Here is a 228,563-nt window from a genome sequence, read left to right as displayed (position 1 = left end):
AAAGTGAAATTCCTTTTGTACTTACCCTGGCCTGAATGATGCATCTTCCTGTGGGACATTTGACTTCCTATTTTACACATATATATTATATTATGGATTTCTTCAACAATATAATGTGGCCCTGCAATGAGGTGGTGACTTGTCCAGGGTGTGCCTTGCCTTCCGCCCAAATGCAGCTGAGTTAGGCTCCAGCGACCCCAAAAGGAACAAGCGGTAGAAAATGAATGGATGGATGGGGATATAATGTGTTACGCAATATGTAAACAAGGATTGAAATTATATAAGGGCTGATTTTAAGACGTGGAGACCAGCAATAAATGCTATTTTCCAGCGTTAATGCGAGCTTCAATTATTCTATTTAACCACTGTGTGTTGTTCGGGTCCGTGGGACCCCTTTTCATTTTTTATTAAAAGAAAAATTATACAATTGATTAATTTTTCCAACTGAGACTCACTGATTTTGGCTCATTTTCTGTGAAGAACATATATCAGAATACTTTATTTAATTTTATGACCATTCACCATACTCCCCCCCTACACATTTCTATGACATATAAGATGTCCGGCCGGGTCCACTGGACCTGGGGCTAATAGAAGTACACACACAAAGCAGGCCTAGACAGAAGGAGGACAGAGTGTAGGTACACAGAACATCAGAGGGTCAAATATAATTTGAAATGTGGACTCGTCAGACCACAGAACACTTTTCCACTTTGCATCAGTCCATCTTAGATGAGCTTGGGCCCAGCGAAGCCGGCGGTGTTTCTGGGTGTTGTTGATAAATGGGTTTTGCTTTGCATAGTAGAGTTTAAACTTGCACTTACAGATGTAGCGACCAACTGTAGTTACTGACAGTGGTTTTACGAAGTGTTCCTGAGCCTGTGTGGTGATATCCTTTACACACTGATGTCGGTTTTTGATGCAGTACCGCATGAGGGATCAAAGGTCCGTAATATCATTGCTTACGTTCAGTGATTTCTCCAGATTCTCTGAACCTTTTGATGATTTTATGGACCATAGATGGTAAAACCCCAAATTCCTTGCAATAGCTCGTTGAAAAATGTTGTTCTAAAACTGTTTGAATATTTGCTTACAAAGTGGTGACCCTCGCTCCATCCTTGTTTGTGAATTACTTAGCATTTCATGGAAGCTACTTTTATACTCAATCATGGCACCCACCTGTGTTTGATGAGCATTCCTCAACTTTATCAGTATTTATTGCCACATTTCCCAACTTCTTTGTCACATGTTGCTGGCATCAAATTCTAAAGTTAATGATTTTTTACAACAAAAAAAATGCTTATCAGTTTGAACATCAAATATGTTGTCTTTGTAGCATATTCAACTGAATATGGGTTAAAAATGATTTGCAAATCATTGTATTCCGTTTATATTTACATCTAACACAATTTCCCAACTCATATGGAAACGGGGTTAGTAAGATGGTTCATGCAAGGGCACAACCACCTCCTACATAGACGACGGCTGCCCGCCTTGTATCCAGCGGTTCTTCCAATGACGCCACCAACCTCTCCTCAAGCGGGTCCTCCGTCGGTCGTCAGACTACACAACCTGCTAGACCTCCAACCCAGCAGCCTACTTAAACTCCAGTCCAGCATCCTGCTGGCCTACCACAGAAGAGCCCGCCTGAACCTCGCTCTCCTCGTCTGCTGTGGAGGCCAACCTTACGGCGCCCCGCATAACAGCCGCAGCGCCGCTGAGGATTCTTACAGCTTCTCCTGCAATGCGCCGTCATGCATTGGCCTGAATCCCCCTCACCAGCTGTGTCACGCTCGCTGTCAGCACCAAACTCTTCTTAGCCGGCTTCGGGGTCACGTTGCCGGTGTCGTGCGAAATTCTGTATCCCTTAAATATTTTGTGACCCCTGCCACTGAGCTCTGTGCCTTGTTCAGACAGCGGCAGCACTTCCATGTTTTTAGCGATGTGAAGTGAAGTGAATTATATTTATATAGCGCTTTTCTCTAGTGACTCAAAGTGCTTTACATAGTGAAACCCAATATCTAAGTTACATTTAAACCAGTGTGGGTGGCACTGGGAGCAGGCGGGTAAAGTGTCTTGCCCAAGGACACAACGGCAGTGACTAGGATGGCGGAAGCGGGAGTCGAACCTGCAACCCTCAAGTTGCTGGCACGGCCACTCTACCAACTGAGCTAAATATTATGTATCCCTTATTAACTTTTTTCGTAATTAATAACGAGTCCAAATTCACAAGTTTTGTTGTTGATGATGCTAAGTTTCTACAGAATAAAACACATGATGTTAGTACATGAGGAGAGCCCCGGGTGGTAGAGATAGGGTGAGGAGCTCTGCCATCCGAGAGGAACTCAAAGTAAAGCCGCTGCTCCTCCACATGGAGAGGAGCCAGATGAGGTGGTTCGTGCATCTGGTCAGGATGCCACCCGAACGCCTTACTAGGGAGGTGTTTAAGGCACATCCAACCAGTAGGAGGCCACAGGGAAGACCCAGGACACGTTGGGAAGACTATGTGTCCCGGCTGGACTGGGAACGCCTCGGGATCCCCCGGGAAGAGCTGGACGAAGTGGCTGGGGAGAGGAAAGTCTAAGCTTCTCTGCTTAGGCTGCTGCCCCCGGAACCCGACCTCGGATAAGCAAAAGAAGATGGATGTTAGTACATCAATTGAGGAAAAAAGGGGGGGGGATATATTTTATGGCAAAGAAACATGCTGAAATATGTATTCCCTACTAACTTTTTTTGTCATTAATAAAGTGAATACAAATGTACAGGTTTTGTACAATGCCAAGTCTGTAAATATAATCCACATGATGTTAGTACATTGCTTGAAGGACGTACACATTTTCTGGCATAAATTACGTTTTGTTTTGTTACATGGAATTGAGTCTACTTTGTAGTGTTTGTTCCCATTATATTGGTGTTATTTTAACAATCCATCAATAGATGAAATAACTAATAAACCAAATAACAGGATGTTCATCCATCCATTCTCTACCGCCCGTTCTTTTTTTGGGGTCGCAGGGGGTCGCTGGAGCCTGTCTCAGCTACAATCGGGCAGAAGGCGGGGTGCACCCTAGACAAGTCGCCACCTCATCACAGGGCCAACACAGATAGGATGTGTTGCACGGGGCGTGGTTAAGCGTCAAATATTATATATATATATATATATATTAGATATATATATATATATATATATATACTTTCAGTGAATTCTAGCTATATATATATATATATATATATATATATATATATATATATATATATGTATTTTATTATATATATATAAATAAATAAAATAAATACTTGAATTTCAGTGTTCATTTATTTACACATTTACACACACATAACACTCATCTACTCATTGTTGAGTTAAGGGTTGAAATGTCCATCTTTGTTCTATTCTGTCACTATTTTTCTAACCACAGCTAGACTCTCTGGCAGAGAAGAAGTCTAGCAAAACTCCTAGCAATTATGCAAAACACCTCCCACTCACTACACTCGGACCTTGCGGAGAGAATGAGCACGTTCAGTGGAAGGCTCAGACTCCCAAAATGTAACGCGGAACGACACAGGAGGTCCTTCATACAGACAGCCATCAGACTATATAATGCATATGTTCCTTGATTGCACTTAAATGTAGAATATATATTATTTATATATTACATATTATATATATATATATATATTTATATATATATATATATATAATTTATTATTATCATTGTTTATTGTGAGCCAACTGTGGTGCTGAATTAAATAAGGTACATTCTATTCTATTATGTACAGTAGATGGCAGTATTGTTCCGTTTAAACGTGTCACAAGTTCACAACATTGGAGCTTACGGCAGACTTGAACTGCGTAACGGTAGACGAAAATATGACTGCTGTTGTTGTGTGTTATTACCGGGCTGAGAGGACTTTAATGAAACTGCCTAACAATAAACACACATAAGAAACCAAAAACTCGCCCTTGATCATTCTACAGTTATAACGTCATTGGGCCGACACGCTCTTTATACTGTGGGAAAGTGGGCATGAAAACAGATTGTCGATATGTCACTCAGGTCCGCTTGGAGCTGGAGGGGGCGTGGCCTCCAGCCTCGCCTGAATTTCGGGAGATTTTGGGAGATAATTTGTCCCGGGAGGTTTTCGGGAGAGGCGCTGAGTTTCGGGAGTCTCTCGGAAAATCCGTGAGGGTTGGCAAATATTACATATGTTGTCATCCAAGCAACGTTATCATGGACGCCCCTGCTTATTTCAGCAAGACAATACCAAGCCATGTGTTACAACAGCGTGGCTTCGTAGTAAAAGAGTGCGGGTACTTTCCTGGCCCGCCTGCAGTCCAGACCTGTCTCCCATCGAAAATGTGTGGCGCATTATGAAGCGTAAAACATGACAGCGGAGACCCCGTACTGTTGAACGACTGAAGCTCTACATAAAACAAGAATGGGAAAGAATTCCACTTTCAAAGCTTCAACAATTAGTTTCCTCAGTTCCCAAACTTTTATTGAGTGTTGTTAAAAGAAAAGTTGATGTAACACAGTGGTGAACATGCCCTTTCCCAACTACTTTGGCACGTGTTGCAGCCATGAAACTCTGAGTTAATTACTATTTGCAAAAAAAAATTAAGTTTATGAGTTTGAACACCAAATAACTTGTCTTTGTAGCATATTCAACTGAATATGGGTTGAAAATGATTTGCAAATGATTGTATTACATCCAACACAATTTCCCAACTCATATGGAAACGGGGTTTGTATATATTCATATATTCATATATATATATATATATATATATATATATATATACACATATATATGTATGTATATGCATAAATCTGTACATATGTATATACGTATATACATATTTATATGTATATATATATATATATATATATATGTATATATATATATATATATATATATATATATATATATATATATATATATATATATATATATATATATATATTAGGGGTGTGGCAAAAATCCATTTGAATTTGAATCGCGATTGTCACGTTGAGCGATTCGGAATCGATTCTCATTTTTAAAAAAATCTATTTTTTTATTTTTTTTGTATCAATCCAATAAAATATCCATCCATCTTCTTCCGCTTATGCGAGGTCGGGTCGCGGGAGCAGCAGCCTAAGCAGGGACGCCCAGACTTCCCTCTCCCCAGACACTTCGTCTAGCTCATGGGTATCAAATTCTGGCCCGCGGGCCAAATTTGGCCCGCCATGTAATTTCATTTGGCCCTTGAAGCAATATCAAATTAACATTAGAGCTGGCCCGCCGCTGTAACACCGCATCCACCACTAATACTCATACTCGTTAACCCTCCCGAATCAATATTGAATTGAATCGTGCAACTCCCAAAGATTCACAGCCCTAAAATATATATATATACACATATACAGTACATATATATGCATACATGTATATATATGTATATATATATATATACATGTATGTATATATATTGATATATGTATTTATATATATATATATATATATATATATATATATATATATATATATATATATATATAAATATACATATATACATGTATATATATTTGTATATATATATATAAATGTAAAAATACCGTGGTAGAGCGTGGCGCAGTGGAAGAGTGGCCGTGCGCAACCCGAGGGTCCCTGGTTCAAATCCCACCTAGTACCAACCCCGTCAAGTCCGTTGTGTCCTGAGCAAGACACTTCACCCTTGCTCCTGATGGTTGCTGGTTGGCGCCTTGCATGGCAGCTCCCTCCATCAGTGTGTGAATGTGTGTGTGAATGGGTAAATGTGGAAGTAGTGTCAAAGCGCTTTGAGTACCTTGAATGTAGAAAAGCGCTATAAAAAAAAAAAATATGTAGGTGTGGGAAAAATCACAAGACTACTTCATCTCTACAGAACTGTTTCATAAGGGGTTCCCTCAATCCCAAAATCTCCTGATGATTGAGGGAACTCCTCATTAAAAAGTTCTGTAGAGATGAAGTAGTCTTGTGATTTTTCCCACACCTACATAAATAAATATATATATATATATATATATATATATATATATATATATATATATATATATATGTGTGTATATATATATATGTATATATGTAAATGCAAAAGAAAAAGAAAAAATAAAAAATAAAATAAAATTATATATATATATATATATATATATATATATATATATATATATATATATATATATATATATATATATATCCATCCATCCATCCATCATCTTCCGCTTATCCGAGGTCGGGTCGCGGGGGCAGCAGCCTAAGCAGGGAAGCCCAGACTTCCCTATCTCCAGCCACTTCGTCTAGCTCTTCCCGGGGGATCCCGAGGCGTTCCCAGGCCAGCCGGGAGACATAGTCTTTCCAACGTGTCCTGTGTCTTCCCCGTGGCCTCCTACCAGCTGGACGTGCCCTAAACACATCCCTAGGGAGGCGTTCGGGTGGCATCCTGACCAGATGCCCGAACCACCTCATCTGGCTCCTCTCGATGTGGAGGAGCAGCGGCTTTACGTTGAGCTCCTCCCGGATGGCAGAGCTTCTCACCCTATCTCTAAGGGAGAGCCCCGCCACCCGGCGGAGGAAACTCATTTCGGCCGCTTGTACCCGTGATCTTATCCTTTCAGTCATGACCCAAAGCTCATGACCATAGGTGAGGATGGGAACGTAGATCGACCGGTAAATTGAGAGCTTTGCCTTCCGGCTCAGCTCCTTCTTCACCACAACGGATCGATACAACGTCCTCATTACTGAAGACGCCGCACCGATCCGCCTGTCGATCTCACGATCCACTCTTCCCCCACTCGTGAACAAGACTCCTAGGTACTTGAACTCCTCCACTTGGGGCATATATATATATATATATATATATATATATATATATATATGTATGTATATATATATATATATATATATATATATATGTATATATATGATATGTATATATGTATATATATATCGTATATATAAATTTTTCTAACCCAGGGGTAGGGAACCTATGGCTCTAGAGCCAGATGTGGCTCTTTTGATGACTGCATCTGGCTCTCTGATAAATCTGAGCTGACTTTGCTTAACACGATAAGTAATGAATAATTCCACTTGTAATCACAGTGTTGAAAATAATGTTCAAAATATAAAACATTTTCATGCATTTTTAATCCATCCATCCATTTTCTAACGCACTTGTTCAAGAAGTTGCGTTAATGGTAAGAAGTTATTTATTTATTATTGGTTAGTGTGGAGCTTGCCCTCCTGGTGGTTCTTCAGACCCCCAAGCACCGACCTGAGAGCCTGTTTCAGGGTTACAATATTGTTTTATTTTTCAATAAGTCTCTCAGTTGCTTTCCAGCAATAGTATTTCCAGCCCCAACGCAGTCTCTCCTACAGTCTGCTGCTTATAACAGAGTGACAGGTGATTTGATAACAAGGTCCAGGTGGGCCATCTATGCACCTGTCGCTACAGGCCCGAAGGCCACGCCCCCTCCACAGTTAGCTTCAGAATAACAATGTTATTACATAGAATAAGAGACCTATTATACTCTAGAAATGTTGGTCTTATTTAAAAATGCACGTGTTTAGTTGTGTTCAGTGTTAAAAAAAATATTATATGGCTCTTACGGAAATACATTTGAAAATATTTGGCTTTTTGGCTCTCTCAGCCAAAAAGGTTCCCGACCCCTGTTCTAACCCAATGCCGACCCCCAGTCAAAAAGTTTGGGGACCCCTGGTCTAAACACTATAATCCTGCTGGAGGATTTTGTCGCCCCCGTGTGGTCTTTTATGGCAGTGGTTAGAATTTAAGGAGGCAATGTTTTTCTCCGTAAGATAAAAAAGCCATCGGAGCAGAGTTGCCGTAACAAGGCTTGTCATGCCACGATTAAAATGGTGACACGGCAAACAGACACTTCAGAAGAATTAAGCGTCCATCCGTGAGGAAGGGATGAGTCTCAAGCCTCGGAGTTTGCTGTTTGTGTTGTCGGGGTCGTCGGGTCGGAGTTTGAGGTCTGCCGTGCTGCCCGTGGATTAACGCAAGGCTCCATTCCGCTGTCATCTGTCGGTTAAAGTATGGACCTGAGGACTGTGCCTTTGCTTCGAGTGTGAGCTGGCGTGGTCATGGAAAAATGCGTTTTTTTTGAAGCAAGTCAACACTGAAGGACTCCGGATCAGAAGCGCGGACACTTGTTGAAAATACAACTTGGAAGCTGAGCTAACTGTTAGCACGCTCGCGGCTAACCCAGCAACCTACTTTTCATGACTATTTTAAGACAAACAAGCTGGAGACGACTCAGTCGGATGTATGTTGGCCGAGCTTTTGTCGAATGACAGCGTCGACGAGTCCGTGTTTTCATTTGCGTGGAGTGCGTGGAAAGGTTACAGGTGGATGTGAAAGCTCAGTCATTTAGCTAGCGCAGCTACTTGCTAGCCCGCTCACGTCCGTGTTCTGTTTCACAGCTCTGACAACATCTTCTTCTTCTAAAGTCACAACAATAGCAACTTTTTTTTTAAGTTGCGGGCAAATGCTTGATTAACTCAGTTGTGACAAGTTCTTTTCATCCCGCCCCCCCTCAAATACACATCCATATATACCAATGGGATATACGTCAACTTTTTGATGGAGTACCACCCACAGAAAGATCTTGGAAGATAAATAATATCTTTTTTTTTTTTTTTAATTTTCAAAGTAGTTGAAGGGCGCAGCATGTCCGGCTCCCCAGGCGCAGGGGGCTCGAACCCACGGAAGTTCAGCGAGAAGATAGCGCTGCACAACCAGAAGCAGGCAGAAGAGACGCTGGCCTTCGAACAGCTGATGACGGACCTGACTGTCTCAAGGGTAAGCAAGCTGTCATTGTCCATCCATACATCCATTTTCTACCGCTTATTCCCTATTGGGGTCGCGGGGGGCGCTGGAGCCTATCTCAGCTACAATCGGGCAGAAGGCGGAGTACACCCTGGACAAGTCGCCACCTTATCGCTGGGCCAACACAAATAGACATACACTAGGGTCGATTTAGTGTTGCCAATCAACCTATCCCCAGGTGCATGTCTTTGGAAGTGGGAGGAAGCCGGAGTACCCAGAGGGAACCCACGCATTCACGGGGAGAACATGCCAAATCCACACAGAACGATCCTGAACCTGGGATTGAACCCAGGACTGCAGGACCTTTGTATTGTGAGGCAGACGCACTAACCCCTCTTCCACTGTGAATCCCGCTGTAATTATTATTATTATTATTATTATTATTATTATTACAAACTCATATGGAAACGGGGTGTGTAATAATAATAATATTAATGTCATTATTATTATTATTGTTATTACACACCCCGTTTCCATATGAGTTGGGAAATTGTGTTAGATGAAAATATAAACGGAATACAATGATTCACCAATCCTTTTCAACCAATATTCAGTTGTATGCACTACAAAGACAAGATATTTGATGTTCAAACTCATGAACTTTATTTTTTTTTGCAAATAATAATTAACTTAGAATTTCATGGCTGCAACACGTGCCAATGTAGTTGGGAAAGGACATGTTCACCACTGTGTTACATCACCTTTTCATTTAACAACACTCAATAAACGTTTGGGAACTCCATCCATCCATTTTCTACCGCTTATTCCCTTTCGGGGTTGCGGGGGGCGCTGGCGCCTGAGGAAACTAATTGTTGAAGCTTTGAAAGTGGAATTCTTTCCCATTCTTGTTTTATGTAGAGCTTCAGTCGTTCAACAGTCCGGAGTCTCCGCTGTCGTATTTTACGCTTCATAATGCACCACACATTTTCAATGGGAGGCAGGTCTGGACTGCAGACGGACCAGAAAAGTACCCGCACTCTTTATTAACGAAGTCATGCTGTTGTAACACGTGCTGAATGTGGCTTGGCATTGTCTTGCTGAAATAAGCAGGGGCGTCCATGAAAAAGACGGCGCTTAGATGGCAGCATATGTTGTTCCAAAACCTGTATGTACCTTTCAGCATTAATGGTGCCTTCACAGATGTGTAAGTTACCCATACCTTGGGCACTAATGCACCCCCATACCATCACAGATGCTGGCTTTTGAACTTTGCGTTGATAACAGTCCGGGTGGTTTGCTTCCCCTTCCAAAAACAATTTGAAATGTGGACTCGTCAGACCACAGAACACTTTTCCACTTTGCATCACTCCATCTTACAAACCCCGTTTCCATTAAAGTTGGGAAATTTTGTTAGATGTAAATATAAACGGAATACAATGATTTGCAAATCCTTTTCAACCCATATTCAATTGAATGCACTACAAAGACAATATATTTGGTGTTCAAACTCATAAACTTTATTTTTTTTTGCAAATAATACGTAACTTAGAATTTCATGGCTGCAACACGTGCCAAAGTAGTTGGGAAAGGGCATGTTCACCACTGTGTTACATCACCTTTTCTATTTAACAACACTCAATAAACGTTTGGGAACTGAGGAAACTAATTGTTGAAGCTTTGAAAGTGGAAGTCTTTCCCATTCTTTTTTTATGTAGAGCTTCAGTCGTTCAACAGTCCGGGGTCTCCGCTGTCGTATTTTACGCTTCATAATGCGCCACACATTTTCGATGTGAGACAGGTCTGGACTGCAGGCGGGCCAGGAAAGTACCCGCACTCTTTTTTTTTTTTACACAGTCATGCTGTTGTAACACGTTGTGAATGTGGCTTGGAATTGTTTTGCTGAAATAAGCAGGGGCGTCCATGAAAAACACGGCGCTTAGATGGCAGCATATGTTGTTCCAAAACCTGTATGTACCTTTCAGCATTAATGTTGCCTTCACAGATGTGTAAGTTACTCATGCCTTGGGCACTGATGCACCCCCATACCATCACAGATGCTGGCTTTTGAACTTTAGGTCGATAACAGTCTGGATGGTTCGCTTCCCCTTTGGTCCAGATGACACGATGTCGTATATTTCCAAAAACAATCTGAAATGTGGACTCGTCAGACTACAGAACACTTTTCCACTTTGCATTAGTCCATCTTAGATGATCTCGGGCCCAGAGAAGCCTGCGGCGTTTCTGGATGTTGTTGATAAATGGCTTTCACTTTGCATAGTAGAGCTTTAACTTGCACTTATAGATGTAGCGATGAACTGTATTTAACGAAAGTGGTTTTCTGAAGTGTTCCTGAGCACTGTGGTGATATCTTTTAGAGATTGATATCGGTTTTTGATACAGTGCCGTCTGAGGGATCGAAGGTCACGGTCATTCAATGTTGGTTTCCGGCCATGCCGCTTACGTGGAGTGATTTCTCCAGATTCTCTGAACCTTTTGATGATATTATGGACCGTAGATGTTGAAATCCCTAAATTTCTTGCAATTGCACTTTGAGAAACATTGTTCTTAAACTGTTTGACTATTTTCTATCGCAGTTGTGGACAAAGGGGTGTACCTCGCCCCATCCTTTTTTGTGAAAGACTGAGCATTTTTTTGGGAAGCAGTTTTTATACCCAATCATGGCACCTACCTTTTCCCAATTAGCCTCCACACCTGTGGGATGTTCCAAATAAGTTTTTGATGAGCAACTTTATCAGTATGTATTGCCACCTCTCCAAACTTCTTTGTCTCCTGTTGCTGGCATGAAATTCTAAAGTTAATGATTTCTTACAAACATTTTTTTTATCAATTTTAACATCAAATATTCTTGTCTTTGTAGCATATTCAACTGAATATGGGTTGACCATGATTTGCAAATTCCGTTTATATTTACATCCAACACAATTTCCCAACTCATATGGAAACGGGGTTTAATTTTTTATTATTATTATTATTATTATTATTATTATGTGTTGTCTTGCTCTCACACGGCACTTAAGTTCTAGGAATCAAGCTAACCAAGTCATTTCAGCACCAAAAAACAGTCTTCAGGACAAAGTCGACTCTTTGAAATCCTTGGAAATTATGGAGAGGGATCTTTATTAACATGGACATTAGCTTCTAGGAACTCAAAAAGGAGTTCTGGGAACAGATGTATACTGAGGCATTGACTTCTATTTGGTTATGTCTCTAATGCAGGTGCGTTCCAAGTTTTTTGCATTGGTACTGCAGTTTTCGTTTGTACTTCGGTCAGACGAAAACTTAATTTAAACTGGATAAAATGAGGGCAGCACGGTGAAAGAGGGGTTAGTGCGTCTGCCTCACAATGCGAAGGTCCTGAGTAATCTTGGATTCAATCCCTGGCTCGGTATCTTTCTGTGTGGAGTTTTTATGTACTCCCCGTGACTCTGTGGGTTCCCTCCGGGTACTCCGGCTTCCTCCCACTTCCAAATACATGCACCTGGGGATATGTTGATTGGCAACACTAAATGGTCCCCAGTGTGTGAATGTGAGTGTGAATGTTGTCTGTCTATCTGTGTTGGCCCTGCGATGAGGCGGCGACTTGTCCATGGTGTACTCCGCCCTCCGCCGATTGTAGCTGAAATAGGCACCAGCGCCCCCCGCAACCCCAAAAGGAATAAGCGGTAGAAAAATGGATGGATGGATGGGGTCTCTACATGACCATCAACAGGGATGAGGTGACATTAAGGCTGGGCGATATGGCCTTTTTTTGATATCTCAATATTTTTAGGCCATGTCACAATACACGATATATATCTTGATATTTTGCCTTAGCTTTGAATGAACACTTGATGCATATAATCACACCAGTATAATGATTCTATATGTCTGCATTAAAATATTCTTGTTCATACTGCATTAATAGGTGCTCATTTTTTTAACTTTCATTCACAGTCACAACTAAGTCAATTGACCAAAACTGTATTTATTAATTTAACAGTTATTAAGCAGTGGCACAAACATTCATCTAATTTCAAAGCAGAAAGGGCAAAATTGTCACAGACATTGTGAAACAAGCTATGAGTGCACTTTTGTAAATGATGTCACTAAGATGACATATCAAAACATATCAAAAAGTGTACTTTTTGTACAGAACGCCACTACAATAGTTTAAAACAAATAATGTGCACTTTTGTACATGATGTCACACAAGATATTTCAATAACTGTCAAATAAAAACGAGCTGCATAATAGGTTCCTGCGGACGGTATCTCCTTCTGTTGTTGACTCTTTTTTTTTTTTTTTTCATATGGTATTAAACTGGAATTAGTTTCTTGGGCATTTTGTTGGTGTGGCACCGGCCGGAGATGTTGACATGCGGAGTTTCAAGCACTCTTCATTCTCTCGCGGGTGACTTTTCAAATGATGTTACATTAGCAGTGCAGCTACTTTTTGTAGCAACACTTTTGCCGCATAAATGTTGAACATATTCCCGCTTGAAGCCCAACCACTGCCAGACGATGCAGCCAGTGCTGTTTTTCTTGGGAATTAATTCTTCCTCCATTTGTTACCAGATTCGCACCTTCTCTCTCTCGTATTACCACCAGCACCTCACCGTTAGCATCACAGCTAACGTTACCATGTCGCTACCTCTCTGCTCCGCAGGAGCGTGTTACGTTGCACACGTGAGGTATGTAAGAAGGTGTGCTTGGTTTACGTCTCCGTGAGAAGGAGAGACAAGAAAGAGTGGGAAACGCATGCAGTGTAATGCCCGCAGCTAAAAGCAACTGCGCGAGAACGTATACTCGAATATCACGATATAGTCATTTTCTATATCGCACAGAAACAAACCTGCGATATATTGAGTTTATCGATATATCGGTGACGCCAGGGTGGAGAACAAATACTGTATGGCCGGGTCGGGGTACTTTTAATCGACGGTTACAATGTTGGTAAATGTACTTTTATTAAACATTTATTTAATGTATAAAAATGTGAGCAGAAAATGTTTCCTCTTGTTCATTCAACCTAAAGTGTTGGTTGCACTTAATTCAATTTAGATAGATAGATAGATAGATAGATAGATAGATAGAATAATGGATAGATGGATAATACTTTATTTATTCCTTCAGGAGAGATCCTTTAGGAAAATCAAAATGTGAATGCATTGGCCATTTTTTGTTGTTTGCTTGTGGGGCGGTATAGCTCGGTTGGTAGAGCGACCGTGCCAGCCACTTGAGGGTTGCAGGTTCAATCCCCCCCTTCCGCCGTCCTAATCACTGCCGTTGTGTCCTTGGGCAAGACACTTTACCCACCTGCTCCCAGTGCCTCCCATACTGGTTTAAATGTAACTTAGTTATTGGGTTTCACTATGTAAAGCGCTTTGATTCACTAGAGAAAAAGCGCTATATAAATATAATTTACTTCACTTGTATCCATAATTTATTTATATTTAATTTCATTAGAAGAAACAACTATAATATAGGATACTTCACCTGCTGTTTCCAGTATCCAATATCCTGTAGGGCTGGGCGATATGGCAAAAAAAAAAATTATCCTGATTCAATTTTTTCATATCATTCGATCCCGTTTTAATATCACAAATTAAAACCGGGGGATAGGTTGATTGGCAACACTAAATTGGCCCTAGTGTGTGAATGTTAGTCTGAATGTTGTCTGTCTATCTGTGTTGGCCCCGCGATAAGGTGGCGACTTGTCCAGGGTGTACGCCGCCTTCCGCCCGATTGTAGCTGAGATAGGCTCCAGCGGCCCCAGTTCGGGAATAAGCAGTAGAAAATGGATGGAATATTAAAGTAGATGGTCCCGTGCAGGATACTACCGAATACCACATCCCTCCTGTTTACTACTGCAGTATCTTGTAACAAACAATTCCACCATGTTTGAATGAGGTAATGATGTAATATATACTAACAGCTGACAACAGTCATTTTGTCCATATCTATATTTATGTTTACTAGAGGTGCAACAGTACAGGTAACCCCACACTACAGTCCGTACCTGAATTTAGAGCCATAGTTTTGCTTATTTTTCAGTACGTTTTGTTGGGGTAAAGAAAAAAACTTTTTTTGCTCTGTTATTTTGTTTGTTTGCTGGTCATCCCAAACATTCTGCAGCAAACAAAGTATCATTGATATACTGATTACTATAATAATTTTATTTCAGGTTAACATTCACGAAATATCACCGCAAATGGTAATATTATTATTTGTACTTGTATACATCAGTGCTTCTTATCAGTGCTTTGGCAAACAACAAGTGGTGACTCACATTATGGAGTTTTTAAAACTTGAATTTTATATTGAATGAAAATACATTATAGTGCAGTTTGAATTCTAGATATTGTAAAATAATGTGTACCAAAAAATAGAATACATTTAATGATTATGACATCAACAAAATGTTTTTTTAATCCACAAACTAACAAACCGTACACAAGGTGTCTGTCTGCAGTGTTTTGTTTTAATTAAAATACTATTGTTTTTGTTACTCCAACAGCAGTGACACATTTTTTTTTTTAGTACGTTTCTTTCTTTTCATAGTTTATTTTGAACATGAGCACATTTACAACACAATACATCACACAGTTTCATATCACCTTACACCGCATCATGTCCGAAAAGGAGTTGGAAGAAGCAAAGTTTATTTAATCCTACCCCTTTCCCACGTCAGAGCGCCCACAAATATATACAATCATCTACTGACTTTCCTTACAGCAAAAGAGCAAAATGACATCCGTGAATGAGTAATACAACAGATCTGTCACATGTAATTAATTAATTCAGTCATTACCAACATACTGAGATGAAGAATATCTTATTTTCAATAAGGTTGAAAGTGTTTCTCGTAATTCTTCTTCTTTGTACTTTGTAAGCACTATTAATTTGAACATCCTCTTAAACTGGATCATATCAGTACAATGTTTAATTTCTTTACCTAATCCATTCCATAATTTAATTCCACTTACTGATATGCTGAAGGTTTTAAGTGCATGCAATTGTTTTAAATTAGATTCTCCTCTAAGGTTATATTTCTCCGCTTTAGTTAAGAAGAATTGTTGTACATTCTTTGGTAGCAGGTTATAATTTGCTTTGTTGTATCAGAGGAGTGGAATATTTGCAAACAGTAAAAAATATTTATATATAAAAAAGCCTTTTCTGATTAAATGAGTGGGTGTGTTGATTCTCCCAGTTGGGACCAATACAGTTACATAGATGTTCTGAGTGCCTGCAAGTATGCATTCGGGGCAGGATTACTGGTGAGCTGCAGCAGATAGTGAAAGTAAAGTTGTTGCTCCTTTTAATGTTGTGTTTCAACTTATATGCCAGTGTTAGTCATATTTCTGCACTGCACTTCCAGCTGTGTGAGGGGACAAGGCACAATGTTGTTGCAACATTCATTACGTCATGAGGTGACTGACTTTCACAACGGTGGTACGGGAGGCCGCATGCAGGCACAAGGACACAATTTTACACAAACACACGCACACTTACACTAACACGCGTTCACTGGCACACAAGATCACGGTCAATTAAGGTGGATTGTTCCGTGCAAGATAATACCAGGCGTTGTTGTTTCCTACTGATTACTACTGCGGTAACTTCTAACAAACATTCCCGCCGCCATGTTTGATTGAGGAAATATGCTAACAGCGGAAGACTGTGATGAAAATCAAATTAATCGCGATCAAGGATCACGACCATATAAACGCCCACACCGAGTATCCGGTATTTATTTCACTGTCACACTACTTGATTTTCATATTTTATTTTTTGCTAAAAGTTACTGAATCGCTTTCAACTCACTGAATCATTTCGATCGTATTGGTCTAAAATAAATATTGTCCCTGAATCGTATTGGTAACCACAAATTCTGAATCGAATCCAATTGTTGTTAAAACGAATAGTTAAAGCTTGTACAGCTATTGAAATACTGAGCCAGTGCACTGCTGCTGCATTGCCTGAGTTGGTAAAAGTCCATTATAGATTATAAATCGTGCCTCTCACTTTTATAACAGAAGGTTGAACAGAAAATTTGGTCAACTTTGACATCCAACTTAAGCCTGGATACGACACACACAAAAAGACGCTAGTTTGCGGCAACTTTTTTATATTTTTTTATTTTTACTTGCAAGAGCATTGTGATTAATTGTACATCCAAGCGGCAAGATATGAACATCCCATTAGTAAGCAACCTAGTGAGAGCAGACATTGTACAATAAGTGATAATTTTATTTTGTTTGTAGTTTGTATGGCTTGTTTAGCACTTAGCAATTCTGTGGCATGATACTTAATGTTTAACGAAAGCTGAATTTGTTCAACACACAGCTTCTAAAACTTTAACCTCATCCTCTTTATATTCAGGCTCAGAAATATAAGGTTCTGGGTCAAAGTAGTCTTTGTTGTCTCACATGATGAAGGGAAACGCCAACGTTGTGATGCGTCCGTTGAATCAATACACACCATATGCTTAAAATGACCAGTTAAAATGACCAGAATATATAAATATGACATGTTATTATAAATGTGGCTGTTACTAGATTACATACTATGTATACTTAGAGCATGAATATTAAACAATGATGGAGGGTTCGGATGTTTTTAGAGCGCTTATAGGCAAAGAAAGCAACTCCCATTGGCTCCATTGTTAGCTGACTTTTGCTGGTGTTTATTACACTTGTTAGAACATAAATAGAAAAATATACAAACCCCGTTTCCATATGAGTTAGGAAATTGTGTTGGATGTAAATATAAACGGAATACAATGATTTGCAAATCCTTTTCAACCCATATTCAGTTGAATGCACTACAAAGACAAGATATTTGATGTTCAAACTCATGAACTTAATTCTTTTTGCAAAGAATAATTAACTTAGAATTTCATTGCTGGAACACGTGCCAAAGTAGTTGGGAAAGGGCATGTTCACCACTGTGTTACATCACTTTTTCTTTTAACAACACTCAATAAATGTTTGGGAACTGAGCAAACTAATTTTTGAAGCTTTGAAAGTGGAATTCTTTCCCATTCTTGTTTTATGTAGAGCTTCAGTCGTTCAACAGTCCGGGGTCTCCGCTGTCGTATTTTACGCTTCAAAATGCGCCAAACATTTTCGATGGGAGACAGGTCTGGACTGTAGGCGGGCCAGGAAAGTACCCGCACTCTTTTTTTTACGAAGCCAAATTGTTGTAACACGTGCTGAATGTGGCTTGGCATTGTATTGCTGAAATAAGAAGGGTCGTCCATGAAAAAGACGGCGCCTAGATGGCAGCATATGTTGTTCCAAAACCTGTATGTACCTTTCAGCATTAATGGTGCCTTTACAGATGTGTAAGTTACCCATGCCTTGGGCACTAATGCACCCCCATACCATCACAGATGCTGGCTTTTGAACTTTGCGTCGATAACGGTCTGGATGGTTCGCTTCCCCTTTGGTCCGGATGACACAATGTCGAATACTTCCAAAAACAATTTGAAATGTGGACTCGTCATACCACAGAAAACTTTTCCACTTTGCATCAGTTCATCTTAGATGATCTCGGGCCCAGAGAAGCCTGCTGCGTTTCTGGATGTTGTTGATAAATGGCTTTCGCTTTGCATAGTAGAGCTTTAACTTGCACTTACAGATGTAGCGATGAACTGTATTTAGCGAAAGTGGTTTTCTGAAGTGTCCCTGAGCCCATGTGGTGATATCCTTTAGAGATTGATGTCGGTTTTTTATACAGTGCCGTCTGAGGGATCGAAGGTCACGGTCATTCAATGTTGGTTTCCGGCCATGCCGCTTACGTGGAGTGATTTCTCCAGATTCTCTGAACCTTTTGATGATATTATGGACCGTAGATGTTGAAATCCCTAAATTTCTTGCAATTGCACTTTGAGAAACGTTGTTCTTGAACTGTTTGACTATTTGCTCACGCAGTTGTGGACAAAGAGGTGTACCTCGCCCCATCCCTTTTTGTGAAAGACTGAGCATTTTTTGGGAAGCTGTTTTTATACCCAAACATAGCACCCACCTATTCCCAATTAGCCTGCACACCTGTGGGATGTTCCAAATAAGTGTTTGATGAGCATTCCTCAACTTTATCAGTGTTTATTGCCACCGTTCTCAACTTCTTCGTCACGTGTTGTTGGCATCAAATTCTAAATTTAATGATTATTTGCAAAAAAAAAGTTTATCAGTTTGAACATCAAATATGTTGTCTTTGCAGCATATTCAACTGAATATGGATTGAAAATAATTGTCAAATCATTGTTTTCCGTTTATATTTATATCTAACACAATACCGGTTTTCCCCAGAATGTAGGCCAACAGCATCCAACAGGCTCTTTAAAATCAATCAATCAATGTTTACTTATATAGCCCTAAATCACTAGTGTCTCAAAGGGCTGCACAAACCACTACGACATCCTCGGTAGGCCCACATAAGGGCAAGGAAAACTCACACCCAGTGGGACATCGGTGACAATAATGACCCAGTGGGACGTCGGTGACAATGATGACTATGAGAACCTTGGAGAGGAGGAAAGCAATGGATGTCGAGCGGGTCTAACATGATACTGTGAAAGTTCAATCTATAATGGATCCAACACAGTCGCGAGAGTCCAGTCCAAAGCGGATCCAACACAGCAGCGAGAGTCCCGTTCACAGCGGAGCCAGCAGGAAACCATCCCAAGCGGGGGCGGATCAGCAGCGCAGAGATGTCCCCAGCCGATACACAGGCAAGCAGTACATGGCCACCGGATCGGACCGGACCCCTTCCACAGGGGAGAGTGGGACATAGAAGAAAAAGAAAAGAAAGGGCAGATCAACTGGTCTAAAAAGGGAGTCTATTTAAAGGCTAGAGTATACAAATTAGTTTTAAGGTGAGACTTGAATGCTTCTACTGAGGTGGCATCTCAAACTGTTACCGGGAGGGCATTCCAGAGTACTGGAGCCCGAAATGAAAAAGCTCTATAGCCCGCAGACTTTTTTTGGGCTTTGGGAATCACTAATAAGCCGGAGTCCTTTGAATGCAGATTTCTTGCCGGGACATATGGTACAATAAAATAATTCCTCTGTACACTATTTACCTGTTGCAATGACAATAAAGACCTACCTCCCTACCTACCCACCTACCTACCTACCTACTTACCTACCAAATGGAAACGGGGTTTGTATTATTTTCTTTTCTTACATAAGGATTGTGAATGAGAGACAAAAGTAAAAGGAAAAATGCTGTTACCCTTAACATCACTTTTACTTTTTTTGCAGACTTTGTACATTGTTACAAGTTATTTCTTGAGTGTTTCTCACCTACTTTTTTAAAGTACTGGGGATGCGACTTACCTTGGCCCTGTTGATTATTTTGAAGTCGTACTTAATTTTTTAAAAAGCTGAGAGGCTGAGTGCTGAGATACGTAGTTTGTGCACACGAATCTGCAAACTGTCTCATTTGTCACACGCAATGTTTGACTGTATATTAAAATCAGCACTGACTATATTTGACATATTCGTCAAAAAAAAATCATGCGAAAATTAATACATATGAAAACCCAGCAAGCACTCTTAACAAAAACCTAAAAAAAAGTTAATTAAGGTTGAATTCAAAGTCAAGCCAACATGCAAACAATTTTTTCATGGTCTAACATTTTACTTAACGAGCTGCATTATTTTACTCCAGGACTCACGCTTAGCATGACGGCTGACACATCCATCTCTTCTCTCCTCCTGTCGTCCTTTGAACCTGGTTGGCCGGGCCAGCGGTGCTAACTCGCCCAGACCTCGCTTGCTTATCATTCATGCTTGCATTATTTAATAGATTTTTCTTTTGACTTGCTTTCATTATATGCATTAACATATTCTGGAGGAAGCGTGCATACCACATTTAGTCTTGATGGATATTAGTCCGCCCGATTGTAGCTGAGATAGGCGCCAGCGCCCCCCGCAACACCAAAAAAGGGAATAAGCGGTAGAAAATGGATGGATGGATGGATATTAGTGCATGTGCCTCACAATACCAAGGTCCTGAGTTGTCCTTGGTTCAATCCCTGGCTCGGGATCTTTCTGTGTGGAGTTTGCATGTTCTCCCCGTGAATGCGTGGGTTCCCTCCGGGTACTCCGGCTTCCTCCCAATAGGTTGATTGGAAACACTAATTTGGCCCTAGTGTGTGAATGTGAGTTTGAATGTTGTCTGTCTATCTGTGTTGGCCCTGCGATGAGGGGGCGACTTGTCCAGGATGTACCCCGCCTTCCGCCCGAATGCAGCTGAGATAGGCTCCAGCGAACCCCCGCGACCCCGAACGGGACAGGCGGTAGAAAATGGTTGAATATTATTTTTTATTAATTTCCACAAATAAAAAAAAAAAATCCCTGTGAATTCTCCTTCCATGAATAATGACATGAATGCCAGTGGTAAAATACCAGTCAACGTTTCTTTAAAGCAGGACAAGACCGCTAAGAGTTTCATAATAATGATGATTATGATGATTAATATTTGTAAACAGTGATGCCTATTAGCACATGGGTGTCCAAACTTTTTCCACCAAGGGCCACATGCTGAAAAATTATAATATTGTTATTTATTCGACAATTAATATTATTTTCATAAAAAATCTAATCATTATTCTTGTTAGAAAATTATTAATACTTATTATAATGATTTAAATGAATTATTGATTTAGGAATATTGTTTTGGTGTGATGTCATAGGTCAACCAGAAAAGCAATACAATTTTCCATGCTAAAAGGAAATACTACGCGTGCAGGAATTTTTCACTAATATACACTAATTGCCTGTGTCCGAGCTTGCTCTAGTGTAGTCAAGAGTGACTCAACCAGTGAGCTATGTTTCTAGATAGAGTGATGGCGCCTTCCCGTTTAAGCTGAAGGCCATCCCTCATCAGCAAGTCCGGTTTTCCCCAGAATGAAGGCCAATTATCAATTAACGTTAGTCCCTGTTCTCTACAAAACCTACCCAGCCACTTGTTAAGCGAGACTAAGATGCTATACCTCTCATCGTTGCCTCTCGCAGGCAGGGGGCCTGAGACAAGTACTCGATGCTTAGACATCTTTCTAGAGAGATTACAAGTCCGAACTATGTTTCTCTTTGTAATCTTTGACTGTCTCATCCTAATGTCATTGGAGCCAAAGTGTACAACTACTTAATGTTTGCTTAGCTAGTGGTGCGATTAGCCTGTCGTACGTTGTTTATTAGGCCTGTTGCGAGTTAGCTCCCTAAGATTAGCTTCAATGTCATGTGCTGTGGCCCCAGGAATACACTTAATTATGGCCAAACAGCTAAATTTTTCTTTCATCTGACCACATAACTTTCCTCCAGAAGGTCTTATCTTTGTCCATTGATTGATTGATTGATTGAAACTTTTATTAGTAGATTGCACAGTACAGTACGTATTCCGTACAGTTGACCACTAAATGGTAACACCCGAATAAGTTTTTCAACTTGTTTAAGTCGGGGTCCACGTAAATCAATTCATGGTACAAATATATACTATCAGCATAACACAGTCATCACACAAGTTAATCATCAGGGTATATACATTGTTTACATTATTTACAATCTGGGAGGTGGGATGAGGAGGGTTTGGTTGATATCAGCACGTCAGTCATCAACAATTGCATCATCAGAGAAATGGACCTTAAAACAGTGTAGGTCTGACTTCATAGGATATGTACAGCGAGCAGAAAACATAGTGAATTCAAATAGCATAAGAACAAGTATATACATTAGAAATACTTTTGATTATTTACATTTGGTTATTTACAATCCGGGGAGATGGAATGTGAAGGGGGGAGGGTGTTAGTAAAGGGTTGAAGTTGCCTGGAGGTATTATTTTAGTGCGGTTTTAAAGGAAGATAGAGACGCACTTACTTTTACACCTGTTGGGAGTGCATTCCATATTGATGTGGCATAGAAAGAGAATGAGTTAAGACCTTTGTTAGATCGGAATCTGGGTTTAACGTGGTTTGTGGAGCTCCCCCTGGTGTTGTGGTTATGGCGGTCATTTACGTTAAGGAAGTAGTTTGACCTGTACAGGGAGGTGTAGCGGATTTTATAGACTAGGCTCAGTGCAAGTTGTTTGACTCTGTCCTCCACCCTGAGCCAGCCCACTTTGGAGAAGTGGGTAGGAGTGAGGTGTGATCTGGGGTGGAGGTCTAGAAGTAACCTGATTAGCTTGTTCAGGGATGTTTGGAGTCTAGATTTGAGGGGTTTAGAGGTGCTGGGGTACCAGGAGGTGCAAGCGTAATGAAAAAGGGTTGAACGAGAGTTCCCGCTAGAATCTTCGGTTGGTAGAGGGTTCCTGGTTTCGATACCCAGTGTTCGCCATCCTAGTCACATCCGCTGTGTCCTTTAGCAAGACACTTTACCCTTGCTCCTGATGTGTCGTGGTTAGGGCCTTGCATGGAAGCTCCCGCAATCAGTGTGTGAATGTGTGTTTGAATGTGGAAATAGTGTTAAAGTGCTTTGAGTACTTCGAAGGTAGAAAAGCGCTACACAAGTAAAATCGATTTACCATTTACTTCCAATACTATACCGATATTGCAGCCTTGACAATTTGCCGAAATCAGCATGACACATGTAGGCATGGTGGAGATACTTATAAAACAATATGACCTTCTCCTGTATACTGTACCGTTACGGAAGAGTTAGTGCTGCAAGGAGTTCTGGGTTTTTGTTCGGTTGTGTTTATGTTGTGTTACGGTGCGGATGTTCTCCCGAAATGTGTTTGTCATTCTTGTTTGGTGTGGGTTCACAGTGTGTCGCATATTTGTAACAGTGTTAAAGTTGTTTATACGGCTACCCTCAGTGTGACCTGTATGGCTATTGACCAAGTATGAATTGCATTCACTTGTAAGTGTGAAAAGCCGTAGATATTATGTGATTGGGCCGGCACGCAAAGGCAGTGCCTTTAAGGTTTATTGGTGCTCTGTATTTCTCCCTATGTCCGTGTAAACAGCGGCGTTCTAAAAAGTCATACATTTAACTTTTTTAAACCGATAGACAACTTGGAGACCAATAATTTCCGATATTGCATTATAAAGCATTTATCGGACAAAAATATCGGCAGCCTGATTTTATCGGACATCTGTAGTTATGGTGAGTTAATTTTTCATGCAAATTTTTTTGCTGTTTTTTTCTGCCACACAGGGAAAGCCGGTCCGTGAATATAACGCTCACATTAAACCGGTGGCATGTGATTTTTCCCTCTATAGTCGGAAATCCGTCTTTTTTTTTCATCTCTGTAAAAACAATGAAAATACATTTTCAGTTTTTCTTAGTTTTTTCCGACCTACAATGTGTGTTAAAATCTTGATTCGTCTCTTTGCCATACTTGCCAACAACTACGGTTTTCCCGTAATGAGTACGGTCTTCGGTAATCCATTCTGGTTTACGGCTGCAGTGGTGAAAACGATAGTTTTCCATTAAAACTTTTTAACTTCCTACATTTCCCAGTAGCTTGGCAGTAGCTTGGCTCCTTAATAAACAGGTGTCAATTTTTGTAGCTTAGCTATTTTTAGACCCATGTAGCGGTTAGCTAAGAATAAGAGAGAGGGAGAAAAGAAATAATTTTACGGGGCAGGGGACAACATGTACGGTAAACATCAATGATGATTGGTTAGAATTAGTCACGATTGGTTAAGATTAGGGCAAAACATTACGGACAGACCAATCAGAGGCAAGATAGGGCGGGTCATGGAACCAGGAAGGGATTTCTCAACAGATACGCACATCCCAAATGACGACGAGAGAGTTGGAGAAGAGAAGACGGAATATTCAAGCGGGAAATTAGATATTGAAAAAACTAGTGGAAGATGGCAGAGCGATTCTCGTCCTTAGATTTTTCTTTTAGCGATGTAAACGACATCCAGGAAATTCACAATGCGACCCATCAGCGTTCTTATTCCGTAGCCCTGTAGACGGTTTGTCTAAGCTGAAAACAAATTGTTGTTCTACTTGTTTGATGACAATAAAGACCATACCATACCGGTACTTGGCCACATTTGGACAAATGTACTGTATGTGTCTGGATAAAACAACGCCCACAACATTCATTTGAGTTGTTTACCATGTAAGCCCAAATCAAAACTGCTCTAGACATGGAAGCGTGGAATTAGGGCTGGGCAATATTGCCTTTTTAATACCGCAATATTTTTAGGCCATATTGCGATACATGATATATTTCTCTGTATTTTGCCTTAGCCTTGAATGAACACTGGATACATATAATCACAGCAGTATGGTGATTCTATGTGTCTACATTCAACATTCTTGTTCATACTGCACTAATATAGGCTACTTTTAAACTTTCATGCAGAGAAGGAAAACACAACTAAGTCAATTTACCAAAACTGTGTTTATTAAAGGTATTAGCAGGTGACTTTTCAAATGATGCTACATATTAGCAGTAATGCTACTTTTGGTAGCAACGCTTGTGTCCCACACTTGACAAATTAAAGTTGTCTATTCGACATATTCCCGCTTGAAGCCGAACAACCGCCAGACGATGGGCCTGTTTTTCTTGGGAATTAATTCTTCCTTTATTTGTTACGAGATTCGCACCTTCTTTCTCTCGCAACAACCCGCTAGCATCACAGCTAACGTTAGCCACGCCGCTACCTCTCTGCTGGGCGAGGGCGTGTACGTATGTGACATGTGACTTAACAGTATGTGACGTATGTAAGAATGTGCGCCTGCTTGTCTGTGAGAAGGAGACACAGGAAAGAGCGAGGAGAGCCTGTAGTCTAATGCCCGCAGCTAAAAACATCTGCGTCTACTCGAATATTATGATATAGTCATTTTCTATATCGTACAGAGACAAACCCGCGATTTATATTGTATATCGATATATCGCCCAGCCCAAACGCATGTTAGTGGCAGACATGTGATGGCTTTTGCTATAGTACAGCCTGTCTAAATGCTACATTTCATTTTCATTGGTGTTTTACAAAAAGACATTAGCTAAAATGTTGTTCATTATTTCTACTGTTTATGTTTTGGCATTGAATAGTTGAATCATTTGAAACATAAACATGAGTGCAAGATATGCGTTATTTCATGCAAAAAAATCACAAATTGTTACTCAGGTAAAAGAAGTTAGTTAATAGAATAAACATTGTTTTTACTTTTTATGATTTTTGCATTTGGAGCAGTTAGAACTGGAGAGGGAGTCGAATATACGTACATTGGCTATACAATCCAAGGCAGAATCCACTAAAGCAGAAACAAAAAGGAAAATGCAAGCTGCTCAGAAATTTGCCAGCAAGGGTCAATCAAGTCAGAGCCTTCAAAGCAAAAATGCCAAAGTAATGTGCGAATGAAGCAAAGTATTGTGTAAATAATGTGAATAATTAGATGAACCATCTGTGGCTGTGAAGTGAACACAAGGTTGTATATACTGTAAAGAGTTTGCTGAGTCATGTGGTTCTTGTGGCTGTGAGCACAAGTTGTAATTACTGCAGTGACTAAATAACATAGTGACTGAAACAGACAGTGATTCATTTGGATGAATTGGGTATGTATTTATGTCAACTCTTTTGATCATTCTTCAATTCTTTAAACGCTAAAACATCTTTAAATGGTGCTTTTTTTGGTGCTGATTTTTCAATGTTAAATTGCTGAAAAACCAGGAGCTTCTACCTGCTGTTTAAAAAACAGGTTGAGGACCCCTGATGTACAAGGATGTTTAAAGGCCTACTGAAATGAGATTTTCTTATTCAAACGGGGATAGCAGGTCCATTCCATGTGTCATACTTGATCATTTTGCGATATTGCCATATTTTTGCTGAAAGGATTTGGTAGAGAACATCCACGATAAAGTTTGCACCTTTCGGTGCTAAGAGAAAAGCCCTGCCTCTACCGGAAGTCGCAGACGATGACGTCACATGTAGATGGCTCCTCACATATTCACATTGCTTTTAATGGGAACCTCCAACAAAAACAGCTATTCGGACCGAGAAAACGACAATTTCCCCATTAATTTGAGCGAGGATGAAAGATTCATGTTTGAGGATATTGATAGCGACGGACTAGAAAAAAAAAAAAAACGTGATTACATTGGGACGGATTCCGATGTTTTTAGACACATTTATTAGGTTAATTCTGGGAAATCCCTTATATTCTATTGTGTCGCTAGTGTTTTAGTGAGTTTACCAGTACCTGATAATCGGAGGTGTGTGTCCACGGGTGTGTTGACGCAACTAGTGTCTCAGAGAAGTCGACGGCAGCTGTATGGGCGGCACAAGCTCAGCTGATATCCGGTAAGATGCGACTTTTTACCACAATTTTCTCACCGAAACCTGCTGGTTGACATTCGGTTGGGATCCATGTTCGCTGTGATCCATAGTACAGTTTCACCTTCGTAAATTTTAAACGAAGAATCACCGTGTGTTTGTGTGGCTAAAGGCTAAAGGCCAAAGCTTCCCAACTCCATCATTCTACTTTGACTTCTCCAATATTAATTGAACAAATTGCAAAGGATTCAGCAACACAGATCTCCAAAATATTGTGTAATTATGCGGTTAAACCAACGACTATTAGCTGTGTGTGTGCGCAGCGCTAATATTTTCTAACTGTCCGAGACGTCACGCGCACACGTCATCATTCCGCGACGTTTTCAACAAGAAACTCACGGGAAATTTAAAATTGCCATTTACTAAACTAAAAAGGCCGTATTGGCTTGTGTTGCAATGTTAATATTTCATCATTGATATATAAACTATCAGACTGCGTGGTGGGTAGTAGTGGGTTTCAGTAGGCCTTTAAAGTTACAATAGGTCTTTTAAAAACTACCCTTATTCCTCTGAACCGAATTGCGTGTGCGGTTGATCAATTTCCAAATAAAGATCATCTGCAGAAGTTGCATTTTGGCAAATGGACTACCTTTTAGTCTGCAAGACATTTTTATTTCAGAATTTTAGGGCCGGGTCTCTGATGTATTGGTGTGTTTCCTGGGATCTGGTCACATGGGAGTGCCTTGTTGCTAGGTGTGACAGGTGAATGGCTTTTTTTGCATAGCGACAGTTCACTCAGCCAAGAAGAAGTTCCCAGGATAAAATGTTTGTAGTTTACCATGACCAGGATGAATTTACATCAGGGGTCTCCAACCTTCTGAGAGCTACTCCGTACACTGGCAAACTACTCGAAAAGGGGTGGCGAGCTACTGGTAGCCATCGACAGCTTTAGCGAACCAGACGTATAGTAAAAAACATATACTCTGTAGTCTTTTCCTTTTACAGCACCAACTTTTTGCTGTATGAAAAAAAAAATATAATAACATGCTCATTCCCCGCCGTCCGCCCGGTTGTAGCTGAGGTTGGCGCCAGCGCCCCCCGAACCCCAAAGGGAATAAGCGGTAGAAAATGGATGGATCGATGCTCATTGTGCTCTTTCTATCAGCTCTGAGGTGGTCTTTGAAAAAGGATGTGGCTTTGAGGCCAAGGCAATTTGAAGTTATCATTCAGATATGAACGGTCTGTGACCTCCTTGCGGACGGAAAGAGGGAGAGGTTGGCATTGAACATATTTCAAAGCAAACAGCTGGAATTTGAATTGGCTGCTTTAAGGTTTACGCCTGGCGCTGTTGAACTGAATAGTGTAGTGTATACAATCAGAAGGGTTGTAGTTAAGTCGAACTGGGGCTGAAGTCTTTGACCTACTGTACCATGATTGGCGTCTTTGTAAAGCAAAAATATGTAAAGACTGCTTGTTTGCTTGATTTGGAAAACTGCAAAATTGAATTATGTTGATATATGCTTCTTAATAGTATGCTAGGGTTCAAACTGACAGCGTGACTTTAAGGGACTTTTGAGGAGAAAATATTGTTGTTACAAAATTTTGTTTGGTGTTGTTTTCTTGTTTTGTGATTATTTCAAGCTGATTATCAGATCCTAACCGTGTATTTTTGTTTTTAATGCATAGCTGCGGCACTTTAAATGAATGTGGTCAGCGTGTCATACTTACAACGGTCAGCTAGATTAAAAAAATATATATCGATAGCCGTATCCATCATATGTGCAGAAAACGGTCCCCCATAACGTCCCAAAAAATACCGGTACTCTGTATATGTCCCTAATGATAACCATGATAATTTTGGTCATGATAATTGTGATATAAAATTTTCATATCATTACATCCCTAATAGGCACAAAGGTGGAATATACACCCTAAAATCTATACAGTTAATATATGTATTGCAGCCTTGTATATATTTTTCAAATGTTACATAAACATTAATAAAAGCCAAACATTAAAAAATTCTAAGAAAGAAAGACTTCTGTGAATACCTAAAATTGAGGACCAAGGTTTTGCTCGCATGGATGCGGGTCACTGTTAGGGATGATGTTCGAAAACCTGTTCTCCTGATGCCTCGATAAGAAAAGAACTGATTCCATGGATTAAAATCCCTTTTTGAAAACCAGTTCCCATTAACGAAACCACCATACCGTATTTCTGCGACCATATGGCGCACCGTGTTAAAAGGCGCTGTGTCAGTTACGTGTGCTATTTCTGTAATTAACGCATAAATAAGGCGCAGTGTGTTTTTGGGCGCAGGCATGGTTAAACAATACGCTAGCTTAAAACATACGTTAGCTTAAAACATACGCCAGCATGCATGGATGCTGACTTCGGTTGTACTTTATTGAAGTATTTATCAATATACTCACATTATTTATGATCAATCCTTATCCACAAATCCATTAAAGTACTTATCTTCTGTGGCCGAAATGAACAGCTGGGCAAGTTCTCCATCAAACACGCCAGATTCCCTCTCCTCATTTAGAAAGTCATTCTCGTTGTTGTGGGGCTCCTTGGAAAAGATGCCGGCTTTTGCAAAAGCTCGAACAACAGTGCAAGCAGACACTTTAGCTCAAGCATCCACGATCCATTCACAAATTGTGGCATAACTCGCCCGACTCTGTCTCCCAGTTTTGGTGAAGCTGTGTTCGTCTGTCATCCATCGCTCTCATGACGCTCACAACTTCACTTTGAACGTTCTGTTCACACCCATGTGAGTTCCTTCGTCATGCCTTAATGATGACTCCAGGTGGAAACTTTTCTTTCGGCAGCGTCTTCCCCTTGAAAATCACCATAGGTGGCAGTTTCTGTCTATTAGCATAGCAAGCTAGCACAACAGTAAAAGCCCGACTTCTCTTGCCCCGTTGTGCGTATCGATTCGCTACCGTGCTGGTCCCCTTCTTCTCCACAGTGTGCTTCACCGGGATTTCAAAAGTGAGCGGCACCTCATCCATGTTGGTGATTTGTTTGTCAGCAATTCTTTTTATTTACAACGCACATAGCAGCACTATATGCTCACTGGGGTTGTGCCTTTAGCATCCTCTCTCACCTGAAACCTTCACCCTTTAACATCCGCATGTTGTCCTCAATTACGTCCGCCTTTCCTCCATATAAAAAGCGTGCCGGCCCAGTCACATAACATCTATGGCTTTTGGAACTCAGTTCACACACAAATACCTATCTGGATTCGATAAGAGATTCGACAAGGAATCGGTTCGATAAGAGGATTCCATAATTGCATTAACATTGATCATTTCTTAACGAACCTCATCCCTAGTCACTGTGGCCTCCCTCTGGGGCCGGGCCTGGAGGTGGGGCTCGATGGCAAGCACCTGGTGGCTGGACACAGCCAAAGAGGAATCATTGGTCCCCCCTCCACTGGGCTCAACACATATATGAGGGGGAATATATGTCAGGTGCTCTATGAGCTCGGCAGCAGTTAAAGGCTGGGTCCTTGGCGGCCCGATCTTCGGCTACAGAAGCTAGCTCTTGGGACGTGAACATCACCTCGCTGAGAAGGAAGTAGCCTGAGCTGGTGCACGAGGTAGAGAAGTTCTGGCTGAATCTAGTCGGTCTCACTTCAACGCACAGCGAGGGCTCTGAAACCAGTCCTATGATTGGGGATTGGTCTCTCTTCCACTCCGGCGATACTGAGAAAGAGCTTGGTCCGCATTGCCAGCAGTAAGTTAGACTTCTTTCCACTGAGGGTTGTACTCCTGTCAGGGCTTCCCTTTGTCACCGATTACGTTTACAACTTTTATGGACAGAATGTCTGGGTGCATGCAGTCAGGGCGTTGAGGGGATCCGATTTGCTGGCTGCAGGATTTGGTCTCTGCTTTTTGTGGGTGATGTGGTCCTGTTGGCTTCATCTGACCAAGATCTTCAGCTCTCACTGGATCGGTTCACAGCTAAATGTGAAGCGACTGAGATGGAAATCAGAACTTCAAAGTTCGAGTTCATGGTTCTCGCCCGGAAATGGGTGGAGTGCCATCCCCGGGTTGGGGAGGAGATCCTGCCCCAAGTGGAAGAGTTCAACAGGCAAAGCAGTGCAGCGTCTGCAGAAATGCGGACCATGTATTGGCCCATCGTGGTGAAGAAGGAGCTACGCCGAAAGGCAAAGCTCTTAACTTACCGGTCGATCTACGTTCCCATCCTCACGTATGGTCATGAGCTTTGGGTTATGACCAACAGGACAAGATCACGGGCACAATCGGTCAAAATGGGTTTCCTCAGTCTGATGGCGGGGCTCTCCCTTAGAGATAGGGTGAGAAGCTTTGTCATTCGGGAGGAGCTCAGAGTACAGCCACTGCTCTTCCACATTGAGAGGAGCCAGATGAGGTAGCTCGGTCAGAATGCCCCCTGAACGCCTCCCTGCGGGGGTGTTTTAGGGCGCGTCCGACGGGTAGGAGACCATGGGGATGACCCATGACACGGTGGAGAGACTATGTCTCCAAGCTGGCTTGGAAGCACCCCGGGATCCCCCGGGAAGAGCTCAACGAAGTAGATGGGGAGAGGGAAGTCTGGACGTGTCAGGTTTGGCTGCTGTGCCTGTGACCAGACTTTGGATAGGCGGAAGTTGATGGATGGTAAAGAAAGAAACATAATTTCTGTTGTAAGATTATTTAATATATAGTTGTATGATTATTTAATATAATATTGCTGATACATTTAAATACAAATACATTTGGTAACACTTTAGTATGGGGTACATACTCACCATTAATGAGTTGCTTATTAAAGTAACAAAGATTTAATTTAGAGTTACTTGGACACTACGGAAACATATAAGGGTTAGGGTTAGGATGACTAATAAGGAATAATTCTGAGGTTAATGAGGTAAGACTCTTAGTTATTGGCTTACTAGTTGTATAATATGGCCATGCAGAATAAGTCATTAATAAGAACTTAATAATGACTAATTAAGAGCCAATATGTTACTAATTTGCATGTTAATAAGCAACTAACTAATGGTGAATATGTGTTCTCCATACTAAAGTGTTACCGAAAATTAAATTTAATATAGTGTGTGTATATATATGTATATATATATATGTATATATATACCGTATTTCCTTCCTTGAATTGCTGCCACAGGATATATACATATGTATGCATATGTATATATCCTGTGTATATATATATATATATATATATATATATATATATAGTACAGTATACCACACACTATACCATAACCTAAGTTATTATGATGTTCCGGACCTGTGCTTGAAAACTATTTGCACCTAATTTTATTGTATACACTATATGACATGCTCTGTGCATTCTAATTACGGGCAGTATAACACCTGGGTGATCATGTACCTCACTCCACCTATACAGCAATCTCTAGACTTGGGAATTATGAAAACATGCTACATGAACTTGTGGCAATTGTGGTGCATGGTGAAATCTTGTGCTCACCTTTTCTAAAGCTGAAAGACATCACCGTAGTGTGGTGTCCCACCTCAAGAGCATTGGTGCTTTGCTAGAGGCTCTGCTTGTGCTGTTCAAAACTCTTGCCATATTAAAAGCTAGAAAACCCCTTTTTTTTCTTTGCTGCCGTGTCACAATGACAGTGTAAATGTTCGGCACAGAATGACTCTACTTACAGTTCTATCCGATTACAAGACACCAAACAAAATGCTAATACTTGCAATTATTTGCACAGTCAATACCAATTATGTATTTAACTATGACTATATCGTATCATTTAATATCTAACTATATTTACCAAATTGGAATTGTAATTACTACAAATGAGACACATATTATTGCCTATCAGTAATGGGCAATATAGATAATGTTCAATAAACAATATACATTTGGCCTATGGCAGAGTTTTTAATTATTTGAAAACAAAGCATGCCGGTGATGTAATTTAGCTGTGACCTGCAAAATTGACAGTGAAAAGCTGCAACACATTGTGGAAGTAATAATTCAACATGACTGAAAGCCAACAGGAGGGGTTGGTGAAAAATACCAGTGCAACATCCATCATTTGGACTTGGTTTGGATTTAACTCATCAGCCCATCAAAAAAAAAGACAAGTATACTCTGAAGAGTGCGTGGGCAAACAATAAGGCAATAAGACCAATTTGTTTTACCACATCAAAACTAAAAAATTAATATTATATCATTTGGACTAAAACTTCATGTACTGCCTTTCTGCACTGTTCCACACTTTTAACTATCTGTAGCATGACACTTTTAAAGCTATCAAGTGCAGTATCTGTACACTTCACTTGAAGAATTGTTTTTAATTACAAGTAGCCTTGGGTGCTATAATACATTCAAGGACGAAAACGAACTGCTCCAAGTATCTTTTAGAATGGTTTCCAATAAAATGTAAGAAACATTGAGGCTTTTTCTTTGAAGTCTCTGCAGTTACTGTATATATATATATATATATATATATATATATATATATATATATATATATATATATATATATATATATATATATATGTATATATATATATACTGTATATTGAAGCAGCTTTGTAGTTTTATCAACTTCTGCCTATAATCAACAACTGACTGTCAAGCTATATAGCTTGTCCTGGCAGGTCTGGAATGGTCTGAGAGAAGAATTCTTAGCAGCTGTTTGGTCAGGATTCAGATGGATTGTTTCTGTTGGGCATCTGAGATGTGATTATTTTCTGTAACATCAGCTGATACCTAAGTGGGTATGTTTGGTAAAGAACTTTGTGCTTTGTCTCATAGTGGAATTTCATATTGTCAGAGTTGTGAGTTCCACGGCCTCTGAGCATATTAGGCAAACTGGCTGTGTGCTTCCAGAGGGAACAAATAACAGAAATGAGTGTCTACTCTGGGTTGGATGGTTTATTTTCACTGTTCACTTCCCTTTTTTTTTTTTTGAGATTGCTATGTGTATTTATTTTTCTGTTTCTTGCTCACTCATCTTGTCAAAACGTAAAGTATATAATTCTTTGGTTATAGGTCCCAGTCCATTTAGAACGGCGTCTGTCTTTGGACTAGAACTACGGTCCGCCATTTAATGACCTAGGATCTAGCAAGTTTTGTTATCAGGCAGTTTGAGAATATGACCAAGAATATTAGCTGTCGTTCCCTTGGATGAGTGGTACAGTGTCAGTCATAGGGTATTGGCGTCTACTTGGCAAATAAGCTTTTTGACGCACTAAGAGAGAGATTTAAATTTTAAAAAGTTAAGTGGTAGACCTCAAATCAAGTCACCTGTTCTTAGCTGAAAGACCGACGCGCTAGACCATGCAGACACAAGATGATCGTTGACCCATATCAAGGCCCTTAATGATGCTAACTGCAGCCTGAAAACAAAAAGACGGCATCTGCCTGACTTATTACAGTTGTTTGTTCTACATATTCCCACTTGAAGCCAAACCACCGCCAGATGATGGACCCCCTGCTGTTTTCTTAGGAAATAATTCTTCCTTCATTCGCACCTTCTTTCTCTCGTATTACCAATTACGGTTCTGCTAGCATCACAGCTAACGTTAGCCATGCTGCTACCTCTCTGTTCAGCGAGGGCGTATACGTATGTGACGTATGACGTGACGTGTGTAAGAAGGTGCACTTGCTGTCTGTGAAAAGGAGAGATGGGAACGAGCGAGAAGAGCCTGTAGTGTAATGCCCACAGCTAAAAGTAACTGCGTGAGAACGTGTACTCGAATATCACGATATAGTCATTTTCCATATTGCACAGAGACAAACCTGCGATATATTGAGTATATCGATATATCGCCCAGCCCTACCGTGTAATAAAAATGACTAAAATATGTAAATATTGAATGTTATTGTGAATGTTACTACATAACAAATATAATAACAAAATGTTTGTAAAAAATTTGATGGAGGACTTTTGGAGGTTTTTTTAAACGCTTTAAAGGTGGAATGTAGCCAATCTCATTAGCTTCATTGTTAGCTGATTTTTGCTCGCATTTTTTTTACAAGTTAAAATGCATGGAAAAAAAACATATGATGAATACTTTTCTTATTGATTGTGAATGATAGGCAAACATTCCCCCAAATTACGGTTCCCGTTTAAGATTTTGGTGGCTGGAGATAGGGAAGTCTGGGCTTCCCTGCTTAGGCTGCTGCCCCCGAGACCCGACCTCGGATAAGCGGAAGATGATGGATGGATGGATGGATTTTAATCAGCTGATGTAAAGTCTTAGTTTAAAATGCAGTTTTCAATAAAATGCAGACTTTGTTTTTTTTTTATTTTGCTCTTGTTTGGATGCATTACTTACAATCTGATTATAACCTCCGACTACCACGATTGCATATCCCATTTGACTTCCTTCTCTGTGAATTTATTGATAATGTTAAATAATGTCTGTATTTTTATGATTTGAATATTGGCCCTTTGATAGGTTGGAAGGAAGCCTATGATTTTATTATTTTTGGATGGCAGCTGAAATATACATGTTTTATCTTCTCACAAAAGAACAAGCAATTTTGTGCCATTTGATCAATCAATCAATCAATCAATGTTTACTTATATAGCCCTAAATCACTAGTGTCTCAAAGGGCTGCACAAACCACCACGACATCCTCGGTAGGCCCACATAAGGGCAAGGAAAACTCACACCCAGTGGGACATCGGTGACAATAATGATCCAGTGGGACGTCTGTGACAATAATGATTATGAGAACCTTAGAGAGGAGGAAAGCAATGGATGTCGAGCGGGTCTAACATGATACTGTGAAAGTTCAATCCACAATGGATCCAACATAGTCGCGAGAGTCCAGTCCAAAGCGGGTCCAACTCAGCAGCGAGAGTCCCGTTCACAGCGGAGCCAGCAGGAAACCATCCCAAGCGGATTATAAACAACAATCCTAAATGACTCAATTACTTTAAAGGCCTACTGAAACCCACTACTACCGACCACGCAGTCTCATAGTTTATATATCAATGATGAAATATTAACATTGCAACACATGCCAATACGGCCTTTTTAGTTTACTAAATTGCAATTTTAAATTTCCCGTGAGTTTCTTGTTGAAAATGTTGCGGAATGATGACGCGTACGCGTGACGTCACGTGTTGGAGGAGACATATTACCGCAGCACCAAACATGGCTAAAAGTCGTCTCTGTTCATGGCATAATTACACAGTATTTTGGACATCTGTGTTGCTGAATCTTTTGCAATTTGTTCATTTAATAATAGACTATAAAGAACAATGCTGTTGGTGGAAAACGGTGGATTGCAGCTGTCTTTAGCACAGAGACACAGCCGGTGTTTGTTTGTTGTGAAGCAGAGCGGTCAAGCGAACATGTTTTCTCTACGTCAATCAACATGTCTTTGGATGGGAAAATTGTGATATTGAGTCTTACCGGAGAAATCAGTGGATTATGGGACTTCCTCCTGCAGTAGCTGTCCAAAAAGGCAGCTGTAAGCTTGGCTCCTCGGCTTCTCTCTGAGACACTGCGTGTTCACCGCTGCTATCCGACCTCGAGGTATGTCTTTACAATCTCACTAAAACACTATTAAAACAATAAGCAGATAAGGGATCTTCCAGAATTATCCTAGTAAATGAGTCTAATTACATCTGAAACGCTCACACTGCCGTCGCCCGTAACCGTCGCTTTATTTTTCTTTTTTTTTTTTCTTCTAGTCCTTCACTATCAATATCCTAATTCACAAATCTTAAATCCTCGCTCAAATTAATGGGGAAATTGTCGTTTTCTCGGTCCAAATTTCTGTTACTGCTGGTGGCTCCCATTATAAACAATGTGAATATGTGTGGAACCCTGCAACGCGCTTATACTTCCGGTAAAGGCAGGGCTTTTCTATTAGCGACCAAAAGTTGCAAACTTTATAATCGATGTTCTCTACTAAATCCTTTCAGCAAAAATATGGCAATATCGCGAAATGATCAAGTATGACACATAGAATGGACCTGCTATTCCCGTTTAAATAAGAAGATCTCATTTCAGTAGGCCTTTAGGAAACAATTAACCAACAATCAACCAAATTCTTGTAAAAAAAAACACCGTGTCATCACCATTCTGGTCAAGGTGAGTGGTTAATTTATTTTCTTTCTTTTGTGAACTGACAGGTGCAGTTTCAGAAGGTCCAGCAGCTTCGTTTGTCTCAGCCACGACCACAGTACTATGGAGGGTCTTTGCCCAATGTCAATCAGATAAGCAACACCAACACTGAATTTCAGGTGGGTTGTTTTCAGACAAATAGCAGTATATTGTTTGTAGAACTGCAGCAAAGTGTGCCTCTAAACACTAACATACTATATTGCAACTACCCTAACTGTCCACACCGTTGTGGACAGTTAGCCAGTTTTCCAACATTGTAAAAGCTAAAAAAAAAAGCTTATTGCGTAATGATATGAATACATTTTTGTTTCTTCCATCAATCCATTTTCTACCGCTTGTTCCTGCTTTTCCATATCTTATTTTCATAGGATAATTTACAATGTGAGATTCGTTTTAAATGTGGCCAATGTATACATTAACAAGGCAAATGGCTTGATTTTCAATTTCTGTAAAACACATTCCAAATTTGCGTTTGGCACAAGTTGAGGCCAAATCATCATTAATGTAACAATTCCACCTCTGCATCTGGCACAGCATGTCATGAGGAGATGAGATGTGCCCTTTTGAAGTGAGCAACCTCTTAGTTATGCTTTGAGTGTGCTTGCTTAATGCAGTTTATATTCTATCAGAAGATAATCCATCACAAATTTGAGCTGTCAGAAAGTCTGATAAAAGAGCAATGATCTGCGATGAGGTGGCGACTTGTCCAGGGTGTACCCCGCCTACTGCCCAAATGCAGCTCCAGCACCCCCCCGTCACCCTAAAAGTGACAAGTGGTAAAAAATGGACAGATGGATGGATTTACATTTCAGAGTAGTCAGTGCTATAAATATTAAAGTACAAAGTATGGAAATTAATTGAATATTTTCAGGAAAGTTATTCAAAGCAAATGATTCTGCATTGCAGATGAAGTCAGTCTTACATTTTTTTACAGTATTTTTTTTTTTTTTTGCACATTGGAACAACAGATACAGAATTTCGAATGAAGGCCTTTTTTCATTTTACATTGCTATAATTTGTGCTATTAAATTTTGATGCAGCACTTGGATGGTTTACTGTTAATCGGGGTTCTGTTTTCTTGTCGGAATTGACCTTAAGATTGTCAAGTCAAGTTTTACTATGATTGATATTCACTTTTCAACTTGTTATGTAACTAATGCAACAGAACAATGCAATTGATATTTAAAAAAGTTTCCCAAGTTCACATGTAACGTAATTTCCAGGTTAAGGCCGCACCCACCAAGTTGAAGAAAAATATATATGTTTACATTTATCACCTGCACTGGACTTAAGCTGCAGATACATACCCGTATGAAAGATTTTGGAAATGTTTATTTACATATATAGTATTTTCTGTTTATTTACCGTATTTTACGGACTACAAAGTGCACCGGTATATAAGCCACACCCACAACATTTTAGGGGAAACATTATTTTTCCATATATATCTGCACGTGATTATAAGCTGCATATATAAATGTTGTGAAATAAGATATTTGTATAGAAACATTGTGTACATTTTTATTTACATACCTTAATTATTTCCAGACGTTGCCTGTAACAAAGCAGTAGAACGGCTGATCAAACACAACAGAAGTCATCGTCATGGACCCACTAGCTTGCGGAACTAGTTCTCCAAATTAGCTAAACAAACTCAATAACTCCACGATGATGTCATGTTGAATTTACTGAGGAATTTGTGAAGCAGAAACAATACAAGAAGAATGCCATTGTAAATTAATGATACTAACACACACTTGAATATGTGTTACTATATTGGCTAATGCTAACAAAGCTAGCTTGAGTACATTATGATAGCACGCACAAATATGCATGAAAACACTCCCATCGATATCACACAAATGCGACAGTTTTGTACAGGGGTGGACTGCCATCTACGGGTTGGGGACCCTACAAGGATTAGTTAAGTACCTCAGGGTCTTGTTTACGAGTGAGAAGAGTAGATCGTGAGATCGACAGTGGATTTGTGCCGCACCTGCAGTGGTGCAGACCCTTCATCTGTCAGTCGTGGTAGGGATGGAGCTGAGCTGAAAGACAAGGCTCTCAATTTACTGGTTAACCTTTGTTGCTATCCTCACCTATGGTCATGAGCTTTAGGTTATGACCGAAAGGACAAAATCACGCGTACAAGCGGTCAAAGTGAGTTTCCTCCTACGGGTGGCGACAGACAGGTAGTAAGAAGTTCTGTCATGTGGAAGGAGCTCAGAGTAAATCCGCTGCTTCTCCACATCGAGAGGAGCCAGATGAGGTGGTTAGGGCATCTGGACAGAATGCTCACCGAACGCCTCCCTAGGGAGGTGTTAGGTCGCATCCGACCCGTAGGAGGCCACAGTGATGACCTAAGACATGGTGGAAAGACAGTCCGGCAAGGTGTGTAGAGTGTCCATGCCAACAACCTTCAGGGTTCCTGGTTCAATCGCCAGTTTCTGCCATCGGAGTGACGTCCGTTGTGTCCTTGCGCAAGACACTTCACCCTTGCTCCTGATGGGTGTATGAATATGTGTATGAATAGGTGCATGTGGAAATAGTGTCAAAGCACTTTGAGTACCTTAAAGGTAGAAAGGCGCAATACATGTATAATCCATTTAGGTTTGGATGGTAATTACATTATGCTGTTCTGGTTCCCCAAAAATCACTACAATTTTAACATGCAACTTGCTTTTTAAGAAGAATCACATACTTCTGAACATGCAACATGCTTTTTAAGAAGAATCACATACTTCTGGGTAATAACTTTTGTATCAAAAACCAGTGGTCCCCAACCACCGGGCCGTGGCCTGATTGGTACCGGGCCGCAGAATAATTTTTTATTAATTTTTATTTTTAAAAAAATTAAAAAATAAATGTTATTTTTATTTATTTTTTTTCAATTAAATCAACATTAAAAAACACAATATACACTTACAATTAATGCACCGACCACAAAAATCTCCCTTTTTCATGACAAAAACGTCCCTTTTTCATGAAAAATTATTAAGCGTTGACCAGTCCGCGGATACTAAAAGGTTGGGGACCACTGTCATAAACAATAAAATAGATTACACTTATAAAAACTACAGTTGTTTTGAGAGGCAATGTAATGATAATGATAATGATTATTTACCTCAGACAACAGCTTTCGACAGTATCTCCTTCCTGCAGCTTCTCTATGCGTAGATATTAGATAATATTTTAACACTCTTGGCTGGCATTATCTACTCACATTTTGCAGATTGTAAAGTGCAATGCTCGCGCTGCTTCACCAAGTCGTCTACATGCTCACGTCAGTCATGGTTTTCAAATATTTATTTCTTTAGTTCAGCGGACAACACCCACCTCTTTTCAGCAGAGTCCTTCAAACTCACTTTTTCCATTCCCATGGTTAAAAAGTAATGTCTTCTTTGCAATCCATCTGCTGCAGGTTAATGTTTTTGAGTTAGAAAATGACTGTTTTTGGTCGGCTCATTGGGTTGCAACTATTTTGATGGTCGTTATAGTCATTGACTGTCTTGACAATTAGTTGGCAACTCGGATTATGAAGCGTACACCTATTCAGTGGCTCTAATTTAGTCTTCGACTTTTTAAAAATGAGCTTGACTACTTCCTTCATACATTGTAATTACAATGTTAAAATATACGAGAAATACATGTTCATTGCTTTTCAAAGGGTATACTTGTATACCCTTTGTATTCAATTATTATTTGGTTTTAAGATAATGTTGACAATAATATCATTTATCAGCAATAAATTAGGTCAATATATCGTCAAGCAAAATTTGTTATCGGCCCAGGCCTAACGTAATTTCTGCATGTTGGTCAGTGTGCGTTCTCATGAGAAATCAAACTTTTTATAATGTGAACGACTACATAAAAAATAACATTTGACAAAAAAATCTGAACTGGACATACTAACCTGCAGTGTATACGTAGCCTTTAGGAAATACATCCTGCAGAATGACAATGACACTAATTTGTCTAAATTTTATGATGCACAATTACCTAGACCACAGATGTCAAACGTACGGCCCCCGCCAGAGGAGTTTGCTAAGTATAAAGATTAGCTGTTTTTTGATGAAAGAAACTGTTGTTTTAAATGTGTCAACTGGATGTTGCGATAGCAATTCTGTTAGGCAAGCAAATGGTTTATACTGAGGCCAAGCAAGAGGTACTCAGTAAAGCGTGGCTGCGGTTCTTTTACCTTGATTCAAATGAAATGTAAAACCTGCCGTTTTAAGTCCTCTGCTTCGAACGTGAAGTTATTTTGTACCCATTAGCCCCTAAATGTTTCTGTTGAAAAAGAGAAAATTAAACACAGAGTGTAACTCGGACCTCATGAATAGTTTCTACCGCTGTTTGTAGGGTTTGTTGAACGAGCACAGGATTAATAAGTGGATATGACAAATTAGGTAATTAAGACCAATAAGAGGTTTTATCTCTTTATTATTCAATCTTTTCAATTCCAGACAGGCTGTGACTTAGTTATATGGATTTGTAGATACACTTGAGACAAAGTCTACGTTTATTGTGTTCTTAATTGTGTTTTTTAAATTAAATACATTTTTTTCCTCAGAATTTTCAACTAACTTGAAGTCACGTCGAATTCTCTTGAAGTCAATACAATTATTTGTGATTTTTACATTTTTAGAATGTTTGTTCTATTTTTTTTGCCAAAGCAAAACAAAGAGAAAATATGAAATTGTCTTTATTTTTACATTATCATGCCATGATTTTACAAGTCCGGCCCACTTGGCAATACATTTTCCTCCATGTGGCCCTTGAGCTGAAATGAGTTAGACACCCATGACCTAGACTAGGGCTGGGTATACTACAGCCCGCTGGCCTCATCAGGCCAGTTGGTCCTTTAAATGCGGCCCGCTAAATATTAAAACAAAATGCAGCTGAGATAGGCTCCAGCAACCCCTGCGACCCAAAAAGGGACAAGCGTTAGAAAATGGATGGATGGATGGAATTGAGCAAAGATCTTTTTTGAGATTTGCCACAACAAAACTGATAGTAGACTTCTATGCATTTTCAAAAATGGGTGATCAACAACACCTGGTCCACTGAAACAGAACCTAAGTGTTAGCCCTTTATTACCATTTGTATGTTTCTTTGGTGATATGATATTGTTGAAAATAGATGTATTATGATTAAAATAGCCCATGTTTGAGAAGCCTACTCTTAGTGCCAACAGATATGATATGCCTTGAAATGCATCATGTGCTTCCCCGGCCCGTCTGTCAGATTTCACAAGCCAATGTGGCACCTGAGCCAGAAAGTTTACCCACTTCTGAACTAGACAGTGTACGAAAAATGTCATCAAACACCAAAAATTAAGAAAACGGGGGCTTACAAAAACCAGCGTGCCAGTGTATTCAAAATGTCATTAATAAGGGCAATGCAGTATTATATTTTGATATTTTTTTGCAGGCTGGCTTTCCATCGGGACTGGATTCCGTTCGAGGTACTCGCCACCATGGGCTGGTTGAGAGAGTGCACAGGGAACGCAACCGCATCAACGCTCCCCATCGCAGACCCATTGACAAGCATGGGCGGCAGATATCCTACCATACTAAAGCTTTAACAGTCTGATATTTTAATGTTTTGTCTTCATCACATGCTGTTGTGCTATGTGGAAATTGGGTTTACTAAGCAAATTTTTCAAATGGAGGTATTTGCTGCAGTCCTAAGAGAGTCTACATAAATGTAGCCAGGTGTAGCCTCTAAACTAGTCATCATGTTAATTGAAGCAATGCAGAGATGGTCAGCAAGATTTATGCTTGAATGACATTGTGAATGCTTAATCTGCAGTCAAGTTACATGTGAATGAGAGAGTTCTGTTCAAGGGTGGGGAGATTGTTCTCTTGAAGAAGCTGCAGACTTGGCTTGTTTCATTGTTGGGATGATTAGAAGGACCTGTTTGTACCATCACGTAAATAATGTGAAATCTTAATCTTAAATCAGTTTCATGAAAATGTTGCTGTTTTTGAAGTTTGAATTGCATCTAATATATCAACAGTTGATGTAATGACATACAAAGGCTCAAGTATTATTACACAACTCAAAAAATGTGTTTGTAGAGGAAAAATGTGCCTACATTTTTCAATTCACCTTGTTTGGTGTGTGGGAAATGTTAATTTTTGTAGAGTTTTTCTATTTCCGATCGTCTGTGAGGTTGTGAATATGTATGGTGATTAGATAAGCACGAGCAAGGAAAGCTAAAGGGAGGGTGTGTACTGTGAAATGTTTAAGAGAGATTTGGTTCTTGAGTGTGCGACCTCAGCTCTGAGAAGAAAAATGCCAGAAGAAAGTAGAGGGTTTAATTCCACTTAGATTCCTTTTTAATATTTTTTTCAAACTACAACTTTTATAAAATTTATAAGATATGATATGCTTTTTGGAGCAAAATGGCTCTGTTGATAGTGAAGGTTGTCGTTCAGCTAATACCTGGCATCCATTTCTCTGCGAACTGGTCTCCAACAGGCAAGTGAAAATCTCTAGAGATTGCTTTATGGATTCACACCCAATATGTTATATTTGCATGTAACATACATTGCACACTGAACCAACAGTACGCCCCCATTTGAAAGAGGGTGAGTGTTTATTTACTGCCTCATGAGCAATGATTTAATGGCCTGTCCAATGTTTCATGTGGTAGGTGTAAAATACCTTCCCTCATAACAGCTTTTAATTCCTGACTTACAGACCACGTTTCCATATGAGTTAGGAAATTGTGTTAGATGTAAATATAAACGGAATACAATGTTTTACAAATCCTTTTCAACCCGTATTCAATTGAATGCACTACAAAGACAAGATAATTGATGTTCAAACTCATAAACTTGATTTTTTTTTTTGCAAATAATAATAACTTAGATTTTCATGGTTGCAACACGTGCCAAAGTAGTTGGGAAAGGGCATGTTCACCACTGTGTTACATCACCTTTTCTTTTAACAACACTCAATACACGTTTGGGAACTGAGGAAACAATATTTTGAAGCTTTGAAAGTGGAATACTTTCCAATTTTTGTTTTATGTAGAGCTTCAGTCGTTCAACAGTCCGGGGTTTCCTTTGTCGTATTTTACGCTTCATAATGCGCCACACATTTTCGATAGGAAACAGGTCTGGACTGCAGGCGGGCCAGGAAAGTACCCACACTCTTTTTTTACGAAGCCACGCTGTTGTAACACGTGCTGAATGTGGCTTGGCATTGTCTTGCTGAAATAAGCAGGAGCGTCCATGAAAAAGGTGGCGCTTAGATGGCAGCATATGTCGTTCTAAAACCTGTATGTACCTTTCAGCATTAATGGTGCCTTTACAGATGTGTAAGTTACCCATGCTTTGGGCACTAATGCACCCTCATACCGTCACAGATGATGGCTTTTGAACTTTGCGTCGATAACAGTCTGGATGGTTTGCTTCCCCTTTGGTCCGGATGACACAATGTCGAATATTTCCCCCCAAAATTTGAAATTTGGACTCGTTAGACCACAGAACACTTATCCACTTTGCATCAGGCCCGAGATCTCTTTGAAGATCTCGGGCCCAGAGAAGCCGGCGGCATTTCTGGATGTTGTTGATAAATGGCTTTCGCTTTGCATAGTAGAGCTTTAACTTACGCTTACAGATGTAGCAACGAACTGTATTTAGTGACAGTGTTTTTCTGAAGTGTTCCTGGGGCCCATGTGGTTATATCGTTTAGAGATTGATGTCGGTGTTTGATACAGTGCCGTCTGAGGTCACGGTCATTCAATGTTGGTTTCCGGCCATGCCGCTTACGTGGAGTGATTTCTCCATATTCTTTGAACCTTTTGATGATATTATGGACCATAGATGTTGAAATCCCTAAATTTCTTGCAATTGCGCTTTGAGAAACGTTGTTCTTAAACTGTTTGACTATTTGCTCACGCATTTGTGGACAAAGGAGTGTACCTCACCCCATCCTTTCTTGTGAAAGACTGAGTTTTGGGAAGCTGTTTTTATACCCAATCATGGCACCCACCTGTTCCCAGTTAGCCTGCACACCTGTGGGATGTTCCAAATAAGTGTTTGATTAGCATTCCTCAACTTTATCAGTATTTATTGCCACCTTTCCCAACTTCTTTGTCATGTGTTGCTGGCATCAAACTCTAAAGTTAATGATTATTTGTAAAAAAAATGTTTGTAAGTTTGAACATCAAATATGTTTTCTTTGTAGCATATTCAACTGAATGTGTGTTAAAAATGATTTGCAAATCATTGTATTCCGTTTATATTTACATCGAACACAATATCCCAACTCATATGGAAACAGGGTTTGTATATGCAATGTTTAATAGTAGGTTCCTTCATATTTAGAGACAATGTTAAAAGTATAATAAATGTGATGTTTGCACTATGAAAGTATTGTCTTTCCGCTTTGATCAAAGTCGTTCCGGCTTCCAAAAACCTTACAAGTGAACAAAAAGGCAACTCAAAAGTGATCATTTTTACTCCTTTGCCTGTAGTTATGTTTAGAATGAGAGCTTGAATGTAAACAGGGGAAGCTGAACAATAATACTGCGTACTTCTTTGTGCTTAACCAGATCGGATCTCGCTTTGTTTCTTAACAAGAAGTGATTTTCACTAACCAGATTTCAGGAAGTTATTAAACTTACTGAATATCTTTACAACAATGTTGCATTTTTTGTTGAAGCCTTAACTACATGTTACATTGAAATAAAGTGCAACTTTTGCATCAATTTGATGGTTGTGATGACTAGGTCTCTTAACAGTACATCTTCACATAGCCAGATGCTTAACTCTAGGGCAGGGGTCGGCAACCCGCGGCTCCGGAGCCGCATGCGGCTCTTTGATCACTCTGATGTGGCTCAGCTGCATAATTGCCGACCCCCCGATTATTCCGGGAGGTTTTTGGATTTTAGTGCCTCTCCCAGGAATCACCCGGGGCTAACATTCTCCAATTTTCACACGGATTTCAATATCGAGGGAGTGCCGCGATGGCATTTCCTTCAACGTCCTCTTAAACATGTTATCGCGCACGCTTTTACACCTTGTTATTTGTGTGTCGGCCAGTCATATGTAGTATACAGCTTCAGGTAACACACGAATGTGACTGCAAGGCATACTTGCTTAACAGCCATACAGGTTACACTGAGGGTTGTGATATAAACAACTTTAACACTCTTACTAATATGCGCCACACTGTGAATCCACACCAAAAAAGAATGACATCCCCTCTGTAACACAACATAAACACAACAATACAAATACCCAGAATCCCATGCATCCCTAACTATTCCGGGGTACATTATAAACCCCCGCTAGCACCAAACCCTGCCCCCCCCAGCCCCGGCCACCTCAACCGACGCACGGATGAGAGGTGGGAGGGGGGTTAGGTGCTAGCGGGGTGTATAATGTAGCCTGGAAGAGTTAGGGATGCATGGGATACTGGGTATTTGTTCTGTTGTGTTACAGAGCGAATGTTCTCCCGAAATGTGTTTGTCATTCTTGTTTGGTGTGGGTTCACATTGTGGCGCATATTAGTAAGAGTGTTAAAGTGTTTTAAACGAACACTCTGTGTGACCTGTATGGCTGTTGAACAAGTATGCTTTGCAGTCGATTGCGAGTGTTTACAGATGCCACTTTCAACATGTGACGTGGGCTAGTAAGCTGTTGTACATGACGTAGAGGGTGCTAAAGACTGTGCCTTTGTAGCACTCATTATTATTGTTATCTGGGCGAAAACTAGTAGACAATCGGGAGTATGGTTGCTCAGAAATACGGGAGTTTCTTGGATAATTTGGGAGGGTTGGAAAGTATGATACTGTCAAGGCGACAAGTGTTGTAAATTAGCTTTGGCTACAAACACTATGATGCATACATTGGATAACTGTTTCAGATGTCTATGTTTTTTGTATCTGTCCCTATTTAAAATAAACCTTAATAATAATAAAAGCGGCATTCATCTAAAACCCGCGGGCCGCACTAGCATTACATTTTCAAATCAAGGTGCGGGCCGCGTGTCTTAGACCCCTGGTTTATACATAGCACAAAGCAATAAAAAACTCCGTATGCAGTGTTATTTCATTTTAAATTTCAAAAGAGTTTTGTGGCGCTCATTGTTTTCTTTATTTTGTGAAACGGGTCGAAGGCGCCAGTGCCCCCCGCCACCCCGAAAGGGAATAAGCGGTTGAAAATGGATGGATGGATGGGTCGAAATGGCTCTTTGAGTGGTAAAGGTTGCCGACCCCTGCTCTAGGGGAAGTTTGTGGGGGTCTGTCACTTGAGTTTTGAGAAATGTACATATTTATTAGTCTTTCTGCGTCAATCCTCTAAAATTTTGTTTTTGTAATGTTTTAATTTTGATGCCCTACTTCCAATCTGGATGTATAGTAAGTACACTGTAGAGATGTACCCGCTTGCCAACCGCCCGCTGAATTACATCAGAGGTTGGCCACCTTTACCACTCACACAGCTATTTAAACCTGTTTCACAGAGTAATCAAGTCAATTGGAGCCGCTAACGTTCTCGCGACCATTCAAAAGCGTTCATCTTGATGAAAAGAATATGGTTATGTTGTGAAACCATTGCCTTTGACACCTTCAACAACATGTACAAACTGATTGTTGGTCCAGCAACATGTTGCGTGCAGCTTCCGCAATCACACGTAGTATCACTGGGTGATACAGAGTACACTGATGGTTGTGATATAAACAACTTTAACACTTACTAATATGCGCCACACTGTGAAGCCACACAATACAAGATTGACAAACACATTTCGGGAGAACATCCTCACAGTAACACAACATAAATGTATTACAACTAATACCCATAATCATTTGTATTCATGACACGTCCTGAATATATTTTACACCCCTGCGCCCCCAACCCCGCCCACCTTACCGACGCACCGGGGTGGGGGGGGGGGGGGGGGGGGGGGGGGGGGGGGTGTTTGTAGTGTATAAAGTAGTCAGGAAGTGTCATGAATACAAAGGATTATGGGTATTTGTTGTGTTGCGTTTTTTGTGTTACTGTGAGGATGTTCTCCCGAAATGTGTTTGTCGTTCTTAATTGGTGTGGCTTCAAAGCGTGGCGCATATTACTAAGAGTGTTACAATTGTTTATATCACAACCTTTAGTGTACTCTGTGTCACCCAGTATGCCTTGTAGTCGTGTGCCTATTGATGCCGAAGCCACACACAACATGGTGCTGGACTGATAAGCAGATTGTGCATGATGTAGAAGGCGACAAAGCCAATGACTTCATAGTACCCACTAATATTTAATATCTGGGTGACTGCCGACAGTCATCCAAGATAAAAATAGCGTCTCCTATTGACTTCTTCGCTTTATGACACAGGTTTTAAATGGCTCTTTCAATGGCAAAGGATACCGATCCCAGAACCATGTATATCAAATATTTCCGGATGGTTCAACCGCCACCCGCCCGAATCTAATTAAAATCTATTTATTCGTCATGTCAACCGTCCGACCCGCGGTTTACCCGCGGACTCCGTGGATGAGACCGCAAACCACGCATCTCTAGTACACTGAGGCAACATGCAGATACTTGTACATTTCTTCTAGTTCTAGGATGTTGTGTGAAAGTGTGTCTCTTTTTGAAGTGGGTCTTCAACTGAAAAATGTGGAAGAACCTTTGTATTTGTGTATTACGTCCTTTTATTTTTATGGTTTGAAGACAGGATAGCAGACAGGCCTCGCAACTTGTCAAAGTACATAACAGACGGGAGTTGACCCTATAAGAAGACGTACAGTGCATCCGGAGAGTATTACCAGTGCCTCACTTGCTCCACATTTTATCTTACAGCCTTATTCCAAAATGGAAAAAAATGCATTATTGTCATCAAAATTTTACACACCATATTTTCCACACGAAATTTTAACCCCATTTATTTTTTTTTATTTTTTTTTAGAGCTTTTTGAAATGTTTAGAAAATCAAACATACTAAAAAAACTTGTGTACATAAGTATTCACAGCTTTTGCTTAAAACTTTGTTGATGCACCTCTGACCAAATTTACAGCCTCAAGTATTTGATAACGATACCACAAGTTTGGCACACTTTTCTTTGGGTAGTTTCGCCCAGTTCTCTGTGCACCACCTTTCAAGCTCCTTTAGGTTGGATGGGAAGCGTTGGATTCAAGTCTGGGCTCTGACTCAAGGACAGTTACAGAATGGTTCTGAAGTTATTTTTTGTTTTCTGGGCTCTGTGCTCAGGTTCATTGTCCTGGTTAGAGTGTCCGCCCTGAAATCGGTAGGTCGTGAGTTCAAACCTCGGCAAAGTCCTACCAAAGACTATAAAAATGGGACCCATTACGTCCCTGCTTGGCACTCAGCATCAAGGGTTGGAATTGGGCGTTAAATCACCAAAAATTATTTCCGGGCGCGGCCACCGCTGTTGCCTACTGCTCCCCTCACCTCCCAGGGTCAAATGCAGAGGATAATCTCACCACACCTAGTGCATGTGTGACATCCTTCACTGTTTTAATGCTGTTGGCCTGGTGATGAGCGGTCCCTGGTTTCCTTCAAACATGATGCCTGGCATTCCCGCCAAATAGTTCAATCTCTGTGTCATCAGGACGAGAGAATGTTTCTCATTGTTGTCCTTCTGTAAGGTTCTCCTATCTCCACAGAGGAATGTTGTAGCTCTGACAGAGTGACCATCGGGTTCATGATCTCCTCCCTGACTCGGACCCTTCTCTCCTGATCGTCAAGTTTTGACTTCCGGCCAGCCCTAGGAGTAGTCCTGGTTGTTCCAAACGTCCTCCATTTACAAACCCTGTTTCCATATGAGTTGAGAATTGTGTTAGATGTAACAATAAACGGAATACAATGATTTGCAAATCCTTTTCAACCCATATTCAGTTGAATGCACTACAAAGACAACATATTTGATGTTCAAACTCATAAACTTCATTTTATTTTTTGCAAATAATAGTTAAATTAGAATTTTATGGCTGCAACACGTGCCAAAGTAGTTGGGAAAGGGCATGTTCACCACTGTGTTACATCACTTTTTCTTAACAACACTCAATAAACGTTTGGGAAATGAGGAAACTAGTTGTTGAAGCTTTGGAAAGTGGAATTCTTTCCCATTCTTGTTTTATGTAGAGCTTCAGTCGTTCAACAGTCCGGGGTCTCTGCTGTCGTATCATAATGTGCCACACATTTTGGATGGGAGACAGGTCTGGACAGCAGGCGGGCCAAGAAAGTATTCGTACTCTTTTTATTATTATTATTATTATTATTTTTTTTTTTTTTTTAACGAAGCCATGCTGTTGTAACACGTGCTGAATGTGGCTTGGCATTGTCTTGCTGAAATAAGCAGGGGCGTCCATGAAAAAGACGGCGCTTAGATGGCAGCATATGTTGTTCCAAAACATGTATGTACCTTTCAGCATTAATGGTGCCTTCACAGATGTGTAAGTTACCCATGCCTTGGGCACTAATGCACCCCCATACCATCACAGATGCTGGCTTTTGAACTTTGCGTCGATAACAGTCTGGATGGTTCGGCCCCCCCCCCCCCCCCCTTCGAATATTTCCAGAATCAATTTGAAATGTGGACTCGTCAGACCACAGAACACTTTTCCACTTTGCATCAGTCCATCTTAGGTAAGCTTGGGCCCAGCCAAGCCGGCGGCGTTTCAGGGTATTGTGGTAAATGGGTTTGGCTCTGCATAATAGAGTTTTAACTTGCACTTACAGATGTAGCAACCAACTGTAGTTACTGACAGTGGTTTTATGAAGTGTTCCTCAGCCCATGTGGTGATATCCTTTACACACTGATGTGGGTTTTTGATGCAGTACCACCTGAGGGTTCGAAGGTCATGGTCATTCAATGTCGGGTTTACGTGGAGTGATTTCTCCAGAATCTCTGAACCTTTTGATGATATTATGGACCGTAGATGTTGAAATCTCTAAATTTCTTGCAATTGCACTTTGATAAACGTTGTTCTTAAATTGTTTGACTATTTGCTCACACAGTTGTGGACAAAGGGGTGTACCTTGCCCCATCCTTTCTTGTGAAAGACTGAGCATTTTTGGGAAGCTTTTTTTATACCCAATAATGGCACTCACCTGTTCCCAATCAGCCTGCACACCTGTGGGATGTTTGATGAACATTCCTCAACTTTATCAGTATTTATTGCCACCTTTCCCAACTTATTTGTCACGTGTTGCTGGCATCAAATTCTAAAGTAATGATTATTTGCAAAAAAAAGTTTTAACATCAAATATGTTGTCTTTGTAGCATATTCAACTGAATATGGGGTTGAAAATTGTTTCCAAATAATTGTATTCCGTTTATATTTACATCTAACACAATTTCCCAACTCATATGGAAACAAGGTTTGTACAAATGATGGAGGCCACTGTGTTCATTGGGACTGTAAAGGCTGCAGAAACTGTATTTTTGTATACTCTTCTCCAAATGTGTGCCTTGAAGCAATCCATTTGGGAGGTCCACAGACAATTCCGTCCATTTATTACTTGGTTTGTGCTCTGCCATACACTGTCAAGTGTGGGACCTTATATATAGACAGGTGTGTGCCTTCCCAAAATATGTCCAACCAAGTGAATTTCCCATCGGTGGACTCCAAATAGGCTGTAGCAACTCAAGAATGATCAGTTCAAACAGGATGCTCCATAACTCAGTTTTGAGCTTCATGGCAAGTGATGCGAATACTCTTGTTAATATAATGTAGATTAATGTATTTATTTTTCTTAAATTCGCAAACATGTCTAAACATTTTTTTTAAAAGTTCATTTGTCATTAGTGGGTATTGTGTGTAGAATTTTGAGGACAACTGAATTTATTCCATTTTGGAATAAGGCTGTAATAAAACTAAATATGGAAAAATTCAAGGGCTGCAAATATTTTCCAGATGCAATGTAAGTCCAACAACAAGATTGACTAAATTATTGTCCTTGTTTTTTTCCAAGTGGAGGAACTGCAAAGATTGTTCTCTGTTTATTTTTTGGGTCATTTATCGAAAAATATTTTGTTTTTTGTGTCCACTGTAAGTATTAGATACAGAAGCTCACAAAAGTGAGTAGAGACCTCGTATTTTAGCAATCACATATTGTCTCCTCAAAGGATCATGCTAATGAAAGTATATGAGGATATAACAGAGTAGTCAGTGTAAAGCTTGCAAAGCAGACTAGATTTACTGTCACCTGAAAATAATTGTCTTGAGTACCTGGTAAACAAAGTGAACAGTAAATGAGTCCAGATTGTGGCCAAAATGTCCATATTTTGTGTGAGTACCATTGTTATTTAGCACTGCCTAATAATTTTGGTTACAAATGACATCACACAGCTGGTTAAATGTTAGACAACTTGTGCTCCTTCACCTTTTACTTCAGGATGCCCCACCAGTGCTCAATCGGGTTCACGTCTGGAAACGACATACCTCATTCCATCACTTTTAGTTTCCTCAGCCACGCAGTTGTTGTGTTGGGGGTGGGTTTACAAGGGATAGAATCATGATCCGCTTTCGAATGGACATTACGGTACACGTTGGAATTTGTACGGTCCCGTAAACGAACCACAGTTTTCCAGTAGCGACAGTGCTCATGCAGCACCTCACCATAATTCTGCCGCTACTATGTTTTACTGTAGGCAAGACACTTACAATTCACTTACAATTCAAAGTTCTCACTGATGGAAGGAGGTTTTGGCTCAAAATCTCACGATACATGGCCCCATTCATTCTTTCCTTAACAAGGATCAATCGTCCTGTCCCCTTAGCAGAAAAACAGCCCCAAAGCATGTTTCCATCCCCATGCTTCACAGTAGGTATGGTGTTCTTGGGATGCAACTCATCATGCTTTGGGGCTGTTTTTCTACTAAGGGGACAGGACGATTGATTCGTGTTAAGGAAAGAATGAATGGGGCCATGTATCATGAGATTTGGAGCCAAAACCTCCTTCCATCAGTGAGAGCTTTGAATGGTTGACCAAATACTTATTTTCCACCATAATTTACAAATAAATTCTTTAAAATTCCTACAATGTGAATTCCTGGATTTTTTTTCACATTCTGTCTCTCACAGTTGAAATGTACCTATGATGAAAATTACAGACCTCTGTCATCATTTTAAGTGGGAGAACTTGAACAATCGGTGGCTGACTAAATACTTTTTTGCCCCACTGTATATACTGTTACGCTAATTGATCTTGCACTGGTACTGTACTTGACTACTGTACTTCTACTTGTACTGATACTTCTACCATAACTTCTGTGACTATTGTACAACTTAACTGTTTTGTATTTAATGTACATCAGAGCTATTCAATTGTTGTATTTTTTTGTATTTAGTGTATTAGATTCCGCAACTAGAGTTTGGAATCCACTGTACGCAATATCTGAAGAGCATGCAAAAAAGCATTTCACTGCAGTGTGTTCTGCATGTGACAAATAAAGCTTGAACCTTGAACCTTGAAATCACAGTAACTAGTAAGAGTGCAACAGTTTTTTTATGTTGTCAATCAAAATCCTAAATATAATGTGTTTCGAACATACTCATTTGTCTGTCTGTTCTGGAGTCGAGGTTTATTTATTTATATAGTAAAATTTTAAAACAGTCACTACTTATAACATAATGTTCTGCAGTCCTACTCATTTTAATGTACATAAACATTTATTGCATTTGTATTTGTAAGATTATAGAATGTTTTGGTCTACAGCTATGTTACGATGATGTGTTTGTGTATTCTGCCAAAATTTGTCCTTGACCAAACCCACATAGAGAGCTCTCCGTATGGAACGGTATACCTCTCCCCTCCTCCGGACAACAGCTGGAGAAGGTGAGTGTTGCATTTGTGGGGTTTTGAGGGGGGTTCTATCACACAAAGGCGTTGGTCAGCCTTTTGATATTAAAGGTCATACCCAGCAGCACTTCTCTTGCTGTTTTGGGATTTTTCTGTTGTTATGAAACAAATACTCTTTGGGATGTTCAGATGAGCAGAAAAAAAACATCTTTAAGAAAATCAGTGCTAGACTTGCTGGTATACTGTTGTAGTATTGTAGAACAGTCTGTATTGGTACTGCAACTTTGCCTTGGTGTTTGCAAGGGAGTGAATTAAGACTCAGTTCTAAAAAAGCTGAGCCAAGTTCCTCCCCACTGACTTTCTTTCTTTTTTGAGTTTTGTATGCTTGCTTGGCTGGGCGCCAGTTACCAACACAGACATTCACCAGGCTCAGTGTTGAGCGCAATGAAATAGCTTGTCCTGGAGAAATGAATAAGGCCCACACCCTCTTGTTTTTTTTTGATGCTGCAAAACAGGTTGGCTCACAAACGTCCTCCACAACAATCCGACTTCAAGGTTCTCCGATTAGGTGTGTTTCTACTTGAACCATGTGACTCGGAACACATGATCTCTTAGTTGTAGACAAAGGTTTATTCTGTTAGGTTTTTTGATTAGCGATTCTTCACTCAATTTGCTAAGAGCCAGAGAACAACACTGGAGCGTTTGTTTGCGCCAAAAGCGTATTTTTAAGGATGTACTTTATGCGGGTGAAGAATTTCAGTTTTTGGAATAAATTATCTCTTTGCGGCGGGAGCTTTGTCAAGCATATTATCATTTACACAGGCAACAATAGTCCTTTGCTCTGCGAAGAAGCATTGAATGTGCATGCCATTATTTTTGTTATTGACAAGTGACATACCATATTTCCTTGAATTGCCGCCGGGGTGCTAATTAATTTAAAACCTCTTCTCCCGCCTGCGCTTACCAAAGGCATGCAGTAAAAGTAAGCATGCGCTAATTATTTTAAAACCTCTTCTCACTCCTGCGCTTACCAAAGGCATGCAGTAAAAATTTGAGTGTGATGTAAGGATACCATCATGAAAAGCACATTTAATAAAAAAACAACAACTTTATTTTCAGCACTGAAGGCTTGGAATAACCTACAATCGAATATTCAACTTAAAACCTTTGTTACATTAAATGAGTTTAAAGCTTCTGTGAAAGGATTGCAGTCTACCTTGTCCGTATGCACATGTGTCATATGAGCAAGTTTTAATGTTGTAAATGTGATGTTTTATGTGTTGTTTACTGTTTTTAATGTAACCTTGCTGCTGCCCTCTTTACCGGGTCTCCCTTGGAAAAGGGATCTTTGATCTCAATGGAATTTTACCTGGTTAAATAAAGGCTAAATAAAAAATAAATGAAATCCATGCCAGCTCCTTCTGATCAAAAGCATCGATAACTTGTTTATAGAAGTATTTCTTATCTTTCTTCAGTTTTAAAAATCTCTCCGTCTCGATGGAGATCCTCCTTAATTACCTTCTGCCATGATGGAAAATCCAATTTGGAAAACTGCTATCAGACCGCTGCTATCAGTTAGCTCGGGTGCGGGCGACGACAGAATTATCCTCGGAAAACTCCCCCTCCCGTTCTGCTCCGTGGGTGATCTCTTTATCCCACCGCCGCCAACATGAAGTGTTAGTTATTGTATAAATAATACACTGGGTATTTAGGACTGGAACATGCTTTATTTCAGCCCGGTTGTTTACATAGCCAGCATAGGACTGTAACATCCTAAAAGGTCTGTCCGTTCCGGCACAATACCGGTCACTCATTTCACTTCTTCTGCAGCCGAATAGTTGCAAGAAGGATCACTAGTGCCCTCTACCACCAGGAGGCGGGAGTCATTTAATGACTCATATTTAACGGCGTGGCGAAGTTGGGAGAGTGGCCGTGCCAGCAATCTGAGATTTACTAGTTCAATCCCCACCTTCTACCATCCTAGTCACGTCCGTTGTGTCCTTGAGCAAGACACTTCACCCTTGCTCCTGATGGGTCCTGGTTAGCGCCGTGCATGGCAGCTCCGGTCGTCAGTGTGTGAATGTGTGTGTGAATGGGTGAATGTGGAAATAATGTCAAAGCGCTTTGAGTACCTTGAAGGTAGAAAAGCACTATACAAGTATACCCCTTTTACCATTTAACAGACGCAGCTACGGTAATTTGACGGTTTCAAGCCGTCGTCTTGCGGGTTCCCAGGACCACCAAGAAAGGACATGGCTTGAGCAGTTTGACTTTGTTTATTTTTCCATAAAACCTCAGTCTAGGTCGCTCTTCCACTGCTTCTCACTGCTCGCTCGCCGCCATCTTGGGGAGGGCTACAGCTAGCGTTCCCTGCCTGTCTGTGGGACCGTCAGCTCCACAGGTATATTAATAAAACGTAGCTGATTACTTTTGTTTTTAGTACTCAATAGCTTGGACCTTAAATCCTACTGAACAGCTATTAATCTTCTTCCCTTTATGTGAAATCAAATTATTAAAATCAGCCTCATCCATTTTGAAAATTATGACAGGGGAAGTGTCACTTGTGACGTCACGAGTGTGACCCGGCGGTAATAATGGGTTGTACTTGTATAGCGCTTTTCTACCTTTCAAGGTACTCAAAGCGCTTTGACACTACTTCCACATTTACCCTTTCACACACACATTCACAGACTGATGGAGGGAGCTGCCATGCAAGGCGCCAACCAGCACCCATCAGGAGCAAGGGTGAAGTGTCTTGCTCAGGACACAACGGACGTGACGAGGATGGTACTAGGTGGGATTTGAACCAGGGATCCTTGGGCTGCACACGGCCACTCTCCCACTAAGCATGTGCTAATTATTTTGCGAAGCGAGTTTGACCCGGCAGTAATTCAAGGCAGGCGCATACTATATGCCCGGCGGCAATTCAAGGAAATACGGTATTTTATTGTTTACCCTTAACACATAGTTGCCAACTCCTGGAAATGGCATTCGTCAGCTGACACCCAGACTCAATTAAAATCTGCTCGATTGTGTTGTTTTTGTGGGGTTTTATAATACTTCGTCAACCTAATTCTAAAAATAATAAATAGTGTGTGAATTTGTAATTACTGTAAGATTGCTATCAAAGCAGAATTGAAGACAGAGAGTCAACAGTCTTTTTTTTCCCTGGGCTATGTATTTCACCGTAGCTTGCACCATGCAAAGAGTAGAGCTGGCTAGTGTAAGCATCATTCGCTAGCAACCTAGCAAGTACCTAAGCTTTGACAAGCACACAGACACCGTGAAAGCTAAGAGCTAGACAATGCAGATCCAGTCCTTTTCCAGGTACACCACGAAAAACTATTCAACTACTGCAAACCCCGTTTCCATATGAGTTGGGAAATTGTGTTGGATGTAAATATAAACAGAATACAATGATCTGCAAATAATTTTCAACCCATATTATGTTGAATATGCTACAACAACAACGTATTTGATGTTAAAATAGTCATTAACTTTAGAATTTTATGCCAGCAACACGTGACAAAGAAGTTGGGAAAGGTGGCAATAAATACTGATAAAGTTGAGGAATGCTCATTAAACACTTATTTGGAACATCCCACAGTTGTGCAGGCTAATTGGGAACAGGTGGGTGCCATGATTGGGTATAAAACAGCTTCTGTGAAATGCTCAGTCTTTCATAAACAAGGATTGGAAAATGGTCACCACTTTGTGAACAAATGCGTGAGCAAATTGTCAAACAGATTTAGAACAACATTTCTCAACAGGCTATTGCAAGAAATTTAGGAATTTCACCATCTACGGTCCGTAACACCATCAAAAGGTTCAGAGAATCTGGAGAAATCACTGCACGTAAGCAATTATATAACGGACCTTCGTTCCCTCAGGCAGTACTGCATCAAAAAGCGACATCAGTGTGTAAAGGATATCACAACATGGGCTCAGGAACACTTCAGAAAACCACTGTCAGTAACTACAGTTTGTCGCTACATCTGTAAGTGCAAGTTAAAACTACTATGCAAAGCCAAAGCCATTTATCAGCGACACCCAGAAACGCCGCCGGCTTCGCTGGGCCCAAGCTCATCTAAGATGGACTGATGCAAAGTGGAAAAGTGTTCTGTGGTCTGACGAGTCCACATTTCAAATTCTTTTTGGGAAACGGTGAACGTCGTATCCTCCGGAACAATGAGGAAAAGAACCATCCAGACTTTTCTAAGTGCAAAGTTGAAAAGCCAGCATCTGTGATGGTATGAGGGTGCATTAGTGGCCAAGGCATGGGTAACTTACACATCTGTGAAGGCACCATTAATGCTGAAAGGTACATACAGGTTTTGGAGCAACACATGTTGTCATCCAAGCAACGTTATCATGGACCCCCTTGCTTATTTCAGCAGGACAATGCCAAGCCACATGTTACAACAGCGTGGCTTCATAGTAAAAGAGTGTGGGTACTAGAATAGCTTGCCTGTAGTTCAGACCTGTCTTCCATTGAAAATGTGTGCCACATTATGAAGCCTAAAATACCACAACGGAGACCCAGGACTGTTGAACAACTTAAGCTGTACATAAAACAATAATGGGAAAAAATGTATCCTGAAAAGCTTCAAAAATGTGTCTGCTTAGTTCCCAAAGGTTTCTTGAGTGTTGTTAAAAGAAAAGGTGTTGAAACACAGTGGTGAACATGCCCTTTTCCAACTGCTTTGGCACATGTTGCAAACATGAAATTCTAAGTTAATTATTATTTGCAAAAAAATAATAAAGTTTATGAGTTTGAACATCAAATACGTTGTCGTTGTAGTGCATTCAATTGAATATGGGTTGAAAAGGATTTGCTAATCATTGTATTCCATTTATATTTACATCCAACACAATTTCCAAACTCATATGGAAAAGGAGTTTGTATAAGGTGCATGGCACAATTTTGTCACTGCCACGATCAGGAAGAAAGCGCAAGCTATTACCTGCTTTTGTGAGAAAATTGGTCAGGATGATCAAGAGAACCACCAAAAAGCAGGCAAGCAATGAATTGGAAGCTGCTGGAACACTGCTGTCTGTGTCCACAATCAAGCATGTTTTGCATCACCATGGACTGAGAGGCTACCATGCAAAAGGAAGCCCTTGCTCCAGAAGTGACACATTAAGGCCTGTCTTAAGTTTGCTGCTGATCACATGGAAAAAGATAAAACCTTCCGGAGGAAAGTTCTGTTGTCAGATGAAACATAAATTGAGCTGTTTGGCCACAATACCCAGCAATATGTTTGGAGGAGAAAAAGTGAGGTCTTTAATACCACACCAATCCTAACGTCAAGCATGGTGTGGGTAGTATTATGCTGTGGGCCTGTTTTGCTGCCAATGGAACTGGTGCTTTACAGAGAGTAAATGGGATAATGAAAAATTCTTCAGGACAACCTAAAATCATCAGCACAAAGGTTGGGTCTTGGGCCCAGTTGGGGGTTCCAACATGACAATGACCCAAAACACACATTAAAAGTGGTAAAGGAATGGATAAATCAGGCTACAATTAAGGTTTCAATATGGCCTTACCAAAGTCCTGACTTAAATGTGTGGACAATGCTGAAGAAACAAGTCCATGTCAGAAAAACAACACATTTAGCTGAATTTTGTCAAGAAGAGTAGTCAAACATTCCACCAGAAGCTCGTGGATGGCTACCAAAACTGCCTTATTGCAGTGAAACTTGCCAAGGTACATGTAACCAAATATTAACATTGCTGTACAGTGGGGGAAAAAAGTATTTAGTCAGCCACCGATTGTGCAAGTTCTCCCACTTAAAATGATGACAGAGGTATGTAATTTTCATCATAGGTACACTTCAACTGTGAGAGACAGAATGTGAAAAAAAAATCCAGGAATTCACATTGTAGGAATGTTAAAGAATTTATTTGTAAATTATGGTGGAAAATAAGTATTTTGTCAATAACAAAAATTCAACTCAATACTTTGTAATATAACATTTGATGGCAATAACAGAGGTCAAACAATTACTATAGGTCTTTACCAAGTTTGCACACACAGTAGCTGGTATTTTGGCCCATTCCTCTATACAGATCTTCTCGAGAGCAGTGAAGTTTTGGGGCTGTCGCCGAGCAACACGGACTTTCAACTCCCTCCACAGATTTTCTATGGGGTTGAGGTCTGGAGACTGGCTAGGCCACTACAGGACTTTAAAATGTTTCTTACGGAGCCACTCCCAGCCATGTTTCATCTTCAAAGCTCTCACTGATGGAAGGAGGTTTAGGCTCAAAATCTCACGATACATGGCCCCGTTGATTCTTTCCTTAACACGGATCAGTTGTCCTGTACTCTTAGCAGAAAAACAGCCCCAAAGCATGATGTTTCCACTCCCATGCTTCACAGTAGATATGGTGTTCTTGGGATGCAACTCAGTATTCTTTTTCCTCCAAACACGACAAGTTGAGTTTATACCAAAAAGTTCTATTTTGGTTTCATCTGACCACATTACATTCTCCCATGTGCTCTCTGGCAAACTTCAGACGGGCCTGGACATGCACTGGCTTAAGCAGGGAGACACGTCTGTCACTGCAGGATTTGATTCCCTGTCGGCATAGTGTGTTACTTATGGTAACCTTTGTTACTTTGGTCCCAGATCCCTGCAGGTCATTCACCAGGTCCCCCCGTGTGGTCCTGGGATTTTTGCTCACCTTTCTCATGATCATTTTGGCCCCACGGGATGAGATCTTGCATGGAGCCCCAGCTCAAGGAGATTATCAGTGGTCTTGTATGTCTTCCATTCTCTGATAATTGCTCCCACAGTTGAGTTTTTCACACCAAGCTGCTTGCCTATTGTAGATTCACTCTTCCCAGTCTGGTGCAGGTCTACAATTATTTTTCCTGGTGTCCTTCGCCATAGTGGAGTTTGGAGTCTGACTGTTTGAGGCTGTGGACAGGTGTCTTTTATACAGATAACAAGTTCAAACAGGTTCCATTAATACAGGTAACGAGTGGAGGACAGAAGAGCTTCTTAAAGAAGAAGTTACAGGTCTGTGACACCCAGAGATCTTCCTTGTTTGAAGTGACCAAATACTTATTTTCCACCATAATTTACAAATAAATTCTTTAAAATTCCTACAATGTGAGTTCCTGGATTTTTTTTTTCACATTCTGTCTCTCACAGTTGAAGTGTACCTATGATGAAAATTACAAACCTCTGTCATAATTTTAAGTGGGAGGACTTGCACAATCGGTGGATGACTAAATACTTTTTTGCCCCACTGTATATATACTTTTGACCCAGCAGATTTGGTCACATTTTCAGTAGAGCGATAAAAAATTCACTAAAGAGCCAAACTTCATGACTGTTTTTTGTGACGGATAAGTTTGTGCTCCAAACACTCTATTTAAAAAAAAAAAAAAGATTTGCACAAATCATTCTTATGTTCTTTACAAGTGAATGTAAACTTTTGACCACGACTGTCTATAGCTGTAAAAAAAAAATTGTATAGTCTTTTGAAAATCAATCCAATATAGTAGCCCTCCCTCTCTTCATTTGAATGTATTATACTGTGATTATACCATGACTAATACAGTTGTATACCATTTGATTGGGACTAGCCTTTTCAAATCAATGCAGATCAAACGTGGCTTCCTGCACCGACCTGCGGCAGATTGTTGTCACAGTATGTAATACTGCTCCCTCCCCCTCAATTGTGGATTTGTATGTTCCACGCCTACGAAGCACAGCATATCAGCACTATATTCAAATTATTTTGAAAAGCTCTAATGTAAGGGCAGCTTGACACAGTTTTTGGACAGTGATCCTAATCTAACAGTTGCTCAACACATGAGCATTACATCACCCATGTTTTCAGAGAAACTCCCTCAGGAAGAAGTGCAAGCAACAAAACACTGCACACCTAATCAGATATTTGATACGACTAAAAAATATTTGTAGACCTGCCACAAACAAATTTATTGAGCAAAAAGCTTATGCAATGAGTGTATCTTACTCTTTCACTTTTAAAGATTAACATATATTGCTTATTGTGATGATCTGTGTGCATGTTGTTGTTCCTCCCCTTGTTATAACCCTTAGCATAATAATAAAAAAATGACTGTTACAAAATCATGCTGATTGTCAAAGATGTTAGATAATATAACACATGATAGTTCTACCTCAATTGAAACTTTTGTCATTCTGGAAATGCATTGTGTTGCTCAAGGCAATATCATTTATGTGGTGCTGAAATACACATGATTTCAGCCTTTCAAAACTCTGTATTTGTCAAATCCTAGTTATGGCCCTGTTCTTTGGGGCTGCTTTTGTATGTGTACCCTCGCTCCCTCCATGCGCGTACGTGTGGACGAAGTGGGGTGGATGACCGCCGTAAACACCAATCTTTTTATCAAGGCTGGTAATTTATTTTTATGACAAAAACTTAGTAATTGTGAAAAATATAGACAACTGTGACAAAAACATGTGCTGTTAAACCACTAATGCAGAGTATCTGTGGGGTCTCAAAAAGTCTAAAAAAGACTTAAATCAAATAATTTGAATTTAGGAACTTAAAATGTGGAAAATTCTCCTAAAATCTCATAAAAGGTCCTAAATACGATTTTGAAAAGTCCTAAAAAATCTATTGACGTTACTTTTATTTGGAAACATTTATCAACTTCAGTCTCGCTTTGAAATGTTTCGATTTTTGAGGACACGATAATGTCATTACACAGCGGAACTAACTGTGCTGCCCGGTCAAAATTTGTGGAACACCACCAGCTATTGCTGTACGCGCGCAGGTGTGTGTTGACAGCTTAGTTAGCATAGTAGGGGAGAAAACTTAACGAAAGCCCACAGCAAAGCCAAATTACTTGCATTAAATGGGTAAGTAATAGTTGAACGATTTGTGTCTCCTGAACAATCAATTTAATGCATTGTTGAACCTGGTGGATGAAAACGTATTAAGTGTTATTTACCTAGCTGTTCAGCCATAGAGGAGGGAAGCGTTTGTAAACATGGCGGTGAAATATTGTTGGGCTACAATGGCCTTTTTTTAATATCTCGATATTTATAGGCCATATCGCGATACCCAATATATTTCTCGATATTTTGCCTTAGCCTTGAATGAACACTTGATACATATAACCACAGCAGTATGATTATTCTACAGTGAGGCAAAAAAAGAATTTAGTCAGCCACCGATTGTGCCAGTTCTCCCACTTAAAATGATGACAGAGGTCTGTAATTTTCATCATAGGTACACTTCAACTGTAAGAGACAGAATGTGAAAACAAAAATCCAGGAATTCACATTGTAGGAATTTTAAAGAATTTATTTCTAAATTATGGTGGAAAACAAGTATTTGGTCAGTAACAAATAATCAACTCAATACTTTGTAATATAACCTTTGTTGGCCATAACAGAGGTCAAACGATTACTAGAGGTCTTTACCAGGTTTGCACTTACAGTAGCTGGTATTTTGGCCCATTCCTCTATGCAGATCTTCTCGAGAACAGTGATGTTCTGGGGCTGTCGCCGAGCAACACGGACTTTCAATTCCCTCCACAGATTTTCTATGGGGTCGAGGTCTGGAGACTGGCTATGCCACTCCCGGACTTTCAAATGCTTCTTACGGAGCCACTCCTTCATTGCTCGGGCGGTGTGTTTGGGATCATTGGCATGCTGGAAGACCCAGCCACGTTTCATCTTCAAAGCTCTCACTGATGGAAGGAGGTTTTGGCTCAAAATCTCATGATACATGGCCCCATTCATTCTTTCCTTAACACAGATCAGTCGTCCTGTCCCCTTAGCAGAAAAAACAACCCCAAAGCATGATGTTTCCACCCCCATGCTTCACAGTAGGGATGGTGTTCTTGGGATGCAACTCATTATTCTTCTTCCTCCAAACACAACAAGTTGAATTTATACCAAAAAGTTCTATTTTGGTTTCATCTGACCACATGACATTTTCTCAGTCCTCTGCTGTATCATCCATGTGCTCTCTGGCAAACTTCAGACGGGCCTGGACATGCACTGGCTTAAGCAGCGGGACACGTCTGGCACTGCAGGATTTGATTCCATGTGGGTGTAGTGCAGATACAGTAGTGCTGTAGATGTTTTTATCGGTTTGCTTAATTCTGACAGTCGAAAAAATGAGATGCTAACTATCCCTTTCACAGACAATATTATATTGTGATTTTCTCTATATTGCTGATGTTGATGTTACGTGAAAACTCTTGATAAGAAGCACATTGCACCTTTTGTAAGAAAATAATTCCATGGCAAATCTGAAAATTGTCTGTTACGATGTTTGTTCATATATTTTTCAAATAGTTTACACTAGAGAAGTGCTTAGTGTATTTAGTTAGTTTAACTATTTTGTTTTACAATGTGAAAGAGCAGTGAATGTATTCATATACTTAAAAAATAATTCTGGACCTCTGATTTTACTTGGTCGATGTATTTTTTTGTCCATATGGATGTGAAATGGTCTTCAATTATTTTCAAGATTGCCTTAAAAAAGTTTTACAAAGTCTTAAATTTGACATGTTAAAACCCGCAGAGACCTTATAATGGTAACATAAATTCACCAATTGTGTTTTTGTTCTATGTTTTGCTTAGAAAACATAAATGTAAACAAGTTGGACACAGCTCCTTTAAGTAATGCAATCCCTCTTCCCGTTGTACGTGACACAGATCGCAGATGAGGTTTGAGACAGAAATTACATTTTGTCATGTAAATAAGATAAATAACATGTGGATATTCAGCTGGTTTAATGAAATGGCAAAGTACTGACATGTTCTGTCATAATGGTATCCATGAACGACTTCTGTTGTGATCGCGGATTTATAGAAAATAAAATGAAGGGTCACATGGAGGGTTGTTAAGGCAGTATGTTGGCCTCTAATATGATGATAATGGTAGGACAAATACTGTTGATGAGGTAGCGATGCTTTTTAGCTACAAAAACTGACAACACTGCCAAGCTTCTGTGTTGACGTTAAGCAGGTGTAATAATTCGTATTAGTTGTATAAAACTTATCAGTGTTGAGTTGTTTATGTTGAAAACATGTGTCTCCTTCAGGGTCAAAACCATAGTCCAAATCCCATGAACCCTCCACTCAACTTTCTTTTTTACAAGTCTTTGGCCTTCTGTTCCTGTACCAGCAGTGTTTCTTGGGTGGAATCTGACCAAACTCCCTGGAGATGGCACTGTGAAATGTCCTTCAAAGGAGATATTTTAAAATGTCTGCTTCCCTCTGGGAGTTCAGTAATGGCCATTCTTTTGGGTTTTTACTCAAGTGATTGGTGAGCTTATTGTGACCTCTTTGAGATTGTGTGCAAGTACAATACCATACTTACTACCAAAATATATTACAGTCTCGCTGTGCAGGCAAGTATATTTTTAAATATGTTGATTTAAAAATGTCATCCAACAACAGCAGTCAGAGTTAAAACCACTGAATGACTTCTAACTGCATTAATACAATGAGTAGTAGTGATACCTCAGGATACAAGTGCCGCAGCTTATCAGTTTTTTTAGAGTATGTGCTATCTCCTAGATAAGTGTTAAGTTTAGGTTACGAGGAAAAATTTGGGTTACGAGCCTCCCACCGCTACTTGGTGTAGCGGCTGTCACAATGAACCCCTTTAAGATCCGACCAAGCCATCTTTTTTTACTTGCTAGCAATACCTTATAGCTAGAGATCAACATACAAACCCCGTTTCCATATGAGTTGGGAAATTGTGTTAGATGTAAATATAAATGGAATACAATGATTTGCCAATCCTTTTCAACCCATTTTCAATTGAATGCACTACAAAGACAAGATATTTGATGTTCAAACTCATAAACGTTATTTTTTGTTGTTGCAAATAATAAGTAACTTAGAATTTCATGGCTGCAACACGTGCCAAAGTAGTTGGGAAAGGGCATGTTCACCACTGTGTTACATCATATTTTCTTTTAACAACACTCAATAAACGTTTGGAAACTGAGGAAACTAATTGTTGAAGCTTTGAAAGTGGAATTCTTTCCCGTTCTTGTTTAATGTAGAGCTTAAGTCGTATTTTACGCTTCATAATGCGCCACACATTTTCGATGGGAGACATGTCTGGACTGCAGGCGGGCCAGGAAAGTACCCGCACTCTTTTACTATGAAGCCACGCTGTTGTAACACATGGCTTGGCATTGTCTTGCTGAAATAAACAGGGGCGTCCATGATAACGTTGCTTGGATGACAACATATGTTGCTCCAAAACCTGTATGGACCATTCAGCATTAATGGTGCCGTCACAGATGTGTAAGTTACCCATGCCTTGGGCAGTAATACATCCCCATACCATCACAGATGCTGGCTTTTGAACTTTGCCCCTGTAGCAATCCGGATGGTTATTTTTCTCTTTGTTCCAGAGGACACCACGTCCACAGTTTCCAAATATGATTTGAAATGTGGACTCATCAGACCACAGAACACCTTTCCACTTTGCATCAGTCCATCTTAGATGATCTTGGGCCCAGCGAAGTAGCGGCATTCCTCTGTGTTGTTGATAAATGGCTTTCGCTTTTGCATAGTAGTGTTTTAACTTGCACTTATAGATGTAGCGACCAACTGTAGTTACTGACAGTGGTTTTATGAAGTGTTCCTGAGCCCATGTGGTGATATCCTTTACACACTGATGTCAGTGTTTGATGCAGTACCACCTGAGGGATCAAAGGTCCGTAATATCATCGCTTACATAGTGTGGAGTTTGCATGTTCTCCCCGTGAATGCGTGGGTTCCCTCCGGGTACTCCGGCTTCCTCCCACTTCCAAAGACATGCACCTGGGGATAGGTTGATTGGCAACACTAAATTGGCCCTAGTGTGTGAGTGTTGTCTGTCTATCTGTGTTGGCCCTGCGATGAGGTGGCGACTTGTCCAGGGTGTACCCCGCCTTCCGCCCGATTGTAGCTGAGATAGGCGCCAGCGCCCCCCGCGACCCCGAAAGGGAATAAGCGGTAGAAAATGGATGGATGGATGGACATACAGTGATTTCTTCAGATTCTCTGAACCTTTTGATGATTTTACGGACCGTGGATGGTAAAAGCCCTAAATTCCTTGCAATAGCTCGTTGAGAAATGTTGTTCTAAAACTGTTTGACAATTTGCTTACATTTTGGTGACCCTCGCCCCATCCTTGTTTGTGAATTACTTAGCATTTCATGGAAGCTGCTTTTTGTACCCAATCATGGCACCCACCTCTTCCCAATTAGCCTGCACACCTGTGGGATGTTCCAAATAAGTGTTTGATGAGCATTCCTCAACTTTATCAGCATTGATTGCCACCTTTCTCAACTTCTTTGTCACGTGTTGCTGGCATCAAATTCTAAAGTTAATGATTATTTGCAAAAAAAAAAATGTTTATCAGTTTGAACATCAAATATCTTGTCTTTGTAGCATATTTAACTGAATATGGATTGAAAATAATTTGCCAATCATTGTAATCCGTTTATATTTACATCTAACACAATTTCCCAACCTATATGGAAACTGGGTTTGTGTTATATTGTTTATATTTTCTTATCTTAATGGTTTATTTTTAAAAGGCAATTTTTATGTTAGAATAGTGATGTTTTGGTGGACCAAGCAAAAATTAAACTGATTTCAATGGATAATGTTATTTTGAAAGACATATTTCACGAGCGGTAGGAAATGGATGGATGGATGCTTTTAGCATTATAAGTTGTGTCGCTGGACCAATTTAAGTTGTCTCCCGAGGTACCATTGTTATTTCACTATGGGCCATTGACTGACAGATATCAATCTATTCAGCAACCCAGACTTTACAAAGCATGTCTCTTGTTACCCTTGCGGGTGGTGGGATCCATGTGTGGAAGTGGTGGCTACTGGTCTTTCAAGTAGTGCATATTTAGGTTGCGTCCTTGCTCCTACCCTTTTCGGCATCTTCTTTGCCCTGCTCATCAAACATGCTTTTGGGACTGCAACAGAAGGGGTATGTCTACGTACAAGATCTGACGGCCGACTTTTTAACCTAGCCCGTCTTAAAGCAAGAACCAAAGTCCGTGAGGCAATCATCCAGGACATACTCTTTGCTGATGATATTGCCGTCATTTCGCACACTGAAAAAGAACTCCAGTGCCTTATGGACAGATTCTCCCAGGTCTGCAAAGACTTTGGACTTACCATCAGCCTAAACAAGACCAATGTGCTGACTCTGGAAGTGGAAACTCCACCAGCCATCACAAGCACATTGCACCTTTTGTAATAAAATACTTCCATGGCAAATGGAAGTACTAACTTGAAATCCTACACCAATTCACTTACCTGGGATCTACCATCAGTGAAAATCTGTCCCTTGATGGTGAGATCAACAAACGTATGTGCAAAGCTGCCACAACCCTAGGGCGCCTCGCAACCCGTGTCTGGGAGAACCGGAAGTTGACAACTCCTACCAAGATGGCAGTGTACAATGCCTGCATTGTCAGCACTCTTCTCTACGGCAGCGAAACATGGACAACATACTCCAAACAGGAGCGTATATTAAACACCTTCCACATGCGCTGCCTTCACCGCATCCTCGGCATCCATTGGAGTGACAAGGTGACGAATGCCCAGGTCCTCCAACGCGCTGGTCTTCCTACCATGTTCACGCTGCTCAGACAACGCAGGCTGCGTTGGCTCAGCCACGTGTGCCGTATGGAGGATGGATGTATCCCAAAGGACATCCTGTATGGTGAACTTGCCTCTGGCAAGAGATCTGTTGGCCGGCCGACACTGTGCTTCAAAGATGTCTGCAAACGGGACATGAAAACCCTGGACATAAACACTGAACATTGGGAAGATGTAGCGGCTGACCGCAGCAAATGGCGTAGTGTCCTTTACAAACAGCTGAAGACTGGTGAAGAAAAGATCCATGTCACAGCTTATGAAATAAGAACCAAGCGGAAGACAAGCACTCTTGCAGTTGCGCCTTCCAGCTACATCTGCAGTAAATCCGGCCGTGTTTGCCTCTCCCACATCGGACTCATCAGCCACAGCAGGCGTTGTCGCTGAGTTTAAACTTGACCTTTGGACTGGCGCAGTATCCATAGTCGTTACGACTGATGGAGGCCTGAGATTATTATATTACTTCAGAAATCTACTGTAGTTTGTGGTTCATTCTATTATATTGTTCATACCGTATTTCCTTGAATTTCCGCAGGGCATGTAGTATGCGCCTGTTTTGACATACTGCCGAGTCAAACTCGCTTCCCAAAATAATTAGCGCATGCTTATTATTACCGCCTGGTCAAATTCGTGACGTCACGAGTGACACTTCCCTGTCATCATTTTCAAAATGGAGGAGGCTGATTTCAATACCGGTAATTTGAAATCGCATTAAGGGAAGAACATTAAGAGCTATTCAGTAGGATTTAAGGTCCAAGCTTACATCACGCTCAAATTTTTACTGCATACCTTTGGTAAGTGTCAGAGTGAGAAGAGGTTTAAAAATAATTAGCGCATGCTTACTTTTACCGCATGCCTTTGGTAAGCACAGGAGTGAGAAGAGGTTTTAAAGGGGAACATTATCACCAAACCTATGCAAGCGTCAATATATACCTTGATGTTGCAGAAAAAAGACCATGTATTTTTTTTAACCGATTTCCGAACTCTAAATGGGTGAATTTTGGCAAATTAAACGCCTTTCTGTTTATCGGTCTTTTAGCGATGACGTCAGAACGTGACGTCACCGAGGTTACACACCCGCCATAATCATTTTCACATTACAAACACCGGGTCTCAGCTCTGTTATTTTCTGTTTTTTCGACTATTTTTTGGAACCTTGGAGACATCATGCCTCGTCGGTGTGTTGTCAGAGGGTGTAACAACACTAACAGGGAGGGATTCAAGTTGCACCACTGGCAAAAAATCTGCCGCCAGACCCCCATTGATTTTACCAGGCTGTCTTCACATTTGACCGGCGATGCTAAGACAGACATGGCACAGAGATGTATGGATGACCTGCAGATGCATTTGCAACGATTAAGTCAACGAAATCACAAAGGTGACTTTTGTTGATGTTGTTGACTTATGTGCTAATCAGACATATTTGGTCACGGCATGACTGCCAGCTAATCGATGCTAACATGCTATGCTAATCGATGCTAACATGCTATTTACGCTAGCTGTATGTACATTTGAAACTGGATACCCACATTTAATGCGAAACAAACACTTACCAATCGACGGATTTAAGTTGCTCCAGTGTCACAAGATACGAAAGTCCTGATCGTTTGGTCTGCACATTTTACCGGCGATGCTAATAAGGCAGCCATGCTATGGGCCACTTCATTAGGTACACCCACGCTATGGCCGAATAGCATCAATAGCTATTCGCTCAATAGCTTCAATTTCTCCTTCAATTTCGTTTTCGCTATCTGCCTCCATACTCCGACCATCTGTTTCAATACATGCGTAATCTGTTGAATCGCTTAAGCCGCTGAAATCCGAGTCTGAATCCGAGCTAATGTCGCTATATCTTGCTGTGGTAACCGCCATGTTGTTTGTATTGGCAGCACTGTATGACGTTACAGGGAAATGGACAGTCAAATCGCAAATAGCGAAAATCAAGAACTTTAAAGCTTTTTTAGGGATATTTCGGGAGGTGTAAAATTTTGAAAAAAACTTCGAAAAATAAAACAAGCCACTGGGAACTGATTTTTATTTTTTTTAACCCTTTTGAAATTGTGATAATGTTCCCCTTTAAATTAATTAGCGCCCCGGCGGCAATTCAAGGAAATTCAGTATTTCTTATCCTAATGGCTTTTTTAAAAGGCTATTTACATGTTAGAATAGTGATGTTTTTTTTGGACCAAGCAAAGATTAAACCAATTTCAATTGATTTCAATGGTTAATGCTATTTTGTAAGACATATTTTAAAAGCGGTAGAAATGGATGGTTGGATGATTTTAGCAGTATAAGTTGTGTCGCTGGAACAATTTAACTTGTCTCCCGAGGTACCACTGGTTTTTCACTATGGGCCATTGACTGACATATTTTAAACTATTTAGCAACCCAGACTTTATAAAGCATGTTTCTTGTTAGCCCTTCTGGGTGGTGGGATCCATGTGTGGAAGTGGTGGCTACTGGTCTTTAAAGTAGTTCATATTTAGCTACTCTCTAAACATGAGTATATTCTCCAATACCAAATTAAAGATATGAACTTGCTAGATCTTACAAAGAAAATGTCACTTAGAGCAGTGGTTCTCAACCTTTTTTCAGTGATATACCCCGTGAACATTTTTTTAATTCAAATACCCCCTAATCCGAGCAAAGCATTTTTGGTTGAAAAAAAGAGATAAAGAAGTTCAAACCCCGTTTCCATATGAGTTGGGAAATTGTGTTAGATGTAAATATAAACGGAATACAATGATTTGCAAATCATTTTCAACCCATATTCAGTTGAATATGCTACAAAGACAAAATATTTGATGTTAAAACTTTAGAATTTGATGCCAGCAATACGTGACAAAGAAGTTGGGAAAGGTGGCAATAAATACTAATAAAGTTGAGGAATGCTCATCAAACACTTATATGGTACATCCCACAGGTGTGCAGGCTAATTGGGAACAGGTGGGTGCCATGATTGGGTATAAAAGCAGCTTCCATGAAATGCTAAGTAATTCACAAACAAGGATGGGGTAAGGGTCACCACTTTGTAAGCAAATTGTCGAACAGTTTTAGAACAACATTTCTCAACGAGTTATTGCAAGGAATTTAGGGATTTTGCCATCTACGGTCCGTAAATCCATCAAAAAGTCTAGAGAATCTGGAGAAATTGCTGCACATAAGCAATGATATTACAGACTTTTGAACCCTCAGGCGGTACTGCATCAAAAACCCGACATCTGTGTGTAAAGGATATCACCACATGGGCTCAGGAACACTTCATAAAACCACTGTCAGTAACTAAAATTGGTTGCTACATCTGTAAGTGCAAGTTAAAAATCTACTATGCAAAGCCAAACTCATTTATCAACAATACCCTGAAACCCTGGGCCCGAGCTCATCTAAGATGGACTGATGCAAAGTGGAAAAGTGTCCTGTGGTCTGACGAGTCCACATGTCAAATTATATTTGGAAACAGAGGACGTGGTGTCCTCCAGAACAAAGACGAAAATAACCATTCGGATTGTTATAGGCACAAAGTTCAGAAGCCAGCATCTGTCATGGTGTGGGGGTGTATCAGTGCCTAGGGTAACTTACACATCTGTGAAGGCACCATTATTGCTGAAAAGTCCATACAGGTTTTGAAGCAACATATGCTGCCATCCAAGCAACGTTATCATGGACACCCCTGCTTATTTCAGCAAGACAATGCCAAGCCACGTGTTACAACAGCGTGGCTTCGTCGTAAAAGAGTGCGGGTACTTTCCTGGCCCGCTTGCAGTCCAGACCTGTCTCACATCGAAAATGTGTGGCGCATTATGAAGCGTAAAATACGACAGCGGAGACCCCGGACTGTTGAACGACTGAAGCTCTACATAAAACAAGAATGGGAAAGAATTCCACTTTCAAAGCTTCAACAATTACTTTCCTTATTCCCAAACGTTTATTGAGTGTTGTTAAGAGAAAAGGTGATGTAACACAGTGGTGAACATGTCCTTTCCAATCTACTTTGGCATGTGTTGCAGCCATGAAATTCGAAGTTAATTAATATTTGCAAAAAAAAATAAAGTTTATGAGTTTGAATATCAAATATCTTGTTTTTGTAGTGCATTCAATTGAATATGTGTTGAAAAGAATTTTCAAATCATTGTATTCGTTTATATTTTCATCTAACACAATATCCCAACTCATATGGAAACAGGGTTTGTAAAACACAGCACTGTCATCAGTTTCTGATGTATTAAATTGTATTGCTCATTTGTAGTGGTATTTCTTAAACTATTTGAAAAAAAAAGATATAAAAATAACTAAAAACTCGTTGAAAAATAAACAAGTGATTCAATTATAAATGACTTCTACACATAGAAGTAATCATCAACTTAAAGTGCCCTCTTTGAGGATATTAATAGAGATCAATCTGGATTCGTGAACTTTATTCTAAACATTTCTTCACAAAAAAAAGAAATCTTTAACATCAATATTTATGGAACATGTCCACAAAAAATCTAGCTGTCAACACTGAATATTGCATTGTTGCATTTCTTTTCACAGTTTATGAACTTACATTCATATTTTGTTGAAGTATTATTCAATAAATATATTCATAAAGGATTTTTGAATTGTTGCTATTTTTATAATATTTTTTAAAAATCGCACGTACCCCTTGGCATACCTTCAAGTAACCCAGGGGTACACGTACCCCCATTTGAGAACCATTGACTTAAAAGATTGTGAAATACTCCATATCAACTGAAAACAACTGAATAAAGCTTGAAAAATGCTATTAAAGATCCCTGATTTGCTCATTTTGCTTTCAATAAGAAAGAGACTTAGCCTCACATAGATCACCCAATCATCATGCGGAGGCTTATCATGCGGAACCTCAGTGTCCAGCCCAGCCAAGGCCAAGCCATTTTTCCATAAGCTACCAGAGACACTGAATGTCCGATGGGTGGGACAAAGTATTTATCTACTGTAATTACTGTCTAGTTTGGCTGTAGTGGAACAGCCCACTTTATGCCCCCCCATTGAAGTTAATCGACGCTCTGCTTCAACACTGTTTCATGCACTGTGAGGCTACGAGAATTAATGAGAACAAAGTCTCAACAAAAGTTGAACGTATACTTATTCATTAAAATGTAAACACACAAGTAAATATTTGACTACTTAAGTATTGTTTTACATTTTAGGGGAAGCTGAGCTTCCCTTGCAGTCTTAGAGCAATCTCCAGTGATGGTCCTGTGTGACTTGTTGAGGCTTGGCCCAACTACCATGTGCTCGACTGCGAGAAGCTTTTCCAGCCTGATGCCCTGCAATGTCCCATTTCTGGTTGAAATACATGCTAGGTTTAATCTGAAAACTTTTTAAAAGGTTTAAGCGCAGACTAGGACATTGCATAGATATCCAATTTGTTTTCAACAAATGACATGTAGTATGAGTGTTGTCATAAGGTGGTAACGTTGAGTTATTTGTATTTCGACAGTGAGTTTTGTAGGTAGGCAGTGGAAATGCTGTCCTCTAATAAAGTATGATACCGATGTGAATGCATTCGACAATTACGGCCACTGTGTAAATAGTTATTATATTATTTTTTTAATTTATGTATGGAAACGGCTTTACGGTGGCAGTAGAGTTAGTGCGTCTGCCTCACAATACGAAGGTCCTGCGTTAGTCAGGGTTCAATCCCGGGCTCGCGATCTTTCTGTATGGAGTTTGCATGTCCTACCCTCCGGGTACACCGGCTTCCTCCCACTTCCAAAGATTGGCAACACTAAATTGGCCCTAGTGTATGAATGTGAGTGTGAATGTTGTCTGTCTATCTGTGTTGGCCCTGCGATTAGGTGGCGACTTGTCCAGGGTGTACTCCGCCTTCCGCCCGATTGTAGCTGAGATAGGCACCAGCGCCCCCCGCAACCCCAAAGGGAATAAGCGGTAGGAAATGGATGGGATGGATGGATGGAAAGAAACACTGGAGACTGTTTTTGAAGTTAGGAATATTTCATATAAGTGTCTGACTAATTAGTGTTATTCGTGGTCTATGGAGGTCAGAATTATTGCTGGTTGGTCTGAAATCAACTTCACCCAATTTCAATACTCAAAATCAAATACAATATCATTTATAACTATTTTATTTTCTGCGATTTTGATGTTGATATTCAACATAAATTTTAGTACGACTAATTTGTGTTATTCATGGTCTATGGAGGCCAGAATTATTGCTGGTTGGTCTGAAATCAACTTCACCCAATTTCAATACTCAATTGTAAATACAATATAATTTATAACTATTTTATTTTCTGGGATATTGATGTTGATATTCAACATATATTTTAGGGGGCAGTGTGGCTCATTTGATAGAGCAGTAATGCCAGCAACTTTAGGGTACCAGGTTCACTTCCAGCTTCCACCATCTGTCACCGTGTCTTTGGGCAAGACACTTGCTCCCAGTGCCACCCACACTGGTATAAATATAGCTTAAAAGATGTATAGATAATGGGTTACACTATGTCGGGGGTTGGCAACACGCGGCTCTTTAGCGCCGCCCTAGTGGAGCTTTTTCAAAAATGTATGAAAAATGTAAAAAGATGTGGGGAAAAAAATAAAAATACAAATATTTTTTGTTTTAATATAGTTTCTGTAGGAGGACAAACATGACACAAACCTCCCTAAATGTTATAAAGCACTCTGTTTTTATTAAATATGCTTCACTGATTTGAGTATTTGGCGGGAGCCCTTTTGTCCTACTAATTTTGGCGGTCCTTGAACTCACCCCAGTTTGTTTACATGTACAACTTTCTCCGACTTTCTAAGACGTGTTTTATGCCATTTCTTTTTCTGTCTCATTTTGTCCATCTAACTTTTAACGTAGTGCATTCCTGCACAACGGTGAGTTTTGTTGACGTTATTGACTTGTGTGGAGTGCTAATCAGACATATTTGGTCACTGCATGACTGCAAGCTAATCGATGCTAACATGCTATTTAGTGTAGCTATATGTACATATTGTATCATTATGCCTCATATGTAGCTCTTTTTGAGCTCATTTCGTTTCCTTTAAGTCCTATTAATTCAATTTATATCTCATGACACACTATCTGTATGTAATATATGGCTTTTATTTTTTTGCTGCTCCAGACATGTTTGTTTTTGTATTTTTGGTCAAATATTGCTCTGTCAACATTTTAGGTTGCGGACACCAGCACTATGTAAAGTGCTTTGAGTCTCTAAAGAACAAGTGCTGTATGAATACAAATCCCCTCACTTCACTGTTGATATTCTGTCACTATGTGGTAAAAGAAACCTACCATAAAAGGTTTGGACTTATAGTCATTGTAAGTGGGTAAACACACAAAATCAATAGGGGATCAAAAAAAAATCCCTGTTTTGTCACTGTTTAGTTATCTACTGTTTTTAAAGACTTCCAACATTGTTTAAGGCCTTTTTGCCTCAGAGAGCATACACAATATAATTTAAAAACTTATTTTTTAACTCCTTATTACATTTTTTTCTTTTGAAGGGATCAGCCTCCATGGAGTGAGGAAAAACGACCAGGGTTTAGATTGATATCACAACTCAACAGGTGACCCTTGACCCCTCTCCTCTCTTTACCCTCGTCTGTTAACTTCTTTATCCCTTGCTCATGTAGTTTACGTCACATATCCAACTTTCTATTTGCTCTATTATGATTTCTTATTTGTAACATCACAATAATTATTTTTCCTCTTTAGCACTGAAAGGTAGCCAAGTTTCAACTAATATTTATTCTGGTGATTTATTCAATATTTTTATTCCCAAATGTTTCCCCGCTCATCCATGCAGGTTGGTATCTGAGACATTAATCAATCGTTTCTTTCTGACTAACCCAGCTTCAGGAGTTGAGCTCCTCCACTACCAAGCAACCAGACTGATGATTCACATTTCGCTACTCTCATTCTGTTCACATCCTTTTATGTGCTGTTTGTTGTCCATACAATTATTACCCTGGGTGATTTGTGAAAGTTGTACAGCAGTACATTGTTTTTTTGTTTGAAATCCATTCCAAAAGGTCATCTTTATTTCGCATAAGAAATATTGTAAATCTGTTCCAGAGAGCCAAAATATAATAATATAAACCACATTTTATTGAAAATAATTTAGTTTACATGAAGAAAACCATGTGAAATACAAACAAATAATGAATTAAATGGATAAAATAATAATTAACATCACTTTTACCTTTAGTTGATGACTCTAATTTGTGATGACAGAGAGGAGGGGAAGGGAGAGACATTTTCAACAAAAAACATTGCCACTATACTCACCTTTGTGAAATATTGTTTTCGCAATTGACATTACAAAATAATTATTAGTAAATTATTGTGAAAACTCAATTAAGTTATGTGTATTTCAGTTTTTACCTGAAGATCTTATCTTTTTGGAACAATTTTCAGGATTACGGTGGAAAGACCGTGTTTTTTATAGTTGGATTTTTCACAGAATTGTTTCTTGTGTTGCACTATTTTTGTACTAGCTAGATTATGAAAAGGTGCTGCAGAGCCCTGTTGTTTTGTCCATATTTTTCTAATTGGATCTCCTAGGATTCAGTTAATGTTGCATGACAATGTAGAATAATGCGGCGAAAGCATAATGACTCAGTGAATTTATGGCCCTGGGATGACATCTGCCTCTGTCCAAGGTGCTACAACATATTAAACATTTGTCCTCTTCCTCCTACACAGAACCAACTCAGACTCTGCTCTTCATACAAGTGCTATGAACCCACAGGACCCCTTCAGCGTGAACAGGCAGATGGGCCGAGGTCCCCCTCAGCGCAATGGTGAGTGCAGCAGTGCAGTTTAGTTTTACACAGACACACACTTGGAGCACTACAGTAAATGCTTTCTTCATGTCCTTTTCTGTTGTGTTTTAATGTAAATGCATTTTTATCTGTAAATCCTTACTCTGGATATTGTAACAGCTACTGCATGGGACATTGTTGATGCCATCCATACTATGCTTATCTCAATTCAGTTGATCCTACTTTATAGTACATATTGTGACTGCTGTAGATTGTAAAACAGACCTGTCTCCCATGCTTTCATGTATGGGTACAGTAATACAAACAGCTGGCCGTACTTATTACAAACCCTTTTTCTAAATGAGTTGGGAAATTGTGTTAGATGTAATAATAAACTGAATACAATGATTTGCAAATAGTTTTCAAACCATATTCTGTTGAATATGCTACAAAGACAACATATTTGATGTTCAAACTGATAAACATTTATTTTTTTGCAAATATTCATTAACTTTAGAATTTGATTCCAGCAACATGTAACAAAAAAGTTAGGAAAGGTGGCAATAAATACTGATAAAGTTGAGGAATGCTCATCAAACACTTATTTGGAACATCCCACAGGTGTGCAGGGTAATTGGGAACAGGTGGGTGCCATGATTGGGTATAAAAACAGCTTCCCAAAAAATGCTCAGTCTTTCACAAGAAAGGATGGGGCGAGGTACACTCCTTTGCCCACAACTGCGTGAGCAAATAGTCAAACAGTTTAAAAACAACGTTTCTCAAAGTGCAATTGCAAGAAATTTTGGGATTTCAACAGCTACGGTCCATAATATCATCAAAAGGTTCAGAGAATCTGGAGAAATCACTCCACGTAAGCGGCATGGCCTCTAACCAACGTTGGATGACCGTGACCTTCGATCCCTCAGACGGCACTGTATCAAAAACCGACATCAATCTCTAAAGGATATCACCACATGGGCTCAGGAACACTTCAGAAAACCACTTTCACTAAAAAGAGTTTGTTGCTACATCTGTAAGTGCAAGTTAAAGCTCTACTATGCAAAGAAAAATCCATTTATCAACAACATCTAGAAATGCTGCCGGCTTCTCTGGGCCCGGGATCATCTAAGATGGACTGATGCAAAGTAGAAAAGTGTTCTGTGGTCTGACGAGTCCACATTTCAAATTGTTTTTGGAAATATTTGACATTGTGTCATCCGGACCAAAGTGAAAGCGAACCATCCAGACTGTTAACGAGGCAAAGTTCAAAAGCCAGCATCTGTGATGGTATGGGAGTGCATTAGTGCCCAAGGCATGGGTAACTTACACATCTGTGAAGGTACCTTTAATTCTGAAAGGTAAATACAGGTTTTGGAACAACATATGCTGCCATCTAAGCGCCGTCTTTTTCATGGACGCCCCTGCTTATTTCAGCAAGACAATGCCAAGCCACATTCAGTGTGGCTTTGTAAAAAAAAGAGTGCGGGTACTTTCCTGGCCCGCCTGCATTCCAGACCTGTCTCCCATCAAAAAATGTGTGGCACATTATGAAGCGTAAAATACGACAGCGGAGACTGAAACTCTACATAAAATAGGGATGTCCCGATCCAGGTTTTTGCACTTCCGATCCGATACCGATATTGTTTTTTGCACTTCCGATCCGATACTGGCCTATCCGAGCATATATTAAAGTTTAAAGTTATTTAGCCTACTTGGTTGTCAGATTCATGCTGAAAAGGATTTTAGTACTCTTGATAACAACTAGCCAGCTGAATTAGGTGAGTTTGAATAATACACAATAGTTGGTATTCAAGGATGAACACAAAATATCCAAAATTATACAAGACAAACAGAAATGGCATCATTAAACAGTAAAAAAGTGAACAGTATAAAGTGCAAATAATGCTGTAAACATTATTAAAAAAAGCAAAACACACAAACAACCTGAGTGGGATAAAATGTATATAACTCAGCATCAATACTTGCTCTTGAACAAGTGTAAACTTAAAAAAATAAAAATGTGTATATATATCTACACTCTCCCTTCAATTGTTTGCCCCAGTCAGGGGGGGGGCAAACAATTGAAGTCCAAGCAGAATGGGGAGATTCTTTCTAACAAAGACGAGCACTTCAAGATGCTCAGGTGTCAGCCTGCTCCTGTCTTCATCTATGATGAGTGCTAAAAAGCCTCTTACTCGCAAGAGTCATTAAAATGTCTTACAACTTTACCACCACGCTTGACTTTATTGTGGCATGTTTTGCACTCCACCTCTTCATGTTTTTCGTTTTGTAGGGTAAAATAATCCCACACAGCTGACATTTTTACCGTAACTTTTAATTCACACGGCCGTCTGAACGGTTAGAACACAGACCTTTGGATGTTTTGAAGGTGTGCTGGAAAATGCGTAACAGAGTTTAGGGAGCAGCAGAATAGTGGAATGTATTATTTAAATCGGTGCGTTGGAAAAAACGGACCGGAGGTTTTTTTTAAATTGGATCTGGATCGGCATTTTCCCATGCCTTGACAATACGCATTTTTTGGCAAATATCGGCGGCTGATCCGATCCAAATATCGGATCGGGACAACCCTATTATAAAACAAGAATGGAAAAGAATTCCATTTTCAAAGCTTCAACAATTAGTATCCTCAGTTCCCAAACATTTATTGAGTGTTGTTAAAAGAAAAGCTGATGTAACACAGTGGTGAACATGCCCTTTCCCAACTACTTTGGCACGTGTTGCAGCCATGAAATTTTAAGTTCATTGTTATTTGCAAAAAAAATAAAGTTTATGAGTTTGAACATCAAATATCTTGTCTTTGTAGTGCATTCAATTGAATATGGGTTGAAACGGATTTCCAAATCATTGTATTCCGTTTATATTTACATCCAACACAATTTCCCAACTCATATGGAAACAGGGTTTGTACTTGTTAACACTCCTATGCTTTGTTGTTGCTGCTTTTTTTAAGTTGATTGCTTATGTTGTTTATGAGTCAGATTAAGAAACTGTTTACACTCAAAGTATTTACGAAGTATAAAGAAAAAATCTTGATTTACATTTTGAACTATATTGAAACATCTCATTATGTGAAGCACAACTTAACTATTTATTCATGATAACTTAGTATTTATTCATAATAATTGTGTATTTATTTGTTTAACTTATGTTGCAAATCGAGCACAGGAAGTGAACAAACGCATACAGTACACAATTTCTATGAAAAGTAAAATGATTAGTAACTATTTTTGTTTATTTTTATATATGTTTTTCTCTTGTGCAGGCTGGCATGGAGCTTGTATAAATGAGACACAGGTGGATGGGTCTGGAGATGGTGAGTCATGTTTCCTGAGAATATTGTGTTAGTGTGTCACCACAAGGTGTAAAATAAAGCATGAAACCATCTCTACAGTGTTTTCCTTTCCAACGCTACCAAACGACGAGAGTCTCCCCGGTGTCAGTAGGCCCCTCCCCAAGCAACTGTGGGAAGCCAAAAAGGTGAGATCGATGTCTGCTCTTGCTAAGTTTGTGCTCGCTGACCTCTGTATGAATGCAAGTGGCTTTGAGAAACCAAGCACAATCAAATAAATTGATTGTTGTCATCTAAAATGACTGATGCAACCTTTACATCACTTGCCTCACCTGATCGCACGTCACCGGGCCACCATATATACTTTATACAATCGCTGTTTCTGCATAATAAATGTTTTGTTATGTAATTTTGATGCACCACTGTTGTATCATCAGCAGTATTGTAATGACATTGTCCTCCCACTATTGTTGAACTTTTTTGTTGTTTTTTTAACACTCGCTTGACTAAATTTTCAACACTTGGTTAGGCTTGAAGCAATCAACTCAGAGGAGATAGTAAATGAGCAATTGTAAAAACAAGAGCACACAATAAATGTGCTGCCCTTTCAATATTCCGCTGGCTAAAAAAATGCACCAAGTCATAGTAACTTAGAAATCCATCAATTGTCTATTGCTTAGCAGAGTCATGAAAAAGCTGTAGCCTATCCTAGGCGATTTAGGGTAAAAGGCAGTCTACACCCGGCACTGGTCACCAGCCAATCAAAGACTGCACATAATTATTCACACTCACAGTCCATCCATCCATCCATTTTTTCCTGTTCATCCCTTTATGAGTCGCAGGGGACTCGAGCCTAACACAGCTGCACTTGAACAGAGGGCAGGGTAAGTCGCCACCTCATCGCAGGGCCAATACAGATACACAGACAACCAATCACCCTCAAACCCCCACTCTAGGGCAGGCCTGGGCAATTATTTTGACTCGGAGGGCTCATTTAGAGGAAAAAATGTGTCTGGAGGCCGGTATATCTATTTTTATGAACACTAATACAAAACCTCACAATAATGTCAGATTGAATGCTAAAACGTTATGACAGACCGCTTTAAAAAACGTAATGGAAATTTACATTTTTCTATGAAGGATAAAACACTGAAAATTGACAAAATAATCACACACCCTTTCGATCGACATATTTTACAATCAAGTGAAACACAACAAAAATGTAACAAACAGGGAAATATGAACTGGAAAGGTACAAAATAAACACACCTAAAATCTGATATATCTGATACATCACTAAACTTTAGAACTTTGTTGTGCGTCTGTGGGAACGCTTCCCGCACACACTGCTTGGTGCCTCGTCTGAGCTGCTATGACGTGGATTACCATAGTAACTAACTAGATGACTACACTAATTAATTAAATGACCATAGTAACTAATTATCTGACCATAGTAACTAGTAATTCATGCAGATTCCAAGCATGTAAAGACTTAGTGTAGTTGAAGACTTAGGGTATGGATTACCATTAATTGATTAACGTGGACCTCAACTTAAACAAGTTGAAAAACTTATTCGGGTGTTACCATTTAGTGGTCAATTGTACGGAATGTGTACTGTACTGTGCAATCTACTAATAAAAGTATCAATCAATCAATCAAAAAGGGTCATTAGAATACCTGAATGCACATCATGACAGCTACACTTTACATCTTAAACATCTAAATAAAAAGATTTGGGAATGTCCGGCGGGCCACATTGAAAAGCTTAACGGGCTGCATGTGGCCCCCGGGCCTTAATTTGCCCAGGTTTGATCTAGGGTCTCCGTACCCAAATTGTCGTGAGGCCACGCTGACTTTAAGAAATTAGCTGTGATTTACACCACCATTGACCCGAGGTAGAAACCTGAAATTCAAGATGTTATTCTTCTAATACAAAGTAAGTACAAGTAGTTGAAAGTTTCAATAATGACTTCGTGAATATTTTACCAAAATTGGAGGAAAGGATTCCAGACCCAGTTTCAACTGAGGACTTCTATACACTATAGATAGAAATCACAACTTTAATGTTCCTCACAAAATTGACACAGGAGGAAATAATTAAAATCGTGGAAAAAAATGCAAATCCAAGACTTCAATCGACTGTAATGGAATTTATATGGAAACGATAAAACAGTTTATTGAAGAGATCTCAGAACTACTAATGTAAATCAGTAACTTATAATTTTAAACAGGAAAATTCCCAATCAAAAAGAAAATAGCGAAAGTTGCACCAATTTATACGACTGGAGACAAACACCAATTCACAAATATAAACTGTTTTTTTTACTTCCACAATTTTCTAAAATCATTGCAAAATCCCAAGTATTTACATAATAAATACAATTTGTTTTGGTTACTTTCACCACAGATAATACATAATGCACTTCATGGTGCGTATGGTCGTTGTGTGAGCCAGGCAGCTGGTTGGTTAAATACAAACATTGAAAAAAATTGGAGAGTTTCATAAACAAATCTAAAATACTCGCTGAGAACCTTACTTCACAAATTATTATTCGTTTATTTTTTTATGTTATTGCTTATGGAGTATATTGTGAATAAATTGAGAACAGGAAGTGAACATAAGTGTTAGCAACTGCTATGTAAAGAAAAAGGGGTAAGATTAAATAAGCCCTGCATCTTCCTACTCCTTTTCGAACATGTTGAAAAGAGAAACTGGAAATTCCGATCATGTTGTATCCATGCATGTTCGAAATAAACTCAAACTCAACTGAACTCAAAAATGTTTCTTTTTCAGGCCCAATCTCTTGCATCAAGGCCTAAATCCTGTGAAGTGCCTGGTATCAAGTAAGTGTTATGTAATATGTCCGAATAATTGTCTTTTGACAAAACACAATCCATGTAGTCAGCTAAAGTAAGAAGAGATTCTTGGAAGTAAAGACTTGTACCGAAGTCTAAGCAGGATTTCTATGAAATGCATTGATTCTTCAACAGAAAGATATTTCTGTCAGTGACACGCAGTGCATTTTGTACTTGGGCCTTTAGTGGGGACTTACCTGACCTAGCCCATCTTGTAATACCACCACTATCACGTCGCTATTCTACAAACCATAAATGATATACAAGAACACATCATAAATAGTTGTGGCATCATAAAGTGATAGGCATTTCAGGTATTGGGAATGACTATCATTATCATGAAGAAAATGACTTGGATAAACATGTTTTTTTTAAATACCTTATCGCCAATACACGTGTTACATTTCTGCAAGTAACTTCGAGCATGGTGTAATTAACCATAGAGGTCAGCTATAAAAGGTTCTTGAAAATTTGGTGCTCGGCCTAATGTAACAATATATTTTTTTAAAAACTTGTCGATAATGTACCGGCCAATGAAATGCATCATACTTATGGAGCCAAAACACTGCTAGCAAGATTTGGTATCGAGAAAAAAAATGACATTGTAGAAAAAGTTGTATTGGCACTGAAACAAGTTTTGGCAACAAATGATAAATGGTACATGGGTTATACTTGTATAGCGCTTTTATACCTTTAAGGTACTCAAAGCTCTTTGAGACTGTTTCCACATTTACCCATTCATACACACATTCACACACTGATGGAAGACTAACCACGACCTGTCAGGAACAAGGTTGAAGTGTCTTGCTCAAGGACACAAAGGACGTGACTTGGTTGGTTGAAGCTGGGGATCGAACAAGTAACCCTCAGGTTGCTGGCGCAGTTGCAAGAGTCGCCGTGCCACGCCAAATAAATACATTGAAAATATTATATTTTTGCTGGATATTTTTTTAATAATGACATGCTTTTGATGTCAATATTCATAGTTGTGTACAATTTTATTGTTTTTTTGTTTCAAAAGTTTTTATGTCCAACTTTTTTTTTACGGTTTTGTTTCTTTATTTTCGGTTTCACCTCTTTTTTTTTTACGGTTTCAAAGTAATGGCAGTGTTTTGGCATAGCTTATAACATATTTACCCGGAACAAGTTTTACTTGAAATACCATAGAAGAAGACAAGAGGACCGAGGGGCTCTAAATCAAATTTTTAAAAAATCTTCAAAATATGAAATTATGAAGTAAAAGTTATTTTTACAATTATCTTAAGTAGGCTTTCGTGTGCTGCTTTTAGTAAATGTATGTCCTGCTCGGACATAAAGCTTGGATTTTTAGACCTAATATAACATTTATTAGGTTTTGACTTCTTACCTAATTCATAAACCCCTTTGGTCAACTTTGTTACTTTCAAAATGGGTTTTATATATAAAGTAGATTTACATATACTATTTACTGTAGTTGGACATACAGAATGTCCCCTCAAAAACACACTGGAGAAAATCCAGATGTTTCAGAAAGGCAGAAGTCTTCTTGGTATGTTTTGTTGAAATAAATACAGCAACATCAAAAGTCACTACTCAGATATTATTTTTAAAGATGTTTTAATGTAATTGTTAGTAGAAATGTATTTTCTAAAAGCCCAGCCTTTTTTTCTAATTCATTGAAAAAAGTCTCTTACCTTTGCAATATAGGTTGTACTTTCAAATGCACATTCAAATATTACGTGGAATAGAATGTCATTTAAGATAGCTGAATGCATTCCCCTATTTTGTAATATTTTGCAATTAAGGCAGGAAATTAATCACTACAGTGATAGTTTCAGCACATTATTTATCAATTTATATAAGTCAAAATAATAATTGATAATACAATACAATAAGACTTGAGTCAACCTACTTAGGTCCAAAAATAGAAAAAAAAATATGTAAGGCTTTATTTCCACATGCTGAAAAAAAGCTTGCGCATGAACTTGTCTCCACAGGCTGGATATTAAGCTTTCTCTCTCTCTCCCGGGTAAAAAGAGGAAGAACTGCCGGAAGTTGCTCAACAATACGATAGTGGAAGTTGTGTATTTTAACACACATTTAAGTTACTCATTTCACACCAAGCTTTACACGTCCGGTGTTAGATGTTTTGAATGAATAAATACAGCTCTACCTACATGTTAAAGTTGCGCTTTTCTCTTTGCGTAGAACTGTAACAATCTATAACTGTATTGTTCCATGCATAATTTAAAAATGCCTATTTCAATATCTGTACCGCTTATGCTACATCTTGAAAGTATGGCTAGGTTGACACATAGATAGCATACACATTAAACTTGATTTAGAGCTCCTGTCTTCCTCTACGGTGTTTTACTTGCAAGCCCAAATCTAATTCAACTGCTTCCGGGTAAGCTTGTTGTAAGCACCGCACACATACACCTGCCCCACAAGCCAAAACACTGCCATTAATTTAAAAACCGTAAAAAAGGAAATGAAACCAAAAATAAAAGAAACAAAACCGTAAAAGAATATAAGATAATGTAAAAAAAAAGTTGAACATAAAAACATTTGAAACACACAAAAACTATTAAAGTGTACCGTATTTTTCGGATTATAAGTCTCTCCGGAGTATACGTCGCACCGGCCGAAAATGCATAATAGAGAAGGAAAAAAACATATATATGTCGCACTGGAGTATAAGTCGCATTTTTGGGGGAAATTTATTTGATTAAATCCAACACCAAGAATAGACATTTGAAAGGCAATTTAAAATAAATAAAGAATAGTGAACAACAGGCTGAATAAGTGTACGTTATATGACGCATAAATAATCAACTGAGAAGGTGCCTGGTATGTTAACGTAACATATTATGGTAAGAGTCATTCAAATAACTATAACATATAGAACATGCTATACGTTTACCAAACAATCCATCACTCCTAATCGCTAAATCCCTTGAAATCTTCTTCCTCGATGTCGCTTCTAAACAATTCTGCCAACTCCAAAGGTATGCGCCGCTTCCTCTTGTCGTTTTCTGCTGCATATTTCACTACGTACAGCTTGTTATCTGCAGTACATGATTTCCTTTTCGGTGCCATTTTTGTTCAGCCCTTTGCAGTTTTTATAAGTTACCGCCAACGATGAAATGATCCATTTCAATAGCTACAGCAGTAGCATATAGTAGTTAGCATTCCATGACCCACAATGCACTTCTGCCATGAACTTCGCCCGCCAAATTTTTATTGGCTGACGTGTGTGTGACTGTTGCTGACATTGTCTTCGTCTCTTCCGCGAATTAGATAAATAATATTATTTGATATTGTGTTATCTGCAGTACATGATTTCCTTTTCGGTGCCATTTTTGTTCAGCCCTTCTCAGTTTTTATAAGTTACCGCCAACAATGAAATGATTCATTTTAAAAGCTACGGCAGTAGCATATAGCATATAGTAGTTAGCATTCCATGACCCACAATGCACTTCTGCCATGACCCTCCCCCGCCAAATTCTTATTGGCTGATGTCTGTGTGAGACAATTGCTGACGTGTGTGGGACGATTGCTGACATTTTCTTCGTCTCTTCCGCTAATGAGATAAATAATATTATTTGATATTTTACGGTAATGTGTTTTGACACATAAGTCACTCTGGAGTATATGTCGCACCCCCGGCCAAACTATGAAAAAAAGTGTGATTTATAGTCCGAAAAATACGGTACACAAATGTTAATATTGGCATTGAAAAATATATCAAGGTTAAAAAAGCAGTGTATTTTTTTTAATGGTTTTATTTATTTGAAGCTAAAACTCATTTTGGTGCCATTACAACTTTTTCTACAATGTCTTTTTTTTTCCGTGCCAAATCTTACTGGCATTGTTTTGGCTCCATACATACTTTTATTTATAAACATAATCCATCCATCATTTCCAGAGTGATACAGACTATTTGGCAAACAGTTTAGCTCTGATACAACACACTCTGCTGCTGGACCCCAGGAAGAGTAGTCTTTGCTACCGTAAATACTAATGGGGAGCCACAAAAAAACAGAAGACGGTAAAATGAAAATGCCCTCATTATCTGAATCTTAAATTTAATCAGGCGATCACTCCTGATTATAAATGCATTGACATGGAAACACACATTGTAGAAGCTCAACTATGATTTATTGTACCAGAAGCAATAAAGATGATGACTGTCGCAGATGCTGTAAATAAACACACTTTCTTTGGGCAAATACGACAATTTGTCATTGTGAATGTATGTCAGTGCTTCTGATAGTGTTTCGGACAGCACAAAGCCCACCTCTGGTGTTTGCGTGTGTGTTTTTAGTCTTTTGATAGTTTGAATATTGTTTGTATGCTGTGTTTGGAAACTCGAGAATGTATTAGGTATTATGGATGTTGGAAACAAAAGTATTTATATCTAAATGGCGATCCTTATCTATTACGATTCTGAATTTAAAAAAATCAATTTTATAAAAGACATTTTTTAGGCCATCTCAGTGCTCATTTGCCACTCTTATACATCATGTCAGCACTAAGAAGAACGTCTCTTAACCTGTTTTGAAAAGTTTGTATTATAGTTTATGCCACAAATAATATATTTTGTGATTTTTGAATTCTGAAACAACCGTCACCCCAAAAATCGGAATCGAACTGAGAGGTGTTGTGTGAGATTCACATTCTTATTCGGTATTGTTTGCAAAAGACAAGACCAAGTGCTTGGGAGCAGCTGAGTTCATTCCAAATTCCAATGACAACCCATATTTCAAAAAGTAGTCCAGCTGGTTGAAATGTACACAGAACAGAATGTAATTGTTTGCTAAGATAATTTAGCAAATTGTTTCCACAGTATAATATCAATGACTCATAAAAATATTTTAGAGTCATATTTACTATTGTGCTTTGATTTTGATGTGCACACAATGATTCAAGACCAGCCACCTTTTACCCAGACTAGAGTAGGTTCCTTGCAGCCATTAATTAATTAAATGTTGCACATTTTATTGGGAGCCATATATACATATTTAAGCACTTACATTATTTGGATTTCGGCAGGTAACTGCTTTATGTTCACTTTCTTCTCACAGATAAGACATTATGTGATGCAACAGGAATTTTATGAGCAAATGTTTCTCCTCTACATTATGGTGATCCCCAAGTGATCTGAATCATCAAAACATAATAACTCACTTTCAAATTAGCTCTCTCTTCCCTTTAAAAATGCAAAGCCAAGAGGAATACAGCAATGATTGTACATTTCTGTAAACATTGTGTTTAATTATAGACATTATTAACAGATATCTAATCAGATTCTTATTTTTTCCAGTGTTTTCCCTTCTCCAGAGCAAAATTCTGGTCTTCCCCACTACCAGGGCTCATTGAACACTGGAGGCTCTCTACCCGATCTCAGCAACCTGCACTTTCCCTCCCCGCTCTCCACTCCACTGGACCCTGAAGACAATGGAGGATACTCTAATATTAGTGGGGGAAGCAGCACCGGAAACCTGCCGGCCGCCATGATGCACCTGGGCATTGGCAACTCACACGGTTAGTTGAAGCGCTATATCTGTGCCACATTTACAGTTTACAAAATATTTTTGTTCTAAGGCTATTACCACAATTTTCGAAGTATAAGTCGCTCCGGAGTATAAGTCGCACCTGCCGAAAATGCATAATAAAGAAGGAAAAAAACATATATAAGTCGCACTGGAGTATAAGTCGCATTTTTGGGGTAAATGTATTTGATTAAACCCAACACCAAGAATAGTCATTTCAAAAGCCATTTAAAATAAATAAAGAATGTTATATGACGCATAAATAACCAACTGAGAAGGTGCCTGGCATGTTAACGTAACATATTATGGTAAGAGTCATTCAAATAACTGTAACATATAGAACATGCTATACGTTTACCAAACAATCTGTCACTCCTAATCGCTAAATCTGATGAAATCTTATCCGTCTAGTCTCTTACGTGAATGAGCCTAGTAATATTATTTGATATTTTAGGGTAATGTGTTAATAATTTCACACATAAGTCGCTCCTGAGTATAAGTCACACCCCCGGCCAAACTATGAAAAAAAACTGCGACTTATAGTCCGAAAAATACGGTAGTCATGGCTTAATGGTGGATTGTCCATCTACTCAGAATTTTATTTGTGGCGGGCCACCACAAATATGGTTCGAATGAGATTGACACTTTTGAATTTTAATAAATCACAATCACAGCTAATTATTTGCCTGCATAATTTGAGTTATTTGCCTGCATAATTTGAAGACAAACTTGCGTAATTGAATGCAAGTTTGTCTTCAGAATGTTAAACACAAACATTTTTCAAATGTTTTACTTGAAGTAGGGCTGGGCAATATTGGCTTTTATTAATATCGCGATATTTTTAAGCCGTATTGCGATATACGATATATATCACAATATTTTGCCTTGGCCTTGAATGAACACTTGATGCATTTAATCACAGCAGTATGATGATTCTAAGTGTCTACATTAAAACATTCTTCTTCATACTGCATTAATATATGCTACTTTTAAACTTTCATGCAGAGAGGGAAATCACAACTAAGTCAATTGACCAAAACTGTATTTATTAAATACTCTTTATTCTCTCACGGGTGACTTTTTAAATGAAAAAACAAATTAAGAGTGTTGCTACCTTTTTGTAGTAACACTTCTGCTGCATACTTTGCATATTGCTGTTGTCTGCTGAATATCTTCCCACTTTAAGCCAAACCACCGCCAGATGAGGGATCCCCTGCTCTTTATTTTGGGCAATTATTGTGTTCTTCCTCCATTTGTGATCAGTTTCGAACCATCTCTCTCTTGTATTGTCACAAGCTCCGCTCCGCTCCGCTTGCACGACCTGCCTCAGCTAACGTTAGCCATGCTGCTACCTCTCTGATCGGTGAGAGCTCTGACGCTAGAGTATGTGACGTATGTAAGAAGGCGGGCTTGTTTTCCGTCTCTGTGAGAATGAGAGACGAGGAGGAGTGAGAAACACCTGTTGTGTAATGCCCACAGCTAAAAGCAACTCGACCTGCCTCAGTTAATGTTAGCCATGCTAACGTTAGCTCTCAGCGAGAGCATATGATGCTAGACGCGCGACAGTATGTGACGTATGTAACAAGGCGGGCTTGTTTTCTGTCTCTGTGAGAAGGAGACGAGAAGAAGTGAGAAACGCCAGTAATGTAATGCACGCAGCTAAAAGCAACTGTGTGAAAACATATAGTAATCGAATATTACAATATAGTCATTTTCTATATCGCACAGAGACAAACCTGCGATATATCGTTCATATCGATATATCGCCCAGCCCTAACTTGAATGCAGATCATTGACTGTTTAAAATGTTGAGTAACAGTGTAGTATGAAGGGCACATTTTGTACAAAAGTGCCATTAACAAGGTGGTGATGTACACTAATAAATAACATTTATTAATGTACATAAATAAGTGTACATAAATAACATTTATTAGTGTACATCAGATTCATGATTTATTTTATACTAATAAGTAACATTTATTAGTGTACATAAATAAGTGTACATAAATAACATTTATTAATGTACATAAATAAGTGTACATAAATAACATTTATTAGTGTACATCAGATACATGATTTATAGTACACTAATAAATAACATTTATTAGTGTACATAGCCCTAAATCACAAGTGATTTAGGGCTATATAAATGAAAATCTGCGATGAGGTGGCGACTTGCTCAGGGTGTACACCACCTTCCGCCTGAATGCAGCTAAGATAGGCTCCAGTGCCCCCCCGCGACCCCAAAAGGGACAAGCGGTAGAAAATGAATGAATGGATGAATAAACATTGATTGATGATACTAAAACACGTTCATAATTATAACTCAGAGTGCACTTTTGTCTGCATTTACTCTTTCTTCAACCAAATGCTTAAAGCAGTGGTTCTCAACCTTTTTTCAGTGATGTACCCCCGTGAACATTTTTTTAATTCAAGTACCCCCTAATCAGAGCAAAGCCTTTTTGATTGAAAAAAAGAGATAAAGAAGTAAAATGCATCACTACGTCATCAGTTTCTGTTTAATTAAATTGTATAACAGTGCAAAATATTGCTCATTTGTAGTGGTCTTTCTTGAACCATTTAGGAAAAAAGATATAAAAAAAACTAAAAACATGTTGAAAAATAAACAAGGGATTCAATTCTAAATAAAGATTTCTACACATAGAAGTAATCATCAAGTGCCCTCTTTGGGGATTGTAATAGAGATCCATCTGGATTCATGAACTTAATTCTGAACATTTCTTCACAAAAAAAGAAATCTTTAACATGAATATTTATGGAATATGTCCACAAAAAAATCTAGCTGTCAACACTGAATATTGCATTGTTTAATTCCTTTTACAGTTTATGAACTTACATTCATATGTTGTTGAAGTATTATTCAATAATTATATTCATAAAGGATTTTTGAATTGTTGCTATTTTTAGAACATTTATAAAAAAATCTCACGTACCCCTTGGAATACCTTCAATTACCCCCATTTGAGAACCACTGGCCAGAGAAACAAGCTTATTGACATTTTCAAATGACACTACTGATTTCTATTTTAAATTATTTGGATTAATCTGCATTTATAACCAATATTTTTTAAATTATGATTAATTGCAACTTTGACAGCCCTAATTTCTAAACTTGTTTTGCTGGTCATGTTTTTTGCTCACTTTTTGTCTACCCCACAGTGTCTATTAAAATGACATGCGTATGCAAATTATATGATGGCGTCATTTAGTTCCACCCAGCAGGACAAAGAATGACCAGACCAATCTGCATCCTGTAAGGAGAAAGAGGCCATTGTGGTGGTGGTTGTGGTTTAGTGATATTTGGAAGTGACTCCCAGCTTGTAAACAATGGCGAGATAGATACTGCAATAGAAGTTGAAGGCACCCTGCCCTCTAATGTTTCTGACTTGTACATTCAGTCACAGTGCGTGTCCTTTTCTCGCACGTTTCAGTTTTTTTGTGAAATAAATCAAGGCCTTACTTCACGTACAAACCACCACTTGCATTTTTTGAGCTTGAGATGTTTGTCGCCACCCGGTAACCGTGTTATGGAAATCCATCCCCTCCATCCATTTTCTGCCGCTTATTCCCTTTGGGGTCGCGGGGGCCCCCGGTGCCTATTTCAGCTACAATCGGGCGGAAGGCGGCGTACACCCTGGACAAGTCGCCACCTCATCGCAGGGCCAACACAGATAGACAGACAACATTCACATTCATTCACGCGCTAGGGCCAATTTAGTGTTGCCAATCAACCTATCCCCAGGTGCATGTCTTTGGAAGTGGGAACCGGAGGGAACCCACGCATTCATTGTGTTTAAATGATCTCAAAAGCGTCCTCACTTTGAACTTCGCCAGCCTTCCATGGCTACTCCGGTTCTGCCTGTCTTCTCAGTAGTTTGTGACTGTGGTTTTTGGCTGAGCAGCACATTTTTTGCCTCCCTATAATCATCTCTTTTTTTCTTTTCTCTGTGTGGCTCTATTTTCTCATTTTTGCAGGCCTCCCCAATCACAGAATAAAGTTCCCAAATGACCGAATTGATGTCAAGGACATGGAGTTATAAAGCATGCTGCAATAATCAATACATAATGCATGGAGCTGTAACTTCCGCATTTAATTTTGGCGTCACAAAGCCTTTTATTGTTCCAAATTGTTTGAATGGCAATGCAGTCCGGTTGAATGGAGTTTGGCACAATCAACTTTTTGTTGAAAACTGTGAAGGGTGCCCCATTAACAAGTCCATTCTACACCTCAATTGTGTGCCAACCACATAAATATTATTTCATTTGTTACAATGGACAATTCACATTAATGAACATAGAAATGTAAATGTACCAAATTGCCAAAGATGAATTCCATCTGTTGTCCCTGACAAGTTGATGGTACATACAACAGAGTCCATTCAAAAAAATATACATAAAAATTAACACCAGATTTACCGTATTTTTCAGACTATAAGTCGCAGTTTTTTTCATAGTTTGGCCGGGGGTGCGACTTACACAAAGGAGCGACTTATGTGTGAAATTATTAACACGTTACCGTAAAATATCAAATAATATTATTTAGCTCATTCACATAAGAGACTAGACGTAATATATTTCATGGGATTTAACGATTAGGAGTGACAGATTGTTTGGTAAACGTATAGCATGTTTTATATGTTACAGTTATTTGAATGACTCTTACCATAATATGTTACGTTAACATACCAGGCACCTTCTCAGTTGGTTATTTATGCGTCATATAACGTACACTTATTCAGCCTGTTGTTCACTATTCTTTATTTATTTTAATTTGCCTTTCAAATGTCTATTCTTGGTGTTGGGTTTTATCAAATAAATTTCCGCAAAAAATGCGACTTATACTCCAGTGCGACTTATATGTTTGTTTGTTTTTTTCCTTCTTTATTATGCATTTTCGGCAGGTGCGACTTATACTCCAGCGCGACTTATACTCCGAAAAATACAGTAGTCAGCGTAAACAGTATAATAAAATACAAAGACTTAAATATAATGAAAGTAGGTTGCTGTTGACCTTAGTATTAAAAAAAAGAACACAAAACCATGCATTTTTTGTTTTGTTTGGGAGGTTTTCAAATTGGATAGTGTTTTGTATTAAACGGTTTGTGTTAGAAGTTTACACACACACACATCATTAGAACTATTGCTATCAATAAGAGGCACTTCAGTTATTCTTTTTAATCCATGAAAAAACAAGAATCATGGCACATGTTAGATTTTAATTTTTGGTTGTTATTAAAAATGTTATTCTTCAAAATTTGGCTAATCCATGTTTGCATGTGTTTGTCCATACAGGCCTCTCCTCTTCTCTGAGTAATCCTGCAATGCAAGCGTCCCTTAACAACTGCCAGCTTCCTGTTTCTCTCAGCAATCCCCCCATTAACTCATCTCTGCGTCTCTCTGGTAACTCTCCTCGACGAAGACCAGCACCTATCAGCCCCCTCACCCTGTCTCCTGGTGCGGAGCAACGTAGGGGTCTGACTAAGCAGTTGTCTCCCACTATGTCCCCATCACTGTCCCCTATCACACAGGTATGACAGAACATGTTAAAGAAAAATACTTGACACTTGAAAACCGTATTTTCCGGAGTATAAACCGCACCGTTATATAAGCCACACCCACTAAATTTTAGAAGAGAAAAATATGTTTTCATATATTAGCCGCTCCGGACTAGATGCCGAAAATATATACCGGTACGTTGTTAAATAAGATGATTACACAAAAGTTTATAGCAGTGGGAATCTTTGGGCAAATCACGATTCGGTTACCACTCACAAACTACGATTAGATTAAAAAGTGATTAAAGATGCATCTTTAATTAATGTATATTGATTATTTAATTTCTCTAAATAAGCATTTATCACTTGCAATTTTAAGAAACAGTGCATTTGGAATAAGAAAGTTACATTAATTTCCACATATGTTAAATTAATAGAAATGTGTGCAAAATTGGTACATAAGTGCCCTATAATAAAGGAACTGGTCCGATCTCAGTCAGTCAAATTTTAGAACTATCTGCAATACTTTATTTACAATAAATAAACTGATTGATTATTGACGTTTACTAATCAATTTTTAAATCGTCCATGTCCGAATTCTCGATGCATCTAAAAATGAATTATTTCCCCAGCCTGTATCTATTTATATACCTTAATTGTTTCCAAGCAGTGACTGTAACACAGCAGTAAAACGGCTGATCAAACAAAACAATAAAGTCAGTTATGTCTTTATTCATCCTTTATGAGATGAATACGATGTTTTCCTTTCTTATTAAGGTTCAAGACGTCTATCAGGATTATTCTTCTTTGTACTTTAGTAAACACTTTGAGTTTGAACATTTTTTTAAAGTGGATCATTGTAGTACATTGTTTGATTACTTTGCTTAATCAATTAGGTTAATTGGCAACACTAAATTGGCCCTAGTGTGTGAATTTGAGTGTGAATGTTGTCTGTCTGTCTGTCTGTGTTGGCACTGCGATCAGGTGGCGACTTGTCCAGGGTGTACACCACCTTCCGCCCGTATGTAGCTGAGATAGACTCCAGCACCCCCCGGCGCCCCAAAAAGGGACAAGCGGTAGAAAATGGATGGATGGAATTTCAAAATGTAGCTGTTACCCAAGAAAAATCCACTCTTAAACCACACGGTTCAAAGCTTGTGAAAAAAGTAGCGCTTTATATTCCGGAAAAAATTGTATATGTATTTCTAAGTGTGTATTAAAATACCATATTTAAAAAATGTTGTCCTAGTCAAACACACTTGGACTCACTTGCTAATGCTAGCAAAGTAGAAGGGGCATCCCAACTTATTAATAGTACTGTTTATTGATTAAAGCCATTCACCATTTTAAATACCTGTAATGGTAAAAAAAAAAAAAAGACAGTTCCATGAAATTAAAATCAAATGCAGTGAATTACTGTCAGTCCTAACCTGGTAGTGACAACTGTTGGCTTTCTTTGTAGAGAGTTGCTTTAGATACCAGCAACATGCCAAGGGAACCTCCCCCTCCTTATCCGCTCTACCAGCAATCCCAACATGGAGCGGACCAGTCCCTCACGTTGCATCAACAGCAACCTGTGTCCCCTCAAGACTTTAACCCAAGTCAAGTAAGTACCTAGATACTTTCTGCATCCTCAAGTATTTAAAAAAAATAAAAATAAACACACCCCTTTTATTTATTGTATTGCTCACCAGCAATGGTGCTTATTCTGTGCATGTGTAGTCTTGTAGTTAGTACATGGTGTTGGTCTGCACTGTCAAAATAAGTTATCAATAAATATTTAGCTAAACTGATGTTATTAAATATTCTCCTGAGAACCAGTGTCATCTGCAGTGGGCATTTGTTTTTTATTCAGAGTTTTGTTTGCGTCAAATTTCTTTTGGGGAGAAAAAAAAACAAAAAAACAATGTCACTGCAGAGAACGCTGGCTCTCAGGAGGTTAAATTAACATATTATATTAAATGTAATTTGTTATAGAATGAAAGAATATTGAAAGACTGTTTCCTTGCAATTTTGACAGCAGTCTGGCTGTTTTTTTTGGCAGCACAACATGGCAGCACTCTCTAGTGATTCCTTCATGGAGCAGTGGTTCTCTAGTCGCCAGAGCAAAACCCTCCCATACCAGGTCTGCGACACACACTTGGATTTACAACATACTGTACATACAATCCAATAAAATTCCAAAATGCATCATGGTTAAAACATCAATTTGGCCTTAAAATGCCTTCAACAACAGTGCTTACCTTTATGGTACAAAATTTAAAAAAATAATTTCAGCATCAATACACTTTACTGTTATTTGTGTATCTGTGTAGTTATTTGCTAGCTGATATGCTAATTTATTTAAGTTGAAACTAATCTCAACGAATATGTACTGTACTTCTTATTAAACTAGCACACGTGCATTTGTGGTTTTAAATCATTTAAATATTGATGAATATGCAGTGTTCTCAGTTTATGCTATCAATCATCAACACTTCATTTCTCTCTTGTTTTCTGTTTTTTGCCATCTGCTTCCAAAAATCTGACTGGTAGTTGGACCACTTCAGTCTGTTGGAAAACGCAATGACTTTCACAGCAGCTACATCTTGCTTCGACCCTTCTTCTTCCTCCCTGTACTACTCCCAGGCAGGCCTTACAGGACTGGGTGGTAGCCACGGTAACTTGCATGACCCCATGCACATGAGTTCAAACATGCTGTACTCCAACTGCAGTGGAGGAGTGCCCAACATCATACTCACTGGTGAGTGTCCACTGCCGCCTTCCTTTTCTGTGGAAGCAACCAAATGTAACTAAAAAAACCGGAGGTCACTTGTGTAGTAGTAAGTGTGACAAATAATCACATCTTTGTATTTAGGTGCAAATACCAGTACATTAAAACCAATACAATGAAGGGCAAAATGTGCTAAACTATCTTAACAAAACCATAACATCTTAGTTTTGTGTTATAACAGACAAATTGAAGTAGCGTAATACTCTGAAAGTAGTTAAAGTCAATACCGGTTGTTGACAACTTGTCTTAACTCGACCAACTCATCAAGTTCTGGTCCACTGTGTTGTTAAGCTAAAAAGTGCCAAATCAATAAAAACAAATGAAGTGTACATGTTCTCCCCGTGACTGCGTGGGTTCCCTCCGGGTACCCCGGCTTCCTCCCACCTCCAAAGACATGCACCTGGGGATAGGTTGATTGGCAACACTAATTTGGCCCTAGTGTGTGAATGTTGTCTGTCTATCTGTGTTGGCCTTGCGATGAGGTGGCGACTTGTCCAGGGTGTACACCGCCTTCTGGCCGTATGCAGCTGAGATAGGCTCCAGCACCCCCCCGCGACCCCAAAAGGGACAAGTGGTGAAAAATGGATGGATGGAAGTGTGGGAGGGAAACAGGAAAGGAACTGTTGATTGCTTTCAAAGGTTTGGCTTACGTTCTAAGATCAGTTCCCCTTTGGCAGTTCTTTCATTCGTAGGAATGGGAATCGAAAAATAGTTTTTGTTCAGATCCATGTATATCAATTCCTTGAATTCATTTGCAGAATTTTTAATTGATTCCCTTAGAGGGGAACTGCACTTTTTTTTGAAGTTTTGCCTATTGTTCACAATAGTTATGAGAGACAAGAACCATTATTCTAAAATGTAAAAATCTAGGTGGCTAGCAATGTAGCTAATGGGAATCACTCCATTCCGCCTCGAAAAAACTTAAACATTTATCAAAAAACCGCCACCAATCCTTACTTTACATTCCATTTACCTGTATAATAAACAAATTGTAGCGACATTAATATTGTAAGAGCAAACATGGAGGAACTATTTTTTCTGGCGTACTAACATATCAGCGTGCTACTTTATAGCCATAAGCTATCTACCGTGAGAGATAAGCTTAGCTTCTACGTCACCACCCGAATCCTGTTTGAGTTCGTAATGCACAACGCAATGCAATAGGAAACCAATATGTAGTGACTGAAGAACATGAACAATCATACTACAGTATCGCTAAAGCAGTGGTTCTTAACCTTGTTGGAGGTACTGAACCCCATTAGTGAAAAATAAAATGTGTTTTTTTTTTTTTTTACTAGACCAAGTTATGTGTTTTTGGTAACACTTTAATATGGGGAATATATTTTCAATAACAAAGACTTAATTCAAAGGTTTTTTGACACTAGGGGAACATATTCTAAGAAACAAAGACTTAATTTGGAGTTATTTGGTTAGGGTTAGAGGGTTAGGGTTAGAATGAGGCCATGCCGAATAAGGCATTAATAAGTACTTAATGATGACTAGTTAAGAGCCAATATGTTACTAATTTGCATGTTAATAAGCCACTAATTAATGGTGAATATGTTCCCATACTAAAGTGTTAACATGTTGTTTTATTGGTGCACAAAATGAAGCGTGTATGAACATCACCTTGTTCAAAGAAAAAAAACGACACAGTGCATAAACTCATAACAAGTTACACACCTGCAAATCAGTCAGCTGTTGCCGTATCCATAATAACCCGATAGGTGGAAGTTTTTATTGACACGATGAATTGGGTGTGTTTTGACCTCTGTCGAAACCCCGAGGCTGACTCACCGAACCCAGGTTAAGAACCACTGCTCTAAAGTATTACAACATATCTACATCACTCCATACTCTCCTGCTCGACAGTGTTATCATATCTGAGTTATTGCTTGTATTCCGACACTTGACTTCTCGAAAGTGATAACCAGTGGTGGTCATCATAGGTAAGGTGGCTGTTGTACAGCAGGCATTGTGTGAATCATCTGGGTACAAAAGAGGCTTAAATCTTCCTGCAAAATCCAGATAAGAGCATAAAATCCAACTATGCAATGGAACAGATCCATACACTTTTAAACAAAAAAAGATTTGTCGAGTGGTATCAAGGATCGAGAGACATATAGAACGATTGTGCTCCAGATGCCATGCTACGTGACAAAAAAGATGAAAATTTGGAAAAGCATGGAGGGCTACAACTTCTTTGTGCATGGCTATTTCAAAGAAATTGGTATCAAGATTCTCCCGGATAAATATGCATTGTTGTTGCTCGGGTAAAGTTGCATTTCATTTACGAGTAGCGTGTTTCCCCCCGTCTTTATCAAAATATAACTATAGAGCTTAACCTATGATTGTTCCCTTTGGTAAAACATGAACTGCTTTAGCTTTTGCTCACATTTTCTTTGTGTTTTTAGACACACCGAGTCCGTGCTTTTCGAAACACTCGCAGCAAACTTGTGTTGAAGAAATATCAGTAATATCAAGATAATACTTAAATAGGAAATAATAACCGTTAAAAGTATATCAAACACACCTTTAATGAAGTGATTACTGCAAACTTGTGTATTCTTTGAGTCTGCTCCCATGGCCTGGAGTGTGGGCTCTATGCTTTTCTGGTCGTCGTTTGGCAAAATCTTTAAATCTTCCGGCCTTTTTGATTACCTCTCGAGGAACTCTGAAGAAACGTTTATCCTTTTCGCGATTTCAACAACTCGTACAGCTGAACGAGGAAGTCTAAATGGCGCTTAGTACCCATTGAGAGCAAACCTAGCTTGACCACCAAGCATATTTAATGGGGAGGACGTGAGCCGTCAGTAAAATCCAACCAATTGTGCAGAAATATGCGGAAATACATATAAAAGTACACTTAGTCACTTAGCATAATTTGAAAAAGGAGAATCAGTTCGGGAAAAAAAAATGTGAGAGATACATACAGTGATTACAAATAAATTGGAGTCAGCCAAGTTGACATACTTCACACAAAAGTTACAAATTCTCTGTGATTGTTGGTCCAAAGCTTATTAAGAGTTTGGCAAAATGAGGGTAATAAGTCATTTTTTTGGGCAGTCTGTGGTTTTTTTTGCGCTGTCGGGTGATTGCTAGAGTGCCTACTGGTCACAAAACACTGCAGGATTGTAGCAGCAGAGTGTGTTTAATACAGTCGCAAAATTATACTTTCACGAAACAAAAGCATGTTTTATTGTATGTTTATGAGCTGGAGAATGTTTAGAACGACATGTAGACATATTTTGGTTTATTTCCTCAGAAAAACTGACGACAGCAATTGCATGCAGCCCCACACGTCCTTGGTAGCAGTCAGTGCATCTATTGTTTACTCTTTATACACGACTTTGAACAATGGGCCCCAGCTTGTGGTGAAGTAACACTGGTTTAAACAACATGAGGAAGTGGTCATAGTAAAACAAAATACTTGTTTAGACATGCTGAACAAGTTACATTTGGACTCCATTATGGAGAGTACCATTCAACTTGCCTGTATAGGAGTAGAAAGAAGCAAAACTGATTTATTGCTAGCTGACTCCATGGTATTGATGATAATTTATTCACACAATTTGTTTTTCATTTTGACACTTTAATAATTGCTATATAGTGTGTATATATACGTATATATTCATAGTTTTATTTATTTTTTTCAGTGTCACCATTTTCTAATTAGTAGACACAATGATAAAGATTGTGTACAGTTGAAACACAGCTTAGTTATAATTGATTAAAATTATCTGGGATTTTTTTTTTTAATCGAACTAGCTCTTTTACCCCTACCCCCCCCAAAAAACAAAAATTCATACACATTACTATTTACTGGTTCTGTCTTTTATTTATTAAGATCAATTCTGTCAAGGGAGGCCTTAGAACATACAGAGCCATTGTTCGTTTGGAAAGAAGAACTTTTGACTTTTCAAATAAATTAGGTTTTATTTACAAATACATTTTTGTTTTTTTAAAAGTTTTTTATGAGAGTTGGTCTGACAGAGCTTTCTTGAATAGTCTCAAACTGTGACCAATGTTCTCTCTAATTTTTCATGTGTGTGAGAAAATGCAAAAACTCCTTGAGCATTCAATGGTGCACATATGAGCGACGTCAGATGTGCACACTGTCCCAAACCTGACTAAATAACAAGTTATATTTCTCAATATTATAATCAAATGACAGCAGTCATTTCCATGAGATTATTTTCCAATATAAGTGTTTTGGCCCACTTACATTGACAATAACAAAAAAAATATTGTTTTTCATGAACTGTGTACTAATATTGTAAGTCTGGGTGGAGGTCCTACTTTGGAAATAATTTGTACCCTTTCAGAGATCACATTTAGTTTCCATTAAAACATTCTCATGTTGCAAAATCAGACATAAGCATGGGATCAAGTGTACATTCCTGTATCGTTCTGTAAAATATATATTTTTTATTAGTATTTCTTTAATATAATAACAGCATTTCATTATTTGATATTTATAAATTAAGATTCCTATTCCCCTTAATGATAATACAATAAGCACACATTAATTGGTAAATCATCACGTAACGACCTGGAATTGGAGTTTTCCGACTTTTTGTGTGGCTGTAAACGCATCAATGGCCGAGTACATGTATTGGCACAAGTGAGAAAGAGCCAGTGAGTGTATTCAGATCCACGTATGTGTGTTTTAAATTGTCTCCCTGTGCCTAATCAGAAAAAAACCCTCGATTGACTTTCCACTTACACGTGACTTTTGCAACACTACAATCGTGTAAGATTTGAGCATGTGCATCCAGATTTGTGAGCGTGTAATATAATTTATGCATGTGCATTTGGAAGTGCGTGTGTGTAATACAATCTACGTATTTTAATCAATCAATCAAAGTTACTCGAACTACAGCAAGATGATAAAACCAAAGTAATTATTGTGATAAAAATATAGAGTGATGAATGGGGAATATAAGCATGAGCAATGTCAAGGGTGACGTGATAAAGGTTAATTTGCGTGACTTTCACTCTCAAATGGTGAAGCCTGGCAACTCTGAGCAAGTGTTCAGTGTGGTCCATAGTTGGTGACTTCAATGCAGAATAACATGATCAGTGGCTGCAAAGCGCCGACTAGTGGTGAGTATAAGAAAAAAAGGCGAGGAGGAACAACTTTTTTTACACCAGGGGTGCCCATTACGTCCATCGCGAGCTACTGGTCGATCCCTGAGGGTGTGCCAGTCCATCGCCAGCCAGGCATTGAAAAAATAGACCTAAAAATTAGCGATCATCAATCTTCACACTTTCGTCACTTGATTGACATCCACGGCACCCAAGGGTTTTGAGAGATGACACTGGCTTCTGCGAGCTCAGGAAGTCGAGAAACTATTTTTATTTCAACAGACTCTCGTGCCGTACCTGCCGTCAAAACTCTAAAGACAGACTGCACAGTTCCTGTCTTCACAATAAAAGCGCTGCTTCATCCTGCCTGCGCTAACAAAATAAGAGTCTCAGAAAGCTGGCGTGCACAAGCTAGCAAACTACGGCGTTTGCCGCCAATGTGTTTCTTGTAATGTGTGTAAAAACCAGTATGGAAGCTGGACAAATAAGATGCCAAAAACCAACCACTTTCATGTGGTATTGAACAGAAAGGAGGACTTTTTTAATCCTCCATTTGAAAATGTGTAGGTTATCAGCACTACTGTCTGATTTCCAATCAATGCAAGTCATCCCAATCAGGTAATACACCAATTTATATTCTTATAATCTGTATGTGTTAAACATCAATCAATCAATCACAAGTGTCTTACAGTAAAGGGCTGCACAAGCCACAACGACATCCTTGGCTCAGATCCCACATCAGGGCAAGGAAAAACTCAACCCAATGGGCTACAATTAGAACACCCCCTACTCCCGGGTGACCGGTGCAATAGACGTCGAGTGGATCCACTTAATAGTGTGAGAGTCCAGTTCCTAGTAGGGCCAGCAGGGGATCATCTGGAGTGGAGACGGGTCAGCAGCGCAAAGACGTCATCAACTGATGCACAGATGAGTGTTCCACTCTGGGTTCCGAATTTGGACAGCTAGCACGTCATCTAACCTGTGCCCCCCCCTCCACTAAGGAGAGGGAGGCAGAGCAGAAAAGAGAAGGCAGATCAACTGGTCTAAAAGGGGGTCTATTTGAAGGCTAGAGTATACAAATGAGTTTTAAGATGGGACTTAAATGCTTCTACTGAGTTGGCATCTCTAACTGTTACCGGGAGGACATTCCAAAGTACTGGAGCCCGAATAGAAAAGGCTCTATTGCCCCCACATTTTTTGTGGGCTCTTGGAATCACTAATGCTGTATTTACTTGCTGAATTTCCCCCAGGGATCAGTAAAGTACTTTCTATTATATTCTATTCTATTCTAATAAGCCGGTGTTCTTTAAACACTGATTTCTTGCCGGGACATATGGTACAATACAATGAGCAAGACAGGATAGAGCCAGATCGTGTAGTATTTTATACGTAAGTAGTAAAACCTTAAAGTCCCATCTTAAGTGCACAGGAAGCCAGTGCAGGTGAGCCAGTATAGACGTAATATGATCACACTTTCTTCTTCTTGTCAAAAGTCTACCAACTGTAATCTTTTAATACTAGACATAGGGAGGCCTGAGAGTAATTTGTTACAATAATCAAGGCGTGATGTAACGAACGTATGAATAATGACACATTTTAGCGATATTACGGAGACATGCTTGTATTATCATTTAACACCTTTAACTTGTTAACAAAAACGTCTATTTCATAAATGAATAAATCCAAATTACATATATGAATGCGGTAGATCCCCTCGACTTGGTTAATTGAAATCTAGCTTGCATGCAGAAAAAGTGTGGGCACCCCTATATTACTCGTTCAAATCGCTGCACATACAGATCAAAATAACCACTCCCAGACCAAGCCATCAATCCACTGTGCATACATTTAACCAACCACGGAAGACACTACGCAAACTGGCAGGCAAGCTTCCGTCAGTCTACCCCAGGGCAGCTGTGGCTACTGATGTAGCTTACACCCACCAGGTGTGAATGAATGTTGAGTCCCACTTCTCTGTGAGCGCTTTGAGTGTTTAGAAAAGCGCGATATAAATCTAAGTCCACTGTGCATACATTTAACCAACCACTGAAGACACTACGCAAACTGGCAGCCACGCTTCCGTCAGTCTACCCCAGGGCAGCTGTGGCTACTGATGTAGCTTACCACCACCAGGTGTGAATGAATGTTGAGTCCCACTTCTCTGTGAGACCAAGCCATCAATCCACTGTGCATACATTTAACCAACCACGGAAGACACTACGCAACTTAAACCAATCAGAAACAACGTAAGGCGGGTTTTGGCATTTCTTTCATGCACCTCAGCTGTATGTTGTTTCTGGTTGGTTTCCGTGGTCGGTTAAATGGGGCACACCTTAGATAAGCGCACGCAGATTGAATGCGCGAGCATACTTACTTACTTAAGGTTTTCCATCGTATCCGATGACGACAATCCATCTCTGTTTTGTGAGTCCTCAAGTGGCTGAACAGTTCAATCCGTGATCCACATGATCTGCCGCAAACAGAGCAGGTGAAGGCACTGACTGGGGGTGCGGTTGTGGCAATGGCTTCATGCCTTCTTTGATGCTTCCTGGCTCGTCGATCACCTCGGGCCCCCTCAAGGTTATGAAATCCTTGTTGGAGGAGCGGCCGTTTGGTGGAGCGTTGGTCTGCAGTGTCCTCCAGCCGGGTTGGGTTCTGGCCACATTTCTTCATGACAGTCTTCATTTGATCTTTATAATGCTTTTTTGGGCCTCCTGCCAAGCGGTGACCAAGATGAAGCTGACCATAAAGCACCTTGCGTGGTAAGCGTTCTTCGGCATCCTGATAACGTGGCCTAGCCAGCGAAGTTAGTGCTGGGTGACTGTAGCCTGCACACTGGTGCTGTTTGTCTTGCAGAGTATTTCAGTGTGGGGAACTCTGTCCTTCCAGGATATCCCCAGGATGAATTGTAAGCACCTGATGTGGAAGGCCTCCAGCATCCAAGGTGGCGGCTGTACAGCGTCCACGCTTCACAGCTGTAGAGGAGGGTTGTCATGACCAAAGCTAAATAGACCGTTACCTTGGTATGGAGCTTATGGTCTTTGTTCTGGAAGACCCTTCCCCTGAGTCTGCCAAAAGATGCTGACGCCTGCTTAATCCTGTTTTGAACCTCCTAAGTGCAGCAATATAAACAATGTAGCGGTTAAGTTCCGCTGCAATGAGTGCAGTTCTTCCCTGGGGTCTATCAGTGGTGATACTAGTGTCCAGGAGTGTCCTTATGTTCCATGATGCCAGTTTAAGACGGATTGTTTTTTTTGTTTTATTTCGACGACGGAGTGGACTTCCCGACAGGTGCGGTAGCCTGTCCAGGATGGTTCTGAGTAGGCAATGTTTGGGCCACCTTTTCTAGGCCGTCGTGGTTAGCAGTGCAATCCTAAATAGAGCTGCTCAGACGTACAGAGGTCTGCCGAGAGCAGCTGTCACTCAATTTCAGCTACTACGGGGGACGGCCTGGCGAAGTTGGTAGAGTGGCTGTGCCAGCAATCTGAGGGTTACTGGTTCAATGCCCACCTTCTACCATCTTAGTCACGTCCGTTGTGTCCTTGGGCAAGACACTTCACCCTTGCTCCTGATGGGTCCTGGTGAGCGCCTTGCATGGTAGCTCCCGCCGTCAGTGTGTGAATGTGTGTGTGAATGGGCGAATGTGGAAATACCGTCAAAGCCCTTTGGGCTCCTTAAAAAGGGGTAGAAAAGCGCTATAAAAGTACAACCCATTTACCATTTACCAACGACCATAGCTAGCCCTGTACCGCTGGTGTGCAGGGTTCTGACTAGGAGCTTCCGGTGCATTCATACCTGATCCCCTTATCAGACACCCCATCGCCACCAGACTTTGTTTAATTTCCGGTAGCTGGTCTCACCGAAGTAGAGATGAATACCTGCGCAGAGGAGCTTGTTTAAAGTGCCACTCGGGGTGCGCATGTCCCAGCAGCACTTCTTCACTGTGAGAGGATGGGATCCGGTGGCAAGGGGAACCCAGGACGACCGGCACTCTTCCACAGTTGCAGGAGGCTGCCGGAGCTCCAGTTTTTTGGAGGACCGCTTGTCGTGTGCCGCCTAGTCTTTGTATTCCGAGACTTACCCACAAGGCAGCAGGTCTTCACCGTATTCCTCTTTGGGTCAGTCATTTACTAGGCCTTTGCCAAGGACCACTTGGGATAACAGTAGTTAAAGTGTTCACCTCTTAGTGCCCCAAGACCCCCAAAGAGGAGCCTCCACTGCCGGATGCACTTGAACGTCATGCCCAGGACACTCATGCGCATAAGTTGTATTACACACTCACAAATCTGGATGCACATGCTCAAATTGTACACGACGGAAGTGTTGCAAAAGTCACGTGTAAGTAGACAGCCTATCGAGGATTCTTTCTGATTAGGTACAGAGAGGCAAGTTTAAACACACGTACGTGGATCTGAATACACACCGCACAAATTAAAATACAGTTTGGAAATATTTTTGCTAGAATAATACTTCCCAGAAAAAGTCTCAAAACATTGGGAATTTTTGTCGCAACTTTTCAAAAAGTTTACATGAAATCAAGCATTTCGGGCCTCAACTATCACACATAAAACATCTGTGAAATCCTGGAAGCCTGGCTTGGTACTGGTATCAGATACTTCATTGTGTCCTCTCTGCCAGCAGATGACTCCCACCACAGTCTGTCTAAAGACATCAGCAGCGTGCTCTCCACCGTGCCCGAGTGTTTCGACTCGGAAGGAGGCTTCCCCCTGGAAGACGAGCTGCACATTGAGCCCCTTAGCCTGGACGGTCTGAGCATGCTCAGCGACCCTGACATGGTGCTGCCGGACCCATCTGTGGAGGATACTTTCCGCAGCGACAGACTCTGAATGTGACTTGTCACACACACACACACACACGCACACAAACACACACACACATTTACAGTGTAGCCCGGGGAGTGCATGAATGTGATTCTGCATGTTTTGATGCATGTATTGACTGCCACAAAGCATCATGAGCGAGGTGGACACCACGCAAACAATTCTACCCTTTCTGAGAAGTTGGATGGTAAAGGAAATTCGTTTACATCCGACAAAAGCCTCACGCTCGCTTAAGCTCACGCTTGTCGTGCATTAGTGTCGGTTAAAAAAAAAAAAAAAAACAGTTGTTGTTCTGCAGGCTGCCTCTCCCGCTTAAATGGGGAGGAAATCCAATGAGCAGTCGAGGCCGTCCGTTGTCCTTTTTTTTTTTTTTTTTTGTCAGTCCCCTTTGTAGCCATGGCAACATTATCACCATGGCTACATACCATTGCCGAGCTGCAGAGATGCCAACACGCAGTTGACTTTTCTCACAGCTCCCATAAACAAGTGTCTGATCAGAGGTGCTCTGCTGGAGTCGCGCCACACGCGTGGAAACTAATGTCAAGTACCACCGAGCGGCTTCAGGCTCTCTGACAATCACGTCGAATGATGCAATGAAAATTCTATCAAATTATTTTTGAGGCTACACACAAATATATATATAAATAAAAAAATACATATATATTAATATAAGTCACACTTTTTAGTAAGATTAGAATGTACTAGACAACAAAAAGGGCAAAGTGTTTACAAAGAAATGATTTGAAGTTTATGTTACTTATTATAACCAAGAGCTAAACTGGTGAGATGTGCTGCATAAAGACTATATTCCCTCAGCAGGGATGTTGTTTGCATCCATTTTTAAAGATGAAATTCACGTTTTTTGTTTTTTTTAATACATTGGTGTATGTTGTATTTTGAAGTTTTGTATGGACTTGTACTGGCGCTTGCACTGTACCTAGGCTGTTGTGATAAAGGGCATGTATACCACTGTGCATCAGTTCCGTTTGCAGTCGGAGACTGAGCAAAGACTTAGTGACTGAGTGCAGAAGGCTCTTGTGGACATGGGACACCATGTAACATTGCACTTATTGTCTTTTGCACTAATTGGTCCACCCTGTCTTGCACCACCCCGCTGTTGTTTTTACACGGCAACCCAAAGAATCAAGTGTTGAGTTCATGTTCAGTTATCGAGGGTAATATTTACTTATATGTTTGTAGAACTGATTTAGAGAAATATGCCATTTTGGGCAATGAGTGCCCCCTACTGTTTTTTCAATGTGGTTCATTAAAGGATATAAGAGCATTGCTCTGTTCAGCTATGCAGCTCCCCCCCTCCCCCACCTGTTGAACAGGTGTGCCATGTACACTATGCAGTGTAACTACATGCAGCTTCCTAATATGGAAGGAGCAAAACAATATTACATGTGTCCGGTGTCCACACTGTTGGGTTTTCTCCAGTCTGCCAGTCCCAAATACTACAGCGTCCGTGACAGGGGTGTCCAAAGTGTCCACTTTTTTAACGCATGAGATGTGTTTTTTTCATGAGATATCAACTCCAGGCAGCACGGTGGCAGAGGGGTTAGTGTTTCTGCCTCACAATATGAAGGTCCTGAGTAGTCCTGGGTTCAATACCGGGCTCAGGATATTTCTATGTGGAGTTTGCATGTTCTCCCCGTGACTGCGTGGGTTCCCTCTGGGTACTCCGGCTTAATCCCATTGCCAAAAGCATGCACCTGGGGATAGGTTGATTGGCAACACTAAATTGGCCCTAGTGTGTGAATGTGAGTGTGAAATTTTTCTGTCTATCTGTGTTGACCCTGCGATAAGATGGCGACTTGTCCAGGGTGTACCCCGCCTTCCGCCGGATTGTAGCTGAGATAAGCACCAGCACCCCCCTGCGACAACAAAGGGAATAAGCGGTTGAAAAATGGATGGATGGATACCAATTCCATTCTGTGAGTTTGAATTGAGGTTTCAGACAGGAAGTAGAATTCCAATTTGGATTAAATGAAGTACAGTAGGAAGACGCTTCATATTGCCCCATTTGAAAAAAAAAATATTCACTGAGTCACCAGATGTCAGTGTTGAGTATCTTAAAATGTGTTTTGTGGCAATTCCAACTTTGATCACAGCGCCAGAAGAGTGGCGCTTTCCATCATTTTTAGCCAACTGGGTTACAAAATGATTACCCTAATGTACAATTGATATTTAAATTGATTATTTTGATGTATTGTACTAAATTCTATTATCTTACTCTCACAATTCTCAACTGATTCAAAGTGCTCATCTCATTTAGGGCATATAGCGCTCACTTAAAGGTCTACTGAAATGAGATTTTCTTATTTAAATGGGAATAGCAGGTCCATTCTATGTGTCATACTTGATCATTTCGCGATATTGCCATATTTTTGCTGAAAGGATTTAGTAGAGAACATCCACGCTAAAGTTCACAACTTTTGGCCGCTAAAAGAAAAGCCCTGCAAGTACCGGAAGTATGTGCGCGTGACGTCACTGGTTGCAGGGCTCCACACATATTCCCATTGTTTTTGATGGGAGCCACCAGCAGTAAGAGCAATTCGGACCAAGAAAGCGACAATTTCCCCATCAATTTGAGCGAGGATGAAAGATTTGTGAATTAGGATATTGATAGTGAAGGAATAGAAGAAGAAAAAAAGCGACGGCTCCGGGCGACGGCAGTGTGAGCGTTTCAGATGTAATTAGACACATTTACTAGGATAATTCTGGAAGATCCGTTATCTGATTATTGTTTTAATAGTGTTTTAGTGAGATTTTAAAGATTATAAAATATTGTAAAGACATACCTCGAGGTCGGATGGCTACGGTGAACACGAAGTGTCTCAGAGAGAAGCCGAGGAGCCAAGCTCACAGCTGCTGCAGGACGACGAATAATCCAATGATTTCTCTGGTAAGACATATATCACAATTTTCCCATCCAAAAACATGCTGGTTGACGTAGAGAAAACATGTTCGCTTGACCGCTCCGCTTCACAACAAACAAAGAAACATCGGCTGTGTCTCGGTGCTAAAGACACCAACAGCATTGTTCTTTATAGTCTCCATTATTAAATAAACAAATTGCAAAAGATTCAGCAACACAGATGTCCAAAATACTGTGTAATTATGCGATTAAAGCAGACGACTTTTAGCCGCGAGTGGTGCTGAGCTAATATTTCCTGACAGTCAGTGACGTCACGCGTACGCGTCATCATTCCGTGACGTTTTCAACAAGAAACTTGCGGGAAATTTAAAATTGCAATTTAGTAAACTAAAAGGGCCGTATTGGTATGTGTTGCAATGTTAATATTTCATCATTGATATATAAACTATCAGACTGCGCGGTCGGTAGTAGTGGGTTTCAGTAGGCCTTTAATGTTGTTATGCTAGCATGCTAACTGTTAGCATGCTAGCCGTTGGCATGTTAACACCTTAGCCAATTTTCCTAGCTCTTGCCCAGCCTGAGTCACATTTGCGACACTTCCTGATGTGCGGATACTATTTTAAGGCCGAGTTCTAAAACAAATATCACAAAACTAACGGTTTGGGGGATTTCAAAGAGTTGGTATAATGAAAATTGGAGTACTTACATTTTGAGCATTGAAGGTAAGCAAGTGTATTTAGTTGCAACCTAACTTGAATAGTAAACAATGTGTACGTTATTTGAATAGTTTTAAGTGTTACATCAGGTTACTTTGGCGAAAGATTGAAAAATGCCAAATTTAGTGAAAACTGCTGTAAGCTGGTTTGCTTTTGGCTAATGCGCTAACATATCAGTATCAGGCAGCGACAGATATAAAACTAAAAGTTATGGATAATGTTAACATTTAAGCCAATTGTGTAGGTATGCAATTATAGCAAAAGTAATGGATATTGTTACTTGCCATTATCTTCTTATCATGCTAACTCTTACCATTTTAGCCAATCTTGTAAGTATAAGATTCATGGATGTTAAAAGTAACTCTTAGCACTTTAGCTAGATTTTTTGGTATGGAACAAAGAAATAATCCTGGGTACTGTTACTTTAAAAGGATAGAAACTGGAGAAAAAATACTTTTTATATCCGAGAATGTATTACTGAATCCAAATATTCAAAAATGGAAAGAAGGTGGTTGAATTAATTGCCTGTAAATTGTTGTTATAATTTAGGACTTGTGTTACATGGCAAATGATTCCTGTTACTTACCTAAAAACATAAAAGTGAATTGCAATTAATTGGATGGCACTTGTTGCATTTTCAGTTTAACATACTGTGTAGGAGATAATTAAACATTTTTTTTTTGTTCAAATACATTTTATTTACTTTCTGAATTTTGCACAAGCCTGATATATAAACACAATTCACAGTAATCACAATATCTCCTTATTTCTTTAAAAAGATGTTCATTAATCATCAATCCTCAAATGTTTCTACCTTGTCAACCTAAGTGGACATTTCACCAACGCCTTAATCTGTACATTTATTTAAAAATTAAGATGAAATATATTTTCAGCCTTTCATAATACGGTTAATTATTTTGCAATGCAGTCTGCTGGAAATGATTGAAAGCGCCACTCTACATAGCAACTGGAGCTGTGGTCAAAAATGGAAATGCCACCAAACACATTTTAAGATGGACAACACTGACATCTGGTGACTAAAGTATATATTCTTTCACATGGGGCCATATGAAGTACCTTGCTACTAGCAATTGAGGCTGTGGTCAAAGTTGGAAATGCCACAAAACACATTCTAAGATATTCTACACCAGGGGTCACCAACCTTTTTGAAACCAAGAGCTACTTTTTGGGTACTGATTAATGCGAAGGGCTACCAGTTTGATACACACTTAAATAAATTGCCAGAAATAGCCAATTCGCTCAATTTACCTTTAAAAAATAAATCTATGTATGTAGATAAAAAAATGGGTATTTAATTCCGTCGTAAATTTTTTCCCATTTTACGGAAATATTTTTCTAGAGAATAAATGATGAAAAAAACACTTAATTGAACGGTTTAAAAGAGGAGAAAACAGGAAAAAAAATAAAAATGAAATTTTGAAACATAGTTTATCTTCAATTTCGACTCTTTAAAATTCCAAATTCAACCGAAAAAAAGAATCTTTTTGAAAAAAGAAAAAAACAATTATGGAACATCATTAGTAATTTTTCCTGATTAAGATTAATTTTAGAATTTTGATGACATGTTTTAAATAGGTTAAAATCCAATCTGCATTTTGTTAGAATATATAACAAATTGGACCAAGCTATATTTCTAACAAAGACCCATCATTATTTCTTCTAGATTTTCCAGAACAAATTTTTTTAAAGAAATTCAAAAGACTTTGAAATAAGATTTAAATTTCATTCTAAAGATTTTCTAGATTTGCCAAAATAAGTTTTTTGAATTTTAATCATAATAAGTTTGAAGAAATATTTCACTAATATTCTTTGTCGAAAAAGAAGCTAAATTGATTTATTAAATCAATGTGTATTTATTATTATTTACAATTTTAAAAAAATTACTTGAACATTGATTTAAATTGTCAGGAAAGAAGAGCAAGAAATTCAAAAGGTAAAAAGGTATATGTGTTTAAAAATCCTAAAATCACTTTAAAGGTTGTATTTTTTTCTCTAAAATTGTCTTTCTGAAAGTTATAAGGAGCAAAGTAAAAAAATAAATACATTTATTTAAACAAGTGAAGACCAAGTCTTTAAAATATTTTCTTGGATTTTCAAATTCTATTTTGAGTTTTGTCTCTCTTAGAATTAAACATGTCGAGCAAAGCGAGACCAGCTTGCTAGTAAATAAATACAATTTTCAAAATAGAGGCAGCTCACTGGTAAGTGCTGCTATTTGAGCTATTTTTAGAACAGGCCAGAGGGCTACTCATCTGGTCCTTACGGGCCACCTGGTGCCCGCGGGCACCGCACTGGTGACCCCTGCTCTACACTCTACTGCCACCCTGCAGCTAAATTGGATAGTGCACTTTTTATGTCTTGGGTGAACCACAACAAATGTGGCCGTATGAATCCCCTTCCTACCGTAGGTTAACACAATGTATGCGTTACATAAAGTCAACACAAACCATGTGTCAACACTCATGTTTTGCCTTGAAAATTCACGAAATTTAACCGTTACCGCCACCCTTTTTAGAAAAAAAAAAAAAGGAATATTTCTGTGCAGCTCAGGTATGTTGGTGACATAAATAAACAACAACAAAAAAAGCGACAGAAAAAAGATTGCAAGTACTCCGAAAAATATTTGTCTTGCTTTTCATGTTTTTTACCGACTTTTTGCAAGTAAGTATGTCATTGCCAATTATGCAGATTTGTCCACCACCCGCCCCCACAAGGCAGTACCACCAGAAGTAGATAGCAGTCCTGTGGGAAGCACTGCTAGTGTACATACATATCTCCATGGCTGTTTACAACACAAACAGTGAAAAAATGTCCCCTAAATCCTTATTGTATATTCCAGCATGTTTTTGGACACCCCTGGTCAGCATGCATGTCATTAAGAAGCGCCCTCACCTTAATGTTTGTCTTTTACTGTTGTTGTGTCAAAGGTGACACAGATACTCAAGACTTTGAATGAAGCGAGTTGGATGGTGTTTTGAGCTATTTAGCGTTTGTACTTTGTTCTAAACATCGGGAACGCTGTTAATGATCATGGATTATTCTTTATTCTCTAACTTGTTTTTGTTCCCTGCCTTCTGCTGCCTTACACGCGAATTTCAACGTTTTATATTCCCAGCCAGCTAGCGTCACGTGATCTGTGTCGTCATTTACTCTCACTTTTCCTGTCCTCCCTTTTAGCCACATTTAAAATGTACAGTTGTGTTATTTAAAGATTTATGTCCATTCGTCGTGTTACTAATTTTTTTCCAACTGATCCGCAGCTTTATTTTTTTTTGTGTGTGATTTGGTTTTTAATGTGTCTAGTGCTTACCTTTTTGGTTTAATACAAACAATAAAAGTCATCACAGTACTTTCAGATTGTAGTTGGGTGGTACTTGTAGTTCTATGTATTACCACCAGATGGCAGCAAAGATAGACATGAGCAGTTTGGTCCTTTCAGAAGCAGTGGGCATAACTGCCAATTGATCCGATACTAAGTGAACTAGGGCTAGTATTGACGATATTAATTCGTGAAATTGTTCAAAATCTTTTCATTATGTTGTGATTTTACTTTTTATCTATTTATTTCATCTTCACTAAAATGTAATCACTGGACTATTATTTTGTGCCCCCGAAAATACAAAACATGAACAATGTAACCATATATTATTATTATGTTAGTATGTATTTCATAATGTATTTTTATGGTATTTTTTTTATTTTAAAATAATACAAATAAAATCACAATAATTTCAGAACATTGTAGCTAAACAAACCAATCCATAAAATGGGAAATGGTAACTACTACACATAATAAAAAAGCACTTTAAATAAAATAAAAAATAAATGAAAAAAAAGGCTCATGCCTACAAATAGTGAAATAAAAATAATAAAACATAAAAAAGCCAAATTGTTAAAACAAACTAAAGTTAAAAATGTACAATAAGTCAAGAAAAGCTACAAATTCTGAACTATATAAATATTCAAATCCATTTAGCTTTTTTGCCCTCAAAGTAACCACAATTGGACTCTCACTGTTATGTTAGATCCACTATGGACTGGACTCTCACTATTATGTTAGATCCACTATGGAATGGACTCTCACTATTATGTTGGATCCACTATGGACTGGACTCTCGCTATTATGTGAGTTCCACTATGGACTGGACTCTCACTGGCGCAGTGGAAGAGTGGCCGTGCGCAACCCGAGGGGCCCTGGTTCAAATCCCGCCTAGTACCAACCTCGTCACGTCCGTTGTGTCCTGAGCAAGACACTTCACCCTTGCTCCTGATGGGTGCTGGTTGGCGCCTTGCATGGCAGCTCCCTCCATCAGTGTGTGAATGTGTGTGTGAAAGGGTAAATGTGGAAGTAGTGTCAAAGCGCTTTGAGTACCTTGAAGGTAGAAAAGCGCTATACAAGTACAACTCATTTATCATTTATTTATTATGTTAGATCCACTATGGACTGGACTCTCACTATTATGTTGGATCCACTATGGACTGGACTCTCGCTATTATGTGAGTTCCACTATGGACTGGACTCTCACTATTATGTTGGATCCACTATGGACTGGACTCTCGCTATTATGTTAAATCCACTATGGACTGGACTCTCACTATTATGTTAGATCCACGATGGACTGGACTCTCACTATTATGTTAGATCCACTATGGACTGGACTCTCACTATTATGTTGGATCCACTATGGACTGGACTCTCACTATTATGTTAGATCCACTATGGACTGGACTCTCACTATTATGTTGGATCCACTATGGACTGGACTCTCACTATTATTGCTACTACGGATAATTTGATCAAAAACTCCCTAAAACAGCCCACTACCTATAATATAGGTTTTTTAAACATAAGATCATTGTCTCCCAAAACGTTGTTAGTTAATGATATCATCAGAGACAACAATCTTAACGTCATCGGTCTCAGCGAAACCTGGCTTAAACCAAACGACTTTTTTGCGCTAAATGAGGCATGTCCTCCTAACTTTACACATACGCATATCGCCCGTCCACTTAAAAGGGGTGGGGGGGGTCGCACTAATATGCAACGAAAACTTTAACCTTAGTCCTAATATAAATAATAAATATAAATCGTTTGAGGTGCTTACCATGAGGTCTGTCACACCGCTGCCTCTACACCTGGCTGTTATCTACCGCCCCCCAGGGCCCTATTCGGACTTTATCAATGAATTCTCAGAGTTCGTTGCTGATCTAGTGACACACGCCGATAATATAATCATAATGGGGGACCTAAATATCCATATGAATACCACATCGGACCCACCGTGCGTAGCACTCCAGACTGTAATTGATAGCTGTGGTCTTACACAAATAATAAATGAACCCACGCATCGCAACGGTAATACGATAGACCTAGTGCTTGTCAGGGGTATCACCGTTTCCAAAGTTACGATACTCCCGTATACTAAAGTATTGTCCGATCATTACCTTATAAAATTCGAGGTTCAGACGCATGTTCGTCAAACCAATAATAATAATAACTGCTATAGCAGCCGCAACATTAATACGGCCACAACGACAACTCTTGCTGACCTACTGCCCTCGGTAATGGCACCATTCCCAAAGTATGTGGGCTCTATTGATAACATCACTAACAACTTTAACGACGCCCTGCGCGAAACCATTGATAACATAGCACCGCTAAAGTTAAAAAAGGCTCCAAAAAAGCGCACCCCGTGGTTTACAGAAGTAACTAGAGCTCAGAAATTATTGTGTAGAAAGCTGGAACGCAAATGGCGCACCACTAAACTTGAGGTGCACCATCAAGCATGGAGTGATGGTTTAATAACTTATAAACGCATGCTTACCTTAGCTAAAGCTAAATATTACTCAAATCTCATCCACCGTAATAAAAACAACCCAAAATGTTTGTTTAGTACGGTAGCATCGCTAACCCAACAAGGGACCCCTTCCAGTAGCTCCACCCACTCAGCTGATGACTTTATGCAATTCTTTAGTAAGAAAATTGAAGTCATTAGAAAGGAGATTAAAGACAATGCGTCCCAGCTACAACGGGATTCTATTAACACAGATACGATTGTATATACGGCGGATACTGCCCTCCAAAATAGTTTCTCTCGTTTTGAGGAAATAACATTAGAGGAACTGTTACAACGTGTAAATGGAATAAAACAGACAACATGTTTACTTGACCCTCTTCCTGGGAAACTGATCAAGGAGCTCTTTGTATTATTAGGTCCATCAGTGCTAAATATTATAAACTTGTCACTCTCCTCGGGCACTGTTCCCCTAGCATTCAAAAAAGCGGTTATTCATCCTCTTCTTAAAAGACCTAACCTCGATCCTGACCTCATGGTAAACTACCGACCGGTGTCTCACCTTCCCTTTATTTCAAAAATCCTTGAAAAAATTGTTGCGGAGCAGTTAAATGAACACTTAGCGTCTAACAATCTATGTGAAACCTTTCAATCCGGTTTCAGGGCAAATCACTCTACGGAGACAGCCCTCGCAAAGATGACTAATGATCTATTGCTAACGATGGATTCTGATGCGTCATCTATGTTGCTGCTCCTCGATCTTAGCGCTGCTTTCGATACCGTCGATCATAATATTTTATTAGAACGTATCAAAACACGAATTGGTATGTCAGACTTAGCCCTGTCTTGGTTTAACTCTTATTTTACTGATAGGATGCAGTGTGTCTCCCATAACAATGTGACCTCGGACTACGTTAAGCTAACGTGTGGAGTTCCCCAGGGTTCGGTCCTTGGCCCTGCACTCTTCAGCATCTACATGCTGCTGCTAGGTGACATCATACGCAAATACGGTGTTAGCTTTCACTGTTATGCTGATGACACCCAACTCTACATGCCCCTAAAGCTGACCAACACGCCGGATTGTAGTCAGCTGGAGGTGTGTCTTAATGAAATTAAACAATGGATGTCCGCTAACTTTTTGCAACTCAACGCCAAAAAAACGGAAATGCTGATTATCGGTCCTGCTAGACACCGACCTCTATTTAATAATACAACTCTAACATTTGACAACCAAACAATTTAACAAGGCGACACGGTAAAGAATCTGAGTATTATCTTTGACCCAACTCTCTCCTTTGAGGCACACATTAAAAGCGTTACTAAAACGGCCTTCTTTCATCTCCGTAATATCGCAAAAATTCGCTCCATTCTGTCCACTAAAGACGCTGAGATTATTATCCATGCGTTTGCTACGTCTCGCCTCGACTACTGTAACGTATTATTTTCGGGTCTCCCCATGTCTAGCATTAAAAGATTACAGTTGGTACAAAATGCGGCTGCTAGACTTTTGACAAGAACAAGAAAGTTTGATCACATTACGCCTGTACTGGCTCACCTGCACTGGCTTCCTGTGCACTTAAGATGTGACTTTAAGGTTTTACTACTTACGTATAAAATACTACACGGTCTAGCTCCATCCTATCTTGCCAATTGTATTGTACCATATGTCCCGGCAAGAAATCTGCGTTCAAAGGACTCCGGCTTATTAGTTATTCCCAAAGCCCAAAAAAAGGCTGCGGGCTATAGAGCGCTTTCTGTTCGGGCTCCAGAACTCTGGAATGCCCTCCCTGTAACAGTTCGAGATGCCACCACGGTAGAAGCATTTAAGTCTCACCTTAAACCTCATTTGTATACTCTAGCCTTTAAATAGACTCCCTTTTTAGACCAGTTGATCTGCCGTTTCTTTTCTTTTTCTTCTATGTCCCACTCTCCCCTGTGGAGGGGGTCCGGTCCGATCTGGTGGCCATGTACTGCTTGCCTGTGTATCGGCTGGGGACATCTCTGCGCTGCTGATCCACCTCCGCTTGGGATGGTTTCCTGCTGGCTCCGCTGTGAACGGGACTCTCGCTGCTGTGTTGGATCCGCTTTGGACTGGACTCTCGCGACGGTGTTGGATCCATTGTGGATTGAACTTTCACAGTATCATGTTAGACCCGCTCGACATCCATTGCTTTCCTCCTCTCCAAGGTTCTCATAGTCATCATTGTCACCGACGTCCCACTGGGTGTGAGTTTTCCCTGCCCTTATGTGGGCCTACCGAGGATGTCGTGGTGGTTTGTGCAGCCCTTTGAGACACTAGTGGTTTAGGGCTATATAAGTAAACATTGATTGATTGATATTATGTTGGATCCACTATGGACTGGACTCTCGCTATTATGTTGGATCCACTATGGACTGGACTCTGGCTATTATGTTGGATCCACTATGGACTGGACTCTCACTATTATGTTGGATCCACTATGGACTGGAGTCCCATTATTATGTTAGATCCACAATGAACTGGACTCTCACAATTATGTTAGATCCACTATGGACTGGACTCACACCATTATGTTGGATCCACTATGGACTGGACTCTCACTATTATGTTGGATCCACTATGGACTGGCCTCTCACTATTATGTTGGATCCACTATGGACTGGACTCACACCATTATGTTGGATCCACTATGGACTGGCCTCTCACTATTATGTTGGATCCACTATGGACTGGACTCTCACTATTATGTTAGATCCACTATGGACTGGACTCTCACTATTATGTTAAATCCACTATGAACTGGACTCTCACTATTATGTTGGATCCACTATGGACTGGACTCTCACTATTATATTAGATCCACCGTGGACTGGACTCTCACCATTATGTTAGATCCACTATGGACTGGACTTTCACTATTATGTTGGATCTACTATGGACTGGACTCTCACTATTATGTTAGATCCACTATGGACTGGACTCTCACTATTATGTTAGATCCACTATGGACTGGACTCTCGCTATTATGTTAGATCCACTATGGACTGGACTCTCACTATTATGTTAGATCCACTATGGACTGGACTCTCACTATTATGTTAAATCCACTATGAACTGGACTCTCACTATTATGTTGGATCCACTATGGACTGGACTCTCACTACTATGTTGGATCCACTATGGACTGGACTCTCACTATTATGTTAGCTCCACTATGGACTGGACTCTCACTATTAGATCCACTATGGACTGGACTCTCACTATTATGTTAGATCAACTATGGACTGGACTCTCACTATTATGTTAGATCCACTATGGACTGGACTCTCACTATTATGTTAGATCCACTATGGATTGGACTCTCACTATTATGTTAGATCCACTATGGACTGGACTCTCACTATTATATTAGATCCACCCTGGACTGGACTCTCACTATTATGTTAGATCCACTATGGACTGGACTCTCACTATTATGTTATATCCACCATGGACTGGACTCTCACTATTATGTTAGATCCACTATGGACTGGACTCTCACTATTATATTAGATCCACCCTGGACTGGACTCTCACTATTATGTTAGATCCACTATGGACTGGACTCTCACTATTATGTTAGATCCACTATGGACTGGACTCTCGCTATTATGTTAGATCCACTATGGACTGGACTCTCACTATTATGTTAGATCCACTATGGACTGGACTCTCACTATTATGTTAAATCCACTATGAACTGGACTCTCACTATTATGTTGGATCCACTATGGACTGGACTCTCACTACTATGTTGGATCCACTATGGACTGGACTCTCACTATTATGTTAGCTCCACTATGGACTGGACTCTCACTATTAGATCCACTATGGACTGGACTCTCACTATTATGTTAGATCAACTATGGACTGGACTCTCACTATTATGTTAGATCCACTATGGACTGGACTCTCACTACTATGTTAGATCCACTATGGACTGGACTCTCACTACTATGTTAGATCCACTATGGACTGGACTCTCACTATCATGTTTGATCCAATATGGACTGGACTCTCACTATTATGTTAGATCCACTATGGACTGGACCCTCACTATTATGTTAGATCCACTATGGACTGGACTCTCACTATTATGTTAGATCCACTATGGACTGGACTCTCACTATTATGTTACATCCACTATGGACTGGACTCTCACTACTATGTTAGATCCACTATGGACTGGACTCTCACTATTATGTTGAATCCAATATGGACTGGACTCTCACTATTATGTTGGATCCACTATGGACTGGACTCTCACTATTATGTTAGATCCACTATGGACTGGACTCTTACTATTATGTTAGATCCACTATGGACTGGACCCTCACTATTATGTTAGATCCACTATGGACTGGACTCTCACTATTATGTTGTATCCACTATGGACTGGACTCTTACTATATTATGTAAGATCCACTATGGACTGGGCCCTCACTATTATGTTAGATCCATTATGGACTGGACTCTCACTATTATGTTGGATCCACTATGGACTGGACTCCCACTATTATGTTAGATCCACTATGGACTGGACTCTCACTATTATGTTAGATCCACTATGGACTGGACCCTCACTATTATGATAGATCCACTATGGACTGGACTCTCACTATTATGTTAGATACACTATGGACTGGACCCTCACTATTATTTTAGATCCACTATGGACTGGACTCTCACTATCATGTTAGATCCACTATGGACTGGACTCTCACTATCATGTTACATCCACTATGGACTGGACCCTCACTATTATGTTAGATCCACTATGGACTGGACTCTCACTATTATGTTAGATCCACTATGGACTGGACTTTCATAATATCATGTTAGACCCGCTCGACATCCATTGCTTTCAGTCTCCCCAAGAGTTTTTCCTTGCCCTTATGTGGGCCCTGTACCGCAGATGTCGTTGTGGCTTATGCAGCCCTTTGAGACACTTGTGATTTAGAGCTACATAAATAAACATTGATTGATTGATTGACAATTTAAATAAAGTTCATATAATGATGTAATAACAATGTAACCACAAATATTCGTGAAAGCAAACTATCGATCCCACCATGCTAATATCGATCCACAACTGATATCGATATTTCGATTGATCCACCCCTTATCTCCAAAATGGTAAGATGAAGACGTATAGTTGGGTTTAAGGGAATACTGCGTGGCCAAACTCTGATTGATTAATAAACTGTGTGGTAAACCAAATGATATCATCATGTAGTTCCAGAAAATAATGAAAGTTTGGGTCTTATCTCAATGGAAAACCAACGAGACTTGCTGTGTTTGTCTATGTGAATGACATTTGACAAAAAAACAACAAATAAATTGGCAAGTAAACATGAATGTCGTGATGTACAGTTCGGTTCAGAAATATTTGGACATTGACACAATTTTAAGTATTCCAGCTCTGTACAACATCACAATGAATTTGAAATGAAACAATCAAGATGTGCTTTAAGTGCAGACTTGGAGCTTTAATTTAAGGGTTTTTACATCCAAATCAGGTGAACGTTGTAGGAATTAAAACACAAAATATATGAGCCTTCACCTTTTAAGGGACCAAAGGTACAAACCCCGTTTCCATATGAGTTGGGAAATTTTATTAGATGTAAATATAAACAGAATACAATGATTTGCAAATTATTTTCAACCCATATTCAGTTGAATATGCTACAAAGACAACATATTTGATGTTCAAACTGATAAACTTTTTTTTTGTTGCAAATATTCTTTAACTTTAGAATTTGATGCCAGCAACACGTGACAAAGAAGTTGGGAAAGGTGGCAATGAATACTAATAAAATTGAGGAATGCTCATCAAACACTTATTTGGAACATCCCACAGGTGTGCAGGCTAATTGGTGACAGATGGGTGCCGTGATTGGGTATAAAAACAGCTTCCCAAAAAATGTGAGGTACACCCCTTTGTCCACAACTGTGTGAGCAAATAGTCAAACAGTTTAAGAACAACGTTTCTCAAAGTGCAATTGCAAGAAATTTAGGGATTTCAACATCTACGGTCCATAATATCATCAAAAGGTTCAGAGAATCTGCAGAAATCACTCCACGTAAGCGGCACGGCCGGAAACCAACATTGAATGACCGTGACCTTCGATCCCTCAGACGGCACTGTATCAAAAACTGACATCAATCTCTAAAGGATATCACCACATGGGCAAAGGAACAGTTCAGAAAACCACTGTCACTAAATACAGTTCGTCGCTACATCTGTAATTGGAAGTTTAAGCTCGACTATGCAAAGCGAAAGCCATTTATCAACAACGCCGGCTTTTCTGGGCCCGAGATCATCTAAGATGGACTGATGGACTGATTCTATATACATTCTACATATATTCTACATTTAAGTGCAGTCAAGGAACATGTGCATTAGGGAGTCTGTTCTGAAGACGTAACTTCCTCACGTCGCCTGGTTATTGACTCCAACACAATATATTACACCGTCGACGAGCAAAATGGAGAAATACGCTTGCAAGTTCCAAAAGGAATGGAAACAAGAATTTCAGTTTATCCAGGAGAGTTTGAAGGGGAAGGGGTATGTTGCCTGTAAATTTTGTAGAACAGACTTCTCCATTGAACTCGGTGGCCGAACGGATATACTCAGTCATGAACGGTCAGCGAAGCACAAAGCGTCCGCAGCATCGTTCACAACCCAGTATTATGGGCCACCTCGCAAAATGGAGACACAATGGTGTATCTTATGCTGAGACAAAGATGGCTATGCTGATAGCTGGAAGCAACATCCCGTTCTCATTTGAGGATGGCTACAACACATCCGTGAAGGATATGTTTCCGGATTCGGGGATCGCTCGCCAATACGCAAATGGCAGAACAAAGGTTACTCAAATAGTGAAAGGTAAGTGTTGTTGTTTTTTTTTTAGTAACCAGCAAGCACAGTGCAGTTAGTAGAACAACTGTGTTTTTATTACTGTGTATTTGATACGTGCCGTCAGAAATTAAACTATTTCTTTTTTTATATATATAATAAAATAAATATATATAGCTAGAATTCACTGAAAGTCAAGTATTTCATACATATATATATATATATATATATATATATATATATATTCAAATATATATATATATGTAATATATATATATAAATATATATATATGAAATACTTGAGTTGGTGAATTATACTCCACCCCTCTTAACCACGCCTCCGCCCCACCCCCGACCACGCCCTCATCCCCCACCTCCCGAAATCGGAGGTCTCAAGGTTGGCAAGTATGGTAGGTCGTGAGTTCAAACCCCGGCCGAGTCATACCATAGACTAAAAAATGGGACTTATTACCTACCTGCTTGGCACTCAGCATCAAGGGTTGGAGTTAGGGGTTAAATCAACAAAATGATTCCCGGGCGCGGCCACTGCTGCTGCTCACTGCTCCCCTCACTTCCCAGGGGGTGAAAGAGATGGGTCAAATCCAATCCACTTTATTCATATAGCACATTTAAACAACAACAATGTTTCCAAAGTGCTGCACAACAATATTAAAAACAATATTAAAATATTATCGTTAGCTCCACCAATGACTGAATAAAAAACAAAAACATAAAAACTATATAAAAAAAGATATGATTAAGAACAATTTTAAAGGGTGAAACCAATTAAAACAATAACTAGAAATCAAAATGAAAGTTAAAGTACCAATGATTGTCACACACACACACACTAGGTGTGGTGAAATTTGTCCTCTGCATTTGACCCATACCCATGTTCACCCCCTGGGAGGTGAGGGGAGCAGTGGGCAGCAGCAGTGTTGCGCCCGGGAATCATTTTTGGTGATTTAACCCCCAATTCCAACCCTTATTGAAAATTGAAAAACACAGAGGACCACACAACTCACGTAGTGTTAAAAGCCAAATAATAAAAGTGGGTCTTAAGACAGGACTTAAAACACTCCACTGTGCGAGCAGTTGGAACATGGAGAGGCAGAGTGTTCCAGAGCTTAGGGCCGACCAAAGAGAAGGCCCTGTCCCCCCTGGTTTTAAGTCTGGTCTTGGGGACCACGAGCTGGACCTGGTTCTCAGACCTCACGGCGCACGCAGGAGTCTACTTTTGGATGATGTCCGAGATATAATGAGGTGCCAGTCCATGCAAAGCTTTAAAAGCAAACAGCAAACATGCATGATAATCTCACCACACGTGATGTGTGTGAGACTATCAGTGGTACTCCAACTTTAAATACTCTTCAACCAAAGACAAGATACGTAATGTTCTAACTGGTAAATGTTATTTTTTGCAAATATCATCTCATTTGGAATTTGATGCCAACAAAATGTTTCAAAAAGCTGGCACAAGTGGCAAAAAAGACAGAAAGTTGAGGAATGCTCATCAAACACTTATTTGGAACATGCCACAGGTGAACGGGCTAATTGGGAACAGGTGGGTGCCATGATTGGGTTTAAAAACAGCTTCCATGAAATGCTCCGTCATTCAAAAACTAGAATGGAGCGAGGGTCACCACTTTGTGAACTTATGCGTGAGCAAATTGTCCAACAGTCTAAGAACACCATTTCTCAAAGAGCTATTGCAAGAAATTTAGGGATTTCAACATATACGGTCCGTAATATAATCAAAAGGTTCACAGAATCTGAAAAAATCACTGCACGTAAGCGGCAATGCCTGTGACCTTCGATGTGTAAATGATATCATCACATGGGCTCAGGAACACTTCAGAAAAGCACTATCAGTAACTGCAGTTCATCCTTACATCTGTCAGTGCAAGTTAAAACTATTATACAAAGCAAAAGCCATTTATCAACAACACCCAGAAACGCCGCCGGCTTCGCTGGGCCCAAGCTCATCTAAGATGGATTGATGCAAAGTGGAAAAATGTTCTGTGGTCTGACGAGTCCACGTTTTAAATTGTTTTTGGAAACTGGACCGAAGAGGAAAAGAACCATCCGGACTGTTATATGCGCAAAGTTGAAAAGCCAGCATCTGTGATGGTATGGGGGTGTATTAGCGCCCAAGGCATGGGTAACTTATACGTCTGTGAAGGCACCATTAATGCTGAAAGGTACATACAGGTTTTGGAGCAACATATGTTGCCATCCAAGCAACACATTTTTTATGGACGCCCCTGCTTATTTCAGCAAGACAATACCAAGCCATGTGTTACAACAGTGTGGCTTTGTAGTATAAGAGTGCGGGTAGTAGACTGGCCTGCCTGTAACCCAGACCTGTACCCCATCCAAAATGTGTGGCGCATTATGAAGCGTAAAATACGACAGCGGAGACTGTTGAGCGACTGAGGCTCTACATAAAACAAGAATGGGAAAGAATTCCACTTTCAAAGCTTCAAAAACTGGTGTCCTCAGTTCCCAAACCTTCTGAGTGTTGTTAAAATGAAAGGCCATGTAACACAGTAGTAAAAATGCCTTTCTGCCAACATTTTTACGATGTGTTGCTGCCATTAAATTCTAAGTGAATGATTATTTGCATAAAAAAACAAGCTTCTCAGTGTGAACATTAAATATCTTGTCTTTGCAGTCTATTCAATTGAGTATAAGTTGAAAAGGATTTGCAGATCATTGTATTCTCTTTTTATTCTCTCTCTGTTTTGTATATGGGTGTACGTTTAATATAGCCTCATCCATATCTGATCGTGTAACTGCTACCTGTAAGTCTTTCCTTGAGTAAAAAAAACAACAAAAAAACAGTTAAAAAAAAAAAAAAAAGTAATAACAAGCTAGTCTTGTGAACGGCTCTTTAAAAATAATGGTTGCCTTCAAAAGGCCATAAATACTATCTCTGGTTGATAATGTAATAGTAGTACTGCAGGAGGGTTTGCGTCAATGTTTGTGCTGCCAGATGTCCGTGTGGCCTCTTGGAAATATGCCAGCACTCCTGCACGAAATGCAGTGCACATGTTCCCTAAACACCACACATGTAGTGTATATACCAGACTGTACATCCTGCATGTACTGTATATGTGGGGAGAGAGGCACTTGAAAAGATAATCACAATCATCAGTCAGAGTGTTGCAGTCAGTCCACAAGTTGTGCCTCCGCTGTGAGCGCTTTTTGTCTGTAGCTTTTTTAGTTAAAATTAAGTAATTTTTTTCCATCCTTTTGTTTGGTGTGAACTTTAGTTATAAGCTTAACATGGTACAGGGTGTATGTCTCCCACAGAAAGTGTTGTGGAAACTGAAGAGGAAGAACATACCAGAGAGGACGAAAACTATTCATTTCCTGATAATGGTATGAGGGGATAGTGCGTCTGCCTCACAAAATGAAGGTCCTGGGTTCAATCCTGGGCTGGGGATCTTTCTGTGTGGAGTTTGCATGTTCTCCCCGTGACTGCGTGGGTTCCCTCCGGGTACTTCGGCTTCCTCCCACTTCCAAAGACATGCACCTGGGGATAGGTTGATTGGCAACACTAAATTGGCCCTAGTGTGTGAATGTGAGTGTGAATGTTGTCTGTCTATCTGTGTTGGCCCTGCGATGAGGTGGCGACTTGTCCAGGGTGTACCCTGCCTTCCGCCAGATTGTTGCTGAGATAGGCACCAGCGCCCCCGCTACCCCAAAAGGGGGTAAGTGGTAGAAAATGGATGGATGGGTATGTAATGTCAATACTAATTTCTGTAGTTTATTAAAAGTGGCCTATGGTAAGCATGACAATGAATGTTTATTACATTGAACCACTCCTCTCTGAGCTACCACATTATCGTGGTAGAGGAGTTTGCGTGTACCAATGATCCTCGGAGCTATTTTGTCTGGGGGCTTTATGCCCCCTGGTAGGGTCTTCCAAGGCAAACAGGTCCTAGGTGAGGGATAAGACAAAGAGCAGCTCAAAGACCTTTATGAAGAAGACAAATCATGGACTCGGATTTCCCTCGCCCGGACGCGGGTCACAGGGGCCCCCCTCTGGAGCCAGGCCCGAAGACAACGTGGGTCACCCCTCCAATGGCCTCACCACCCATAGCAGGGGCCATAGAGGTCGGGTGCGATGTGAGCTGGGCGTCAGCCGAAGGCAGGGCACTTGGCGGTCCGATCCTCGGCTACAGAAGCTAGCTCTTGGGACGTAGAATGTCATCTCACTGGGGGGGAAAGGAGCCTGAGCTAGTGCGCGAAGTGGAGAAGTTCCGGCTGGATATAGTCGGACTCACTTCGAGGCACAGCAGGGGCTCTGGAACCACTTCTCTCAGGGGGACTGGACCCTCTTCCACTCTGGCGTTGGCGGCAGTGAGAGGCAACGGGCTGGGGTGGCAATTCTTGTCGCCCCCCGGCTCAAAGCCTGCACGTTGGAATTCAACCCGGTGGACAAAAGGGTAGCCTCCCTCTGCCTTCGGGTGGGGGGGAGAGGTCCTGACTGTTGTTTGTGCTTACGCACCAAACAGCAGTTCAGAGTACCCACCCTTTTTGGGAACACTCGAGGGAGTACTGGAAAGTGCTCCCGCGGGTGATTCCCTTGTCCTACTGGGGGACTTCAACGCTCATGTTGGCAACGACAGTGAAACCTGGAGAGCCGGGATTGGGAGGAATGGCCGCCCGGATCCGAACCCGAGTGGTGTTTTGTTATTGGACTTTTGTGCTCGTCACAGTTTGTCCATAACAAACACCACTTTCAAACATAAGGGCACCAGGACACCCTAGGCCGCAGTTCCATGATCGACTTTGTAGTTGTGTCATCGGATTTGCGGCCTCATGTTTTGGACAATCGGGTGAAGAGAGGGGCGGAGCTTTCTACCGATCATCACCTGGTGGTGAGTTGACTGCGATGGTGGTGGGGGGGGGTGCCAGACAGACCTGGCAGGCCAAAACGCATCTTGACGGTCTGCTGGGAACGTCTGGCAGTTTCCTGTCAGAGAAAGTTTCAATTCCCACCTCCGGAAGAAATTTGAACATGTCACGAGGGAGGTCCTGGACATTGAGTCCGAGTGGACCATATTCCGCACCTCAATGGTCGAGGCGGCTGATTGGAGCTGTGGCCGCAAGGTAGTTGGTGCCTGTCGGGGCGGTAATCCTAAAACCCGTTGGTGGACACCAGCGGTGAGGGATGCAGTCAAGCTGAAGAAGGAGTCCTATCGGGTTCTTTTGGCTCATATGACTCCGGAGGCAGTGGACAGGTACCGACAGGCCAAGCGGTGTGCGGCTTCAGCGGTCGCTGAGGCAAAAACTCGGACATGGGAGGAGTTCGGGGAAGCTATGGAAAACGACTTCCGGACGGCTTCAAAGTGATTCTGGACCACCACCCGCCCCCTCAGGAAGGGGAAGCAGTGCACTATCAACACCGTGTATGGTGCGGATGGTGTTCTGCTGACCTCGACTGTGGATGTTGTGGATAGGTGGAAGGAATACTTCTTCCTCAATCCCAGCAACACGTCTTCCTATGAGGAAGCAGTGCCTGGGGAATCTGTGGTGGGCTCTCCTATTTCTGGGGCTGAGGTCGCTGAGGTAGTTAAAATGCTCCTCGGTGGCAAGGCCCCAGGAGTGGATGAGACCCGCCCAGAGTTACTTAAGGCTCTAGATGCTGTGGGGCTGTCTTGGTTGACAAGACTCTGCAGCATCGCGTGGACATTGGGGGCGGTACCTCTAGATTGGCAGACCGGGGTGGTGGTCCCTCTCTTTAAGAAGGGGGACCCGGAGGGTGTGTTCCAACTATCGTGGGATCACACTCCTCAGCCTTGCCGGTAAGGTTTATTCAGGTGTACTGGAGAAGAGGCTGCGCCGGATAGTCGAACCTCGGATTCAAGAGGAACAGTGTGATTTTCTTCCTGGTTGTGGTACTGTGGACCAGTTCTATACTCTCGGCAGGGTTTTTGAGGGTGCATGGGAGTTTGCCCAACCAGTCTACATGTGCTTTGTGGACTTGGAGAAGGCATTCCACCGTGTCCCTCGGGATGTCCTGTGGGGAGTGCCCTGAAAGTATGGGGTCTTATTGTGGCAGTCCGCTCCCTGTACGATCCGTGCCAGAGCCTGGTCCGCATTGCCGGCAGTAAGTCGAACACTTTTCCAGTGATGGTTGGACTCCGCCAAGGCTGTCCTTTGTCATCGATTCTGTTCATAACTTTTATGGGCAGAATTTCTAGGCGCAGTCAAGGCGTTTATGGGGTTCCGGTTTGGTGGCCGCGGGATTAGGTCTCTGCTTTTTGCAGATGATGTGGTCCTGATGGCTTCATCTGGCCGGGATCTTCAGCTCTCACTGGATCGGTTTGCAGCCGCGTGTGAAACGACCCAAATGAGAATCAGCACCTCCAAGTCCGAGTCCATGGTTCTCGGCCATCTCCGGGTTGGGGAGGAGACCCTTCCCCAAGTGGAGGAGTTCAAGTACCTAGGAGTCTTGTTCACGAATGAGGGAAGAGTGGATCGTGAGATCGACAGGCGGGTCGGTGTGGCGTCTTCAGCAATGCAGACGTTGTACCGATCCGTTGTGGTGAAGAAAGAGCTGAGGCGGAAGGCAAAGCTCTCAATTTACCGGTCGATCTACGTTCCCATCCTCACCTATGGTCATGACCTTTGGGTCATGACCGAAAGGATAAGATCACGAGTACAAGCGGCCAAAAGGAGTTTCCTCCGCCGTGTGGCTAGGCTCTCCCTTAGAGATAGGGTGAGAAGCTCTGCCATCCGGGAGGGACTCAAAGTAAAGCCGCTGCTCCTCCACATGGAGAGAAGCCAGATGAAGTGGTTCGGGCATCTGGTCAGGATGCCACCCGAACGCCTCCCTAGGGAGGTGTTTAGGGCACGTCCAACCGGTAGAAGGCCACGGGGAAGACCCAGGAAACATTGGGAAGACTATAACTCCTGGCTGGCCTGGGAACGCCTCGGCATCCCCTGGGAAGAGCTGGACGAAGTGGCTGTGAAGAGGAAAGTCTGGGCTTCCCTGCTGAGGCTGCTGCCCCCGCGACCCAACCTCGGATAAGTGGAAGAAGATGGATGGATGGATGGATGCATTGAACCAACAGAACAAGGCGCCTTTCCAACCACTGAGGAGGAAGCAATCCCACCCCCCAAGAGACTGGCACAACTTTCAAAAGAAGAGAAGGAATCCTCAGGAGATTGTGCAGTGAGACATTCTTCCAAAGGTAAACTGTATACATCAGGGGTGTCCAAACTTTTTCCACTGAGGGCCACACACTGAAAAATCAAAGCGAGCGGGGTCCATTTTGATATTTTTTTATTTAAAAACCAATACAATAAATGTATAAAAAAGTCTACATTTAGGTCTCCAATCAGGCTTGATCCCGGTAAAGCAAAAGGGTTTGGGTAAAAAAAAACTATCGTTATTTATTATTATTATTATTAATATTATTATTATTATTATTATTATTCAAAGTTTAAATCTCTCAAACAACATTAGGTCTACCTGTCAAAAAAACGTTTTAAACATGGAAAAAAAACAACTCAGGTTTTTTATGGAAAAAATCCCCTAATGTCCAATATTTTTCCCCAAGTAAATTTAAAAGTGGAATGTTTGAAAGTGTAAAATAATTGGAGCCTTAAAAAGGTCAATAACCTCATAACAACATTGACATTTTTTGAGCGATGACACATACCAAAAAAAAAATCACACTAAAATTATTGGGGATCCAAAAGGGTTCCACTCATTAAAGTGATAAAAAATAAATTATATGTTTTTTTTATGTTTACTTTTAGCACAATAATCCCGAGACCGGTTTCAGATCTATCATTTAAATTATAAGTTTGATTGTTATTCATGTTTTTTGTTTGTTCGTTTTAGGCCCTTCTTTTAAAAAAAACAGCAAATTATTTTATATGGCAAACACAAATTATGCAACATATTCCCCAAAGAATATCTCCAAGTGGAATATTTAATGTGACATAATTGGAGCTTTGAATAGGTCAATAATTCATAATGATGTTGATTTTGATTCTTTATTATTTTTTTAAAGGAACAGCCTGCATGGCAGCTTTGTAATAATAGATTAAACATTGCAACAATTTAGTGTTACATTTCACCTGTTTGCTCTTTTATACTACGTTTTTGTTTGTTTGTTTGTTTTTATCGTTTTTCTAGAATATGTTGTGGGGCCGTTAAAAAATGACCTGTGGGCCGCAAATGGCCCCCGGGCCACACTTTGGACACCCCTGGTATATGTTTTTTTTAGTCAAGTTTTATCAGCCTTTGTTTTTTCACAAATAATGCAAATGCATATGTATGCATTATTCTCTGTAGGTTAGAGACAACATAGGAAACAAATGTATAACTTCATTTCTTAATCTTCTTTTATTTATTTTATTTTCATACATATATTTTGTACGGTCACTTGCAGTTAAAGCTGCCCAGAAAAGAAGACCCTGGGAAGAGAAAGAGGTGAAGGCTGTCGAGGAGCACATGAAGGGATTCACCCCTTCTTGTATTTTACCAGCAAAGAGTGACTGTTTAAAATAATTGAGGGCCAAACCGGAAACTCTCCAAAACCGGGAATGGCAAGCATTAAAGTTCTATGTGTTTAACCGCATTATAGCCTACAAAAGAAGCAATGTTGTTAAAAATAAAAAGTAAAAATAAAAAGTAAAATTAAAAGTTAAAATAAGTTTGGATTTTATTTCTGTGGTTTAAGGTAAGATAAGATCATCCTTTTTGATCCCACCACAGGGAAATTTGGGTTACTTTCTTTACGTGTTTCAAATATTGGTCCATCCATCCATTTCCTACCGCTTGTATTTTTGGGGTCACGGGGGACCTGGTGCCCATCTCAGCTGCAATTGAGCGGAAGGCGGTGTATACCCTGGACAAGTCGCCATCTCATCACAGGGCCAACACCGATAGACAGACAACATTCACACTCACATTTACACACTAGGGCCAAATTAGTGTTGGCAATCAACCTATCCCCAGGTGCATGACTTTGGAGGTGGGAGGAAACCCACGCAGTCACGGGGGAGAACATGCAAACTCAAATATTGGTACAGGAGAAAATGAATTTTCTTGAAAAGTCAAACATTTGTTATCATGGCATTAATAGTAATGTGATTCTGTATGGAAGGCTTAGGTAATTATTTTGACTCGGGGGCCACATTTACAGAAAAAAATTGTCTGGGGGCCTCTGCATCTATTTTTAGGGACACTAATACAAAACCTCACAATAATGTCTGATTGAATGCTAAAAATTGTTATGACCGACTGCCTTAAAAAACAAAATGGTATTTTATATTTTTTCTATGAACGATAAAACACTGAATATTGACAAAATATGAACGTCACACCCCCTTTCGATTGACATATTTTACAATCAAGTGAAAGGCAACAAAAATGCAAAAAACAGTGAAAAATGAACGTAAAGGGTACAAAATAAACCCACCTGCAATCTGATATATCTGATACATCACTAAGCTTTAGAACATTGTTGTGAAAACCTCCTTCCGCGTCTGTGGAAACGCTCCTCGCCCACACTGCTTGGCGCCTCGTCTAAGCTGCCGTGACGTAGATTACCATAGTAACTAATTAGATGACCATAGTAACTAATTAGATTACTATTCATCCATCCATCCATTTTACTTATCCGAGGTGAGGTCACGGGGGATCCCAAGGCGTTCCCAGGCCAGCCGGGAGACATAGTCTTCCCAACGTGTCCTGGGTCTTCCCCGTGGCCGAAACACCTCCCTTAGGGAGGCGTTCAGGTGGTAGTACTAATTAGATTACCATAGTAACAAGTATATGATATATAAGTACAGATTCCAACCATTGAAATACTTTGTATAGTTGAAGACTTCCGGTCATTAGAAAACATGAGTGCACATCATAATGGCAGCTACACTTTCCATCTTAAAGATCTAAAAAAAATATTTGGGAATGTCCAGCGGACCAGTTTGAAAAACTCTACGGGCCGCATGTGGCCCGCGGGCCTTAATTTTACAGGTGGGCTAAATGGTATCCATCCTTAGTTAAAACTAATATATGTTTTCCATTGTCCCCACAAGTGATGATCAAAAACTTGGTCCCCGTTCCAAATGATGACCAGTATGTGAGTGCGTCTGCGTGTGTGTGTGTGTGTGTGTGTGTGTGTGTGTGTGTGTGTGTGTGTGTGTGTGTGTGTGTGTGCCAGCTGGTGGAAATCTGGCCCAGTTTGGCATTTAGCCAAAATGTTTTACAGTAACTGCAACTTTTCCAAAAAGGAGCACCTGTGATGGATTGCAGTTGTATGAAGTAGAAAATGCCAAAGTGTTTGTTGTCTTCATTGTCATCTACAGTTGTGTTATGATGTAGACCAGGGATTTTCAAACTTTGGTTTGGGTACCACTAGTGGTACTCGGGCTCTATTGTGGTCCGCCAAATAATCACTTCATTAAATATTGTATGTAAGGGTTTTATTTTCTTATATTCAAACACAATGCTACTGTTCAAACTGTGTGTAATGTTACAGTATACTTGCTAAGTAAAACCTCTGCCTTGATTTTTATGAATACTTGGATGGACTACGATACCATATCCTAATGTTGGTCATTATGGTTATAATACATGAGAGCCAAGTGTTTTCTGAGGTAGTACTCAGAGACAAAAGTATATATATATATATATATATATATATATATATATATATATATATATATATATATATATATATATATATCCATCCATCCATTTTCTGCCGCTTATTCCCGTTCGGGGTCGCGGGGGGCGCTGGCGCCTATCTCAGCTACAATCATATGATAAATGGGTTGTACTTGTATAGCGCTTTTCTACCTTCAAGGTACTCAAAGCGCTTTGACACTACTTCCACACATTCACACACTGATAGAGGGAGCTGCCATGCAAGGCGCTAACCAGCACCCATCAGGAGCAAGGGTGATATATGTATATATATGTATATATATATATATATATATATATATATATATATATATATATATATATATATATATATATATATATATAGTGGTGGCTCACTCAGGCACTGCCTGACAGGGGAGGAGCCAGGGAATGGAGGCAGAGTCGAACCCAGAGGACAACGCCCCAGCCTTGGCCGCATCATCGAGGGGCGGTACATACCCCTGTACCTTCTCAATCAGCCTGAAGTGCTACCAGCTGTGCGGCCAGGTGGGACCCAGCTACAAACCTTTCTTAACTCTGCCTCATTCAGGTCTGGCTCTCCACAGTGTCAAGGCAGGTGTATCAGGCGGTAAGTTGAGACATCCACTATTTCACCACTATGGACAATACGAGTGAAATGTTTTACTTATGTTGTGTCTCTTTTGTTTTATAGGCAATTGCCTCTGACCTTTAAAGACGTGTGCTGTGTGAAGGATTGAGAGCCCCGGACGGGAGATATTTATGTTTGGTCACTTTAAGTTTGATTCTTCCACACCCCGCCCTTCCTAAAAAAAAACTTGTATAATAAATACCCATTTTGGCTTGCTGCAAAACCAATCCTGTGTCTTGGTGAGAATCTGAGTACCACATATGGTGGAGAATTCGGGTGCACTGATTCACGTCAACTTCTGATGATGTCACACACAGAAGCCCTAAGTGCCTTGTTAAAAAGCCAAGCTGAACTTCAAGGTGCAGTACAAGAGTCAGTAAAAAAAATTGCTAAAGTTGTGGCTATTACACGGGCACCCGCTGAAGTCCTAACTAAATTATCGGGAGAGGGTAATATGAAAGCCTACTTGGAGTTGTTCGAGCGCACTAAGGCCCGGGAGAAGTGGCCGGTATAAGAATGGGGATCCATACTGGCACCTTTCCTCACTGGAGAAGCCCAACATGTGTGCAGCAACCTGCCATTGGCGGATGCTGGAGACTTCACGAGACTAAAGAAAGCCATTCTCGCCAGCCAAGGGTGCAGTCTGCCTGCCAGGGCCCAACGATATCACAACTAGACCTTCCAGCCCACCCAGCCTCCACGTCAGCAGGTAGCCGCACTGCTCCGCATAACACACAGCTGGCTAACGAGCGAAGGCAACCTCCCCTCCATAGACCGACTAGTGATAGACCGCTGTATCCGAGCCTTGCCGTCTGATGCCCGAAAATATGCCGCACAAGTGAGCCCTCCAACCGTGGAGCAGTTGGTGGCCTCATTAGAGAACCACCAAGTGAGCATGGAAATGCTGAGATCCACCGGGGAAGAGAGGCTCGGCCGCGACCGCCGAAAAGCGCCACCGCCAGCGCTGTCCTTACCCCGACCTTGGGGCTGCCCCGGAGAGGCCCAGTCGTCCCGCACAGCGGAAATGTTACGTGTGTGGACACCCGGACCACATGTCTTGGGCTTGCCCGGAACGCGACCGTGATGTCTCCATGGCCACAGCCCCCAGCTCAGATGCAGGCAAACCATGCCTCCACACGGGGAGTGGACGAGGACAACATGCCAGCCTTCCAGTAAAGATTGGGGGACCTATGCACATGCATTGCTGGACAGTGGGAGCGCTGTGACCTTGGTACACGCTGACTTGGCCGGACCCCTCAGCAAAGACACCGTTCCAGTGACGTGCGTACATGGAGATGTCCGCCAGTATCCGGTGAGCCACGTACGCATTCAGACACCCTGAGGTGAGGCACTGGTACCAGCCGGAGTGGTACTAAACCTGCCTGTTCCACTGCTTATTGGGTCCGACTGTGTACTCTTTGGCCGTTACTGGACCCCGAGTTTCATTCCAGGTGCCGTTCCTTCGCCGCCACTACAATGGACAAAATAGTATGAGACCGCTTGCGGCCTGCCCCGCGTTTAGGCCCTTATCAGAGGCCCCACTGAGTGAAAGCTTAGCTGAAGAGAGCGACGGGAGAGCAGAAAGGCGAAGGCAAAAGAGGAAGGGGACACCTTTGTGGAGTTCCCTGTGCCAGAAGAGAGCAGCAACCCTAAAACAGGCGAGTTTGCCACTGCCCGGTGGAATGACCAGAACCTCAGCCAGGCCCGCCAGCAAGTTGTGGAAATTGACGGACAAAAATGTGAATTTTTTTAATTAAAAAGGGCCTTCTCTATAGAGGGGTGTTAACTAAGGGCGGGGACATACTCAAGCAACTGCTGGTGCCTAAGTCTAGTATCTCCCGAGTGCTTTATCTTGCACACACTCATTAGCTGGGAGCTCACCTTGGTGTACAAAAGACATATGACTGCGTAATAACCCGCTTCTATTGGCCCGGTGTGAAACGAGCCATAGAAGACTTCTGAATGCCAAAAGACTGCCCCAAGACCCACGTATCGAAACCCCTTGCTACATACTGGTAATAGTAGACTATGCCACCCGATATCCTGAGGCTGTACCATTACGCACAGCCTCAGCCAAAGCAATAGCACACAAACTGTTTATGATGGTTAGCCGAGTGGGGATCGCAGATGATATTTTAACGGACCAGGCCTCATGTTTTATGTCGCAAGTACTAACCATGCTGTACAAATGGCTGAAAGTAAAACACATACGAACCTCTGCATATCACCCTCAGACAGATGGCCTGGTGGAACGTTTCAACTATACTCTGAAAAAGATCCTTAAAAAAGTAGCCAACGAAGACGGGAAAGACTGGGATCACCTCATTCTATATGTCCTTTTTGCCATCAGAAAGGTGCCCCAGGCGTCCACTGGCTTCTCCCCCTTTGAGCTAGTTTATGGCCAACGTCCCCGAGGTGTGCTGGATATTGCGAAAGAGACCTGGGAGAACCAACCCTCGCCATACCGCAGTGTGATCGACCATGTCGCCCAACTACAAGCCTGGGCTCGCAAAATCCGGCCAATGGTAAGAGAACATATGGAAAAAGCCCAAAGAGAACAGGCAAGAACATATAACAGAGGTGTCACACTGAGAGTTCCAGGTTGGGGAAAAAGTGCTGGTATTAGTTCCGTCCAGCGAATGCAAGTTTTTTGGCCAGATGGCAGGGCCTTACGAGGTAATTGAGAGAATGGGGCCCGTCAACTACAAGGTAAACCAGCCAGGACGACGGAAAGGCCACCAATTTTTCCATGTAAATATTCTAAAAAAATGGCATGCGGCGGAGCCGTTGCCATCTGCTGCGGTTTTAACTGCACACTCTCCCCAGACGACTCTCCCATTACCTATAGGAAAGGACTACTCCTCGTCACAAAAGCAGGAGGTGAAGGAACTTCTGGGACAGAACCAGGACCGCCTCTCGGAACTGCCAGGAAGGACCCAGGCGATCAAACAAGACATTGAGACCCAACACGGAAAAGTGATGACAAAGGCCCTACCGAATGCCAGAAGCCCAGCGGACGGCTTTAGAAGAAGAGGTAAAGAAAATGTTAAGACTTGGAGTAATAGAGAAATCCCATAGTCCATGGTCCAGCCCGATTGTTAATGTTCCAAAACTAGAAGGGTCCCTGAGATTTTGTAAGAACTTTCGCAAATTAAATGAGATATGACTGTGTGATGCTGTTCCCATGCTCTAAGTAGATGAGCTGATAAAGCGGCTTGGCCCCGCTCGGTTCGTCAGCACCCTGGACCTGACCAAAGGCTACTGGCAGGTGCCATTGACGAAAAGGGAGAAACCTAAAACGGCCTTCTCCACACTTGAGGGGCTAGTCCAATATACCGTCTTGCCGTTCGGCATCCATGGGGCCCCGCAACATTCCAAAGGATGATGGACAGAATTCTACGGCCCCACCAAGAATACGCAGCCTTCTACCTGGACAACATTGTGATCCATAGCACCAGCTGGTCTCTCCATCTCCATCATCTCGACGCAGTCCTAGGAGCCCTTAGGCCTGCCAGGCTGACGGTCAACGCTAAGAAGTGCCGAGTGGGTCTGACGGAGACGGATTATCTCGGCTTCACAATAGGAAGAGGCTGCGTGAAACCCCAGGCCCGCAAAGTGGAGCGCATCAGAGAATGGCCCCGCCCCTTGACGCTAAAGCAAGGGAAATCATTCATTGGCCTGGTGTCATATTATCAAAAATTGATTAAAAATTTCTCCACGAATGCAACACCGCTGTTTGAACGGACGAGGAACAAGCTGCCCTATCATGTCATCTGGACACCTTCCAGATGTTGAAGAAAGCCCTGTGTTAAGAACTTGTGTTGAAAGCCCCTGACTTCAGCCAGGCATTCATCCTCCACACCGACACCTCAGGCACGGGCATTGGAGCCATACTCGACCAGCTCGTAGACGGAGAAGAGCACCCGGTGACATTGATTAGTACGTAGCTCCAGAGCCATGAACGAAATTATGCCACAGTAGAAAAAGAGTGCTTAGCAGTAAAGTGGGCCATACACCACCTCCGCTACTACCTATGGGGTAGGAACTTCACCTTGGTGACAGACCACGCCCCCTTGAAGTGGATGTCCACAAATAAGGACCGAAACGATCGCGTCACACGCTGGTTCCTAGAGCTACAAAATTATAATTTCACAGTGGAATATCGGCCTGGGAAGGTGATCCCACATGCAGACGCCATGTCCCGGCTCTATATAGAGGACAAAGAAGCTCCCCAGCTGACCGGCGAGCTAAGGGGGGGGGGGGGGGGGGGGGGGGGGGGGGGTGGTATGTGGTGTCTCACTCAAGGACTGCCTGACAGGTAAGCACCTCACAGGGGAAGAGCCAGGGAATGGAGGCAGAGTCGAACCCAGAGGACAATGCCCCAGCCTTGGCAGCATCATCGAGGGGCGGTACATACCCCTGTACCTTCTCAATCAGCCTGAAGTGCTACCAGCTGTGCGGCCAGGTGGGACCCAGCTACAAACCTTTCTTAACTCTGCCTCACTCAGGTCTGGCTCTCCACAGTGTCAAGGCAGGTGTATTAGCCAGTAAGTTGAGGTATCCACTATTTCACCACTATGGACAATACGAGTGAAATGTTTTACTTATGTTGTGTCTCTTTTGTTTTATAGGCAATTGCCTCTGACCTTTAAAGACATGTGCTGTGTGAAGGACTGAGAGCCCCGGACGGGAGATATTTATGTTTGGTCACTTTAAGTTTGATTCTTCCACACCCCGCCCTTCCTAAAAAAAGACTTGTATAATAAATACCCTTTTTGGCTTGCTGCAAAACCAATCCTGTGTCTTGGTGACGATCTGGGTACCACAATATATATATATATATGTATATATATATATATATATATATATATATATATATGTATACCGTATTTCCTTGATTAGCCGGCGGGCATGTAATATGCACCTGCCTTGAACTACTGCCGAGTCAAACTCGCTCCCCAAATTTGTTAGCGCATGCCTACTTTTACCGCCGGGGCAAATTCGTGACGTCACGAGTGACGCTTTCCCTGTCGTCATTTTCAAAATGGCGTAGGAGTTTTATTTTGCTTTTACTATGTGTAAACCAGGGGTCTTGTTCCACAGCCATACGGATCACACTGATGGTTGTGACATAAAATAACTTTAACACTCTTACTAATATGCGCCACACTCTGTGAACCCACACCAAACAAGAATAACAAAAACATTTCGGGAGAACATCGGCTCTGTAACACATTATAAATGCAACATAACACTTACCCAGAATGCCATGCATCTATGACTCTTGGCTATATTATACACCCCGCTAGCACCAAACCAAATCGATTACTGTAACGTATTATTTTCGGGTCTCCCCATGTCTAGCATTAAAAGATTACAGTTGGTACAAAATGCGGCTGCTAGACTTTTGACAAGAACAAGAAAGTTTGATCACATTACGCCTGTACTGGCTCACCTGCACTGGCTTCCTGTGCACTTAAGATGTGACTTTAAGGTTTTACTACTTACGTATAAAATACTACACGGTCTAGCTCCGGTCTGTCTTGCCAATTGTATTGTACCATATGTCCCGGCAAGAAATCTGCGTTCAAAGGACTCCGGCTTATTAGTGATTCCCAAAGCCCAAAAAAAGTTATTTGGGCTATAGAGCGTTTTCCGTTCGGGCTCCAGTACTCTGGAATGCTCTCCCGGTAAAAGTTTGAGATGCCACCTCAGTAGAAGCATTTAAGTCTCACCTTAAAACTCATCTGTATACTCTAGCCTTTAAATAGACTCCCTTTTAGACCAGTTGATCTGCCGTTTCTTTTCTTTTCCTCCTATGTCCCACTCTCCCTTGTGGAGGGGATCCTGTCCGATGGCCATGGATGAAGTACTGGCTGTCCATAATCGGGATCCAGGATGGACCGTTTGTCCAGAGTCGGGACCCAGGATGGCCCGCTCGCCTGTTTATCGGCTGGGGACATCTCTGCGCTGCTGATCCGCCTCCGCTTGGGATGGTTTCCTGCTGGCTCCGCTGTGGACGGGACTCTCGCTACTGTATTGGATCCGCTTTGGACTGGACTCTCAAAGCTGTGTTGGATCCACTATGGATTGAACTTTCACAGTATCATGTTAGACCCGCTCGACATCCATTGCTTTCGGTCCTCTAAAGGGGGGGGGCCCACATATGTGGTCCTCTACAAGGTTCTCATAGTCATCATTGTCACCGACGTCCCACTGGGTGTGAGTTTTCCTTGCCCTTATGTGGGCCTACCGAGGATGTCGTAGTGGTTTGTGTTGTGGTTTGAGCAGCCCTTTGAGACACTATTGATTTAGGGCTATATAAGTAAACATTGATTGATTGATACATATATATATATATATATATATATATATATATATATATATATATATATATATATATATATATATATATATATATATATATATATATATATATATATGTGTGTAATGTACCAAATGACCAAGAGTGGACATCTTTGACGCACCTGAATTAAACTTTTTTTCTTGCAGGACAATGCATTTTACTATTTGCAGCAGCTACTTAACAAGAATTTGGGAAACAAAACAAAATAAACATTGACCCACCCACTGCCTATAATGTGCTTCTCGCTGTACATTTTAGGTGTACATTTACACATGAAGAAACAGTTCCAGACATACAGTATTGTACATGGAAATCGTGCAGTTACACATCATCACATCTTGTTAAGGCTTCTTCCTGTCCGACATCTTGAGTGATTTGACCCATGAGACAGCGACTTAGCTGAATTAGTGTAAATATGCACTAGAAAAAGTGAGTGTTCAAAAACAATAAAAAAATATGAGGGGAATTTTACTTGAACTAAAGAAAATTATCTGCCAATAAAACAAGAACATTTGGCTTGCCAAGATTTTCCCAAACAAGTAAAAATTGCTAACCTCAATGAACCCCAAAATACCTTAAAATAAGTATATTCTAACTAATAACAAGTGCACTTTTCTTGGTAGATAAAAAAGAGACCTTTTTGCTCAATATGTTGAAAAATATTCCTAATTGAAGTAAATGCTAGTGCCATTATCTTGACATAATGATATGCATTACATTTCTTGAAAGCAGCAATCTTATACTAAAAACTAATTTATTTTTCTTAATGGAAAGGCACCAAGGCAATCGCTTGTTACTCTCGGGGTCTCCTAGCCGTTCAGGCAAATCATATTGTCTAAAAATACATTTTCCCATCATAAACATGATATCATTGCGCCAAGTGCGTACTCTTTTCAGTGCAATATATACAGTACAGCCCGGCCCCCGGCTAAAAATGTTTTAATTGTAATTTTGAGGAATTTGCCTGAATGTGCATGAACTATTTCTGTTCAAAATTGTTTGAAATGTCAAATGTTAAATGTTTAAATATTAACTGTCAGTTTACTGTACTGTGCCAACTGTACTACTATATCAGTACTTATTTTCTCTTGTTTCTTTGAAAATAAAACACCAAAGTTCATTCGGCTTTCATCTGTTTTAATTATGAGACATAAATGTGTCAAAATCATGATTTTTTTTTTCATGCTTGAAATAAGAAATTGTTACTTTAAAAAAGTAGTTTTATACTTGTGAGCGTTGATGACACAACTTTGCAACTGTTGATTTTGTAGTTCAGGGCTATTTTGACTCGGGGGGCCGAATTTAGAGAAAAAAATGTGTCTGGGGGCCGCTATACCTATTTTTAAGAACACTAATACAAAGTCTCACAATATTGTCTGATTGAATGCTAAAAAACTTTTTGACAGACCGCCTTAAAAACAGAATGGAATTTTAAATTTTTCTATGACCGATAAAACACTGAATATTGAGAAAATGTGAACGTCACCCCCCCTCTCATTCGACATATTTTACAATCAAGCCAAATGCAACAAACACAGAGAAATATGAACGTGACGAGTAAAAACAAAAAAGCACCTACAATCTGATATATGTGATTTACCACTAAGCTTTAGAACTTTCTTGTACAAATCTCCACGTCTGTCCCTGACACCCACATTTCAGGCTGGCCACTGTGGAAACACTCTGTGGAAACGCTCCCCACCCACACTGCTTAGTGCCTCGTTTGTCCTGCTGTGACTTACATTACTATAGTAAATAGTAGGGTTGTACGGTATACCAGTATTAGTATAGTACTGCGATACTAATGAATCATATTTGGTACCATACTGCCAATGAAAAGTACCGTTCCGCTACACCCTAAGATTTTTTTGTTAAAATAAAGCCAATAATGCAATTTTTTCTGGTGCCCTTTATTTAGAAAATACTGGAAAGTATCGAAATAAAATTGGTATCGGGACAACACTAGTCACTAAAATATCGCGCAAAAGCGCAGATTCCAACCATTGAAATACTTTGTACAGTTCAAGACTTACATACATTTAAAAACATCACTGCACTGTCATGATGTGGACTTTGGTACGGTTTGTTTTCCCGTGGTGCAAAGCGACTGAACCGGACACGACGTGAAGGTAATGACATCTTTTAATTATTCAAAAAAAAAAGTGAAAACAAAAGGCGCTCACAGCAGAGGTACAAAACTTGGCTAAGAAAACAAAAACTATTACTATAACGTAAACTATGGACATGAAAACATGAACTAAAAAACTCACTAAACTGTGGCTTGAATAAACAAAAAAAAAATGTACGTGGCAATAAAAGAGCAGCATGAACTATGACCTGAACAGAGTACTCAGACCGTCAAGAGTGCAGAGCATGAACGTGATCTCGCCACGCTGCCTGCCTGGCAACTACAGGCTTAAATAGTGGTGTGGAGAGACGGAACCGATGGACCGACAGCGGGGTAGGGCAAACCGTGGTCCTACTCAAGATGGCGGCCAGGAGGCGGAGTATGCAGCGGAACAGAGAGGCAGGGCGGGCCTGGAGTGACGCTGCAGCGATCACAACCAGGTGCGTAACACACACACTTGCTCTCAATTTGTGCATCTCCTCCTGCTGTATAAAAGGGGAGAAGGAGGAGCAATCGGGGCAGAAGGAGTAGGAGAGAGTTGTAGTAAAGACAGCCAGACGAACGACCAGACGAACGATCAGACAAACGATGAGCCCCCGAGCAAGACGGAGTCACCGGCGACCGAAAGGCCAGCCGAGACGAGCAGCAGAGGAGGAAGCACTGGAAATCCCCGCGACTGACTGGGACACACATTCGTTTATTGAAATAATAAACGAGAGTCAAACCTGCTCAGCGATGTCCTCCATCAATGGTCCATGCAACCCGCACGATGGCGGCAAGAAACCGTTCACAAGTGGTGACGTGATGAACAACAGGTGCATGAGTCCAAATGAATCAGGTGCGTAACATGACAGGTGAAAACTAATGGGTTGTCATGGAAACAAAAGAGGGAGTGAAAAAACAGGAACTGACAAAATCCAAAAACCAAACAGAACATAGCCAAACTAACCATGATCACCAAGACATGACATGCACATCATAATGGCAGCTACACTTCCCATCTTAAAGATCTAAAAAAAGTGTTTGGGAATGTCTATATTGCAAAGCTTAACGGGCCGCATGTGGCCCCTGGGCCTTTATTTGCCCAGGTCTGTTCTAGTTTGAAGCATGTTTTACTCAATATAGGTCATCAAATCTCAGCAAAAAGCTGTAATATCTTGCTGAGATCATTTAGCACCAAAACGCTTAAAACAAGTAAAAGTGTCAGGCTTTCCCTTGACAGTTTGTCTATGTTTTCGTTTTTTCCTCTGCATTTGTCTGTTTCCTCTGTGTTTAGTATCTCCTGTTTTAGTTTCTGTCTAGTGCTCTTATTTTATCCTGTCTTGTTCCCTGAGTGCTGTGTTTTTCCTCAGCTGCGGCTGATTGGCACCTGGCCACACCTGTTGCCAATCAGCCCGCTCCTATTTATACCTGCTTTGTCTTGTGTCAGTTGCTGGATCATTGTATTCTCGTTGCCACATGTCGCTCTTGTCGTTGCTATCGTGGCATGTCGTTTTGTTACAGCTACTACCTGTTGTGCTACATTTTGTCCTCGTCGTCGTAGCGGTAAGCTGTTTCTGTGAGCATTAGCTATTTCCAGTTTTTCTGTTTGTTATCCACTAGCTTCCATGCTAAAGTTCCTTTTTGTTTTTCTAGCTCCCAGTGCTACCTCCCTTAGTTTGTTATTCCGCCCACGTGCGTGGTTTTTGTTTGTTCTTGTCTTGTTCTATTATTTATATTAAATCATGTCTTCATATTCAATGCCTGCCTCCATCTCTGCATCTTTGGGTTCGACAACAAATAACTCTGACAAAAAGAATTTTACATAAAAAATCTACTTAGTGAGAAGAATTATCTTATCAGACAGAAAATAAGTAAATATCACCCATATTTGAGTTATCCAATCTTACTTAGATATGACAAAGTTCCTGGATAATATGACATTCATCCCGACGATGAGTCGGAGAAAACTTCTCACTGCCGTTGTAAAAAAAAACTTGCAGTTTTATGTCAATATTATTGTAGATTGAGGAACCTTTTGGTTCTAACAATGCAAACAACAGCTGCAGCCACTGATACTGAGTGTGCATGTGTGCAAAGCTGACATCTAGCAGATATGCACAGTTACAGTAAATGTGACTTGTTTATTGCTAGCCAATGTTCTCATGGTGCAGTCCTCTGAGCTGAGAAGGAGGATGTAAACAAAGGTCGCCAGCAGCACAATCAAGCCTGCCTTCATCAAGCAGAGCAGCGAAGACTTGCTGTTGGGTTGTGCTTGTGACATTTGGTCATTTGAGAAGCTCCCAACAGCAGAACTGCGAGGAGAGTCCAAACACTAAAAATAAAGACAGCATTTGCCCAGGATGGACATTATTATTGCTATACTGTTTTGGAATGGTGTTTTTTTAATTTATTCCTACTTCCTGTGATTATAGACTGAACAGACCTCTACACAAGTGGTTCTCAACCTTTTTTCAGTGATGAACATTTTTTTAATTCAAGTACCCCCTAATCAGAGCAAAGCATTTTTGATTGAAAAAAAGAGATAAAAAAAGTAAAATACAGCACTATGTCATCAGTTTCTGATTTATTAAATTGTATAACAGTGCAAAATATTGCTCATTTGTAATAGTCTTGAACTATTTGGAAAAAAAGATATACAAATAACTAAAAACTTGTTGAAAAAAACAAGTTATTCAATTATAAATAAAGATTTCTACACATAGAAGTAATCATCAACTTAAAGTGCCCTCTTTGGGGATTGTAATAGAGATCCATCTGGATTCATGAACTTAATTGTAAACATTTCTTCACAAAAAAAGAAATCTTTAACATCAATATTTATGAAACATGTCCACAAAACAATCTAGCTGTCAACACTGAATATTGCGTTGTTGCATTTCTTTTCACAGTTTGTGAACTTACATTCATATTTTTTGAAGTATTATTCAATAAATATATTTATAAAGGATTTTTGAATTGTTGCTATTTAAAAAAAATTAAAAAAAAATCTCAAGTACCCCTTGGTATACCTTCAAGTACCCCCAGGGGTACGCGTACCCCCATTTGAGAACCACTGCTCCAAACCAAGTTGTTGACTCTTTTTTTTAAATTACTTTTTATGTTTATTTAAAATAATATGTGTTCTTGGTATTGATTGATACCACACTTCTCCTAGTCCGGGGGTCTGCAAACTGCGGCTCTTTCACATCATCCTAGTGGCTCCCAGGGGCTTTTTCAAAAATGGAAGAAGATGGGAGGGAAATATCCATCCATTCATCCGTCTTCTTACGCCTATCCGAGGTCGGGTCGCGGGGGCAGCAGCCTAAGCAGGGAAGGCCAGACTTTCCTCTTCCCAGCCACTTCGTCCAGCTCCTCCCGGGGGATCCCGAGGCGTTCCCATGCCAGCCATGAGACATAGTCTTCCCAACAATCCCTGGGTCTTCCCCATGGCCTCCTACCGGTTCGACGTGCCCGAAACGTTTGGGTGGCGTCCTAACCAGATGCCCAAACCACCTCATCTGGCTCCTCTCCATGTGGAGGAGCAGCAGCTTTACTTTGAGCTCCTCCCGGATGGCAGAGCTTCTCACCCTATCTCTGAGGCGGAGGTAACTCATTTTGGCCGCTTGTACCCGTGATCTTATCCTTTCGGTCATAACTCAAAGCTCATGACCATAGGTGAGGATGGGAACGTAGATGGACCAGTAAATTAAAAGCTTTGCCTTCCGGCTCAGCTCCTTCTTCACCACAACGATTTGATACAACGTCCGCATTACTGAAGACGCCGCACCGATCCACCTGCCGTCCTCACGATCCACTCTTCCCTCACTCGTGAACAAGACTCCTAGGTACTTGAACTCCTCCATTAGGGGCAGGGTCTCCTCCCCAACCTGGAGATTGCACTCCACCCTTTTCCGGGCGAGAACCATGGACTCGGACTTGTTGATTCTCATCCCGGTGGATTCACACTCGACTGCAAACCGATCCAGTGAGAGCTGAAGATCCTGGCCAGATGAAGCCATCAGGACCACATCATCTGCAAAAAGCAGAGACCTAATCCTGCAGCCACCAAACCGGATCTCCTCAACGCCTTGACTGCACCTAGAAATTCTGTCCATAAAAGTTATGTACAGAATCGGTGGCATACTTTTTTGTTTGTTTGTAAAAAAAAGCACTTTACGTTGAGCAAACAACCTCAAAGTGCCACAGTGTAAAAAAAATAGTAATAATAATAAAACATAATAAAAATAAATCAAATATAAAACTAGAAACAGCCCAATAACTACAACCAGCATGCATATCTACAAAAAGTTTTTTTTTTTTAATGAACGGTTTTTAAACCTTTTTTAAAAGCATCCACAGTCTGAGGTGCCCTCAGGTGGTCAGGGATAGCATTCCACAGACTGGGAGCAGCGGAGCAGAAAGCCTGGTCCCCCATAGTTCGCAGCTTTGTCCTTGGAGGTTGGAGGAGGTTAGCCTGTTTGGAGCGGAGGTGTCGTGTGGAGGATTTGGGGGTGAGCAGTTCTTTGAGGTAGACAGGGGCATTTCCATGCAGGCACTGGTATAATACAAATGAAAGGCACCGTAAAAGTCCAGACTGCAAATGTTTGAGTGCTTTGGAAAGGGGTGAGGGGGGCTCACGGCAGCCCCTGTCACTGCTTAATGAGGACAGTGACTGCAGCATGCTTTCCCCTCGGTCTACATGATACACAGCAATTCTCCCATAGCATTGATTGATTGATTGAGACTTTTATTAGTAGATTGCACAGTACAGTACATAATCTGTACAATTGACCATTAATTGGAAACACCCCAATAAGTCTTTCAACTCGTTTAAGTCGGGGTCCACGTCAATCAATTCATGGTACAAATATATACTATCAGCATAATACAGTCATCACACAAGTTAATCATCAGAGTATATGCATTGAATTATTTACATTATTTACTATCGCAGGGTGGGATGTGGAGGGGGTGGGGTAGGTTTAGTTGATATCAGCACTTCAGCATCAACAATTGGATCATCTGAGAAATGGATATTGAAACAGTGTAGGTCTGACTTAGTAGGATATGTACAGCAAGTAGTGGACATAGAGAGATCAAAAAGCATAATAACAAGTATATACATTTGATTTTTTACATTTGATTATTTACAATCGGATGTGTTAGTTTAGGGTTGAAGTTGCTTGAAGGTGTTCTTTTAGTGCGGTTTTGAAGGAGGATAGAGATGCACTTACTTTTACACCTGTGGGGAGTGCATTCCACATTGATGTGGCAAAGAAAGAGAATGAGTTAAGACCTTTGTTAGATCGGAATCTGAGTTCGACGTGGTTTGTGGAACTCCTCCTGGTGTTGTGGTTATGGTTGTCATTTACGTTATGGAAGCAGTTTGACCTGTACTTCGGTATCAGGGAGGTGTAGCAGATTTTATAGACGAGGTTCAATGCAAGTTGTTTTACTCTGTCCTCCACCCTGAGCCAGCCCACTTTGGAGAAGTGGGTAGGAGTGAGGTGTGATCTGGGGTGGAGGTCTAGAAGTAACCTGACTAGCTTGCTCTGGGATGTTTGAAAGGTTTTGGAGGTGCTGGGGTACCAGGAGGTGCAAGCGTAATCGAAAAAGGGTCGAATGAGAGTTCCTGATAGAATCTTCATGGTGCTTTTGTTGACCAGAGAGGAGATTCTGTAGACCAGGGGTGCCGACACTTTTTCTGCAGGCGAGCTACTTTTCAATTGACCAACTCGAGGGGATCTACCTCATTTATATATATCATTTATATTTATTTATTTATGAAAGAGACATTTTTGTAAACAAGTTAAATGTGTTTAATGATAATACAAGCATGTGTAACACATATAGATGTCTTTCTTTCACGAAGACAAGAATATAAGTTGGTGTATTACCTGATTCTGATGACTTGCATTGATTGGAATCAGACCGTAATGATGATAACGCCCACATTTTCAAATGGAGGAGAAAAAAAGTTGTCCTTTCTGTACAATACCACATGAAAGTGGTTGGTTTTTGGCATCTAATTCATCCAGCTTCCATACACTTTACAAGAAAAACATTGGCGGCAAATTCAGTAGCTTGCTTGATTGACATTCACGGCACCCGAGGGTCTTGTGAGATGATGCTGGCTGCTGCCAGTTCATTATCATCAAAAAATGACGGAGAGGAAGGCGAGAAACACTTTTTATTTCAACAGACTTTCGCGCCGTCCCTTCCGTCAAAACTCCAAAGGCCGACTGCACATTTCCTATCTTCACAATAAAAGCCCTGCTTCATGCCGCCTGCACTAACAAAATAAGAGTCTCGGAAAGCTGGCGTGCACAAGTGATGTGCACGCCAGCTTTCTGAGGGATCGCTTGTGCACGCCAGTTTTCCGATACTCTGTATTTAGTTAGCGCAGGCAGCATGAAGCAGGGCTTTTATTGTGAAGATAGGAAATGTGCAGTCGGCCTTTAGAGTTTTGATGGAAGGTACGGCACGAGAGTCTGTTGAAATAAAAAGTGTTTCTCGCCTTCCTCTCGGTCATTTTTAATAATAATAATCTTGCAGCAGCCAGCGTCATCTCACAAGACCCTCCGGTACCATGAATGTCATTTAAGTGACATCTTGGTGAAGATTGATGATCACTAATTTTTAGGTCTATTTTTTTTAAAAGCCTGGCTGGAGATCGACTGACACACCCCCCGCGGTCGACTGGTAGCTCGCGATCGACGTAATGGGCACCCCTGCTGTAGAGAGATCTTTTTTATTGTTTGACCTTTTTGATGACCTTGGTTGCCATTTTATCACAGGAAATATTAGCCTCTAGAATGGAACCTAAGTAGGTGATCTCATCTTTCCTGGTGATAACAATGTCACCCACTTTTATAGTGAAGTCACTGACTTTCCTAAGGTTGATGTGGGACCCAAATAGGATGGATGCCGTTTTACCTAAGTGTATGGATAGCTTGTTGTCAGCGAGGCAGGGGCAAATTCTACAGAGTTCGGCACTGAGGATTCTTTCCATCTTTGTGCTCCAACCTGTTGTGTTTTGCTATGTTGCGGAACACGCAACACACAACCATAATCTGCGAGATTTTTCTGGGCTATGTAGAAATGCAGCCTAGACAAAATAACCAAATTTTAGCACGCCGAAGGAAATTGAAATTAGAAAATAGACAACATTTTTTATGACTGAAATTCTCTCTCCATCATCCATCATAGCAGTGATTGCCTCCTTTCTCGCAGCCCTTTTCCACGTACATGCCAAACACTCTAAATAAAGAAATAAAACAGCAGCTGCAGGAACCTAAATGCTATTTAAGTTAATTTACATTTTATGGAAGGTGCTTTATGTTTACTCGGCCAAAAAGGGACTATTTACTTTATTTGCATAATACAAAAATGTATATATTGAATGCTTAGGGCAGGGGTCGGTAACCTTTTTGGCTGAGAGAGCCAGCCAAATATTTTGAAATGTATTTCCGTGAGAGGTTTATAATATTTTTAACACTGAACACAACTGTCAGGTTCAAACACTGAAGAAATCTATTAAACAGACAAGAAGCAAGGAGTTAAGCAGAGACTGGATTCAATTTAGCTCAATGAGGAGAAACGCGTAGACGTCTACCCTTGTACAGTGTCGTCCCTCTGACAAGAGAATTCTACGCCTCCTCTTTTAGTTGGACTTTCCCTGATTGCAACTAAATGCGTGCATTTTTTAAGTAACACCAACATTTTTAGAGTATAAGAACTCCGTATTCTTTTTTAATAACATTGTTATTACAAAACTAACCAATATTAAGTAAAATACTTTTGACCATTAATGCGACTTCTTGAACAGGTACGATAGAAACGGATGGATGGATTAAAATGCATGAGAATGTTTTATATTTTCAACGTTATATTTAACACTGTGATTACCAGCTGAATTATTAATTACTTATCGTGTTAAGTGATGTCAGCTAAGATTTATCTGAGAGCCAGATGCAGTCATCAAAAGAGTCACATCTGGCTTGAGAGCCAAAGGTTCCCTACCCCTGGCTTAGAGTAACTATCAAGCTCAGTTTATTTGTAATTATTACATTTGTCTCAATATTGTGATGACCTAACTGTTTTTAATTCCCTATATGGCGGAAGGATCTGTGTGGTAAGGAGGGGTTTGGACGCAAGGTGTTATGGGTAATGGCAGTCAGGTGCGGTGGAATGGAGCCACACAGTTTTTTTGATCTCACTCTTACTTTTTCTTACTTTTACTTTTTCTAACTATTCGTTACTGTAACAAACTAGCTTTATTTTGCCATTCATTTGTTCCCACATCGTTATTGTTCTACGTTTTTGAAGTTGATAAGTAAAAGACACAAAACAAAAAGGAACACTCTTGAGTTTTTGTTTGTTGTTTGGGAAATTAGAGGAGCGTCAAGCTAAGGCTACATTAGTAATCTACAGCAGCCGCAAAATCATGTTATCCTTGATAAATCACATTGTGTGTACGAAAGACCCTATTCTTTACTTAAAGGCCTACTGAAATTAGATTTTCTTGTTCAAACGGGGATAGCAGATCCATTCTATGTGTCATACTTGATCATTTTGCGATATTGCCATATTTTTGCTGAAAGGATTTAGCAGAGAACATCGACAATAAAGTTCGCAACTTTTAATCGCTAATAGAAAAGCCTTGCCTTTACCGGAAGTGGCAGACGATGACGTCACCCGCTGATGGCTCCTCACATCCTCACATTGTTTTTAATGGGAGCCTCCAACAAAAAGTGCTATTCGGACCGAGAAAACGACAATTTCCCCATTAATTTGAGTGAGGATGCAAGATTTGTGTTTGAAGACATTGATAGCGACGGACTAGAAAAAGGAAAAAAAACGCGATTGCATTGGGACGGATTCAGATGTTTTAGACACATTTACTAGGATAATTCTGTGAAATCCCTTATCTTTCTACTGTGTTTCTTAGTGTTTTAGTGAGTTCAACATTACTTGATAGTCGGAGGGGTTTGTCCACGGGTGTCTTGAGGCCAGTGTCTGATGGAAGTCGACGGCAACTATGGACGGCAAAGCTCAGCTGATCTCCGGTAAGTGGCGACTTTTTACCACAATTTTCTCACCGAAAACTGCTGGTTGACCTTTGGTCGGGATCCATGTTCGCTTGACCGCTCTGATCCATAGTAAAGCTTCACCTCCGGGAATTTTGAACAAGGAATCACTGTGTGTTTGTGTGGCTAAAGGCTAAAGCTTCCCAACTCCATCTTTATACTTTGACTTTTCCAATATTAATTGAACAAATTGCAAAAGATTCAGCAACACAGATCTCCAAAATACAGTGTAATTATGCGGTTAAAGCAGACGATTTTTAGCTGTGTGTGTGCGCAGCGCTAATATTTCCTAGCAGTCCGTGACGTCACGCGTACATGTCATCATTCCGCGACGTTTTCAACAAGAAACTCACGGGAAACTTAAAATTGCAATTTAGTAAACTAAAAAGGTCGTATTGGCATGTGTTGCAATGTTAATATTTCATCATTGATATATAAACTGTCAGACTGCCTGGTGGGTAGTAGTGGGTTTCAGTAGGCCTTTATGTGGGTGTTCCCTGTTTATTTCCTCTTCCTATCAACTGATTGGACTGCTTTTTTGGCAGTTGACATCAAACTGTCACACTCTCCTGCTCAAGCACACAAACACATTAAGTCAACAATACTCAACACAACTCATTAGAAAAAAACACCAGATAGTTTATAATAACAAGTGAAATGCATTTTCATCTACAGATTATTATTCACATCTAGCCATGAAGAAGAAGCTGTTGTAGCGTGCCTACACACGCTGACGTGCACGTGACAAGTGCTGCCTTTATTGACGTGGCCTTTTCTAATTTAAAATGTAATTTTTTTCATTGATTTTAATGACATTCACGAGTGTCGGTAACCACTTCTAGGCTTTATCTCCCAGGCACCGGTCTGCTGTCCGACCACAACCTAGTAAAGAGGAATGGGAACTAATCAGTAAAGAGGATTCAAATGAGGGGTAATCACAAGTGCCTCGAAGGGCTTCACAAACCACAACCACATCTGAACCCATTTTCAGGCAAGGAGCATTTTCAAAAGCCCGAACTGGTAAAAAAAAAAGACTTCCTGGGAAGGGGCCACAGATAAGGGGAACCCCTTGACTGGCTGCAATGGATGCCAAGATGGTACAATTATATCATGATAATGTGAGAGTGCAGTCCATCAGGAAGCCAGCAAAGGGTGGTAGGGTGATCTTCTTCCATGTAGAGAAAGGCGACCACACAGAAACGTCACCACTGAACCATAGAAGAGTGCTCCACCCTGGGTCACATCTTGGAACAGTCAGCGCCTCTTCCAGACTGGTACATCCCCAGAGATTATGCATGACCACCTGGTATTGTTTGTGGAACTCCTACTAGTGTTGTGGTTATGGCGGTCATTTACGTTAAGGAAGTAGTTTGACATGTACTTCGGTATCAGGGAGGTGTTGCGGATTTTATAAACTAGGCTCAGTGCAAGTTGTTTGACTCTGTCCTCCACCCTGAGCCAGCCCACTTTGGAGAAGTGGGTAGGAGTGAGGTGTGAGCTGGGGTAGAGGTCTAGAAGTAACCTGACTAGCTTGTTCTGGGATGTCTGGAGTCAAGATTTGAGGGTTTTTTAGGTGCTGGGGTACCAGGAGGTGCATGCGTAATCTAAAAAGGGTTGAATGAGAGTTCCTGCTAGAATATTCATGGTGCTTTTGTTGACCAGAGAGGAGATTCTGTAGAGAGATCTTGCTTGTTGATTGACTTTTTTGATTACCTTGGTTGCCATTTTATCACAGAAAAGATTAGCCTGGAGAATGGAACCTAGGTAGGTGACCTCATCTTTCCTGGTGATAACAATGTCACCCACTTTTATAGTGAAGTCACTGACTTTCTTAAGGTTGATGTGGGACCCAAATAGGATGGATGCCGTTTTACCCAAATGTATGGATAGTTTGTTGTCAGCGAGCCAGGTGCAAATTCTTCAGTGTTCGGCACTGAGGATTCTTTCCATCTGTGACTTGTCCTTGCCGGATACCAGCACCAGAAAAAGTAGCTGTTCACCCAAAAAAAAGTCCACAACAGGATTGGAAAGTCACCAAGTTGCAACACTGCTCACCATCAAGACAATCATTTACTGCACATCTTTGTGCTCTAACATCTTGGAACAGCCAGCGCCTCTTCCAGACTGGTACATCCCCAGAGATTATGCATGACCACCTGGTATTCTCTCTATGCAGTAAAGGGGGGGCAGAGCAGAAAAGAGAAGCGGCAGGTCAACTGGTCTAAACAGAGGATTATTTAAAAGCTAAATTATATAAATGAGTTCTAAGGTGGGTTTTGAGATCTCGCTCCTCTGGGTTCCTCGAACCACCAATGATGGACATGGCAGCCTCGTTCATTCTTGTGAACAAAGATTTATTTTTCAATAAATGTTCCCTTTTCCTCATCAGGATGTCTGTTTTTGCTCTCGCTCGTGTTTGTGCTCGTTCTCCAACATCCACCATCAAAAACTCTCTCGCTCCTTCAGGACTGCTGCCTTTAACAGAGCGTTAAACGACAAACAGCGACAAACACTCTCAGTTGTGTCATCTACGCACCTGCCGCTGATCTCGAAGCCAGTCCTAGCATACCCCGCTTCGCTGTAAAATTCCCAAAAAAGGGCAGTTCCCCTTTAAGCTGGTATCCTTGAATAAGTGCCTGTGTCCAGCAGGTCCGATAATCTACATTGCCATGTCCTTCGCGTTAACATGCAAAAAGATTTTGGATTTCATAAAGGCACACCTCCAGATGACTACAATCTGGTGTGTTTGTCAGCTTTAGGGGCATGTAGAGTTGGCTGTAATCAGCATAACAGTGAAAACTAACACCGTATTGGCGAAGTACAGGGTCAAGCACCAAACCCTGTGGAACTCTGCAATTCATCTTTTTTTTTAAAATCAACATTTAATTGGTATTTATTGAATATGCAATCAGATCAACATGCAGGATATTTAATCAAAACATTATTTTCCAATAGATTTTTGTGCATTTTATGTCCTGTGGACGTCATGGCCTGGGTGCATGTTCGTGCGCATTCATGTATGCGCTGCGCAGGACGCACCTCCAGGAGCATGCCAGGTGCGTGCCAGTCCGGCTACAGCGAGCAGCTGCAATCAGTCGCCGGCAATCAACACACCTGAAGCTGATGATGAGACCTGCCTTCTTAAGCCAGCACAACCTGCTATCTGGGGCCAGAACGTAGTTTCCTGTGCCTCTCCTGATTTTCAGGAGAGGCACTGAAATTCGTGAGCCTCCCAGGAAAATCGGGAGGGTTGGCAAGTATGCCTCCTTGTCGCCTTCCAACAGCAGACCTCCATTCCCGCGTCACGAGCAGTGTGTCACGTCTCCTTGTGTTCCCTCTGCTTTCCTGACTACCTCTTGGATCTCAACCTCTCCCCTGGACACAGAGTTTTGATGCCTCGCTATCGCCCCCGACGTTCTGCCTGTGCTCACGGACTTACAAGCCTGCCTTGCCCCTATTGGACTTCGGCGCCTCTCGTTCAACACTACCAGTAACACACTACAGCTAATCTCTACACATAGTCACACACCACACACATCTTGGATTAGTACACACACTTAATTGATTGTTTATATATATATATATCCGTTTCCATATGAGTTGGGAAATTGTGTTAGATGTAAATATAAACAAAATACAATGATTTGCAAATCATATTCAACCCATATTCAGTTGAACATGTTACAAAGACAATATATTTGATTTTCAAATTGATAAACATTTTTTTTTTTGCAAATAATCATTACCTTTAGAATTTGACGCCAACAACACGTGACAAAGAAGTTGGGAAAGGTGGCAATAAATACTGATAAAGTTGAGGAATACTCATCAAACACTTATTCAGAACATCCCACAGGTGTGCCAGCTAATTGGGAACAGGTGGGTGCCATGATTGGGTATAAAAACAGCTTCCCAAAAAAATGCTTTGTCTTTCACAAGAAAGGATGGGGCGAGGTACACCATTTTGTCCACAATTGCATGAGCAAATAGTCAAACAGTTTAAGAACAACGTTTCTCAAAGTGCAATTACAAGAAATTTAGGGATTTCAACATCTACGGTCCATAATATCATCAAAAGGTTCAGAGAATCTGGAGAAATCACTCCACGTAAGCGGCATGGCCGGAAACCAACATTGAATGACCATGACCTTCGATCCCTCAGACCGCACTGTATCAAAAACCAACATCAATCTCTAAAGGATATCACCACATGGGCTCAGGAACAATTACTTTCCTCAGTTCCAAGCGGCATGGCCGGAAACCAACATTGAATGACCGTGACCTTTGATCCCTCAGACGGCACTGTATCAAAAACCGACATCAATCTCTAAAGGATATCACCACATGGCTCAGGAACAATAAGTTTCCTCAGTTCCCAAACGTTTATTGAGTGTTGTTAAAAGAAAAGGTGATGTATCACAGTGGTGAACATGCCCTTTCCCAACTACTTTGGCACGTGTTGCAGCCGTGAAATTCAAAGTTAATTATTATTTGAATAATAATTCAAATAATAATAATAAAGTTTAGGAGTTTGAACATCAAATATCTTGTCTTTGTAGTGCATTCAATTGAATATGGGTTGAAAAGGATTTGCAAATCATTGTATTCTGTTTTTATTTACCTCTAACACAATTTCCCAACTCAAATGGAAAAGGTTTATATATAAAAAAAAATAGAGTTAATACGACAACCCTCCTGTCTGTGCCGTCTCCTTCCTCCTGTCCACCTAACAGTGGATTTGGTGGATTGTTTTACGCTTGGATGCTTTTCTCTGTGAGAAAAAAGATACCTGAGAGTTTAAAAAAAGATATGCCCAGAAAATGTTTTCTTGTACAGCTGGAAAGCATTTTCAGAGAATGACAATAAGTAGATAAGTAGTTTTTCAACATGTCAGTGAACACAACACTACTTGCCAGCACTATCTAGCGAGCTGGAAAGTTCTGCATGCCGAGTGTGACTCTTCAGTGTTTTATCAGCGTGTGAAACCTGGTCCACCTTTGGCAGGTTGCCAGACTGTGAAAGGGGGGGAACGAGGACGCCCCTTTAATGTCTTGTTGGAGCCGTGAAGTCCCTCTTGGGCTCGGTGGGCTTCTTATTACAGAGAGGAAGACTGCTGCCAAAGGTACAATGAAGAATACCTGTAAACATGTGTTTGAAGGCTGCCATCTTTCAGCAAACACGCTGCACTGCAAATGTGGAGTGTTGAGCAATTACCAGGACGGAAATATGAGGGAAATCTTTTTGCAAGCTGGGGCAAGAAGAGCTGAAGCACGCCACTCTTGAACTGACGTTTATACGGCAATTAAAGAGTGACGGCCATGTTGATCCTTGTGTAGAAGGATTATGGTAACAGGAATGGATTTATTCAGCAACCCTAACTGTAATAAAAGTGGATTTCTGAAGGCATGAAGGAACATAACATCATGCTTTTGCCTTCTGACCTTAAAGGGAAACATTATCACCAGACCTATGTAAGCGTCAATATATACCTTGATGTTGCAGAAAAAAGACCATATATCTTTTTAACCGATTTCCGATCTCTAAATGGGTGAATTGTGGCGAATTAAACGCCTTTGTGACCTCACCTAGGTAGTCAATCCGCCATTTTCTCGAACACATTACAAACATTGAGTCTAATCAGCTCTGTTATTTTCCATTTTTTCAACTGTTTCCCGTACCTTGGACACATCATGCCTCGTCGGTGTGTTGTCGGAGGGTGCAACAACACGATCAGGGACGGATTCAAGTTGATTTACGTGGAGCGTGCATCGATTAGCACGCCATGCTAATCGATGCTAACATGCTATTTAGGCTAGCTGTATGTACATTTGTAGCTATATTTGCATCCAACCTTTCCCTCCACCCATATTTAATGCCAAACAAACACCAATCGACGGATTTAAGTTGCTCCAGTTTCACAAGATGCAAAAGTCCCGATCGTTTGGTCTGCACATTTTACCGGCAATGCTAAGGCAGACATGGCACAGAGATGTATGGATATCCTGCAGATGTATTTCCAACGATAAAGTCAACGAAATCACAAAGGTGAATTTTGTTATTGTGTTTGACTTATGTGCTAATCAGACATATTTGGTCACGGCATGACTGCCAGCTAATCAATGCTAACATGCTATTTAGGCTAGCTGTTTGTACATTTGATTTCCGAACTCTAAATGGGTGAATTTCGGCGAATTAAACACCTTTCTATTATTCGCTCTCAGACCGATGACGTCACTTAGGTAATCAGTCCGCCATTTTCTCAAACACATTACAAACATCGAGTCTAATCAGCTCTGTTATTTTCCATTTTTTCAACTGTTTTCCGTACCTTGGAGACATCATGCCTCGTCGGTGTGTTGTCGGAGGGTGTAACAACACGATCAGGGACGGATTCAAGTTGACTTACGTGGAGTGTGCTTCGATTAGCACGGCATGCTAATCGATTCTAACATGCTATTTAGGCTAGCTGTATGTACATTTGTAGCTATATTTGCATCCAGCCTGTCTCTCCACCCACATTTAATGCCAAACAAACACTTACCAATCGACGGATTTAAGTTGCTCCAGTGTCACAAGATGCGAAAGTCCCGATCGTTTGGTCTGCACATTTTACCGGCGATGCTAAGGCAGACAATCGCCGAATAGCATCAATAGCTATTCGCTCAATAGCTTCAGTTTCTTCTTCAATTTCGTTTTCGCCATCTGCCTCCATACTCCACCCATCCCTTTCAAAACATGCGTAATCTGTTGAATCGCTTAAGCCGCTGAAATCCGAGTCTGAATCCGAGCTAATGTCGCTATATCTTGCTGTGTTATCCGCCATGTTGGCATCACTAAATGACGTCACAGGAAAATGGACGAGGGATTTAAAGATAGCGAAAATCAGGCACTTTAAAGCCTTTTTTCAGGATATTCCATGATGGGTAAAATTTTGAAAAACAACTTTGAAAAGTAAAATAAGCCACTGGGAACTGATTTTTATTGGTTTTAACCCTTCTGAAATTGTGATAATGTTCCCCTTTAAGCATGTACAAAAATAGATGTTTAGAGTCGCATCTGCTCTATTGGAAACAGATCAGCTTCAGCAGAAGAATTATTTTCATGTTATGCACACATCAGCAGTGACATCATCTAGAACAGGGGTCAGGAACCTTCTTGGCTGAGAGAGCCATGAAAGCCAAATATTTTACTATATATTTCCGTGAGAGCCATATAATATTTTTTAACACTGAATACAACTAAATGCGTGCATTTTTAAGAAGACCAAACATTTTCAGAGTATAATAAGTATATTATTCTTTTTAATAACATTGTTTTTCTGAAGCTAACCAATAATAAATAAAAGAGTTTTTACCATTAATGCGACTTCTTGAACAAGTGGGGTAGAAAACGGATGGATGGATTAAAACGTATGAGAATGTTTTATATTTTGAACGTTATTTTTCACACTGATACCAGCGGAATTATTCATTACTTATCGCTGTGTTTTTCAACCACCGTATCATGGTGCACTAGTGTGCCATGAGATACATTCAGGTGTGCCGTGGAAGATTATGTAATTTCACCTAATTGGGTTAAAAATATGTTTTTCAAACAAGTAATTATAATCTGCAAATGTGTCTTTGTTGAGTGTTTGTGCTGTCTAGAGCTCAGCAGAGAAACCGTGTGATACTCTTCCATATCAGTAGGTGGCAGCAGGTAGCCAATTTCTTTGTAGATGTCGAGAACATGGTATGTCGTGATCCCAATATGCGGCAGGCAGCATGTAGGTAAAAAGGTATCCAACACTTAAACCAAAAATAAACAAAAAGCGAGTGCCGCTAAGAAAAGGCATTGAAGCAAAACGAAACTAAAACTGAACTGGCTGCAAAGTAAACAAAAACAGAATGCTGGAAGACAGCAAAGACTTACAGCGTATGGAGCAGACGGCGTCCACAAAGTAAATGCGAACATGACATGATAATCAACAGTGTCCCCAAAAAGAAGCAGTGCGTCCGCACAACTTAGTCTTGATTGCGAAAACAAGGCAGGTGCGGGGAATAGCATTCAAGGAATACATGAAACTGCTAGAGGAAAATACCAACAAAAGAGGAAAAGCCACCAAAATAGAAGCGCAAGACAGGAAAACACCAAAAAACTCTAAATAAGTTACGGCATGATCTGATAGGTTGTGACAGTACACCGACATTGAGACAAGAGCTATATTGATGCATGGTTGCTTATCGTTTGAATTCATATCAAATAATTGCGAGAACAAATTTTTATTGTAAGTATTGGCTACTGAGTTTAATTTTTTATGTTTTCTGCTGGTGGTGTGCCTCAGAATTTTTTCAATGAAAAAAAAATGTGCCTGGGCTCCAAATAGGTTGAAAAACACTGACTTATCGTGTTAAGCAATGTCAGCTAAGATTTATCTGAGAGCCAGATGCCGTCATTAAAAGAGCCACATCTGGCTCTAGAGCCATAGGTTCCCTACCCCTGATCTACAACAAATGGAAAAAAGCTGCCAAGAACCCAAACATGTGCAAAGTTACCTGTGAGATTATTAAGTTTTTAATAAACAATACAGGCAAAAATAAAGTAGCTGTTGAGGCTGCAGTTTTTTACTTCGTATGCAAAGATGTTTGAACTGTTTGTTTTGCTATGACAGCATTTAGTGCTACCCCAAGAGTCGTGGACATTCTGTACGCAGAGTCAGCAAAAGAATGATGTAAATAAACATATTTGGTTATCGATTCCGGCAGCACAGTGGCACAGGGGTTAGTCCTGAGTTCAATCCCGGGCTTGGGATCTTTCTGTGTGGAGTTTGCATGTTCTCCCCGTGACCGCGTGGGTTCCCTCCGGGTACTCCGGCTTCCCCCCACTTCCAAAAACATGCACCTGGGGATAGGTTGATTGGCAACACTAAATTGGCCCTAGTGTATGAATGTTGTCTGTCTGTCTGTGTTGGCCTTGCGATGATGTGGCGACTTGTCCAGGGTGTAAACGCCTTCCGCTCGAAATGCAGCTGAGATAGGAACAGGCGAAAGGGACAAAGCGGTAGAAAATGGATGGATAGATGGGTTATCGATTCCGTTGTACGTACAGTTTACATAGGTAAAAATGTTTTTTAAATACTTTAAAAAATAATAATAAAGAAAACCATTAGTGTTTTTACCTCTACAGGACATGGATTTAGCTGGTTCTTAACTCCAAACACTTGTACCTCAAATCAACTTCCCCTCATTGAAATTAATTCATATCAGTTCCATCAGTGCTGGCCACGCCAAAACATCAGACTTTTAAGACGTAGCAAGCCTTTTAAAAAGAGAAACTATCACGTGTGGGTCTCGCAGCTCACTGGGGGGTCGTTCTCCTGGGATGCAGAGGGGCTACTCCAGACAAAGCGTGAAAGTGGAATATCATTTAATCTTCGTAAATCATAACACGTACCAAAAATTAGGATGCAAACCAAAAGGTCGCACGTGAAGCTAAGGTACAAACTTAGCACAGGACTCAATAACATAGAAACAAGAAATCAACCTATGTGAGTATTGCATACAGCAAACAATGAAGCCGGACTGAGCGTGGCGAGAAAGGTGAATAAATAGCTCTCTGATTAGTGGTCGACTGCAGGTGAGCGTGCCGACAACTAACCAGAGGCAGGTGAACCCATTTAATCCCAATAGAAACCAAAACAAACGCAGAGGTGCACAAAACAGGAACTAAGGGAGTCTAAAAATAACAGAACAAAACTAAACAAAACATGATCCGGCCACGGATGATGACAGAAACAAACTTTTAGATAATGAATATTGTATTAAGACAATACAATAGAATGTACTTCCAACTAGGTTGGTGAATTGATGTAATAATAATGGACCGCACGTACCCTGGAGAGTGGACTTTTACATCGTCTTCTTTGTCAAACACACCATCAGCAGCTTATTCATATTTTAATGGATCAATGAATCAATCAATCAATCAATGATTATTTATAAAGCCCTAAATCACTAGTGTCTCAAAGGGCTGCACAAACCACAACACAAACCACAACGACATCCTCGGCAGAGCCCACATAAGGGCAAGGAAAACTCACACCCAGTAGGACTCACACCCAGTGGGTGTCCACCATATATATATATACATATATATATATATATATATATATATATATATCCATTTTCTACCCCTTATTCCCTTTGGGGTCGCGGGGGGCGCTGGTGCCTATCTCGGCTACAACCGGGCGGAAGGCGTGCTACACCCTGGACAAGTTGCCCCTTCATCGCAGATATACTTTATATTATCATTTTATGTTATTACCAAATCATTCTGCTTCAATATGGTGCAGACTTCTTATGCTCAAATAGTTTCACCCAGTTGGTGACACACTCTGTAATATTTTTGAAGATTTTTTCCCCTTTAATTCAATGAACATCATGCAGTTCTTCTCAGCACCGTCCTTTACACTCACTTTCTTCCTTCCCATGGTTGGAAAGCAAACTTATGTCATACTTGCCAACCCTCCCGAATTTTCCAGGAGATTCCCGAATTTCAGTGCCTCTCCTGAAAATCTCCCGGGACAACCATTCTCCCGAATTTCTCCTGATTTTCAGCCGGACCTGAGTGAGGACAGCCTGTCGTCACGTCCACTTTTCCTCCATATAAACAGCGTGCCGGCCCAGTTACGTTATAACATTATTTTGGAGCTCAGTGCGCAACTGCACACACAACAAGAAGGAGACTATTATATATGTCTCTGTTAGCCATAGGTTTATCTATAACCCATAAAGTAGGCAGGCACGGAGCTATTTCTCAACGTGTTTATTCCAGCGGGCACGTTAATACACTGAGACACAACATACGGATTCCCATCATGCATTGCTTTCAAACTACGGCAAGTAGAAAGATAGTGAAAGAGAATAGAATGAGGATGGATAGTTCAACCTTAAACTCACTTCTTTCTTGCAAATTACATTTCACAGATGCTGCCCATACCTATGCTCCTTCAAAGGTTGTGCTACTGGCTGCAAAGCATTGCACTTTCAAATACAACAATGAGTAGAGGAGTGTTATGTGTGTGTGTATGTGTAAATAAATGAACACTGAAATTCAAGTATATATATATATATATATATATATATATATATATATATGACATACTTGAATTACAGTGAATTTTAGCTATAAATATACTCCTCCCCCTAAGGCAGCAACAAACACCTGCTGTACAGGTGTTTTATAATCGGATTAGCAAAAATAATGATGTCACACTTACATACAAGATTTTACACAGGCTTGTAAAGTCATGCTGTAAGTGCTTCTGTAAAATAAACATTTTTATACAGTCATGTGACACTCACTAAGAGAAGTGTCTCTAACAAGCCAAAACAACAATCAATAATTAAAGGGGAACATTATCACCAGACCTATGTAAGCGTCAAAAGACCATCTATTTTTTAAACCGATTTACGAACTCTAAATAGGTGAATTTTGGCAAATTAAACGCCTTTCTATTATTCGCACTCGGAGCGATGACGTCACAATGTGACGTCACATAGGTAGTCAATCCGCCATTTTCTCAAACACATTACAAACACAAAATCAAATCAGCTCTGTTATTTTCCGTTTTTTCAACTGTTTTCATTACCTTGGAAACATCATGCCTCGTCGGTGTGTTGTCGGAGGGTGTAACAAAACGATTAGGGACGCATTCAAGTTGACTTACGTGGAGTGTGCATCGATTAGCATGGCATGCTAATCGATGCTAACATGCTATTCAGGCTAGCTGTATGTACATTGGTAGCTATATTTGCATCCGGATTAGAAGCATAGAAAAAATACATTGGAGACACTTGAATGAACAAATTATACTATTTATTTCATGCCTCCCTTGACAAGGTGGACCACTTTGGACATTCAAAGACAGTAGCACCTCACCCTGGTACAAAATCTGAACCCTCGTAGTGTTTATGTTATCTCACTAACCTTGGGGGTAAAAACAACCAAAACAGTTAAGAATTAAACAAAGCACTATGAGGTCTATGTCTGAACAAGAAGATTGTGTTTGGTCCTAAAAGTGCTAAATATTTCTGCAACATTATTGAATATAGTCGACTGCCAGGTATAGGTTCTGAGTCTGTTTTGACAATAACATATCCTTTAAGTGCAGTACACTGTCCTGTTATGTCTGCAGGGCTTTAGATGATAGTTCAAGGTTGGGGGGTTTAAGCTATTGCACATGCCTGATAAGATGGGCTTGTGACACACCAAGATAGAGGAAGTTATCTGAGGTCATTCTGGGTGCAAATGATCTTGCCTCAAAATCCCCAAGTCCACCACATACTGTAAAACAGTGGTTCTCAAATGGGGGTACGCGTAACCCTGGGGGTACTTGAAGGTATGCTAAGGGGTACGTGAGATTTTAAAAAAATATTCTAAAAATAGCAATAATTCAAAAATCCTTTATAAAAATGTTAATTGAATAATACTTCAACAAAATACAAACCCGGTTTCCATATGAGTTGGGAAATTGTGTTAGATGTAAATATAAACAGAATACAATGATTTGCAAATTCTTTTCAACCCATATTCAGTTGAATGCACTACAAAGACAAGATATTTGATGTTCAAACTCATGAACTTTATCTTTTTTTTGCAAATAATATTTACCTTAGAATTTCATGGCTGCAAAACGTGCCAAAGTAGTTGGGAAAGGGCATGTTCACCACTGTGTTACATCACTTTTTCTTTTAACAACACTCAATAAATGTTTGGGAACTGAGGAAACTAATTGTTGAAGCTTTGAAAGTGGAATTCTTTCCCATTCTTGTTTTATGTAGAGCTTCAGTCGTTCGACGGCCCGGGGTCGCCGCTATTTTAAGCTTCATAATGCGCCACGCATTATCGATGGGGGACAGGTCTGGACTGCAGGCGGGCCAGGGAATTACCCGCACTCTTTTTTTATAAAGTCACGCTGTTGTAACACGTGCTGAATGTGGCTTGGCATTGTCTTGCTGAAATAAGCAGGGGCGTCCATTAAAAAGACGGCGCTTTGATGGCAGCATATGTTGTTCCAAAACCTGTATGTACCTTTCAGCATTAATGGTGCCTTCACAGATGTGTAAGTTACCCATGCCTTGGGCACTAATGCACCCCCATACCATCACAGATGCTGGCTTTTGAACTTTGCGTTGATAACAGTCTGGATGGTTCGCTTCCCTTTTGGTCCGGATGACACAATGTCAAATATTTCCAAAAACAATTTGAAATGTGGACTCGTCAGACCACAGAACACTTTTCCACTTTGCATCAGTCCATGTTAGATGATCTCGGGCCCAGATAAATGGCTTTCGCTTTGCATAGTAGAGCTTTAACTTGCACTTACAGATGTAGCGACAAACTGTATTTAGTGACAATGGTTTTCTGAAGTGTTCCTGAGCTCATGTGTTGATATTCTTTAGAGATTGATATCGGTGTTTGGTACAGTGCCGTCTGAGGGATTGAAGGTCACGGTCATTCAATGTTGGTTTCCGGCCATACTGCTTAAGTGGAGTGATTTCTCCAGATTCTCTGAACCTTTTGATGATATTATGGACCGTAGATGTTGAAATCCCTAAATTTCTTGCAATTGCACTTTGAGAAACGTTGTTCTTAAACTGTTTGACTATTTGCTCACGCAGTTGTGGACAAAGGGGTGTACCTCGCCCCATCCTTTCTTGTGAAAGACTGACCATTTTTTGGGAAGCTGTTTTTATACCCAATCATGGCACCCACCTGTTCCTAATTAGCCTGCACACCTGTGGGATGTTCCAAATAAGTGTTTGGTGAGCATTCCTCAACTTTATCATTATTTATTGCCACCTTTCCCAACTTCTTTGTCACGTGTTGCTGGCATCAAATTCTAAAGTTAATTATTGTTTGCAACAAAAAAAAATGTTTATCAGTTTGTAGCATATTCAACTGAATATGGGTTGAAAATGATTTGCAAATCATTGTATTCCGTTTATATTTACATCAAACACAATTTCCCAACTCATATGGAAACGGGGTTTGTATGAATGTAAGTTCATAAACTGTGAAAAGAAATACAACAATGCGATATTCAGTGTTGACAGCTAGATTATTTGTGGACATGTTCCATGAAATATTGATGTTAAAAACATCAACATTTAAGAGATCCATCTGGATTCATGAATTTAATTCTAAACATTTCTTCACAAGAAAAAAAGTTTGTTTAGAATTAAATTCATGAATCCAGATGGATCTCTATTACAATCCCCAGAGGGCACTTTATGTTGATGATTACTTCTATGTGTAGAAATCTTTATTTATAATTGAATCACTTGTTTGTTTTTCAACAAGTTTTTAGTTATTCTTATATCTTTTTTTCCAAATAGTTCAAGAAAAGACCACTACAAATGAGCAATATTTTGCACTGTTATGCAATTTAAAAATCAGAAACTGATGACATAGTGCTGTATTTTACTTCTTTATCTCTGTTTTTCAACCAAAAATGCTTTGCTCTGATTAGGGGGTACTTGAATTAAAAAATGTTCACAGTGGGTACATCACTGAAAAAAGGTTGAGAACCACTGCTGTAAAAGGCTGTGAAGTGAATTATATTGATACATTTTTCTCCAGAGACTCAAAGCACTTTACATAGTGAAACCTATTATCTACATCTTTAAGCTACATTTAAAACAGGGTGGGTGTCTTGCTCAAGGACACAACGGCAGTGACTGAGAGGAAGAGGTACTGTATCTTTTGGATTATAAGTCAGTTTTTTTTTATAGTTTGGCCGGGGGTGCGACTTATACTCTGGAGCGACTTATGTGGGAAATTAATAACACATTACCATGAAATATCACATAATATTATTTCTCTCTTCCACAAAAGAGACTAGGCGTATATCAGCAATCGTCACAACCGAAAACATCCTGTCCGGATTCAGAAAGGCTGGAATAATTGGAACTGCAACTGACGATGACTCAGACGTAAGCGACGTACCGATAAAAGAGGAAGCGGCGCATACCTTTGGAGTTGGCAGAGTTGTTTAGAAGTGACATCGAGGAAGAAGATTTCATGGGATTTATCGATGAGGAGTGACAGATTGTTTGGTAAACGTATAGCATGTTTTATATGTTATAATTATTTGAATGACTCTTACCATAATATGTTACATTAACATACCAGGCACCTTCTCAGTTGGTTATTTATGCGTCATATAACGTACACTTATTCAGCCTGTTGTTCACTATTCTTTATTTATTTTAAATTGCCTTTCAAATGTCTATTCTTGGTGTTGGATTTTATCAAATACATTTCCCAAAAAATGCGACTTATGCTCTTCTGCTACTAATATATGTTTTTTTTCTTCTTTGATATGCATTTTCGGCAGGTGCGACTTATACTCCGGAGCGACTTACACTCCGAAAAATACGGTAATCCAACCTGGAATCTTGTCTTTTTCTTTATGTTTTTATTATACACTATAGCAGGGGTCACCAACACGGTGCCCGCGGGCACCGGGTAGCCCGTAAGGACCAGATGAGTCGCCCGCTGGCCTGTTCTAAAAATAGCTCAAATAGCAGCACTTACCAGTGAGCTGCCTCTGTTTTTTCATTTTTTTTATTTACTAGCAAACTGGACTCGCTTTGCTCGATATTTTTAATTCTAAGAGAGACAAAACTCAAATAGAATTTGAAAATCCAAGAAAATATTTTAAAGACTTGGTCTTGACTTTTTGAAATAAATTCATTTCTTTTTTACTTTGCTTCTTACAGCTTTCAGAAAGACAGTTTTAGTGAAAAAATACAACCTTAAAAATGATTTTAGGATTTTTAAACACATATACCTTTTTACCTTTTAAATTCCTTCCTCTTTTTTCCTGACAATTTAAATCAATGTTCAAGTACATTTATTTTTTTTATTGTAAAGAATAATAAATAAATTTTAATTTAATTCTTCATTTCAGCTTCTGTTTTTTCGACAAAGAATATTAGTGAAAGATTTCTTCAAACTTATGATTAAAATTTATAAAATGTATTCTGGCAAATCCAGAAAATCTGTAGAATCAAATTTAAATCTTATTTCAAAGTCTTTTGAATTACTTTTAAAATTTTTCTTCTGGAAAATCTAAAAGAAATATTGATTTGTCTTTGTTAGAAATATAGCTTGGTCCAATTTGTTTTATATTCTATCAAAGTGAATATTGGATTGTAACCTATTTAAAACGTCATCAAAATTCTAAAAGTAATCTTAATCAGGAAAAATTAATAATAATGTTCCATAAATAATTTTTTCTATTTTTTCAAAAAGATTCGAAAGAGCTATTTTTTTCTTCTTTTTTTCGGTAGAATTTTGAATTTTAAAGAGTCGATAGTGAAGATAAACTATGTTTCAAAATTTTATTTTATTTTTTTTCGTGTTTTTCCTCTTCTAAACCATTCAATTAAGTGTTTTTTTCATCATTTATTCTCTACAAAAAACTTTCCGTAAAAGGAAAAAAAATGTACGACGGAATGACAGACAGAAATACTATTTATTTAAGTGTGTATCAAACTCGTAGTCCTTCGCATTAATCAGTACCCAAGAATAGCTCTTGGTTTCAAAAAGGTGGGTGACACCTGCACTGTAATATGTTCAAACAATTAGACAAGGCAACTCGGTAAAGAATCTGGGTATTATCTTCGAACCAACTCTCTCGATTGAGTCACACATCAAAAGTGTTACTAAAATGGCCTTCTTTCATCTCTCTAATATCACTAAAATTCGCTCCATTTTGTCCACTAGCGACGCTTGGATCATTATTCATGCAATTGTTACGTCTCGTCTCGATTACTGTAACGTATTATTTTCGGGTTTCCCTATGTCTAGCATTAAAAGATTACAGTTGGTACAAAATGCGGCTACTAGACTTTTGACAAGAAGAATAAAGTTTGATCATATTACGCCTGTACTGGCTCACCTGCACTGGCTTCCTGTGCACTTAAGATGTGACTTTAAGGTTTTACTACTTACCTAGAAAATACTACACGACACGGTCTGGATCCAGCCTATCTTGCTGTTTGTATTGTACCATATGACCCAGCAAGAAATCTGCGTTCAAAGAACTCCAGCTTATTAGTTATTCCCAAAGCCCCAAAAAAGTCTGCGGGCTATAGAGCGTTTTTTATTCGGGCTCCAGTACTCTGGAATGCCCTCCCGGTAACAGTTGGAGATGCTACCTCAGTAGAAGTATTTAAGTCCCATCTTAAAACTAATTTGTATACTCTATCCTTTAAATAAACCCCCTTTTGAGACCAGTTGATCTGCCGTTTATTTTCTGCTGTGCCGCCCTCTCCTTCATGGAAGGGGGGGGGTGCGGATTGGGTGACCACAGATGGTGCGCTGGCTGTCCAAAGTCGGGATCCAGGGTGGACCACTCATCTGTGCATCAGTTGGGGACGTCGCTACGCTGCTGACCTGTCTCCCCTCAAGGTGATCTCTGCTGGCTCCGCTATGGACTGGATTCTCACACTATTATGCTAGATCCACTCGATGTCCATTGCACCAGTCGCCCATATTTTTTGGGCCTGGATTTGCAGTCCATTTTCTCCAGTATGGCGGAAGCTGGATTCCAACCGGCAACCCTCAAGTTGCTGGCACGGCCGCTCTACCATCTGAACCACTTTGCCCCACTTGTTAATTAAACTTGTTAATTAAAACCTCTGCCTTGTTTTTCATGAATACTTGGGTCTACTGCGCTACTGTGTTTTAATGTTGGTCAATAGGGTGATACTTGGAGAGTCAAGTGTTTTCTGAGGTGGTACTTGCTGAAAACGACATTTGAGAAAACGATTAATTAATTAAATTATTTAGAAAAAAGCTTTGATTTCTATTATGTTGCTTTTTATCAATTGTTTAATGTGTGTAATAGACAATATACCGGTATTGGTATAGTACCGCAATGAATCATATTCGGTACTATACCGCCTCTAAAAAGTACCGGTCGCCCATGCTTCCATTCCCCCGGTTTTACGAGCAGCGGGCATGTTCGGCAGCGCACAATCATGGAGTACTTACAAACAGACAATGTGCGTAGGGAGAACGGACGCATTTTAGCTTAAAAGCTAACGATAAAGGTGAAGTTATAACACTGAAATACCCTCAGGAAAATGTGGGTTAAGATATGGCTAGCTAGCTTGCGGCTAAAGTCCGACTGCAGTCGGCAGTGTTTTAACTACTTTTCAATCACTAATCCTGGTCTCCATGGCGACAAATAAAGTGAGTTTCTTACAAGTGTCACCCATGCAGGATGAGGAATAGCTAAACATGCTTCACTACACACCGTAGCTCACCGGTGTCACAATGTAAACAAACACCATTGGCTACACCTAATATCTACTGTAATGATACCAAGTACAGGTGCATACATAGTGGATATGACTGTTTTTTAGCATCACAAAATCTTTTATTGTTTTTTAAAATGATATATTATGTTTATAAACTCAGGAAATATGTTCCTGGACACATGAGGACTTTGAATATGACCAATGTATGATCCTGTAACTACTTGGAATTGGATTGATACCAACATTTTTGGTATCATCCAAAACTAATGGAAAGCATCCAAATAACAGAAGAATAAGTGATTATTACATTTTAACACAAGTGTAGATAGAACATGCTAAAAGAGAAAGTAAGCAGATATCAAGAGTAAATGAACAAGTAGATTAATAATTCTTTTTCTACCACTTGTCCTTAATAATTTTGACAAAATGATAGAATGGAAAATGACACGACATGTAGTTACATTGGTCAGCAGCTAAATTAGGAGACTTTGTTTGCTTACTTACTACTAATAGACAAGTTGTTTTGTATGTTCGAAATTTTATTTAAGGACAAACTTGCAATAAGAAACATATGTTTAATTTATGTTTTTTTTTTGTGAAAATAAAGCCAATAATGCAATTTTTTGTGGTCCCTTTTTTTTCTTTTTAGAAAAGTATTGAACCGTACCAAAAAGAATCAAAATACATTTTGGTTCTAGTACCGGTACCAAAATATTGGCATCAGGACAACACTAGTGTGTAACTAATAAAAATGTGATCAAATCCAGACCGCATGGAGTGCCGAGAACTTTAAATGTGTGGATATAGTTCCTGCATGGCTTCTGCCATAGAGCACACATTAGAGCAGGTGTGTGCAGGTGCCCTGATCTGTGTGGCGCCTAACAGTGGAAGTTAATTTTAAATTAATACACACGTGTTAAAAGTGCACTTCGATTGATATCAATTATGTGAATTTAATGGAAACAATGAATGAAGGGTTTTGCAGGCATAACAGTGTTTCAGCTCTGAAACATGCATTGAGACTATAAAGTGTGTTTTATCCCATTACTCAATTAATCAAACAACCTGATCGATAGATAACCCAACGACTAAATAACAAATAGCAATTTTTAAAAAAATTAATTCACACATGTTAAAAGCGCACTTTGATTGATATCAATTATGTGAATTTAATAGAAACAACAAATGATGGGTTTTGCAGGCATAACAGTGTTTCAGCTCTGAAACATGCATTGAGACTATAAAGTGTGTTTTATCCCATTACTCAATTAATCAAACAACCTGATCGATAGATAACCCAATGACTAAATAACAAATAGCAATTTAAAAAAAAATTAATTCACACATGTTAAAAGCGCACTTTGATTGATATCAATTATGTGAATTTAATAGAAACAACAAATGAAGGGTTTTGCAGGCATAACAGTGTTTCAGCTCTGAAACATGCATTGAGACTATAAAGTGTGTTTTATCCCATTACTCGATTAATCAAACAACCAACCCGATGACTAAATAACAAACATTTTTTAAATCAATACACACATGTTAAAAGCGCAAATTGATTGATATCAATTATATGAATTTAATAGAAACAACGAATGAAGGGTTTTGCAGGCATAACAGTGTTATAGCTCTCAAACATGCATTAAGACTATAAAGCAGGGGTAGGAAACCTATGGCTCTCGAGCCAGGTGTAGCTCTTTTGATGACTGCATCTGGCTCTCACATAAATCTTACCTGACATTGCTTAACACGATAAGTAATGAATAATTCCGCTGGTAATCAGTGTAAAAAATAACGTTCAAAATATAAAACATTCTCATGCATTTTAATCCATCCATCCATTTTTTCTACTGCGCCTGCTCAAGAAGTCGCATTAATGGTAAGAAGTATTTTATTTATTATTGGTTAGCTTCAAAATAACAATGTCATTAAAAAGAATAAGACACTGGGGAGGTGGGGGGGGGGGGGGGGTGATCTGGGGGGGTGGGGGGGTGGGGGGGCTGAGGCGTGGTTGGGTGCGTGGTGGGGTTGGGGGGCGTGGTTAAGAGGGGAGGAATATATTTACATCTACAGTTCACCAACTCGAGTATTTCATATATATTTCATATATATATATGTATGTATGAAATACGTATCTTTCAGTGAATTCTAGCTATATATATTTATTTTGTTATATATATAAATAAAAGAAATAGTTGAATTTCAGACGGCACCTATCAAATACACAGTAATAAAAACACAGTTGTTCTACTAACTGTACTGTGCTTGCTGGTTACTAAAAAAAACAACGACACTTACCTTTCACTATTTGAGTAACCTGTGTTCTGCCATTTATTTCTTCATTTACCTTGTCGACGGTGTAATATATTGGGTTGGAGTCAATAACCAGGCGAGGTGATGGAGTTACGTCTCTTTACTGTGGGCTTCAATCAGAACAGACTCCCTCACTTGTGCACAACACCACGTAAATCGTTGGCCAATCAAAAAGCAACCCCATAACGCTATAGCCCACATTCACCAGGTGATGGCAACATTCAACATAGAATCACTCTATTACAGACGGCATCGCCATGGCTGTAACTTCCTCGTTCTTCTGCTTCGTCTCCTTGTGTGTGCAGTTTTTTATTCAACTGTAACGTGATTGGGCGTGGCCTCCAGCTCAAGCTGAATTTCAGGAGTTTTTCAGGAGAAAATTTCTTTCAGGAGAGGCACTGAATATCGGGAGTCTCCCGGAAAATCCGGGAGGGTTGGAAAGTATGTACTTATTATACTCTAAAAATGTTGGTCTTTCTTAATAATGCATGCATTTAGTTTTATTCACCGTTTTATGGCTCTCATGGAAATACATTTTAAAATATTTGACTTTCATGGCTCTCTCAAGCAAAAAGGTTCCCGACATCTGCTATAAATTGTGTTTTATCCGATTACCCGATTAATCAAATAACCTGATCGATAGATAACCCATCCATCCATCCATCCATCCATTTTCTACCGCTTATTCCATTTTCGGGTCGCAGGGGGCGCTGGCGCCTATCTCAGCTACAATCAGGCGGAAGGCGGCGTACACTTCGGACAAGTCGCAACCTCATCGCTGGGCCAACACAGATAGACAGACAACATTCACACTAGGGCCAATTTAGTGTTGACAATCAACCTAGATAATTCCCAATGACTAAATAATAAATAGCAACAGCCCAATAAAGACTATTATTGTAAAGTAGTGTTTTTATTGTGTGTCCTTTTGGAGCCCAGGGAGTTATTGTTACACCTCTGACTGCAGGGACACACTGAGCTGTGATTGGTGGAGAGCAGGAATGCAGCTCAGGTGGAGAGAGAGAGAGAGAGAGAGAGAGGGAGAGAGAGAAAGAGAGAGAGAGAGAGAGAGAGAGAGAGAGAGAGGGAGAGAGAGAAAGAGAGAGAGAGAGAGAGAGAGAGAGACTCCTTGACTTTGTTGAAGTCTGAATGTTGCTGGTGTGTGTTCGTGGAGGACGTAGGACTTGTATTCGACTGAGACTTGAGAAAACAAACCAAATATACATTTAATTCTGCTTCAACCTAGAGGGAGACTAAAGTATTTATCTCATTTTCATGCGGTTCTCTGCTAGTCGACTTTGTATGGATTTGCGCGCCTAAAATGTGTCGTTAGTTGTTTGAAGGCGATCTGTTTGTGACAGCTGAAAGTGGACAGAGTCGGGTTTTTTTTTGGTTTGTTTTTTAAATTAAGTTTTGGATGAAGTCAGGGCAGAAGACGGGAGGCGGCCATGGGAGGCTCTGACGTCCGACTGTGGACGCTGTCAGCTGGGATGCAAAGTGCACCCGAGCCGCGCCGTTGGACGCCATGAAAGCGGAACCAAAGTGCACCTGACTTGTTTCAGAAGTGTCCCCCGCCATGTACTCATCCTCCTCGGCCAGGTAAGACCTGTTCACTGCTTGTGCATGACCTGGAATGAAGATGGTCCTCCATTACTGTTTGCTAATTGGACTGTTAATTGGACATTTGAAGGGAGAGCATTGCCAAATATTTACCTTGACTTCTCTTATACTTGCAAGAAGCTGCAACACTTTTGCAGTGCAGTGAAGGAGGAGGTGATACATTCCTGGCACAGTTGACTTTACTCCCCCTTTCTATGTTTTGTCCCTAAAAATTTAAATCATTGCATGTTGTGGCCGAAATGTCTCATTTCCTGTGCTTTTAAGTCATGGGTGTCATAAAAACAAAAAAAAATCAGCTTGCATGTCATCTTTGTGGCATTAAAGGCCTACTGAAATGAGATTTTCTTATTTAAACGGGGATAGCAGGTCCATTCTATGTGTCATACTTGATCATTTCGCGATATTGCCATATTTTTGCTGAAAGGATTTAGTAGAGAACATCGACGGTAAAGTTTGCAACTTTTGGTGCTAAGAGAAATGCCCTGCCCCTACCGGAAGTCGCAGACGATGATGTCACATGTTTGATGGCTCCTCACATATTCACATTGTTTTTAATGGGAGCCTCCAACAAAAAGTGCTATTCGGACCGAGAAAACAGCAATTTCCCCATTAATTTGAGCGAGGATGAAAGATTCGTGTTTGAGGATATTGATAGTGACGAACTAGAAAAAGGAAAAAAAACGCGATTGCATTGGGACGGATTCCGATGTTTTTAGACACATTTACCAGGTTCATTCTGGGAAATGCCTTATCTTTCTATCGTGTTGCTAGTGTTTTAGTGAGTTTAATAATACCTGATAGTCGGAAGGGTGTGTCCACGGGTGTCTTGACGGCAGCTATGGACGGAACAAGCTCAGCTTTTCTCCGGTAAGAACTGACTTTTTAACCACAATTTTCTCACCGAAACATGCTGGTTGACATGTGGTCGGGATCCATGTTCTCTTGACCGCGCTCTGATCCATAGGAAAGTTTCACCTCCAGGAATTTTAAACAAGGAATCACCGTGTGTTTGTGTGGCTAAAGGCTAAAGTTTCCCAACTCCATCTTTCTACTGTGACTTCTCCAATATTAATTGAACAAATGGCAAAAGATTCAGCAACACAGATGTCCAAAAAACTGTATAATTATGTCGTTAAAGCAGACGACATTTAGCTGTGTGTGTGCGCAGCGCCCATACTTCCTAAAAACCCCTGACGTCTTGCGTACACGTCATCATTACACGACGTTTCGAAGACGAAACTCCCGGGAAATTTAAAATTGTAATTTAGTAAACTAAAAAGGCTGTATTGGCATGTGTTGTAATGTTAATATTTCATCATTGATATATAAACTATCAGACTGCGTGGTGGGTTGTAGTGGGTCTTTAAAGGCCTACTGAAATGAGATTTTCTTATTTAAACGGGGATAGCAGGTCCATTCTATGTGTCATACTTGATCATTTGGTGATATTGCCATATTTTTGCTGAAAGGATTTAGTAGAGAACATCGACGATAAAGTTCGCAACTTTTGGTCGCCAATAAAAAAGCCTTGCCTGTACCGGAAGTAGAAGCCGATCTGCGCGTGACGTCACCGATGTGAGGGCTCCTCACATCCGCACATTGATTACAATCATGGACACCAGCAGCGCGAGCGATTCTAACCGAGGAAGCGACAATTTCCCCATTAATTGGAGCGAGGATGAAAGATTCGTGGATGAGGATAGTGAGAGTGAAGGGCTAGAAGAAAAAAAAAAAAGACAGGGCAGTGGGAGCGATTCAGATGTAATTAGACACATTTACTAGGATAATTCTGGAAAACCCCTTATCTGCTTATTGTGTTACTAGTGTTTTTTATCGTGAGATTATAAAGTCATACCTGAAAGTCGGAGGGGTGTGGTGACCGCCAGTGTCTCTGAGGTAAGCCATGGAGGAGCCAAAAAAGTCGCAGCAGCCTATTTGACAGTTGCAGGAAGAACGACACAAGCTCCGCTCAGTAAGAGCCGACTTATTACGACAATTTTCTCACCAAAACCTGCCTGTTGACATGTGGTAGAGAACCATGTTCGTTTGACTGATCTGTTCCATATTAAAGCTTCACAACAAATAAAGAAACACCGGCTGTGTTTGTATTGCTACAGCCGGCCGAAATACACCGCTTTCCACCAACAGCATTCTTATTTGTAGTCTTCATTATTAATTGAACAAATTGCAAAAGATTCAGCAACACAGATGTCCAGAATACTGTGTAATTATGCGAATAAATTGGACGACTTTTAGCCGTGAGTGGTGCTGGGATAAAATGTCCGCTACAACCAAAAACGTCACAAGCACGCGTCAACATAAGCGTCATCATTCCGTGACGTTTTCAACAGGACACTTCGCGGGAAATTTAAAATTGCAATTTACTAAACTAAAAAGGCCGTATTGGCGTGTGTTGCAATGTTAAGATTTCCTCATTGATATATAAACTATCAGACTAAGTGGTTGGTAGTAGTGGGTTTCAGTAGGCCTTTAGCGACAACGTTTAAAAAAAAAAAAATGGTTATGGTTGTTGTGTTGCATTGTTGGTCGTGACCTCAGAATGCAGAGACAGCATGTAAAGTGCAGGTACAATGTATCTATTAACACAATGGTTCACAACCTTTTTTTCAGTGATGTACCCCCTGTGAACATTTTTTTATTTCAAGTACCCCCTAATCAGTTTCTGATTTATTATATTGTATAACAGTGCAAAATATTGCTCATTTGTAGTGGTCTTTCTTGAACTATTTGGAAAAAAAGATACCAAAATAACTAAAAACTTGTTGAAAAATAAACAAGTGATTCAATTATAAATAAAGATTTCTACACATAGAAGTAATCATCAACTTAAAGTGCTCTCTTTGGGGATTGTAATAGAGATCCATCTGGATTCATGAACTTAATTCTAAACATTTCTTCACAAAAAAAGAAATCTTTAACATCAATATTTATGGAACATGTCAACAAAAAATCTAGATGTCAACACTGAATATTGCATTTCTTTTCACAGTTTATGAACATACATTCATATATTATTCAATAAATATATTTATGAAGGATTTTTGAATTGTTGCTATTTTTAGAATATTTAAAAAAAATCTCACTTACCCCTTGGCATACCTTCAAGTACCCCTAGGGGTACGCGTACCCCCATTTGAGATCCACTGTATTAACAAATATAAAAAAATAGTGCATCAGGGAAGTGCACAAGAAGCACAGGGAAGGCTATGCACGTTTAGCTACAAAACAAATAAGGCAAAACAGAAGCCTTAACAATTTAAGCACAAGACAAACAATGATCCAAAAAGTTAAATTCAAGGTAGGGCTGAGCGATATGGCCTTTTTTTAATATCTCGATATTTTTAGGCTATATCGCGATACACGATATATATCTCGATATTTTGCCTTAGCCTTGAATGAACACTTGATACATACATGTATAACCACAGCAGTATGATGATTCTATGTGTCTACATTGAAACATTCTTGTTCATACTGCATTAATATATGCTCATTTTAAACTTTCGTGCAGAGAGGGAAATCACAAGTCAATTGACCAAAATTGTATTTATTAAGCAGTGGCACAAACATTCATGTCATTTCCAAAACAGAAAGTGCAAGATTGTCAGAGACCATTTAAAAGAAGCTATGAGTGCACTTTTGTCCATGATGTCACTAAGATGACATATCAAAACAACACTAAATTAAAGTTATGGTTGTTGTGTTGCATTGTTGGTCGTGGCCTTAGGATGCAGAGACGGCAGGTAAGTGCAGGTACAATGTATCTATTAACAAATATACAAAAATAGTGCATCAGGGAAGTGCACAAGAAGCACAGGGAAGGCTATGCACGTTTCGCTACAACACAAAGAAGGCAAAACAGAAGGCTTAAAAATTTAAGCACAAAAGTCAAACAATGATCCAAAAAGTTAAAGTTCAAGTACCAATGATTGTCACACACACACTAGATGTGGAGAAATTATTTTCTGCATTTGACCCTTCACCCTTGATCACCCTCTGGGAGGTGAGGGGAGCAGTGAGTAGCAGCAGTGGCACACCCGGGAAATGTTTTGGGTGATTTAACCCCAATTCTCAACCTTTGATTCTGAGTGCCGAGCAGGGACATAATGGATCCCATTTTTATTGTCTTTGGTACGACTCGGCCGGGGTTTGAACTCACAACCTACCAATCTCAGGGCGAGGACAGGGCTGGGTTAAAAAGCATCCTGATTGTTTTATAAACCAGCATGAGAGTTCTGTGGTTTTATTTTATTTCATGGATTTATTATTTTTTAGTTGACTGTTTCTTATACTCAACTGTCCTTTGTTTTATCCTGCTTTTAAAAGGGAACATTATCACAAGACTTATGTAAGCGTCAATATATACTTTGATGTTGCAGAAAAAAGACCATATATTTTTTTAACTGATTTCCGAACTCTAAATGGGTGAATTTCGGCGAATTAAACACCTTTCTATTATTCGCTCTCAGACCGATGACGTCACAACGTGACGTCACTTAGGTAATCAGTCAGCCATTTTCTCAAACACATTACAAACATCGAGTCTAATCAGCTCTGTTATTTTCCGTTTTTTCAACTGTTTTCCGTACCTTGGAGACATCATGCCTCGTCGGTGTGTTGTCGGAGGGTGTAACAACACGATCAGGGACGGATTCAAGTTGACTTACGTGGAGTGTGCTTCGATTAGCACGGCATGCTAATCGATTCTAACATGCTATTTAGGCTAGCTGTATGTACATTTGTAGCTATATTTGCATCCAGCCTTTCTCTCCACCCACATTTAATGCCAAACAAACACTTACCAATCGACGGATTTAAGTTGCTCCAGTGTCACAAGATGCGAAAGTCCCGATCGTTTGGTCTGCACATTTCACCGGCGGTACTAAGGCAGACATGGCACAGAAGTGTATGGACATCCTGCGACACTCAATCGAAGGCGATTGCCAAATAGCGTCAATAGCTATTCGCTCAATAGCTTCAGTTTCTTCTTCAATTTCGTTTTCGCTATCTGCCTCCATACTCCAACCATCCATTTCAATACATGCGTAATCTGTTGAATCGCTTAAGGCGCTGAAATCCGAGTCTGAATCCGAGCTAATGTCGCTATATCTTGCTGTGCTATCCGCCATGTTGGTATAACTAAATGACCTCACAGGAAAATGGACGATGGATTTAAAGATAGCGAAAATCAGGCACTTTAAAGCCTTTTTTCGGGATATTCCATGATGGGTAACATTTTTAAAAAGACTTCGAAAAATAAAATAAGCCACTGGGAACTGCTTTTTATAAGTTTTAAGCCTTCTGAAATTGTGATAATGTTCCCCTTTAAATGTGTGTTACAACTACGTATTGTGCAGCACTTTGTGAAGTTTTTGTAGTTTCTTTTAAATGTGCTGTGTAAAAAAGGGGTTGGATTGAATTGATTGGCAATATAAAGTGCTGCCACATTACCAGTAAATGCATTTATATTTAGATAATGTATTACTTTTAAAAAAAAAAAAGATTAATAATAACAAATTGGATAATGCATAAATACAAAAACTGTATAATTTATTTAATTACTATATACATTTAGCAGTATTAACTATCAAGCAATAAACATATGCATGTCAGTAAATTAGAAGAGGGGTAGAATTATAATAGATCAATTCAAGGCTCAGGGTTTGTTTTTCAATTTAAACTCTTCCAGCTGGAAGTTACTCCACAGGTCACAACATACCAGTGCAAAATGACATCACGTTAAATGGTAATGGCTTAAGAAATGTTAGCATTTTATTCACTGGCGAAGCATAAACCTGTAGTTTAAAAAAATAAATTAATTAGATGAATGAATTAATTAATTAATTAATTATCCAAATCATTAGGGAATACGTTTTTGATATATTTCACTCTGAGAATAAGAGTTTGATTTTTTTTTAATTAAAATACTGAAGTTAATAAACTTTTCAAAGATATTTATATTTACAGATGCACCTTTATTTTATTTATTGATCCTTAATATTAATCTATATGCAGTATTTGATTATCAATTATACATTTCTGTCACATTGTTTTTACTCCAATATTTCCCAAAAAACGTTCATCATTTTACTTATTAGACTTATTTTATATCCAATTGAAATTGTATTTATATTCAACTTATTTACTCGTATTGTTTACTTGAACATTTTTTTTAATGACACTGTCTAATTTGCATAATTGACCACGACACATGTGAATGCCAAGGTCACTAACGTTGTGCAATTGACTAATAGGAAGTAGTCTGAATCTACACTAGATATAGAATCAAATCGAATCCACTTTATTTGTATAGCACATTTAAACAACAGAAAGGTTTCCAAAGTGCTGCACAACAATATTAAAAACAATTTTAAAATATTAACAACAAATATATAGCAACAATGTCGCTAAGTAGGCAACCCTGATCTGTTCTGCTCCGTCGCCTCTTCTTTCACAGTGAAAATGTATTTTTATTTTAAGCTGAAAGACCAAAATATATGAAATGCAGCACAACATTTGATATTGGATATTCCCTTCTTTTAAATCATCACCATATTGTGAGAGCATTAGTGGGAGAACACCATAGTTGAACTCTTATGCGCACAAATGACTGCAGGTGTGATTTGAAATGAGAAAGTTGTGTACTAATTTTTTTTGCACACAAATTTGCGCATCAATTGAATTTTTTTTAAATCAGTCACACAGCATGCAGCTGTAAAATAATAAAAGGATGTTGCTGAATAAACAATACATCTGTTTCTTTTTATTTCTGACGGACCATGCAAAAATGTTGACACACACTTCTGTCAATTGTCTGTGTTTTTGCTGCGGGAGCACCGAGTGTGTGTCACTTTGCACTTACTTTTCAAAAGTGCTTAATATAACGCAAATTAGTGCCTCGCAAAATGGTGATGAGTGTTGATAAATCACATTGCATGTGCTGTATAATATATTTGTATCGTCTCCTCCCAGTCTTGTGACCGTTTTGATGATCAGCATATATTCTGCATACTAATGAAGAAAAGAGAGGCAAAATGGGTATTCCGCTCACTTAACGTTTTGTAGATCAGCTTTGCGTGTACTATCAAGTTTGCACATGTTTTGGTAAATCAAACCAGAAGACCAAAACACTAGTGAAGCATAAGAAACACAAAACATGCAAAATAGGTTTTCTAAAAGTGTGTCAATATATTTAGTTATTTCAAAAATAGGCCCTGCGATGAGGTGGCGACTTGTCCAGGGTGTACCTCGCCTTCCGCCCAATTGTAGCTTATATAGGCATCAGCGCCCCCCGCTACTCCTAAGCGGTAGAAAATGGATGAATGGATATATCAAAAATAACTTGTTGAAACGATTAGAATGTGCATATAAGTATTTTTTGACCACACTCAACCATATCGCGATAATTAGGCCAGGGCCGATATTTGATAAGTCTGAATGATAAATGAAAATGAAGTCGGTATCTTTTCCAGTTTTAATACCCAGCATATGCATGCGTTGTTATGAGTTACAAGAGCTCTCCCTCTTTTACATAAGTTTTTATTTAAATGCAACATTTTTCTGACAAAATATGTTTTATTTAAATAAATAAATGGGTTGTACTTGTATAGCGCTTTTCTACCATCAAGGTACTCAAAGCGCTTTGGCACTACTTCCACATTTACCCATTCACACACACACATTCACACACTGATGGAGGGAGCTGCCATGCAAGGCGCCAACCAGCACCTATCAGGAGCAAGGGTGAAGTGTCTTGCTCAGGACACAACGGACGTGACGAGGTTGGTACTAGGTGGGATTTGAACCAGGGACCCTCGGGTTGCGCACGGCCACTCTCCCACTGCGCCACGCCGTTGTTTTATTTGTTTGTTATTTGTTTGTTTTATCTTACTTTGATATTTAAAAGTTGACATTCCTTTTGCAATGCTAAACTACTGTTTATGAGAAATACAAGTGTACTGCATTTGAAAGGGTATACTATTGTGTATTACCCTTACATCAGTGGTTAGTTTGGTCTCAAAATATTGTTGGCAATAATATAGTTTATCGGCAATAATGGGTTTTTCAATATATCCATCCATCCATTTTCTACCGCTTATTCCCTTTGGGGTCGCGGGGGGCGCTGGTGCCTATATCAGCCACAATCGGGCGGATGGCGGTGTACACCCTGGACAAGGCACCATCTCATCGCAGGGCCAACACAGATAGACAGACAACATTCAAACTCACATTCACACACTATGGCCAATTTAGTCTTGCCAATCAACCTATCCCCAGGTGCATGTCAATGTATTGTCCAGTAAAATTCTAGCTGAACGAACATTTTGGTAACCATGATAATTTTGGTCACAATAACCAAATTATGTAATTTTCTTATCGTTACATTCCTACATGGAGGTAGAAAAATTCTTAGCATGTATTGACATACTGCACTCTACTTGATTAGCTAACCACTTCTTCAACATGTTGGAGCTTATTGCTATCAATACTCAATTCATGGCGATTCGGTGATAAAATAAAAATCTCCATTGTAGGCCGAAATTCTGTCATTTCTATCGTAATTTGTTAAAATTGAGCATAGGGCTGGGCGATATGGTCTTTTATTAATATCTCAATATTTTCAAGCCATATCGCGATACACAATATATATCTCGATATTTTGCCTTAGCCTTGAATGAACACTTGATTAGGGATGTCCCGATCCAGATTTTTGCACTTCCGATCCGATACCGATGTTGTTTTTGCACTTCCGATCCGGTACCGATACTGGCCGATACTGGCCTATCTGAGCATGTATTAAAGTTTACAGTTATTTAGCCTACTTAGTTGTCAGATTCATGTTGAAAATGGTTTTAGTACTCTTGATAACAACTAACCAGCTGAATTAGGTGAGTTTGAATAATACACAATGGTTGGTAACAAGAAACTGACCTGTTTATTCAAAGATAAACACAAAATGGCAGAAATGGCCTCATTGAACAGTAAAAAAGTGAACAGTATAAAGTGCAAATAATACTGTAAACATTATTAAAGGGGAACATTATCACAATTTCTGAAGGGTTAAAACCAATAAAAATCAGTTCCCAGTGGCTTTTTTTATTTTTCTCAAAATTCACGCAATATCCCGAAAAACGGCTTCAAAGTGCCTGATTTTAACCATCGTTATATCCACCCGTCCATTATCCTGTGACGTCACAGCGTGACCACACAGAAACAAACATGGCAGATAGCACAGAAAGGTATAGCGATATTAGCTCAGATTCAGACTCGGATTTCAGCGCCGTAACCGATTCAACATATTACGCATGTATTGAAATGGATGGTTGGAGTGTGGAGGCAGGTAGCGAAAACGAAATTGAAGAAGAAACTGAAGCTATTGAGCCATATCACGACAGACAGCAGCACGGGAGGAAGCGCGGACGAATTCGGCGATCGCCTTCTAACCAACGATTGGTATGTCTTTGTTTGGCATTAAATGTGGGTGGAGGGAAAGGCTGGATGCAAATATGGCTACAAATGAGGCATAATGATGCAATATGTACGTACAGCTAGCCCAAATAGCATGTTAGCATCAATTAGCTTGCAGTTATGCCGTGACCAAATATGTCTGATTAGCACTCTCCACATAAGTCAATAACATCAACAAAACTCACCTTTGTGCATTCATGCACAACGTTATAAGTTTGGTGGACAAAATGAGACAGAAAAAGAAGTGGCATTAATAAGGTCTTAGCCAAGACATCCAGGGGGTTTACCTTGCTTGTCTGCGGGAACATGTCGCACTAACCTCAGCTGTCAGCTCTTGGAAGGGTTTAAGAATTGTTGCAGTTTTCTCTAGCAGCGATCATTGGTTGCCTGTTAATGTGGCTGGCAGATTGCTGTCGCTATGTTCATCTTTTTCGTTTTGTAGGGTAAAATAATCCCACACAGCTGACATTTTTACCGTAACTTTTAACTCACATGGCCGTCTTAACGGTTAGGACACAGACCTGTGGATGTGTTGAAGGTGTGCTGGAAAATGCGGAACGGAGCGTAGGGAGCAGCAGAAGAGTGGAATGTATTATTTAAATCGGTGCGTTGAAAAACACGGACAAGACTTTTTAAAAAAATTGGATCTGACTGGATATTTTTGGCAAATATCGGCGGCCGATCCGATCCAAATATCGGATCGGGACAACCCTACACTTGATGCATATAATCACAGCAGTATGATGATTCTATGTGTCTACATTAAAACATTCTTCTTCATACTGCATTAAACTTTCATGCAATTGAAAAAGTGTATTTATTAAACAGTTATTAAGCAGTGGCACAAACATTCATTTCATTTCAAAACAGAAAGTGCAAGATTGTCAGAGACATTTTAAAACAAGCTATTAGTGCACTTTTGTGCATGATGTCACTAAGACGACATATCAAAACAACACAAAATTAAAGTGCACATTTTGTACAGAACGCAACTAAAATAGTTTAAAACATTTAAAGTGCACATTTGTGCATGATGTCACAAGATATTTCAATAACTGTGAAATAAAAATGAGCTGCGTAACATGAAATCAAATAGTGTATGCCTTTTGCTATGTGATTAATACGGACGTTATTAAATTCTGTTGTTGACTGTTTTTTTCATAGATCTGGAAATGGCTGCTTTGGCATTTTGTGGGTATGGCACAGAACAGAGATGTTGACATCCAGTTTCAAGCACTCTTAATTCTCTAGCGGGGGACTTTTCAAATGATGCTAAAAATTAGCAGTACGTGCTACTTTTTGTAACAACGCTTTTGCCGCAATGAAAGGCAAAAGAGTGCGTGCTCACACTCACCTTTGACTTTGGTTAGGACACGCCCACCTTTAACAATCACGCACTTTTTTCCACTAGCGGTGCAACATATTCCCGCTTGAAGCCAAACCACCGCCAGACGATGGACCCCCTGCTGTTATTCTTGGGAATTAATTCTTCCTTCATTTGTTACCAGATTGGCACCTTCTTTCTCTCGTATTACCACTCGCACCACTCCGCTAGCATCACAGCTAATGTTACCCATGCTGCTACCTCTCATGCAAGGGTGTATGATGGGACAGTTTGTGACGTATGTAAGAAGGTGCGCTTGTCTGTGAGAAGGAGAGACAGGAAAGAGTGAAAAGAGCCTGCAGTGTAATGCCCGCAGCTAAAAGCAACTGCGTGAGATTGTATACTCGAATATCACGATATAGTCATTTTCTATATCGCACAGAGACAAAGCCGCGATATATCGAGTATACCGATATATCGCCCAGCCCTAATTGAGCACATATACAGCCCCACAGCGTTTGTCTCCTAAATGTCACCAGCTAAAACTAGCGTTCATATTTTTCATTTACACAAACACTGGCTCAAATTTACCGCTACAACTGTGCATACAAACTCTATTTATTGTTAATCTGTGTCTCAGCATCATGACCTTAAATCTGCCCTTGCCCCGCTGTGTTTGTGGAAACAAAGGACAAGAATATGTCAGCCCTTTAAGCCTTTAAGGTGCTTCATCTGTGACATGCCAGATGTCCGTCAGATGGACGATACACTGTCAATGTGATTAGTTCACACAGGCTATGACACAGAGAACACCTCTGATTGGTTGATTCTGTGGATAAATGTGTGTTTAGGAACACTTGAACTTAGTTTACAATGGAACAATGAACCTACTGTATAGCTTATAAATACTGTAGGAACTCTAATTTGGTTATTACATACGATGATGTCATTTTCCGCTGCTATACGTTGCAATATTTGCAAAGGTGTCCTTACAAGATTTGCTGCTTATTGTTTTAAAAAATATATATTTGGAGTCTGATTATGCTCTAACTATAGTGATAGCTAAGTTCCCTTATATATTCTGAGGCAGACCAGGGATTTATTATTTATTATACTCGATTTTCTAAATAAAACTTACAAATCGGACAGATTTTTTTCATTATTTGTATAAACATTTCTGCTTTTCTGTGTAATGCCTTTTTCCTCTACTTTTCAATTTTGTATGTTTTTTTTTTTTTGGTTTATTTTATTTTTACAATGTGTCATACAGTCAATAAAAAAGCTGTGTTCCACAAATGGCCCATGCAGGGCCAAATTTACACACCACTGGTGTACTTATTATTTCACAAGTATTGCCAAACGATGGAATCATGTCTCTTCAAGTTCTTAGAACTTATGGAAGTGATAAAGGTCTTTATTTTCTGGACGTTTCTTTCAGTCGGTACTTGAATACATTACCCAGAGGTCTAGCGGTGGAGCGAAACCGGAAGCACTAATGGAAATACGAGCGAGTAATACTGCAGCGTAGTAAATAAGAGTCCATGTGTTGGTGAAAGCTGCTGAGCCTGCGTTATTGAAACAAGTAACAAACCTAAAATTCTGCACGTTGTGCATGCAGTTGTTTGCTGGCTTTCAAGGCTTGGAAAAGATCTCCGCTAATGAGGCGAATATTTCGCCTTCTGTTACCGCTTGTAATTGAATCCGAATAAATGCACAAAACACTTTCACTTTTAATGCACGCATTTCCTTGTCTGAAGTCGCTAAATTGTCCCTAAAGAACCCTTGTGATGCGTCTTGTCTGGCAAAGCAGGTGTGCATAGAGTGGAGTTATGGCGGACACCACCACAACATCATTAGAATTTGTTTATGAGCAAGGATGTACCCGAAGAGCCAAAATCGAAGTATGGACTGGGTAGGGGTGTAACGGTACGTGTATTTGTATTGAACCGTTTTGGTACGGGGGTTTCGGTTCGGTAAGGAGGGGTACCGACAATCATTGGTACTTTATCTTTAACTTTGCTTCCTCTGCCTCTGTCTCAGCACCCAGCATTGTCCCACCCACACAACCATCTGATTGGTTACATATATATCGGTAACAGCCAATCAGCAGTGCGTATTCAGAGCGCCTGTAGTAAATGCTTCAGCGTCGAGCAGATAGGTGTTTAGCAGGTGAGCATTAGGCAACGTACTCTCCCCAAATGATAATAAACACCTCCCAGTCAACTACTACTAACCTTCTAGAATCTTAAACTGCAGCTCAGCTCGCTTGCAGTTCTGGCTTGAGGTGAAGGTTAATTAGCTTTTAGCGTAACGTTAGCTCATTTTGCGGTGTGTGTGTGTGTGTGCGTGTTTGTGTGTGTGTGTGTGTGTGTGTGTGTGTGTGTGTGTGTGTGTTTTACGGACAGAAAAGCTTTGAATGGCAGGGTCCCTGCTATCACATGTTGATAAAAATATAACATTTACATAATAAAAATCAACTACAGGCTTCCCAAATGCTGTGATAAATTAAGCATGATGACTTGACTTGAAACTGTTTAATGTTGCACTTTTTATATGTAGAAGAAAAGTTTTGTCATTTTATTTCATCCGAGCAACAATTTGAGGCAGTTTAATGTTGATTAACGTGGGCAGATTTATTGCAGTGTTACCAATGTTAAAAGGACAAAGCCATTTTTTACACATTTGGTAAATAAATAATCAAAAACTTTATATTTTTTTGTTTTCTTACTGTACCGAAAATGAACCAAACCGTGACCTCTAAACTGAGGTACATACCGAAACAAAATTTTTGTGTACCGTTACACCCCTAGGACTGGGTATATTATAATTGTGGCTACAAATAAATGGAAAACTCTTGCAAGAAGAAGGGTTTAAGTAGCTTGGGTAGACATAATAGAGTGGAAAATGTATTTAACAATTAGCTTTTTATGAAGATTGTAGAGCTGGGCGATATATCGATATACACGATATATCGCAGGTTTGTCTCTGGGCGATATAGAAAAGGATTATATTGTGATATTCCAGTATACGTTCTCACGCAGTTGCTTTTAGCTGCTGGCATTACACTACAGGCTCTTCTCACTCTTTGCTGTCCTACAGCCTTAGTTGTGAAGCTTAATTTGCACTGAATCAAAAGTCCCCGTGTGCACAGTTTAATTCTATATAATTAGATAGAAGTAATGCAGGTGTTGTGTCATACTGCTTAGTGATAATAAGGAAGTTCATGTCAGTGTAAATGGGAAGATTTTTCATAGAAATTAACCCCTAGGCTCTTACATTTTAGTCGACACTAGTGGTGCAACATTTATGTAGACTTTTTTGTGAACAGAAGAACACGGTTGACTCGGACTTTATGAGTTGTTCAAAATGGAAGGGTTGTCGAAATAAGCAGGCCTAATTAAGCAGGTTTAAGTTCAAATAATGAATCTTTGTGTAATATCCTTATGAGGAAAAATGTTAAAAAAATAAAAAAATTCCTCACAGCCGAAAGTCCTTTGGAGACTTGCATCTTTAGTTTGTCAACACGTCTCTCTAAACTCACCCATGTTATCATTTCATGGATCTGTTGTCCTGAATAAGGTACTTAACTTGGTTCATTCCTGCACATGAACCTAGATAATAGATAGTTTCAAGGTTCGGCCAGATAAGTGTTTACTGCTTTAGGCCACTGCATGTTAGTGGGTCTCCTTTAAAGCAGGTTTATTGTAATGTTTTAGCATAGTTAGTAGGGGTGTGGGGAAAAAATCGATTCGAATATGAATCGCGATTCTCACATTGTGCGATTCAGAATCGATTCCCTTTTTTTTTTAAATAAATATTTTTTTAAGTTTTTTATTTTTTATTTTTTTTATCAATCTAACAAAACAATACCATAAGAATAAAGCGATGCCATAACAATGTAATCCAATTCCAAAACCAAACCTGACCCAGCAACACTCAGAACTGCAATAAACAGAGCAATTGAGAGAAGACACAAACACGACACAGAACAAACCAAAAGTAGTGAAACAAAAATGAATATTATCAACAACAGTATCAATATTAGTTATAATTTCAGCATAGCAGTGATTAAAAATCCTTCATTGACATTATCATTAGACATTTATAAAAACTGAAAAAACAACAAATAGTGTCACAGTGGCTTACACTTGCATCGCATCTCATAAGCTTGACAACACACTGTTTCCAATGTTTTCACAAAGATAAAATAAGTCCTATTTTTGGTTTGTTTAATTGCAATCAGTTGATAAAACATTGTCCTTTACAAATATAAAAGCTTTTTAAAAAAAATCTACTACTCTGCTTGCATGTCAGCAGACTAGGGTAGATTCTGCTGAAATCCTATGTATTGAATGAATACAGAATCGTTTTGAATTGGAAAAATATCGTTTTTGAATCGAGAATCGCGTTGAATCGAAAAAATCGATTTATAATCAAATCGCGACCCCAAGAATCGGTATTGAATCGAATCGTGGGACACCCTAAGATTCGCAGCTCTAATAGTTAGCATGCTTCTTACATATTTCACAGCCCACTGAAATATGGTGCATTGTAGCCTATTTGATGGACACAATTTCAAAATGTTCTGCATTGTTATCTCCATACAGTATAGGATTTTAGGTGCAATAAATGTGTAGTTGTGACTGTTAACGGGTTATATTACTTGCTTTGCTTGTTGTGGACACCTTCTCAACATAGCTGCAAAGTTGTTACTGTCACTCTCAAGTAAAGCTCGTTGTTGAGATGAGATTAATGTCACGCTCTTGTCTGCTAAACATAGACGGTGTGAAATGCTTCACTTGTAACAGGGATTATGTTCAATATCAGTCTGAAATCAGAGACAATTAGATTTACATGAACATATACATATATATCTGAGAGCTGTTTGTTTAAGTAATTGTTTCCAAATTAGATGATAAGTCCTGGGAGACATATGGTGGAGGGTCCATCCATCCATCCATCCATCCATCCATTTCTACCGCTTATTCCCTTTGGGGTCGCGAGGGGCGCTGGTGCCTATATCAGCTACAATCGGGCGGAAGGCGGCGTACACCCTGGACAAGTCGTCACCTCATTGCAGGGCAAACACAGATAGACAGACAACATTCACACTCACATTCACACACTAGGGCCAATATAGTGTTGCCAATCAACCTATCCCCAGGTGCATGTCTTTGGAAGTGGGAGCTGCCGGAGAACCCGGAGGGAACCCACGCATTCACGGGGAGGACATGCAAACTCCACATAGAAAGATCCCGTATTGTGAGGCAGACGCACTAACCCCTCTGCCACCATGAAGCCATGGTGGAGGGTGTTCTGTACTATTTTTTTTTAAACAGAAAGTATTGTTCCTTACATATTCACTATTAAAAACGATAAAAGAAAAAAGAAATACATTTCAGTATCATTTGCTCAAAATGCCACCGGAACACTTTCCTAGGCAGGTGTTTATATAGGGCACGTCCGACCAGCAGGAGGCCACGGGGAAGACCCAGGACACTTTGAGAAGATTATGTCTCCCGGCTGGCCTGGGAACGCCTCGGGATCCCCCGGGAGGAGCTGGACGAAGTGGCTTGGGAGAGGGAAGTCTGGGCTTCTTTGCTTAGGCTGCTGCCCCCGTGACCCGACCTCGGATAAGCGGAAAAAAATTGAAAGACGGCATCAAGCCGTCAGCATGGTGCAGGTAGTAAAACGTCTCTGTGTGTAATTTAAGTTTGGGATTTAAATGTTCATTTGGAATCATTTTCTATTTTTTTCTACTTACGAGAACATTTGTTGGTGTGTTTTTGGATTTTCATTCATAAAATGAGTAAAAGAAACTACCGGTAATCAATAGATTAGGGCTGGGCTATATGGCCTTCTATTAATATCTCAATATTTTTGGGCCATGTCACGGATACACGATATATATCTCCATATTTTGCTTTAGCCTTGAATGAACACTTGATGCATATAATCACAGCAGTATAATGATTCTATGTGTCTACATTAAACCATTCTTCTTCATACTGCATTGATATATGCTCTTTCATGCAAAGAGGGTAATTACAACTAAGTCAATTTAGCAAAACTGTATTTATTAAACAGTTATTAAGCAGTGACAAAAAATGTTCATGTCATTTCTAAAACAGAAAGTGCAAGATTGTCAGGGACATTTTAAAACAAGCTATTAGTGCACTTTTGTGCATGCTGTTACACAAGATATTTCAAAAACTGTCAAATAAAAATGAGCTGCATAATAGGAAATCAAATAGTGTGTGTCCTTAGTTCTGTGGTAGGTTCCTGCAGACGTTATGTCTTTCTGTTGTTGATTTTTTTTCATACGGTGTTGATCTGGAAATTATTGCTTCAGCATTTTGTGGGTGTGGCACCGAATGGAGATGTTCACATGCAGTTTCAAGCACTCTTCATTCTCTAGCAAGTGCCTTTTCAAATGATGCTACAAATTAGCATCTACTTTTTGTCACATAATTGTTCAACATATTACCGCTTGAAGCCAAACCACTGCCAGACAATGGGAATCACAATCAATTAGTTAATCAATTCATTCTTCCTCCATTAGTTACCAGATTCGCACCTTCTCTCTCTCGTATTACCACTCACAACGCACCGTTAGCACCACAGCTAATGCTACCCATGTAGGTACCACTCTGCTTGGGGAGGGCGTGTGACGTTGCACATGTGACATATGTAAGAAAGTGCATTAGTGTTTTAAGTCTCTGTGAGAAGGAGAGACAAGAAAGAGTGAGAAACGCATGTAGTCTAATGCCCGCAGCTAAAAGCAACTGCATGAGAACGTATACTCGAATATCATGATATAGTCATTTTCTATATCGCACAGAGATAAACCCGCAATATATCGAGTATATTGATATATCGCCCAGTCTTATGATAGATGAACTAATTTAATAAATTATCATTTGGTGCAGCTCTAGTCGAAACACAACAAGACAACCACTTTCACCAGCTGATTGCCAAGGCTCGGTAAAAGTGAACCTCCCTTCTCTCCACCACAATTACACGTTTGACAGAGGGTCAAAGAGCTAAGAGTATTTGGCAATCGAACCCCAGCAGAGACTTGATATATCTAAAAAGTCAAAGCAAAGTGACAATGCCAGACAGAGGGGTGCTATCTGTTCAACAAGGTCTTCAAAGGGAGCAGCTGCTGAAGCACAAAGAGTTTCCGTTAGCAGCCAAAGCAGCTCACTCAGTTCATGAGTACGACCACAGTTGGTTGTCGCTTCCTTCATAGTCCCAGAGGGGGTCAGAGCTAAGTGCAGGGTCCAAAGACTGAACATCTGCTAAAGGTTGTGTCAGTCTATTCAGTGGCATGCTACTTATAACAATTGGACCCTCCACCGGGCTTTCACAAACACTGGCTGTGTCGCAGCTCCGTCTCAAGTGGGGTGGGGGTCAAAGGTCAAGATGAGTCCTGTATGGAATACTTACTCCTTTTCTTACTCTTTTAAACAGGACTCTCATATGTCACTGCAGAAACTTAAATGGGAAGTACGTTGTATTAAGAAAAAACTACTTTTCTTACCTAGATACATAGATAGTACTTTATTGATTCCTTCAGGAGAGTTCCTTCAGGAAAATTAAAAACCAGTTGGTACTTTGTTAAAATAAGTGACAGATGATATACGTTTTTTACTTTTTTCTGCTCCATTTTAATAATATTTTATTATTTTATATGTAGATTGATTTATTTTAATTTGTTTCCTTTGTTTGATTTTTTATGAATGAAATAAATAAATTAACTGAACTGAACTGTTTTTGTGTATTAGGATCTGCATAAGTCCTGAAAATTTAAATCAAACCATGGAAACATGGCAGAAATATATATAAAACAATACTGCCTTCCTTCATACTTCCTCCAAACAAGCTGTTTGGAATTTGCCCAATTTTTGAGTTATTTTTTTCCAATTGGTGATGACAGCAGATATCTCCATATATGGTAAAAAAAATTATCTCCACGGTTTTTGTGCTAGTCTGCCATTGAAGTATAGAGCTGCACGTTTTTGAGGAAAAACCCAGTTGCGATGTTTCCCTCCAAAATTGCGATTGCTATTTGATTCGCAATTAAAACATAAAATTGCAAAGACAAATTACCTACCTACTTTGAATGTGTAGTATAGGGCGGTGGGGGCGGTACAGCCTGAAAACAAATCGAATGGAACTTTTTCAAGCTGATCCCAATTCATTATGTTGAATCGCTTATGTCGACATGAGTCAGCCAAACCAAGAGGCGTCAACCTAATTGATTTTCACTGTATGTATTTTTGAATAATTATGAGGTCTTTTACAATGTGTGTTATAGTGATGTAACAATAAACGGTGATAATGATAACCGCAGTAAAACCACCAACGGTTAGTATTACTGTTTAAAATAAAAATGATCGAAAAACCGAGATTTATAACTGCACTTTGATAAACTCATGGACTGATTGTCACCAGTTCGCTAGCTTAAATGCTAACATAAAAAGAAACGTCATACAGCATTCTAAAACTTACTTGTACACATTACTGTCTGAGAAACCTCAGATATTCTCCTGTGCATATAGAATCTACAGCAGGGGTCTCAAACTCAATTTACCTGGGGGCCACTGGAAGCAGAAACTGGGTGAGGCTGGGCCTCAAGAAAAGATTTCTTAAATAAATCTAACATGCACTTTTTAATGAATTCACCTTATTTGAATGGCTTTCCCACCCTAACAACATAATTGCCAACTCTCGCGATCTTTCCGGGAAACACCCGAATCTCAGTGCCCCTCCCGATAATGTCCCGGGGCAAACATTCTCCCGGTTTTCACCCGGACAACAAAATTAAGGGCGTGGAGTAATGGCACTTCCTTATGTGTCCTCTACAATCTGCCGTCTCGTCCGCTTTTCCACCATACAAAGAGTGTGCAGGCCCAGTCACATATTGTACGGGGTTTCAGCACACCCACGGAAGTGACTGCAAGACATACTTGATCAACAGCCATACAAGTCACACTGAAGGTGGCCGCATAAACAACTTTAACACTGTTACAAATATGCGCCACATTGTGAACCCACACCAAACAAGATTGACAAACACATTTTGGGAGAACACAACATAAACATAACAGAACAAATACCCAGAATCCAATGCATCCCTTACTCTTCTGGACTACAATAGGGGGCGGGGTTTGAGGGGGGGGGGTGTGTATATTGTAGCCCGGAAGAGTTAGGGCTGCATCGGATTCTGGGTATTTGTTCTGTTGTGTTTAAGTTGTGTTAGGGTGCGGATGTTCTCCCAAAATGTGTTTGTCATTCTTGTTTGGTGTGGGTTCACAGTGTGGCGCATATTTGTAACAGTGTTAAAATTGTTTATACTGCCACCCTCAGTGTGACCTGTATGGCTGTTGATCAACTATTTCTTGCAGTCGCTCACTGCCTTTATAAGCTAAAAACAACATGTGACTGGGCTGTCACACGTTTTTTCAGGTTGAAGAGGATGCTAAAAAGCAGTGTCACCATGGTGTCCCATTAATATTGTTGTTAGGGTGAAATTCTGGAGAGTGATTACCCCTGGGGGGGCTCTGAGACTTGGCAGTCTCCCTGAAAAATCGAGGGTTTACAAGTATGACGCTGACAAGCGCCATTCATATATAACTCGCGGGCTGCACCGACATTAACGTCTCGCGGCCCGCAATTGGCACGCGGGCCGCGCGTTTGAGACCCCTGATCTACAGGATGTGCTCTCTTAAAACAGAGGGGCTGTTGTATATTCAGAGGAATAGGAGACCGAGGTGTTTTTATGGTGCGTTCAAGGAACACTGAACAGAAGAGGATGCCGTAACGCCCGTCAGAAATATCCACCAATCCATCCATCCATCTTTTTCCGCTTACCTGAGGTCGCATCGCGGGGGCAGCACCCAAAGAAGAGAAGTCCAGACTTCCCTCTCCCCAGTCAGTTCGTCAAGCTTCCCGCGGGGATCCCCTAAGAATTCCCAGACCAGCTGGGAGACTAAAAACTTCCCCAGGATGCCATGGAGCATCCTGACCAGATGCCCTAACCACCTCAGTTGGCTCCTCTCGATGTGGAGGAGCAACGTCTTTACTCTGAGCTCCTCCCAAATCACAGAGACTCTCACCCTTTGTCTAAGAGAGAGCCATGCCACCCGGTGGAGGAAACTAAATTGGCCAATCGTACCCGTGATCTTCTCCTTTCTGTCACAACCCAAAGCTCATGACCACAGGTAAGGATAGGAACGTAAATTTACCGATAAATTGAGAGCTTTACTTTCGGGCTCAGCTCCTTCTTCACCCTGACGGATCAATAGAGGATCTGCATCACTGCAGACCCCGCCAGTCGATCTCACAATTCAGTCTACCCTGACTTGTGAACAAGACTCCGAGGAACTTGAACTTGCGTCGTAGCTAAAAGGTATGATATTTTAAATGCCTGGCAGTGAAGAAGGAGAGACACTCTAAGACACTTTCTTCACACGCGGTAACAAACTCAAGGAGTCAAAACCCACGTTTAAACACTGAACACGCAGACACCCAAACTTTCGTGGGACTCCATTCACTAGTCTGCCACTCTTGCACACGCCACACACAACAGCACTACCTCTTAAAGGCACACAGACACATTTCGCAGATATTACATTATTGTCTTGTGCCGTTACCATGAATTGATTAACGTGGACCCCTACTTAAACAAGTTGAAAAACGTATTCAGGGGTTACCATTTAGTGGTCAATTGTACAGAATATGTACTGTACTGTGCAATCTACTAATAAAAGTTTCAATCAATCAATCAAAAAAGTTTGTTATGACCTTTCTCCACCACTATAGATATCAGCCATTTTTGTTTTAATGACGCTACAGACTGAAAAATACTTTAAAATCTTTATTATTACAAGTGCTAAATTTCATATAATGTCTGCCGTTCTTAAATCCAATGTTTTCCTTTTTCCAGTGTCGATGAAATTGATCAATTACCTTTTAAAAACGATCTTGGAACGCAAACTTGCTGAGCACAGATCGATATAATTTAAGTTTAGGAATATAAATCCATCTATCGATGTATTGATCCATCGTTACACCCTTAACGGTAAAATACTAAGACTAGTATACCTCTGGGCCCCCTGATTTTCTCCCCCCTCCTTGGTTTTGTGCTTTAACTTTAATCAAGAGGGGTTCGAATTATCCGTCAGGTAGAGGGAAGGGCGAAGTTACTTCTTTAAAGCAAAGTGAGCTCACAGACCTCCCTATACAATGGAATGTAAGGAGAAGTGTGGCAGACCAGAAACCCAGAGAAGCTTACAAATTGTAAGTAAGTAGCATCCATCCATCCTACCGCCTATTTTTTTAATGACACTTATGGTTTTAGTCGGACTTCAAACCTTTGCTGCTGCACTTAAATATTGGCTGCAAACACAAATACACAATAAAACACATTTTACATGCCGTAAGCTGACGCTCTGGCACTTTCATATTTGACCAAAAACATTGTCCTCCAAGCAGTCGTCTTCTTAATAAAGACAGACAAAAGAAAATAAAAAGAGAGCAAGCATAGCCGAACATCACGTGCAACGGCATCTTAAAAGTAAACAAACACTTGTCGCATCTGCCTTAAGTCACTGCTGGGAAACGACGAGGGTTGACGAGGTAGCAAGATTTGAGCGATGTCCGTATGCGTAGGGGCGTATTTGCAATACTTCGCCATGGTACTAAATACTAGAGCCAAGGTGGAGGGTCAAGTTGAAAAAGGGAGTGGTAGGAGGGAGAATTCGAAATAAACCTGAAACACTATCAGTTAAGCAAAAGAAACACAAGACAGGCACTTTTTTTAACAGCGTGTCTATTAATTTGATTTTTTCTTTTAAAATAACTTGGTCAAAAGATTTCAGTGCGTACTGTATGTATACGTACTTTTTGAGCATATTCAACAATGCCGTGATAATAATGACAGTGTTTCCCCCAAAACATTTGTTAGTTAAGGTGGTGGGTGGGGGCGTCGCCTGGGATAGGCGGCCGGAGGGGGAAGGGGATGGATGGGTGGGTGGAAGGAAAAGTATAACTCGGCCTGTCGCCATCATGTCTTCACCTCATTGGTGCCACCACAGCCTGGTGGAGAAATAGACTACAGACTCTGATTACATTGAACACGTTGTTTATTAAAAAATAACCAAGTAACAATATTTTATAATAAATACAAATATTAGAGAAATAAAGAAGCCTACAATTTTTGGTTGTGTTTTCCGCTCCATATATATCTCGATTTTTTTTACGTAAAGTACAAAGAAAATAAAAAACAGTCCTAGTTAACTGAGATACTAAGTATGTCAATATTATGACTTAGTAAGTCAATATTTTGACTTAGTAAGTAAATATTTTGACTTAATAATTGATGGTTAGTTGGTCTAAATTGTCAGACGATTGTTTCTCTAATGTCTCCATCATGTCCAGAAGTCTCTTCTTTATTTGGATGTCTTCTATTGCATTCAGCAACTTTGTCTCGTTTGGAAGTTTTCATTTTAGTCTGTCGTGCCTGTGGCTGTTGAGTTTTGCCTAGTGAATTTTTTTTTTTTTTACAAGGATTTTTCCAAAATTACATTCAACAATCATGAATACATTATTTGGGATAAACCCACTTTAGCACATGTTTAAGATAGTGACATCTTATTTACAACATGTCAAATGGCCCTCAACATTGTTGGGAAACAATGTGTGTCAATAAAGCACTTCGAGGTATTATAATTTTGACAAAAAATAAATAAAATTAATGCAACTGCAGTTTTTCTTAACTCAATATTATTTATTACGAGAAACTACTCAAATCATTGTTAATACAACCCTATTTAAATACATCTAAAACAGTTGAACTTTAATATATATACTTGCCATCTTGACTTCTGATTCCAAAGCAAGTATTTTTGTCACACTTTTCAAACAATGATAATATTAAAACAAATGGGCAAAATATGATTCCACATTGTTGAAAGTGGTCATTTGAGAGCATTTGGAATTGCAGTGCAGTTCACATAAAAATATTTTGATGCCCCAGATATACAACATCTATCTGTCTTTGACCAATATTACTTCCTAGCAATGACGTTAGCGTCCACATACCTGAAGTAGAGCTCTTCTCTCTTTCACCACAGAATATTGTGGATTGCTGTCAAGGGTGAATGGAGAATCCAAACTGATGTGAGAGCTTTTGTCAATATCGGATGTTTCTATTCCAAATTGAATGGATGTAGTTGATGGAGAACCGCCAGAGATCTGCTCGCAGAGTTCAAAGTACAGCAAAACAACTCTACCGTAACCACTTCTTCGACCTGCATCGACTGCTTGTCTGTATTTTCCACGAATCACTTTCAATTTAGTGCCGATAGTTGCTTTTGTGATGTCCTGTTTCCAATGAGGAAATTCCTCGGATTTCCCTCCAAGTCCGTACCATTCCAAAATAGGGTAGGAATAACACCAGACTTGAACTGGCAAGATTCCAGTCAACACTTTGTTGAGTTTTGTTAACTTTAAACTCCAAAACGATGCTTAAAAGTAGCTCTACTCCCCTGTCAGTCCACATATATAATTCTTTCTTGCCCTGACCCGCCATTTTTGCTATATGCCGTTTTAAATGTTTCTGATTGGATAAAATGGTCTTAAATCCAGCGCCCCCAGTATTTTGGCATGTGTATGATACTCAGTGTATGAGGAGAGTAATAGTTTTTCAAATGAGCACGTGTGGCTGGAGATCTTGTCAAGACGTTAGTTTAAGGTGGTGGCTCTTTGTTGTTAAGGCTTTAACAAAAGATTGCTGCGGGAAACCCTGAATGATAACCGTGATAACTTTGGTCACGATCCCCATTCCCTAGTGTGTTACTCGTCCCATTGCTACTACTATAACTATTTTAACTTTACTTTAACTTAACTATTTCTAATTCCTAAAACTCTGTTTCCAGAGTCCCGGCTTTAACTACTGACGTTTGTTATTATATTGCCTTAATAATCCGAAGACAGAAGATATTTTTTTTTCAGTAACTCATAATCAAATTTAACAACAGTAGTCAAACGGAGCTATAGCTATTTTGCCTAATCAACCAGCAATTCGGGCGTGTTTCCCTAATGTCAGTAAAATAAACAATTGGTCTCTTCTTGATTAGAGCTACAGCCCTCTCCCTTGCCTGAAGCTATGCAGTAATTTGCTGCTATAGGCTTAATGAGAGCAGGAGGAGGCATAATGACCCCTCTCACCTCTGGAAGGACCCCTGTCGTTATGGGGCCAATCAGTCAGTGCCCACGACTGCTGTCTTTTCATGTTAAATACTGCAGCATTTTCTTCTTGCTTGAAAATGAATTGTAAACTTTGCCAAGCAACATTTTATTGCAGTCCATTCAGTTATACATTCAACAACTATTAGCTTTGTTGGAGGTGGATATACAGGTTAGCTGCACAAAAGTGTTTCTATAAAACAATGGTGGGGCACCAACCAGTAGGGAAGCCTCATACCAGGAAAATCTCAAAACTGGTTATTTTTATTTTGTTTTTTATCTCCTTGTGCTTTCAGCTACATTGTTATGAATTGCAAAAGTGAACGACATGACTTGTGATTCACTGTAAAATATAAATGTATGAAAAGAAATATTTTGCTTATCCAGCTACAGTGCTGCATCAAATATTTACATAGCAGTTGAGTGCAGTATTTTAAATTTCCACAGGGTTATAATTGTAGCGTGACATAAAAATCTTTATCGTACGATATAGATCTCTATTGTTCATATTGTAATATTAACGTTTTTGCTAATGTAATTGCAGAAATGCTGCTGCTTGATGTCAATTGAAGAAGAACTTAAGGCACTGATAAATCATTGCATGCAAAGGCCGGCAGGAACACACGTGAACAATGTAGCAGAGACGGACAAAGAACACAATGGAAGAATAACCAATAAATCTTGAAGAGGAATCTGTGCCAAAAAGAGGATCACCTATGTTTTAGATTTTAAAAGTCGACCAAACAAGTGAAGTGAATTTATACAGCGCTTTTCTCTAGTGACTAAAAGCGCTTTACATAGTGAAACCCAATATCTTAGTTACATTTAAACCAGTGTGGGTGGCACTGGGCGGAGGTGGGTAAAGTGTTTTGCCCAAGGACACAACGGCAGTGACTAGGATGGCGGAAGTGGGAATCGAACTTGGAACCCTCAAGTTGCTGGCACGGCCACTCTACCAACTGAGCTATGCCGCCCCCACGATAAACAGTAAAACATGGCGCCAACAAGTTGTTGCTAGTGACTTATAGACACCATACATATATATATATATATATATATATATATAATATATATATATATATATATAATTATATATACATATATATATGTATGTATATATATATGTATATGTATGTATATTTATTGTCATGTCTTTGTGATGATGTCTGTTTAGTTATGTTCTGTTTTGTTTTTGACTGCATTAGTTCCTGTTTTTGTGCACCCTGCTTTGTTTTAGTTTCCATGACAACCATTAGTTTCACCTGGCTCATTTGTTTGGACTCACGCACCTGTCAATAATCACAGCACTAATTAAGCCTGTAGTTGCCAGGCAGCCAGCCTGGCGACATCACCTCTACACACCCTTGATACCCGATTGATTGCTCACTTCTTGCCAGAGATTCATGCTTTTCACGTCACAGTACGTATTTTAGTTTTTGTTGTCCATAGTTCTGCCATTGTGCGAGTTTTTGTTTTCGGAGCCAAGTTTTGAACCTCTGCCGTGAGCGTCTTTCATTTGTTCCTTTTTTTTGAGTTAATGATAAAAGATGTCAGTACCTTCACGTCATGTCCGGTCCAGTCGCTTTCCACCACAGGAAAACAAATCATACCAAAGTCACACCTTGACATGTATATATATATATATATATATATATATATATATATATATATACATATATATATATATGTATATATATATATATATATATATATATATCCATCATTACATCCATTTTCTACCGTTTATTCCCTTTGGGGTCGCAGGGGGCGCTGGTGCCTATCTCAGCTACAATCGGGCGGAAGGCGGCGTACACCCTGGACAAGTCGCTACCTCATCGCAGATATATATACATATATTTGTGTATATATGTATATATATATTTGAGGCATACATTAAAAGCGTTACTAAAACGGCCTTCTTTCATCTCCGTAATATCGCTAAAATTCGCTCCATTCTGTCCACTAAAGACGCTGAGATCATTATCCATGCGTTTGTTACGTCTCGCCTCGATTACTGTAACGTATTATTTTCGGGTCTCCCCATGTCTAGCATTAAAAGATTACAGTTGATACAAAATGCGGCTGCTAGACTTTTGACAAGAACAAGAAAGTTTGATCACATCACGCCTGTACTGGCTCACCTGCACTGGCTTCCTGTGCACTTAAGATGTGACTTTAAGGTTTTACTACTTACGTATAAAATACTACACGGTCTAGCTCCATCCCATCTTGCTGATTGTATTATACCATATGTCCCGGCAAGAAATCTGCGTTCAAAGGAGTCCGGCTTATTAGTGATTCCCAAAGCCCAAAAAAAGTCTGCGGGCTATAGATCTTTTTCATTTCGGGCTCCAGTACTCTGGAATGCCCTCCCGGTAACAGTTCGAGATGCCACCTCAGTAGAAGCATTTAAGTCTCACCTTAAAACTCATTCGTATACTCTAGCCTTTAAATAGACTCCCTTTTTAGACCAGTTGATCTGCCGTTTCTTTTCTTTTTCTTCTATGTCCCACTCTCCTTTGTGGAGGGGGTCCGGTCCGATCCGGTGGCCATGTACTGCTTGCCTGTGTATCGGCTGGGGACATCTCTGCTCTGCTGATCCGCCTCCGCTTGGGATGGTTTCCTGCTGGCTCCGCTGTGAACGGGACTCTCGCTGCTGTGTTGGATCCGCTTTGGACTGGACTCTCGCGACTGTGTTGGATCCATTATGGATCGAACTTTCACAGTATCATGTTAGACCCGCTCGACATCCATTGCTTTCCTCCTCTCCAAGGTTCTCATAGTCATCATTGTCACCGACGTCCCACTGGGTCATTATTGTCACCGATGTCCCACTGAGTGTGAGTTTTCCTTGCCCTTATGTGGGCCTACCGAGGATGTCGTAGTGGTTTGTGCAGCCCTTTGAGACACTAGTGATTTAGGGTTATATAAGTAAACATTGATTGATTGATTGATTGATATATGTATGTACATACATATATAAAAAATTAAACATATTGAGATATCGATCGCACAGCACAAGATGTTAGTGTCTCTTCGGCAGAATGAAATCATTCGTTTACAGTCATTGAATCAACCAGTTCTCAAAACAATTGAAACATTTAAGGCAGGCCTATTCAAATTGGCTTGATGGAACCAATACAACTAGGGTTGATTATGTATGCAGTTGTCCTGCCAACCTGCAGGGGGCAACAGCAAGGCATGCGTGTTAAAGTGAAGCAGCTGAGGTAGAAGAAGACTTTGTTCAACCCTGAAAAAGAAATCAAAATAAATTGCAAAAATCGGACTTTTACAATGACTGGACAACAACTCATGAATGTTCTTCTCCCAGCAAGTGCTCGAGTTATTGTTCCTGTCGGAAATTTTGAGCGACAGACACATTGATCCAGACAAGCAGCAACAGTGGTAGAAATCCCAGTGTAAAATCTTCATCAAAAAAATTGGTAAAACATTTGTAAGTAAAATATTGTTTGTTACGATATTTAGTTTGTTTTGTATTGAAACTGCTGACTTTGTGTGTGATTCGTGGTCATGTTTTCTTTTTTGTCTGAGTGTAACTCAGCCGAGTAAACCTTGTTTAATACATATAGTGCTGAATTTGACCAGTAGAGGGCAACAATGCTACACCTTAGGTTTAATTTTGATAAGTCACACACAGTGTGTGCAATGTTTGGTGTGTGAATATTGTGTAATATCCATACGCGTAAACATTTCTAGTTTATTGTGTAAATATATTAACGCTAAACCTATTAAAATAATACAAAATAGACAATGGAAATGTTTTGTGTAAATTACCCAATGGACGTTTAACTTTTGTTATGTTTATTTTATGTTTGTATTTTCCCTGTTACAAACCCAAAAAAAAGGAAGAAGTGTAAAGAAATAAAACTGAGGAAGGAATATATTGCAAAAGAAGGAACATAAATCCTCAACAAAACTTTGAGACCTTCTGTTTCTTCCTTTTTTTTTAACTAGCTGAACACGCTGGAACCGAGTTTCGAGGGCAGAATAATGAACTTTGTTGACAGTGCAGTGTGAAAGGCCATGTGTTTACTTTGCAATTAAGTAAACACAGTCTCAAAGAAATAAAACCTGCGGAGGCACTTTCGGACGAAACATCCACATTTCCATGTCCTGCCCCCGAGCCCTTTGGCTCTTGAAATTGCGGCCCTCTTCATTATGTAGTTTAATAGCCCTGATCTAAGAAATTCAGTGAATATCTCAGAAGGAGAATTGTAGATTTAGATAAATTGGGGTAGTCTTTTAAACTATTACTTAACAACTGCGGTTTACAAGGTCGTCCGTTCAGACACTTAAGTTATTTGATGTCATCGTTCGGGATGTGTCATCGTAACATATTGTCCCCCTTTAGAGGAAAGTTTTAAAGAAAGTGAAGTAAAAATGCATTTGTTAGGATGTTCACGAACAAACCAGAGATGAACTGGTTTGATTGAATGAGGGACGCAAACAGACTGGACAAGTTGGTAAAGAAGGCCAGTAACGTGGTGGGAGCGGAGCTAGACTCTCTGGCGGTGGTGTCAGAGAGAAGAAGTCTAGCAAAACTCCTAGCCATTGTGGACAACACCTCCCACTCACTACACTCGGACCTTGCGGAGAGAATGAGCACATTCAGTGGAAGGCTCAGACTCCCAAAGTGCAACACGGAACGACACAGGAGGTCCTTCATACCGACAGCCATCAGACTGTATAATGCATATGTTCCTTCTTGACTGCACTTAAATGTAGAATATATGTAGAATATATTTATATTATTCATATATTGTATATTATATATTTAATGAATGATATATATTATATTATTTATTATTATTATTGTCTATTGTGGTGCTGAATTTCCCCCAGGAATCTATAAAGTACTTTTTATTCTATTCTATTTTAACTGGAAGCTGCTGGAACAACAGTGTCATAGTAAGGGTACTTTCATATCTCAATGTACAAAGAAGGCTGAGTTTTACACTGTCAAGACCCAGGAAAGTTCTGGTCAAAAGTTTTACAGTTAAACGAAGACAACATTGAAATTTTTGGCCTCAACGAAGAGAAGTATATTTAGAGGAGTCAAGGTGTGGTTTTCAAATGTCAAGCATGGTGGCGGTAGCATCAGTGGTGGAATCAAAAAAGAGGAGAACTACAGTGGTACTTCAACTTACGAGTGTTTTGACATATGAGCGGTCTGGTCTCTCTGCTTTTTGTTATGCTTAAATTTTCTGCATATAATTTGAGTTACAAGCCTCCCCGTCACTTGATGGCATACCAAATTTGCAGTGGACGCCACAAGATCTGCCCAAAAACATCCGCTGGAACTTGCTCGCATCAGCTTATAGGTAGAGATTAAAATAACTATGCTTTCCAACAATCGGAAACCAAACTTTTGTCAATAGTCAGTTGGATATAATAAAAGAAAAATGCCAGTCGACCAGACCTATAGGATTTTGAAGTCCTCTTCAGTCTACTGGAATAAGTAAATATTTACATTATTATTACACTACATATTAAAACTACTGTCGTTGTTTGTACTATTACTGTTTTTTTTTTTTTTTTTTTTTTTTTAATATTTCTTATCTAAACATTTATTTTCATTTTCAAAAGGCAAGTTTCATGTTAAAATTGTAGTGTTTGTAGGGGCAAGCACAGATCAAATTGATTTCACTTCTTTTGAATTTGATCCCCCTGGGATCAATAAAGTTCCAGACTTGGGCAAATTAAGGCCCGGGGGCCACACGTGACCCGTTGAACTTTTCAACCCGGCCCGCCGGACATTCCTAAATAATTTTTTTTTATCTTTAAAATGGAAATTGTAGCTGCCATTATGATGTGCAGTCATGTTTTCTAATGACCATAAGTCTTGAACTACACAAAGTATTTAATTGGTCGGAATCTGCGTTTATGGATGATATACTAGTTTCTCTGGTAATCTAATTAGTTACTATGGTCATCTAATTAGTTACTATGGTCATCTACGTCACAGCAGTTCAGACGAGGCACCAAGTAGTGTGGGTGGGAAGCGTTTCCACAGACGCAGAAGGAGATTTTCACAACAAAGTTCTAAAGCTTAGTGATACATAGAATAAATAGAATAGAACAGAAAGTACTTTATTGATCCCTGGGGTCGAAATTCAGTAAATCTCAGATATATCAGATTGTAGGTGGGTTCATTTTGTACCCTTCACATTCAAATTTCACTGTTTGTGGCATTTTTGTTGCGTTTCACTTGATTTTAAAATATGTCGATCGAAAGGGGGTGTGACATTCATATTTTTTCAATATTCAGTGTTTTATCGTTCATAGAAACATTTAAAAATTCCATTATGTTTTTTAAAGCGGTCTGTCATAACATCCAATCTGACGATATTGTGAGGTTTTATATTAGTGTTCCTAAAAATAGATATACCGGCCCCCAGACACATTTTGTTCTCTAAATGTGGCCCCGGAGTCAAAATAAATGCCCAGGCCTGTTCTATTCTATTCTATTCTATTTCAATGAGAGGGGCTGATTTGAGATACAAATGTTTTCAGTTTAAGAGCTCGGTCATTGGGGGGCGCTGGAGCTTCTCTCAGCTGCCTTCAGGTGGAAGGCGGGTTACAACCTTGTCAAGTCGCTACCTCATCGCAGGGCCAACACAGATAGACAGACAACATTCACACTGACAATGTGCAAGATTTTCATATTGTCATTATGCGGTATTGTGTGGAGAATTTTGCGGCCAAAACACATTTATTCCATTTTAGGATAAGGCTGTAACATTAGCGCCGAGGATGTTGTTGTGGCTTGTGCTGCCCTTTGAGACACTCGTGATTTAGGGCTATATAAGTAAACTTTGATTAACAAAATGTGGCCCTGCGATGAGGTGGCGACTTGTCCAGGGTGTACGCCCCCCTTCCCCCCAAATGCAACTAAGATTGGCTCCAGCACCACCCACGACCCCAAAAGGGACAAGCGGTAGAAAACTGATGGTTGGCATAACAAAATGTGGAAAAAGTGAAGCGCTGTGAATACTTTCCTGATGTACGGTACTCTTTTCACATCAAAATATTTTATGTAACTAGACTGTGTTGAGATTTGAACTACTCCTTGTCATAATTGAAATATCAAACAAACAGAAAAATACAGTAATGAACTTACTTTTGGCCTTCCCTTTGCCTGCAGATGATCTAAGTTTGGAATTTCCTGAGGACCATGTGACTTTAGGAGTATTCAATTTTTTTCAGAGGGGATAATATCTTACTGCGATGAGGTGGCGATTCGTCCAGGGTGTACGCCGCCTTCTGCCCAAATGCAGATGAGATAGGCTCCAGCGACCCCAAAAGGGAAATTGCGGTAGAAAATGGATAGATGGATGGTAATGCTAGAGTAGCATGACACAGGATAAGGAGCAACACAGATATGTTAAAAAATAATACATTTCTGAAGGATTTAAATGATAATATTTCAAGGTAAAATCAGTATTAGGGAAGCAAATACTATTTTTGTGTTCCAGGAAGTTTAAATTAATCTTTTTTGTATTTATTAAATATGCAGCCAGATCAATGTGCAGGACACTTTGCTTCATAACATTTTTTTTTACACTTTTATCGTGAACTTATACATTTTATTTCCTATATTTTCCACAAATGGCACAAGTGGAATGTTCCCCGCAAACTTCTGACCACACCAATATGTTGATCAACATAGTACATGTACATGCAGACTTTTTTTTGTCACGTCATGCAATAAATTATCTAGATATTTACAGTACAGGGAATATTTTAATGCCTTGAAATGAACAGCCTAGAAAATCCAAATTATATCGTCATCGCAGGTCATGGACCGAAAGGGATAAGCGGTGTTATAGGGTGGTAAATCAATCAATCAATCAATCAATCATTGTTTATTTATATATCCCTAAATCACAAGTGTCTCAAAGGGCTGCACAATGCACAACGACATCCGCGGTACAGAGCCCACATAAGGGCAAGGAAAAACTCACCCCAGCGGGACGTCGATGCCAGTGACTATGAGAAACTTTGGAGAGGACCACATATGTGGGCAACCCTCCCGCCCCTCTAGGGGAGACCGAATGCAATGGATGTCGAGCGGGTCTAACATGATATTGGGAAGGTCCAGTCCATAGTGGATCCAACATAACAGTGAGAGTCCAGTCCATAGTAGATCCAATATAATAGCGAGAGTCCCGTCCATAGTGGAGCCAACAGGAGACCATCCCAAGCGGAGACGGGTCAGCAGCACAGAGATGTCCCCAACCGATGCACATGCAAGTGGTCCATTCCGGGTACCGACTCTGGACAGCCATCACCAGACCTGTGTCCCCCCCGAACCCCTCCACAAGGGAGACGGGGGGCAGAGGAGAAAAAAATAAGAAACGGCAGATCAACTGGTCTAAAAAGGGGGTCTATTTAAAGGCTAGAGTATACAAATGAGTTTTAAGATGGGACTTAATGCCTCTACTGAGGTAGCATCTTGAACTGTTACCGAGAGGGCATTCCAGAGTACTGGAGCCCGAATAGAAAACGCTCTATAGCCCGCATACTTTTTTTGGGCTCTGGGAATCACTAATAAGCCGGAGTTCTTTGAACGCAGATTTCTTGCTGGGACATATATTACAATACAATAGGCAAGATAGGCTGGAGCTAGACCGTGTAGTATTTTATACATAAGTAGTAAAACCTTTAAGTTACATCTTAAGTGCACAGGAAGCCAGTGTAGGTGAGCCAGTATAGGCGTATTTTGATCAAAATGTCTTGTTCTTGTCAAAAGTCTAGCAGCCACATTTTGTATCAACTTTAATCGTTTAATGGTAGATGTAGGGAGACCCGAAAATAGTACGTTACAGAAATGCAGACGAGACGTAACGAACGCATGAATAATGATCTCAGCGTCGCTAGTGGACAAAATGGAGCGGATTTTAGCGATTTTACGGCGATGAAAGAAAGCCGTTTTAATAACGGCGTGGCGCAGTGGGAGAGTGGCCGTGCGCAACCCGAGCGTCCCTGGTTCAATTCCCACCTAGTAGCAACCTTGTCACGTCCGTTGTGTCCTGAGCAAGACACTTCACCCTTGCTCCTGATGGGTGCTGGTTGGCGCCTTGCATGGCAGCTCCCTCCATCAGTGTGTGAATGTGTGTGTGAATGGGTAAATGTGGAAGTAGTGTCAAAGCGCTTTGAGTACCTTGAAGGTAGAAAAGCGCTATACAAGTACAACCCATTTATTTATTTATTTAACACTCTTGATGTGAGACTTAAACGAGAGAGTTAATACCTAGATTCTTTACCGAGTCGCCTTGACAACACTCATTCATTCAAATGAATGAATGAGTGTTGTTTGGATTGTACTCAATCCCTCATCTGAGTAGCCTGAAGTCGTTAAAGTAAAAATCATAACCCTCAGTATGGGTGTGTTCATTGCTACTGTTTTGGTCAACGTGACCTTTTTCCTCTGATACGACTTCCCATGCAAGGCCAAGACGGGAGCTGAAGGCTCAGAAGGGAGTGTCTGTTCAGCCATGTGTGAGGGAGATGGGTGTCGTTTAATTAGACAGGGCAACTACGACCCTGGGATGGAGCCAACACACTCGTCCAAAAGCTTTGTATTCGGTCCATAGTCATGTTGCAGGGAGACACTAGAGTGAGTGATCAAGGAGCATGGAGGATAAAAGGAATTTGTGGGACAAAGACATTAAAAAAGAAAGAGGGAAGATAAAATGGGCAGCTTTCCAAATGACTTACGTCTACTTTTTGTGCAAAGAGTGTGATCTTGAGGTGATAAAAACACGGTGCCTGCCAGGAAGTGTTTAAAAAGGGGGAGAGGAAGTCTTTAGGATCCCTTCTCAGAAAATGCACTTATCTTTGGATTAGTCACAGTGACGAACAGAGGTGTTTGCCCGCCGGGAATGCACTGAACACCGCTAAAGAATGACAAAACAACATTAGTGGAGGCACTGGAAGTGTTTCATTGTGCTGGTATGAATATTACTGGAAAACAAAGCTGTATTGAAATGTTTATATGATATTTTATACTTTTCTTATCTAACAAAGCTGCTGCAGTTATTGTGTTGTATGTTTTAGGTACAATGACAATAAGGCTTTTGTACATGCACAAATATGTGGATTCATACTATTCCACAGAACAAAAAATATGAACGCAACACTTTTATTTTTGCTCGCGTTTTTCATGAGTTGAACTCAAATACCTAAAACTTTTACTACATACACAAAAAAAACTATTCCTATAAAATATTGTTCACAAATCTGCCTAATTATGTGTTAGTGAGCATAATAATCCCTTATCCATCCCACCTCAGAGGTGTGGCGTATCAAGATGCTGATTGGACAGCATGATTATAGCACAGGTGTGCTTTAGGCTGCCAACAACATTAAGTCACTCTGAAATGTGTAGATTTATCACACAGCACAATGCCACAGATATCGCAAGTTTTGAGGGAGCGTGCAGTTGGCATGCTGACAGCAGGAATGTCCACCAGAGCAGTTGCCCGTAAATTGAATTTCCATTTTTCTACCATAAGCCGTCTTCAAAGGCGTTTCAGAGAATTTGGCAATACATCCAACCGGCCGCAGACCACTTGTAACCTGTAACCTTGTAACTTGATCGTCTGAAACCAGCCGCTCAGACAGCTGTTGTGACAAGTGGTTTGCATAACCAAAACATTTCTGCACAAACTGTCAGAAACCGTCCCAGGAAAAGCTCATCTGCATGCCCATCATCCTCATCGGGATCACAACCTGACTGCTGTTTGTCATCATAACTGACTTCAGCGGGAAAATGCTCACATTAGATGGAGAGGTGTTTTGTTTTACACTGTTTAGGGCATATGTTAGACACATGGGTGGTGTCGTGTGGGAGAGCGTTTTGTTGATGTCAACGTTATGAATCTAGTGGTCCATGGTCGGGGTTAGGTTATGGTATGGGTAAGCATATGTTATGGACAACGAACGCAAGTGCATTTTATTGATGGCATTTTGAATGCACAAAGAGATCCTGAGGCCACGTTTTGTGCCATTCAACCGAGACCATCAGCTCATGTTGTGGCACGACAATGCACAGCCCCATGTTGCAAGGATCTTTACACAATTCCTGGGAGCTGAAAACCTTCCAGTTCTTGCATGGCCAGCATACTTAACGGACATGTCACCCTTTGAACATGTTTTGGATGTTGTAAGTTCCAGGACCTGCTAATATCCAGCAACTTTGCACAGCCATTGAATCGGAGTGGACCAACATTCCACAGGCCACAATCAACAACCTGGTCAACTCTATGCGAAGGAGGTGTGTTGGGAGGCAAATGGTGGTCTCACCAGATACGGACTACTTTTCTGACACACCTCTAAACCGCCAATGAAGCAAAACTGCACATTTTAGAGTGGCCTTTAATCTTTGGCAGTCTAAGGCACACCTGTGAAATATCATGCTGTTTAATCAGCATCTGGATATGCCACACCTGTGAGGTGGGATGGATTATCTTGGCAGAGAAGATGTGCTCAATATTTTAGACATATTTGCGAACAATATTTGAGAGGATGAGAACTTTTGCGTATATAGTAAAAGTTTTAGATCTTACAGTTAAACTCATGAAAAATGGGAGCAAAAATAAAAGTGTAACATTTATATTTTTGTTCAGCATAGTTGCTGTGGTAGAGTCCAGGTTGATACTGCCATCCTTTTCAGGTTGATACTGCCTATTAGAGTGAGAGTTCCGTCCACTATGGATGGGACTCTCACTATTATGTTAGATCCACTATGGACTGGACTTTCACAATATCATGTTAGACCCGCTCAACATCCATTGCTTTCGGTCTCCCGTAGAGGGTGTGGGTATGTGGGTTGTTGCCCACATATGCGGTCCTCTCCAAGGTTTGTCATAGTCATTGTCATCAACGTCCTACTGGCGTGACATTTTCCTTGCCCTTATGTAGGCTCTGTACCGCGGATGTTGTTGTGGCTTGTGCAGCCCTTTGAGACAATTGTGATTTAGGGCTATATAAATAAACATTGATTGATACTAACTAGATCCACTCGACATTCATTGCACCGGTCGTCCCCCTGAGGTTTCTCATCGTGTCCATTGGGTTGAGGTTTTTATTCCCCTAATGTGGAATCTGAGCTAAGGATGGCTTGTGAAGCCCTTTGAGACTCTTGTGATTCAGGGCTATATAAATTAACTTTGATTGATTGATTGATTGGAAAAACTAACTTTTAGACAATACATTTTGTAACAAACAATACAATAGTATGTACAAACAACTACAGAAATTTTATGAAATAATGTAATAATAATGTAGAGCATTTGCCTTGGAAAGTGGACATTACGGGATCTCCTCGAGCTGCTTCTCTTTCAAACACACAATCAGCAGCTTATCCATATTTTCATGGATAAATGCCTGCCTTTTAGATATTATTTTAACATCCTTGGCTGGCAGTATCAACTCATTGTGCTTCAGTATTATGCAATCTAGCAGTGCGTAGCTCAAACTGCTTCACACTTGGTCACTTTTTTGATTTCTTTCTTAAATTCAGTGAATATAATCCGCTCCACAAGGGCTCACAATGAGGCCAAAAATCATTGCAAAAGTCAGCTTTACTGGTCTAGTGTTGTCTACACCTCTGTATTTGTCTCATGACTAAGATGATTCTGCTTCCATTGTTTGTGTCTATGTGTTTGCAGGAAGCTGACGCTGTGTGAGGCCCTGACCTTTGTCTTGCTGCTTGTTGTTCCCGTCTGCCTGTCCTCTCTGCAGAACGTGAGTCTTTCAGACAAGATGCTGCACGACAATGTCGGAAAAAGTATCTGCTCATTTTCAGTGGTTATGTAATGACGTAATCCCACAAAAAGGAGTAACACGAGTGATTATGGGATTCTCTCAAAGCAGCTGACAGAATGTCATATTACCAGTGTTGTGACTAACGCTTTACAAAGTAACGTATTACTGTAACATCGTTATTTTCGGCGGTAAGTAGTAGTCTAACGCGTTACTTTTTATATTCAGTAACTCAGTTACCGATTCTACATGATGCCTTACTGCGTTATTTTTTATGTAGTATCGGCCGCAAACCCCATTTCCATATGAGTTGGGAAATTGTGTTAAATGTAAATATAAACGGAATACAATGATTTGCAAATCCTTTTCAACCCATATTCAGTTGAATATGCTACAAAGACAACATATTTGATGTTCAAACTGATAAACTTAGTTTTTTTTGCAAATAATCATTAGCTTTAGAATTTGATGCCAGCAACATGTGACAAAGAAGTTGGGAAAGGTGGGAATAAATACTGATAAAGTTGAGGAATGCTCATCAAACACTTATTTGGAACATCCCACAGGTGTGCAGACTAATTGAAAACAGGTGGGTGCCCTGATTGATTCACAAGAAAGGATGGGGCGAGGTACACCCCTTTGTCCACAACTGTGTGAGCAAATAGTCAAACCGTTTAAGAACAACGTTTCTCAAAGTGCAATTGCAAGAAATTTAGGGATTTCAACATCTACGGTCCATAATATCATCAAAAGATTCAGGGAATCTGGAGAAATCACTCCACGTAAGCCGTCCCCAAAGGCGTTTCAGAGACACACGTTTCAGGGAAACCAACATTGAATGACCGTGACCTTTGATCCCTCAGACGGCACTGTATCAAAAACAGACATCAATATCTAAAGGATATCACCACATGGGCTCAGGAACACTTCAGAAAACCACTGTCACTAAATACAGTTCGTCGCTACATCTGTAAGTGCAAGTTAAAGCTCTACTATGCAAAGCGAAAGCCATTTATCAACAACATCCAGAAACGCTGCAGGCTTCTCTGGGCCCGAGATCATCTAAGATGGACAGATGCAAAGTGGAAAAGTATTCTGTGGTCTGACGTTTCCACATTTCAAATTGTTTTTGGAAATATTCAACATCGTGTCATCCGGACCAAAGGGGAAGCGAACCATCCGGACTGTTATCGACGCAAAGTTCAAAAGCCAGCATCTGTGATAGTATAGGGGTTCATTAGTGCCCAAGGCATGGGTAACTTACACATCTGTGAAGGCACCATTTATGCTGAAAGGTACATACAGGTTTTGGAACAACATATGCTGCCATCTAAACACCGTCTTTTTCATGGGCGCCCCTGCTTATTTCAGCAAGACAATGCCAAGCCACGTTCAGCACGTGTTACAACAGCGTGGCTTCTTAAAAAAAAAGAGCGCGGGTACTTTCCTGGCCTTCTTGCAGTCCAGACCTGTCTCCAATCAAAAATGTGTGGAGCATTATGGAGCGTAAAATACGACAACGGAGACCCCGACTGTTGAACGACTGAAGCTCTACATAAAACAAGAATGGGAAATAATTCAACTTTCAAAGCTTCAAACAATTAGTTTCCTCTGTTCCCAAACTATTATTGAGTGTTTTCAAAAGAAAAGGTGATGTAACACAGTGGTGAACATGTCCTTTCCCAACTACTTTGGCACATGTTGCAGCCATGAAATTCTAAGTGAATTATTATTTGCAAAAAAATATATAAAGTTTATGAGTTTGAACATGAAATATCTTGTCTTTGTAGTGCATTCAATTGAATATGGGTTGAAAAGGATTTGCAAATCATTGTATTCTGTTTATGTTTACATCTAACACAATTTCCCAACTCATATGGAAACGGAGTTTGTAGAAACAGAGAAGATCTGAGTTTGTTTTATTGGAGAGCTGCAGTGTCGTCCTTCTGAATCTTCCTGTGCCACAAGGGGGAGAAGAGGCGTGCTGTGTGTGGGTGGAGCATTTCTGTGTTTACTAACAAGACATCATCGCGGAGCCGAAGTCAAATTTCTTAACATGGAGATATTTTCACAAATGTTCTTTTGTCGAGCACAAAGAAAATAACATTTTAGTTAAATGTAAGTTGTGTTTTGAATTAAAGATCCTATTACTGCCTTAAACAGCAATTCAAATCTGCTTAAAGCAATATGTTTCGACGAAGCTAGTAAAGAGAGACACACTTCACCTCCACCACCACATAAGCAACAGCAGCTGGATTTTAACAAAGGGACTGCTAGCCAGGACAACATTGATAGAGCCATTGCATCGTATGTGCTAATAGACATGCAGGCTATTTCTACAGTGGAGTCAACCGCTTTCAGGCAACTAATTAACATGATCATCATCATCATCATCAGCCGTTGTCAGTCCACTGCTGGATGAAAGCCTCAGCATGTTTCTGCCATAGTGAACGATCTCTTGGCGTACTTTTCATGCTGGTTATTAGCCTACACCTTCCACGCTGGCTTGGTGCGGGTTGGAAGAGGTATTTTATATCAGAGATCCTTCTCCTAGACTAATTGCCTTACTGGGCTGTTGAACTTAGTCTGTCCTGTTGGTTGTCCGCGCCCCATTTACCCAGGGACCCGCTCAGCTTTATGGTGCTGACCGCCCGCCAGTCACAAGAGAAGGTGCAAATGGTTCTTTGTGTGCATTTTATAGATGTTAGTTGGGACTCACTAACCCCACACACAACCTCCCATCTCATGCCTGGATGTAGTTTAACGTCATACCCAGGACTTATTAACATGATACCGGGCGTCAAATGGCACCTAAACAGTGAGTACATATAAATGGAAAGCAAGCTAAAGAAAACACTCCAAACTCTGCCTCTGCTTATCATTCAGCACTAAAGGTACACACTCTGTCAATTCTCTTATATACTCTTTCATTTTAAACTTCTAGAGTGTTTGATTATCACATCACTCTAAATTTATATGTAGGCATTAGCCAGGCCTCCCTCGCCTGTCTGCAGCTTGTGCAGAACTCTGCTGCTCGTCTGCTAACACAGACCCGCAGATGTGAGCACCTCACCTCTATACTAGCGTACCTTTACTGGCTCCCTGTGCGCTACCGTATCAACTTTAAACTTCTACATATCTCCAACATATCTCTCCGACCTCCTTCAGCCTTACTGCCTCCCATCCCCCCGATCCCTAAGATCAGCCGATCAGCTGCTGTTGACGGTCCCTGACACAAGGCTGAAGCTTAGAGGTGGCAGAGCTTTCGTCGCTGCTGCTCCCAAGCCCTGAAACGACTTACCTTTGAGTGTTAGACCCGTCCCCTCTCTTCCTGTTTTTAAATTGCTCTTAAAAACACACTTTTATTCCTTGGCCTTTAACACTCTGTGATCTCCATCCTGCTATAGCATCCCATAATGCACCTGCTGTGAACTTGTTTCTATGTTTTATTTATTTATTTATTCATTTTTTTTACTGTGCTCTGCTTGTGTTGTGTTGTATTTGCTCGTTTTTTCTTGCGTTATCTTTTAACCTGCCTATTGTTCAGCACGTTGGCTACCCCTGTGGTAAATTTCAAATGTGCTCTATAAATAAAGTTGATTTGTTAAGTTAAAGTTAAAGTACCAACGATTGTCACACACACACACTAGGTGTGGTGAAATTTGTCCTCTGCATTTGACCCATCCCCTTGGTCACCCCCTGGGAGGTGAGGGGAGCAGTGTGCAGCAGCGGTGGCTGCGCCCGGGAATCATTTTTGGTGATTTAACCCCCAATTCCAACCCTTGATGCTGAGTCCCAAGCAGGGAGGTAATGTGTCCCATTTTTATAGTCTTTGGTATGACTCAGCCGGGGTTTGAAATCTTTGTTTTGACTTATGGACCAGTGGTTCTCAACCTTTTTTCAGTGATGTACGCCATTTTCTACCGCTTATTCCCTTTTGGGGTCGCGGGGGGCGCTGGCGCCTATCTCAGCTACAATCGGGCGGAAGGCGGGGTACACCCTGGACAAGTCGCCACCTCATCGCAGGGCCAACGCAGATAGACAGACAACATTCACACTCACATTCACACACTAGGGCCAATTTTAGTGTTGCCAATCAACCTATCCCCAGGTGCATGTCTTTGGAAGTGGGAGGAAGCCGGAGTACCCGGAGGGAACCCACGCATTCACGGGGAGGACATGCAAACTCCACACAGAAAGATCCCGAGCCTGGGATTGAACCCAAGACTGCAGGACCTTCGTATTGTGAGGCAGACGCACTAACCCTTCTCCCACCGTGAAGCAGGCCTATTGATAATAAATAATAATAATTGGATTTGATCTGGACACTGAAAGATCACAGTGAGAACTCAGAAGCCATCATTCATGTTCACACTAAGGTGATGGTAAGCGACATTTGTAGCCACAGCTGCCCTAGGGTAGACTGAAGGAAACGTGGCTGCCGTTCTGGCCTCTCCGACCACTTGCAAACATTCATTCACATTCATACACTGGTATGAGTGCGGCAAAGTGTCTTGCCCAAGGACACAACGTCTGTGACTGGGATGACAGAGGCTGGATTCGAGACAGGAACCTTCAACTTGCAGGCTCTACCATCCGAGCCACGACGTCCCAATACATATCATCGTTAATTTAGCTGATTTTACACTTACAATCGAAAAAAGTTTGTCTTTACATCTTCTCTTTCTTTATCTAACTGAGTTAATTGCTGCAATTAAGCTAATTTGTCCTATCAGTTTCCGTAGGGGAATACCCTGCTCATTTTGATAATGATCCAATCACATCCCAGCCTTTGAGCAGCCTCAGATGTGAGCAGGTCTCTGAGGTCTTTGAGTGGGCTTATTATATTGTTTATTCATTTTAAGCGTGTTTGATACACCCCTTTAAACTGCAAGGTTGGTCTTCATGCTCTGATTGCTGCTGCACCACGTTGTTCTGTGAACGCAGGAGTAATCGCTCGTCGCTGTTTGTCTTGCTGTCAAGCAGACACAATCACACCCCCATTCTCCCACCAGGCTCTCCCTGGGAGTGGCTGTAATAACCAGACACTGAGATAGACTCTACCCTCAGCATAAAGGGTCGGAATTGGGGATTAAATCACCAAAATGATTCCCGAGCGCGGCCACCGCTGCTGCTCACTGCTCCCTTCACCTCCCAGGGGGTGGAACAAGGAGATGGGTCAAATGCAGAGGTTAATTTCTCCACACCTAGTGTGTGTGACTATTAGTGGTACTTTAACTTTCATAAGAGCCATATTATTTTTATTTGTGTGTTTAAATATCCACATCGAGAGGAGCCAGATGAGGTAGTTCGGGCATCTGGTCACCTCCCTAAGGAGATGTTTAGGGCACGTCCAACCGGTAGGAGAACACGGGGAAGACCCAGGACACGTTGGGAAGACTATGTCTCCTGGCTGCCCTGGGAACACCTCGGGATCCCACGGGAAGAGATGGACAAAGTGGCTGGGGAGATGGAAGTCTGGGCTTCCCTGCTTAGGCTGCTGCCCCCGCGACCCGACCTCGGATAAGCAGAAGAAGATGGATGGATGTTTAAATATGTTTATCTTCCTCCATTTTAATTTGTGAATGTATTAGATCGTTTTTTTTAAATAAATGCAAATTGATTGACCTGTCTGCGATGAGGTGGCGACTTGTCCAGGGTGTACCCCGCCTTCCGCCCGATTATAGCTGAGATAGGCACCAACGCCACCCGCGACCCCAGAGGGAATAAGCGATAGAAAATGGATGGATGGATGGATGGATGGATGGATGATTGATTGATCAGTTTGTTTTACTTCCAGTTTTGATGTCACATGCATTCACTTCCTGTTGAACGGACGGACGTCCATCCATTTTAACTCGAAACTGTCTAGTATATATCAATAACTTTGTGAAAAGACATCATAAGGAGACTGAGAGAAACATTTTGTAGGTAGAACGGTTGGATTTGGAGTTGGCGTGTCGGAAGCTGTACGAGTTGAAAATTGAGTTGAGAAGGGTGAATGATCCATTGCTAATGGCAGGGTCGAAAAGGGATTCAAGTAAAAGTGAGGAAAATATGGAGAAAAACAGTGATTTTTGTGAGGAACAATTTTGCAGGAAGAGGCTTTGTAGTAGCTCATCGAGCAGCCGTGAGAAAGAGAAAGTGGTGCGAAAGAAGACTGATAAGGAGGAGGAATTAAAAGAAATTCTAAAACTCAAGGAAGGGCAGGATATCTGAAAAGTAGGGCAGAGTGAAATTACCCGGTTCCTCTGTGGAAACATAAGCGGTGTAAAGAGGGCTAATATGCACAGCAATGGAAAATTTAATATAATGTGTAAGAGTGAGGGTCAAAGAGAAAATATTTTAAAACCTAAAAGCATTTGTAAAAAATAAGTTGCATTGGGTTAATTTCTCCACTTCTCTGTCAAAAACACACCATCAACAGCTTCAGCAAGTTTTTTTGGATGAATGCCTGCCATTTAGATATTATTTTAACGTGCTTGGCTGATGTTATTGGTTCACTCTGCTTAGGTATGGAGCAGACTAACACTGATACATTAAAACTTTTTCAACATGTCCACTACACGCTCTGACATGTTTTTTGATGATTTATTCATCAATGAATATAATCCGCTTCTTCTTCTCAGCACTCCCTTTCTTTCTCACTCACTTTTTTAATTACCATGGTTGGAAAATACATGAAGGTAGATTTCTACGCCAACTAGCTGTGTGAAAGCTCGTAACACACATTTTTGCCAGTAACTTAAAGGGGAACTGCACTTTTTTGGGAATTTTGCCTATCGTTCAAAATCATTATGAAATACATGACGATGGGTGGATTTTTTTCAATACATTGTAAATATTATATAAATGCAATCAAAAGTTCGCTTACAGTAGTAGCTGCGTAATTCCGCCTATAAAGCCCTTAAAAAAACATACCAACACCTTTATTGTTTTTTTTTATACATGATGTAACTTTATATGTGATGTATTAACGGGCACATTATAATAACATTTAGTATTTCCATATTTTGATCAGTTTAAGCATACGCGGCGCATTAATTTCAAAAACGTATCACAACGTTTGCTTTTATTGTTTCTTCATCACTAATTTCTGCTCACTGCAGATTTCATGAGAGCCAACAAACTCAATAAAACATAATTTTATCATTTACCATGCAAGGTCCTCTGTCAATAGGATGCTGACTGCTAGGATGTTCTTATATTCCCATTTAGATAGAAAATGTCTAATAATCCACCCACACACTTTTTGTGTCTTTCTCGCCAGTTCCAGGTCCTAAATTACTGTCAAAGTTTCCCAACTTGTCGGATTATATCCTTAGCCATTTACCTTTCAGGTGAGAGGTATGATTTATGATCTGCAATAAAGTGACAAGGACCAAAGAAGCAAGAAAGCAGCAGACAACGAGATGTAAACATACGGACACACGCTGCTATAACTACTTTGTCTGCGTTAGCGCTTATGATAAATATATAAATGATAAATGATAAATGTGTTGTACTTGTATAGCGCTTTTCTACCTCCAAGGTACTCAAAGCGCTTTGACATTACTTCCACATTTACCCATTCGCACACACATTCACACACTGATGGAGGGAGCTGCCATGCAAGGCGCTAACCAGCACCCATCAGGGGCAAGGGTGAAGCCTGTACTGGCTCACCTGCACTGGCTTCCTGTGCACTTAAGATGTGACTTTAAGGTTTTACTACTTACGTATAAAATACTACACGGTCTAGCTCCATCCTATCTTGCCGATTGTATTGTACCATATGTCCCGGCAAGAAATCTGCGTTCAAAGGACTCTGGCTTATTAGTGATTCCCAAAGCCCAAAAAAAGTCTGCGGGCTTTAGAGCATTTTCCGTTCGGGCTCCAGTACTCTGGAATACCCTCCCGGTAACAGTTCGCGATGCCACCTCAGTAGAAGCATTTAAGTCTCACCTTAAAACTCATTTGTATACTCTAGCCTTTAAATAGACTCCCTTTTTAGACCAGTTGATCTGCCGTTTCTTTTCTTTTTCTTCTATGTCCCACTCTCCCGTGTGGAGGGGGTCCGGTCCGATCCGGTGGCCATGTACTGCTCGCCTGTGTATCGGCTGGGGACATCTCTGCGCTGCTGGTCCGCCTCCGCTTGGGATGGTTTCCTGCTGGCTCCGCTGTGAACGGGACTCTCGCTGCTGTGTGTTGGATCCTCTTTGGACTGGACTCTCGCGACTGTGTTGGGTCCATTGTGGATTGAACTTTCACAGTATCATGTTAGACCCGCTCGACATCCATTGCTTTCCTCCTCTCCAAGGTTCTCATAGTCATCATTGTCACCGACGTCCCACTGGGTCATTATTGTCACCAATGTCCCACTGGGTGTGAGTTTTCCTTGCCCTTATGTGGGCCTACCGAGGATGTCGTGGTGGTCTGTGCAGCCCTTTGAGACACTAGTGATTTAGGGCTATATAAGTAAACATTGATTGATTGATTGAAGTGTCTTGCTCAGGACACAACGGATGTGACGAGGTTGGTACTAGGTGGGGATTAAACCAGGGACCCTCGGGTTGCGCACGGCCACTCTTCCACTGCGCCACGCCGTCAACAATACTTGATCAATATTCAAGTCACGAAATGTAAATGGAGTAAAGTTTCTGCTTTTTGATTGGTTATTTATTGGATTTTATAGGCGGAATAGAGGACCTCCGATTGCAGACTTTTATTTACGTTTCTTTGATATTTAGAATGAAAAAAAAAATCCATCCGCTGTCATGTGTTTCATAATGATTTTGAGAAAATAGGCAAAATTCCAAAAGAAGTGCACTTTGACTCTACAGCACAACAACTATGGTAAATGGGTTGTACTTGTATAGTGCTTTTCTACCCCTTTTTAAGGAGCCCAAAGCGCTTTGACAGTATTTCCACATTCGCCCATTCACACACACATTCACACACTGACGGTGGGAGCTGCCATGCAAGGCGCTCACCAGGACTCATCAGGAGCAAGGGTTAAGCGTCTTGCCCAAGGACACAACGGACGTGACTAGGATGGTAGAAGGTGGGGATTGAACCAGTAACCTTTAGATTGCTGGCACAGCCACTTTACCAACTTCGCCACACCGTCCCCTAACTGAGAAACAGCTTTTATACCGGAAAACTTGTAAGCTGGGCGCTTGCATCCTTTTGTGCCACCGTATTTTATTAAAGCAAACTTCATCAAAATATAATCTGAAATGAGCAGTATCAGGACCCTTTAATTTATTTTCTGCAATCTTATGTTAGATTGTTGTTATATTTGACTCATACGTTTGTCTAGCTCTAAAAATAAGATAATTCCCGTAGAGTGCAGAAGCATGAGTAAAGGTTAAGGTCACTTTCATTCATCTAGAATGCAATTTCCAACTGTTATCAACACTAATTTGAGCGTCTGTAACACTAATGAGGGCAACCTTAGGGTGACCCTGCCATGGAGAATGATGAGAGTCATTGCACAGGTCATTCTCAATTTGCGTTCTGGCATTCCTCAGCTTTTACTAGATGTTTATGTAGAGGATTTATATTGACTCATATAGATGTGAATATGAAAAATAAATACTCACTCGTGTTGGGCCATGCAGCTACTAGCAAGTTGCAGGGGCTGACCGATGAACTGTGTGGTACAAGAGAGATTAAGGTATGGTATGTAATGTTCAGGCTAGGTCTCTTGGAAATGAGCTCATGTCAGTGCAATGTTGTGATGGAAACAGGACTGTGTGCGTAAGAAACTGTCAGATTGTATTTTATGAGTCACAAAGTCAAAAAGCTCCAGTGAGCATGAGGTATTCAGTTGTTTGTGCTATAAATCACACCAATCGTCAATTTACAGATCAGGTTTTTAAAAGGGATGACAGCTTTGTTATTGTCAACATGCTAACTATTAGGGGTGTGTGAAAAATCGATTTGAATATGAATCGCGATTCTCACGTTGTGCGATTCAGAATCGATTCTCATTTTTAATAAAATTGATTTTTATTTTATTTATTTATTTATTTTTTTTTTTTATCAATCCAACAAAACAATACACATAACAATGCAATCCAATCCCAAAACCAAACATGACCCAGCAACACTCAATAAGCACTCAATAAACTGCAATAAGCAGAGCAATTGAGAGGAGACACAAACACGAAACAGAACAAAACAAAAGTAGTGAAACAAATGTTAGTATTATCAACAACAGTATCAATATTAGTTATAATTCTAGCATAGCAGTGATTAAAAATCCCTCGTTGACATTATCATTAGATATTTATAAAAATTAAAAAAATAACAATAGTGTCACAGTGGCTTACACTCGCATCGCATCTCATAAGCTTGACAACACAATGTGTCCAATGTTTTGACAAAGATAAAATAAGTCATATTTTTGGTTCGTTTAATAGTTAAAACAAATTTACATTATTGCAATCAGTTGATAAAACATTGTCCTTTACAATTTATAAAAGCTTTTAAAAAAAATTATCCTACTCTGCTAACATGTCAGCAGACTGGGGTAGATCCTGCTGAATTCCTATGTATTGAATGAATACAGAATCGTTTTGAATCTGAAAAATATTGTTTTTGAATCGAGAATTGCGTTGAATCGAAAAAATTGATTTATAATGGAATCGCGACCCCAAGAATCGATATTGAATCGAATCGTGGGACACCCAAAGATTCGCAGCACTACTAACTATAGTACCGTATATTCTGGAGCATAAGTTGCTCCGGAGTATAAGTCGCACCTGCCGAAAAATCTTAATAAAGAAGGAAAAAAACATATACAAGTCGCACTGGAGTATAAGTCACATTTTTTTGTGGAAATGTATTAAATAAAACCCAACACCAAGAATAGACATTTGAAAGGCAATTCAAAATAAATAAAGAATAGTGAACAACAAGCTGAATAAGTCTACGTTGTATGACGCATAAAAAACCAACGGAGAAGGTGCCTGGTATGTTAACGTAACATATTATGGTAAGAGTCATTCAAATAACTATAAAATATAGAACATGTTATACGTTTACCAAACAATCAGTCACTCCTAATTGCTAAATCCGATGAAATGTTATACGTCCAGTCTCTTACGTGAATGAGCTAAATAATATTATTTGATATTTTACAATAATGTGTTAATAATTTCACACATAAGTCGCTCCCGTTTATAAGTCGCACCCCCGGCCAAACTATGAAAAAAACTGCGACTTATAGTCTGAAAAATATGATAAGCCATTTTGCATCTGTTCACAATCTCTGTTAAAATTATTTATTAGTAGGTAGAGATGTAACAATATGAATATTTAATTTCTCGGTTATTGTGTCCACGATTATAATTATTATCGTGGTATTGTCACTTGCGGGTTGCATCTTTATGCAGGGTCGTTCTCCCAGGTTGCAAACGGACAACTCCGGACAAAAGGGAGATGGTAGGAATATGATTTATTGTCATAAATCCTACACATTACAAAAAGACAGGAACCAAACAAAAGGAAAGCGTGCCGTTTGCACGAGAAGCTAAAGAATCAAAGCTTAGCACAGGAATCATTAGCCATAAACAGGAGTACCAACGTGACTGTTGCATACAGCAAACGATGAAGCCAGACTGTGCGTGGCGAGAAAGGTGAATAAATAGCTCTCTGATTAGTGGTCGACTGCAGGGGATTGTGCCGACCACTAACCAGAGGCAGGTGAACCCAATGAATCCCCATTGAAACCAAAACAAACCCAGTGGTGCACAAAACATGAACTAAGGGTGTCCAAAAATATCAGAACATAACTAAACAAAACATGATCCGGCCATGGATCATGACAGCTATTGTTGAATGTGCTCACAAAGTACCTAAACACACTGAAATCTTTAGATTTTTAAAAAAAAAACTAAAATACCGTACTTTCCAGACTATAGTGCGCACCGGGATACAACATAAAACATTTGTGCAAAATGTTTCTTATCTTTCCATATATTAGCCGCACCGGACTATAAGCTGCAGATATATACATTGGAAAATTTGTTATTTATACTGTAAATTTGTATTTACATGCCGTAATTGTTTTTAAATGGTGCCTGTAACACGGCAGTAAAACGGCTGATCAAACAAAACGGAAGTCTTTGTCATAGACCCACTGGCTGCAAAGGCTAGCTCTCCAATCAGCTAAACCAGGGGTGTCAAACTCATTTTAGCTCAAAGGCCGCATAGAGGAAAACCTGTTCACACACGGCTGGACTGGTAAAACCATGGCATTAAAACTTAAAAATAAAGAAAACTTCAGGTTGATTTGGCAAAACACTTCAAGTTAGTTAAAAATTATGAGGAATGACGAATAAATAACCAACTGAGAAGGTGCCTGGTATGTTAACGTAACATATTATGGTAAGAGTCATTCAAATAACTATAACATATAGAACATGCTATACGTTTACCAAACAATCTGTCACTCCTCATCGATAAATCCCATGAAATCTTCTTACTCGATGTCGCTTCTAAACAACTCTGCCAACTCCAAAGGTATGCGCCGCTTTCTTTTGTCGTTTTCTGCTGCATATTTCACTACGTCCAGCTTGTAATCTGCAGTACATGATTTCCTTTTCGGTCCAATTTTTGTTCAGCCCTTCTCAGTTTTTATAAGTTACCGCCAACGATGAAATTATCCATTTTAATAGCTACGGCAGTAACATATAGCATATAGCAGTTAGCATTCCATGACCCACAATGCACTTCTGCCATGACCCTCCCCCGCCAAATTCTTATTGGTTGACGTGAGTGTGACAATTACTGACGTGTGTGTGACGATTGCTGACATTTTTTTCGTCCCTTCCGCGAATGAGATAAATAATATTATTTGATATTTTACGGTAATGTGTTAATAATTTCACACATAAGTCGCTCCGGAGTATATGTCGCACCCCCGGCCAAACTATGAAAAAAACTGCGACTTATAGTCCGAAAAATACGGTAAATATGTGTCAGGACTTGGACTATGGCGTGGGTTGTTTCTTCGACACAAAGGATAGTTGGCACGAGCGAGGCGAGAATGTGAATACATTTTTTATTTGTACACTAATAAACTACAAAAGGGGAGACAAATGGCGCGTACACTGGCAGAGAACAAACTTGATTAATGAAAAAACAAAAGACTAGCAGAAAGGCTACAAATTACAAACATGAAACAAAAACACTTGCACTGTGGCATAAATAGCAAAACTTACATGGCGTGGACAAAATGAACAGCATAGCATGGCATGAAGCAGATGAGGAATATGGGAAGTTGCCAGGCTGAATACTTGGCAACTACAGGTTTAAATAATATCAGTGATCATTACAAACAGGTGTGGGGGCTGTGGACAAGGGCGTGACTTGAGGGCAAGGTGAAAATCAATGAGTTGACATGGAGATTAGAGAAACAAGGAAGTGCAAAAGCGGGATACCAGTGTCCAAAAAAGAACCAAACATGACAAAATCAAAACAAGATCTCATGGGCGTGACAGTATGTAAGTCAATTGTAGTTATCAATCAATCATCCATCCATCCATTTCCTACCGCTTATTCCCTTTTGGGGTCGTGGGGGGCGCTGGCGCCTATCTCAGCTACAATCAATCAATGTTTATTTATATATCCCTGAATCACAAAATGTCTCAAAGGACTGTACAAACCACTACGACTACGACATAAGGGCAAGGAAAACCCACACCCAATTTATAAAGCGCTTTTCACAGATAAAAACATAAAGCGCTGTACAAAACATAGGTGAAGTAAAACAAAAATTAAAACAAAAGGGGCAACATCATAAAAAGGATAAAAAGTGGATTAAAAATGATAGTTAAAAGTCTCATTAACGAAAAACTTTACTAACGAGAAATGTCTTCAAAAGGCTACTGTGTGACTCCACAGTGTGGTGGATGTACGTTACCCAACATGAACAATACTTGTCACAAAAAAGGGAGAGGCTCAGCCTAAATACAATTTAAACTCTCGACAACAAGTGCACACTCAAATTCATAATTAGATCAGATTGTGTAGCAGTGGCTCAGAAGGTAAAGTGGGTACATTGCAGTTTCCACATTGCTTCCGGTGCGGCTCACACTAGTTTAGAAATGTGAGTGCATTTTTCAGATGCAGTTTTGTCAGGAGACCTCATGGGATCTATGGATACATACTGGCTTACTCCCATTAATTTGTAACTGTTGGTTGGTTGGGTAAAGTTTATTTCAAATATGTATAACATTTCAAAAATGGCAGATCACAAATCTTATTTTTTTTCTTTACATGTCAGAAAAGGAGTAGGGAGAAGCAAAGCTTATGTAGTCCCACCCCTTTTCTACCTGTTACTAACACATACGTTCACTTCCTGTTCTTATTCATACTCAAATTAACATCAGTTCATTGGAAATAAAACATTTTTCTTCATAAATAACATATGACGAATAATATATTATTTTCAAAGAGTCCAAAGAGTTTATCATAATTATTTGTGAAGAGAATTAATAATGGGTTCTATTCTGTGAGGGGCTTTGGTTGTCCAGAAAGGTGCTATAAATCCATAAGTGAATGTCATTATACAACTGTTAATATATTTAAGGCAACTTATTTGGCTTGTTGGTGTCCTCCAAATGAATGCACTAAAGCAGTGGTTCTCAACCTTTTTTCAGTGATGTACCCCCTGTGAACATTTTTTTTAATTCAAGTACCCCCTAATCAGAGCAAAGCATTTTTGGTTTAAAAAAAAGAGATAAAGAAGTAAAATACAGCACTATGTTATCAGTTTCTGATGTATTAAATTGTATAACACTGCAACGTATTGCTCATTTTTAGTGGTCTTTCTTGGACTATTTGGAAAAAAAGATATAAAAATAACTAAAAACTTGTTGAAAAATAAACAAGTGATTCAATTATAAATAAAGATTTCTACACATAGAAGTAATCATCAACTTAAAGTGCCCTCTTTGGGGATTGTAATAGAGATCCATCTGGATTCATGAAATTAATTCCAAACATTTCTTCACAAAAAAGGAAATCTTTAACATCAATATTTATGAAACATATCTACAAAAAATCTTGCTGTCAACACTGAATATTGCATTGTTGCATTTTTTTTCACACTTTATTATGAACTTACATTCATATTTTGTTCAAGTATTATTCAATGAATATATTTATAAAGGATTTTTGAATTGTTGCTTATTTTAGAATATTTAAAGAATATCTCACGTACCTCTTGGCATACCTTCAAGTACCCCTAGAGGTACACTTACCCTCATTGGAGAACCACTGCACTAAAGCACCATCTTGACCAGGGGTCTCAAACTCAATTTATCTGGGGGCCACTGGATGAAGAAACTGGGAGAGGCTGGGCCACAAGAAAATATTTCTTAAAAAATATTAAATGCACTTTTTAATGTATTCACTTTCTTTGAAGTACTTTCCCAAAGGCCAAACCTCCTCGCCAAACCTCCCGATTCTTACAGGAGACTCCCGATTTTCTGTGCACATCCAGACAATCGCCCGGGGCACGCCCTTAACAAAGTCGGCCGGGTGAAAATCGGGACAATTTTGGGGTGTGCCGTGATAGCACCGCCTTTAACGTCCTCTATTACATAACATCGCGTCCGCCTTTACCCTGGCCCAGCCACATGTTGTGTTAGGCTTTTGAGGACACAGTAAGTGAATGCAATTCATACTTGATCAACACTGAGGGTGGCCGTATAAACAACTTTAACACTGTTACAAATATGCAGCACACTGTGAACCCACACCAAACAAGAAAGACAAACACATTTCAGGAGAACATCAGCTCTCTAACACAACATAAACACAACAGAACAAATACCCAGAACCCCTTTGCAGCACTAACTCTTCCGGGCTACATTATACACCACCTCAACCGACGCACAGAGCGGGGGTTAATGTGTGGGGGGCAGGGTTGGGGGTCCATCCATCCATCCATCCATCATCTTCCGCTTATCCGAGGTCGGGTCGCGGGGGCAACAGCCTAAGCAGGGAAACCCAGACTTCCCTCTCCCCAGCCACTCCGTCTAGCTCT

The 228,563-nt window shown here is 40.2% G+C and overlaps 2 protein-coding genes across 8 annotated transcripts in view; both read left to right on the top strand.

The window, feature by feature from the left end:
- Positions 1–7,788: 7,788 nt before the first annotated feature.
- On the top strand, positions 7,789–135,125 carry crtc3 (CREB regulated transcription coactivator 3). 5 transcript variants are annotated; one of them, XM_061887465.1, is made up of 16 exons: positions 7,789–8,842; positions 37,179–37,289; positions 42,601–42,732; positions 53,928–53,986; positions 76,093–76,155; positions 77,294–77,391; positions 80,636–80,686; positions 80,765–80,850; positions 83,458–83,507; positions 88,825–89,045; positions 94,367–94,602; positions 96,032–96,175; positions 96,590–96,694; positions 97,105–97,312; positions 134,616–134,829; positions 134,914–135,125. In XM_061887465.1, the coding sequence occupies exons 1-16, from the start codon at positions 8,711–8,713 to the stop codon at positions 134,957–134,959; spliced, it is 1,956 nt and encodes a 651-aa protein (XP_061743449.1). In that variant the 5' UTR covers positions 7,789–8,710; the 3' UTR covers positions 134,960–135,125. The 5 variants fall into 5 exon arrangements, with proteins under 5 accessions (XP_061743449.1, XP_061743450.1, XP_061743451.1 ...); XM_061887466.1 differs by having other exon boundaries at positions 7,790–8,842; positions 96,614–96,694; positions 134,914–135,118; XM_061887467.1 differs by lacking the exons at positions 134,616–134,829; positions 134,914–135,125 and adding an exon at positions 107,069–114,244 and having other exon boundaries at positions 7,790–8,842.
- Positions 135,126–174,167: 39,042 nt separating this feature from the next.
- adamtsl5 (ADAMTS like 5) overlaps positions 174,168–228,563 on the top strand; it is a 130,421-nt gene continuing 76,025 nt past the window's right edge. The window contains exons 1-2 of one of the 3 annotated variants that reach the window (XM_061887559.1): positions 174,168–174,645; positions 212,428–212,503. In XM_061887559.1, the coding sequence (XP_061743543.1) occupies positions 174,623–174,645; positions 212,428–212,503 (99 nt within the window). In that variant the 5' untranslated portion in view covers positions 174,168–174,622. Of the gene's footprint in view, positions 174,646–175,264; positions 175,534–212,427; positions 212,504–228,563 lie in introns of those variants that run through there. The other 2 variants (XM_061887557.1, XM_061887558.1) reach the window with 2 other exon arrangements.

The sequence above is a fragment of the Nerophis ophidion genome, linkage group LG25 (genome assembly GCF_033978795.1).
Source record: "Nerophis ophidion isolate RoL-2023_Sa linkage group LG25, RoL_Noph_v1.0, whole genome shotgun sequence".
Taxonomy (NCBI): domain Eukaryota; kingdom Metazoa; phylum Chordata; class Actinopteri; order Syngnathiformes; family Syngnathidae; genus Nerophis; species Nerophis ophidion.
Note: the sequence above shows the minus strand (reverse complement) of the source record. Positions and strands in the feature narration are given on the sequence as shown.

Excerpts from the sequence above, each read along its gene's own strand:
- crtc3 (XM_061887465.1), top strand. The coding sequence starts at position 8,711 with ATGTCCGGCTCCCCAGGCGCAGGGGGCTCGAACCCACGGAAGTTCAGC. Across the intron at positions 80,851-83,457 it reads AACTGTGGGAAGCCAAAAAG|GCCCAATCTCTTGCATCAAG; the intron begins GTGAGATCGATG and ends TTTCTTTTTCAG. Across the intron at positions 134,830-134,913 it reads CAAGGCAGGTGTATCAGGCG|GCAATTGCCTCTGACCTTTA; the intron begins GTAAGTTGAGAC and ends TTTGTTTTATAG.